This window comes from Falco punctatus, assembly GCF_963210335.1.
Source record: "Falco punctatus genome assembly, chromosome: 11".
Classification (NCBI taxonomy): domain Eukaryota; kingdom Metazoa; phylum Chordata; class Aves; order Falconiformes; family Falconidae; genus Falco; species Falco punctatus.
Window position 1 is genome coordinate 24,350,503 of NC_137591.1, and position 288,358 is coordinate 24,638,860.

A 288,358-nucleotide genomic window follows, 5' to 3' on the forward strand; every position below is an offset into this window, starting at 1 on the left:
CTGCGTGGTACTTGATTACTGGCTGGGTTTAAACCACAACGATCCCTTCTGGTGCCCAACGTGGGGCCTGAAGGGTTGAGATAACGACAGATCTGACCAGAGCATGTCAAAATCAATGTGTTGTAAGCATTCATTTTATTATTTTAATAGTCACTGGCCACACTGTTGGTTTTTTGGTTTTTTTTGGTTTTTTTTTTTGTTCTCAGAGTTGCATTATACAACACCTTACTTTAAGCTTGTGTTTGCTGGTTTAGTATTTATCACCCTTGGGGCCTGGGCTAAGGTTCTTGTTTTGTTGTGCTTTGCAGTACTGGCTTGTGGCATGTTAGAATCCTTGGTCCTGAAACTAAGCTGGTCTGTGTGATCAGTTTGCTCGTCACCTGTGTACTTCGGGTGCCATCCCATGGGAACTACCACTAATTACACCTTTTGCCCATTCTCCTCAGACAGCCAACCTATGGGTGAGACATCTTCCTACATCTCCCCCTTCTTCTCCAGGCTAGTTACAGAAGTATTTAAGAATTTTGAAAATTTTGAATATCCTTGGGCTGTTGAAACCTGCCTATTGCTGGTCCTGATACTATTTCTAGGAAAACTAAATGTGGTTCTGATTTTGCTGAGAATTAAGCAACCAGCTGTGGGTATTCCAGGCCCTCCAGTGAGGCACTGCAGCTACTCAGACTGAATAAGGAGCCATATATGATTTATTTAAGGAACAGTGTGCTCATGTTTATCTGAGGAGACCCTTATTGTTAACTTGCTGTACTGAATCCTCAAACAGGTGACATAGGGAGTGTGCTAATTGTCCCTGCACAAGATATGTTAATATTGTTAACTTGAAGATATACTAAATCCTTGAATGGGAGTGTGCTAATTGTCCAGGCACAATAGTGGGCTAGTAGTTCAGAATTAGAGGGTAGGGAAGCCAAGCAGCAACGCTCATTTTTTAGAGAAGGGAGCACTGACAAGGCAATTGGAAGAGGGACACAAATCCTCAGGTTCTGGTGGTGGCTCCTGTCAAGTGTTAAGGAAAAGTATCCCTTCAAGGATGGTATGACATGTTGCCCAGGCAAGTGGACTGCAGTAGAGAACGGTATCTAGCACCTGTGGGAGTTAGCCATTCCCCTGGCAGCCTTGTAAGAGCCCCACCAACACGGGGGCTACATGCTTTCCTAGCCACAAAACAGTTCCCTCATTTTCTCATTCTCATGGAAGTCTGCTCCAAAATTGAAAACATCCAGCAACAGCTCCCACACAGAAGTTTCGAGGAAGGAAGTCTATTGCTGGTGCTTGCTTTCCCTTTGCAGCCTTATAACAGCTGAAATAAAACTTGGGCTGTGTGCCAGTTTGGTTAAAACTAAATATAATCCACAAATGCACTTAACTGGGCACACACAAACACAATGCATTGCAATGTGTTGAAAGCAAACAAATGAGTGCCACTGTGAACTCCTCTGCATGGCAGAGAACCCACTCCCCCGCCCCCCCCCCCCCCCGACACATCAGTACCATAGGTAACATGGAACTCTCTGACATACTGACCAAGTGAATCACCACTGTCAAACCTGGGTATTAAATATTGGTAAAACTTTGGGAGGGGGTGAAGAGAAGTCCTAATGTTTTATTCCTGCACACCAATGGAACATCTTATGCATGCATGCATCCCACGTTAGAGCCCACTCTTCTAGGGGACCTTCAGCATTGATTTATCTGGTTCTGAGCTGAAGGGCTCCCTCTTCTCCAGGTCCCTGCTAAAAAGACCTGTCTGTGCTCAGGAAGTCAGCTTGCCTTTTCTCTCTTCACATCTTACTCTAAGAAACTGAGTCCAGTTTTGGGGTATGGGACTGCCAAAGCAAAGATTTAGCTGTTCTGAAGTCACCTTTATCCAGCAAAAGGAACAACAGAAGAAGTATTTCTTGCCTTACTTCGTGGAGAGAAATCAACCCCTATCAATACCCTACATGAATATTGAGATAAGCTCCTTTATCCACAAATGCGGCATGCTAGTTTACTTGATTTTTGTGACCTTAGTGGAATTAGATAAGAAAATAACCCTCTGAGATGAAGGCACAAAAGGCCAACACAAAACTACCTGTTGCTGCCCAGTGCCAGGTGAGCTGCCCACGCTGCCTTTCAAAAACCCTTAGAAAAGTGACTAGCAAGAAAAGGAACTGAGTATCATCTACGAAGTCCCATATGTAAGAGGTAGTAGACCCACTTCCTCAGCCTTCCCCTGACAAGCAAGACAGTGATAAATGGGTTAGCTGCAACACATTGGCATACATCAGGTGCAGTAGGTACCTGATACATTGGATCAGCTACTAGTAAGTAATGAAGGTCCTGGCCCCATCAAGACATCATCAGAAATGCTCCTACAAAACATAAAGATGAGGCCCCATTCCAGGAACTGGACCAAGAAGTTATCCCCACCTCCATGCAGAAATCCCAATTACTTGCATCCCAACATCTTGCCCTTCCAGCAAGTGCCAGGGAGGCTCAAGTCCCCCGTAAGAGCTAGGTCTGTGATCCAGAGACTTCCTTAAGTTGTTTAAAGGAGATGCCACTTGCTTGTCCTGATCAGGACACTCACCTCTGCCATGACCCCAGAGTAGTTTCCATGCAAGTGCATGAAGAAGGTTAGGAGCAGACAAGGCCAAACACACTCTGCTTCCTAATGATGAAATCACTTTTGAACTTTAATCCTTGTTTCAGCATGCCACCAAAGCCAGCCTACTTTGGGACACAATAGCTGATAAAAATAACAGTGAGATTAATACAGACTGGATAAAATGTAAGCACAACCATTCAGATGGATAAAAGGTAAATACATTTACATAAATGGATAGCATGGAGAAAATGTAAACATAATCATCCAACAATAAAAACAGTAACAAATTCCAAGATAGAACGTTGGCTAAGCTGCAAACAATGCACAGCAAGATGGGAAACACCAGGAAAAATTGAGCTCAAATCACTGGGTCAGTGGAGGGATTTGTTTCCACAGCTGGGCTCCTTCATGCCATTCCCATTTATCAGAATAACCCTGCAGCACAAAGAGAGAAAAGGAGAGAAGGCATGAAGGCCAAGCCAGACGCACCACAGTGGTTCCTCAGAGCAGTGGACAGGCAACTTCAGCAAAGCTGCCTCCTACAGCCCACCCCTGCCACCCTGTGTCTTGGCACGGAGCACTTACTGGCACATGCAGGATATGAAATCACTCCATCCAGGCACTCTACATTAAGTTTCTCTGTGGGTGAAGCTACGCTGTATGACCATTTGCAGTTAAAGGAAATATAATCTCCAGAGCGATAGGTGGAAGTGCTCCATGGCCTTGGTGACTGTAGTTGAATATTATTAGCATTCATAACCTCCTCCTGCAATGTACAGTTCTCTGCAAAAAATTCTTTCATTATTTGCCTGTAGACTTCACACTGGACAACTGATGCTCTGTAACTGTAGGTACCAGCTCAGAGCCCCTGAGAGCCCTTTCCCCAGCAGTCTATCCAGCTCAGGTATGCTGGTCAACAGCTTCCCGGGAACACTGACCCTCACTACCTGCAGCTTACAGGATGCTCCCACACCCTGGATCCTCCCCAGGCCCTCTCCCAGGAAAGTTAAAGGCTTTCCCCTCAGCTTCAGCACTAAAAATGCAACAACACAGCAGCTAAGCTGTGGCTGAAGTGGAGATGACTTACTTCCTTCATTGCACCGTGGATATTCTAACGTCCCCATCACACACTGCACTCTGAAGGGCGAAGATGCTGGGTCCTGCACATATCCTCTTTTACACTGAAATTCAATAAAGTCACCCGATGTGGAATACAGCTTTGTTTTTGTGACCCATTTCAGCTCAATATTGTTTCTGTCCATGTCTTCTTCAGATGCTGTACAAGCCACTTGAAAAAGGCATAAGAAGAGTGTCATGACTTCATACAGCTGCACCACAGGTACCTTGTTTTCCTCTAGAGCCTACAGAAGTTCTGCTCATCAACAGTAAAGACATTGACATGCAAGCTAAAGGGAAAGAAGACCATGGCTGAGACCCTGCGTAGAGCTATAGAGAAGCCTTTTCACTCTGACAATCACACAGGGCAAGATCAAAGCACAGGTTGGGAAGGTAACAGGCACCAGTGAACTGCCCTGTATCGTTTTTGGGATCGCCTCTTCTCTTGTGCTCAGCAGTTCTCTGTATTTGTTTCCTCACAGCTATGGCACGGATGCACCCCCAGATTTCCCCAACACTGTCATGTACACTGACCCATCCTCCCTGCTCACAGCCTGCTGGCCATAGCAGCATCCCCAACTCGGAAGCGTTCGGGAGCCCTGCACAGTGATGGAGACCTGCTCACACAGAGGGGGCCAGCCAAACTCTCCTCCCAAACCTGTTGCGGCGGCGAGAGACAGCAGGCAGCAGAGGGGACTATGTGAGCTGCCTTCATTCAAGAAGAAACTCCTTTTGGACAAAAGAAGGACTCGTTGCTGTTCTGCCCTGCTGGCACCATGGCCTCAGCACAAGTGCTGCTGCACAAGTGATGCCCACAGGATCTGAGAAGACAACAGTAACAGTCACACAGCCTTTGGCCACACAGCACACACGTAAGCCTACCTAGGCAAACTGGGGGACTTGTCCACTGCCCGTTAGTACAGGTGATATACTGGGATCCTTCCAGGATGTAGAGATTTGGGCATTTGTATTCCAGAGTTGCACCTTGCCGATATTCTCGCATGGGGAAGGAAAGAAGGTCTCCATTTTCAATAACTGGAGGTGGGCCACATTTCCCACCTTTCCCTGGAAGGAAATTCCCAATCAGAGAGCATGCTGTGAGTTTAAATACAGCCTGATCTTAGTTTAACTGCTGTTTCTGCACCCATTTCAGCTTCCAGCTGGGTGGTGTTTGAGTCAAATGCTGCTGCGTTGGTTCATGTGCTGAAACTTTCTGTATGTCTAATGAAAACAAATGCGATTATACAGCGCACTCATGAAATCCTAGGAGGCACCAACACAATACCTAGGTATTGGCCCACACATCAAATTCTACTCTCGGTTGATTTAGCGTTGATTTGACTGCATGGCATTCAATATAGCAGTGTTATTGTCTGCATTATTGGCATCTCAACTCACAGGGAAGCTGTTGGCTCTGTTCTCCCACACTGATGGCAAAATTTTCACTCTCTTCTCATCAGGCAGACCAAGAAAGGAGATACTAAGAAGTCCAAGGACTGCATCCCAAAATCAGACCTGGCCAGCAATTGTGCTCAGCCTCATGGTGGTTTTCTAGATGTGGCTCTCTCAAGTGAAGCTACTGGGGTCACACAGCTGGTAAACTCATCTGAACAGGCACCGAGGGAAACGGCTTTTTCCTGAGCATGCCAGATACATTGTGTTTGTGCACAATAATGAGACTGAAATGTGGAGAAGTAAATGCCACCTTGTCAGCTTCATGACAGTCTCACTGACAGGTGACTGTAGGAAGAGAGAGAGAAATTACCTCTACACTTTGGCAGCTCTGTCCAGGTCCCATTCTGACACACTACGGTGGAAGGCCCACTCATCTGAAAGCCTTCCCAGCACTGATAGTGAGCATTCTCCTCAGGCAAATACCTTGACTTTTTAATACCTCGAACGTTACCACCAGCAATTTCTGGAGGAGGTTTACACGTCACATCTGAAAAGAGACACTGCTGCAGTCATGTTTGCAGTTGCTGAGGTGTTTCCCTATACAACCAACAGTTAAAAGAATCCACCTTTTTAAAATTTCTGTCCAGAGTTTCTGCCTCAGGTGGGTCAGAGCTCCAAAAGTTCATCACAGAGAAAACAATGAGGTGTGACAGTGGCAGCAGAACACTCTTTCTGGGACTCTCAGGAGATGGCCGTGTCAATGACAGCTTTTAGAAAAAGCTAGTGTTTCTGTAGCTACACCTTATAGCACAAGAAGCCACACCAGCCTTCCTGCATGGCCATGCCCCTCCACTGGGACATGGAAATCCCTGGCATCCCTGAAAATTGCAGGGGTAGTAGACCAGCTGGTGCTCTGGTCAAACACAGAGCTCTGGAGGACCAGCAGTGTCGGAGGAGCTTGTCAGCCTGCACTGTTCACCCTGCAGCCACAGATCTGGGCAGGGGACAGGAGCACAGCTCCTGACATTTCCTTGTCACAGGAATGCTCTTCTGACTTCCATAGGCCTAGCAGATCTTACACGGTTTAGATCTGAGTCTCTGCTGGGATCTGCATTGGTCAGAGTGGAGCCCTGGGGAAGAACAGCTGTTTCTTCCCCGGCTGCCTCTTCCATTCAGATACTCCCTGACAAGTTGGAATAGAACAGAGGAGCCCTTATATGTCTTTCTGCTGAAGGATGCTGAAATGGTGGACTCGGGGGAAATGCCAGTATTACCCAGGACAATGACAGAGCAGCCCGTCTGAGGCACTGCTTCTTCAAGGCGGTTTTGCCGTTGATGAAAATACCCCCAATATTTCTAAAAGCATCAGGCTAAATTAAAGTGCTGTGCAAGGAAGCAATAGTAAGTACAAAGTTGGGGTAGGAAACAGAAATAAAAAAGGTAAAGTCTTTAGTGTGTGTTCAGGTAAACAAACAGTTCCCTCTATGCTAACAGGCAAGATGAAAGCACAGATTCCTACCTCTGCAGGTTGGTGCTTGTGACCATACTCCATCCATACAAGTGACATAATTTCCACCCATAATTTGAAAAGTGCGTTCACATTCATACTGCACTCTGGCACCGGGCAGATACTTCTCCTGTTGAGTGCTTGTAATATAAGCATTGGGAATTTCAGGTGCGGGTCCACACTTAACATCTGAAAAGAGAGGTGCATTTAAGCATCCTAGTGCAGCAATACGACAACCACAGAACATTGCGTTCCAGAGCACCGTTGTACCTGATGAGCAAAACCGGTTTGTGTAACACAGATCATTTTCTACAGATAGAAAAGGAAAATACTATCTATGGCCTTTATTCTACAACACTTCACCACGTACTGTTTTTTCCTGGAGTGACTAAAAAGAGAAAAGGAGTTGCAGAGATCAGCCAAATGTGCAGCCTGGTGCTGTACAACATTGTGCACCAAAAAGCTGGAGAGCGAAGTGCTTGCTTTTGTATTTGAAGGCAACTTTCAGCAACTGGCATTCTTAGCGATGTGAAAATAAAATACAATATGCTGTCAGTAACCTCCTCCCTTGCAGCCAGCATTCATTCCTCCGTAAGCCTCTGCCTGCTTGATTTCAGCAGAGAGCAAAGTTTGAGCTAGTAGCTTCAGCCCATGGGGGAAACAATTTCTTTGCTGATCTACTCTGCTCGGTGTTACTCAGGAGCCAGAAAGACAGGCGTTGTAGCAGCCCATTCAAAGCAAGTCATTGGTTGGCTCTATTGGGCCAACTCACCTGCATGCCTGAGTTGACATTATTTTAATTCACAACATGAACGACTAAGTAGGATCACGTACTACTTACAACTAGAACCTATACCTTGACAGAAGGGCGGTGCTGTCCAGTTTCCTTCTCTGCAGATCGTTTCAGGGGAACCAACAATCAGAAACCCCTCGTCACACTGGTAGCGAATTGTTTCACCAGCCTCATACATTTCCTTGTTTCTGCCTTCAGTTTGAGCATTGGCAACTTTTGGAAAACTTCCACATGGAATTTCTGAAAAGATACAGAAAGTTGATGCTTGTTCTAATGTGATACACATCACATGAGTGTACTGTTTCCACCTCACAGATGCTTTAGAGAGCTTTTTCTAACATCAGCATAGTCATCCGCTGACAATGGATTTTATGTAAAAGGTAACATATGGAAGATTAAATAAGCCCTTCCCCTAAATAGACATGGATGTCAGTCAGTGAAATATTTAGATCTTCTTGTTAACCGTGCCAGAAAATGTTAATAAAGGCTCTGTCCCTTACTACGCCAAAGTTGTTTCCATCACTGAGGCACCAAAGCAACTCGCAGTCGCTAGCTGGCTCTGTAGAAAACAGTTCCTTGGATTATGAGGATGTGCCCAGGGCTCACCTGGCATAGATATGAACCGAACAAAGACTGCAAGAATACAAAGAATACAATATTTAAAAATTAAACTGCAGTCGGAAAGTCAAGTCTTGCATCCAGACAGAATTGCTCTGAAGATATCCATGAGGGATGATAAGAATCCACAGCAAACTATGGAGTTACTGGCCCTTACTAGTCAACTTCCAGTTTTAAATTCTTTCCATTTCATTGCTAAAAGCGATTCAGAAAAAGTACTTTTTCATATTACCCAAGCATGTAGGAGCTGTGGTCCAGCTTCCCATAGAACAAGTTATCTCCGATGATCCATTTAACATGTAACCAGAACGAGACACATACTTAAATCTAGCACCAGCCAGATATATTATTTTCCCTTCTTTTTTAATTTTTAAGTTTGGATTTTCCAGTCTGGGAACGTCAACACATTCTATGGGTTCTGGTGGCAAACATGGACTTTCTAAAAAAATACAGAAAACACAGATAAACAAAATACAAGACAATTAATATTGCAATGACATATGCCATCTAAAACTAAAAAGAAAAGAAATAATCCAAACATAAATTAAATAGCTTGAAAGGAAGATGAAGAAATATTTAAGATACACAAAGAAAACAGTCTGTCTCATTTCCCTCCTACATGGGGTTTCTCTCTATTCCTTTGAACGAAATTAAAGCTGTTTTCCAGTTCATACCAAGGAGGTGCAGTTACAGCTTAGCATCAATAACAGGGAAAATTTCATAGGCAGAGAAGGAAGGAGATGTCATCTTGTTTTGGGATACTGAAAGTGAATTCCTAGAATGTTATCTACTAAATTTTTCCACCATTAATAAAGTTGTACCAATGTCATAAGTGGTTTTGTGATGGCATGATGAAAATGAAAACAAGAACAGAACTTCCAAAGTGTTATAATGTACTTGCTGATAAATACAATGGATTAAATCTCTGCAAAGTCCTCCTGAGTCAGGGATGTTCCAGTGCTTTCTTCTGCTATACTACTGTCAGGTGAGTGAATGCAAATTATGTTTTGTATGATTTTAATTAACTAACTAATTTAAATTAATTAGTAAATTAGGTTTTACTAGTTGCCACATCAAGTTGGGAGCATATGTGTGCACTGAATTCCACAATACAAAAGATCTAATAATAGTCAAAGTTCCTGTTCAGTAACTGGGACTTGGAATTTAATTTCGGTAGAAGTTATTTTATGAATAGCTCAAACATTTTTTTGGTTATTCTTCTCTGTGTCTGCCGCTTGTCAGCAGAAATGGAGACTCACAGGCAGTGTAGAAGAGAAACCACATGGCATCAGAATTTTGCAGCTTAAAAATACAGACATGGTTGGCATGTTGTGCACATCAGTCACCAGGTGGCATCTCATTTGTCCCATGCTCAGCTATTTCCTGTTCATTTCAGAAAACACTTTATTCTACCTCTTAACGAACTTCCACTTACAAGATATCACCTGCTTCGGTAATATTTTACCAATTGAATTAGATTCCTCAGCATTTCTTAGAATAGATGGCCTGAGTGATGCCATATCATTTATACTCCTACTACAGGAGAAGCCTCTCCCTGCCTCCACCCCCCCCCCAAAAAAAAAAAAAAAAAAAAAAAAAGAAAAATCAGGAAAGAATAAAAATGAAGAAACTCAAATACTAAACCAGCTAAATAATAAATAGTACTGTTTTTTTTCACCAGGATACTATTAAAGGCCTCCAGTCGAAACTGAGACTCCATTCTGCAATATACTAAAGAAATACACAGTTCTTGAAGGACTACCTGAAAGTTTTATATGCCTCTTAGGTGAGTCTCTGTAAACAAAAAGACAGCAGTTGGTTAACGACACTTTAGGAACTTACGTTCTATTGCTTTTCTGCAGTTACCTGTTCATGATAATCTTAACGTAAATAGTATCATCCTCCTGCTAACGGTGACTGCAAATGCATAACATAGAAATCAATAATAAAATAAATAGAAAAAACAATCCACTACTGACCCACACAGTGAGGTGGTGATTGCCATTTCCCTTCTATACAGGTTATTTCATTCGAACCGACGAGCTGGAAACTCTTCAGACATGAAAAAGCTATTTTACTCCCATGCTTGTAATTTCTTCCAACTGTTATTATTGGCTGAGCACCAGGCACCTGAGGTGGAGGTGGGCATGTGCTCTTGCTCTCCTCAGCTAAGGACACACACTCATGTTAGAACAGAACATAAGATAAAGTGTAGCAGTTCATCACAGATTGCAATACAAACAACCAAGAAAACACTGGCATTGGATAATTCTTCAGCAGCTGTCTCAAGCTTTAATCAATGTAACGATCATTTTTTTGTGCTTCAGAAACACCAGAGCTGCCTTCAGATGCTCACGTGCTTTCAAACTCATAGAAAAAACAGGCACAGCTGCCAACAGCCTTCTAAGCTGAAGCTTCTTGTAGTCCCTCCTTTCCCTTACACACAGCTGCACACTCTTGTGTGCTTTCCCTCTCTAGTGAACTACTTTAGGAAAAGTGGGCCAACTTCTGGAGGTATTGTTTTGTTCTGTTGCTGTTTTTTTCTTCAGACTTAGCTAATAACAGCTAAATAAGAATCACAAAAGGAAACAAATAAAACTTAAATTTTGCTGCTCAAGAAATGAAGGGCTGCTCCTGCCAAAGGAAAGAAAAAGGGAGGGAAGAAGGTAGATCTAGGAAGGAGAAGACCTTCAGAGCTTGGTTTGTTGCTCCTAGTGGTTCCAGAAAACTGAGAAGGCAGGGACACGGTTTTGAAAGGGAATGCAGCCCGGAGTGACTGCTGCTCTGTGCGCTTCTCCCACTTTCAGGCATCATTCCCACGGATCTGGCATAAACGAGGCAATGACTAGTTTACAATTGTGCCTTCTTCAGGCAACATCCCCCTGTGCTGTACATGAAGGCAGTCCTGCAGGCACCCGACCTTTGGGGTGTGTTACATAAGGGCACTTATGTGTTACTCTAGGTCTGTGCTTTTGACTTGGCCAACTCGGCTTTTTTTTCTTATTGTTTCACTAGGAAGTGAAATCACTAGGAAGCAATTGGAAAAAATAGAAGGGGAAAAAAAAAAAAAAAAGAAAAATCAGGAATAGGAAAGTTTTGAACGTTTACAGGAAATAAAGGAACTTTTCTGGAGCTTGAGCTATGGGCTACTCTCATTTGCACCACAGTAAAGCCCTTTGGAAGAACCAACCTTAAATTTATCATTGCATCTTTTCTCACATCAGAAGGGACAGTGACAACTGTTCCAGTTGTTAGAAGAGAGATTAGTAAGCCTGCCTTGCTAAAATACAGTGTCTCTAAACCTAGTCAATTGTTCAAATTAACTAGGTTTATTCGTTACTATTGCAGATTATTCATATTTTTCGTGACTAGCCTTTAGCATATAATAGAGTAAGCATGTATATAAATAGGTAAGCTTTTCTATTTCAAACTAGTGAAACAGCAATGCTAAGCAGCTTTAATAATGAGCATTTATCATTCCTAAATAAAAAGAAGAAATTGTCTGCAAATCTAAAAACATACCTGTACATTGAATCTCTGGTAACCATTTTCCAGACACACAACTTGCCAGTTTAATACTTTTGTCACCCGATTTACATACGTAACGTATAACTTTATGGAATCTAGTCTCCTTTTTTTGTTTGGAAAGATGACTCTTGTGCACAAGCTCAACATTCATTGGAAGTACACACTGAGGAATAGGATCTAGGAAAATAAAATAAAAAAAAGAGCTAAACCCCAGTGTTGTTGAGTTAGTATGTACATACACATTCACCAATGAAGGGCTCATCAGTTTCCCAATGCATGTCCATGGGAAAGTATCTTTTTAATTTACTGCAGTCTGAAGTAAGTACAAATAGTTACAAATAGAATCATTTTTGTTCCAGCTATCTAAAACAGACTGTTCCCACTCACAAAGCCATTATTTTTATGTTGACAGGACCCCTTCTGCTGAGTGCAGCAAGTAAGATAAAACCAAAGCATTCTTTTCCTCCCCTAAAACTATAAAAAGGTAGCAAGATGAGCAAGAGAAAAAGCCTTCTTTTGCTTGTAGAAACAGGAGCATAAAGGAAGTACTACTCCACACTGAATATGTACCCAGTATCAGACTCCCGTGGAAGTGTATCTAAGTCACAACCATGTCTTGAGTCCTTGATTGCCGATTCTGAGAGTCAGAACACAAGCAGTTTGTGAAAGCTAAGCAGAGTGTGTTTTGTGCCAGATTCAATCCTCAACATAATTGTAAATGAAGGTATGGTGTACTCAAATCACTGACGAATACAAAGTCACTTGTGAAGAAAAGGGGGGGGGGGGGGAAGGGAGGGAGGGCCAAGTTGTATTCTGTTACAGTGAAATGCTGGAGTAATCTAGAGTAATTTATCCCAGATAAGACTTCTTGTCCAGTGCCACTTCTTTCTTAAATTACTGACTCCAGTGTAATTTTTTCTTTTTCTTAGGAAAAGGCTTTGTTTTATATATTTCTAAAAGTTATTACTTTCATTCAATTTATGCAGTGCAAAACTTAATGGGAAGATGGGAAAAAGAGAAAACTATTGATCAGAAATGAAAAGGACTAATCCACATAAAAACGGTGAGGATGGGATAAGCCTAGCATGTTGCAGCTATTAATAGTATTTTGAATTCCCAGTACGATTTTATAAAAGTGAAGTAGTATACAGAGACATAAAACTATAAGTAATTAATGCAACAGGCACACTGCTTTATTGCAGCTACGTCCCAAGGCTTCTGAAGGGTTGTTACTAGGGAAGAACACTGGAAAAATGGGTAAAAGCCACCACACACCGAAGATCTACCCCTATACTTGATTTTACCCACCGTGGAAGCATGTTTCCTTTCCCAAACCTGCTCAGAGTGCTTACAAACTTGTACCTGCAGGAACTTTCCAGGATGAAGGACATGTTCACATTTAAAAGAGAAGTAAATAAAAAAACCCTTAGCTGAGATGCATGAAACTATAGTATTGCTGGCTACATACTGATTGCTGAAGGTGTTGACATTTTGAGTAGATCTGTTTCCCTAATATTTCCACAGTATTTCAGATATGAGTGTGATATAGATTACCGGGACAAAGAGGTAAAGGCTTCCATTCCCCATGAAGGCATTTTATTTTCGTTTGCCTAGAATTGCCAGAGCCTTGTTTACATCCACAAATTACTTCATCACCATGTGAAAACTGGGTCTGGTCTTCCTGATGGAGAACAACATTTGGAATAGAGGAAGGTGATCCACATGGCGCTTTGTCTTCTGTTGAAAAGAGCAGAAGTATTCCAGAATAATATTGGACTCATATATGAATAGCTAGAAGACCTTAATTAAAAATAACCATATTTGCGTATGGTGAGTCAAATCTACTTCCATTAACTGTAACAACTAAACTTAAACACAGCTGAAGCACGTGTATCTTTTTACATCAGTTTATTAAGTCCCTCTCCCATCTGTTCCCTTCCTTTTCCATCACTGGGCTAAATCCACATGTAGCATGCTCCACAAGTAGTTTTGGTTAACATTCGTTTCCCAAACTGTTTTTCATTGATACATAAACCCTAAAGTGTAAGAAAACCTTCAATTAATCCAACACAATTGGATCCCTTGGTGGGATCAACCAGCTTCCATGATTCTGATCAGTCAAAATTATATTTGATTATACATCTACACGTCTGTAACGCGCACTTTCAGTCACTATTATTACAAGAACTGAAAACCATTCTTGCATCACTTAGAGGGCTACAGCGCTCTCACCTCTGTGTGATATTAGCAGTTCCTGCTTGGGCTGTCACTGTTGCAGTGGCAGTGACAGCAAAGGGTCGTGTCTTGCACAGGTGAGTGCAGCACGTGAGCAGGTTTTTTTCAAGGAGGAAAAAGGTATGCAAGGGAAATAAGGGCATAGGGCTTGCTCTGAACATGGGAGAGGGAAGACCCATGATAACCTCAAAAATTGATTTTGAACAACCCCATACTCAAGTTTGGGCCATTATTCCTGTCAAGCCTTTGCACTGAAACTATTCTCACTGGATCAAGGATTGACAAGATGCAAGCTCCGTGCTATACGTATTTAAACCATCAGTGTTACTTAAGAAAGATGTGTCAGGCTGTACATGTATAGGGACAGAATAAACCAGTCCACAAAAATGCTACCATTTATTGGTTCTGCTGTAAGATCATCCTGTGCCGTAAGAATTCCCTAAATAATTTTCTGTATTTACAGATGTTCAGCTTGAATATTCTATTCTACTTCAATTCTGAGACACTCTCTTAACAAACAAATAGTAGTTTTGCACAAGCATTTTTAACCCATCATTGCCATTCACACAGTATCAGACTCCTGTGTAGGTATGCTACCTAACAACATGCACAGCTTATCAAAACTGGGTTTAGGGGTAACAGAAAAAGAACAAGTATGTAGCATATTTAAAACATGCTTAACATATCTAATTCAGAACTTGTAGATCACTGAAAAGAGGCAAGGCATAAAAGCATGCTAGCAAACCTAAAAATTACCCCAAGCAGATCCTGTAAGGAGGAAGAGGAAATCATCAGCATCAACATCTTATTCCTCCCAGTGAACGACTGGAGATACTGATAATGTGCTACAACTTCCCTCCAAAACACACCAGACTGAAGATATTGACTTTAGGAGCCAAAGAGACCCATAAACCCAGAAAAAGTGGTAAATAAGAGAAAGTGTGTGTATAAGAATTGTAATTATAGATAACTGTTTGTATTACTCTGATATTCTGTATTATGTATATATTTATAATTGTTCTTTATACATTACTTATTTATTTTCTTTCTCTTTCTATAATCATTTGATCCGGAGTCACAACACTTTGTTTGGAAACTTAAGATTTCAGTTATACTACTACTAAAGTTTTGGCTTTACATATGGTATGTGTTTACTTTTCACCCATAGCGTGTTAAAATGTAACATATTATACTTGCAGTTACGTAGTTTTAATTGTGAAAATATCTGTGAAGTATTAACCTACAGTGAATTATAGACTTCTCACAAGTAAGAGTTACATAAATTACCAATGCAAGAGGGAGAAGATGACCACTGTCCATCGACACATTCTATTTCCTTTGATCCACTCAATTTAAATTCAGTGTTGCATTCATATTGCATTCTGTCCCCATGCCGATACTGTCCCACAGAGCCACCAGCAATACTTCCATTGGTAATCTCAGGTGGAGGTCCACAACCTCTGGTGTTCGCTGAAATCAAGAGATCAAATCTATGCTCCGAATTCAGTACTTTTAGCACAGTTGTGTGTTAAATGCAACACAAAATAAGTTGAATTTGTTGTTTAAAGTTAAGAAAACCCAGTAGAACAGGTTAAACAGGTCATTGGTTTATGCCTTTGAGTATCTAGATTCATGTTGGGCTGGAGATCACAAACATACATGTGTGATCCTGGCTCACTCTGTGCTTACTTCCATGCACTTTGAATTGCCTGCTATGGTAAAAGAAATGGTTGATAAAAACAATCCAGTTTTAAGATTAAAAAAGTGTTATATGGATAACAGCTGCAGTATTCCTTAAAAAAAAAGTGAAAAGTGAAAATTCTGCAAGTAATAACCACCTATGTTATAAACTACCCAGCAAGTGATATGTACTGTATACTAAAGGAATTAACTTCTGACGGAGCGAACAGAGCTCCTGTTAAGGGAGCTTAGAATCTTTCTGAGCTAAAGAGCCAACCGTATGAAACATACTTGTTTTTAAATGCAAAAGAGAGTGAGCAAAAAGGAACTATGAGAGCGTGAAGGACAACAAGGAAATTGAGTGTGAAGAAAAGGAGACGAGGAAGATGAGATCTTTTCATCCTCCCAAACTTTCTCATGAAAGGGCATAGCACCAGCAAAAGAAAATCTTTTCAGATGCCAGCAAGTTGTTCTGTGTCTTAAAACCAATAAGAATAGGGGCATATAGCTTCCCTTCCGCACGAATTTGTTCATCCTACTGGATGAAGCTGAGGAATGTTAAAACCCTTCACTGAGCTTCTTTTGCTTGGGGTTTAGCTCTGTGTCACCTCCAAAACAGTTTTTTTTCTTCATTATCACGTGATCAGAAAAAGGACTATAGGGTACAGTATCTGACGGGTATCAACAGTAGGCAGTGGCAAAACTTAGGACACTTACGATACAGTAAGAGGGGATGTTACTCAAATTGACCACTCCTGGCTGCCGTACTGCACATTATTTATGCCTTTTAAAATAATATTTTATTTTCATACAGTACAGTCAATAACCTGAGTGAAATTTTGCCTAAGCCATTTACCAGCTCACTTTTCATTATTGCAGAACTCCACTTGGCATGATTAAAGCTAACAGAAAGTTCAACACTGAAAGTTCAGCTGTTCAGAACATGAAGTAGAAAACTACTATGAAATGATCCAAAGAGACCCGTTCCTGCTCTTCTAGAGCTGAAGATGGGATAATGGTTCTTGGGAGCAAGACTAGCTTATAGAAGGTGTCCACAGAAGTCTTTGGGACCCAGGCATTTTCATCTATTTCTTACTACATTAAAGTTAACAGAAGAATTACCTTTACACACTGGTGGTGGTGGAAACCATCCGAAGTAATAGCACTGAATAGAGGCAGGTCCCACTCTAATGTAATTGTTTGTACAGATAAAATTCACAACATCTCCATTCTTGTATTTACCCTCCTTGGGAGAAAAATCTCCATTGGGCAGTGTCGGCATGTCGCATTCTATTGCTACAAAGACAAAATATTTTAACATCTAGTACATACCTTACAAAAAATACATGAAGTGTTACCAATTAGAACAAAACCAAAGTAAGTCTTAAAGAAAAAACTTCACAAAGTCTATACAGAGTTATACAAAGGCAACAATATTCACCCAGACACTGCGGTGTTGGACTCCATTCACCATTTACGCCACACCTTGTGGTACCAGTTGGCATATTACTTGCAGTTCGATATCCCTCCAAACATGTATACTCAATTGTTTCTTCAGGAAAGAAGGTAGTTCTATTTGTGTGGTAATTCAAAATGTCCACATGAGGTCTTTTACATGATTCTGTAGAATAAAACAAACAGCGCATTTTGTGATCCAGAAACACTGCCCTTTGGAAGCATAATTTCTGGAGCAGCTTTAATGCGTGCTAGTCTACTGAACTACTCAGTATATTTGAAACATTCATATTCTGGCAATGAAGAATTTTAATGTAGAACATCATATGTAGCATATTCATATAATATACGTTGCATTAATTTTCAGAAACATGTATCTAGAAGTAGTATCTAGCATAAATATTTCTTCTTTAGATACAATTCCTTTCCTTCTACTATGTATTATTATTGGTGTCATAGCAAACATGCTGTAGTCCTGTTCCCCAAGGTCATTTGCAAGGGGGGCTTTTCTTTTATGATCCTGCACCCCAGTTCAGGAGAGGAAAAAACTTTTAAGAGGAAAAAGGCAAAAACAGTATGGAGGTATTTTTGGGAAAAAGCACTCAATTTTTTGTACTTTTTAACACCAGAGCAGACATGTGCATTGTGCTTTTTAGGCGTAGGGATAACATCTTCCCAAATAATGACCCCATTTTTCTCTAGTCTGGTCACATTTCAAGGAAGTTCTTGACAGAATCTCTTTGTTCACAGGTTCATAAATCTTCCCTCACATGTGTGAAAGGTGGGAGAATTGGGAGCACATGTACCTTGTGTCAGGTAAGAATCACTGGAGAGGTGCAATTACCATCTATTTGTGCTACAGAGGTCTAAAAAGATAACTCACCTAGAAAACAGTAGATATTTTCCCACCTTATTCACTTCCTCTATGTTTTCTCTATTTCTTGGACCTCCAGAAATGTCAATATCTGGAGGATCAGTCCTCTGAGTCTCCTTCTGCCAATAAGAAAATTCTACAAATCTGGATGACAAAAATCTGAGTACACAGGACATCATGTCTGTGCTAATGACAATGACAGGGAGCTCTGAAGCCTTGGTGCTACTCACTGATGCACTTTGGAGGTGGAGTCCAGCCATTCTTTTGACACTGTGTCACTCCTGTTTCTTGTCCTTCTGGAGTTACAAAGCCAGTATGACAACTATAGGTGGCCTCCTCCCATAAATTAAATGTTTCCTCTCCAAGGCTGAAATAACCGTTGTCAAAATTGACATTATAGCATTTTTCTGAAAGAGAGATACGGAATTTCTTCCAAGTAAAACACTGCTAAACTACATATTTATAATACACAGAAGGAGAACAAATGAAGCACCAGTAGGACTGAGAACATTTTTAAGAGGACATGAGTTTTTGCTTCTTCATTGAGCTGTCTTCCTGGGGGACAACTGGAAAGTGAAAAGTCAGAGTTCATGTTACCAACTCATGCAGCACAGACAGGGATGGACAGGAGTTTGTTTTTCAGCAATCCTGCAAGCTTTCAAAATTGCATGTCCACATCTCGTCTTCGCTAGACAAGAAATCAATGTTGGGCATGCACAGCACCGCACGTGCTTAGAGGACCTTCTGTCCATGTTGCAAGGGGCAAGGGCACGCCAGAGATCACCACGGTGTGCAGGTACTGCCTCAATTCTACCAGAGAGATATCATTCAGAGTGTACATACTGCAGGATTAAAGCAAATTTGGACCAAAAGACCCGTTATTGCACGCTAAAACACTAGCCCCGACAGATGCAATGTTATAACTGGTTTCACATCACTTGGAATACATTAAGCCAGTCTAAATGGATTAAAATCAGTCATCTTGGTTGGATGTCATGGTCTTGTATTCTGAAATAAAATTTCTGTGGTATGCTAAATTCTTTACAAATAAATGAGTCTGTGAAGGAGTTTCCTCATTTTAAGAAATTAACACTAGAAACAAATAGCAGTATTTTTGCATTAGAGAGTCAAGGAAATAAAGATATGAAAAAATAAAGACTTTGAGAAACACTAGAGGATGTATTTGAATGCCAGAAGCAGAGTTAATGATACTTTAGCGCAACAGCTTCAGAAATTTAAATTCTATATCAAATTTTTTGGTGTTTATATCAGTGACACCCGCAATACCCTAATACTAGGAATCATAAAATTTTATTTTGCTTGCTCATTGCTATGTCAAAATCTATGTGGGTGGCAGTCCAAAACATTTTATGGTCAATGTCTCTATTAGGGTCAAACTGTTTCCTAAAAAGATATTTTTACAGTCCAAGAAAATCTAGGTTGTATTATTACTTTTGTCCATATGACATCATTATCTAAATTGTGCAAATTTTCTGTGAGAGATTCTAGAAATTTCAGGCTTGGTGCAAGTCAGGAACAAAAGCTGGAAACAGAGTTAGGAGTGGTAACTTTCCTATTCCCCCGACTTTCAGTATGACACTAACTGGAAAGGAAGCAAGAGAAACAAGGGTCAGGTGGCACAGAGAGAGGCTGAAAGGAGACAAGTTACAGATAGGCTGTGCAAGGGAAATGATTATTATTTGTTACATTACTGCACAGCTACGTGCACAAGATTCCACTACTGAAGGCAAAGGGACCATGACTCCCGCCCCAGAGCATATATTCTAGGAGATCAGCATGAGTCACGCGTGAATGTTTTATAACGCTACATTTTTCATGTCTGTATAGCAACTGACCTCAGCAGCATAACAGGGACGTGAGAACCACACGAGACAGTTGAGAGAATCACAGTACCGTGTTTCAGTTGCAGAGCACCTAGACTTAGGCTTAGTAAGCAGTGGTGATGGATTAATGCAGGTGATTTGATGACCAATTTACTGGTTTAAGCTAGAAACCCCAACAAAATACATGCACACTCACTTTTACGGATACATCTTGGAGGAGGTGACCAGTCCTTCTTTGTGCATGTGACTTCCCCACCTTCATGTTCAGTATAATAGTCATTGTTGCAGGCATATTTAACTCTTTCACCTTCATTGTAAACATTCTGCCAGCTACGTATGAAATAACCATTTTCCACACGTCTGACATAGCATTTTTCTATGGAAGGAAGATAAGTACTTTTAGCCACAGTAATTTGCGCAGCAAGAACTGAGGTAAATTAATTCTTAGGAAGACAGTGACTTTAAATCAGGCTTCCAAGCACCTTTCTGTAGTCTTCAATCCCCAAAAGGTATTCATGTTCAAACCTGAATGAAAGCATGTTTATTTCACTGCCCTAACTAATCACATGAGCAGGGGTGCAAGTCACCACATAAGGTGCTGAGAAGCAGTATCGTAAACACTACCACTTACCTAGTGTTCATATGCAAGTCTGGCTAACTTCAGCGCACCTAGCGTCATGTACACCAGCTCTGGTTTGGTCTGCTATGTCTCTGAAACATTGATGTCTGCCCTGAGTGATTTTCAGCATTTGCCTCTAAAAGATTTTATCTCTGTGCAAATGTATCAGCCTCTCAAATCAGCAACAGCTAAGCACACTGGTGTTGCGGCACTCTCAAAACTAGCCGGCTGCAACAAGGCTTTTACCACCCTGTACCAGGTTAACTTCGATAAGTAGCTCCCGTGCCTCGCCCTGGCATGGCCACCAATCCCCCACAAGGTTTCAACAGTCCATCTACTGCCCATGCTGTTTCTTCATCCTCTTCAGGCCCGTCCCTCCGCTGCATCCAGATCGTCTCTTCTCCCAGCCAGCCTCTCCTCATCTGGGCCCCCTTTCCTCTCCTGGAGCCTCCCCTATATCTGGAGCACATTCCCTCTCCTCTCTCAGCTCCCTCCAGGTCTCTCTCCATTCAGTGCCCCTCTTCCATACCCCTTAGAGCTATTTAACTACTTAGCAGGAACCAGCCACAGCTGCACCTTATCCACCTCAGCCAGCCCACCGCCACTGAAGCCAGCCCACAGCTGTATGTTATCAATGTTAATTAGCCTGCCCTCATTCCTCTATAATTCCTCTACACACAACATCCTGCACCCCCATGAGCCCAGACACACAGAAGGTGGCTGAAGGGATGATGTAGCTGTGTTACCTGAGCAACCAGGTCCTTTCATCTGAGCAGGACTCCATTCATTTCCTGCACTGAGCACCACTCAAGGCACCACAAGGGCAACAGGGAAAGATCAACCTTTTGTAATCTGCTTCCAAGCCCTACCAATAGGTAGGAACTTTGCTGTGACTGAAGATACATGTTAGGAGAGCAGGCCTCAGCTTGCTGCTTTAAATCTATTTTAAATCTAAGTCAGTGTATCTGGATTTTTTGCTGATGCCATGCTCACTCTCAGCTTATTGCAAGCGTGTGCCCCCTTCTCCGCTCCAAATGTTTTCCAAAGGGAGCAGGCAATGGAGCTCAGAGAGCAAACTAGACAAAGTGCCCAAGATGCAGAGGGAAGAATATATCTACATAGAGTAGAAGCTCCCTGTTTATATGTGCAGATGAAAGTAGATGCATGCACATACCCTGGAAGCCGGACAAATGTTTCCTGTGTGTTTCTTAATGTCATGAATGGTTTTGGGAGTAGAGAATCTCCAAAATCTAAAAGCATTCTTTCATCCTTATTTTAATCATTTCAGAGTGTCTTTTTCTTACTAGCTGACAGTTTGAGCTCTGCAGATAGGACGGACAGTCTGGTTGCAGTTCCAGGGATCAATTAAAGCAGTTCTACTTTAGCAAACTGTTCCCTGTTCCGTCTTGTGCTCCATCGGCACAATTTCTGCCGCACAGACCTTTGCCAATTACAAGAGAACTGAGCATATAGTAGAAATGTACTTACTGAGGCATTTTGGCTTTGGAGACCAGCCCCTTTCAGAACAGACCATTCGAACCCAGTATTCTCCACTCGGGGTTGAATAACCATTGTTGCAGCGGTAATCAGCGTGCTGCCCCAGCCTCATTGGAAAGTAATAGTATTTGCCGTACTCCAGCGATTCACTCAACCTGCCATTTTCTATAGCTGGATAGTCACACGGTTTCCCTTGAAATAAAATTGAACAGTAACAACATCAGCAAATGCATGACAAGAAGTTCAGGACACAATTAATTCAGATTCAGTTTGGTCATCTGAGCGTTTTCTGAAACTGACAGAATCAGGACTGCACACCTTGGCAGATCCCAAGGAGTGCAGGAACAATCACACGCTGCTTCTGGTGTCTGTCAGTGCTTACACCTGTGTTGCTTCCCTTTGACTCCATTGGAACCAACAGAAATCAAGTCAATATTCTCAGTGGACTCCAAAGGCTGATTCATGAGACCAAATCTAAGTATTTATTCTACAGTGAGAGGACACCGTCTTTGTAGACTGTCCTGACTAAATTTGCTCTACTGACCATGATGGGAGCCCAGACAGCGAGCTCAGCTACAGACACTGAACTGTGGACTCTAAAAGTGATATGACTCCTGTCACCACTTTCATTTGTAACTTTTGGGATCCTGCACCAAAATCTCTTCCTAGATCTTCTAATTTTGATTTTAAAATTCTTTTGTTTTCTCAGTTCCTCAGAAGAACTGATCCTTTTCAGGGACAACTCAAGGACTGAAGGAGGAGATTCCCAGAAGCTTTTATTCAATTTTTACCCAGGGTGTCCTATTTGGCCATGGCAGGTACATTCCTCCTGAAGTGCCCTGTCTCAGAGCCTACATGCTGAGGCAGGGGACATCACCCACTGGACAGACCACTCAATAATGAGTGAAGTGGTCTCAGAATCATATCTGAATTTTAGAACCCACACATATATAGAGGAAAGATCAATACAGATACTAACTGCACTTCTCAGGAATAGTTAAAATAATCTTATCCAAAGGTTCATTTACAAGATTGATTTCATCAGGGTTTCTCTCACATTCTGTTTTCTAAGTTTTTCTTTTATTTTCAGTGATCAAAGAGTGCTAGATTCTGAAATTAGTTGCCAATTTATTTATTTATTTGTTACTACTGTGCCTACTGGCAAAACTATAATTGTAGGTATGGGAAGTTTAAGCCAAGAATGAACTCATCAACAATCAAGAATATCTTGTTTTGTTATTTGACAGGTTATAACAGGTAGAATAAAACTGTGATTGTTCATAATATCCAACACACAACTGCAAATAAAAATATGAATGATGAAAGATAACCTCCAACCATTACCTATGTTTCAGTTTGGATACTTTAACACTCACTACATCCTCTTATCTTGACTGGCATGCTACTCCGGCAGACCACAAACCTTCCTGACAGGGAGCCAACTATAGCACATTTTAACACATACTTTCAGAAATGCAATAATAGATAACACCTGTGTTTATAAACAAAATGTAAATGTAGATTATACCATTGTTTTATAGCTGTTTTTCCAAACCACCAAATTAAGTTTTAAATCATGAAGAAACACAGTGAATAAGCAACTCTCACTTCTCATGCTTCTGAAGTTTTTCTCTTGGCCTCTTTTTCACTGATATATTTCCAAAAACTCCACATGTTGTGTCTTCATTCACAAGAGCTACTTACAGGTACAAACTGGATCAGGCACCCAGCCACTCTTGGTGCATTCAGCTGTGTTTCTGCCAGTTGTTGTTGTAATTTGATATCCATCATCACACTGTATTGTGATTGTATCACGTTCTTTGTAGCTGTTGCGTTGAGGTCTAAAGCTCCCATTGGGAATGCTTGGAGGAGAGCATTGAATTACTAAATAAAAAGAGAAAAACTGGATGCTAATTTGAAGACTGTATTTATATTTATTACATAAGTTCTTATTTTCATAGCATATTAACCATAACTGCATGAAATCGTTAAAAAGATGTTGCTTAGGGCAAAGAAAAGGTTACACTTCTCTTCCACCCTTAGAAATGTACAACTTTGTGAGAGGAGAGTCACAGCTCTTACTGATGTCAGGCTAATTAAAAGACTAAACCTGAACTGCAAAGAGAATGGCCAAACTCCTTTGGCAATGGTGATGTCAACTTCAGATTGTTCTTCCTACAACACTATCTCACTATTTCAGAAGAACTCTTGAAAGGCAGCTTATAACTTAAATCAGGATTTTAATGTGAAAGACACTTCGAAAGAAACTTTTTTAATTTCCAGTAATTTCTGAAAGATTGCACTGTACACTAACAATTTCTTACTGAAGTTCCATCAGTGAAACAGGGATCATTTTTCAATTGTTCCTCTTCAGCTGGAACTGATCGATCAGAACTATTAGCCTGGAAATTTAGAGGATGGCTATAACGACTAGCAACCAGGTGCTCAGTCTGCTCAAACTACCCTAAGACTCATCAGGACACTCACACAAGATGCAGAGATCAGTTCAGCAGGTCAAGCAAACTTCTCTTCTCTCAAATGTTCATGCAGGGTGAGATGCTGAGCAGTATTTTATGGTGTGGTTAGTCCCATGATTATAAGTAGCAGAGTCTCAGCTATGGGGCCACTGCATCTCAACTACTGAACACAGAAGACCTGAAGATGCATTAATTTGTATCTCCCCCTCAAAGAACTGCTTGTGTTTCATAAGCATAGGCTTAAGTTTAAGGAAAGCTTAAGACTGTTAGCTTTCCCCAGTTTTAGTCATACTGCTACAATTCATATGGTATCAAACAAATCTTTCTTTACCCAGTCTTCCAACATATAGCAAAGCCACTGACTTGTACCAGTTATGTTCAGGTTAAACACACTTAGAAAGGTATCAAAACTTGACGTGAAGACAAGAGGACTTAAAAAAAGATACCACTTCTCTAAGAACTTGGTTTGAAATGTTAATTTTTCAATGCATTAAAAATTTCAGGTTCCGTCTGTAGTTTAAATTTCTCTTGTATTAATAATTTTTTTCCTGCTTGCTTAAATATTCTTTTTAGTGCCTCATTTTTCCTTCCCTTAGATAAAACATGTTCATTGCATTTTGTAGAAGATAAAGAGATTCAGCTTTATCCCTCCTATTTGTCCAAATTAGGATTTTTTTCTAGCCCAAGAAATCATTTTCCTATGTTCTTCACATTAATACAGAATCATATATAAAAAAAGAATAAAATAACAATACCTGCTAATGCGGCATGAACTATTTTAACACCAGTCTTATTTATGCAGTATACTGGAGCAATTTTTGCTTTGTGGGCCTATTTAACTACACTCAAGTAACAAAAGACTGAATTAACTGTTTTTGCTGCTGCTCTCCATGGAAAATTCTTACCCAGTTGTTTGGCCTCTTTAATACTTAGTCCTTCCAGATCTTCATGGGCTACTGGTCAGATGCGGATGGATTTATTTTGTGGTGATTAAACTAACTTTTGTCATTACTCAACTCTGAAATTACTTCCAAACACAATAAATGTGCAAAATAACTTTAGGCAAGGCTAACCAGTGCAATAGGGGGTTGGAGTCCATCCTGATTCAGTACATCGTACATCTGCTGTGTTACCATACGTATACCCTTCATCACAGACAAACGGCAGCTTTTCAGATTCCTTGTAAGTCCCCTTTGGAGAACGTACAAATCCATGCTGAATATTTGGTACATCACAGATAATCTCTGAAATTGAGAAAGACAGAATTTTCGTTTATCTTTATTTGCTACATTTAAATGCCTACTGGAATAAAATTTAGGGTTTTTTCATTTGACTTCACAAAACATTTACATTTGGAAACTGAAACTTATTTGAAAACACTTCAGTGACCTGCTTGTGGATGCCAGGTAGAAAGTGTGGTGTAGCAAGCATCTATAGCAAATTGGTTCATGAGACACATTTTAGAGCTTTGCTTTGGATTTTAATGATCTCATAATCAGTATATAAGGGCAGGGGACATTCTGAAATAAGCATCTAGGCTAGCTGAAATCTAGAATTTTCCATTTTTCAGATAATTAAATTTCCTTGTAATTTCCAGCAAACTTAAAGCTCTCTCATAGCCAGTGGATGATTAGTTAAATCGTGGCATCAACAGGAAAAAAGAATTAAACTACCTGGAATACTGACACTAGAATGCTTAACTATCTATAAAAGAACGTCAGCATCCCCATCTCCTTGCCAAACCCAATAAAACCACTAAGATCTTGCAGTTTTCAAAAACTGCATTCATAAAGCCAGAAAATATTCAAGGCTTTCTTTCCTAGGCCACAGAGCAGGACACCAAAGAGTCCTCTTGGATTCCCTTGCATTTAAGATGAAATATAGCTCAGTAGAACTGTAATTGTTTAATAAAATTCACTATATTCTGCAAAATATTAAAGGTACATGGCTGTAATCCCACTTTATGCTGTTCAATTTACAATAAATGGGGGTTTCAAATCAGAAAAATGCAGCACAGAAATTGTGAACAAACCATATCTGATATCCTGACATATATACTCTGCTCTTCTAAATGCACACTTCATGATCAGATAACATAAATACTCCAAGAAACTTGATGGACCAGATACCTAACAGTGATTGGTACCACAAGCTTCCTAGGATTCATTCTTACTTACTGACAGTCCAATCCCACACAATCTGTATTTGCAAAATGGGAGGAATAAACCCATTCACCAGTAGAAGCTGTGGGCAGAGCAGGGTGGGGTCAATTGGCTAAAAAGTATTTTTGCAGAAAAAAATCTTAGCAGTCTTCGTGGACAAACTGAACAGGGGGTAATAACGTGTCTTTGCAGCAAACAACGAAACAACACCCTGGGCTCCATTGGGAAGAGTGTTGCCAGCAGGTCAAAAGAGGTGACCTTCCCCCCTTACTCAGTACTGGTGAGACCACATCTGGAGTGCCGTGTTCAGGTCAAATCTCCCCCAAACAGGAAAGACGTGGACATACTGGAGCAGATCCAGTGAAGAGACATGAAGATAATTAAGGAATTGGAAAAACTGAAAGGCAAAAAAAGGCTTAAGAGAATCTAGAGAAAAGAAGGCTTGGGGGGAGAGAGGATTTTATTTATATGTATAAACTCCTGAATGGGGTGGGACAGGCAGAAGCAAAGATGATGGAGCCAGACCCTTCTCATTGGCACCCAGTGACTAGATGAGAAGCAATGGGCACAAACTGAAAGATAGGAAATACCACTTAAACATAAGAAAAAAACATTTTTACTTAAGAGTGGTCAAACACGGGAATGGGTTACCCAGGGAGGCTGTGGAGTCTCCATCTTTGGAGAAGTTGAAAAGCCAAGTGGACATAGTCTTGAGCAACTTGCCCTAGCTGGCTGCTTTGAGGGTCCGTAAGAAGTCCCTTCCAGCCTCACCTGTTCTGTTATTGTGTGGCTCTGTAAAAACTAGACATGAATTAACCTTCTAACTTGTCAAAACACATTAGTCTGAAGAAAGAAAGACCCACCATGATTTCTTTGTATTTTATATAACCTAAGAACATGAGTGAATTAAAATCATACCTGCTTTTTAAACTTGGTTCACATAGATTCAAAACTGTAATTACTTTTGTTAAATCAACACTGAAGTGATTGAATTTTAAGTAGACATACCAAAGCTATTTTCAAGGAAATTGACTGCAGCCTGGCAAAACATAGAGCTTGTAGTGAAAATGTGGAACAAACAGATGGTCCATTATGACTATATTAGCATCCAAAATTCTCTGATTTCTCTTTCTTATCCTACTTCTGCATATATGCAATGGAGATTGTTTACAGACAAACGATGCTTAATTGCTGTGGAACAAAGTGACAGCTTTGTAGTTTCCCGTATGGCAACCAGTCCTTAGAAGTCTTTGAGAATAAAACTTCTTAATTACAGATAATAAATAGTGTCCTCTTTACCTTGGCACTGAGGTACATCGCTACTCCATTTTCCATTAGAAGAGCAAATTATTTCTTTAGATCCAACAAGCTGGTATTTTGCATTACATTCAAAATTCACAACCTGGCCAAAGGAATATTCTTGGCCTAGCTCAAATGCACCAGTTGTAATTACTCTTCCATTTTCTGGTGCTTGTACAGGTAAACACTTTGCCACTGGAAAATAAAACAAAACCAAAGCAAAGGAAAAAAAAGAGCCATTTTGAGGTCTATTCTGCAAAATAAACCAACACATAAAAAACTTAAAATACAGAAAAGTCATTGTAATTTTCCTTACACATTTTAAAAATATAGACTCTTGCTATGTAATCAGATACCATTTGCAAGAGATATAATACAAAACCCTAAGCAAAAAGACAGACCGACATAGGAGGAAGCTTGTAGACCAGCTCTCATCATCCTTTTCTCTGCCCTTGAAGGCTGAAGACAGAGCACCCACTGAACTAGATGACCTCAGGTCCCACCCAATCTAAATTATCCTGTGAATTCTACAGATGGTTAGATGAGCCTTGACTGATACACAGGGCCACTAAAATCTGTCAAAATAGATTCATTTACCTTAGCGCCATGCCAAACTGTATTTGCTATACACAAGTGTCTGGAAAAGTGCCATTGTTACAGGCTGACTACAACAGTTCAGTTACCCACTAAAAATCCTCGTTATCAGAACAATTATGTCGCTAAAGTAAAGGAATACAGTGTCAGCCATTAATTTAGACCTCTTTTATCTCCTAACTTTGTAATTCTAGAAAAAGGAAAATTTACTGTATAACGTCAGATAATTCTTATTAAGGGGGAAATGACTATCAAAGCTCACTCTTGAATGTTCATGAAGATATCACTGAGCATACATGAAAGTGGCTGGTGTTTCGCCTACCATAGCTCCCACTTTCCTCTGACAACATTCTCCACCTTATAAGCGATCTGCCTTTTCTGTGAGCTTACATTCTATCTTCCTCACAATTAGGACATTATGCAAATACTTTCTTCCATAGGCAATCACATTTCAGCACAATGAAAACTCAATCATGACAGAAAAACCTTATGAGGACTTTGAAATTGCAGTATCTTGGTGACATGTGACAGAAAATTTTGGAAACCATTGTTCTATACTGCGCAGAGACCTGCATGCCTAAAATTGAGGATGCTCAAAATCCAGTAAACAAGATGTGAAATATCTGAGAGCAAGGAAATGTCAAAATACAGACAACAAACTCCAGACAAGAGAAAGATACTACTTTCATTTGTGATTCTTTACTTAGAGAACCCTTCCTGATATTAGATGCTTAACCTAAAGATAAATGTCACCTCTGCACACATATGTTAAAACAGAGCAGTCAAAAATTAACTTTGAGAAGAAAGGAATCTTATTTTCATAATCATACAGGTTTGAAATGGGTGAAAATATTTCCAAAATCAGGGAAGTATCATCTGAGCCATCCAGTCTATTAAGTCTTGAGGTCTGAGTCTCTCTCACTCTTACTTATTGAAGTTCTTCCACAGTATGTTAATAGGGAGAAGAATTTCTAACCAAATCTTAATGGCTAGGATATTTGTGAGGGTGGAGGAGGAAACTGGCTAAAACCACACATGCTTTCACATATGTCTGAAATGCCCCATCCCAGCTGTCTTTTGTAACCATGTTTTGCAGGCATCTCAGGGTCTTCAGGTGAGGCAGAGCTTTAAGTGAGTCTGGGGGTGAAAAGACTGTTTTGCAAATGCTTTTTAACAAAAGCTTGAGTGTTTGTTGGACTAAAATGGCTGAGCAGTCATTGTAAGAGCTTCACTGCTTCATAACTTGAATTTAAACATACGTGAATTAATACCAGTAGAGAGATCACAGACTAGTTCTAGATCATATCAGACAGACAAAAAGACAGTTTGATAAAGAATTAAATGTCAAACTCCATTTACCTTCACAGTGAGGGATGTCATTGCTCCATCCATCTGCCTGACACTCACGGTAATTTCTTTGGCTGAGCATCCAGTATCTTACCGAATAAAAAGTAAACAGCTAAAATACAGTCTCATTATGTGACAGAAACAGCAGTGCTGCTGTTTTTGAAGCACAGGAAGTAGGTTTCATATGATCTAGCACAGACTAGCCAAAATGTGACAAAATGAAGTAGTTTTTTGGTCTGCATCTTAACTATGTTCTTTCTTCTAATTGCATACGGCAAAAAATACAAAGAAAATCTGAAAGTAGGAAGCGATCGGTAAGACGGCCTCTTTGTTACAGGGGTAGCAAGCTTTAGCTACATAACAAATAGCCTAGGCGTAATTTACTTAATCCATAGCAAGCAGAGTAAAACTCCTGTTGCTCAAGTATGACTGAAAGCCATGTGACAGCATCAAATTAGGACTTAGTCCAAACCGTATGTATCTCATGCTTTGATGAACTAGTATTATCTTAGGTTTGAAGGCAACACGGCCACAATGCCATGGCTTCTGCTTTGTCTGCAATGTAGTCAAAGGAAGTACAGCTAGTCTGAAATGACAGTGAAGAACTGTCTGAAATTAAGGGATTAAGGAGAATATTGATTTTAGAACTCTTTTTGTGGAACTCAGACTAGATTCCAGCAATACAAAGATTGATATGCTACTGTACCATGCTTATAGCTGACTTGCATTTCAAGAGGAAAGCATGCAGTCAGAGGCAGACTTAACTAAGCACAACACATATACAAAAAAAATATATATGTATTTGCCTTGCTGCAGTTTTCATCAGAGAAGATGAATAGAGGAGAAACAGAGAATTTCCTCCAAGCAGTCAATGAAGGCATATTAGTGAGTCTACTAGAAATTCCTTCCATCAAACGTTTTTTACAATACATTTTACTTCATAACGCACAAAAATGATTTAGGCAGGACTGGTGAGTTGTGGTTCTGAATAGGAGACTGTCATAAGGACTAATGACTTCGCTACCAGAACTGCATCATGACTGCATACTGAGAGCACTGATTCCAGCATACAAAGCTGCATTTCCATCTGAACTGGCTGGCTGGTGGAGTCAGCTTCACAGACAGACCACTATATTTGTTTTCTACTTGAACAGCCATGATTTCAAGTTAGATACTGCCTTTAGTATTTTAGACTCTTTGGATGACAGCTTCAAGTGCATGAGTTCAGTTACTCCAGTAGCACCAGACATGAGAAAGAGTTATCTTTAGCATTACTGTAATTACATAAATTTAAATTAAACAATAACTGAGCATTAAATATTAACATTGAATCTGCCTTACAGACAACAAATATATAACTGACACTTCTTTTAACATTAGCACCTTATGTTAACACCCATACATTGAATTAAAAAGGTATTACCCATCATTACATCTGTATTCAACTCTCGCACCAAATACAAATTCACTTCCACTGGTAAGTTCAAAGGAACCAAACTCAATATCTCCAGGATGTCCACAGGGCTTATCTGGTAAAAAACAAGAAGAAGAATCAAAAAACCCAACAACTTACACCATACATAAGAATGCAAAAGTGTGAATGAGAGCACTTTTCTAATTATTAGTAGCAAGTATGGGCCTTTCAAAAATGCAAAAATACTCAGCATTAGCTTGATTACCCCCCCCCCCCCTTTTTTTAATTACTATCTTCAATGAGAAAGTATTGCAGTAAGGATCTGCTGATTTTTTAATAACAGTTAAATAACAAATTAGCAGGTTTTATTCCTTTAAAAAGGCTAAGCTCATCTTAAGTTTTATGACAAAGAGTGGCAGGATGTAACTTCAGCTTTTTGTACAACTTGTGACATAAACGGGTCCAAAGCTTCCGCTACAGAATCCATCCATGACTGGAAATGAAATTTCCTCAATTTGATGGGGATTGTGTTGAGTAAAGATGGATGGTCTAAGGCCACAGGAGTTTTTTGGTCCTCTGTCCTTCCTGCTCAAAGCTCCCCAGAGGACTTTTCTTGTGGTCTGGCATCAACTATTTGCCCTGGATTCCCAAAAGAATTGCAAAGATGAGCACACCATCCCTCTCATTCATCCATTTTGGATGTCATAATATGGACTGGAAAATAAACTGCATAGCTAAAACGTATCAGGCCTCCTCAGAAGAAATCTTCCCTGGTCCTTGGTAACCTAAGCAATTTCTCTTCTTGGACCGTATCAGTGTCCTTGTTTTTTCCAAGGAAGAGGTGTTTGAGTAGGCCCTACGCCTGCTCCAGTGTGATTCAGAGAAAACCGAAAACCTCATGGTCAGTTTTGCTGTCCAGCCTGGCCTATCCTGAAAAAGGGACATGGTTACTTGTGGCAGATCATCCCTCTCCTTCTGCCTGCACCTTGCCAGTGCCAGTATCTATTCACTGGGTGGCAGTATTTACTAAAATATGCTACAAAAGAGCAACACCATTTTTTCTGTAATTTTTAAGATCTGTGTTCACTAAGTTATCCAAACATATAAAAACTGAGAAGGTGACTAAATGAAAAATGTAAAAGAAACCAGTAACAACTTTATTAATTCATTTTTACTCATCATTTGTATTCATTTCTGTTTGGCACCTGGACTAAATTACATATTATCAAACCAAACATTTATTTTCTATCAGTAAAAATTTTGTATGTTAGACATGCAAGAAAAAAAGCTGTTTAGTCTAAAATTTGAGTTTAAAAATAACTTCTTATAGAAAAGAAATATCTGCTAATAATAATTTATTTATTACTTTATTTATATTTCTTCAGTTTATTCACTAATAAATTCCAAATCAAGGTGTGAGATACTTCTAAACTCTTAACATAGTATACTAAAGATAATATATAGCAGTGCTTATTCTAATCACGAATTTTCCTTCACAGATTGAAAAAGCAGGCAAAGAAAAATAATTTTGCACTTCCAAGAAATTATATCTTTCATAGAACTAGTCGAATAAACTTTAAAGAAGACAATACTGTCTCCTGACTCTCATTCAGAAGCTAGGTTTGTCATTCATTCTGGTTAGAATGTAAATTTCATCTGCATTCACTTTTTTTCTATAATTTTGGAAGCGAGCTCCTAATAACTTAATAACTTCATATAAATTGGGTTAATAAGACTGGTCTAGAGTAAGATCTTCTCCTGTAAAGAAAAAATAAATATACTCCTTTGATCTGGAGAAAAGGAAGTTCCAAAAATATTTCCTTATGCATACATACTTTTTAGGATGATATTTTAAAGGATGCTGAAATAAGTAAGTTACAGGCAAAGATACAATTTCACATTGACATCACTAGGGAGGAATGTGATCTGTCAGGTCTAATGTTTGCACATATTTTGTGTAAATACTTACTTTTGCATTCTACCCCTGGTGGATATTGCTTCCATGCTCCATCAACACACTCAAACACAATTCGTCCAAGTTTTATATATCCAGGCCGACATCCATATGTTACCTGAGTACCATGTGGATAGGGAGGTTTGTCCCATATGTCATTAGGCACTTCTTTAATCCTCCTAGGAGGAGGTTCTTCACAAGCTAAAAATTGTGAATAAAAATATTGGTGACTGAAGCATGTTGCAAGTGCCAAAATAATTTTACAATAGAAAATGTAGCAAGAAATCCTGGTGGCATTTACAATCAAATGAGCATACATCTTCTACTTAATCATCACAAAATAGGAAAGTGCCAAGAAGCTGCATTTTGTAGGAATATGAACTGACATTTAGAAGGACATAAGAGCAATCACGGAAATGCCAAGAAACCACACGGGACAGTCAAAATGCATGAAATAGATTTCAGTTACAAAGACCAAGATGACATTAGTGCCCAGGTTCTCACCCAGACACATCTTACCCTTCCACCTGCTGGAGCTCCTCCATGCCTGTCCTTCCATTACCACAGAGGAGAACTCTGTGTATGCAGTTTCCTTTCAAACTATTTTCTTCTGCAGCCACCTCCATCCTTACTGACATTAAGTTCATGTGTCATTTGATCAAGTTCTATCATATCTCCCCTCACTTCTGTGTTGCCTAAACTTTCTCTCCAGGCTGAAATCACCTGATATTCCAAAATTTAGTTCCTCCTGTCCATGAGATTAGTTCTTATGACAAGTTACTTACTACACAATGTAATTAATTCTGGGTTACCTTTGTTAGCTTCAAAGCATTTTGATGCAACTTAGGGGGCAGATGGTATTGTGTGAGATTTCTCATTAGCTCAATATATATAGTACTTCCCAAAAAGCTCCTTCCTGGGCCTTCTTCAGTGTCTCCAGTATACAGAAATGTACAACTAAGCCCATATGAATTACAAGAAATGAGCCTGAATTAATATTAATTAGAAGTTCCTCAACAGCTTGAGAAGGAGAAAAATCGGACTACAGGGGAAAGAAACAAATGTTGGGAAGCTGTTAGTAAAAGACTAAATGATCCTTGTGAAGAAACATTTGTTGTTGTTGCTGTTTATAATAATTGACCTAATTTCAGTGACTAATTCTCTGTGCTTGGGTGATTGAAATGTACTTATTTAAAGGCTGAAGCTTTACCCAGAGCAAGAGAATCTGGGCAGTCTAGCTAATTAGATGCAATGAAGTCTGTCTTCCAGCTAAACATGAAAGGTAAGAATTCACCAAAAATATATAAAACAACCTCTGAGAAATGAAGACTTGGAAAAGAAATGAAACTTCTGTATAGAAAATAAACAGGAGAAGAAACGTCCACCAGGGAAGGAAATCTCTTGGTGAGTAGACTCATTACTCAGTTGACAGTTGGCACAAAAGTCCTCTCACAAATTTAGTTGTAAGGCCACAGGTTTGAGAAAGCAGCAATGCTCTCACTGAAGCTTTCCTACAGATTGCTCAGGTGCTGCCTGAAAGTGGGACTGCAGGAAAAATATTTTGGATCTTTCCTCGCTCAAGGGAAGTGGAGCTATGGCTTGCTGAACTAAACTGTGGAGATCACAACTACAAATTAGGTAGCTGTGATTTCTAATACAAAGTGAGCAGATTAAATACTCATTCTTCCACATCAAAGCGTGGAAAGTGAATTTTACTTTAGTTGTACAAAGACATACCCTTGAACACTCACCGATTTTATTTCAGTCAGTAGAGTACCTACCAAATTAGAGGCATAATTTTAGAAAATTGTTTAAAATTCAGGAAAAAGATCTGTTACAAGAAAAAACACACCTTTATAATTACAAGTGTACTATTGCTATGGCATTTGAAACTATAAAGAAAAGAATGTTAATTGTGAGATCCAGTAACTTTATTTTGGCTGTCTTAAGTAGCCAGAAGCAGACAAGCTTTGACAATACTGCTGAGGTGCTAAAGGAAGAGTATGCCCACACATTCCCTTTTTTTCCAGCTACTTTGATAAGTATGCTCCCTGCTACGAATGTTTGTATCTGAGTAAAAATTATTGCTTCTATCCACTAGAGGGTACTACCCTACTGTCAAAAAAGGCAGTAGGGCCTTCCACTTCACAGGATTTAAACGCAGGCACTTTTTAATAACTTTTTTGCAAAATGCAGGAATAAACAAAATGAACAAGACTCCTTTAGCTAGTCCTGTCTTTTACATGTGTTAAAAATGGTTAGTTTACCCCATAAAAGTTCTGTGTAATGATGAAAAAAAGAAATTTTCTAATTCCACATGTTTTTCATTAAAGCTCGTTGGAATTAGTGCTTTCAGTTTGCAAGCTGAGAAAGAAGACTGCAAATTCCATTATTTAAAAAAGAGGCTGTTTCGTACAGGCAATGCTTCTCTGCTCTATTCGTCTCTTGCTTCTGAGTTCTTATTATTTTTAGCAGAACGAGGCCTCTTGACTCCTCCTTGTCTACATTTATAAAAAAAAAATAACGCTATGCAAAAGACAAACTCCTGATAGTCTCTTCATCATTACTAAAACATGCTTCCTTCTGGGTGCTATTTCAGCTCTCTCTGATTATTCTTTACCACTCCTGCCCTGATGTCAGACTATGTGTTACCACAAAGTGTCACAGTATTGGTAAGTATTTCTGACTACAGTCAATTTTATATTTTTTATATTGCAGCTTCTTAGTAGATTGAGAAGAAGTAGTCTGCTGACAGGATGCACTTCAAAACTATATCAATTACATAATGCACTCACCATGTGTACTCACCAAAACTGGGAGGGTTTCATTTTTATATTAGAAAGCATGCACTTAAATACATACCTTCAAATCCTTTAGTGAGAGAACAGGAGAGCTGGAATTAATCACTTAGTATTTATATGTGACTTGACCTCAGTCAGAAATAGCTCAAGCTGCTTTCTCGCTGTCATTACGCTGGTAGCAACTTCCATAAAGTCAAGCATAAATTATGAATTCAGGTAGAGGTATTTTTCAGCCCTTGTGCAAAAACCCAGCTCTTGAACAACTCACACAGACTTTCAACATGAAACTTGAACTAAGAACCCTGCATGATCCATGGTAATAGCTGTCCCAGATAAATCAAATATTGCTACATTCACATTCCTCTGCAATCTCTCTGATCTAAAGAAAGCATTGTGAAAAGGAACTGCAAATTCAGGGAAACTTTCTTTTCAAATTCCAGACTTTTCTGGACTTCCTTGCAAACAATTTAGACTTTATTAGTTGCTTTGAAGCATTCTTTATTATAAGGATATATAAAAAAGATAATAAATTTCATTAATGTTCTGATTTTTTTTCAGTTTTTCAAAGTAGAATCCATCAGATTGTTTTGATTAATGTCTTCATAATCTTCACCTAAAATTAAAAACAACCTGAACCAAACAAAGACACACTAGCTCAAAACCATCTAGCACCCTTTTCACAACAGCCTATGTAAAGAAACCCAGACAGAAAGAAAAAAAGAAAATTACTAAACAAACATTAAACAAGATAAACACAATATAAAAAAAAAAATAAATTGAATAGAGAAGCAGAAAATATCAAAGGCTTCTGAAGAAACCCAGAACACTAGCTACCTCTTTAAACATGTACAAAAGCACACCTGTATACATTTATTACATTTAATAAATTAAAACCAGTCTGTCAGTCAACCGACATTTTGTAAGGTTCTCAGTCAACTTAGTAATCATTCCTCTTTCTCAGATCATCTCACAGATTATTCCGGACAGAAAGAAATGCCCATTTAATGCATATTTCCTAATTTAATCTACTGGCTGTTTACAGGTTTTAAATGTTAGAATAATTAACAAACATAATCAATAACAAATGAGTTGTCTGACTGCAGCTTATAGGGATACTAACCATTAAAAATTCTGTTGCAACAGATTATAACAGCAGTAGTTATCCAAATAAATAGGTGAAATAATACTTATGACAGGATACCAGATACTGCCAGAAGAGAGCTCAATTATCATGATGCGAAGTTCATTAAAATGGGCTACAATGCAAATATTTTATTTACATATTGGTTTTGTTACCAACTTCACACACACTTTACGAAAGGTTTTGCTGTTGTCGTGTGTGTGTGTGTGTGTGTGTGTGTGTCCCTTAAAGCTTACCTCTTTCTGCAGTACAATAACACATCCAACATAAGAGCATAGCTGTATAGCCCAGGAGCGACATCCTAGAGGTTCAGAAATTCAGCAAGCACACTGGTATTGTAGCCTACTTTTTTTGATTACTCTTATTTCCACTCCTGTTTTATTCCCTAACTGCTCCAGGGACTGACCTTGCAAAGCATTTATACTCTGATTTCAGCAGTCACTTCCCCTAATCCTCTTGCAACACACAAGTGTTTATTTTTTTTTTCCCTCTCTAAACTTTGCTGAAAGAATAAATAAACGTCTGGCAAGCCTTGTTTTTACATTAAACCTAATGTTTTCATATTAATCCCTTCCACACTCAGATGTTTATTTCTTTTAGTATCCAAACAAATTGTACAAATAAATTTCATGATTCCATGTGTCTTATATGCTCAGTTAAAAAACAGAAATTCATATTAAATGAAATGTGTGTAAAAATTAACTTCTCTACTATATGCATATCATTCAAGATTTGTGTTGAAAACAATTGAAGTGAAAAGCAGACAAAAATACAAAGTGACTTACTAACTCACTGGTTCTCGTGTAAGATAGTCAACTGCCCAGAACAAAGGAAACTCACTGGATTAAATAAACCTAGTTGATATTGAAGCACTTGTTTCAATACCACAAGAGAAATGATAAGATGGAGATGTGCATTAATTGTAAGATGGATAATAAACTATCCAAAGAAAAATCATAAAAAAGCTTGTGCTAAAAGAACTATATGCCAAACTGGCCTAACAGAGGAATTCCTCAAGGATTCATGTAAGTAACAGTCTTAGTAATATTCTCATTAAGATTCTTGGCTTTATAAGAAATGCACTCCAGTGGAAATGTGGGTAACATGATGACAATTATTTGATACTGAGAATTAGGGGGAAAAAATGTAACAGTACAAACTGCTTTCAGGAGATGCATGTAAAACAGCTGCATGCCAGATACCCCATAGTGGTCATGTCTGACTGGCAGGGAGTACGCACAGACCAATCTTGTATATACTCCCAAAAGACGCAGATAACATACTTTTAAAATCACTGGCTTAGTTAGCCTACCGATATAGGATAAAAATTAGTGTGTTTAGAGAACAGATCTCAAATCAAACCTGAATTCCAAAGCAGTTAAATCTTTTTTTCTTCTTCTCAAAATGCAGCTGGAATCAGTTTGGGTTTTGTTCGGTGGGGTTTTGGTTGGTTGGTTGGTTTTGTTGTGGTTTTTTGTTTGTTCGTTTTGTTTTGGTTTTGTTTTTTGTTGTTTAGGTTGGTTTTTTTTTTTTTTTAACCTGGGCTGTGTTTTCAATTACCAGTTCTAAGAAATGGTCTTAGTGAAAACTGGCATTCAGCTGTTTCACCTACAAGAACTCTTACAGACAGCATAACATCTCTTCCCTTCACTACCCCTTCCTCTTACATGGAAAATGAACTCTCACTCTGCTCCGTGACCCAATGATGATCAGCCTGCATCCATTTTGCAGCTACTGGTGCATACTTGATCAGTAAAAATATTTTTTTTTGCACCTGCCTAAGTTCAGTTCTAAGAAACAGCTCCTTGCAGAACTTCACTGCCCAAATTTTTGGTAAAGTGCTATGTGCTGCTACCGACAGCAGTGCTCTAACTGCACCAAGACAGTCCCACATTTATAATAAACTTTTAATACCATGCACATGAGGTTGTGCACCCACCCACAGTTACACACACAGCCCTCCTCTTAGACATGCCCTCTGTAGGAGATGCGGGTGCTTAATGTGTACCTGTGCTGCACCTCACAACCTGTTAATGCACACACTGGGGAGAAAGCACCACACGAGGTCATATATGCACACCCAGTTGTGAGCCTGTACCTGTTGCACCCTGTGCTGTTACCGCCTGAGCTGGATGCAGGCTGCTGGCAGTCAGATAGGGATGATGCTCTGCTGGCCCCAGGCAGAGGTTTTGATGCCAGTGGGTGAACATACAAGTGTCAAACTCAGTTCCTCCAGTTTTGACTGCTTGCTCTGCTCCCACTCTTCTCCCTACTGTTACAAAGTTTTATTTGTCCCTTACATTTATTTCCAAATTGGCATCTACCTTGTTTCAAAATTCACCCTAACTCCATGGTTACTGTTTCATCTGGCTGATGGTTGTCATCCTCTTTAATATGAGCAGCTGTAGCACATGCACTTTCAGACAGTTCTGGATGCGTGAACTCACACCCCTGTCTTAACAGCTGTTGTTGTTTAGGCCATTTTACCAAGGATGGGCCACATGAGCACCCCTGCAAATAGAAAAAAACAATATTAGGAATTCTTTGAATATTCCTTCAGCTTCTTCTAATGTAAATTAGGTAACAGCACCTGTTCAAGCAGGGTTTTGCAGCAATGACAGGAGACATATGTCCAATTCTGAAAGTATTTTGTGCCACACTTCTAATTACTCTTAAGTACTATCTCATTCTCCTGCCTTAGTGCTCTGTTAATGAAAAGTGAAGTGAAAATTACTTGAAAAGGGGTAGCAGAAAAAAAAAAAAAAAAAAAAAAAAGCTCTGCTGTATAAAAGCAGCTGTCAGCATCTCCAGTTAAATGAAGTCCTCCTACTTGCAGCCAAGTGGAGATTTACTGGAAGGCAATTCAGAGGTTATTACCATTTCCAACCAGCTCTACCCCCACTGTTGCAGTACTGCTATTCCTCTTATTCCTACAGTTTCTTGCTAGGTCACCACAGATGTCAGAGGACTGTGGTGCACCAGGACCACGGGTAGCCCTGAAGTGGATGCTGTTGCTTTTTGGATCTGTGCTATGATGGTTTAGCGTCTAAGAATACAAAGATCATGTCATATTGTGTGCCTTGTGTCTGAAACAACCTTGTAAGGATCATGCTTGCAGTAGAGTCATGCTCACCTGGCTATGGAAAACATGCCGTCTGCCTACCAAGATTTCAGTTAAATTACACACATGACAAAAACCCAAACCTACCTACTTTTTTTTTTTTTTTTTTTTAATCCTTTCACAGGTGTTATAACATCGGAAATACCTCACATTACTCTTGCCCTAGCTTTGCAGCTTTTTCAGTGACCTTAAAATTCTGTTCTCACTTTGGGCTACTTCACTCTGTTCTAAATTACTATTAAACCTTTCATGCCAGCAGAACACTCTGCTGCTGCACAGCCATTTAAACAATAGGCACCAAGTGGAAAGATAGAAGAACTCCAAGAACATCTTTTCTCTGAAGTTTAAATAGCAGCATTGTACTCTGGAAGGTATATCAGATAGTAAAATCAAGAGATATGCAAAATACACAATGAAAAGTAAATGGGATCATTACATTTTTAAAGGTATGCAAGAATAGCAAGATTTGGTATTTGTTTGGAAAAAACACATGGAGCAGTCTGGAGCTTGTGCTGCTGCTGCTTATAGAAAACTATGATTATTAGGGGTTTTTTTGATTTTATTATGTATTAGTAGTATTCCCCCAATGGCTGTGCTTTGTTAAAGGATAATTAAAATGATCATCAACTATTCCTGTTATTAGTTCATCATGCAACCCAGCTACCTAGCAAGGAGGTCACATAAGCATTCCTTTCTGCAGAAACACTGCAGAAACTCTCTGGACAACATCATGATTATTTATGTGACCGTAGTACTCAGACACCCGTGCGCCCAGACTGTACTCTCAGATTCTGAATGAGCCAAAATTTTGCCTTATGCCTAACAGCCAGGAATCTAGTAAGCCATAATGAATGTGCATTTAGACTAAGAAACAAAAAAGGGTCAAAACGAATATGCTTATGTTGACCTAACCCACTATCAAGTTCTTTTTGAGAAAAGGATGTGAAAGACTGGTATTGCAGTAGAGATTTTTTTGCAGCAAGGGAGAAGAAAATGATGACGCTTTCAAATTATAAAGTGTGGGAATAGGGAGTATTAGGGAAAGATGCAAGACAGAAGTAATCATCTGAATAGGAAATGAAAGAAGATAGATCCTGGACTTTTTTGTTTTTAGATTTGACTTTTAGAGAGCGCTGATCTCAGAACACAGCACAATAAAACTGGCAAGAAGTTGGCAGCAGGGTAAATTGCTATTTTATTTATTTCCCATATCAGCAAAAGCAAAGAGTGAGTTACCTTTGAACTCTTGCCACATACGTGCACCTGTTTTGCTTCATCTAACAAGCCTTTCTGAGCAGTACATTGCAAACGCTGCATGCAGCAAGCTGTGAAAAAGGGTGAGCATCATACCCCAGTGATCCCAAGATTTTACAGGACCTGCGTCTCTCGAAAGAAACAGTAATCAGCGAAGCTATGTTTAAGAACTCTGTGGTGTAGAAGCAAGGAAAGATGCACCATCTGTAACAACAGCAGAGACTATCAGAGTCCTGAATTGAACTACCTGTTGGTTACCAGTAGAACTCTTTCCATCACAGCATAAAGCTATGTGCTGGATTCTCAGCAGGGCACGTTATTATGCAATACGCTCCAGGCTGCCATACTGAAGCTGACACTGTATGTGCCATATCAGCTTTTAACTAGCTTGCCTTCTACACAGAAATCCAACTGAATGCAAAAAGAAAGTTCACTCTTCAACACACAGTGTGAATGCACGTACCTAATGAGATACATGGTATTTTAACCATATATATGGAGAAGTTATGGAAATAACTTCTTGTGTATCAATTAGCTCCTGATCCAGGAAAATTTAGATCTGAATCTAAGAATTGCACCAGTGTTAAGACTGGGCATGGCTTCATTCTATAGGAAAGGAATGCTGTGACTGAATGGTTTAGGTCAGGGGTCCTCAAACTATGGCCCGCGGGCCGGATACAGCCCCCCAGGGTCCTCAATCTGGCCCCTGGTATTTACAGAGCCCCCCTGCCCCGCCCCGCCGGTGGTTGGGGGGTGTGTGTGTGTGTGTGGAACCAAGCAGCCGCAGGTGACTGCCTGCCACTTCATCCGTGCGCCGGCCCCCTGGTTAAAAAGTTTGAGGACCCCTGGTTTCGGTGAAGGCATAATCCAGGAAGGCAAATCATGGCAGGCTGTGAAATATAGTATTTCTGTTTACCAGAACTGGGGCATTACGTGCTAAGGGTGACAGATAGGCTTCATTACAGCAGGCCTTCTAAGAGCAAATCAAAAAGCCATTATTCACTATTTCAATTTGGTGACAGCTAATTCAAACAAATAATCATATGGGTAATACGTGCTTGATCAGTCATATAAAGTTTCTATACTGTCTCCCACTTTCAGACACTGCCTACAAATGTCAGTCACTGGAACAATTCCATTTCCCTGTATTTTTGCTGGGCCTGTGCCACCCCTCCCGAGGCGCACAGCAGCCCCCAGCTAATTAAAAGCAGGAACTGACCAACGGCGTATCGCGTTTGCGGCCGTGATTTTGGAAAAGCTGAGTCCCCAAACGTGAGACACATGTCACTGGCCAGATACGCCTGCCTGACTGCCGAGGGGAAAGGCACGGTTATGACAGACCCGAGCCCGCTCAGAGGAGCCCCCAGCAGTGACATGGGGGCTGGGCAGGGGCTCCCCAATATCAATCACCTCAGTTTGCGAGCTTCGGGGCCGACAGAAGCTTCTGAGGAAGCCCCAGGCGGCGCGGAGGGAGGCTGCTGGCCGCGGGCGGCAGGCTGGTGAAGGAGCCCCAGGACGGACACAGAGAGGGGCTGGGGCCGAGCCGGTGCCCAGGGCGTGCAGCTGCTCCTCTTGTCAAGTGCCGCGACGCGGGGACGGACCCGGCCACAGCACCCCCCAGCCCCGAACCACCCCTCTCCTGCCGCCCGTCTGCGGCGCCGCTGGCGGCTCCCCGGGCCGGCCGGCAGGGCCCCCCGTGGGCAGGGCTTCCCCCCCCCCCCCGGCAGGGCTCCCCCGTTCCCCCCGCGGCGCCGGGCAGCTCTTTGTTGTCAGCCGCGGCGGGCAGCGCGCGCGTCTTCGCGCGCGCGCTCGCTCGGTGGGCGCGCGGCGGGCCGCTCCCCGGCACCTGCCCCCCCCGCCCCCCCCACCGCGGCGCGAGGCGAGGCGGGACTTTCAGCCCGGCGACCGTTAACCGCCGCTCGCCCCCTGCAGCGCGAGCCAGCCCCGCAGGCCGCCTTTGTGCGCGCAGCCCCCGCCTGCCCCGCCCCGCGCCCCGCACCCCGCCCCGGCCCCGCCCGCCCCGGCCCCGCCCGCCCCAGCCCCGCACGCCGCGCCGGGCTCTTTCCCCACCCCGTGCGGGCGGGCGGGTGGCCGCTGCCCCCTCCGGGCAGGATGGTGGACCTGGACAGCGAGGTGCCCCCGCTGCCGCCGCGGTACCGCTTTCGGGACTTGCTGCTGGGCGACCAGGGCTGGCAGAGCGACGACAGGTGAGCGCACGGTCCGCGGGCGCGGGGGGCCGCGGTGGCAGCCCGGGAGGGAGCGGGGCTGCTCCCTGGCCGGCGCCCCCTGCCGCAGAAGGGCGGCCCGGGGTGGTCCCGCGGAGCGCGGTGCCCGTGTGTCGGCGCGCACCGGCCGCGGGAGGCCGGGCCCGGTGCAGAACTTTGCCGGGAAGGGGACGCGACGGCGGCGGGGGGCTGCGGTGCCCCTCCCCGTAGCTGGGGCGAGTCGCGGCCGGCGCCCCTCGTCGAGGCGCTGGGAGCCGCGCAGCCTCGGGGCCCGCTGCCTCTTGCCCCCGGCTGCGGGGGGAGGGGGAGCGGGACAAGTTGCGCCACCGGTTCCGGGTGATGAGATGCGGCGCGGGGGAGCCCCAACCAAACCAGCTTGTGCCACCGGTCCGGAGGCTGGCGGCCGGCGGCGCGGGGCGCGTTTGCTGTTCGGTATGCATGCTGCTTTACATACAGTTCCCTTTCATGCAAGGATCCTAGGCTTGGGTGCAACTACATTAATTTATTCCTTTATCAATTATTTCAAGGACTGTCACCATCTTCAATTACAAACCGATAGAAAAAGGTGTATGTTTGTGTCAAGTCACATAATGCCTTTAAAAGAAAAAAAAACCACCACCAAACCCATGATACTAAAACAAACAAAAGAACCAGGGATGTGTGTTTAATTTCAAAAAGCTAAATGAACAGTATTCATGGCCACCCCCAGCACCATGCTACTTTATTTGACTGTAAAACCTGGCTTGTCAATTACATGATCCCATCCTGCAAAATTATGTGTGATCCATTTTTTTAGTAACAATTGTGGTCAAATGACAGAAAAGCAAAATTAGCTAGTAATATATAATGGCACATTGGACCGATTTTAATTCAGTATGTTTACATTGTCGGAATGTGTGTTTAACTCGGCAGTCAAAAACTTTGTTTTTAATGCTGGTCTACATCATTTACATTTAGCTACTTTCCTAAAGAAAGATGGATTCTCATTGATTAGTAATCAAATGATAACGCAGATATGTGACTAATTATTAACTTGGTTCAGGAGAATATGCTATACTTTGAAGCAATTAAATTCTGTTTATTTCTGAGAGTTATGAAAGGGTGAATGAAATCTTAAGATAGTCACAAAAAATGAATGCTGTTGGTTGCAAATGACAGCATTGTAACTACATAATGGAGAGTTAAGAGAGTATGTTTATCATGTTCTATCGTTTAAAAAATAATTAAACCATAAGTTTATTCTGTATTCGTAAATTAATGATCACAGTATTCTTTGAGATTTTAGAAAATGTAGATCTTAGCATCTTACATCTACCTTTTATTTTCTACTGGAATGGGAAAAAACCCCCTTTCTTTTTCATCAGCTTTATTTATTTAGCTAGGGTTTTGATGCCTAAAATAAACAAAATATTCTTTATATATCTTTTTGGACCACTCTATGGCTTAACACTTTTTCCAGCTGTAGTTGAAACTTTCGTCAAGTGTTTCCTGATACAAGTTGTTTGACTTGAACTTTATATTACCTTCAATGGCAGAAGCACAATCTGGTCTGTAATAAAATAGTGTATAAGCAGCTGCACAAACCATAGCATCTATGTAGCTATAGAAATGTCTATTTCAAGTCTCTGTGTACTTAACAAAATGGAAACAAATAATCCTTAAAAAATATTGATAGCAGGAATATAGCATGACAGTTGTATAGAGCATGGTTATTGTTGGAAAATTGTAGCAAACCAGTACTGGAAGATGAATAGTAACTTTTAGTTATTTCATTAATATTCATACAAGCATTACAAGAAAGATCTCTAGCCCATCTGAAATATAGAATATGGACCCAGGAATGAAAATAGATAGTGGACATGGCTTTGTAGATCTTCAGGTATTGTCCTGTGCTGAGGCTGGACACAGGTGCACTGTGGCAGGAAGGCTGGGCAGTTGCTTCCCCACAATGCAATCAGGATTGTTTTACATGAGGCTGTGACAGCAGCAGTCTCTCCTCCAGCTCTGCAAGTTACCATAGCAGTTTCTTTTGATACTAGCTTTCCAGTAACTGAACAAAGTCCACTCTTAAAAAATCTTGAGTAGTTTTTGGCCACCTTACAATAGGGTCTTGTCCAGATTCTTGTTTTTCTCTACTGGAGGATAACACTTTTAATATAGAAATATTAATCTAGTCCCATGTTGCTGGTATTTTGCTACTATCCATTATAGAAAAAGCATATGTGTTCTGCATAGAAATAGAACGTTTAGTGTGTTAGACATACTTTCAGGAAATATTTAATTAGAAAGACTGCAGACCTGTGGGGCCCCTGAGATCAGCTGCTTATTAATTAGTGATTATTAGTATTACACACTTATATGTCTTATTTTTAATTGTTTGTATTTTTTTTGTCATTTCTTTGCACCCCTGTGTAAGTGGTTCAAGTTTGGTTTTGACGAAGCATCTCTTTTGTATTCTATTGTAGTAAGTGTACATGCAATATAGATAATGCCAAAGGTGTCGCTTGTAGCCCCTTCAGACATTAACTATGAATGGAATATCTGAACACTAAAATGCAGTTAAGTAGCCTTATAGTATAGCTTCACAATGCCAAGAGATCCAGATAGTTAATTTTAGGCGGTTATTGGCCCTTGGCTGAGATGCTGGAAATAATTGTCTGCATATTTCCAATTCATTGCAACTTCTTAATTCCACTTGCTTTTAACTCCTGCAATCTGATTCATATCAAGGGTTTTCCATGTGTGTGATCTGTGAACTTCAGGTCTGTTACCAGCTGAACTCTTTGTCTTCTGTCTTAGTCCCATTTCCTTTTTGATCTTTCCAGTCTGTTCATCCTTGAGGTCTCTCTTTTTCTCCTTCCATTCTGCCCTTTCTGGAAAGATGCTCACTTTTTGCTGGCTGGGAGGCATATGTTCCATCTCTGTGTTTTCAGATGCTTGTTGATTGTTCAAAGTGGAGAGGAGATGGAATTATTCCTCTCATCTGCCACAAACCTAGGATTCTGTGTCACCAAATGACAGTTTTGATAGAATAGTTTGCTAGTAAGTTGCATGGTAGTGTTTAATAATAAATAGGATCAAAATGATACAGACCTCTTTTTTGCTGAAAGATAGATTTCTGACATAAGCATAGTACTCAGTTTTGAAACCGTACTGGTTACGTTTCTTTAGGAGGAGAGTTTGATCAGCTGTTTCTTTTAAATGGTCCTGTTCATTTATGAAATGCACATGTGTTAAAATGCTTAGCTGAATATAATAGGACTCTGATTCAGGATTTTTGTTCTTAAATCTGTACCTGTTTGGAGACAGATTTCTAATCTTATTTTTTTCTTGAGGACTTCTCCTGTGGTTGAGCTTTACTCAGCCTTTTTTTTTTGTTGTCTAGCTCATGGTCCATTTCTTACCTGTACTTCTCCAGTACAGTAACATCCATCTCCCTGCTTTTGGATTTCTTTCCTAGGAAAATAATTCTACTTGCGTAGTGTAGGTTCCTAACCAACCTTGCACTTGGCTTCAGTAATAGATGGGTTCTGCACTGTTGCATTCCACAAACCACCAAACTGGATTGTATATTTTTCATAAAAGAAGTTGCTGTGTGCAGAAGAACATGATGAATCTTTCGCAAACACATTTATTCAGTAAATAAACTATGCTGAATAATTTATTAACATTCTTGAGTTTGCTGTGTGATTTTTTTCCTGAAGAAATTTGGATGTTAAAACCATTTTTTTTGAAGGTTTTTGAAGGACTAGATTTTCAAAAAATCTGTTTCCTTTTGAAAACTGTGGAGATGAAGCTTGATGCTTACAGTACACATGTTTGATATGGAATAGTTAAATATTCATTTACTTGGAGAGATAACTGAGTAAAAAACTCACCTGTTTTCCTGTCACTATATAAAATATTTAAATACTGCCTGGATCTGAACAGCTTCCGCAGGACAGCATGTAAAAGATCAACCCAGTAGCTACAGCGCGTGTGTGTGTCAAGGGGGTGATCACTGTGGCAGGTAGGGTAGTGTACCAGGTTTCTTCTGGCTGTGTAAATATCCCGGTCACTGGACTGAGGGTAAAGAGAAGATGGAGTCATTGACTGTTCCACTAATTCTGTAAATAATGCTAATATTCCTTTGTGAATCTCATGGTTTGCTTTCATTATTAGAAAGTATCTGAAACTGAAATAAGCTGTTTTGATTTGCTGGATATTCTCAGGTGTTTCTTGACCATCATAATGAAATTTGTCTTTCAGTTTGGCTGCTGGGGAAGGGAGCGGAAATAAAGGGGGAACTCAGTGATTAATACAAGTTATTCACCTGTTAATTCAGTGAGGTTTCACTGAATCACGATTGTAACAGTAAATTATGTAATAAAAACATGTCATAAACTCACTGATCACTAATCCTTAGTCTTACCAGCTGTGTTGAAGACGAGCACAAAAGTAGAAAATATCCTACCTAGCGAATACATGTTTAAAGCTGGTAAATAATTTGTTTTGGAGGCGGGGAGAAAGGAAGATATTTATTTTAGGTTCCCATGTAAGCTTTGGAAAGATAGAATGGAGAGGTTATTCACAAAAAAGTATTTTCTGGTGAGCATACATCATTCCCATGTACTTTCAAAATAGCCAAACCACAGGACTCTGGAGATGTAAAGAAAGAATTCTAAGTTAAAAATAAAAAAGCGTTTACATTCCGTCAGTATCACTGCTTTTATAGTGAGGTCTGTCATATAAATTCAGTGCTTTGGTATCTTAAACCAAATGTGTACAGATATCTGATCTGTTCTTTAAAAGCTTATTAAGATATAAAAGCTGCATTTGTTTTAGTAAACAGAAGCAAGCCAGGAATGTTTCCCACCATTGAAGCATGTCTGCTTATACTAGTGAGCTGTTCAAATTTCCCTTTGCATGCTTTGGCCATAGCCAGTAGCCCAAACTGGCTTGAACAGTGCAGTTGCTCTGGAATGATTTGGCAGGGGGTGTGTCCAAGGAAATCTCCAAGCAGACAAGCTGCAGGTAATCACCCGATTTGGGAAGCTGGAAGAGTTTTCTGCTACATATGTAGGCTGTTTGTGCCATTTAATGACACTGCCTGGGACCATATCTAGGCGAGTTTAACTCATTTAAAGATGTACCCAGAGAAGATCAAAGTAATTTTATAGTAACCTCTACACTGCAACATTACCGGCTGCTTCTCTCGTTTGTGCTGCTAGTTCCTCTCTTTCTGGTCTCCTGTATTTCTTGCACAGTCACACATTTAGATTTTGCATATATGGTGCACTAATGTTGCAGAAAGATCTATTTGTAAAGCACAGACCTGCTTATGCTTGGTGCCTGCCTTCCTGAAATACGTAGTATAGCCCGTATACATAGCCAATAAATGTGTTTTGTCCCAGAGTCTTAAAAAAAGGGGGGGAGGTACTTGCTGTTAAAGATCTTTGATTATTGGAATAACTATTTTCCCACAACATTTTGAAGAAAGAGAAAGAAACATGGATGTTTTTAAAATATGCAGAGTGATATGCTTTTTATTGATTTCATAAAAATGTGTATAGTATTTTTTTTTATATACCTTTTACACTTTAAGCCCCTTTGGGTTTAGTAAGATTAAGCAGTATTTTGGGCTTGCTTTGGACCTTGCACACCAAGGTAAACTTTATCAATGCTGAATATTTCTAGCAATATTAATTGAGAGAACATGAAGTACATTCCAGCATTGAATTGCTGAATTAGTACAGTCTGCCATATGAACAAGTCATTTGACACTCATAAGCATCTATTTCATACTACTATTTTGCTCTACTGCCTGTTGAAGTTTAGCATTGTTTACATAACTATTATGTTCTAGGAGAAATCACTACTACTGTGCTACTTCCCATACAACAATTGGAATGGAAAGAACAAAAAATGAACGTACAAACCCAATAGATTTTTCCAACCCCCACCTTCAAAGCATCAGATTTCATAACTTTTTTATATGCTATTGCAGTAAGTGTTTATAATTTCACAGTCATGGAACAAAAATTTACATTTTTCAATTCTGTAATTTTCTTTTTCTGTATATATATAACAAGACACATTAACTGGTACTAGAAATACATTTCAAATCCTGCTTCTGTACTGAGATGAAAATTTGAGTCATTTTGCTACATTATATACTTTCATGATGAAACCAGAGAGCTAAATTTTACCTTTGTGCAAGAACTGTTGTTAGATTGGATACTTAAAGGATTAAATTAAAATTAGCTTTCCCTTCTGATGTGCTTACTGCATAAAATGAACGTTAAAGGAAAGAGGTTCATTCAGATAATACAGACACCTCCACACATCACTTGGACAATTGTATGCTGCTGGCTGCCATGTTGGCTGGTGACTTTCAAAGGAACAACTCCCTACCATAAATCTCAGAAGGCACTTTAACAGTCATTTGTCACAGTGTGAATCAGTGAGTGAAGCTCTCCCTTTGCCTTTCCTTTTGGAAGTCACCTGAGATTATTAAACTAAAAGGGGATAAAAAGCCCACACATTTCTGAATCAAGTGATTTAAAATATCAGAGTCTAGATTCAACTTGCACAAGAATTCTGTTATAATTTCCCCAAAAGAAAATTCTGTTATGATTTCTTCAAAATGATCCTCCTTTTTCTTTTGAGAAATACATCAGTTTGGCCTCCTGATTTTAGAAAGTGTGTTAACTTTTATGAGTTCTTCCATTTAACAGAGGCTACTACATAAAAGGACTGAAGCAAATATTGTCAATTTATCTTGATTTGTCCTTGTAAGTAAATTTTTGTAATACAATTATTTAGAAGCCTAAATTCTATTTTGAAAGCTGGATTTCATTGAAACTTCTCAAGATCTTAATGGTCGAATTCACTAAGAGAGCAAGTGTTTTCATATCTGCAGTGAGGCACTGCATAGTAGTAGGTGAGTTGCCCTAAAGCCTGAAAAAATCTCTGTGTGTACAGGCCAAGTCCTTTATCACTGTGAAACTCACCTAAATTAAAAAAGGTTTAGAGAAAAATATTAATATTTTTAGAATCACTGCATTGGGCACACCAAAAGTACACTTTTGTGGCAGGTTTTGGAGTCCTATGTAAGTAAACTGTTAATATATCTCCATACTCACCTTCCTTCAAAATTTATCTTAGGATTGGGTCCCTATTATAGATAAAAGAGGGAATCTATTTACTTGTGTGGAACGAAGAGGAAGTAATGCTTTGCAGAAAGCGGTTCTGTCCGCCTCATGCTAATTTCTGGTTTAGCATCGTTCTTGCAGAGACAATGGAAGGCAAAATGCATTGTTTCTATATTCCACTTAAACTAGCACACACTGAAATTGGGGGAAGGACAGCATGAAAAGAGGAGCGAAACACTTCAGTGCTGTTAAAACTGTAGCTGTTTGAGGAAGACTTTGGTAGCATACCCCAGCCCAAGTTTTCTAGTGCAGAAAAGGTTTTAAGTGTCTCAGCTTAAAAACTTCCACAGATCAAGCGGTCTTCCTCCTTTGGGACAAGATGATGTACAGTTTGTAAACGTTCTTTGGTACTTCAGTCATTACTTAGTTATACACTTACTACTCTAAAGCTGTAATTTTTCCATCTAGAACTTGATACATGCTACTTTACATTTGGCAGACACTATTATGCTCCATGGGGAACTGAAGCAGTTCTTTCCCAAATGGTTTCTCTCTTAATTTTATAATTGGTATTCTATCACAGCCAATGATTCTGATTATTTATTTTATAACAGTAAACGTCTGTGCTGCACTATGCATTACTCTCAGAATGAGTCTTCTATAACAAATGGTAGCATTGATTCATACCATCTCCCTTTTATCCTTTAACAAAGAAACAGATCACATGGAGCATCGGAAATGTCTGAAGCTTCAAAACACTTTGATTGTAAAATAAATCTGCCAGCCGTTTCAGTGCTACACATTCAGTTTCTAGACTTAACAATTAAAGGTGATCTTTCATACTGAATACCAGTACGTACAGTATGCCCAAGTACACGTACTAATTCACTAAATTCTTTAGAAGTGGAATTTTCATATTTTTTCCAAGTAAATGAGCAAGTTAAGTCCTTCCTGGGGGCCTGCACACCATGGTCCCATAATCTCCATGTCACTGGAGAGAACACCATTCATAAACTGCAAATGTTCTGCAGCATGGAAGATTTGATACAGAGTGCCTTAAAGCAGCTGTTGAAGATTTCAGCCTCCCCCGTGCAATCATCTGCTAATTATGTTAGCAGTCAACTTCCTGGTGGGAAGTAGCAGTAAAACAGAAACAGTCATTAAGAGACAAAACCCGGTGTTTATACTCATAGATAAAACCAGTGATACTATTATTTACTCAGAACTGTCTCTTGAGGGACAAATCCTGCCTCCACTTACAGAGATACCTGTTAGTAAGTGCTGTAGTTTTGTGGTGGAAAGCAATGCTATGTCTGACATGGTTGTCCTTGACTTGCAGAGTACCAAGCAGTGGTAGATGGGGAAGGCAGACATCAGGTTAAAATCAATGCAAATCATCTCCTGAGTTACCAGAAGGAAGAAAACTCTGCCTACCCCCTCTGCCTGGATCTTACAAGTCTCCTGCTAGCTTCAGCCATTAATAACTGCCTATCTGACTGCTAGCACTGGGACCATATGCCTGGCAGGGGCAATTACACGATTTGAACAGCAGTCCTCACTATGGATGAGCTCTGCCAGGAAAGTCTGGCCCTGCCTCCAAGATTCTGTACCGAGTCAAACCACTTTGGCTTTTTGCAAAGAAAAGAGTTTGCCCTTTAGCTTTTTATGATGTTAAAGTTAATAGCATTTACCGTACTTCAAGTAGCTTTAAGTTACTGAGCTCCTTCAAAGTATAGTGATTGTTAAAATATTTAATAAGGAGTAAACACTGTAAAATAGCCTCACTCTTTTATTGTTCTAAATAGCTGAAAATGTTCTAGAGGTTTTATGTCTTTCTCACTTTGTTTCTCTTCCCCTTGTGATTAGAGAAAACTGCAGCACAGATAAAAGCAGTGTTACCAAACCAAATCTAAAACAAATACAGATGGGAAAAGCAACAAGCCGAGTTGCAAATGGAAAACAGTTGATATTATTTGTTCCTTATGGCACAGCACCTGTTAATACACAACATTCCCTCACTTTGAAAGGGGATTTAGTTTCCCATCTTCACACCAAGTTCAAAAGAAGCTAAGGTCACTTATCACTATTGCCCTGTAATTCTCACTATCGAAACCAGACAGCTATAACAGAGATGGCAAAGCTCTATATTTAGCTGAATGTACCCTTTTGAAAAGTGAGCAAGCTGTGTTGTCATTGTGTCCAACAATTTAGCATTTGTTGATGATGACTTGTTCAAAGGGGTTTAATCAGTTAAGTAACTTTTAAAAATGCATTTTTGTAGATATTGTCCAGTTTTTAATTACTGTTTTGTTCTCTCAGTAGTCATAAAAAAATACAAACACAGAAAGTAGAACAAAGTATTCTGTAATTACAGAATCACAGAATGGTCAGAGTTGGAAGGGGCCTCTGGAGACCATCTAGTCCACCCCCCTGCTAAAGCATGTTCACCAAACTTACGCAGGGTTGCATCTAGGTGGGTTTTGAATGTCTCCAGAGAAGGAGGCTGCACAGCCTCTCTGGGCAGCCTGTTCGAGTGCTCTTTCACCCTCAGGGTGAAGAAAATTTTGCTCACATTCAGAAGGAACTCCCTGTGTTTCAGTTTGTGCCTGTTGCCCCTTGTTCCGTCGCTGGCCACCACTGAAAAGAGCCTGGCCCCATCCTCTTGGCACTTGCCCTTAAGGTATTTGTTGACACTGTTAAGTTTCCTTCTTGGTCTCCTCCAGGCTGAACAGCTCCAGCTCTGTCAGCCTTTCGTCGTGAGGGAGATGCTCCAGTCGCCTCATTGTCTTCACAGCCCCTGCTGGACCCTCTGCAGTAGTTCCCTGTCTCTCGTGAACAGGGGAGTCCAGCACTGCACGCAGCACTCAGATGGGATTCTGGAGTGGTCACCTCCCCCAGCCTGCTGGCCACACTCCTCCTAATGCACCCCAGGATCCCACTGGCCCCTTGGCTACATGGACACACTGCTGGCCCATGGGCAGCATGCTGTCCACTGGACTCCCAGGTCCATCTCTGCAGAACTGCCTTCCATCAGGTCAATCCCTAGCCCATACTGGTGCATGGGGTTGTTCCTCCCCAGGTGCAGGACCTTATATTTGCCTTTGCTGATTAGTCAACCAGGTTTTATAAAGACTGTCAAAATCCCAGTAGATTTTTCATCCACCGAAGAGTATCATAAAAGTGAAGCTTATCTCACAAGAGTAGTTCCAGGTATCATGTATCTCATTGACATTGAGGAATTAATTTACAAACTATTCAAACAGTGACCCACGTGATCATTTATTTTTGTACTGAGACTGACCACAGACTGCATGAAAATTACTATTTAGCTAAAATGATACAGACAACGTTCAAAATGCACTGAATTAATTTTAAAGGCTTGATTAGTTTTTACTTCCCATCTTCCCTCTTATTTGGGAGTTCACAGATCACAGTTTGAGTCCAGGAAAAAACAACAAAGTAAGTTAAATTTGCGCTAACATTCTGAATCCATTTAATACAGTTAAGTGTGGCAGTTAGTGTTTGTGACGAGCTTATCTGGTCATTCCGAATGTTGGGATTTTAGTGTGAAGTTGCAGAGCATTGCGTGTGGTGGGAAGAACAAGGCTGGCTACTAGAGATGTTTCACAGTACTGTTGAGGAAGTATCTTTGAGGGTGCAGGAGAGGCCTCTCATAGGCAGGCTTCTGGCCAACGCTGTGGGCTAGTCTGAGACTGTTGTGGAAAACCTCAGGTTTTGCTCTGAAATTCAGACAAAAAAAGAGCTGTTAGAAGATCACCATTATCAAAATTATGAGGTGAACGTTTTCTTCCAAGGCAGAGGTGGCTGGGCACGAAGAGTTTTCTAGCAACCTGTTGCTACTTGACTTCAGGCTAAGGCGAACTAAGCATTTAGAAAATTCCTTTCCTTTCTAAGATGGCAGTGCCGCTTTACAGGAATAGAAATGGTCGTATGGAGAGAAGGAATAGCTGGAAGTACTACAATGCCTTCTTGTATCATCCCAGATGTTTGACGATTGGTTATCAGACCTCCTAATGAACAATACAGCCAGTCTGGTCCAGTTCATAAACACAGATCTCTCCTCATTGTATCCATATATTCCACCTAAGTCTGGTAAGTGTTAATATCTTCAAAACGAGATGACAGGGCAATACCTCTCTTGACACACCTCACCAATACAGTTAGCTAAAGAAGTCTTAAATAATTAGTGATAATAACTCTCACCACAGCCAGCAAACTGACATTTCTGCATTCATTTGGGAAGTCAGATTTAAGGAAAAAATACAGTGTTTACATTGAGCAGGCCAGTTTTCTGAAGGTACCCGCTAAATGATTTTCTAAACACACACAAGGCACGTTATGAAAGTTTGAAGTTATTATTTTGAAAAAATTGAATACTGAACATACCATTCTACCAGCTATACCACTGATGAGCAGCATTTTACTTCAGAGTACTAAGATGTTAAGTGCCATTTGACATGAATAAAAATGACAAATTAAACTTCTAAAATATTGTGAAAATGGATATTTTAAATTTTTCTTAATCTAATGAAAAGGCAATTAAAACCATGACTTATGATTAATCAGGAAGTTTTAATAGCTCATTCAAGTAATGAGACTGAGATTTATGTGAAGTCTGTAATTACATGTACCCTGTTAGCTGTGGAGAGAACAGACAGGTGACATTTTAGAGATAATAATGACTTTTAAAATTTTTGTTTCTTTCTGTTACATGTTCACAGTTCCTGAATCATTTCCATACCTTAATGAGACATTTACAATTTGTATTAAAATTTTGTAAATTGTTAAAATGTAAAACAATAATCATATACTATGGTTGTACTGTGCAGCGACCTGCATTTGAAAGGAAGAAAGCAATTCCACACCACTGTAGGATCTGTTACAGTATATACATCATGTTAAGCTGCAAGTATTACTTCAGAAATCCTATGTATTTTATACTCCATCTGGATGACAGCATTGGAGCCAAAACACCTTTGAATACTAGAGAATGAAGATAGGTATGCATCAATGCCCAATTCTTATAGGGAGCATCATCAGCAGGAAATGTCATCAGCAGTCTTTTCCTTTTGATTTAGTAGAGGCTGTGAAGTCTCTGACAACCTTTCCTGTGTGGGAAATGTCAGGTGAGACACCTACACCATCAGTATTAAGTTTTGTTTTATGCTTTTTCCTGAGTCTTTGCCTCAGTACGCCTCCCTTTGTATTTATCTGTTTAAATACTCACCTTTGTCCTTGGTGTAACTGTTACATGATTGTGGAAGACTGAAAGCAGATAAAGCTCCCATAATTTCAGGCAAATTGTGATAAACTCAGATTCAGCTCTATATTTACCTTTCAGAGTGTCTGGCATTCTAATGGCAGCTTTTGGGTTACTGTATGTTTCCAGATTGCAAGTCTGGACTGTTTAAATATGTAACTTTAAAAAAATGAAAAAAAGACACTTTTTGTAAAGTCCTAGTCCTGGTCATGTGTAAAAAGCATGTGCAGTATCACTTCCCACCCTCCCCCCCCTCCTTTTAACGCTTCAGCTATATATGGAATCTCAGATAAGTTCTTCCCAGGCTTGTTAAAGTATCCGTGGGAAGTTCCTGACAAATGTAGTTTGACTTTTTACTATTTTTTCCCTTTCAGGTTCCTATAATTTCTTACCCTGTAATAAACAAATATTGTTAATCTAAGTAAAGCTGTAGGCAGATGGGGAATTGAGCAGAGTACAGAAAAGAAGTGAATGAAATATGTAAACTAACTTTATTGCTTTGGAAGTCATATTCTTGCATTCTACCTAATGTAATATTACTTCTATCAGTAACAGGAAGAATGTAGCTTGCAGAATAAATAAATGTTTGTGCAAGAAAAAAAATAGTTTAAATGGTCTGATGTAAATGTTATTCCATGCTTAGTGTGTTTTGTGATAATGATCATACAATCCAAAAGATAATGGTGTAACATTTTTAGTTACTAAAAATTCTGTAACTAGTAAATCTAGTTTAATTATCTTTACAAGTACTATTTTTAACTAGTGATATTTCTCCTGTGGAAATACTGCTGGCTATGATTAGAGTCAAGAAAGAGCTCTAAAAACTAGATTTCATTGTGTATTGTTGTGGGAGTTTTTTCATCATAAACATGGTTCATGTGAAGGTGAGGAACGATCAGAATTAGCTAGGTATTTATTTTAGATTAAAAGGACTGTGCATTTACCACACAGCTTGTTCAGTAAAGTTCTATAATGATTTTCAGTAACTCTGAAGAGGCTATTTGAATCATTCTCTCAAAACAAACTGAAGAAAGGCTAAATTATTATATTGACTAGTGGTTTGATGAGAATTAGCACAAAGCCTGATTTTAATTGGAAGTCTAATCTCTTCAAAGCTGAAAAATCTTTTTCAAGTACTTTTCTGCTTCTCTGATCAAGTAAAGATTCACACTCCAAAAAGTTCTTTATCAATTTTCACTTTAGGTCATAGAACAAAAAAGAAATGTTAGCATTTACTCCTTTTTGCAAAACCTAATGTAGATAACCTGTAAAAGGCATTGTTCCTTAGAAATTATTCACAAATGGAAAAAAGGCCAAAACACCAACTGTATTCCTTATTTGCCATGCTCTCCTCTTCTCATAATCAATCCTTCACCTCCAACAGATTTAGGGTTGAGACTGTGTCTTTTGGAAGCAAAACACCCATGTTTTTATCCATCAGATTGCCATGCTACCTTAAGTGGATTTGTACAAATTCTGGTCTGCAGCAAGACTTAACATCAGTATGGTACAACATTGTTTTGGGCAGATTTTCAGCCTCTGTGTGTCTTTAAGTATTCATCAAAATACTGTAAAGAAACCAGTAGATCTAGATGAGGAAAGTTAGGCAAAAAGTGTTCTGACAGTTAATGGCGAAAAGGGGACACACACACAGATGACACACAACTGCTTTTTAAGTAACTTGCAAAGTTGTTTTTTTTTACATTAAATATCACTTTCTACTACAAGTAGTTATGTTTATTTCAGTGGGAATATCTGTGGGTCTTAATCTGAGCAGAAAAGGTTATTTCCCATTTAAGAGAAAGCATACTAGGCAATACAGCATCAAGCTTTATGAAAACTCTTGTATTTTCACCTTGACCCAATGTAGCTTAAGGCACCAGATATAACTGCACAGATTTTTGAATATATGGAAAACTTAAAGCTAGCTTCAGTTCCTCTTATCAGTACAATAAATATAGGCATAATAGGTAAAAAATAAATACAACTAATCTCAACAAGTGTCCTGTGAATTCATATGCTGATTTTTTCATTATCAAATGTGACTTAATAGTTTATTATTTTAAGTCTTAATTTGATAAATGACATGTATACATTTTCACCCTGTACCAAATTAGCATGTGTGTACGACTAATAATTACTGGCCTCATTCTGTGCTACTGTATATTGAGGTTCATGGAGCGTTATGCCAATGAACTCCCTCTCTTTTATATTACTTAATATATTTTAAATGGTGGTGCTACCAGTGCATACTGATAGGTCCTAAAAAGACTATTTCAGGTGACATCCTAGTGACCAATGTTTGACAATTTTAAAATATTCTAGAAGATCGAGACATTCACACAAGTCATGTGTATCTGTCAAAATATTGAAAATAATATGTTAATTTGTTGTTACTCAGTATTTTGAGAATTAAGATGCTTTGGGTGCTTTTGAAGATATAACTGCGCTACAAGTCCAATCCTAAACAGCAAGCAGATAAAAAAATGATCACTGATAGATCACTTGCATGTCAGCTGTGTATTATTTTACCAAAGCAATATACACAGCAGAAAAAGAAGAGGTAATTAATTATTAGCATTTTTATTCTGCAGCTGTATTATCTGAACACTTAGTATACGTACCTAGGAATACACAGTGTTCTGACAACTTAGTCCAATTATTTTCCTCCCCTTTTGCCAAAGTAGCTGATTTTATACCTGAAGTTTATGTCTGTCCCATTTGACCACAAAGCATTTTCATTTCCTCTGCAACCAGATGTACAGAAGTCAACTGGTTAATAAATGATGATGAACGCATTTTTACCTAAATGATCAATATATTCACAGCATAGGAAGAGAGTTGGAAGTATATGTAGTTCCTTTGTGTTGCAACTGAATATATGTATACAAGTTTCAAAATATTTATTCATTGCTCTCGGTTATTTTAGTGTTCTTACTGTCAGGATTCAAGGCAAGTAAAGATTTCTTTGATCTTGCTTAGTCTGCTTCTGCTTTATGAGTGCAACAGGCCTCTTCTTCGCTATGTCTGTAAGAAGTTATGTGGCTTATTCTATTAGGATTCTCTCTGCTCCTTCTAAAGGATCATTGCATGGTCCTTTATGAAAAAGGATTTTGTACTATTTTATTTTTCAAGTTACCTTCCTGTTCAATAGGTTCTTCTCCTATTTGACTTTCAAGCCAAATTATTATATTAAAAATGTACAAAAAAAAAAAAGTATGCTTCTGTAGTGGTAATAGATTTTTACCACACATTTGTTCCAAAAGATGTCTTCTATGAGGATAGGCACTGACTTTGTGTTGTATCAACACCATTTATTTACTTTTTGATCTGTTTACTTCTTTTCCTTATTACAAGCGTATGATTTTTTACCTTCAGTATCAATCTCCAGAGAACCTTTTCAAATGCCTTATAAAAATTTTAAGTACGTGATGTTCACTTCAGACTTCCCCCTTATCTATCTCTTCCAATTATCTCATAATGGAGCAGAGTGCTACAGCTCATACTCTATTTATATTTGTCATTTGACTCATTCTTCGTTTGTTCCCAGGCTAAATCCAGCTTGTAGGTCTTGACATGGGTGCCCTTTATTCTTTTACATCTCTTGTTGACATTCTAGCCATTACTTTATTTTTATCATTCCTAATCTACATTATAAGAATATTTATGTTTGTCTTTTGCCATTACTTCATTTAGCTGCTATTTTTAACTCTTTACTCTTACTTGTAATACTCTGGTTACAAGACATGTCAATTCAGTATCTGGCATTGTAGCCTAGTCCCTGTGCCTAGAAACTCCTAACATTGCTAAAATGTTAGGAGTATGACAACCAGAATATATACAACTAAGTAGAATTATTATGTTCATTGAATAACATTAACCGTATATCTGAGACTACTATACCCATGCATGTTGTTCACATCCAGTTAGGAATTGCATGGATGTATTTGTGTCGAGAACGTGGTTTATACAACTTCATAGAAATTGACATCACTCCACAGTGAGCATTGCCTTCTGTGCGTTTAAAATATTGAGGTGCTTCCGACTTCAGTGGCTATAGAATGGGATCCTTGAGACTCTCATATTTTCATTTTTTTAAGACAAAGCTTTCTTAGGAGTTCATAAAGAGAAAAATGGGAGGAACAAAGGAGCATGGGAAGGAAAGCATTGTGATACACAAAAATCTGGTTTTGAACTTCGTATACACTTGCCTTGTAAATAAATAAAAAAATATTATTAATTGTATCTTGATATAATCCAGAGACCTTGAGTCTAGGTCAGACCACAGTAGCAAAGCTCTGTAGGGAAACAGAGGAGCGTATGATTCCCATTTCAAAAATAATGTGGCAGAAGTCAAGCGATGTGCAGCAAGTACATGGAGCACAGGACCAGGATATATAGATCAAACATGAATCAAACAATGAAGTATTCAGGGTACTGAACTACCCTTAATCCTGAAGGTGTATACAAATACTGATACATGAGAGGCACTTTTAGGAAGAACATTTGAAGACAGCAAACATGAAAATGAAGGAAAAATAGACAAGGTTACAGCAGTAAATGGAACATAGCCTTCCTCTAGACAGAACAGTGGCTTGATAATCTTCATCTGTAGGTACGTGTTGAAGCAGTAGAGCAGGACAGGGGATTCAACTCTTGACTGTGGGTAACTACTACTTCTCCAGAATCAGTTTAGCACAAAAAAGAAGATTCATAAACCCCTCCTTTTGGTAATACTGTGTTTATGCATCTTCTCAGTTCTTTCAAACACAGTTTTGACTATGCCTGTAAAAGGATCAATTTTGATTTTATGAACACTAAAAATCAAAATAGGAAACTATATCATACTTTATTTTAGGAAGCTAGCAGTGTATAATGCTGTGTCAGTTGACTGTGTAAATTTATACAGCTGAAAGTTAAGACTGTAAGTTTTCCAATTCCCATTGTTAAAAGGGAGAAAGCTCTGACAATATTAATTTTTTCCAATAGTATTTGTCTTTGCTTATTTAGGTTTCTTTTGAAACTGAATAGTCAGCATTGAGGCAGACTATTTAGCAGATTGAACTGGTCTGTTTGGTCAGTTATTTAGCAGATGGTGGTAAGTGATAAGAGGAAATAATGTAAGAGTAGAGCAAGTAACACACTGTTGCTTATTTTAATATAGCCTCATTTTGAAGTACCCTTTTTTCCAACTTTCCCCTCCATCACCACTCATGCCATTCCCATGTGTATTCCCATATTTTCTACATTTTGTTCTTACCATCAATATAGTTGTTATTGAAACAAATGATCAACATTTTCCTAATGATACCAAAGTGCTCCTCATGCTGTGTTTTGAAGCGCTAAAATGTGCTCTGCAAGTTTTGTATTAACATTTACAAAATGTTATTAGACAGCCTAATATAGACAGTATGATTAAAGTAAAGGTTGCAGAGAAACATCTGTATTATTTTAGAAGTAACTTGTGTTTGTGAAATGGGCTATGACTGGATGATTATTAGCATGATCAAATAAAAAGTGGTATGTTCTGCTTAAACTACCCCTGTAGGAGCTCTAACATCTGAATAGTGACAGATATATGGGTTTTCTTTATAATCAACTTGGAAATATTTTAGCACTTTAAGAACACAGTTAAGAGATTTGGCCTATAAAAATATTGTCACAGTTTAGGGAATTGATTTTGAAAATACATACTGACATTTGTCCAGATTTGAAAGAGACAATAAGGAACTAACTAATTTATTTTAGAAATGCTGTTTATAAATCTATAAACTTGCCAGTTGCAAAAATTCTGAGTAAATATTTAACAAAACTATGACAGCTATTAATACTGTATTATGTATAGCATAGACGTTTTACACAATCAGTGGAAGGCCTTTCCTAAAAGGCTCACTAGCTAAGGACCAGTGATGAAAGTACATAGCCAGCAGAAGTCTCACTGATGACGAGTGCACAACAGTTTATTATGCTAAAGCAAGGCTTAGTTTTGAACATTGTTATGTCTAAAGCAATTTTTTAAAAAAGACTTGGCAGCAACATAAGCCCAGATACCTGTAATCACATTTAGGAATGCAATTCTATTAACCTCACACTGTTCAATCCTACACAAGAGTTTTCGGTTGTTGTCTCCCCACCCACCTGCTCTGGTTTAACTCCAGCCAGCAACTAAGTACCACATAGTTGCTCGCTCACTCACTCATTCCATGCCCTCACCCCCTGAGATGAGAAGGAGAATTAGAAAAAGGTAAAACCTGTGGGTTGAGGTAGGAACAGTTTAATAATCGAAATAAAGTAAAAATAACAACAGCAACAACTGTAATGAAGAAGAGAGAGGGAGGGAGGAATAAAATCCAAGAGAGAAAAAACCCTAACAAAATACTTCAAGTGATGAACAATACACCTGACCGATGCCCAGCCAGTCCCCAGGCAGCAATCAGCAGGCCCGGGCCAACTCCCCCCAGTTTCTACACCGAGCATGACGTTCTATGGCATGGAGTAGCCCTTTGGCTAGCTTGGGTCAGCTGGCTGGCTCTGCTCCCTCCCAGCTCCTTGTGCACCTACTCGCTGGCAGAGCATGGGAAACTCAATTAGTCCTTGATTTAGAGTAAGCACGACCTAGGAACAACTAAAACATCAGTGTGTGATCAACAGTATTTTCCTACTAAATGCAGAACACAGCACTGTACTAGCTACTAAGAAGAAAATAAACTCTATCCCAGCTGAAACCAGAGCACCAACCATTCCTTCCATTATTTCCATTTTCTGGGCAACTGAAGAATTGGTCCATGAACTTTGTAGCATCAAATTTATTCTGTCTTTTACACCAATACAAAGAGATAGTTAATAATAACTGTTAAGTCAGTCAAGCACTGCATCTGTACTAAGGCCTTGCCTTTTCTGCTGTCCTAGAGTGTTTTCTCCTGCTATGCCTTTGTATTAGCTATGATAATCAAAATGATTAAGCTGAGTCTGATCAACAGACCGATCCAATTGAAAACTCTCTCCAAAGGAAAGAATAGAAATGGTCTTTAATTAGAGCTAGTTCCTAGTCAGGCTCACCTGGAAATCACCCCTTTGTAGGGGGCACCTGAGTGGAGGTCCCCATTGTGGACATGGCAGGTTCTTATACTGGTTGTAAAACAACATCCTAACTTGTCATTTTTATCTACTGCTGTCTGCCAACAGTCAGCACAAGCCTGTTTTACATGGTTGACAGATAAGTGATTTTGTGTTTACTTCGAATTCATACACAAATCTGTACCACTGGTTTATCTGGTAATAAGCATATCAAGTGTTAATTGGTCAGTACTGATAGATTTAGTGATAGTTGGCAAGAAAATCACATTGTTGAGAGCAGTAGAGCAGTGAACTGCACTTTGATAAATAAACAACTGTCTAGTTCCAAACATAAATCAGCTACTGCATCTGTAAGCTAAAAACTGCCTATATGACTTTCTTGAGAAAGCTGGTAGTAAGCTGATAAATACCAAACAGATGATTCAGTGAAGACATGCATCTGAAAATTCCTTAATGATTTTGCTGCTTCTGCAGAGATCCCAAATATACCCTAGTAAGACTCCACACTGAACAAATGTATGCATATTCCATATTGTGTATACACTTGACTGCAAGTTTATCACTTGATACACCCCAACATTAAAGAGTTCAGCCAGTTCCAACTGAAACTGGTAAATCTGGAAGGGCAGTCTAAGCACAGCCTCATGTCCTGCACGCCTCTGCATGTAGTAACAACAGCTCAGATCTACTAACAACAAGCTCAGATCAAAGTCCAAGGCTTGGGCCTCTCCTTTCAGGGCTGCTCTTCCACTGCAGGTTGCAAAAGTAAAAAACCTACATACCCTTCCATTCCATAAGTCTGTGCCCAATGATTTTGTGTAAAGTAGCTACTGCCCATGTTAAAATTCTGGACAGCTGGTTTTATTTGCCACATTGCATGGTGCTTTGTTGAGGCTTTGCTGCCACTTCCTCCGGTCTGTGCTTAAGCTTCGTTGTGGTAGTTGCCGTCTGTGCCTCCTGTGTAACAATTCTCATGTTTTTCTGGGTTTCTTTTTGCTTTTGATTTTTTGTTTGTTTGTTTTTTAAACACCCAACTGGAGAAGTAATCATTTTTGTGAATTTTTCAGGCCTTTGTGGCTTACTACTGCAATAGTGATTGGGACTGTCAGACTTTTATTTAAACTCTATTGCACTACATGGCACCTGTCATATAAAGGTTTCTGGTCATTTATCTGAACATATAATGTCTTAACTTGCCCGTCCCACCCAGAGATTTATGTTTGCATAGCTAGGTAGATATGTGCAAGGATTTACCTTCCACATAGCATAAAACTCTGCCAGCTGCCTTTGTGCTGTATAAACTGCTCTGAGTAAGGCTGCTACACAGCACCCTGGAGAGCAGCTCTTGGCACTTGGTCCACACTCATCATATCCCTCTCTGCAGGGGATTAGGAGGTGAGAAAGCAAACTGTGGTGACAGCTGGGGGTGACAAGAGGAAGTTCTGAGGATTAGGGATGGAAGGAAAGAAGTAGCAAGGGTAGTAACAGAAAGTAAGATTCAGAACTTTTCCTCCTTCACATCTCCTATGCTGAAGAAACATTTGACAGTTTTGCTGAAAGAAACAGGCAAGAGGTCAAATAATCAAGGAAACAAAGACGTATGTATCACAGATAGACAGAGGTGTACGTAAGGCTACAGGTAATCTCACTGGACGTTAAAACCAGCAACAACTTCATTCTGATGAAGTAAAGGTGTAAATACTTGAAGGTTATAGTGTATCAAGAATTTCACTGCTTACTTTCCCATGACTTGGCAGTAAAGTGCACCGGTTTCTAGAAATGTAGTTCATACTTGGACTGCCTTTGTAGAATAGGCAAAGTTAAATTGTAGACTAAGCGCCAGACTTTCATTGACTGGAAATGAATTTCACCTGCAAGGCTTTTTCTATAGCACACAGAATATTTTTTTGAGGGAATTTTGTGATTCAGGTTCTGAGACATCATGTTAGTATCACATCACAGGAAATACAGACGGCATTTTGCTGGCTTCACTTCGATGCTGGATTGTTAGATCCAGCAACTGCAGTATGTTTGGATGTTATTTTCTCGAGGTTAATATGTATATACACTTCAGGTTTATAATATGTTTAAAGAAAAATGTTAAATTTCAGGCTTTGTTCCTCCTCCAAACATCCATAATATGGACATTTTGTTTGTCTTGAAGGAAGCAGCTTTAGGAGATGTAAAAAAGGAAAAAAAACAGGTCAGTCTGAATGGGGTCAGAGAATTCAGATATGGTGGCCAATTTAAAAAAAAAGGATTGTAAGTGTAAAATGTACTCATTTTTAGCTTAACACTGGGAAAGGAAGTCTTCCATGTTTGAAGGACAAATGCAATGTTTTCTGAAACTGCAGGTTATTACAATTCATCTGATGTTTCTTATAAACTTTTCTTAGTATTTTCAGTGAAGATGGCCTTAGTTTTGCCGGTTTTACTGCTGAACTCTGCAGGAAGCTGTTAAACAATAAGGAATCATGTTATCCCCATATAGTTACTTAGAAAGCAATCACAACAACTAAGTTAGGGCAGAGAATTATGAGAAGAATACAGCTTCCAAAAGGGAGGATACGGAATATAGATCACATCCCATCAGGTCAATGTGATACAAAAGGTGGCATAATACCTTGCATTGTAACTGGAGTTGTACAAGAAATAAATTCTAAGGCTACAAAGACTTAAAATTTCAGATACTCTGTTTTAATTGGGTCAGAAAACCCAAGCAACACCGAAATTCATATGAAAACAGAACTATTCTTTGGGCTGATGAATGCGTTTTCCTTGGAAAAATTCAATAGATTTTCTACCTTAAGAACAATTAAAAAATATAAAATATCATTACCTTCTTGAATAAAATATTTTCAGAGGGAAAACAGGAATTTGTGATTTTGATGTGACATATTGACATTTCTGTCTTGGAACTCAGAACATTCCATTTCTGAAACTTCTCTCCTTAAGAAATGCTAATCAGTAAGACTCCATGCAAAGATCATGTAAATCATCTGTTTACATCGAACACTGTAGTTTAACTGTTGTTTAATTTTTCATAAACTCTTACTTCTTTTGGGTAGGTGCAGCTAATACTTCCCTGTAATTTACCATGTCTTTGGTAAAAATGGAGATTGACTTACTGAATCCCAAAATTTCATTTGGGAACACAAACAAATAAACACCTTCAAAATTTGTTATTCTGAGTTGATATAATTATGCTGTGCATTTTTCCAGGAATCACTGAATGAATTGTTGGTTGTAATTGAAGATTACCAAGTATGACTAGCATAATACAGTAAAACCGCAAAAGCAGAAAAGCCAGCAGACAAGACATAATACTAAAGCAAGATGGTAACAATGAAAAGCTGTGGAATTATATAAAAAGAGGGGAATAAATATATATGATCTTCTGAATCTCACACTGACCTGCCAGTTTTATATAAAATACATTGTATAATTGAAATAGCAAGAAAATTGCTTTAATTTGGGGAGAAAAATACTAATTAGATACTTAAAGTAATAGGGAAATATCTAGTTTGAATATTTTTAATATTTGATTATTTGACTCGACTCTTAAGTGAATAGTATCTTCCATTGATCTAAGTGGGAATTGCATCAGACCTACTAGGAAGTTGGCTCTGTGTTCCAGGTAACATATTAATGAGTCATATTTAAAATTATATTTTACAGTTGGTCATGTGATACTTAAAAAATGACAGATGGGATTCACCCACAAAAGTTTTTTTTTTCTTTTTTTGATTTTTTTCTATCCATCTGCTCTTTTTCTCTTGTCCCTTCTGCTGCATTTTCAGAAAACTAAATCTGAATTTATTTTTTTAAAGTAAAAATAAAACTGAGATAAATGATCTAATCTGTGAGGATACCATGTACAAACAGCTCTCAGTTTTGTTCTACATGTTTTTGAAAAGTTCCAATCTTGAAAAATAAGAAAAAGGTAACTTACAGAAGAGCAATAACAGAGTAGCCAGATACATTTGTCTTACAGATGAGAAGTAGAGTTTAAATAGTGGTTGGGATTTCTCTGGTAATCAGAGGCTAACTTGAGTCACTTGCAAGGGACCAAATTGTAGAAGAGTGTTTACTCAGCACTTCCTTAGTTAAGACATGTTGGGTTTATTCTTTCTCTCATTAAATGAGACCTCTGCACACACAGTGGTTTTTGCTCTTTTAAGCCCTGAACTACTACACACATAAAAAAGAAAAGTATCAAGTAGCTCCTGTGCCTAAACAAAGATGGCATGTAATTCACAGGTATTTGGTTTTTTGTATCATAGAATCATTTAGGTTGGAATAGACCTTTAAGATTATCAAGTGCAACTGTGAACTCGGTACTGCCAAGTCCATCACCAAACCATGTCCCTAAGCACCACATCTACACATTTTTTAAACACCTCCAGGGATGGTGATTCTACCACCTCCCTGGGCAGTCTTTCAGTCAAGACATTTTTCCCCATATCCAATCTAAGCCTCCCCTGGCACAACTTGAAGCTGTTTTCTCTTGTCCTGTTGCTTGTTACCTGGGAGAAGAGACCTACTCCCACCTGCCTACAGCATCCTTCCAGGTAGTTGTAGAGAGCAATAATGGCCTCCCAGGGCCTCCTTCTCTCCCTCAGTGCCCCAGTGGGGTGTTGTGCCCCACAGGCAGGACCCGGCACTGAGCCCTGTTCAGCCTCATGCAGTTAGCCTCAGCCCGTCGGTCCAGCCTGCCCAGACCCCTCTGCAGAGCCTCCTGCCCTCTGGCAGGTCAGCACTCCTGCCAGCTCGGTGTTGTCTGCAGACTTACTGGGGATGCACTCGATCCCCTCGTCCAGATCATTGATAAAGGTATTAAACAGAACTGGCCCCAGCATGGAGCCCTGGGGAACATCGTGCGTGCCCAGCACCAGCGGGATGTGACTCCATCCAGCACCACTCTTTGGGGCAGCCGGCTTTTAACCCAGCGCAGAGCACACCCGGCCCAGCCATGAGCAGCCCGTTTCCCCAGGAGAATGCTGTGGGACATGGTGCCAAAGCCTTTATTAAGGTCCGGGTAGGAAAAGCCACAGCCTTTCTAGCATCCATTGGGCAGGTCATCTTGTTGTAGGAGATGAGGTTCATCAAGCAGTACCTGCTTTTCATAAGCTGAGCCTGATCCCCCGGCTGTACAAAAACGTACCAGAACAGTTTAAGGTTCCTGTTTATCCAAACACCTGTTTCTATCTTTATCTGGATAATCTCCATGACAATGTCCCTCATAGTGTTTAGCTGCTTGCTTTGTAAGAGAAAAGTGTTAAATGAGGAGCACGCAAACTGAATCCAAACTTACTAAAATAAAATCTACAGAGAAACAGCATTGCATGTTAAGTGTTGGAGTAGGAGTGATATAACTCCATCACTGCCATAGATCCATTTTGAACATACATTGGGTATTCTCGTACATGGTCACCATTTAGTCTTGATGGTGTTTATGCAGTGCTGCAGAGGTTGTTTATTAAAGCCTTGGTATCTGTGGGCTATCCTAATGTGCAATACCAGAAGTAGGCTGATAATTGATGAAATAACTCAAGAGAAGAGAAAAGCCAAACATCTCAAAGGACTGAGATTTTTCAGTGAAATGATAACTTTAAGAGTAGTGAAGTCCAGAGGTATCTGTGGCACAGGCCAAGATTTTGAACACTAGGAATTCAGAAGGAAAGGAATGACCTTTAGGTTTACTAATAAGCTGAAAGATAAAGTTACAGGAAGAGATGGATGATGAAAAAAGAGAATTTGCCAGAGGTAACACTAAGTTAATGACACTTGGTGACAAAGAACCAGGAAATTGTTAACAGTGACGTGGAAGGAGGCCTAGAGAGAAGGCTATACATTCTGTTTTGACTGTGGTTTGAGGTGGTGGTGCTATGGGAAAGAATGAATTCTTCCTGCAAAAGAAAGATTTTTGGCCAGAAGGAAAGGAAGTTTCCAAAGGAGAACAGAAAAGGACAAGGAAGGAAGAAAAAGAGTCCTGAATTATAATTCCAGATGGTGAGACTGTAAAGAAGAAAGGTGTGTTGAAAGCAAAGGTCTATGCAGGGAGTTAGAGCAAAGAAAAGAAACTACAGGAAGGACAGTGTGCCATTTCTGCAATGTTTTCAAGTGGAATGGTGAAGTTCTGTGGTACATAGGGGAAGACAAGACAGGGTGAATTCTGCAAGGAGGAACTAGACAAAAAAACCCACAACAAACCCAACCAAAAAATGAAAACCAAAACCTGTTGAAGAAGGGATTGGAAATATTCTTAAAATTTGAATGGAAGAATAGGAAGAAAGAGGAGTTTGAATGAGAAGATGGTGGATTAAATTGTTGATTTAAAGAGTTGATCGTGGATTAGCAGGAGAGAGATCTCAGATGACCAAGGAAAGAGGTTGGGGGCAGGAAGGTAAATAGATGGAGGGCTACAAAGAACTCCTAAAACTACTCCTGACCCTGCAGACCGTCTTTGGTGTAGACAGAAGTGTCTACTTGGGGAAATAACTAAGGGTTTTTTAGAAAGAGAACAAGAGTCTTGCTAAGGTAATAAGTAATTGGCAATGTTATAACAGAAGTTTGGTAAGCATTAATAAATAGCTTCAATCAGAAGGTTTGCAATGATTAGCATTAAAATACTGTAGTAGAAAATACTGTTTAAATTTTAAATCAACAACTCGAGGCATGTTGTTACTCTTAAGAACAGTAATTTCCAAATCATTCATACTGTATACGTGGGGTACCCAGGCAAGGTGCTTGACCTTGCATATGCCTTGCCTATCACAGAGAGGATAGATTCAATGCATAGAATGCTGTAGTTGTAGGAGCAGGATCTGTTACCCAGCTTTTGTTTTAGAATATCAACAGGTGATAGGGACACGTAGTTGTGATACAGAGGAATAGAGCATGTTAGGCACATGAATTGTTCTCCTCCAAGTGCAGTTTCATTACTCATGAATCACCAGCTGTCCTGTTGCCTTTCATAGCAAAGCAACCTTTTCCTTGAAACAAAAATTAAATGTTGAATGGCAAAGAAAAAAGTTGGTACAGAAAAATAATTTCAGGAAAGCAGTAAAGAAGTTGTCCCGGTCAACAGAGAATAAAATTTGAGCAGAAAAAAAAAGATATGGTAGGTTGTATCAGTTACAGTGTCTTTTTTTCCTAATACTCTAATATAGAATTAAATCCAGCCTGACAGCAACAGAATAGTGTTATCACGGTATGCCTGATATTCAACAAGTTTGTTTCAAGTGTCTTTTTGACAAGTAGTTGCCAACATTATTAAAAAAACCAAACCAACAAACATTCATGCTGTCCAGGTATGGTTAATTGGCACAACTACATACAACTGAACAGTGTCTGGACAAAAACTCATGAAGCATACCCCATTACAGATTTACAGAGTTGCAAATTACAGATATTCAGATTTACACACTTGAAAAGCATGGCATAGTGGATTTTTATTGCAGTAACTCTGTACTGTAGATACTCTACACATGAAGTATTTTTGCCCAGAGATTAAAGAGAGCTGTTTTCATTTGCAGTTAATTCACTTTAAAATATGTTTGCTTTCCCCTCATTGTAAGCTTGGTATGTGGGGTGGGGTGTTTATGAAAAAATAAAAGAGGAGAAAAAAATGAAGGAGGAAAAGAAAAACAGAACCCCCCCTCCCTGAAAGTTTCATCGAACTTGTCAAATATCTTCCTTGTGTGATTTTCTTGCAAATTTAGCTTAAAACTGCGCTATCTCTTTATGCAGTATTCACATTTGATTTGTTAACATTCCAGTATTAGGCAATAGATTTGAACAGGAAAGTGTATTTGCAGAAAAGTTCAGAGTGTGATATTTGCAGGGCCACTAAAATGGAGAGGGAGATTGCTCTGAAGTTTCTTTCCCCCATAGTAAAACATTGTAGTATTTTCTGTTATGGTTTAATCTCAGCCAGCGACTAAGTACCACGCAGCCACTCATCCACTTCCCTCCCCCCTGCCCAGTGGAATGGAGAGGAGAATCGGAAAAAGGTAAAACCTGTGGGTTGAGGTAGGAACAGTTTAATAATTGAAATAATAATAAAAAAATGATAATAACAACAATTGTAATGAAGAGGAGGGAGAGAGAGAGGACTAAAACCCAAGGGAAAAACCAAGTGATGCCCAACACAGTTGCTCACCACCCGCTGACCGGTGCCCAGCCCCAAGCAGCGACTGGCAGCCCCCAGCCAACTCCCCCCAGTTTCTACACCGAGCATGACGTTCTATGGCATGGAGTAGCCCTTTGGCTAGCTTGGGTCAGCTGGCTGGCTCTGCTCCCTCCCAGCTCCTTGTGCACCTACTCGCTGGCAGAGCATGGGAAACTCAATTAGTCCTTGATTTAGAGTAAGCACGACCTAGGAACAACTAAAACATCAGTGTGTGATCAACAGTATTTTCCTACTAAATGCAGAACACAGCACTGTACTAGCTACTAAGAAGAAAATAAACTATCCCAGCTGAAACCTGTTTAAAGGACACTGTTTTAAAAAAAAGTTTCTAATGACAAAGAATACAGATTTGAACAGGTGTAAAAGTGACATGATAATTCCTTTTTGAATTTGGATGACTTCCTGTGAATGGGGGATTTTTTTTTTTAAAGGAGTATTATATTTTGATTGAAAAGCATGCATGCTACCTACCACTGAGTCTCAGTCACTTTCTATCAGTCTTCCCTTAAAAATCTTCCCCTCAAAGAAATGCAAAAAAATGAAGATATTTTGCAGTGAAATTTTGAAAAATAATGTAATTTTGTATCTCTACTGCTGTATTATTAAATTGCTGCCATGGATCTGTACAGGTTTTTACAAAGACAGCTTTATATAACTGAGGCCAGGAACATGGCAGGAACATAAAAAGGAACATGAAGCTGACTCACAATCAGATTTTAAAATATGTTTGTATTTATATACATAAAAATATAGATATACTATTTAAATTGTGCAGAAGAAAATGTTAATTAAGGGCTGAAATTTTTAATATTCTGGCTTTTGAACAAGTGAAGAAAAAGTTTGCTTTTACATAGAAAATATTTTCTTGTGGTTGCAGGTGCAAATTTTTATGTTGTGCAACCTGAAAAATTCAGTTCTGCCTATTGTCTGGTGCTGTCTTAGATTTGTTTCCATTGAAACAAGCAGCACTTATTGGAAGGATACAGTAAGAAGCGTCTGAGCTTACATACATTTCTAAGCTATGAGGTCCTTTATTCTGTAACTTGTGATTAAAGTGAACTCAGCGTGTGCCATTTCTATCTTCATTAATACAGAGATTTTTTACAGTGACACCATAACACCTGATCTCTATAAACCCATCAGTTATGGTAACATCCAGTTACAGAATCAAGCAAATGTAGATATGTCTGGAAAAACTTCACTAGCTAGGTTAACTCAGATTCACTGGTTTAGAAGGTAACTTCTAAATAAATATACCCATAGAAAAAAAAGGAACAAAAGGAACACCACGTACAGATGTTATAGCATTACACTCTAAGTAGATGACCAAACGTGTCTTTGTTCCATGACAGTTCAAAGTTGAACCAGACAATTATGCTGTGCAGGAGGTTCTAGAGGGGTACTGCAAGAATTTAGTTTGGAAAAATAAAGAGATAATAAGTAATACTTCATACCACAAGGCAAGGCAATTGTTAGAAGGTGTAGAACCTGTGTTCTATCATGTACATTCATGATGTTAGGTATTATAAAGAATCTATAAGACAATACTACATGAACACAGTTCTGCAGAGATCTTTAAAATATTCATTGGGTTATTCATAATAAACAGATAAAATCCCCTGTCCGAAGACCTTATACCCATCAGTTTTAATTATGCTGACTTGTTAGAATTCATCTGTAAGAAAAGGCAAGGCCATTTGCAAGTGTTAGGTTTCATTAGCATTGTGCATGGCAAACGGCTTCAGTAAGTGTATAGCTTTTAAAGACTAAAGTACCCAGAAGAATGTTGGGGTCCTGATCTCCACAACTTTTTCATGTCATGCTCACACTGCAAGAATAGACTACCAGATGGCATCTTTCCTGTCTTTCCAGTAAGTGGGAGGAAACAAGCACCCTGCCTCCCCCAGTTACTACCATTGGCTTTGGGGTGCTGTCATTCAGCAGGAAGAGGAAATGGAAAAACTCAGAACTTTGTGTTGAGTGTTCACGATGACCTATGCAACTGATGACTGATTTCCTACCAGAAACAAATAGAAGGCCACCTCAGGTTAAGAACCAGTAATGGAAAAGTGCTGGTCTTACAACCATTTCCTTCAGCACAAGATGATGAGTTATTATTACAGACAAGCAGTCTCCATCTGTCATATGGATTCTGATGAAACAAACAGGCCTGGAAAGTCAAATGACCATTTTTCTTTGAAGTTCTAAACAAATCAGCATTCCGAATATTTAAGAACTTGCAAAACTTCAAAAAGAAGAGAGCTGCTACCCAAGACAGTCATCATTAAACTACATTAATCTTTCATTAAAGGCTAAAAGAAAAAAAAATGCCCATTTTCTTTTTTTTGCATTAAAATAGGCTCTGACAGTAGCAGTTCGCTTCAGCACTGTTTTCTGATTGACTGGGTACCAAGCAAAAAATGAATTCCAAATCAAATATAGAATAAATGCAGTTTATTATATTACAATATAATAAAGGAAAATATCATGCAATATGATAAGAGGAAACAGTACTAGTTATTATGCATGATATGATAAAAGAGCAATAGGTGCGAAGCATCAAATCATTGCTGCAAAGCTTTAATGAGACTAAGGAAAGGAGACACCACCAATTCCCACCCCAGCATCACCCAGGCCCATCCTTTGGCTGGGAGCTCCGTGGGAGCCAGCACCAGGAGTCTCTTGGGAACTGGGAAATTCCTATGCAGTGTGCTCGCCTGTAGGTGAGGCTTCTGGCCCAGTCCCGCAGCTTTCCTGCCTTTACGCTCAATGAAAACCAGAAACATGTTGCACACCTGGTGTATACAAACTTGTACGCTTATGCCAAGTGCAGGTGTGCACTGTCTGATGATCTCTGAGGGTCACACATGCCAGGGACGTTGCCCAGATGCTCGAGCGCGGTGGAGTTCCCACCATGACACAGCTGCACGCAGTATTATTGTCGGGATGGTCCTGCTCATGTCTTGCTTGTTCAGGGGCTCAGGACAAACAGTACCTGCTCATTAAAGTTGTCCTTGATCTCCCTGAGCTCCCTGTCCAAGTTAAATGATTCCTAATTAAAGACAAACGCTTTTTCATAAGCAGTAATCAATTTAATAAATTTTCACCACAAGCACCTATCTAGACCTTACATAATATACTTCCAGGTTTGAAATCTAACAGGATTTCACACATACTTGATTGGCAAATCCTAATAAAAAGCATATTGCGTCTGTATTACAAGCCTCTTTTTGTAGGAAAAACATGAAATGTCCCTTCCCGTCAAGATGGATTTAAATAAATGGATGTGGTTTTCTTCAGCTTGGCTCCATTTGTACATTTAATATCTTTTCTTGATTCCAATGTCAAGAATTAGTAAGCATTTACAGCTTTTAGTACACATGTAGTGAGAAGTCCCAACTGATACTTTCATTTTTGAAGGGATTATTTCTGCCAAATCTGCTATTTTCTAACATAGATGACAATTCATAGTTTTGAGGGTGCAAGGTAATACTGTTACTATAGTAAAGCGTGGCTACAGAGTTAGAGTGACATTGTAAATAACAACAGAAAAATGCAGATGGATTGGTCCCAGTGCTTTACAGTCATGACAAGCAGTGCTTTGTGTTAGTGTCCTTGGCATGAAATAGCATTTTCCTGCTATACTTTGTGGTACATGAAAACGTACTTCTCAAATGATGTCTTCACTGAATTAGAAGAGCATGATGTATACTGGTACTTTGGGTAGTTAAAGATGCTTCTTACAGTTTTGAAATATTCCATCGGCATCACTATTCTTAGGTTTTAAACTAGAAGACCACTACTAATACTATTCATACTATTTAATTTTAAGAAGGTTAAAAAACCCACACTGTTTTCAAGGGAATCATGTAACTTCAGTTGTTTCTGCCACAAGTATACCAACCATGTATTTGTGCATTTTCAATAAAGCAAGAGTCAGTAAAGTGTAAGACCTGTTCTTTTGGCTTCCAAAAGCAGCTTTTCATGGAATATTCAGTGCCTACCACATAAATAGGAAAAATCAGAAGCGATTAACTGGCTGCATACACAAAATCCTTATGTTCATCAAACATTTCTGTCCCAGTAACCATCACCAAGGAAAGTAGCGTTTTAATCCTTCAGCTTGATTTCCTTTTGGTCAGGAACTACTTCTTTCACAGGAAGGTAAAGAACATGGAGCAGAAATTGTTTAAACTACGCTTCTAAATTACTTACACTAGAAATACAGAACAAAACCAAACCTATTCCATAGGCTAGATGAGCTATGCACACATATACTATCAGCGTGTACTGCATGTGTCCCATTTTAACAAAACCATTTGCTTGGAATCAAATTCCAACAAGTATTTATCCTGCAACAGAGAAGTTTTGTATAAGTATGTGACAATGAATTTAACGCACTCACTTGAAACATCCAATTAAGTTCAGGAAAAGATTGTTGAAGCCCTTCACTTCTACTACTAAATGATTTTGATTTTACAAGAGAAGTTCAGAATTTTTTCGTGTTATATTCCTGAAACACTCCTTTTCTAGGTTACACTTCATGGTGGGAAAAATAGAGAAAAGAGCAAATACTTGACGTAGAATTTTAATCATTAAACTATAACACAAATGTTCATGTAGAATGAGTGTTCTCCCTAAAAATGAAAAGCAGAGTATTGGGAAGCAACAGTATCTGGAGGTTTCTGTCCTTAACCTGCCAGTGGCTTCTTCAGCCATTCATTTTTAGCTTTCCTTAGCGAATGGTAGCCTTTGAGAAACAGAATGAAATGTTTTCTGTCTGGTAGCCAGGGTATCATGAAAGTGTACATTGATTATAGATGCATGATAATGTATTTCCTGCAAATGTAGAAGGCTGATACAGTCTTAAGTAAGTTTAAAAAAAGTCAGGGGAAGGAGAAGGTGGAGTTGAGCCACAAAAGTGGTATTAGCAGTGTTTGTAATCCATTTTGCCATGGAAACTGCAGCTCTGTGGAATCCCAGTCTGCTCTGAGCGCAGGTTGCTAAGAAAAGAAAAGTAGACAGCTGTTAGAAGGCTATCAGAGCAATTCATAATGGTAGTGATAGGAGGGTGATTAGCTCCCACATCCTCTTTCCTCATTATCATTAAATCATGGCTTACTGTTAACATGTTGTTCTTTCACAGTGACTACTGTAATTTTCTTGCTCAAAAATTAGTTTAAAATGTATAAAAAAGATCGCTGATACTGTGCACCTTTTAAATAACATCCCTTACTTCAATAGCTTGTGCCACTTTGTTTACTTACTGAAACATGTCCTTGAAGATTAAGTATATACACTTAGCATGTGGCAGCTGCCAAATCATGGGAAGTGTTTCCCACTAAAATTGTCAGTGCATTAATGACAGACAGTAAGTACCCTGGGAAATGTGCAGAGAAGAACTGAGGCAGAGCTCAGGGCCCCACAAACCTGTTCACGTAACAATAAACCCCTGGACATGCTTCCTTAACTTGCCTTAGGGGTACCAACTGTCGAAACTGCACTGTTGATGGCAACAACTCCTGCAGTCTTCAACAGCACAACACTTAGTTTGTATATAAGCTCAGGAAAAGCCCCCAAACAAGTTACTCTTCGTCTGATGGGTTTTTCCTCAAGTTTGGTAGAAGTTTCTAGGACGTTCCTCTGGGCCCAAGCTCTCTGGAAGATGCAGCTGCAGCTACTCTTAGTTTAAAAAGCAGGGGTTAGGTGGGTTCCTCCTCATTAATTCCAACTGCTTAAACTTCCTTACCACAGAAAGGGTAGAGCCAGATAGGGCAGGAATCTGGTCTGGGCTAGGGGTTGCTCTTACTACTGTGTCAGAGGTGTCATTACACAGAAATGCATTTGAACTTCTGAAAGTTATAGAGCTTGGTTCCAATACAGATTCTTAAAAATAAGGTTATGTTTTTTCCTCTTCTGAATAGGAAACCGTGTAATTATCCATTCTACAAGGAACACTACAGTACACCACACCAAAGCAAAGTGACTAGCTAAAATTAACTGACCTCACTAGGTCATAGGGAGCCGCCTTTTCATGACTTGCTGTCCCTGTCCTACAAAGTGATAAGTAAGCAAGCATGCAAAAACTGCATTACCCACGATGTCATCCAGTCTGGGCCCATAACAAAATAATCCTCCAGTTCCACAAGTGTACAGAAATATGCAGTATTAGACAAGTATGAGAGGAAGATAGAGACTATAGATTAGGTAAGATTATACAAAAATTGTTCCAGCGAAGGCTTCACATGCAAGAGGGGAAAAACTAAAGTCAGGATCTTGCTTGAAAAACATATAAGAGCAAGTAACTGAAGTACAGTCATTTGATGAAGGAAAGACTGCTGAAAAGAAATGCTCAAAGATCAAGTATGTCTACAAACAAAAGGTACATGCAGTTTTGCAACAAATGATGGTATACAGAGCAAGCCAGAAGGAAGCAACTCACTTTTGTGATGTTGCTTAATTCTTTAGCAACAGTAGCGCAGTTCTCAAACTGAGCACTGATTTCTCAGGAAGGCACAGAAATTCTGCTGGGGTAAAGTGTTTCACTGCTGGAGGAGAACTGGGATTGGCGAGGGAGACCGGTCAGTTGGGTAGAGCAGGGACTTCAGTGGAAATGGAACTAACTAATGCTGTGTGGTGCAGCTCCACAAGTGTGGAATGGCCTAAGTTTTTCTATACAACTAATGCATACCTTTTCCCCTTGCCAGCCCCTGAAACAGTTTTCTTCTCTCTTCTAGTCTGTAGAACTATTGCATGGGTTGTACTCGGACTGAATTGAGGAGCAGAAACATGAAGTACATCCTGGCAAATTCAGGAGGAAGGAAGGGAAAAGATGTTACTGTTGCTTTAATATAACGAGGAAGGGGAGCTGTTTTCTATAGGATAGTGTATGTTTGCAACATAGCTTTGCTTTCAGGTCTCAGTATGCCATTGTGACAAAAGCGAAGTTCAGAGAGGGTGGCTTGTTTGGTGCATGAGCATTTTACGAAAGATGTATACAAACAAGTGAACACTTGGCTGAGAAATGAACACTTAGTAGAGATACAAACAAGACAGAAAAAAAGAAGGATCATTGACATGCCAATTTTACAGGAATGGAGTTAAACTGAGATGGAAGGTTTAACCTGAACATCAAGGAAATCTCCCTTACAAATATGCAGATATAAGAATAGTCTTCCAATGACAATATGAAAACCATAGATGCTTCTGATTTTGCAGTGTAGAGTATCCAAAGACTATGAAAATGATTCTGCATGTAAAGGGGATAAACTAAAATTTTTTAGTTTGTTGGGTGGTTGGTTTTTTTTTTTTTTTAATCTTTCAACATTACTCATTCAAATTCAAGTGAGCTCTTTACTGAACACTCTCTATATGTTCCTCCAGTTATATATAAAGAACAGGTGATTAGCATAATAATTTTGAAAAAAATAACTTATTATCTTTCATATTCAATTCTAATACTTCCTTTTATATTTCAGGGTGCAAGTTGAATTCTATATGAATGAAAATACATTTAAAGAGAGACTAAAGCTCTTCTTCATCAAAAACCAAAGATCAAGTAAGCAGTTGGATTAATTTCTGTTAAGCATAATTGTGATACTTTGAGTAGAATCCAATCCATTGAAGGCAACAGAAAAGTTATCATTCATTCTCTTCTGAGCTAAAATTTTACCCTGTAGAGGAGTCAGTTTTACATAATATCCAAAACAAATTCAGAAAGTGTTACTTAAACTTTAAACCAACATGCTTTACTGCATAGGTTCAAATACTTAGTGACTTGATTTTATTCCTGTATCATGATCAAGTTGACCATTTTGCATGGATCTGACATTGCAGTGCTCACTGACAACTCATGATTGTATGTCTAGGAAAGCAAAGAGCCTCTAAGATGCTGGAGGAAAAAAATCTGCAGAAGTACGTAGCTTTTTGAAGTGTTCAATTTTATTAAGTATTCCTAAATAAATTTCAAACTTACTGTGTACTATGAAAATCAATTTGGAAAGGAAGCTAATGGGGACAACATACCTCGTTCTTCTGAATGTGGTACCTCAGAAAGGTGGTCCTCTTTAGTCTGATTTAACGATATCTTCATTGACATAAGCATTTCACAGGCCATAATATGAATTAAGATATCTTTTTATATACCTCCATGCAGCTGGTCAAAGGGAATAGAAGCATGGTATATTATGAAATCTTGATTATACCAGTTGAGGTCATAGCTGAGAAGAGCAGTAACTGCCCTCAATTTTCCTCTGTGTAGCAGGATTGAATTTACCTCCGTTTGCCTACATCTGTAAGGAACTAAAACTGCAATAGTTTTATACATAAAGCTTTTAGAATAGAAAGAATACATATTGGCCTTTGTAGTACAATTAAGATAGCCCCATAGCTTTGTGTCTGGGAAAAGGACAGAAAAGAAGAAAGGAAGGACTTTACTTTTTTGGTGTCTCAATCTAAAGAAACCCAGACAAAACAAAATTTGGGAGACTGGATCAAGTTTTTTAAAATAATACAGAGCATCAGACCTCCTATCAGTAACAGAGCATCAGACCTTCTATCAGTAAGAGCTAGCTTTTTATTGGTTAAGCTTCTCTAACTTTCCAAGTTTAAGAAGCAAAATTCTCCTGAGGAAAAAAAAAAAAAAAGGCACTGTGCTGTGAATAACTGGTATTTTCAGTTTGGGCTTTGGATTTATTTGCCTGTTTTGAGCTGGAAAATTGGGTTTAACAAAGCTGCTGGAGGTTAATCCATGGGGAAAGCTTTATTTGTTACACCTACATAGACACACAGGGGAAAATTAATCTCAATTCAGCTGCCTAAATACCTTAGAAAGCAGAGGACTGCCTCTGCTAGTAGATGATGTGGATAGCCTTTAGACTATATTCTCTTCTAAACTTCAGATGAGACATAGGTTTTTTTACATTTTTTTTACATTTAACTAGATTTGGTTGGTAAAATTGTTTTCTAATGATACTTTTTATTTGAAAGAAGTTTCTTACTCTGTATTAGCACGCTTTAGAGCTCTGTTATTGCATTTTGGCCAATATGAAAAGAATGTGTACAAAACCTCCGTATGCATAGAACAAAGAAAGGAGATGTGTGAAGTACAATTTCATACTCCATTTTATGTTTACAAGTCTGTGTTGCCAAAAATGAGTTTTTGCATCTAGATTGAGGAGTCTCTCTCCATAGAGGTACTAAAAACTGTCTAAACACAGTCCTGGGCAACAAGCTCGAGGTGGCCCTATGTGAGCAGGGGGTGTTGGACAAAATGACCTCCAGAGGTCCCTTCCAACTCAACCATTTTGTGATTCATTAGAAATAAATGAATTTAACTGAATTTATATTTTAAATGTAATTAATTGCACTGTAATTTCTCAAATGGTTTTAGTTCTCTTCTACTTTTCTCCCTGTGACTTTACATGTCTAAGTATTTTGTATCTTTATAGCCTTTGACTTATGACATTGTTGATATAGTGTGTAATGGAGTAAGAGATAAAACAGAAAAAGCATCCTACACTAGAAAAGAGCATTACTCCTGGCTAGAAAGGCAGTCAGAAGCTGTAAGCAATAAATAGTTTTTTTAGTTTCTGATCTAGTCCACAAAACAAGAATTTGACGTGGTTTTGTTTACTTACTAAGAACTTCTATAAAGTTATGACCTGACTCATTCTAAATCGCTTTTCACTGATAAGATGGGAAGGTTCCAAACAGTACCTTCTGGCTTACATGAAAGAATGTTTTTCCCTACTTTAAGATCTTAACAAAGTTAGAAAAACCCACATATATACAGTTACCTATTTTGATGGCAGAACGGCAGACTCTGTGCATCTAAAAATAGATACATTTATGATCATCAGCACAAAAATTAAACCAGAAGTTCATTAATTAGTATGAATTTATAGCCTTTCCTTTGCCAAGTGCATACCCTTCTGGCTAAGCACATTAACGGAATTGTCATAAGTTACTATACTGGGACATCTCTATTAGGTTATGATTGGGTAAGTGTGATATATGGGTCCAAAGGAGATGAATGATGTGGAATTTTATTTGAAAAAAGCAAGAGAGTGTAAAACAACTGTTAATTCATCTTGTTGGAGATGGGTTCATGCTACAGACAAGTAGCACAGGAATTTTCCTTCTTGGCTTGCTTGATGATTGCTGGAAAAATCCAGATTCTGATGAATTCTCCTATGCAGTGATGCCATACAGTACAAGGTAGATTTTTTAGAAGAATGCTGTTTTTGATTAACAAATAAAAACACAGTAATGAGTTCGTCCTGCACAGCTGGTAGAGACACTGTCATTATGGGCACCTTCATTCCTGACAGGTCCTCAGGAGAGGACTCCAGGGAAAATTTAAGAGATGAGATGTTTTATCTATTGTTGAATTATGCAGCCGGTTCATGGAAAGTAAGTTGGAGAATGAGGGTGCTTACTGTACTTACAGCACCATATGGCGTGGGCATGGCATTTCCCACTAGAATCCCACAGGTTACCCAAGCACTGCTACTGGTTTTCATGATAGAAGAAGCTTAACCAACAACTGGAACTTAAACAAGACAATTTTCAGGAGAATCAAAGAGGAAATACAGCAGAATTATTACTGTGCTGAGTGAAAAAATAAAAAAAAGATCCTCAAATCAGAGTGTTCAGAATTGGTAAGTGCAGTCAAACACTCCTTCTGCTTATGCAGATCTTGGTTCATGTCCAAATACTTGCATTCAGAATCCTCTAAAATAATCTGTGTTCTTGTCCAAATACTCACAACCAGAATCCTCTAAAATACCATCTCCAAAATCCTGCTGTTCAGATAGTAGCCTGCCACTCATTCAGTCCTCCATTGAAATTAGAGGATTCTGTTGCCCAGAGGTAAGAGGGAGTTGATAAAGATACTGCCCTTTAGATCTTTTTTGGTGTCTGTGAGAGCACTGAAAACCTTCCTTCACATACAAAAGATGTAATTGCTATCATTGAGAAAGTAATTGTCAGTAGTATCAGTGTATTTTCAGATAACTAAATCAAACTACCCGTGTTGACCAAACAGTTTTTGCTAACCACTAAGACTTCAGAAGTGAATTTAACACATCAGAGTGTAATATCATGTGATTTTTTCAACCAACAGTCAACTCTAGAATTTATATGAAATTTCTACCAAATACTATTCTGATGCAAATCACGTGCAGACTGGTAGCATGAAATATCAAGCATTTAATTCATTATTCTAATTTTGGAAGTATTTCTGTAAACTGATAAAGCAAGCCTCCATGCATGTCTAATGTCATCCTAGCTTCCACTCGGTCTTCTGCAGATGTCTAATCGAGTTCAACCAATGCATGAAAAGCTTTTTACAAAGGTGTCAGCCAGCCCTCTGCCAAAGAAAGAAAGGGGGGGGGGGAGGGGGGAGGGGGGAGATGACATATTGGTATGACTTACTTGTACTTGCCAAGATCACACACTGTATTATCACAGCATAAAGTAGGTCTCAAAGGGAAAAAATAAGCGATGTTTCAGTTTGGAGGAGAGGGAATGAAAGAACCACCACCAGGATATAAATCATAAACAGTATATTTTGATCTAACTTCCCAAGCAAGCTGCTACTGAGATGTTTTTTCCTAAAAAACAAAAATATGTTACAGACTTACGGGAAAGGAATAATGGAAGATGATCATAAAATCTTCTGCTGCCATCTCCTTCACTGTTGCTTTGATTTAGGTCAGCTCTGTAAATGAGAGGATTAATCTCTGAAAATGCTTCTGAGGGAAGCATTAAGAATTTGTAATAAAAGTGAAAGTCAGTCAGCAACTGTGTATTACTGTATTTAAAAATTCCTGCAAAAAAGAGCAAATACTTGTCCAAACTGAGAAGGAAGCATTAATGTCTGACGTAGTTACATGTGTTTCACAGAACAGATTTTGAACTGTTATTATCAATTTCTTCTTTAAAGAAGACAGAGGATGTGACACTGTGGTTACATGGACACAGTGAAATTACGGTCTAATTAAACAATACATAAGTGGGTAACAGTGTATGATTGTTGTATCTGAATACAAGTTTCAGACGCCAGTGTCAAAACAGAGATACTCTGTGCAAATGACCCTGCTACTTGAACAATCTGGCTGCAAATGGAAAAAAAGAAGTTAAGTAGACCGTGTTGATCCACTGACAGCATGTAAAGTGGAAGACAAAAATAACCAGCAAAAAGAAATATGAAAAGCTTTCTTTGTAACAGAGTAATAAACAAAAACTTATTTTAAATACTTGCTCTAGTGATTGACTCCTCCTTCCCATATTTGAAATCCTGTATCCCCGTGATAGTGGAATAAATGTGTTTCTTCCAACTCATAGGTGACACCCCCAACTATGAGGTTACAGAAGACTTCTACAAGAGACAGTACTTACTTGGTAGTCCTACATTAATTACTAAAGCATTGGTGGGGATGACTAATCCTACTCCCTCTGACAGCACATCCTATGTCTAAAGGCTGAGGCATGCAGAACTAGGAGAGGTGACCTTCTGGAACAGGATAGACTTGAAGCCTGTTCTTCCATGCTTCCATTGTAGTAACTGACCCAATCACACACGGTACCAGACCTATCCTATTGCCTTACTTTATATATAACCCAGTCCCTGACACGCCCTTTATATCTACACTAACAGGAACCCTAATATGAAAATGTCTGGTGTGAAAACCCTGCCCGATATTCTGTCAGGAACAGCCATTCCTGTGGGGATACCCGGAGTCTGAAGCGCGTTTAGGCATAGCCTGGAATAGACTGATGGAACTTCAATATGTGAATAATTAAGTAGTTCTAGATTTGTCGGGACTAAAATTTGAGACTTAAGAATTTAAGGCAGCAGGCAGGACCATGGGTCCCTTTTATGGATGTAGTTGAAAAGCACCATTTTCTTTGGGCATTTAAACCAACACATAATTAGAAACCAGGTCATTATCAATGCAGAAAAGAAGTGTTTCACTCCAGGATTAACATTTACAGAGCTAAAAAACAGAAGAAAGAAACAGCAGACTTTTATACTTATCTAAGAAAGTTAGACAGCATAAAATTGGTGAGGAAAAGAAATCCTGGTGGGCTTTTTTATTAGGGGTGAGGTGTTTTTTCATTTATTGTTTTTTTTAACATTATCTGCTTTTCCTGTTGTAATAGTCTAGTTGTTATGGCAACCATTCATACTCTAGCAGACTTGCACAAAAGGGTTAGTACAGACAAAGAACTCATGTTTTCTTTAGCAACAGTTCTAAAAAGCTGCAAAAAAAAAGTGATCATAGCATTGTCCAAGAAAAGGTGTCTTCCTAGCATGACAACACACTTACCTACCTTCTATAGCCTCTCACCCCGTTTACTACTTCAACACCTTCACTCATGTTGCGGAATAGTCTCTGGCTAATTACTCTTGACAGGGCAGCAGGATCCACTAGGTTAATGTTCACAAACCTAACTGCCAGTAACAGCTGTGGGGCTTCTCATGGTTGGGACCACAGGATTTTAATCCCTAGTTTACAGATGACAAGGTGCTGTAAAAGTCCATCCAGATCTCGTGTCATAACTGCAACTTCACAGTTAAAAGTAGCAAGCAGTGTTGTGTAATGAGCTTTAAGATTTCTTTCAGCAATTGCATGGTAGAATATTTAAAAATCTGTTTTCTGTTTTTCTGTGTTTTCTTTAGGTTGCATTTTAATGGGAGGGGAACTAGTAGATAAAAAAGGAGATTTATCAGTTTTGTCTGTAAGGTGTTCATTTTGAACTTGGGACTGAGTAAAGTGAAAAAGTATGTAATATTACCATAAGATAATTGTGATTCTTTCCTTCAAAGGGAATGTATGCATACAGCTTTGGGTATATACAATAAAGCTGTAGTTCTGAAGCCATAGAAGTAATTACATTGAGTTCAGCAGACCTGCTAACATATTTGCAACAAACAATAAAATATATTATCTTTACTATGACTAGGCGCAAATGAAGTCACACCTTTGTAAGGCTTGGTCAGTAGAATTCTCCTTTGGACAGAAGGGTTCATCATGCAGAACTGGACTCTCAGTTCACAAGACTGGAAAAAATTGATGCCTAAAGTGACCTCCCCCCACTTAACTTTAGTCAATTGACAGTTTGAACTTAATTGGTGAACAAAAACTTAACCCCAAAAGTTAGATACAAGTATTTACATAGGCAAAATTTTAAGACTAGTGAATTTAATAACAAGACTGAAAATCTAAACTCTAATCCTCTAATGACTGCAAAATCTGATTAAAATACAGTGAAGCTCCACTGTAGTAGATGATGGCTCCAGTAAGCACTGAAATAAATTGCCCGTGTGATAGAAGCAAGTGTCCATGCGGATCCCTTTGAAGGAATCCTGTCTTTGGACCTATGTTTGTGGGAAATACTGTAATATTTTGTGATAGTATTTGTGATGTATCTTTTCAGCGAGAACATTTCAATATTCATATGGTCTGTAGAACAAGTTGTTGATTCAGTTCAGTTGTGCATTCAGCGTGACTTTCAAATGCCCGGATTCATGGACATGTAATTATGCAACTTCAACATGAAATAGCTACGGTTTAATATGTGTAAGTTGGGGTAGTATTAACATGTTCTGAATGAGAAGCTACTCCATGAAGACTTTAAAATATTAATATTTAAAAAATTGCCATTGTATATCCTTTGCCTGTGGTTGAAAGTATGCCTTCTTCATGTTGCTGTATCTTGCATCTCAAGTACCGTATGTAGTTCTGGTTCCCCTTTCAAGAAAGTGGACTTGTAAAACTATGGAAGACCCAAAGAATGGCCTCAGGAAAGATGAGTGGCATAGACTAGGTTCAAACAAATCACTGAGTAGTTCTTTGTATTAAGACAGACTTGAGTCTTAACCCAGGGATTCCTCGAAGCTCGAGAGGTGTATTTGTGTCTGACAGGCTTATTCTTACATCCTGTATGCTATGGCGATCGCCAGTATCAGGGACAGGTTACTGGCTAGATTGACCTTTGCTTTGTTACAGCATGGCTATTCTAGTTCCTTTTAGTTTTATCTGTAAAGTGGATGAATCTGTAAAGAACCTGAATTTATGTCTGTGTTTTCTTTTCTTTTTAAAATAGGTCTGAGGATACGATTATTCAATTTCTCTCTCAAGCTACTAAGCTGTTTCTTATACATAATTCGTGTGCTCCTGGATGATCCTACACAAGGAGTTGGATGGTAATGTGTTTGATTTTTTTTGGTTTGTTTTTTGTTTGTTTGTTTGGTTTTTTGTGTTGTGTTTTGTTGGTTTTTTTTTAATTATTTTTGCTCTTAAAGCATTGTTTAACTTATAAGAAATGAATTAATGTAATTAATAAATGTTTGATATTCTGTCAACAGGGATTTGATTTTAATGTCTTACAGATGTTTTGGAAGAATTATAAAGCTAGTCTTACATAGTGAATGGAAATAAGAACTAAAATAACAATATTCTTTTTTCACTTTACTGCTAAAATAATCCTGACTGCCCAGATACAGTGCGTCATCTTTTGATTGTATTATTACATAGCATTTCTATATATTATGTTTATATTTATAAAAATCACAAATATTTGTTGCCAGTTTATGCAACAATGATTTTAGGATTTTACTTAAATAATTTTACTTTGGATTTTACTTGAATAATTTTACTTAAAACCCCAGATCCCAGAAACAGACAAATACATGAAACTGAGCTTTCATGGAGATGACATTGATGATAATTTTCTAGTCCTCTGCCTTCTCTAAACACTTAGAAAACAGAAAGGCCAAAAGTATATTCTATGCTCATGATGATCTATGGTGATAATGTGTGATTTTGCACACCTACAGTTGTCAGTGTGGCATTCTATGTGGGTCATTGGGTACTCTGCTCCCCCCCCCCCCCCCCCCCCCCGCCCCCATGTGTTATACAATCAACCAGTTGTAGAAGAAATTATATTGATAATTTATTCAATTGTGTACTTCAGTTGTATTTGTATCCTGGATATATTGCATCTTCTCAATTCCAAATGCTAATAAGCACCACATTTTATTAACTTACTTGCTTTCACTTCATTTGATTCTGTTGGCCTTAAATACTGAAAGAAGCAAAGCACAGATGAAAATGCTAAGCTTGGGATAATAGAACTGGCACTCCTCACACAATGTTAAACAAAGGACAAAAGTATGAGTTCCAATTTTAATATTTGAAAATCAGTTAAATTTGATAAGAGTAATACTATAAAAAATCTAGTACACAGGAGAAATACTACATTTTACAAGAACAGAGTCCAAAGCAAGGTATTGGCTTTACTCAGCAGTGCATGAGAGAAGGATGTGTGAATTGAAAGTACAGAAGATGCATTTGAGAAAATTTTTGTCAAGATTTATTGTAAGAAATTAGAACATTTGAAAAAGGGCCAGAAAAAAAATCTTCCTGGAAAAGTGAAAGATGTTTTTTGTCTCTGCATGTATCTGAGAATGTCTCTTCAATGAGAGGAAATGTGCAGGGAGGAAGCGAGCAGTAAAGATTTTGCAAAACCTTTAACAGTGATGGAGAAGAGAAAATCCATCCTTAGAAATTTAGACATAGTAACACAGCAACTCAGGGACTTGAAATTTTACAGCTAATGATAGTTTCTGATACTGTTTTGTTGTAAGAATACTAGTGAGCCCAAATGAGCATATTATACTGCAAGGTTATGTGGGGTACACAGTACAGATTAGAATATCATCACTTCTGCCACAGGTATACTTCAGTACTTTTGTATTCATATGCAAAGATATTTCTGCGTCTTGCAGGCAGCTTAATTCCCCAGATGTTTCCTGACATGTCTGTTCCTTCAATCTAAATGTTGAACAATTCACCAACCAGAATTTGTATTTTCTGTATATACTATTCCCTTATATTGTGTTGTGGTACATTTAAGAGATTCTGTCTCTGTATAACATTTGTCTGGCTGAGAAGTTTCAGGTAAGTCATTTCTGCATGCTCACCAAGACTCCAGTCTTAGAAGCTATGCCAGACAAATCAGCCCTGTGCCCAGATGGTACCCTGTTAATGTTAATGCTTTTACCCGTAGAGATCCCAAGGGCTTTATACCTAAACTACTGCCATAATGCGTTCTTACAAATGCACTGTTATGAATTAAAAATAATCCTTTTTAGATACTGTGTCACAGCCTGATGAAAGAAACTACTCAATTTGTTGAGAGCATGGCCACAGAAAACATTATCACCTGGTTGTTTTTAAAGTGACAGTTCTGGGAGGGATGCAAATTTATTTCCTGTTTTTCAGAAATTACTACACAAGTTAGTAACTTACATTTACTCCTTCAGGCACAGTGGGTGTGCAGGGAAGAGCTTAAGACATAAAGCATCCTTATTAATGGACACCATTTAGCACCTGTCCCACTCATAGTTGGTAAAAAATACAGCTATTACTAATCTGTGGTCTGCAAATCCTTTTCTACTGACCTTGTTTGCCAAGGTTAAACAAGGATATTTTTCATTACTTAAAATATATATTCTCACATCCTTATATCACCTTTTGAAGGGAGGATTTGTGCCAGCAATTCAAGGCAAGAGAACATCACATGTACATAGCAGCTATTTTTTTAAATAGATGTCACCAGTTTCTTTCTTGAATTAATGCTGCATGAATCTCCAGCCCTCATCACATACTCAAATGAGGATATAAAGTGTAGTTTGATGCAATCTTCCCTATCTTTCCTGACGCTCTTTCTATCCCAGCCTATCCATGTGATAGGATTTCTGCTGTCTTGATCTTAATATTTATTGTGTGCTTAGTTCAGCTTGTTAAAGAATAATTTCAGCTGTTTTGTTTTTAAATTGAAACATGTTTGAAAAATCTTTAAAAAATATAACCCAATATGCTTCATAATTCTTTATCTGGAGATATGGAATACATACAAACTACTTCCTAGAAGTTAATTTACTTTTTAAAATGTCTATATCCATTGCCTAGGGTTTCAAACTATCACATGCATTTTATAAAACACTTCATAATGTAATTAATATCCCTTTCCTCTCACATGTTTTTATGATCGTGTTCCCATATACATTTGCTAATGAAAATGGACTTTGCACGGATGGCATGACAACTTTCAGTAAGGAGTTAAACCGGAGTTGTTCCAATCAAAACTACACACCTGGAATGATTGACTGGTGAGTTTCTATTTTGAAAAAGCAACCCAAAAGTCCACGTAATGGTGGGAAGGGGAGAAAAACAGAAAGACATATCCATTTCCATCTGGAATGGGGACATTTTAACATATAATAGTGACATTTCCATAACTCTCAAGCAATTACTTCCGTGTTCCTGATTATTCAAAGCTGCCTTTAATATTGTAATTGTTTCTGTGGTTGCATAAGTGAACTGCTGGATTGGATGTTCTTATAAGATCTGAATTCCATCAGTGCTTATACCTTGCTGAAACTCCCCCCCCCCATTTAAAAAACAATTATGACTGCCAATAAATGAGTGACAGTAAGGTACTGTGCCATTGAGTGTACCAGATCCCAGTAGTACTGTATCAAGTGCCTATTAATCTTGAATTTAGTAAATCCTAAGACACGAGATTTTTCCAAGATATGACAGCCCCTATGAGTTATGTACTATTTGTGTCATTACACAGAGAGCAAAAACTTCAGGCAAAATAATTGTCAAATTTTTTTCCTACCACAAAATATTATTCCTCTGCATCTCTAGAATCAAAAGCACAGCTTGATTTATTCTTTCTAGAATCATAAAGGATGAACTAGCAGCCACTGAAGCCAGGAACAGATTTTGTTGTCACTGGGTGTTGGATTACTCCCATGGGAACTCAATGATTGGCTCTAGATTAGAAATACAAATGTCAATACTCAGTAGATAACTACTGATTTAAAACTTTTATTACTGAGAATTTGTTTAAAAAATAAGGCTGCTCTAATTTCCATTCACTTGTACAAACTTTTTTCCTCTTGATTTTATTCAAAACACTAACTAGATTCTGATTAATTTCATATTTATTTTCTCATTATCTTGAACAGGTCTCCTATTATTTGGGTGAATCGAAGCTTGCCTTTATGGGGATTACAGGTAATATGTAAATGGCCAATTTAACTATTTCCATTTAATAAGTGTAGACAATATTGATGAATAGCATTTTAGTGGTGTTAAAGGGTACTTGGAAAAGTTGGTATTAACAAAGAAGTCTGCTTGATGGCCAAGTATAACAAAAGCACAAAGTAAAGATAAGCTGATCTGAGCTAACTGATTTGAATTTATATGACTTCACAATATATTTATAAAGTATTAAAGCTTATAACAAAATACTGTAGAATTAGATACCCTTTTCTCTTAGGATTATCGAGCTCTTTTGAGTCAAGTATTCACTGCTCTAATGATGAGTTTAAATTTCATAATTGCTTATGACTAGCTTTTGACATGCTTCATGGGCTTTCTTGTTAAATACATTAGAAAGCTAAAGTTACTTCATGGTATAGAAGCCTACATGTTCAGAGGAGTATGTCACAAAAGGTGCACTACATCAGTGCTTTTGGGGGTCTTGGAGGTCTTTTGAAGTTAGTGGCTCAATCCACAGTCTCCTGGATCCTGCTCATTTTAAGGAACGCTTTTTTGACTTGTGGACAGTGATGAGGGAATTCTCCTTGTGAAATGCTTTTTTCTAGTATGAATTCCTTAAGCTTCCAGAATGGTTCTACCATTATATTCTTGCACCATGCTTAGCGCAATGCCATTACTGTGGTTTGTACCTCTATGTAATACACAGTTTTACTAAGAGATGAAAACATCTTTCAATCTCTTGTTCAAAGTATGCATAGTTTGAATAAATTTTGACTTAGACATTCAGATTACTGTATTCAGTTTAATTAAATACTGAGAGATTTATTTGCTTATGGTTACAGTCTTTCTCTAGTAAGTTTATTTGATAAACATAGGACTTTATACATATGTGTATGCATGTGTATATATATGCCTGCATTCACAGTAAGGTATATACAATAGCTGCAAGCAAAGGTATATTTTTTTTAAGTATAACCTGAGTTTATGTAAAACAGTAATATTTATTTGGAGAAACTAATATATTTTGGTTACATATTTGAATAATTCTCCAATTCACAGCATCTTTTTTAAAACTAGATGATATTGAGAGTGAAAGTAGTGTACTCTTCTGAGTTTTCAGTAGTAGTGAGCATTGGTTTAAAATCAGAAATCCTGAGGCTTGTTTGACTTCAGGCTCCAGCTGAATTTGTGTATCTCCTTGATAGAATATTCCCACAATATACATTAAAATAGAAATATTTGCTATGCAGAGGATTTAAGTAAGTTTTGTGGTTATGTAATATGCATAAAGTTTTAAGTAGATTTTTCACTGTTTTGGTATTTGACTATTTACATATTGTTCAATTACATAGTATGTATACTACATATAATCTTAGTGAAGGCTGGTAAGTTGAGCTCAGTTGCATTTGAATATTAAAATCAATAACGATTAATCTGTATCATTTTTTTTGCTGTTTTCAGCTTTCTGAGTTGTACACAGTCAGAGAAGTGTTTGTTTTTCCACAAATTCGTAATAACCTTTCAGAAAAGTAAAGAACTGACTAACTTCCATTATTTACAGCTTTCTCTTTCTCTGTCTTGTGAAAAGATCTTGGTACCTTTTAGGAACAGACAACTGAAACTTGAGAAACAATCTGGCAGACTATGTATGGAGCTGTCTAAAAACCATGGAAAGGCCATCCTGCAGGCTCTCTGGAGTGTTAAACTTGGAAAAGAGCAATGAGACTCAAGTCACAGCCGCTGCTTTAGTCAGAAAAATAACAATATTTAAGCTTCATGCTGAATGCTGTTAGCTGAGATGGCTTCAGAGGATGTGTGAAAAAGCTGGTTTTTACTGTCTTTTACTTTTCATTGTAATGCTTAATGTCATATATTCTTTAGAAGCCAGTATTAATACGTATATTTTGTCACTTAAGGTTTCTGTGGCTTTAATAAGTCTCTTTGAAACTCTGCTGCTGAGTTATTTAAGCTACAAGGTAAGTAATTCTAGTTACTTTTAGGTGTAAGTCATCAGAAAAAGTAAGTTCAATGTTTCAATGTAAAATTCATGTGCCTGCACTTATGCCCACACTGATGTACAAGCAGGAAGTTAAGAAAACCACACATGCAGAGGACAGCCTATTGTCACAGGCAGCCCTAGCCATGTTTCCCAAATTTATATGCAAACACTAATATCTAGAGAGTGGAAGTTAGAAATGAAATTTCTGGGGTTTTTTCCGTTGTAATTTGAAAACATTCTCAAATGTGACCTTGATTTTTAGATACTGATTTTTCAAGTGCAGTTTTATATGTCTATCCGTAATGCAATGGACACGATTGTCATTGATGTCAATGCTGTAGCTCCTCAGTATCTGTAACTCAAGTTTCATGCCTCTAAAACTGCACATCAAAAACTAAGCCAAGATAGTACTTTTTGGGTTTTTTTTTCATTCAATACCTACATACTTGTGTTATCCATCTCTCTGATGCTATTGGAACATCTTTGCAAAATGTCTTGAAATCATCTGGTGTGAATACATTATATTTTTGTATTTGCATTCTCCTTAAAAAGTTATATTTTCCTAAACTTTTTACTCAGTTTTCTTCATTACATTTTGTTATGTGCTGTTCCAGTGAGTTTTAGGTACTCTACATTTTTAGTATCTTCAGGAGAAAGAAGTGATTTATCAAAGTGAATATGAAAAGACTTGGTTTCTAAAGCTAAAAATATCTTGTAGCAAAATCTTTTTTTTTCCCCCCCAGATTTTTGAATTATGGACATTAAGTAGCTATCAGAGCCACCACTGGAGTTAGAAGTTGTACTTTAGTGTGCTTATCAAGTGATTATGGCATAAATATTTTTCTTAGTGCCCAATAACGCTAAAAGGATTAAAACTATCTACTGTCTAAAAATTACTCTTCTTAATCCTCATAGCATATACTGTTTAGTTGTTGGAGATTACAAATGCAAATCAATTATAGGCAGAAGCAATCCAAAATTAACACATCTAGTGCCAAAACAGCGAAGAGCAATCACAATTTATATTGTTCCTGAGTTTATTGGGCAGCATTTTATGGGCATCCATTATGTTTGTGGTCTGCATCAATTTCAGTGAGTACAGAAGACGAGAGAAATATTGTCAAGTCACCTCCCATGAGCAGTTACTTACTAGTGTGCAATGAGTGTAAAGCTCTACTATCCTGATTTGCTGCATATGCCTGTCACAGAAGTTGAGGTAATTTTATGAGGCTGTCTTTCCACTTCCCATAAAGGAATAAGAGTAATGTAAGAAGAATAATAGTATTCAAATGCACTTTTGCAATCCACCTCTTTCTCTATGGTCCTGTCCTCGTAGTTAAAATCTGGAAATGTCATGATAGAGCCATTTACCCCAGTTTTGCAGCAGTCTCAGGAAGCCAAGGTGGCAGTTACTTTGCTCACTGTAAGGCATTTCTGCACTGCCAAGATGACCAAGGGAGTCTTGGTTCATGTAAGTCTGACAGATAACTTCTTGCCAACATTTCCAAAGCAAAAGCTTTTCCAAAAGCAATTTAGGCACAAGTCAGAGGATGAGCCAGGAAGAAAACAAGGAAAAGATGATTGTGTTTGCGTTTGTGTCCACATTGCTGGGATTTCACAAGTAACCTGTAAAATAAAGCAAGCAGTCATTTGAGAGAATACTCCATGGAATTTACCTTTCCGATATCTGGTGGATGACATCTGGGAAGTGATTCAACGTGCAGAACAGTGAGGGTATAATAGTGTGTCATGCTACTAGGATACAGTTGATTTGCATTTCTTATTGTTTTTATATGGTGAGGTATGCAAAGAATGCAGCACTGTATTACATTGCTGATCACTTGGATCCAAGAATGAGTGGTTCACAGTCTGCATTTTCACAGCTTAACCCATTACATGAGGGTTTGCCCTTGGCCAGATTCTGACAGATATATACGTTAGAACTTTCCACGGCCAAAACTCATCACATAGGTCTGGCAGTCCTTATATATCACTGGCACACAGGCAATCGTAGCTACTCTTATCAGTACTGTATGCAAAAAGCAGTTTTGCAGAAGACATGATGCATTTGTATGTAGAAGCCAGAATTTACAGCTGCATACATCAGTAAGTACCTGGAGCACATCTGTACAGGCATTTTGTGTGCACAAGTAAATTATGTGACATTTCTTTTCTATAATGCAGAAAAGAAACCTCTTAGCATTAAAAATGAGGAGGTTGGTAAAAACACAAAAAGGGTCAGTTGGGAAAATCAAATTTTCTTTTGATTTTATTATTCCTACAAACAAAACCTCAGCTTACCGTCTTATAATTTCATTTCTGTTTGCAGGGCTGCTTATCAAATGAAATATTTAAGGTTATTCAAGTATGTCTAACTCCCACCAAGTACAATTACATGGAAGACAATAATCCCTGCCCCATAGGTACAATGGCTTCCAGATGTGAAAAGTTAAAAACAGAAAAAGAGTTTTATATGCTATGAAACTTGTGTTTAATATTCAGTGGTTATATCAGATGGTTATTTGAACAGGAAAGATTAAGATGCCCTTGCAACTGAAAATATAATGCTGTACTGCACATTTTTTCAATATTGCCATGATATATACTACATTGTTATTGCATCACCTGTAATAGTCTTGATATACAGAATTAGTAAAGCCGTAAGTCACTGAATTTTAAATACCTTCTTTTTTAAATGTATGCGTTTTCATCCCAACATTTAGTCATTCACAGTCACTGCTCAGTTGTGGAAAAGAAGTAGTATTATCCCCATCCTGTAGCTAGCAGTAAGCAGATTAAAAAGATCAGTACCACTTTTGTTGAAATATGTGGGAAGGACGCTGATTTAAATGTAAGCAGGTTCAAGTTCCAAAAAGCCTTGAAATGTAAGGAAGTGGTTGTGGCAGAAATACAGAACTTTGGTCTTGTAGTCCTAATTCAAATACTACACGCTAGATTGTCCTCCTTACTTCTTTTTCCAAAACAATAGGGAAAGAGAAAATGTAACGTAAAGATGAAAGAAGATAAATGCAAAGAAAGGACTTGGTATACTAATCTTTCTGTAATTTCACTTCATTCCTCTTCTTAATACTTATTTCTTAATAAGTTAATATCTTGCAGAATTAGAATTAATAAAAGAAATATCCAGACCTTTGTGACTAACATGCAGAGGCTAATGAAACAAAATTAGGAGAAAATGAGCTGGTATTTTTTCTTTGGAAAATAGAACATATTTGCATTCCTTCTCTGTTTTATGTTTTGCCACGAAGTTCTATCAGAAGGATGTACAGAGAGTGCCTCATCATTCATAACAAACATTAGTATAGACTATAATAGGACAGCCACCTGTCCATAGAGTAATCAAAACAGTTGATTTGATGGTAAAATCTTCCGAGCAGGTCACGTCCTTTGGATAAGCAACTCTTACGCTGTATTAGGGCTTTGTCTCTAGTTTTTAGACACTCTTAAGACAATAAGCATTAAGGTAAGGAAAGCTTTGGCACCATCAAAAGCTATAGCATGCAGGATTGTAAATATTTAGAGTCTTCTAAGAAAAAGAAGTAGAAATAGTTGTAGGTAAAAGAATTTGCCAGCAAGGCAGTCTGCTACTTGTATGAAGAGTCACTGGAAAACGAGTTATTAAACAGATAGATTCCTTAGGACAGGAACTTCTTATCTGTGTGTAAGTCTGCATGTAAAAATGAAAGTAAACTAACCTTTGAAGAACAAAAAAGCAGAGGTAAGATGTCTGTGTATGATTCCAAGGTACCTAAAAATGCAATAGTAGAAAACAGGAGCATATTATTCTCTGAGATAAATGCATGTCCTCATTAGCTGAGAGAATGAGTTGACTAGTTAATGCAATTAAAAATCTTCATTTGAGCTATGTTACTAACTAGGTCATAGCAAGGAAGTATATGGTCATATGGAAATAGAGACCTGCTCTAGTGAAAATGCAGGTTTAAAATTACATATTTTTACCTGTGCAGTACATTATGATAAACAGTAGAAAAATAGGCCAGAGTGGCCTGTACTCTATATTCACTTTTGACGTATGTGTTTAAATCTGAGATGAATGGTCTTTCTGAAATTCAGCTAGTGGGAGAGACTCCCTATGTGACATTGGAATATCACAAATATTTCTCATCAGAACTATACGTAAGCCTACTGTGACATGATGGGGTTTTTTTTCTTTTCATTGAAGGGAAATATCTGGGAACAAATCCTGAGAATACCCTTTCTCCTGGAAATAATTAATGCTGTCCCTTTCATCATCACGGTAATCATATTTGAATTAATACATTTGCACATTGCACTTTCATAGCTGCCCAAATACTTTTAATTTTTATTGAAGTAAATTTGAACAATATATGGATGACAGATTTGTGTCTGTGGGAACAGAAATCTGTCAACAAGAAGAAGAAGATAGTTAGCTACATGAATGAAGTAATAATACAGATCAGTTTCCCCTTCCTCCCCAATAGGGGATAAATAAAAACAAAACCTTCTAAGTCAAACTACAACACAATTAATAAAATAGACTAGCTAGATTAAAAAAATCTAAGAATATCTGGTGTCTGCAATGAAAATTGACTGTGCTTATTTTATCAAATTATCTTACATACAGTTAATCACAAAGGAAAAAAAATATTATTTAAAGCCATATCTCACATTAGAAACACGTTAATAATAATTTTTCCCAAGTGTTTCATTGCTGCTTGAATAGAAAAGCTCTATCCTTGAATAGAAAAGCGTTTAACAAATTTGTTAATTTTTCTTTCAGATTTTCTGGCCAGTCCTAAGAAACCTGTTTATTCCTGTATTTTTAAATTGTTGGCTGGCAAAGCATGCTTTAGAGAATATGATTGTAAGTATGAAAAAGGAAATAACTATTTTTGACTTTCTATTTTTTTAGTATGTTGTCTTTAGTAGGATTTTCACAGTGCAGTACACCATCCAGATTTAATAGACAGCTAACTAGGTGTGTATTTAGATGATACAAATGGTCAAGCATTGCTAAACTTCTTTCTGCATTACAATTATCAAAAATTAAGACATCAAGTGAAATCTCAATTAGTAGAAATTGTTACTGTGCCAACAGGGAAAGCTGGAATAGCTAATTCTTTTGCTGCTCTTCCGTTCATATACAATTGCAGGGAACTCAACTGCTATGCCTTAATTGGTCCTTGCAGCCTGTAATTTGTAAGTTAGACATAAGCAGACAGACCTTAGGGCAGCTTCCAATAGTATCAGGCTTGTGCAAGGATGAACAAAGAACTAGTTAAATAATCACAGAATCACAGCTGGCTCTTTCACAGACTTCTATATGATCAGCAAATTCTAGAGTGGTTTTGAATGACTGCATTTTATCAAGGCACTATATAATTCTTCTATAGAATCAGCTCATGCCTTATTAATTGAAAACAAAATATAACACCTATTTTCCATTAATATAGAATGATCTTCACAGAGCCATCCAGCGCACACAGTCTGCAATGTTTAACCAGGTCCTCATTTTAATATCTACCTTACTGTGTCTTATCTTCACTTGGTAAGTGGCCAACCCCCCGTTGTTTTTATTATATATTGGCTTTTCTTCCTTTACTACATGGTGATAAAACAGGCATTGTGGAAATCATGCATTGAAATATAAAGAGTAATGTACTTGAAATGAAAGTGTTAACTAGTACCTGGTACTACTGGGGTCCTGACACACTGGGTTTGGAAACAGAACTGCATGCATGGGAAAGGGAATCATTCTCAGCCTAAGGAAGGAAGTACAGATGATGAAAAAACACGGGAGAAAGGAGGAAATTTACATGCACACCAAGAAAGCAATCTCAGCAGAAAAGTCACTCAGTTTCGAAGAGTACTAAGGTCACCTTCCTCTGACTGATAGGCCAGACAGAGAAAAATATGCAAGATCTCAGCCTTATTGCTCTGGTGACCAAGTCAGGTTCACAAAGGGACCTTGGGGACAGCTGTTAATAATCTAGATTCCAGAAAATATAGGTTTTATTTATCTAGGTTACAGAAAGTAGTGGATAGTAGATTAAATGTGTTACTCTGAGTAACTTTTTTTGCTGCAAAACCTGGAAAACTTAAAATTTGTGGGAGTTTGGGAAACATTAAGGAAAAAATTTTGAGGGCATTAAATGTAAACATACTTGGTTAATGGAATCCATGAGCTACAGGCTACTGGAGGCTAGGAAAAGATCCACAGGAAACACCACCTGATTGCTCCGTTTTTGTTGTATGCCTTAGGGATCTGCTGTTGACCAGGGCTGGAGACAGATAAAGTAGACTACATGAGTCTTTGGTCTCTGGTAGTATGGAGTATGGTCATGCTTATGTCTGTATAAATGCACAGTGGTTGTAATGTAACTTGGTAGCTTACTTAACATACAGAATTTTCTGAGCAGTAGTGTCTGAGAAGTGAGTATCGTGTCTGGGAGAGAAAAAAAAATAGAGGAAGAATGTGTGTGTTACAAGAGAGTGCAGAAAGGGGCAGTGAAGAGAGATGCTGCTGTGTGGAAAGGCTGAACCACCTCTATGCATGTGGCCAGACAGGCTGCCTTTGGGTCAGCACACTCGTAAAGTTTGGTCCGTCATTTTGAAGACACTGTGATTTTCTGTTACTTTATTTCTCTAGCTTGTTTTTATGATAGCCACTGTTACATGCTGCCAAATGTTTTTGGTAATAAACAAATAATGGCTTTTTCCAGTCTTGTCCCTTTGGGTCCTTTATTCAAGAGGAGTTGTTTGTTCTAGCTAGTGGCTAACCAAATGGTCTGATTTTACTCTTTGTCTTATGGCCTCACAACTGCATAATGACAAATGCTGCAAGTTCTAAACAATAACGAATTTACCTGGGATTAAATTTGGTATTATGGCCCTTTGAGAGGAAATTTTATATGAATAAGGACTACAATACTTGAACCAGAATGCATAACATTCTATCGCTGTAGCATTTGGACATTTTTAATTGGGTCTAATTTTGCTTTTAATTTTTTTTACAATAAAAAGTGCTCTGTAGTAAATACGCCTTACCTTTTTTCACTAACCTACTTCAATATTTTACTGAACTGCTGCAAAAAAGCTGTATCTAGTTCTCACTGAAGTAAGCTAGTTAACAAGATTGTTTCCTAAGAACTCACTGTGATGATCCCTGATTGAATGAGGCATAGAAGCTGCAGCTGAACAGAAAGAACATCATGCTCACCACCAGGCATTTTGATAACTGACAGTAAACATGCAGAAAATGGCAAGCTCACCTACAGTAATTATGTCTGGTCTCAACAGCCACAGATACCAGCTCGTATTAAATACTGACCTAACATTGACCCTTCTAGACTGCAAAATAAGCTAAATAGGGTGAAAACACCCTGTAATGCAATAACTAAGGAAATCAAGGAGTTTTGGAATTATAAAAACAGTTGTTCAAGCATCTGCAGCTTGCCTAAGCCAGAGTTCTGTTCAGGCAATTGTTACTATTGCTTACATGAACACACATAGTAGCATTTTTACAGTTTTTTACCCAGCTATGTATGATTTTATATTACAGAGTATATGTTTAAAAAAATCTAAAAATTTCTCTATAAACAGTCAAAATTCTTAGCTTAATCTTTTTTATTATGTTGTGTGTATGGGGAATTTGAGACAGTGTTTCATTTTAAGAGACATCATTTAGAGCTTACATGAGTTTCTTCGTGCTGAAAGAGGAGCAAAGTCCATTTCCAGAATCTGTCCACTTAAGGATGGCTTTCACCAGGTTGATCTTTCGCATTTTCTGCAACAGCAAGGAGTAACCAAGTGCATTCCCCCCAAATAATTACGGGAGCCAGCACTAGACTTATCCATACATGTAATGGAGCACAACACAAAAAAATTCTGAGCTAGCACTGGTCTGGTTTCATAATTATGTGTTGGTTACATTTAGAGATACTACCTTGGTCAGTGAAGTACCATAGCTTCAGTAATGTAAAATTAATAAGCCTAGATCAGTAGCTTGAATACAGTGCTTACAGTTTCAAAGCACTTTCCCATTAGAGATATTCAGTACCATGGGGACATGCTCCTGGTGTGCTTTTGGCACCACTGATAACTGTCCTCACTGTGTCCCCCTCTCACCAACGACTTTCAGTCACTGTGTGGATTAAATTGTAATACCACAGCCCCTCTTAGTTGTGGCTGACGGGCTTGCTTTTACCATCTGCTTCAATAGAAACATTGGCTTCTCAGCACTTCTGAAGTCAATATAATTTTACAACATAGGGTCCTTTTCAAAACCATGCTTTTTTGTCAGATACATAGAAAGGGTTGGCATGTAGCTTCATATGGGCATTACACCATTTTATAAGAAGTCCAAGATGGTATGAAGGACAGAAAGACTGTTCTTTCTACTTCCATTTTTTATTGGTTCAGTTAGACTGGTGCACTGAGAAAGTGCTTTCTTGCTGGTTCGAGACCGAAACCTTTTGTAAGACTTTTGATGGTCATTGCTATGAGAAGGTGTAAAATAAATAAATGCTGAAACATATCTACTTCCCAGTGATTAGTTCGTATCTAGAAGATATGCTCCTTAATCAACTTTTCAGAATTTTAGGTATATTTTGAACGTATTTAAAAGTAGTTTTTTGCTGAGGTGTGAAAGAGATTCTTTCTTTACTTCCATGTACGACAACAGAAACCTGTAGTTCTGCATGGAGTACAAAACAGCTGGATATGTACAAGCATATTGGAGCTGACATGTCTCCACTGAAATTTCTGAAAGTACAGTTTTGCTGCAGAATGTATATTGTAGGATCTTTTCTGAAAGTTTGTGTGTTTATAGAGTAAGAGGGTATTTATATCAGAAGACACTTATGTCTGATCTTTGTATGGGTGCAAGTTCAGTGAGTAGGAATGTGCATCTGACATCTATCTGTCTAGCCAGAGCTTAAATTACGCTCTCTCAAATGTGGAAGAACTGTTTAGTCTCAGTCACTCAGAAGTGCCTCAGCACAGCCAGGATCCTGGGGAAGAACCTGGCTGGACCTCCTGGTCTCTCCTGATGGTTTACAACGGAGGGAGAAAATTTGGTATTTCTAAGCCTAGTACATTTCTACTTCTACTTGTTCTTCTAATGTGTAGCCAACAGCATTGCATTTGTTACCATTTGACTGGTGGTCTTTCTCAACAGAAGTTTTCTTTAAAGATCAGTTTGAGGGATCTATCTTATGCATCATAGCTGCTATAAAATGGTGTATTATAGAAAACTGTTAAAAAAATTATAAATGCATATAAAGGAGCTCCTCAACTTTCCTTCTGTCTGCATATAATAAGTATTTTCAGAATAACTTCTACCATAGCAAGCAGAAAATCCACATAAAATTTATTAAATTCTGCCTCATGCATCATCAGCAAACCTGTCAGTTACATATCCACAACAGAATGTTACAAGTGGTGGTTACACCTGTAGATGCATTACAACTTAAGGCTTATAACTCAGGTGCAAGCTTTCAGATGAAAAGTTGAAAAAAATAAATTATCTAGTGTTTACAGCTAATTGGCTGATCTCACAGTTCTTAGAGATCATTATTCAAGCTGTTCTTTGCACTCAATATAGTGGGAAAAGGCTCCTTCTGTATTTTTGTATATAGTTCAACGTTATTACAGAATAAACAGTAATCATATAATAAATTTTTTTGTCTATTCCACTCCTTGATTTTTGATGATAATTGTGTATGGATCTGGGAGTAGAACTCATATGCAGAACAATAAATTCATAAGACCAACTCCGTGTATCTGTAGTTTACAGATTATATACCAGGATATTTTTTTCTCTTTTCTTCTGATTTCCAAGACAGATTAAGCTATCCAATAATTTTTCCTTCTTTAAATACCTCAGAGGCCTCCTAACCAGAGCAATTGTATATATACTGAAAGATGTATACAGACTGTTCAGCAATCTCTGTTGATAGAGTTTTAGTGAAAGTTACAGACCTAGTCAAAGTATATGTTGTGTCATTTAGCTAATGGATGTTTGCACTTGTTTGTCAAATGGAATACTAATTATTTCTGTAAACTGTACAAGAAGAAAAATGACACTGAATGACTATTTCAGGCATCTTTCTGTGACACAGTGAATCATCTATTAAGACTTACTTTGCTTTTTAAATCAGTGTTACTCATATATCACCAGTGTAGAATGATTAGCTTGTGAAAAAGGTGGCTACAAACTGAGATGGACGTTTATTTTTTTCATACTGGAGACTAAGAAACCTGCACAGACTTTGCTTGTGTCTTCTTTGAAAGCTCACTGAGGTCAGTCTTAACATTTTTTACCCTTCGGTGCTTTCAACATCAGAAAATTAGGATTTTTCCATACACTGATTTACAGAATAAACATAGTATGCCAGTACTGTAGCCTCAATGTCAATTACACAATCAAAATTCTCATCTGGAGGGAACAGTGTAAGTTCCTTGTAAGGATGAAAACAAATCCAGACAACAGTCTAGTCCAAACAAGACAAACTAATACCTTCAGATCTGGAACACTTAGGTTACAGAAAAAACCCAACCAAACAAAAAAGGATCAATCCACATAAGGTTAGTCAAAATAAGTCATCTCAGTACTCTGGTTCCCTTTATTATCAATAAGTAGAGGCAGACACCTTAGAGGGTAATGCAGATGCGAAGGGAACTTAATCACCACATGGAGGTCTGTGCTTCTCTGCCCTTCTGTGTTGATTATATCAGGAGCCTACAATGGCAGTTCTCCAAGAAAGATGCCTAGCATTAAGTAGGATGAACTTGAGGAGTGTTGGTGGATTACATAATGTAGAATAAAATGTGTTTTTTGGGTCTACAGTTCTTTCTGTAATGTTATGTTTTGTTCTACAGCACTCTCAGTGCTCGGGCCCAGTCTCAGTTTGATTTAAAGAGATTTTCTGCATTCAAAAAGAGCACAAAAATAAACTGTAGTTCTGTAGTTTAGTTTGATAAGATCCAATTATTCTGAAGTGGTAAAAGCACACGAAGTCTCAGGCTCTAATGGACTAAACAGGAGTTGCAGAACTTAAATCCCAGAATATGATAGAACATTAATTGAAAGCTCTTAAGTAACTGTAAATAATACAAAATAAATTATTCAATTTTTTAAAAAAAATCCCACAAGGTATTAAAATAATAGTGCTTGTGCTTTTCTTTCTTTGAAATAAAGCAAATCTGTCAGGAACTTGCTTGTTTCAAACAAGGGATCTCTGTATTTTCTGTTTTGAAATATTCCTATACAGCGCTCTTCAAACATAAAGAAATCTAGAAGTAGGCCAGGTAGAATATGTAGTACCTTGTAAATCCATTGTTTTCAACTTCCACCCTACTCTTGTCCTACTTCTCAATTGCTGGGATCGAGGCAGCGTGTAAGGGTAGTTTTCCTGTGGGTCAGTACCATTAGAACTGAAGTCTGCTTCGGGCAGTACCTTAACTCTTCCTTACGTGATGAAACAATGAAAAGGCTGTGCAGCCTCCAGAACGCCAATAACAAAGCATTTCTTAAAATACCCATTTGTCATTTGCAAACAAATAATCTATCAATTCGATTAGACTTTATCTGAAGTATCGCTTTCTGGGAAAAGCTGTGTGCATCACCTCAAGGACAACATTTTCATCAGCTTTTGGAGGAGAAACACACTGTACAGTATATTTCTTGGGTATAGAAATTTCTGAGGTGGCTTTGCTAAAATCTGCTGTATGGGACGCATGTGAAAACAGAGGCTTGCCACAAATAGTTGTTAATCTAGATTATTTATGTTAAACACAAATTCAGATAAAATTCTTGCTGTTTCTAATGGAATACGGACTTACGGGTTGGGCCACGCCTTTTTTACCTTTGCTAGCACTGGGGACCATTTGCTTACATCTGTATTACTAGTGCTTAAGGGCCAAAGCCTTTGAGAAGGCGCGATGAGAATGAAAAATTACAATGAGAAAATGCAATAAAACCCCAAACTCGTTTATTGGATTAATGCTTTTGCACATTTTTAGGCAACTGTTGTATTGTGACAACACAAAAATATTACCATGTATAAATTTATTTTCTTTCTTTCCCCTTTAGTGGATACCATGGTAATTGTTATAACACATTTGTAAAAATATTTTTACGTGTGTAAGTTCAAGAGTTCAGATCTTAAAAAAGCATATGGGTGATTAGAGCTGTTAAGAGTGCTGCTTAAAGAGGACATGGACTTAGGCAACTGAAAAATTGGTTAGTTGTTTGTGAGAGGCAGAAGTGTTTATTGTAGGGAGAGCAGAAGTAGTGAAGCCCAATCAGAAGTCTTTTTGGCTACCCATCAAACATGGTTTCTATGGAAACCTAGGTAATTATACAGTGATTTTCATGCTATTTTAGTTATGAATTTGGTAGTGACATAATATTTCCTTTGTTAATCTTTTTAGATGTTTCTCCATATTTCTAAAATAATTAGGTCAGCATCTTTCCCATGCGACAAGCGGGGAATTCTTTGTGTAACTGATGTAATGGAACATTTGAAACTAGACACTGACACCGGTGAAATTAACAATAATTCCAATAGTCTATTTATTGTGGTCTGTGGAAGAAAGTCAAAGGTTAGCGAGTTCAATCTAAATTATCTTCTGGCTGTGACAGATACATTTGTAGTCATCTTGTCGTCTTCTGAAAATAAAAAATAATCAGAAAGACACAATGGTAGCTCAGAAAGCTACACTTCATAAAACCTCTATAAAATGGAGTGTCAACATCGTATTATTTATAAACAAATCCTTCTATTTTTTAAATAGAAATCTAAATATTAAATTAAGGAAGTAAACAATATGATTGAGAGATTTCTGTTGCTTTATTGCACCCTGGAAGATGAGTCGGAGCTTCAGGTACTTGTAATATTTTCAAGTTACAATCAAAGCTGTGCTGATTTTCTAGCACAGGTTGTGGATCATTTATTAACCTGAAAATCGTTAGTTCCAGACTAAATTTAAGATAAAGGTGGGCAAAGTTAAAGTTGAATAAATTTGAAAGACAACATAAATTTATCCACATTTTCTGTTCTCTATTATTGTACCACACAATATTTTAATATTTTGTATGAGTAAATCAGCCGTCAGCAATTAATGCAATGGAAATGTCACAGTCTAGTAGTGTGTTCTTTAAATCAGTCTTATTAATTGATACTAGGAAGAATTTTCAGCACGGCTTGCAAGACTTTTACTCTTGGTGGGAGTTAGACATTTAATTACTTGCCATTCTGAAAGTTCCAGCCTCTATCTTGTGAATCATTTGTGATCAGTCTCTTCTAATAATCTTTTCTGCTATGTGAAGGTACTGAAAATTCATCAGAATATGCATTTTTAAGTAACGTGTAAAAATAGATTCAAAAGCAAACTCCTGCCCAATAAGGAGATAAAATGTCTCTCAAGTTCTTTCCCAGTATTTTCCCCGTAAGTTTCACATGATGTAAAAATGTGTCTCAGATAACAAATGCTGCTAATATTCAGAATAATCTTGACAAGTTTTCTTTGAAGATGCACTGAGAATATTTGGGATACAAATTATTTACACAAAATATTATGCATTCTGAATATGCCATTGGGCGAAGAATTTTTTGACCTTTATTATCATATCTTGTAAAACACTAATAATATTTCCAGATACCATGACAAGTAAAGGTTGTTCTGGAAGTAAAGGCCAATTGCCGTTATGAAAAGAGGAAAAAAGGTAAATTATTTTGAGTCATATAGCACTTGGACTGTTAGAAATACAATGCTAAAAGACTACATCTCCATAGCATCTTTTCATTGGGAATTATATTTTGAATTCTGTGGGAGATAAATAAAATCAAGCTGCTACCACTATTAGCTAATTATGGCTTGCCAGCATGTGTAAAGCAACACATAAAATTCCTCAAAGTTAATCTAAATGCAATCTTGTCCTTGTTCATCTGCAAGAGCATACCACAAGATAGAGTGACTTTAAGGAATATGTAAAGTTTTAGTAAAATTAACAATTAAATTAGTAAAGCCTGCTTTGATTTTCTGTGTCACACTGGTGTACATAAGGACAGAACTAGGGCCACAAAATATAATTCTGTAATTGTCATGTGAACCCCATGATGTAATAAAGGGCGATTTATTGAAAATCTGGAAGTGATTATCCAAATAGCATGAACAAATAAGATATCAAAGAGAAATAGAATGCCATATTTCATTACAAAATCATCAATTACCATATTTTAATGCGTGCAATATGCGTTTGAGATATGTCTGTCTTCAAAAGTATCAGTACTTGAAAAAGATCCAAAGAAAAAATGCAGTCAGAGAAAAGGTTTTGGGGATTGAGACAAAGGGAACTATGGAGGTAAACGCAGCAGGCATGCAAAGGGATGCAAATTAGGGTGTGGGTTCTCTAGTAAGCTTTCCATTGGTTTATAAACATGCATGCACACATACACCTGCTGCTGAATCACAGGCTTGTAAGTAGATACCTTGTGTGAAAATGTAGATGTTACATATGCCAAATATGCATGTTACTTTCAGAACAGAGGTGACAAGAATAACTTTGCTAAAATAAAATGCTAGAATAAAAGTTGATCTGGAATACAACCAGAATCTTCAGGCTGTGAAATACTGTATCATCATATGGGTAAAAGAAATCTTAGGTTTTGCTTTGGTTTTGCGAGGACTTCAATAAAAGCAGGTATTCTCCTTAAAGGGGCAATTTGTTATATAGAGTAAGTATTAAAAACCTCTGTCTTCCATCTCCTTTATTACATGAAGGCATTGTATTTGCACTTTGCAGTAAAAACAAAATCCCGATAGTTGCATGCTGTCTTTCAGAATGTTATATCATTTTAGGCAGTAGCAAATAGAATGCCATGTGTAACAACAGATGACTAATTATGTTGAAGATGCTACTTCACCATTTAAAATTCAATGCCTGGCAGCAAACCATCATTACTCACAATTCCTGGCTCAGAATTGAGGTTGTCGTTAGCATCCAGACGTTTAAAAAAAAATAAAAATCTTTCATTGACTGATTCATTAGGCTGACAAACTGTTTATTTTACTTTACTAAAATTTGGTGTTTATGGTGATTTACACTAACAAATTTAACTGTATTATCAGATGCCATCAGTTACTCTGGTTCTCTGATGAGCAGTAACTCATTATGGTGATTTGTGATCAATATAATTCTTTAGTGATTTCTTCACTTACATTGTCCATTTCATATTTCAACTGTATTTTAAGGGTGTGAAGTTTAGCAAAGTTAGAATTTCTCATATCAGAAAGTACAGTTTAAAAAGATAGTGATACAACTTTGGGCATACTAACAGAAGCTGGCACCAGCTACCAGAAATTAGTCACTTACACTCTGTTTGTATTAGGCATATCTTTATGGAATATTGAAGGGACATCTCAGAGGCTTTGCCAGAACTAGGGATGTGATATGAGGTGATCTAAAAGAAGACAGATGCTAGTGCATTTACAATGGATTTTAAAAGTCAAAAATTCTCATTTTTCTCTTCTGTATACTAGGTATTCCATTAGAAGTTGCTGTAATGTTTAGGCAGATGTTTTTTAAAGAGGTGAAGATGAGAGGTGTAGGCAGACATCCAACATAATATCATGTTTGGGTGAAAAACAAATACATGTAAAATTTAAATGTCCATGGATTCCTTGAATTCACCTGTGTGTGATATTTTTTGCATTTGCAATAGATGGAAAAAAGCAAGCAAAACATGCCAGGGATGTCATGTACCAGAGTCACTTACTGAGCTTAAGTAAAGGAAGTGAAGAATAAAAAGTATGGTTCATTACAAAAATGTTACTTGTAAACTCAATCTCTGAAAATTTCTCCTGGACTTCAACAAAAGTCTTTACCATAACATACAAGTCTGTCAATCATGTGACCTAGTCACAAAAATTAAATGTCAGCTTGATGTCAAGGAGTGTTAAAAGTTTAATCTCTAAATGGTATCTTATCTCCAATAAATTTGTATTTCTAGCACTGTTAACAGATACTGCTTTCCATTCCCCCTCTCCCCCACAAAGTAGAAGTCTGTAAATAAAGACCCTTTTGGGTGTAATCCAAATAAACAGCACTCTGATTAATGAGTTCTGTACTTTGGCAATTAAAACCTTCTCCTAAAAAAAGTTAAAAATACTAGTTTATATTGAGTTTTGTTACCTCTCAACCTCATTAAAATATCTAACTGTATATTTGTAAAGAAACTCAAATGTAAGCTTAAAGTTGGATGTATGCTCCCATTCTTTGCAAAAACATAGTTATGTTTTTTCTGTTTGTGGAAGTGGCACATTTCTGCAATATAGATGAAAAATTATATATACTGTGCATTATAGTGGAAGTGCCTGAGTCACAGAATAAGGAAGAAAAATAATTGGTATTCATTTAGTAAACAATTAAGTACAAACCGTGGGTTGACTTTGCAGACTGAAAATTTAACAAGAGGTGTGAAATCAAATTGTTGGTTCCTTTGGGCACAGAATACCATATGTGATTCTACAGCAAAGCAGTATGTTTACTAATATATTACAAAAGGATTACGAAATCATGTGAGGGATGAGGCTATTTAAAGGTGTCCAATACATTACTGTCTCCTATAATTGCATGCATTCTACTGCTTTGCTTAACTCCACAGTGTAAGAACCAAACACTTCATGGCCTTCCAATAAACTTTTGAATTACCTTTTCATATTTTCACAACATCTATTATTACTGGCCTACATTTATGATGAACCTTACTCAACTGCTGAGAACAAGCACAGGTACTTAATTTGCTTTTCAATTTAGAGTGTGTTAATATCAACAAATTAAATACAGTCCTCTGTTTTGCAAGTTTTTTATCATTGGTGATAAGCCGTGAAAACAGTCATGAAAGTATTTTATGCAAAGAAGTTAAAAATAAAATCATTGATGAGAAGGTAGAGCTTCATGTGAGCATGTATGTACATTTACTAGAATTAGATAAATACGGCAGAAAGAACGATTGTGGGTCATGTTTCAGCTGTGCTCCTTTACTCGATCTCTTTTTGTTCATTTGCTAAAACTAAAAAAGAAAAAAAAATGCAGAAAATAAAGATTCAAGCAACTTCAAAGTGAACATGAAATACTTCATCTTGAATATTCAGAGTGGAAGTCTAATTTTAAGGTCTGTAGTGAGCATGTACTAAGTATAAAATCTTCCTGAATGTTCTCCATGGACTAAGCAATCGCATGCCAGACAAAACATAGCAGAGACTGAACTATATAGTGTGCTGTCAGTCACGGTGATCTTCTTCTTCCTCCCCTGCCTTCATCTTTCCAGTATTATGATCAGTAATCCTGTATTATTTTGCTGGCTACTTGAATTGGCTCCCCTCTTCACTTACACGTATGCTTGCTGTTTTTTGGTCATCCTGATACAACCCGTGCTCTTCCTTTAAATCGTGAGTATAATCAAGCACACTCCATTGAGAATACATGTAGCATTAGAGAGGATACTTCAAGGTCAGGAACTGCAGGCTTGTTTACGACAAAAATGTTTGTAATGAGACTGCAGTGTACTTAGGCTAGGAGGGACACGGAGCTGATTCAGCCGACATCAGAGAAAGTCTGTTCTTGCACCACAAGTAAGCTACGCATAGAGTTATTACTACAGGTTCTTTTAATGCAGACAGAGTGTTTCAGGGGAGAATCCTTCCATACTGGTTTTGTTTATTCTTTCATTAAAAATGTGTTACTCCTCCCAGTAGAAGCAGGACACTGAATTAGAGTGTCTAATTACTTTTGCCTAATCCAATATGGCCTTTTTTTCTGTGTCAGTCCTTTCAGAAGCTTCATCCATCCAACTTGAGAATCTTTTTACTCTTCTTACCATCTCTCTCCATCACCGTCATAAAGACGAAAGAAACGGGATGTGTTTGAATTCAGTCATAGATGACGAATATGAAGCTGGATCTTCCATATCACCAGTAGCAATCTAACCAAAGGAGCAAATAATAAAAGAAAGATACGCAGCAGTGCTTCCACAGTAGATATAACCTGATCTTAGAATTTAAAAAAATTTAGTTTCCATTTCTTTATTACTATTGGCTTCTCTTAGCTAACCTTCTATGATTCAAAAATTTTTATTTTTTTTAACAAATCTGATTATTAAAATCCAAGTTTAGCATGTTTAAAATCTGTCAGGTACATAATTAAACAACTTCTGTAGTGGTAGTGGTCCAATAACCAGGCTTTGGAAATTGGATATAATTTTCAATGATTTACCCCAAAACAAACTTAGGTTCAGACAGATACCAAACACAGTCCTAGAGTTCATTAGCATTTTTTTGAGGTTTTCTTCATATTTTTTAGGATTTTTATTAATTTTTATAATTTATGCTAAGAGGATAACTGTGGACTGCACTCTTGTCACTAGGAAATGAAATATATATATATATATACCTGGTCATAATCAATACCTATGCCTCCAATTCCTATCCTGATTCTACATGGGTTAGTTAATTCTTACACATTTAATAAATATTTAGATAATGAGTCTTTCAATTGTTAATTCAGTTTGATCAAGGGGTTGTGGGCGGTTTGCATGACAACTGTTGCACCCTTAAGGGTGTTTCAAAACCATCACAAGGAATGTCATGGTCCAAAGCGTAACATAGTGGGTGTATTAAATTAGAAGTCTGCATTTGAATTTTCCAGCACAGCACATATGATTTCTGAATATTATAAATAGATTACCTAATTATTCTTCCTGAGAAAGGCAAGGTATGTAGTATTACCTAATTCTGTGATGCCCTGCAGGTGCAGGGTGTCTGGTGGTTGCAGTACTGACTGCGTGACTGATTTCCTGAAGAGTTGCTGGCTACTTCAGACTCCAGCTGCAGCAGGATTGATCCACTGATGTTGGAATGCCATGGCTTACTTTGTTTAACGTCAAGGCTCTGGGGAGCTCTGGGGCAAACTGAAAGCATGCAAAAATACAGGTAGTTCTTTGGACTTACAGACTGAAGGGTGCACAGACCTTTTTAGGGGAATGGGCTGAGCTGAATGCTGCCCGCAGTGGGACTCCACTTGTGCCGTCTCAATGACCAGGGTTGTTTTATTGCAGCTCCACTTCTCATTTCACAAGATGCAGCAGCAGGAGTAGAAAAGTTCTCACTCAGTTTCAACAAATATTTATAAACAGTTGGTCATTTCATAATATCCTATTCTGCTTACCAAGATGTTCTGCAGTTTCTAGAAATCACATGGCTTACTAGTGGAAGTTTATTTTTATAAGTTGAGCTTTTGCAACCATTAGCTGCATATAACATACTGATCTTTGGGGAAGGAAGATGCTTGTGTTAGGCACTATGGGTAAACAATAATGCTTATTATTAAAGCACCATAATTTAGGATAACGATACAGTTGGAATACAGAAAAAAAAGTGACCTTTCTGGCTGAAGTGACATTCAGAATTCATTTCTGACATGGTGGGATTTCTGTGCAGTGAAAGAAAGTTCTGCACCCCTACCTCAGCTTGTATTCAAAGTCCCACAGAACCAGAGAGCTTGATTCCAAGTCTGTGGATGTAATGAGTCCCTTCACTACCATGATTCTGAAAAAAAGGGAGAGTGTTGTATGAATATGTGCTGGTCTGTGAAAAGAAAATATTCTGGAAAAATAGAAAGATTTACATTGGACTTTCTGATAAAGTGATGTTAAGTGTTGCAAAAATGTCTGAGATACGTAACATTAATTTTGTCCTTGAATATTAAGAAGCCACAATGTCCAGAAGTTGGTTTTTTTTTATTTTTTGTCCAGTCAGTAAATACATTTCAGCATGATCTACTGCATTCACAGCATCATTTGTTACCAACTAGGGATAGCAAATGTATTTCTCTACTGTCTTACTTTGAAGATACTGTAACAACCTTCGTCTTCTTTCAAGTCAGTGTTTCTCCCTCATTCCTTTCACTGTCTTGTATGCATTAACCATTTTATGTCCTGGAATTCAATTATTCCCACACCTTTAAAGCCTTCTATATGTAATTAAAGGTGCAAATTGTAATTTCTCATTGTAATTCTTAAATTGCATATATTATACATGATACATTGTACCAGATTCTGTCATTTTAACATTTGAAAATTACACATCTACTTAGACTACTCAGTTTATTTATTTATGTATTTTTTTATTTCTATTTTAATACTGTTTATGGAAAGTTGCTTTTCAGAAAATAAATGCTCAAGAAAAAGCCCCAGATATTTTAAAAGACCAGAGAAAGCATCATAAGGCTTGGAAAAAGTTGAAGCATTTGGTTTTTGGCAACTTAAAACCTCAGCTTCTGGGTGTTTGGGCAGGATAGATATTTTATTATTGATCAGAGTATTTTCTGATTGTCTCTTCACTCATTTATGTGCTGTAGTTTCTGCTCATTCCTTGTTCTCTTTCTTTGCCTCTTCCTCATTACTTACACAAGACTCAGAGATTCTAGCAGAAAACATCAGGAGTTTAGGTCATAGGTAAGGTGGTTAGCAGCAACAGCTTCACCTTTTGTAGGGCCAGACTACAGAGCTCAGCTGTGTCTCATAGGAAAAAGGTAATTAAAATTCAGAGGACATGTATTATCATTTGGAAGTCAGCATACAATATTTCTATATGTATCTTATACATATTTATATGTATATATGCTTTAAATTAGTCACTGCAGTCATACCATATTCAGTGCAGTTTTCTGAAGTGTAAATTGAGTGTTTAATGGTTTGTGTGTATGCTAATTCTACAAAGACTTAGAATTGCTTTTCCAATAGTGTCTCATTTAAAAATACAGGACAAAACTGCATCTGGCTCTACCTCAGTGTCCTAGAGAAGACTGAACACCCCACAGAGACAACTTCAGTATGAAAAACTGTTTGCCTCTGTACGAAGCAGGGCATTCTCCAGATAGAGCATTAGTCCTAACGCTGTAGAGGAATGAAGGCAGTGGGTTGTTTAGCATTGATAACATGCAGCTGTGGTCTTGCCTCGAAGGCTGTGGGTTGATTGACATGGACGATGTGCAGCTGTAGCTCGTTCCTGCTAAGTAGTTAAATAGCACTGGGGGTGGTGGTGGTGTGTATGTATATGTGGCTTCTGGAGGAAGGAGATACAACACAGATGGTAGAACCTGACCAATGGTATGGCCTTGTTGCAGCCTACTAGTTTGTTTGTGCTGCAGCATACCACTTCCATTTCAAGTACTTAAGACTGGCACTAGCTTAATATTAATATCTTTGGTAAGTAGTGAGCACCTTTTTCTACATTCAGGCAAAACCTCTATGCATTTATCAGACTACTGAAAGATATTGCATGTCTCCCAGAGCAAGACTATAGTGTGAACTATTCTATAGCCACATTTTATTTTGGTGTGAAGATTGAGGAAGTTTCTTTAAACATCTTGGGTGAACTTTTCCAAAGCTTCATTTTCTTAAGCAGATACTTATAGCAACTATAGTGGTAAAATATGTCTTGAGTGCCTGCCCGTGCGTTTCCTGGAAAGTTAATGTTGTCATCATCTTCAGTATCTTGGTGTATTTGAATTTTACTTATAGATATTTGCTACAGTTGGTGGTCTGACAACAATTTTGCTGACTGATTGTTCATTCCATTTTTTCTCATAAAGAGAAAAAAAATAGCTGTGATAGTAGCATCATAAAATTTTGAAATAATACAAACAGCAGTACAGAACAATGTAATAATCATATTTTTATTTATGTCTTCTAACATCACCATTCTGTGGTAGGATATGTGGAAACCTAGAGTTTTGGATGTGAAAAACTGCTGGAAACACTTAATTAATATGCAGAATGGCTATATTTCTGAGTTATTTCAAATGTAAGTTTTGTAGTGTATCAGCACTGAGCCTGTACCACAGAATAGCACTGAACACAATAAAATTAATCCCCATTGATTTCAACATATTCATTAGGTAGTTTGTGTAGCTAGCTGATTAAAACACAACAAAGTAATTGTACAAGTTGAAGCTCAAAATTAAAGTCCAAAGAAAATAATGCTGTTAGTTGCTGCCTAATCCTGAAGACACCTAAGCATCTCTAACTCTTGGCAGACCTCAAGAGGTTGTACCTATTAGCAATAATTTTCTCTAAAAGTAAAAAAAAAAAAAAGTAGAAATCGGACATACTTGGCAACACTGAAAAATGAAAATGCAAACCAATATAAAATAGATTATAATTAATTGCTTTTAAATAAGGTTAGTTAATGTACAGTACTTGCAAATTGCTATTCACATGGTTCTTGTTCTGTCTATTTCTATGACATGCTACCACAGCATGATAAAAATCTGACTTAATCTCAGGGGTTAATTTACTCTACAGTATTTATTTCTATACTGCATGTAAAGATAGGCTATTTATACAAACAGTCGTTAGTGTTGGCACATAAAATACTCAAGCAAACAAAGATTCCTGGAATTAAAGAGAAATCTTCCAGGAAAACAAAGATTGAACTCTCAAAAGTTCAAATGATACCTAAACAAAACATGACTAATCTTCAGATTGCATGTTACTATTTTTACCTTTTGTTTTTCAAGTGTAGTGGTAGTAGAGCGTTTAAAATCACTTCCATTCTCAATAAGTTTGTAATAATTTTTCTGATACTACTTTTGCTTTAGCAGACCTATAGTTTGGGTTTCTGTGGGCTTTTTTTAGTAGTACTAAATCTCCTCTCTGTTCAACCAATTCTGTTTTATCTGCTATGAAAAGGCAGCCTCGCTCAATTTACAGGAAACCTAAAATTGGTAGATAAAGTGCTGAATTGGCCCTATGTTTTAATGAGCCGTTTTCTGTGTATTTATTATTAGTCGTTTTTTTTTCTCCACAAGAACAAGTTGGTGTGAGTACTGCCTTTGCTGAACATTCCCTTTCTGCTTGAAATCATTATGTTTGTCGAGGGATGACTAAATTAATTATTGTCTCTTCATGGGATGAAAAAGGAGGAGGAAGCACACTTATCATAGAAGCATAGAATGGTTTGGGTTGAAAAGGACCTTAAAGATCATCAAGTTCCACCCCCCTGCCATGGGCAGGGACACCTTCCACTAGACAAGGTTGCTCAATGACCTGGCCAACCTGACCTGGGACACTGCCAGAGATGGGGCATCCAGAGCTGCTCTGGGCAACCTGTGCCAGCGCCTCACCACCCTCACAGGGAAGAATGTCTTCCTAATATCTAATCTAAATCTACCCTCTACAAGGAGTACCCTTGAAATCTAGCCTCTATACAAGAACAAGGAGATAAAAACACCAGCATGAAATATCAAAACAGCCAAAGGATGAAATCAAAGTTACAACATATTTCATTGTGAGGAAATATGAGAAAGCGGACAAGAACACACACTGTATTGGTACATGCAGTATTTATGCATCTTTTAAAAATAATGCTGAACACTTAATTTACAAGAAAAAAGGAGTTGATACTGCTATTTATATAAAGAATTAGGTTATATTGAAAGATACCAGAAAGTTGTGGGGAATGGAGTAACTAATGCATGTGGACAACTTTCCACTGCACTGTCTATGCAGTGTAATCAGGTAGCCCAAACAGATAGGAACATGCTATAGATGCTGACTAACATTTCTTTAGAGGCACTGATGGTGAGATTAAAGTGTAATATTCCTGGGGGAGGAGTAAAAGAGATAATATTTCACTTGGTAATTAGACTCCCAGAAGGTTGCCTCTTGAAAGTCAGTTTTTTCTGCAGTTTTGTGGTTTCTGCCTCTAGTAAAAACAAAAGGCAGAGTGGAAAAACACCCAGTAAAATTAAGACTTGGTAACTTAATTTTGGATTTATTGTTCCTTTTTTTTCAGGGTTAGGGCTTCAAGTACAATTTGGTAGAACTGCGAATGAGGTGCAAGTAATTTTGAAGAAATTAATTTTTTCAACAAATGCCTCTGCAGTATACTCCATTATTTCAAATTAGCACTGGAAAAGTATTTAGCGGAAAAACTTCCTTGTCTGAGACAAAAAGGAAGCTTCATTAGCTTAACTCCTTACAGTTCTTCTGTTAATATTTTCAGGGACAATAATATAATTATCCTCTTTGTAAAAAAAAAAAAAAACAACAAAACAAAACAAAAACAAAAAACAGAACAACAAAACCAAAACCAACCAAAACCCCTAAAAACTGCAACAAACCCAAGCAAAAACAAAACCAAACCAAAACAAAAAAAAAACCACCCAAACCTGGGAACATAGTGAAATTATGGAAGATCTAGATTACAACTCTAGTGAAAAATGTGGGACAAATTGGGTAGGAATATAAAAATATCAGTTCTGACTGAAGTATGAAGCTTATGCAAACAATGGGGGAAAAAACCCCACCCTTTTTAGAACATTTTGAGATGTGTGAAAACTACAAATGCTAGAACTGTGAAAAGGAAACTGGGAATTTGATCCATATGTTCTGGAAATGCCACTGCCCACAGCTAAATTATTTTTGGAGAACAGAACAGAGAACAGCAGAACAACTGCTAAAGCTGTTGTAAACACAGGGTCTCCCTGGTGATGCAAAGATCTCACCGTGGCAGGTATTAATGGTTGGCTATTACCATCTGGATACCACATGTGAAGAAGTAATCTTTGGTATGTTCTAGAATATTTACTAACAAATACGACATTATATTTCTCTTAATTCTCTGAGTAGAAATCAGTCTGTTAACTCCAAAGGGAAAAAAACGCTATTCAGGGTAGTCCACACATTGATATGCTTCATATAGGTGAATCTAATCTAAAAGCCTGAACTGATCTAATGAATTCTACTGTATGAGGGAAGATCATCTTCTAAGCTTGGGAAGCTCTTTAGCATGATACGTTTTTTCAAAGTGAAATATTTTTACAGATGTATGTAATAGCAGTAAGACCCGTGGACAGATTCAGCTAGTGCTTCTTAAAACTGAAAGCACATCATGCTGATTAAAAAGTAAATAATTACTAATTTACTTGAGCCATTTACTTGTTCACAGGAGTGTGTGACTGGAAGGAATGAACTTCATTCATTTTGCTATCAAAGACAACCAGGCCTTGTATTTCTATTCTGTAATTTTAGCAAGCAGAGTCAACACACCAGTAGGGCATCTTCCACTTCTACCTGAAGACTGACTCTGGGCACTTACTCCTCTGACAATTCCATAGCCTGCAGTTCTCACATTCGGGTTGTTCTAGACAGAACCCATTTATACCAACATTATCCTGCTAGTATGGAACATGTACTCTCACAACTAGTTCATGCTAGTAACTCTTGCCACAGAAAGGGATGCAGACTAACCTAAAGAGCAATAGATTTAAAGAAAGCAGTATGTACATTTGCTTGGCCATACCAGCAAACTCTCCCTGAAAAAGTTAAAATATGTTTATAAAAAATTCTGAATGGTGGCAACTATATACCATCTGTTTTGTTCTGGTTTAGCAAGGAATTGCGTCAATCTGTGATGTTCTATATACCACCTCTCCCTCACAACAGCTACTAAAGCAAAACCTAGCAACAAAGTTGCAACTATCATATGGAAATAGTCAAAAAATGAGGGTTTTTTTATTAAAAATTACATTTGAAAGTTATATTAATAAGACACTTCTGGTGTGATACTAATTTTTACTCTTCTTTGAAAAAATGCCTTTGCAAAGTAATTAATGAATTCTGAAAATAAATAGTTATCTGCACATATAATCATCAAACTTGAACCGACCCTAAGTACAGTTTTTATTTTTCATGTCTTTTATTCATTCTTTTCTACATAGTATTTGTGGAATTCAGCATCTGGAACGAGCAGGAAACAGATTGACTCTCTTTGACTCCCTTTATTTCTGCATAGTGACATTTTCCACTGTGGGCTTTGGGGATGTTACACCCAAGATATGGCCTTCAAAGCTGCTTGTTGTCATTATGATCTGTGTTGCTCTTGTGGTGTTGCCCATACAGGTAAATGTGGATTTTTCTTCTCTTTAGAACTGTTCCTAAAACAAAAGAATAATAACTGAAATAATTCATTGTTACTATTACTATTGCATATAAATGTCAGAAAAAATAACCATCTTCTATACCTCCTGTGTGTTTGTTGGGGTTTTTTTCTTCCCTTTTCCTTTGTCTTTTCTCCCATAGTCTAGATTTATACTAAAAACCAGAGCAGTAATAACAGTTTTCGAGTGCTGGTGAAAGCTTTCTATTCCTGTCGTGTACCACAGAGCCTTTCCTTCATCCTGAGATATGGGTTTGTTATTGCTGAAGCAATTTAAAAAAACAGCCAAACACAACAGTAGCCAGCACTTTCTTTATGAGTATAGCATTTCCTCTGCAGGCACTCCGTGTTTCTAATCTTGGTTCTCTCCACTTCCTCTTACCCTTACAGCTCGGTGCTAACTTGAAAAAAATCTCATTAAATCTGCAACTCAAGCAAATTGGGTTCACAGCTGTGTATGTCGGTACACATACACAGACACAAAAACAGAGCCAACAGCGCAGCTAGGAATTTTTTATGGCTACTTAAGTTTAGGACCTCTAACAGTTTCAACAAGAAAAGGATGATTTAGGAAAATCCAAGTTTTTCAAGGCATGGATCAGTTGCATTAAATTTGTTACCAAACTTTTCCTAGCTCATTAGGTTAGACTTGCTGGTAGAAACCCTGGGATTGTGTAGGAAACCCTGCCAAGATGTTAACTGTTCCACACTGGGTCCTGCCACAAAAAGGGGGTGTGGAAGACTTTGTGCAGGGTTATCAAAGCTGATAGTAGACTTGCTAGACCATGAAGCTCCGAAGTTTCCCACACAGCCATAGTTTTGAGACTCTGCTTCTTTTGACAGTGAACTAAAGCTCACTGTGAGCGAACACAGAAGCCCTGAGAGGTTGCAAGCTCAAGATTTCAGCATTAGTTTTCTTGAAATTATTTGAACATTTTAATTATACCTAAATATTTGATCTTTGCATACACAGAGATATACACTATCACAGTTATATTCACACTCAGTGGAAATCTAATGACAGTAATACATGCTTTGTTTAAAAAATTTGGAATTTTCCAGGAAATAGAAATTACATCTTTCAGGTGGTTCTGACATAGACTTCAGACATAAGAGCTGTGCATTACCAGTAAATACCCGGAATCTACTGCCCTTTCAAATAAATTTACTGATTATTAGCAACTTTATTTTATAGCTTTGTAGTGATAATGGGGCTTCATATATTTTCCATACACAGAATGTGGGAGGCATTCTCTCCTCAGCTTTTGCCCTGCTAAGATGAAATAAATTATTATTCACAGTTCAGTCTCTCTGTCAGTTGAATGCGGATGAGAAAAACCCCTAAGTTGAGCTCAGTATCAAATGCATATTACTTACAAGAAGCTTTGAAATAGTGTCTGTTTGTTTTATTACAGATTGTTACAATGGCACTGATTGCTACAGTATTCTCTTTAAAGATTTGGACTGGTAGAGCAATGTTTACTGTTAGCCTGCATATATTGTTCAGCTGGCAAAGGCAGATTTGCTGTATTGACAATTGCGTATTTAAGTTCTATTTAAATTTGCAAGACAGATAAGAGAGTATACAGAAGGCCACCTTCAGAACAGTATAAAATCTCTTGAGAAGAGTTATTGCCCAAACTAAGTAAAATGGTGCTTCTATCCAAGTATCTGTAGTCACAGTATACACTTAAGTATACTTTCTTTTATAAGTTTTAACCTTTCATTTGAGGGAAGCACTTGTGTCCCATGGCACTGGAAAAAGAGAGCTCAGAGGTATAAAATGAATACAAGAAATAAAGTACAGCCTTCATTCTTTTCTGAAATGTTGAGATTTACTGTGGTCTCATGATATTTTAGTGGACTTTCCCTGCTGTTTGTGTGTGGTCGAGACTGGCTGTACTGTCATGATTTTCGATCACCCTATTACTCATCTCACCCGCTTTACCAGAAAAATTTTTACAAAGGAAAAGACATTGTGGGCTAAGTGCGGCTTTTCACAGGGGCACAAGATGAATGATGCAACATTGTTAACTCATGATACAGTTGTACTGCACATCTGCTTGTCTGTGTTTCACTGCCAATTGGGATCTCTTGCAGTTTGAACAGCTGGCATATTTGTGGATGGAGAGACAAAAATCTGGTGGTAACTACAGTCGACACAGGGCTCAGACGGAGAAACATGTTGTGCTGTGTGTTAGCTCTCTGAAGATTGACTTACTTATGGATTTCTTAAATGAATTCTATGCTCACCCCAGATTGCAGGTACTTACAGTGAAAGAAAAAAGAAAAAATCCACTGATTTTTTTGCAGATGGCCTTCTGAAATGGCCTTTAATTTGTAAAACTGTAGGGAATTGCTGGCTGAATTGGGATTCTAGAATTGCAATAAGAAGCTGAGATACAGTATGGAGACATTAATTTTAAATTGAGGTAAATAGATAGATAGAATTACTGTCTTGTTGAATTATGCCAGTCCTTTTAGAAACAGGTATTTCCATGGAAATTGCCCATGTTCTACCCCAGAATAGAAAATAAATGAAAGTACTAAAATTATTTTTCCTGTTGTTTTGGGACTAGATCCAAAACTCCTTATAAGTCTAAGCGTCTTTTGGTTTCTGCCTCTTGCTCTGGTTTGTTGTCAGTCTTAGGAAGATTAGCTCCCTTCAGAATTGTTGAAATTATGAAATAAATAGTTGTACTTTAAAGAACAAAGACCTTGAAAGATTAAACACAAGAGATTTTCTTAGGGTACACGTATGCCCTAGGCAATGCAGACATGTCAAATGAATTATTTTTGATCATATAAAAGCTTATTTATATGAGATAGTAATTTGGATTCATTATCATTAGCTTTGCTACAGACTATTTCTTTTATTAAATCTTCTCTATGTCTTTTTCTGTTACCTGTTTTTCTGTAACCTGTGTTACATGGTTCCTTGACTAGTGCAAAAAATCATGAAAACACAATCTGCAAATTTTTGAGCAGCAATTTGACAAATCCCAAATCCAAAATACCAGCTAGTAAGAGGTGGAATTCAATGCACAAAGAAGTCAAGTTCTGTATAGATGCAGACACAAACTGAAATCCAAGATTTTGTTAATTAGCCTGAAGAATGAGTCAGGCTCTGTGATACACTGGAGACAAAGAAGTCCTAATACTACTTATGCATTCCCTTCACATTTGAAATGAGAAGCCGAAGGGTACAGATACACTGGGTCAAATGCTCTAAGCTTTCTGCAAAAGTCTGTGTGTGCTAAGGAAGACTGCTATGACAAGCCTGTCCTAAGGTCTCAGTCTCTCTGCTCATGTTCCTTTTATCTCTCCTTTCCATCTGTACACACATGTATACTTCAGAGCAACCTTACTTTTCCTGACAAGGACTGTCTGTAGCACAGGAAACAGGGTTGGGATCTGCCCGTTAATGTAGGGGAAAAATGTAGGAGAAGACAATTCCATTTGGATTGTTGAAAACTTCCTACATTTTCCAGCTGGAAACACAAAAATTTAAATTGTCTCTAAAAACAATTTATGATTGTATGGAAACAAGAATGTTTCTTAATGGACTTTAGTTGCCACCCTGGTGTCTTTTGTGAGCCGTTGACACCTATCTAGACATTTTTATTAAATAATTCAATATTTAAATTCATATATTCAAATAACTTTTGTTATTAATTTTGAGACTTAGCAGTGATATTTTTGACATCCTGAGTCTCTGTTGAATGATTCTCTAGCAACAATAAATGTTAACATAAAAAAATAACATGACTGTTCCCCCTTATGTTTTTGACAGGACTATTATGTCGTTATTTTGTGTCCTACTGAGATGGATGCTCAGGTCCGAAGGGTGTTACAAATCCCAATGTGGTCCCAAAGAGTTATCTATCTGCAAGGCTCAGCACTAAAAGATCAAGACCTGTTGAGAGCTAAGTAGGCAAATATTGACCAATATTAGTTTTTACTTTGTGTCACTCACACTGTTTGATAAATAAGTTTGACAAACAACAAAAGCCGTGCTAGAAGGAAAGCATGTGTATTCAGAAAGCCAGGCTTTTTGATATAATTTGTTTTTCTTAATATCTGAAATGTTTTAAGGAACAAGTATTTGTAAGCTCTTTCATTTGACCAAATTTTTCTTCACTGTCTTTTCTGTCTCAGTATTTGAAGATATTGAAACAGAGGGTCTGTGATTTCTTCTGAAAAAGCAGCACAGAAAATTCCAAAACTGCTAGTCATGATAGAGTTTGTTTCTGTTCCTTGAGCTAAGATGGTAAATGTGATGGCAGTTCTTCTGACTAACTGAAGAGGAAAAAAGTAAACAAAAACAATTATCACCCTTTGAACCCGTTGCACAGTTTAGTTTTCTTCCTAAGTTCAGCCTGGTAGTGTAAGCAACTACCCCACTATACCTCTGTATACTCTTCTTTCAGGGCCTTCCTCTTACCACATACTTCCACCACACCTACACAATCCTCTCTGCCAGTTGGTGAACGGCATTAATCAAAACACATCAGTCAAACACCATTAGTCAGAGTCCCCCCACCACTGCTCAGTCTCTTGAAGGTGTGAAGGAATTCACAGTGGAATTCACATAGGAGGATCATCTCTCTAAACTCTCCAAAGAAAGAGAAAGGTGATTCTTAGCAAATAACTGATTTAAATTACCTGCATTGTTCTTTATAAGAACTTACTCAGCAACTAAGGTAGATGTCTAAAATTAAGCCAATACCTGTCTGAGTATTTGAGTCATCCAGCCTTCTTTACCCCAGGGGAGTTATTTCCAAGAATCTAATTTATGAGAAGTCAAGTGAGCACTCTGTCTTCTCAGATTTCTGCCACTGAGGAAACAAATACTTCTGAATGTTTAAAATTGGAAAATACAATAAAGCTTTTTTCAGGATTAGCAATTTTCTTTTAGAGGGAGGTCCCTTTTTTGGCTTTCTTGATGTTTTCGAGACAGAATTCACGTGGGGATTTAGCTGGCATTTGTTCTACACATTAGGAGAAGAAAAATTAGGCTGTTCCCTAAAGATAATCTTGAATTTCACTTATAATAACCTGGAGGTAGTCAGCTGTGGAACTGTGCTTTTTCCTGCAGAACATGTAATTGGATGTACCTGTCACAGAATAATTTTCAACCTCTCCTGAGGGAAGAAGCATAGTGGGAATTTAATAGAACATTTAATATGAAATATAACCCAGTACCTAAGACACTTGCTGTATTTCTTTTTAATAAGAACATAATGTACTGAGAAGATAACAAGGCACAGGTTAACTTATTTTAATAAATAAAATAATGGTTACCAACACAACTAAAAAATAAAAATCAAGAAATTTCTCGTTATCAAAGTTTATACATATATTCTATGTGAAATGCAATGTCAAAGTAACATGATAAAGGTCACCCTAAAAAAGAATACCAAAATTTGGCAGACTGGGTAAGTAGTAGTTAACAAAAGACTGTATTTTTTCTTTATATGCCCTAGAACACAATTTGACTTCACAAAAATGATATCCGTTCCTGCTTCTTACCTTTGGACCTTCACTTTGCAAATTTTTGGTGTTCTCTGAACAGTGTTCATGTGCTCAGCTTTAACAAAAAAACCAGAACAAATTCTGTCATGAGGTATCACACTGATACTTACTTTGTTCATCAGCCTGACTGGAAACTATAGCTGCTTCAGCATTTGAAACAACACAGTAACTGCTTAAACCAGCTCTCATTCTCCGTGCAGACTCGCACTAGAAAGTAACACTACTATGCTTTATCTCTTTCCCCTGTGACTTTCTCCCATGTTCTGTCATGACCCCAAATAGTTTCACTCTCTCCTTCCAGTTTCTTTAGTGAACCATCACAGATCGTAATCTTTACCACTCTTTTTCTTGACTTTATACTTCTTCCTTTCAGAAATTTCTCTTCAGTATAAAAAGTCCCTATAATTTCTGCCATCCTCAAGCAGTGGAGCTGTCAGGGGTTTTTGCCTCAGATTCAGTTTTCTGGCATGTAAAAATGTTGTAACTGACAAAGCTTTTTCAGTTGTTAGGTCTTTAATAACATTACTCATAAGGATACTCTGGGTTCTAATAAGTGTTTTTAACACAGATGCTGTTAGTGTTTCTGTTGTCCAAATTCATGAGATTTGTAGATGTTAATGTCAGGTTATTATTCTTGTCATCTGTGGCTGAAGTGATTCAAGAAGTTACAGAAAAACGTTGGGGAAAAAGGTGACTATATTCATATGAGGTTTCATTTCTTTATGAAACCATCTGTGTCATCCCAATTACCTCATCAGCTCTCATCAAAATCTCATCTAATTGCACTGAATTTTCTTTCCTACAACTTTTTTTAAGACCCTATCTCCCCAGTTCTGCTCCCATACTTAGCTGAAGCTACTCATACGGTTCCCATGATTTCTTCCTAATCAGCACTCGGAAGTGACCTCCTGTCCTCACTTCTCCACATCAGCTGCATTTGGCATTACTATTTTGGATATATTGATTTACCTTTGTTACAGTGATTTTTCCGTTTCAAGTACTTTAACCTTTTGAGGCTTCCCCTGTTTTCCTACTGCTGGGTACCTACGAGGAATCTACAGTGACCTGACTTTATCCTTCTCTTTTCTTTTCTCTGAATGATGTCACACAACGCACACATATTTAATCGCTGTTTCTATAGTCAAAACCTAAAAGGTTGGCCAAGCTATCTGACGTCTCATTGTGGATATCTATTCATAGACTTTAGTTTAGTTGCAGACAGCTGTAAATAGATCTTAGTTTTTTCCTACTAAAATAAAGCCAGTATCCTACTGCGGATCATAAGCTTGGAATCATATTGTAGAGTATCCTGTGTAGACTGAGCCTGCATCTTGCAAGTGTTTTCTCACACAAGCTCTTATTTTTGCCCCACTTAAAATTGTATTTATATTCTTAACACATACATCATCTCAACTCCCTGAACCCTTGTTTCAGAATACTCTGGAAATATTATTTACATAGTACATCGCTTTGCCTCGTTGCAGTCCTTCTGTGGCTTACCTTTCTTTAGTTCATCAAGGAGTGACCCCTTATTCTCACTTAGCCTGAAACTCCCAGTAATTCCAGTAAAGTAACCACAGTATTCTCTGTTGCATCCTCTCTCTGGTGGGTTCTCTGCTATCAGGTGAGATCACTTTCTGCCACGGTAATTTTTGTATTCCGGTATTGTCACACCGTTTCTTCCCGTTTCACATGTCTGCATATACTTTCGTTGTCCTTTGTCATGTCACTTAGAGCTTATATGGCAAGGACCGTCTTTTTGTTCTGTGTTTGTACAGTACCTAAAGGAATGGGCTGTCAGTCTAAGCCTACAGTCCCAATGGCCTAAACTGTTACTGATAACCACCAATTCCATTTTCTAGAGCAGAGAAACCAAAGATTTAGGACTCTTGGGTCCCATTCCAGACTCCAGAATAGAGTTGCTGTAACGGGCAGTGTATCTCCTGCTCATTTTCCCCAGCTTCTCTCTCACTTTTCCCCTTCCCAGGAAACCCATTCTGATCATCCCGTTTCTCTTTGCCCATAAAGTTGTGTCCTCCCAAAGAGGTCAACAAAGTCCCCATTTCTTTATTTCCACATAACAGCAAGTGAAGTTAGATTCTCTGGAGAAGGATATCAAGATCTGAGGCAAGAGAGGAAAAGCAAACTTGGATGAAACCTTCAGTCAGACAGTTTTTCTCTGTACTTCCACCACCACTCCTTTTATTATGTCACCCGCTAGAGAACAATTAGGCATTAAAAGTTCTCAAAGAGACCATGAACTGGAAACAGTTAATTCATTTAATGCATACATACACATAAATGTTTTTTATTTATCCCAGATGTATTAATCTAGTACCTCTACCCATTCTTCTGCTACCACTAGGCAAGACAGGTCTATACTAAGTTATCTGCCCCCTCTTATGCATTCTTACCAATAGTAACTCATCATACCCTTACACGCTATGCAGACTGGTGCTATTTATTTACCTTTTACAGTCATGGCAGATAAATATTTATTTCGCAAATTAGGTATGTTTGAGGCCTCTCTGGTTTTATTAATTTGGCATAGCTTCTATGGCACTACGGAAAGAAGGTTTCCTACAGCCTAGTGAAGAATTACTGGCACACTAAGTCAGTGCACAAGGTGACTGCTGCTGATGTTCAGATAATGCATGAGAACAAATTGACTAAAATTTCTCTGTATTCTGTTTCTGTAAGTGTACAACACTATAAACTGTGAAACATGAGTCCACATAAGTATTTGTTGGCATGTAACAGGCTTGTCTCCCCTTTTCTAGAATGGATGATGCTGAAGCTTGTTTCATTCTGAGTAGCCGCTGTGAGGTGGACCGGACAGCAGCTGTAAGTTTTGAAGGAATAACTAAGAATGAATGTGCATGCTGTTCATACTGTTACTGCCCTTATTCCCTTTCAGGGACTGAGACTTCTGTGAATAGAAGGTTAAAATTAGGTGATTTACACAGAGATTTTGCATGCAGGATGAACTTCTTGTCTCAGTTTGGATAATGAAAAGGTTTCTATTAGATTCTAAAAGGCCAGGATTTCACAAATGTATGAAACATGATCTAGAGGCTTATTTCACGTAACATATCTACTTCTTTTTTAGAAAATAAATTACATGACCTATCTAGCAAAGAAGTTAGGATTTTACAGCACGCTTTAGTTATACATTGAACTTTAAAATAAAAGAAGAATTTATACATTCTTACTGGACTTTAAGAAAACTAAGTACTGTAAGAATACAGTACTTTCAAAAAACAATTTTCATGCTGACTAGAGTAACTTTCAATGAGTTCTTTCCTTTTATGGACCAATGGCAGAACACCATATAAGCACTATCATGGTACCTTATAGATAGATCGACGCTTGGTCATTAATCGCTCCAAAGGGTAGCGCTCTTTCAAAAATTTTTACTCAGATTACCTGCACTAGTACCAGGGTTTGCTCAAGATATCAAATTCAAAAAGTTATATTTATTAAATCAGAAAAGAGTTATATATCAGCTGGCTGGTACTTCCATGCAGAACTATTGAAGTATTGAAAGTTTACTACTAACAAAGTAAAGATTGAATTCAACTGTATAAATTAATCTGTGATTAATACCAACTAACCAACATATCTGAGAGTATGACCATTTTTCATACTGGGCAATTTAAAATGTGAAAAATGGCAGGATCCTTTAAATAAATTACTATAGTTTTGCCCATTCTACTAGTTACTTGCAGTCAGGTAAGTTGCTGTCCACAAAGCAAGACTGTTAAGAGAAGCCTCGACTCAGCGTTATCTGTGGTAAGAGAATAAAACTATTTTAATATGAACTAGAACTCTTCAAACTAATGAAATTACCTACTGATCACAAATCTTCAGGAAAAAAGTCCACATAGGAACGATTTATGAAGACAGCTTTGAACTTTTCACCATGAGATACATGCTAAAATTATTGCACACTTGCTTATATCCAGTTTGATCTTGAACTCCAAAGGAAGATCAGAATAAGTCTAAATATTCACAAAGTTAAATTGAGATGCTTACAAATTGCCCAACAAGATCAAACTAATGTTTATTATAAAGTAATTATGTTTTAAGCTATCTCAGTTTAAAAATACTGTTTTGCTCCTACATTATAAGACACAGCAATTACTTTTCTAAATGTTAGAAATAAAGTAAAACATGAGAAACAAGGGCTTTGCATTATATATGTAGTATTTCTTAATATATTCTCTATCAGTTGCTATAATTTCTTCATCTGCCATCAAAACTTAGTTGTTTCCATACCTACAGATATAGCTTATCGGAGAAGGAGAACAAAAAAAGCAACATAAGTTGCAGCTAGCAAGAAGAAGGGATTGTGTCCTTGCTAGGCAAATGAGTTGCCAGAAGCAAATTTTATCAAAAATAGCTTAAATTGTGTAGGCTATCAGCATGATGAAGAAATGTATTTTATTCAAAGCTAAAGACCCTGTACTTACCCATCACTTGCAGAAAGCCACTGAACTCCCTGACAAATGAATGTGTGGTCCTACTATAGTATTAAAAGTTATTGAATGAAGAGATCTGAATTTGATTAATCAGCCACAGGCTCCTGAAAACACACTAGCAAAAGCCACTGAATTGGCAACAAGTAATCCTGGAGTAGTCAAGTAAGGCAAGTGTACTATTTGGAAGTGACAGAGGTGCTAGTGTGTTTAAGAACAAGCAACAGTTCTTGCAAATACCTGGGAAAATACTGGTAACTTCTGTGAGACTGAAAAATATCAAAAAGACAAGCTGCCTTGCCTAAATTAGCCATGAAATTCAGAATAAATCAGCTACAACATCTCATTTCACAAAATATACTTGATAGTTGTGAAATGGTTAGAAATGAGAAATGCCATACAAGCAGAGCACGTGATTTACATTGCACTCGGTAGGTTTAAGCAGCTTTAAGGACAGCTGCACCAACACAGGATTCATTTTGAGGTAAGCTGTTCATCTCTGCTAGTAACCTCTCCAGAATTTATACAAAGGACGGACTTTTTCAGCTCTGCTGAACCCTGCTACAGGGCACACACGCAGTGGACTCTGTGTGGAGCTTTCATCCATTCTGGCCAGCACTGGCTGGTTTTGGGCTCCGAGTCGTGGCCAGCTACAGCTCTCTCCAGGCAGCCTTTGTGCCCTCAGGGACAGTGTGCCCCAGGAGACCGTACCTGGCACATTTCAGCATCCAGTACGGACTGTTATCAAATCTCATTTATCATTGTATATGGAGCACACGGACACAATGCTGTTACTTTCCTTGAGACAGAACGCCCTGTTGGGGGACTGGCTGGCTAGTCATAATGACCCAGTATCTCAACTGTAGCGGTGATACTGTGACAGTCACTGTCATCTTAAGTTTTTAAACAAGATGTCATCACTCTCCCTATTTCTCTTGCTGTTCAGATTTCCTTTGCACAGGGAATGCAATTTTATACTGCAAGTTGAAAACAGGACAACTGTTTGTTGTTTTTTGTTTTTTAAATTATTTTAGTGCCCCCTAGAGCTTTGAAATGAAATGGATTTAATTTCCTACACTGTTCCAGCTCTAGTCACTGCTAAGAACCTCTGTAAGGTACAACGTAAGGTTACAGTTTGTCGCTGAGCTGAAGAAAGTTCAGTTGTTAGCCCAGTGTCAGTCTTTATAACTACCAACTCATTTTTCACCCCGCTGTGCTTGAGAGGCTGACAAACCATTAGGAGTGCCTTGGATCCTCTCCTGTGTCTGACAGCTGTCAAAACAGGATTTAACAGATGCATTGAGGAGATTCCTGACCAGAACAGCTGTTGTTACTTACGATTTTTTGAAGTCCATGAGGATTTTTATCTCCCGAGCTCCAGTCCTCAGCAGATCTAGTCATTTGCCATGAATACCGCTGGCTAATCATTGCTTGCTGTTTCATTAGTTTTGGTGCCAAAATCTGTGTTGCTTCTGACCCATGGGTCTCAGCTGCAGCTCAGAGGAAAAGTACAGTAACAGGTGACACGCAGTTACTTTGTGAAAATTGTCAGTTGCTTCCTTTTTCATTTGGAGGCGTAGGAACTTAAGCAGTCTAACCAAGAATTTGTCAGCTTTCCAAAGTCTCCTACCGGAAACTTTCTCTTCTCTTGCAAGACAGAGCTCTGCCAGATTTTATTCTATCAAATGCCATTTTGACTTCTTAGACCAAAGTGTAAACTGCTCATCTGCTACAGTAAGCAGGGCAGACATCTGTTTCACTTCTGGAGGAGGCAGCTCTTAAAGACAGTTCAAACTGTAATTAAGTCTGGATGACAACTTGGTTTGGTTTTGCTGTTGCGGTTTTTTTTTTAAATTTGGGGTTTTTTTATTATTTTGATTATTTGTTATTTTGATTGATGGGTATAGAACAGCAGTCTGTGCCACACCACAAAGTTAGCCAATAACTTCAGTGGACTGCCTACATCAAAACTGCTCCACAAAACTAAGGTGCTTGAAAACGGTGCATCTGCTGTTTTAACCCAAGTAGGAGTGGGAAGAGAAGTCTCTTTTGAATTATCCTGTAACTCATTAATAGGTAATATGTCAGACCGCTTCTACTGCTGACAGCTTTGTTCTGATGCTTTCTGAAAATTTGGAGATGGCCGAGTTCAGGCTTGCACCTTTTTTTTCCCCCTTCTGTTAATTAAATTGCATGATGCTATTATACTTGTAATCTAAGTTACATTGCCATTAATAGCATCACAAGATGGATGCATTGCATAGGAAGATGTAACTAATTTATCAAGTTGTGTGTGGCAAGAAAAAATTAACAAACTATTTAAAAGTATATATTAAATCAAGGTCTTGCTTTGAGTTCTGATGATTTAAATTCCTTACACCCACTTTTAAAATTACAGCTTTTGAGACATGAACTTAAATATCACCTCTATATTAATCACCATCCGTATCAGTGGTAATTTTTGATCACTGACTGCAATTCATTGCTTGGAGAGCACACAGAAGAGAATGCATATTTCCCCCCATCTCCCAAAGAAGCGTATATTTTGTAATGTGGATAGAAACTTAAGACAACCAACAATGCTATACGAAGACACCGATTCCAAGAAATCATTTGAAGTGCCTGCCTGAATTTTCATTTCTACCCCTGGAATGCATCTCCAGAGGGGAATTTGGGAAGGTAACTGAACGAAAAAACTCATGAAAACCCAAATAACCAGATTTTGTGTACAAACACATGTATATACCAAGTGAAAAGAGAGGAAATGAAACAATAAGGCAGGGTTATTATGTTAACAGTACAGACACACTGAGTTGATCTTATGAAGCTATATAGGAATTTAAGTATCCATTTTATACATATTGCATACTTGTAGACTGCTTCTTCAAAAAAGATATAGCAAATGGAAAGCAATACATATTGTTAAAACTGCAAATGTGCCAACTGATCATCAAGAGATTTCAATATTAAGGAGTCTTTCCTTTTCCTATACAATTATTTAATAACATTTCATGTTGAGATTCATTCTTTTAGTTTTACAACACTCACTTCTGTGGGTCTAGGTTTGTTTAATTTTCTTAATGGTGCCATTGGAATAATTTTAATAAGCACTTTTCATTCTTTTTTTTAACAATTCTTGCACCGTCTGACAAAACCAGGCTTTTTGGACAAAATAATATTTAAAAAAATCAAAGAAAATATCTTAACATCAAGATTAAATAAGGAAGCGTAAACAGTCTGAAATGTACAGCCAGAATAGTATTTACTGGTACAGTTGTGGTTTATCACAGTGAATTTAATCTTAGCTCATGTATGTAATACTGAAGAATGAAAAAAGTAGTTTACCTGAGTTTCATTGGATATAAACTATATTTCTATGCATGCAGCATAGAGGAAACAGCCTTTTCTCACCACTTTTGCAAGCCAGTGTGGTCTGTGAATGATTGCTGTGGAAAGGAAGGGAAGAAACCAGTAATGTCAAACTGTGCAGTTGAAGCCATACCATCACGGCAAGTGACTCTTAATGTGTTTCCCTGACACCTTTTGCATAAAAAGATTAGGTAACATTTTCAACAATACAGGTTTTTCAAATCTGTCCCAAATCTACTCCTACTCCTTCTATAGTATATCTATACAACTGCCATCTATCCCATTACCCAGCCATTTGCTACTCCTAAGGTGTGTTGGCATTTCATTCCCTTAAAACAAAACAGCAAAGAAAACCCCTAAATACACCCCCCCCCCCCCCCCAAAATCCTAAAGAGGATAAGTTGCTGTATGCTATAGAAAAAGTGAAGAAAAAGTGACTGCATGCAAGGAAAGCTCATAGCAGGGTACATCCAAGCTCTGAAATCTCCTGAATGGGCACAGCAATCCTACATCTATGAAACTCTTAAGAAAGATGTGAAATAGTGTTTTTTGTTGTCCTCAAAAGGTCTTCCCCTTATGACTCCATTCTAGTATTTCTAATAGAAAAAGTACTTGCTAACATCTCAGTAGACATTAAAATATTATGGTTTGAAAATGTCAATTATGCTCTGTTCCAGGCAGATATTTTCCCTTGTGTTCATGAGCATGAAAGCTTTTCTTACTGCTGATGCTGAAAACATAATGAATCATACTTTATATTTTATCTTTTAATACCACCAATTTAATGACTAGGCAAGATATTTCAACCCAAGTATTGCTTCCTACATGTGGCTCTCAAATATTCCTTTCCAGTTCTGAAATAAAAACTGATGGCTGGATACACTGAAATTAACCATATTTCATGAAATTCAATATATGATTCTGTTGCCTTAAAGGGGATGGAGTAATTTAGTGGGAAATACACACACACCCACACCCGCCTTCCAGCTCTCCTCACCGAGGTGGGAGGTTGGGTGCAGCTAGGGTTAAATTCTAGGTGATGTCCAATTTACCACTATCAGTCCAGTCGCACTTAATATGTATATTAAAGTGCCAGGGGTCTGCACTGCCGGCCCAGCTGTGCTCATGAGCTAGCACGGCCACACTCTAGGGGATGGTCGCGCTCAATGGGGAGCTGTGATGACCAGCTACTTAACAGGGCAGTTTTATGAGCGCAACAGATAGACAGGTTCTTGGATTGCCAGTGATAGTGACTGTTTGCAAAAAGGCACGCGCAAATAAAACGTTATAACATGTGGAAAAGTTACAACAATACAACCTGGCTACAAATATTGAAAAGTAACTCTCTAGAGATATTTCTAAGTCTCCCAAAGAAGCACTTAGTTTCAGTCTCATGCAAGGCGTCCCAAGGGGGGAAAAAGCAAGGCTCAGCCTGTCGGCTGGTCCCAGGAGTCTGTCTCGGTGGCGTCTTCCCTTGGTGGTGTCTTCCCCACTTGTCCCCTCATTCATTCACTTTTTATACTTCTCTTTACTCTCAGGTGGAGCTTGAGTGACTCTAGTCATACATTCCTTTATTATGCTTGGTGTGAAGTTCTCTCGCTTTCATTTAAAGAAACAGTTCATTTTAAATTTACTGCACATGCTCCCCGAGTGGGGGATTCACTTTCTTTGGGGGAACCATTCAAGCAGGAGGTTGTGATCTCCCACTACCACAATTATTTTACCCTAGCATCCTTGAGTTTTATCTCTTCAGCAGTTCGTTTTCTTTTAGCAGTTAGCACGTCCTCATCAGAAAGCTTTGAAGTGCTGAGGGGGCCTAATTCCCAACCTTCTTTCGCAGGTAATGAGGCTTTTTGCTTGGTCTTCACCACAGTTGTTGGCCCAGCAACAGGCCAACAGGCTCTGTCTCCTCACTGTGCTTCTGTTAAAACAGCCCAGGATGTTGTCTGCCACCTCTGCTTCCAGGGCACACTGCCAGCCCATGCTTGGCTCACTCTCTGCCAGGACCCCCAGGTTTTTCCAGCAGAGCTGCTGCCTAGCCAGCCAGCTCCCAGCCTGTGCCAGTGCAGGAGGCTACCCAGTCCCAGAGACAGGACTCTGCTTGTGCCCTTGCTGAATTTCATGTAGTTCTTGCCAATCCATTCCTGCATCTTACCTTGGTCCATGCCCTAAAGTGTTTTGACTGTTCCCTTCAGTCTGGTATAGTCTGCCAACCTGCTGAGTGCGCACTCTTTCACCTCCTCCAGTTCACAGATAAAGATGTTTAATAGAACAGGTTCCAGTACAGATCCATGTGACACTCCAGTGGCCCCAGGTCTCTGGGTAGAGTGCCATTTACCACTGACCTGAGACTCCAATCATCTAACCAGCGTTTTACCCCTGTAGTTTTCCACTCATCCAGACTGTAATACCTGAATGTGGAAATGAGAATCTGTAGAGGATCAAAGGCTGTGGGTTGATTGACATGGATGATGTGCAGCTGTAGCTTGTTCCTGCAAAGTGGTTAAATAGCACTGGGGGGTAGTGGGGGATGAGAGGGAGAAGCTTGGAGAAGGAAAACTGTCGATGTAGCAGACAGAAGGAGCAGTGTGGTTTGGCCCCTGGAGGATGGAGAAACAGCTTGGATGGTAGAATCTGACTAATGGTAAAGCCTTGTTGCAGCCTACTGGTTTTGCTTGTGCAGCAACAATTGGTGCCCTGTGTGAGGACAACTGATTTGGACTCAAACTGCAAAAAGGATCCTCTCTGAGATGCAGCATTCATGTGCCTGAACTATAGTTCCCCACTTCATCCTTTTGTTTGAAGATGGGTGGAACTATTAATTTTTCTGCCATTGCTGAGGACCTCCCCCAGTCTCCACAGTGCTTCAAAGGCAGGAAAGCAGCTGTGCAAGGACACTAGCCTGCTCTCCCTGCACCCATCTGATCCTGTGGGCTTATACGGGTTGAGTTCTCTGGAGCACTCCCTGTCTTAAAATAATCCACTGCTGGTCATTCTACTCCTGCTTGAAGCCTGCCTCAAAGCAGAGGCCTGAGAGATGTTGTTGGTGAACACTGAGAGTACCACAGCCTTGTCTGTGTATATGTATATTTAGGTGTATTTACATACATGTAATATACATAATATTACTTATACAATGTGTACATCTGCATGTAACATCCACAACAGCTGGTGTTAAACAGGCTTAAAATGAGTTTTCTTCAATGGAACTGGTCTGGTAAGTTCTTTCTCTAATTTAACATGGTATTTACGTTTCATTGTTGTCTCATACTCTTTATTCTAGGATCATCAAACCATTTTAAGAGCATGGGCAGTTAAAGACTTTGCTCCAAATTGTCCTTTGTATGTCCAGATACTGAAACCTGAGAATAAATTCCACATCAAGTTTGCAGGTAAGTTAAGATTTCAGCCATTTGAAACACCTGTTAGTATTTGGCAGTTTTTCATACTCACACAAGCAAAGTGAAATTCCATAGGCCTGGTTAGAAGCAGATTGAGATTGCAGTATTGTAAAATAACATGGGCTGTACGTAACCTATCAATAGTAAAATGCTATGTTTTACATTGAAGTCTTATTTATAAGTACTTTCATGGATTATTACTCTCTTATGTTATGTAACACAGAGAGTAGAATTATTTACTACATAACACGTTGTTACTCCTTAATTATCAATCCAGGTAGGTTTCCAGCTTGATGTATCCATGTCTTTAAATCATTTCTGCCTACTACTAAGGGGTATATGAGAAAATCTGCTCAGAAGAGGCCAAATTTTATCCCAAAAAACAATTTGGGGAAAAAAGTCTTCCCATGGGACTGGTTTTTTTTCTAAGTAATACAAAAAACATTGTTTTAATGACTTCCAGATATTTTGGAAAGATGCATGTAACTTAATTCTGTATTCAGTAAAACACATGTGTTCAAAACTATGACATAAAATGCCAAATAATGTTAAGAAATCCAAACAAATCTATTCTTTTAAGAAGCAATTGCAGCTTTAATTTGACAGACTGTCTCTCTGCAGTATGTAGGTAGGTCTGTCTCTGTCTATGTATAAACGCACATATACATATGTATATATAACTGCATATACAGACATACATATGCTCATGTGCAAAATGACACAAATACTTTTATAATGAACTTATTTTGCCTATCTTTGGAAAGATACCTGTATGAAGTAGAGGCAAAGCTTTCCTTTTCAACTGTAATTTTGAAAATTCAGTTTTCTGGAAGGATGTTCTAAGGAAGAAAGGGTTGCTGAGTCATGCAAAATTCAAAAAAACTCCATGGAAAAATATTAGTCTACTCCATCATCCCAGAATGTGATGAAAAAGTAAATTTCAGTGCAGAACAATTCCAGAGCAGCAGTTAAAGTTGTAATTTTAAAAGCTACTGAATTACCACTAGGTTGGAAAGAAGGAAGAAAACATCAGTAGCAGTTCTGAAGTTATAAAAGTGTAATCTCAAACTGTGAGATGGCACAACAGGGAATAAGGCTCTTGCTGTGACAAGAATGATGGTGCTTTTTCATCTCCCCCTTAAAACCACCCAGCACAAACATAATCTCTTTTCCCTAGCCATGGCCACTTTTCTTTATCAGTAACTGTGCTAATGTTGTTCCTAATTGTATTTTTAGGAGAGTTTCATTATTCTTAATGGCTTGTCTCTGTAGGAGCTTATATGTAACTAGACTTGGAAAACTGAGGCAATATTTCATATATGTTCCAAGTCTCAGATTGAGACTTGAGACTTTTTTTAAAAAAAAACCAAACAGCAACAACAAAAAACCCTCTTTTTCCAACATTTCATTCAACTAAGCTTAACCAATCTGGTATCTTACTGCCTTAATTTATGTTCTGTAGCTCTTCAGGGGCTTGAAAGAGACCTTTTGTATTCTGTGCCTTGTTAGCCCCCTCTAACATTAATAGTACTGTGTCATGTCTAAATATTCAGATAGCACCTCACATCCCAGAATATTTTCACATGGATCATAGGGGTCCCTGCATCCATTTCCACACTCTCTCAGCACAACATTAAAAACAGAGAATTACAAGCCTTCCTTCAAGATTAATTTAATTTTATTCATATAAAACACAGGAAACTTTTAATGCAGTTTTAAATTCACAAGGTTACGAACATGGTATAAATATCACCGCTGGATGCTTACCTACTGCAAATGGTTAGGCTACTGACAGTCACGAGAACATTTGTTTACATATGTTTTCCCAAGAGTACTACTTTGGTTATTAATCTCATCCCACTCTTCTTCATTCTGAAATCTGTACGCAGTGGGGGCTGCAGACTATAGCCCTGTCAGAGTGCTTACGAATAAAATTTGTCATAACTGCATGGAACACTTTGCTAAGTGCTTTTCGGATTACAATTTGGGACTGCTTTATTAGTACCTTAATGCAAAAGTTTTTTTAAACTTAATATTCGTTTAAAAAATTACTCCTTCCTTCTGGAGGTTTCCCAAAACAATATTGTACATTATTGTGGACTTGAAATATTCAGTAATAGCAGTAATAGGATTTCTTTTTTTTTTTTTTTTTTGCTTTATACACAGGTTTAGAGACTATAACTGTCAGAAAGTTTCTGAATTTAGAAAAAATACAACCAAAGAGTTCCAGAAGGACCTTGTAAAAAAGTTTAACTTTTAACTACATGGAAAATTTTTAAATCACTAGAAGCCCAGTTTCTCAGCAGGTTGTATTAGGTTGACCAGTCATCCTATATTGCATGAGACAGCCCTGAAATTTAGACCCTGACTGCATTTTTTCCCCTGGAATAGCATCCTGGAGATTTTCTGCCAGAGGCTTCAGTAATCATATATATGACAAGTGATTGCTATAATTTATTCCCATTTGGTAGACAAGACTTTTACATTCTTCTTCTCCTTAATGAGAGTATAACAACTTATTCCTGTCATCAGAGCAAAGAATGGAGACACTTTGCACAGCGTAATATGGTCTGTCAGAAAGACAGGTTTCTTGTCACCTGATGACAGACACACACCTTTGCATCCTCTATTTTCTCTGTTACTTTTTACAGCAGAGCTTAGCTACTTTGTTTAAAAAGGTAACTTATGCTTATGTTGGTTAACATAGTGGAAATATTTCCCTGTGCTTGAAAATGATTCTTCAGAGGAATCTGGAAAGCACATGGCGTAAGTGTTTGTCCCAGCAAACTCCTTTGCAAGTTCAAGGTGTAAACGCTTTATAAATATATAGTCACTCTAACATGACAATTGTCAGATGGGCAAGAAAACATTCCTATCACCTGTGTTAACAGTCTTATGTCTGAAGCTGAAATGCTTTGATTACTCCTTTAGTAATTTCTAATATACAAATGCGGTGACTTGTCCAGTTTTCCTTTCAGTAATACTGCATTTTTCTTCACTGGCAGTTGCATGTGTTTTTCTTAATCTTCCTGCTTTTCCTTCAAACACACAAGGCTACAAAAGGCCACGCACTCTTAATGCGTGCATTTCAGCACAAACATGAAATAAAGCGAAGATTATCCACAGCAGAGCAATATATTTATGCAATTCAGAGACTGGAATAAAAATGCATGTTTTCAGAGTTGAGCTTAGAACTTTTATGTATTTGCTAGAAAATAAATTAATTGCCTTTACCTTGAATATTCAGAAATCATGTATAATCACAGTTCCAGGAACTGGGGATACATTTTGATGTTCTGCATTTATTCAGAATGCACTGATGAATTAGCACAGGTTGGTGGTCTGACATTAAGCCTTTAGTAGTTTATTGAAAAGGAACATAGTCCAGATTCACCAAAATGGATGCATTTTAAAGTGAATGCATCTGATGAGTAACCAATCCAATTACCTATAAAAATGGTCTAGAAATAATGAATGGACATTTTTCTCTATCTGGTCTGGTAGTGATCATGTTAATTTATCAAATTGACAAAAGTAGGGTTTCTCAGGATAGTTGTGTCATGACTGGGACATTCTTAACACATGGCTGATGCTGCAGGCTTAAATTAGTATTTTAAATATGTTTTTTCTTCAGGAACATTCAGAAGTCATAACTCACCACACTGCATTACTACATCTATTTGAGACAGACTTAGAAACACGTTTTTTGTCAAAATATATTTTAAACAGAAAATACAGCTTCTGGAAAATACTAAATGGATTATTTCTTTAGTGTAAATGCAATCAAAATACTTGTTTGGTAACCTGATTTGACATATTTAATACTCATTTCAAGATAAACTGCAGTTTCCTCTGCTGCCTTGCTGCCATACTGAAGGAATAATTTGCTGATTCTAGAACCTGCTGTCACAGGACCTGACTGATGTCCCACACCTGAGGAGTGGGAAAGTTGTCACCGAGCTTCCTCCCTACTCACTTTAGAAGGGAGAGCATCAGATAAAATTCTGTATATCCCTCACTGCATAACTCTGCAATAAGAGTCCTGAACATAAATATAAAACACAGTATCATGAGAGGCAAACTATAATCTGTCAAATAATTAAAGAAACAAACCAGTTATTTTTGACCTGATCAGTGTCTAGTACAAGAACTTCAGCCAAGAAGAAAAACCCATAGTACCTCTCTTCATTTTTCAAATGGCTATGATATTTCTAATCATGATAATTGGATCACTGAAGAATCTTTCACCTGATGTTGTCAAACCACCTCTGAGAATTCAAAAACTTCAAAATAGATCTGAAATAGGCAGGGTATTATTTGCATATACCCATTTTACAGATGCATAAAACATCATGGAGGGCATAAATAACTCATACAAAGTCAAAGTTTATGATAGGAGTGGAAGTAGTCCTACAAATCCTGGCTCCACGGCTCCTGATGTAACTGGACAACACAATGTGAATCTCTTACACGTAGGAGATGAAGATGAGTATTGTAGGACAGCAATCTCTGTTTGCTATGTGCTATGTTACCTGTTAAAATGGTACTTTTACATAAATTATATCCAAAAAGTCCACCATAGATGTCAGAGAATGTAGAACATATGGAGAACTTATGTCTGATACACTTTTCATTTGCATCGTGCCATCCATGATATATCCATTTTCATTTACATATATTTAGGTCAGCATGTACAGTTTTGTCCAAGTACAAGATTTGAATTAACAGATGAAATAATTTTCCTGTGTATTTTTTCTTGCCCCTATTTTCAAAAGTATTAGCTATAATATAACAACATTCTAAACAAAAAATAAGGGGAGGTTATTTGGCAAAATCCTATACAATATGGAGAGTTTGCATTCCTCTATCAGGAAGTAAGTATTCGCTTTCATGAATCTTTGCCATCTGACTAATGGTAACGGAATGCAGATACTCCATCCAAGCAGTAGACTGTGCCTTACTGTCTCAAAATCTCTAGTTTAAAATTCAAATAGATTTATTCATGGCACATCGTCAACTAAAAGAACACGTTTCTGTCTGAAATATTTTCTGCAGGAAATTTTTAATTGCTACAACTGAAATATAATTAGCAGAGGAAAAATCTCATTTTGTTCTATATTTGACGTTGTCTTTATATAACTAAATTCATTCCTTTCCTATGACATTTAAATATGCCTTGATCTTCAGAAAATGAGAGAATGAGTTTCTCCTTCTGGTAGTCAGTGATTCTGTTACTGAAAAGGCTCTAGAAATTTCAAAAAAAGGAAGAGAGAAGGCATAAAGTATGCCGGTTCAGTAAGTGGCATGCTTATAGCTACAGTATAAGTTCTGTCTAGAAAGTAGCTCAGAGAGGTAAGGTGGTTCTAAGGATTTTAATGATACATTAGGGCAACTAGAAGTAGAGGTATGTAGACAGCTCAGACCTAGGTGGGAAGATGATTTGCTTGCTTTTATTAAGCAATTCTCGTACAGCTTATGTTTTGATAATAGGCTGTACTACTTGTAGTATTCTTTCTCATCAGAAGCAAATGCTGCTCCTATTGAAAGTAACATTGACTGAATCAAACACTAAATTCAGAAGAAAAAATACTTACTAGCATGCAATAAATGCCTTCATGACCTTAGAAAACCTTTATGACTTGTGAATTTCTACACTGACAAGTTTAAGTCATAAGTTTTGTGCTTATCCCTTCTTATATCTATTTTAATACTGTCACAGCTATTATGTGAATGACATTAAAGAGTAATTTCTATTTCATTTTCATGCTGTCACCACCACTGGAGAGCATTTAACTGTGATCTGAATTTTAAGCACTGCCTATCCCAGTTAAATAATAATTGATGCGATACTGAAAGCATGTGCAGAAGATTTGGCAGTTTTAGCTATAAGCCAATACAGAGGACTGGATATAATGTCTCTGTTGCTTTCTCTTCTTACTTCCCCTCCCCTAAATGCCATTAAAAGACAGAAAAAAATAGGTGTGCCTATAGTACTGTTCCATCACAGCAAGTACTAACGTGCAGACATACTTTCTTCTAAGGACTCTTAGAACAATGCACATTTTGTGATTACAAAAGCCAGACAAGGACTGGGGTAAAAAGAACGCAAAGTTGTAAAAAACCGAAAAAGGAAAAGCAACCACCCCCCTGGCCTATATTTCAAGGAGGTAGCAGCTGTTAGCAGTTCCTGGGGAGATAACAGTCAAACCTACATCACATATGGAGGTGCAGCGCAAACTCCCAGAGCCGCTGTCAAATAACCAGTCTGCAAACCAGTACAGCCTATCTAATTGATCAGCACTCCTGCATTGCGATATCCTGGGTATGCTACTTGCTGAACACAAAATTGTATCTGTGCAATGCTTGATGTCTCTATGCAAAACTGCGGAAGGCACAAAAGATAGAAACTAGACATGTGACACGGCTTACTCATACAACTAGTGCAGCAAGATAGTGGAAGTGGGAATCACAGAGCCGTTGCATCCTCTCCATGTGTAGCCGCAGGACAGAAAGTCTGAAGCGGATGCAGAAGTAACTCTGCTTATGCAATCTGAGAGAGAGCGTAGATTGGGCAAATCATACACAGCTGCTGTCTGGGTTCTAGTGGAAGATGAATGTCTGGAGGCAAATTTTGATTGTCCCTGTCTTCACCACTTTCCTAGACAAGGAAAGGAAGTGATAATTCTTTTCAATGGAAAGTATTTTTTTAAAACAATTTATATCTTCTTTTTGTTTCTACAGATCATGTTGTGTGTGAAGAGGAATTCAAATATGCTATGCTAGCTCTCAATTGTATATGCCCAGCTACCTCTACGTTAATCACGCTGCTGGTTCATACATCTAGGGGACAGTAAGTATATGCCACAATTAAAAAAAACAACAAAAACTTATGGAAGTTGTAGCTGATATTCTTTGGAAAATAGCTTACCCTGAACTCCCAGACAAAGTTTTTAAGGAGAAATTGGAACTTTCTGCACAATAAAAGCATCAAGTTATTTTACAAAATATACTGTTATCTCAAAAAGAAACTCCCCCCACCAATATTTAACATTGTTGCCTGCTGTTGTGCCGCTTCCACAAGGTACGAAAAATATGTATTTCCAATGTAGTAGATTGAATTGTGCATTTATCACACAGTTCTACTTAACAACAGCAAGACCCCAAAATGCCAATTTTAATATGTTAATTTGAAGTTCTGTTTTTGTACACATATAAAAATTCCTATTAATTCGGCTCAAAAAATGTTTTTATGATAACATGCAAAATATTATTTGCTATTCAGTGCCTGAATGTTGAGAAGTAAACATACATATGAAGAGATGGTTTTTAACATCATAACCACACTGCCAGAAGGGATACAGACACGGTCACAGTAGAACCTCTCTATATTTACCAAAAGAATTTTACCACATCTAGTATATCTCTGTTATGCTATGTTCTTGGAATAATAAGGTATTCTTATCAAAATGTTGTGGGAGGAGGGAGGCATTAAAGAGTAAATCTCCAAATATATCTGTAGAAATGGAATATGTGCATATAGACTGCACAAGAGTGTATTTGGGAGTCTCGTAAAAATGCATACTTTTTTTCGAGTAATCATGGACCCAGTAATTCCTTGATATTTACAAGCAGTGTTATTTAACCTTCTATATTGCATTTATATATCCCCCTGTGCCCAGGATGGGGAAAACTGAAATTATTGCTAGAACTTTTACTACCAAGAACCACAAATGTCAAGATTTTAATGGCAGTGTCTGTAGTCGAATCTGTTAATAAGAAGACAACAAAATACTGTTTCTGTGCCTCCTGATAATCATGCTGAAATATGTTCTCCAGCTGCCTAGCATTCAGTATCTGACATGCACAGAATACAGAGCCTTTTTTAGTTATTTAGAAGAGTAATATTCTTAACAGCTAGCAGAGAATTCTCAGTCAGCACAAAACCAAACATATGAAAGGGAATCTGTTTTCTGCTATACTTAAGAACTCTGGCATTTCATTTTTACCACAGGCATATTGATCATTTATACAGATTCCCAACTATGATGCAAAGTAACTATAATAGAATGCAAAAGCTCTTACTCGGAATTAACTGTTGTTATCAAGGCTGGTAAAGTAACTGATTTCTAGTCTGGTCATTGTATACTAGGAACTAAAAAAATTTTTTTGGCACAAATAGTTGCCTGTGTTACTTTGAATCCTTCTTACAGAAACATTACAAGCTTGCTGTATAAACACAGGAGAACTGGAAAAGTGAAAATGCCTAGTTGTTTCTTATACTTTAGTCAGCAGTCATCAGAGCATTTAATCTTGGATGGGCTCCAAAATACTGAAAAATGGCAAACTTTGGACATCTTAGAGCACGTGTATTAATGCTGGACTAATTGGTTGAATAGATGTGACCGTTCCTTAAAACCACACTATATGTGCAAAAGTTTAAAACACTAGAGGAAAAAAACTTCAAAAATATTTCAAATTTGAGTACTCTTCACAGTGCTAAAAATAACTCAAAAAATTAAGTATTCCTCTCCCAAAAGACCACTTTCTAAGCTTTCAAGTTTGATATTTTTGCTACTTCCTTTCATTTTTGCTAGATGTTTACGTAATTTTCAGACTGGCGGAGTTTTTCTTGCCCTTTTGTTCCTTAAAACTGTTTGAAATCCCCTGGAAATGCTGGAATATTTTCTCAGAAGTCTAATTTAACTGTGATTTAAATTTTTCTTTAAGTTTTTAGGTGCACAGATCTGTTCAATGTATGATAAAGTCGCCAAGTCAAACATTCAGAATTAGGTAATGAGGACAAAGCTGTCTTTTTGCTAGCCTGCTCTGATCCTATTAAAAACCTACTGTGCTGTTGAAAACATTAAGTAATGCTATACTTGATCTTACTTCTTGCTTATAACTGAGTGTCAGGTAGGCCATGTTTAATCTGGAAGTTTTGTGTCCTCGAACGTTTAGTTAAGATGATCATTAACAACTAGTGATTTAACCATTGATTTTTAACAAGTATGCACTTCATGAATGTAATAATCTCAGTTCAAAGGAGGACAGTAATCACACATAAAATATTTAAATATGTGAAAATAATTTCTTTCCTGTATTACCTCTTCAGTGTCCCAATTTTATCAGCCTTTTTTATTCATAATTTTCATGTGCAATACCATCATTGATTTAAACCCTTGCTAACTGAAATAAACTCATAATTAGGTACAGGTATAAATCTGATCTTTAGAAATACTGTACTTAAATTTATTTTCAGACTTTCTTACTGAGTATACAGTAATGCTTTAAGGGAAAAATTCCTTTCAAACTTAAATTGTTCATAAGCATCTCTGGAGATTTGCACTGACTCTGGAGTGTTTGAACAGTCTTGGTAAAAAAAATGATTCTGCATTTCATTGTCTTCAGGGGGAAATCTGTTTTCAAAATAGATATCAGTTTTGAGCTTCATCTTCAGGTTGTCATTATATTTGCAGACAAAACTGCTTTGGATTTGACAAATTTATAAATCAGAGTAATTGTTTGGGCTTTTCTGTAGTTTTTTCTGATGTTGAACAACAGGTAAATTAACTGCTTATAGTTAAAAAAGTTACCTTTATTCAAATGAAAGATTAAGTTGGTGAACATTTGAGTTCGGTTAAGTATAAGTAAAAAGATTAACTGAAAATCGATTATTTAAGCTACAAATAAAAATGTTAACTATGTGTGCATTTATATCCAAACTAAATACTAACTTTGACATACATAATGAAGAGTATTTGTTAAATAGACTTCCAATAGTAACAGTGAACTGCTTTCCTTGTGTTGTGGTTTAACCCTGGCCGGCAAGCAAGCCCCACACAGCCGCTTGCTCACTGCCGCCACGGTGGGATCGGGGAGAGGATCAGAAGAGTAAAAGTGAGAAAACTCGTGGGTTGAGATAAAGACAGTTTAATGGGTAACACAAAAGCCATGCATGCAAGCAGAGCAAGCCAAGGAATTAATTCCCTGCTCCCCAAGGAGACAGGCAGGGGCTCAGCCATCCCCAGGACAGCCGAGCTCCATCAGACAGAACAGTTACTTGGGAAGACAAACACCATAGTGCCGAATATCCCCCCTTTCTTCTTCTTCCCCATCTTATATATACACTCAGCATGACATTCTATGGCATGGAATATCGCTCTGGCCAGTTCGGGTCAGCTGTCCTGGCTGTGTCCCCTCCCTGTCTCCCATGCCCCTCCAGCCCTCTTGCTGGTAGCGCCCAAGAAACTGGAAAGTCCTTGACTCAGTATAAGCACCCCCAGCAACAACCAAACCCATCCTGTGCCATCAGCATTGCTCTCACACCAAACCCCAACACAGCACTGCCCAGCCGCTGAGAAGAACATTAACTCTATCCCAGCTGAAACCAGGACACCTTTACATGGGTTGTTGTTAAATTATCCTTTCATTATCCTGGTTACTACCAGCACCTGCACTGAACTTCATGTAGAACTTGACTTTTAAATGCCTGTCAGTACTGACTTTGTTATATAAAAAGAACAGGTTTGAATTATGGGGAGACTGCAATGAATCAATGGCTTCCAACCTTGGATAATCTTCCTAAAGCGTATTCAAGGTCACTGGAAAGATTGTCATAATAATGAATTTAGGTTTCCATTCACAGAACCCCCATGTCTGTTGACTTACTTAACTTCCATATAGTGGCTGGGAATGTTTGTGCAAGTTTTTATCGCAGATAACAAAGTTCAAATGACTACCTGTGTCTTTCTATTCCACAAGGAATGATTCTTCTTTTTCCATGGTATTTGAAGTGCATGTAACCAGAGGAGATTATCAAGGATCTGACCAGAATATTTCTTGCTTTTTGTTATTTCCCTGGTGAAAAGCCATTCATTAAGGGAAAATATGATCACTTTCAAATTCTAGCTGCTTAACATTTGTTAATTTAGTGAAATAATGATCTTAAATGACTCTCATTTTAATGGAATTAAACAGTTCATTGACAGTTCATAGATAAAACATTGTCCCAACTGTTTGTTGTACTCTTACAAATGAAGTGCTACTTATTCCACAGGGAATCTGTTTCCTGTATTTACAAAGAAATAGTGTGCCACTGTTAATAATATAACCCCATTTCTGATAATCACGAAGATAAGTACACTGAGAAATTACTGGAAGTTGAAGGCAATACTTAGCAGCAGAACACAGGCAAAATCATTATTCTTTGTAATCCTAATTAGAATGGTAATACAATAAACAGTAAACAAAAAGAAACATGTACATAAATTAAAAACACCTTATCTTTTGTATTATTATGTGAGAGACTGGGGAAAATGTTCATTTTCAAAGCAACTTTGGCCAGCTCAACTTGCTATTAAAATTAAGGGAGGTTTGCTGCTGTTTATGTGAACTGGCTTTGCTCTTTAATGCAATTTTTCAGATTAAACAAACCAGATGTAAATAATCCCGTTCCCTTCTCAGCTGTTTATGGAATTCAAAACCTCAGTCTGTAAGACACCAAAACTCTACCTGGAATCTTATGTATAATCTTCTGATTGATCTTAGTATTTATTTTCAATGTTACCTAGTTATCTAATTTAGTGGTAGAACTTTATTGAGTTTGTATTATGATCCAAAATATTGGAAGAAAATAGCTTTTCTGACTTGAACTTAATGTGATCTTTACAGAACAGACCCATGGGAAGCTTTTAGACAACTAACTGGAACGAAGCAGACTTTAAACAGGTAAACATTGTATTTTAGGAGAAAATGAAATATGGAGAATTTTTTTCTGTAATTACATTTCTAGTTCTGCTATTCTACATGTAGTGCACTTTGTTAACACTGCTGCAATAAAAGTGGTTTACTTATTTCCATCTTGAAACAAAATGTTCCTATGCTAACGGTGGAGACGAGTGATAAATTGAAGAAAAACAGAAATTGTGTGAAGATATTGAAAATGTTTAAATGAGCACAAAGGAGCGTGTCCCAGTATCTTGAGATCATAGCTCCAAGTGGCAAAACACAGAGCACATTTGTCAGTTTTATGTTCTATCTGCACATACATATATCTGTATATATATGCACCCATTATATCCAGTAAAACTCATATAGACAGAACCTTGTTTCTGCATGAAACTTAATAAAGAAATTCACAGAAGCCCCAAGTCTGCACGTTCTGGTGTTCACTAAGGTTTGGAACATTTCCACTAACAGTCCATCTGGATAAAGAACGTTAGCTGCATATAGTAAAGGATGATATGCGTAAATGGTTAAGGTAATTATAGAAAGGAAGGTATACACTTGTCATAGTATACAAGGCACAGTAATTAAAAATGCCCATACGGTAAACGCTGAAGATAACCAACAAGCAAATGCAGGGGAAACCCCAGAAATTTTCCTTACAGATAAAGCGACTGAAGCCAAATGGGTCTTCCCTGCATAAGTTAATTTTAACGGTTCTACTTCAGACGGGAACCAGACCACCTGCCGTGGAGCACCTGAAGGGGCTGTCTTTATGCACAGAATGAGTATGCTGTTGGTTTCACCTGACATCTTTAGATTGTAATGAATCTACTTATTAATGGTGTGAATTTAAAGTTAATTCAGCCGTCTCGCTCCTGATGTTAAAGTACATAATCTTATATGCCTATTACTTAGCAGAAAATGTTAATTTATTAAAATAATCTCTGTACTTACACTATTACCAAGCTTTGATATCAAATATTTCTTTCAGATTAGCAGATGGGGCATTTTTAACAGACATTTGTAGTTTCTATTGCCATGAAATACTGTTTTGATTAGTAAGAATTCGACATTGTTGTAAATTATTCTCTACCTGTACATGTTTCAGGGAGAGTCAGCAGTCACCGGAACAATGGCAGAAAATGTATGGCAGGTGCTCCGGTAATGAAGTGTATCATATTAACCTGGAAGAAAGTACTTTTTTTGCTGAGTATGAGGGGAAAAGCTTCACATATGCTTCTTTCCATGCACATAAAAAGTATGTTGATTTTCCTATCAGCAATTAAAACTTCAAAAAACTAATCATTTGTTTTGCCTGCAATGTAACTTTGCATTCGAAGGTGCGGTATTACACATTACTGTGTTTCTGGGTTTAAATATCTGCCCATTAATATGTTTCGTGGATGTTTTTATGTAAGTTACAGCTGGTCAGGGAAAAGCTCGTGTTGGTTCCATATAGGGCGGCTCAGTCTGACGGAATAGATTACAAAGGATGTGTGGGGTAAGGCTGACAACCAGAAGTAAACCTGCGTCTTAGAGAGGTTGTATGAGAACACCAGTCTCTTTCCATGTGCAAAATAATCTAGAAAAGGGTGGGTGGGAGGGTGTTAGTGTATTTATTTTTTTCATTTATTTAGGAGTCAGCTGGACATCTGGCTTCCTTTGTGGCATGTTCATTTCATGCCAAATGTTCAATTGAAGGGTGGTACATGCTATATTCTGGTGACTGTTCAAAATTAACCCATATTTTTTCTGTTAGATGCTATCATATCTTCTTTAGGTTCCAGATCATGCATGGCTTATTCAGTGCTGCTCTGTAAGGAGAACATACAGACTAAAACCAAATCATGTATATTCCTATATATTTAACAAAATGGACATATATCAAACCCTGAACTCTGAGTTTATTCTCAAACTTAATAAAAGAGATTTTTTTTCTTTAATTCCTTATTTTCTTCCACTAATCAAATACATTTCTAGGAGTGAATTGCAAAAATAAATTCTGAAAATGGTTTCCATTGCATATGAGTAATGGAACAATTCAACATGATCAATGCTTATGCATATTATATATCCATTCTTCTACTAACATTTTCCCAGAGGGGACTATAGATCTGATTTTAAAAAAATCAACAGCATTAGAAGAATATTATCGGGGTTAAGAAGAACACTGGATTTCAAACACCTAGGGATCCGTGAACTCATAAAAACTACTTGAGCAGAAGTGGCCTATCAAGGAGACAACGTTTTTCAAACATTGGTCACAAAAATCTGCAAATGTTCATGATCTGCAAAATATAAAATTATACTGGAGGTTCATTTTTGACAGTGGAAATTCTGGTATATATGGGACTATGCAAAATGAACCATGCCTTTCCTTTTCTAATTAAGGTTTGGAGTCTGTCTGATTGGTGTTAGAAAGGAAGATAACAAAAACATTTTGCTGAATCCAGGTCCTCGATATATCATGAATTCTACAGATATATGCTTTTATATAAATATCACCAAGGAAGAGAATTCTGCTTTTAAGAAGCAAGAAAAGCACAGAAAAAAACATGAATCAAAGTTATCTTACTGTGGAGCTTCTAGGTTGCCTGTACACAGTATAATAGCCAGCATGGGTAAGTAAAAAAAAAGCCTCACAACATATTCAATGAATAGTGCATTTTAAAGTGTTTAACAGTGTATTCCTAAAATTTTAAGAAATTATAATAGTTTGTGGAAAGAAAAAGCATTAAATGCTTGCCCTCCTATTTTCAAAAAAAACCACCCCAAAACAAACAAACAAAAAAGAAACCCAAGCAGAAATAGGTTATGTTTTTCTTTTACTTGACAATATGGAATTACATTGCCAAAGACAGTTGTATTGAAAACTAATAATAAAATGTACACAAAGCAAAACAACTGGGAAAATCACATGGGTAATTTCTTTGTCATTCATAACTAGTTGTTTGTAATAAGTTTTCATAAACGTCTTCAATTAATAAAATGCCCTTGCTCAAAAAAAACCTACTGGTTGTTGGTGCATATAAATATGGATTAGTTATAGGAGGTATGATTTTTAAAAGGTATTTAAAAAGTTGTATTAATGGTCAGAAAAAGTGCTGCTTTGCAGGAAAAGACTTGCTCAGGAAGAGTTTACGTATTTGTTTTATTTTAGTGTAATAATCAATATAGTGTTCCTTTTAGTCTGTGGCAGTGTAGGCTGGTAATCCCCACTAAATGCAGGAATGTTATTCAAATGTTTTGACAACCACATTGAGAATATGCTTTCAACTCTGCTTCAGGGACAGTGGCTATCGATTTGCAAGATGCAGGATGCCGAACGTCCAGCGGACCTACGCTCGCTCTGCCTTCTGAGGGGGGTAAAGAGGGCAGACGGCCCAGTATAGCACCTGTTCTGGAGGTTGCAGACTCATCCTCACTTCAGACGTGTGACCTGCTAAGTGACCAGTCAGAAGATGAAACTACCCCATCGGATGATGAAGTCTCTGCAGGCTTAGAGTATGTATATTAAATATAAAAACCATAATTTGAAAGGCTAATATATTACATAGGTGGCACGGATAATTTTTTGACGTGCAGATCAATTCAAGCAGTTGTAGCAAGCAAGACCCATAAGGGGCAATTACAGAGTTATTCCCTTTTTTGAAATGCTCTTGTCTGTTAGCAGAATGCTTTTATGCCCATGTTGAAATTCAAAAAAACCTGATCAATTTCTCCATTTGCTGGAGATTTTCTATACTCGGTTATAGGTATCTCCTTTTTTAATAGCGTCTTTTATAGCTGTTTTTCTTGCATTCTATTGTTACACAGACAGGACTCAAATGATCTGTAAACAGAAGAGTACTTCTGAGAATGCAGTGATAATCAGATCGTTCAACAGGCTTGTTGAATAGGCTAGGTGTCTGACTTCAAAATGTAGGAATGAAAAAAAAAGTATGAGACAAATCTATTACATCAAATTTAAAATGCATATTAAGCAATTATGTTTATTGGGATTATTGACAGGGATGTTAAAACTGAAATACACAATTAAGCCAATGGCTCACCTAACACAGTTTCCTATCTCTAACAGTGGCAAGCATGAGAAGCCCCAGGTAAGATCATGAAGCTCCAATAAAAAAAATAATAGGACAAGCCTTCTAAAATCTGCAGGCTAAAATACCAGGATGTAAAAGGCCCCTTGTTAAAAACTAAGGCCAAGTAGAAATTTCATCTCTTGCCATTTACAACTTATTCCAGCTATGTTTAAAGTATGTTATTAAAGCAAGAAAATAATGACCTCAATCATTCGTGATGATGTTTTTGAAAGAGAAATGGGGAAGGAAGAGCAGAAGTACCACAATTATTTCAGTTTTATTTCCTTTTTTTTCCTTCCCTAGAAGTTTCCAGAACATGCATCCAAAACACTAGGGCAGCACACTGATACATCAGACCATTTCCAAAGATGCCTGTACAAAAAAAACCAAGCCAAATTCTTTTGGTCCAGAAAAGCATGATAGCTTTCACTAAATTCTATTGCATTGGTCGAAGCTACAAAATGCATTCCTTTGATCCTTATTAAACATAGTGCATTTCATGTATTTGACTCTGCTAGTCTACAGATAACTGCAAAACTTAAGACATTGCTATAAGCATCCCACAAAATAGTTGTATAGTCAACTGTTTTTCTGTAATTTGCTATATTGAAAATGTTTGTTCTATTCTAGGTATGCCAAAGGCTATCCTCCTTACTCTCCATATATTGGAAGCTCTCCTACATTTTGTCATCTTCTGCATGAAAAAGTACCCTTCTGTTGTCTAAGACTAGATAAGGTAAAGGGAGTTTCTGTTACTGGGTACAGCTGCATTCTCATTTGTCTCTTGCATCTGAACAGTTAAATTCTGGTTTCTGCTCAGAGATGAGGTTTGTTCAGCACGTACTAAGCTATGATACGTTTTCTCATCCTTTTCATGACCAAGCATTTGTTGATGCCTGATCAGGCCTGGGTGAGGTCACCTGATAAAATTTTCTACTTCTAATGGTAAAGGCCTTTAATGTCACATCTAAACCTCTTTATTCATATCCACTAAACTTGTTCTTATTTTGATTTCAGGGATGTCAACATAACTACTATGAAGATGCCAAAGCCTATGGATTCAAAAATAAATTGATTATAGTTGCAGCAGAAACTGCTGGAAATGGCTTATATAACTTTATTGTTCCACTCAGAGCTTATTATCGACCAAAGAAAGAATTAAATCCCATTGTATTACTCCTGGATAACCCGTAAGTAAATTTTAAGTTCTTTTTTTAGTGATATGTTTTAAATTCATTTTACCATTACTTCAATAGATGATCACTTCACATGGCCAACTTAAAATCAAAAACATTATGGCACATTTATTGTGGAGAAAAGTTAGTGACAGAAGTAATACCCTATGTTCACTGTCATACACAAAATTGACTTTTTATATGACTGTAAATGGCTATACTGAATTTAAATGTCCTTATGCTTCATGGCCAATGTTTCAGTTAAGTATTAAAAATGCCCAAAATAACATGAATATTACTGCTAAAATCAAATAACTTCATAAATAGTGTAAAAAACAAGCTGTGCAACAGCTGTGCACAGCTACATGACAGCACTCCATTTTTATCACGAGGCACACGGACTTTTTATCACGAGGTACTTTAGTGGCCTGGGCCAGTTAGGTATGATTTTGGTAATTTTAGACTCTTAAGATAAACAGTTCTTTAAGCTAGTAGGACACGCACCCACTTGGCCTATGTTTATATGAAGTCATGGAAGAAAATTAAAATCTGCAATATTGTCTGGAGATCACTGAAATTCTTAGCCTGTCTTGCATTATCTGTTTAAAATTTCAGGCAACTTCTTCTCTGGCAAGACTGAATCATTTACAATCTGACAATGAATGAGACTTTTTTTTGGGGGGGTGTGGGGCAACACTTTGGTAGTGCTCAAGTACTTAAAATCACAGTTTGGAAGACACAGAAATGGAGGTTAGCTGCATATAGAAAATTAGATCAAGCTATGAAAGCACAGAAATGTCTCATGGGTTCGGATTCCAAGTTGACACTTCCTTTTGCATATATATATATGTATGTTCTAGTTTTAAGTGATTTATTATATAAAGACGTGCTGTGAAGTGTCCTGATTTTGCCTCGGAAAGGCCGTATACACCTGTGTTTCCAAAACCAAAGCTTTATAATGTTCATATTATGGTGTAAAGTGAATTACACAAATTGGTAAGAGCCTAAATTAAGCCAAAGGACTTCTGATTTGCAACTTGCTGAAGATGAAAGATGTGAGCATACAGTGCCCTCTTGTGCTTGTTCCTTTTTCCATCAGGGTGCCCGAATTTCATGCTATCGTGACATTTTATGGCTAAACCCACTTCTTATTAGCATAAAGTAAAAGCTATGGTTGCTAATTAAACTAATACCTTAAGTGTTATCTCCCTCTGTAGCGTTTGCAGTGACTCCTCTGAAAGGCCAGCATTTGTGGGACTAGAGAAGCTGGCTGAAAAGCCAGCATGCTTTCCATACCTGCATGAGGTGGAATTCAGGCTGCCATTCCAGTCAATTGGAATTTTGAAATTTACTTCATTGGACTTAGGAATTTGGCCACCTTCAATGACCCTATCTATGCCCTGGTGTTATATTCCTATTTTCTCTATTTATCAAGACAATTTATTACAGTATGTTTATTCTGGTACCTATACATCACATGTGTTTTAAGATTCCCAATGTTTCTTTGTATGTAAGAAGAAACACAGTAAAATTTATGATTAAAGAAACAATGCAATAAAATACAGTATCTTAGTTTTCACATTTCATTTTAAAAATAAGGTTTCATCTAAGATGGTCTCATTGACTTGAATGGAGCAGTTGGCATGAAAAACCAAATGATGGTTGGGTTTCCACTTCACATTTTAATTAGAAATTCTCACTGCTTATTTTAAGTACTCCTAAGTCATGCACTGGAGTATAACTTGGTAGGGTGTCTTTTAACATCAGTCGTTCATTTTTATATTTGGAATTGTACTGTGCCATAAAATTTCTGATTTAAGAGGTGCTTTTTTTTAGTATAAGCATGTTAATTCTGATCATTCTTTATGATCACAGCAAATTATTGATACACAGTTTAGAACAGTTATTTCTTTTTTAAAAAAAAGCTACCAGTTTATTGAAATATTTCAGAAGAGATGCCGCTGTTGTGATATTGTGTTTCATTTTGTAATCCCATCTGCTGCTTAGGCCAGATATGCATTTTCTGGATGCAATCTGTTGGTTTCCAATGGTTTACTACATGGTGGGCTCTATCGACAAGTAGGTGAAATAACTGTTAGAAAACCTAACATTGTAGTGCTCAGTGGTTTGTGTGTGTTGTCATTGCATGTTTAAGTGTGTGTTGTATTTGAAGATGAACTTTTTGCATGCGTGGTTTGTGTTTGTGTACTGTAATTTGGGATTTCAAATTTCTGACTTGTAAAGGATACCATTAGTGAAAAGTGTGACAGGGAACACAGGTTAATATCTTCAAAAAGTTAAAATTAACACTTCCTTAGTTGCATTAAGATGTTTCTGCAAATTGCCAGATTATAGCCTTGATTCTAATGTCGTTCTGTATTTAGTTATAATTTGTTTGGATTACTGACTGGGGCTGATAGCTGCAGAATGTAGACAGTCTGGAATGTGTCCAGCAGTCTTCAGCTACTGCTACTTAAACTATCGCCTACCTCTACATTTCTGTCTTCACCTATGCTAACATGTGTTTGCATATGTAGGTTTAGCAACATAGATTTAATGTAAAACTCAGGCAGAAATAAGAGAATAGCAAGGGCTCACTGCCATTTTAGTAAACTCCTGTGTATGGAGTGTCAATTTAGAGAAGAAAATGGTTTGCTTTACTACATTGCTAATATTGAGTTGGGGCTACAAGCCCGTAATACTTATTCCCCAAGTAGAAAACAAAATCATTATTTCCTACTGTGAAATAACAGAATCCATTTTTTCTATGAGAATTCTGGAGAGTCAACATTTCTCCATCTCAACCTGTTGTAACAAGGGCTTTAAAACTACTTACAGTAGTGATACAGTTACAAATTTACCTTGGTGATGCATAGTCATTGTGAGATTTGCAAAGAATCTACAGGAATGTTTTTCACCTTCTGCATTTTTCCTCTAAACCAACAGTGTCTCACGTTGTTAATATCTACTACTTTCTTAACTCTTTATTCCAAAAAATTATAAAAAGAATTCATACCAGCAGAGTGATTGAATTGACTCACAGTATCCAAAACCACCCATAGATGTTAAACTAGTTTTTTTGAACATGGAAAATAAAACTTAATTAAGTTTACTGAGTTTATTTCAAAAAGAAAATCACCAGAGCCCTCCCTATAGGTGTTCTGTTTTCAGAACCGAGTACATAAAAAAAAATTAAGTGTGTAGTCTTTGAAATAAATCTTTGAAACGCAGAATTCTAGAGTTTAAAGTAATACTAGCATGAACTTCTGCATTTCTTCTGACAATACAATCACTTCAATTCCTGGTGCAATAAGCGATCATATCTGGGGGGGGGGGGGGGGGGGGGAGTGTTGACACCTTTTCATCAATAACAATGCTTTTAACAATGTAATTCATACTTATCATGTACAAGTAATAGAAGTTTACCATCCTTAGCTAAGAACAGTAATGTAAAATATGAGAAGCTTCCTTTGTTATTTAATGAGTATAGAATACATTCCCAAAGTACCACCTCCTACCTTTAAGTATCTAATCTATTTGTCATTTGATCACCTGGCATAAAATGTCATCACCTTAGAAAGAAAACTACCAAAGGACTTACTCTCTTTTACCACTCCAGTATTAAAAGTGGGTGGCCTGCAGAAAAATAGCTTTACCAAAATTCATAGATGGCATGAACTTTGTTACAATATGTTGTTGAGTAGTAGATACCTGTTCTACAGTCTTCAGGTAAAAATTATTTGAGAACTGTAACTGAACAGATTTCACAGTTGTGTAGAAATCTATTCAGTATTAAGAAAGCTATAGCTAGAGGTACTAGAGAACTAGAATTATAATACTTCTAAACCAACATTTTTTAAATTCTCCACAAATCAGCTGAATGTAACTGCTAAAATAATAGCTGTTGAGCTTGTGAAATGTTGAAACGCAGAAAAGCTGCGCCTTTCAGAATATGCTGCTGTGTTCAAGAATCAGCTGGGAGACCAAAAAAGCAGAAGTAGATTGCTCAGAGAAAGTTTAGAGTTCTACTTGTGCACTGAATTTTTTAATATAGCTCATATAAAATACAGCCTGTCTTTTGTTGTAGTAAACCATCACTGTTATTGCAGTTTCAAAAATAATTATATTATGTATTTGTTTTGGAAGAATATGTATAAAACGTAACAACAACAAAAAAAAAACAAACCACAAATTTGTAGAGATTTCCTCACTCAAAATTTCAAAAATAGTTTATCTTAGGTTACATAAACTTAAGAAGATCATTACTGAAAAAAACCCACTGTATCAGGACAATTAAGACTTAATTAATTTTACAGATTGCCAAATAAGAAGCAATTACAATGACAAAATAGCTTTTCACCTTGGAAGTAAACAGAATGATGCAAAAATTTAGTTTTCCAGGTTCCCTTGGAAACAAGAAAGTCACCCTTTCTTCTTATTTTCACTTACTTAAAAATTGCTAGGTTCCTAGCAGTCTTTATCATTATGGAAAACATCCTTTCTAAACTTTTCAAGAAGTGCTTGGCTTCTATGGAAAATATTATCGTTAAAACAACTGAAAGATGCTTCATTTGGCAAACAGAACTATAATGCCTGATGAGAACTGTAACTCAGCTGTCTGTGTGTGTTTTCTATGGTCAGGCTTCACAGGGAACAGTGTCCAGCGGCATGCAAAGTTTTATTGATGTACAGCTGCTCCTAAAAGCATCAGGAGAACCCTACAACTCATAGATTAACCTAAAAGAGGAATGCATTAAATGTCCTGGTAGAACATTTATCAGCATTTTGAAACTGAAATATAAAGGTGGGGAAGAGCAACCCAAAGCATTTATTTGGGTCTGTTTATTGCCAAAAGTAACTAAAGTGAAGCAAGTTCTTGCTGCATGTAAGGACATAAAATAAGCCTTATGTTAAAAGCTTATTTTAAAAAGCTGAAATGTATCATTTTAGCAAAAGGAGAGGGACTGTAACAATCTACTGATGTGTATTTTGTATGACTTCAAGGAAAATAATTATTCATATGCTGTTCTATCAATTAATTGAGATTATGTAATTGCTATAGATTATATCGGAAATTATGATACATATATGGAGATGAAGGGAACCAGCAACTCACCCTGTGATCTGCAAATTCCAGCCATCCCTAATCTTTTAAGTGTTCCATGCTTAAGTTGCTTGTTTCTTTCTCCCTCTTTTTCTTCACAAAAGCCTAGATGACTTACTAAGATGTGGGGTCACCTTTGCAGCTAACATGGTGGTGGTGGACAAAGAAAGTACAATGAGTGCCGAGGAGGACTACATGGCAGATGCTAAGACTATTGTAAATGTTCAAACACTCTTTAGGTAATTCATTTTTGCGTTCTATCTGTACATCCTCATCAATCGTGAAATATGTAATGCCTTTGTTACTCAGGTAAGAAATTATTTCTTTTTCTTCCTTCTACTTATATTTTCCCTTATATGAATTTGTGTCTTACATGGGCAAACCTTTTTCCACCCTGCTTAGCAGTACACTCAGAATCCCGAGGTATTCTTCTGAAATCTCAGATAAAATTCTGCAAATCCCCAAACTGGATGATCATTTAAAAAGCCAACTGTCAGGTTTGGAGGAAGGAAAACAAAGCCACTCTTAAAGACTTAGAACCAAATATAGTTGTGAAAAGAATTTTTTCCTCTGTGCAGCAGCCTTTCACGGTAATTCTAAAGCCAGTATGTAAAGCAGATCCTTCTAATGCTGAAAGGTAAGGAATGCATCACTGGAGTTAGTAGTAAGGGTTCATACTTGGAATATTTAGTTTTGAACAAAAGTTAGGTTTTTAGGCACATATATGCAACATTACATATGACAACTACATACTAAGAGTCGTAAAAGAATAACTGAAAGCAGAGTGAAAAAATTACCGGTCTAATAAAGAGGCTGAGAAGGCAGTGCTGTGATGAAGGGCTAAACACTCTGAGATTTCCTCTTCATTTGAGAACCTGTCCTGATTAAAGCCTCGCTTTGTGTTAAATACCTGGATTCAACAGGTAGCAAAAGATAGATGTCTCTTCAAACTGTGAAAAAAGGTCTTATTTGCTTAGAGAACTAAACACACGACGCAGTGAGCTATGAAATGCTTCGCTGAAATGGGGCTTAAGCCGAGTGCTTCCTGCTGGTCGTTCTAGTAAGACCTGGACAAAAGTCTGTCCTTCCCTAGAGGATTCAGTATCATTCACCATTGCTGCCCTTTCATGTGTCAAGCCTTCCGCTTAAGACCAGAAGGAGATGCATAGTAAAGGTCTGTTGAAAATCTGTCAGTGTTTTAGAAAGCTGAGCTCATTAAAACACAGGTATTTCAATGGAGATTTTCTTTTAATGCAACGGTGTGTGAGAATGCAGTTAAACACTGCTAGAGCTGGTGTGTGTGCTAAAAACAGGCAAAATCTACATTACACAAGAAACTTAAGTTGTGTCTTTTTCTAACAGAGTTTTTGAATTTGTACCCAATACTAGTACAGGTATGCATGTTTCATAATCACACCTAAATTTAACCTAGAAACTGTAATTGAACTTAATCTGTGCATCATTCAAGTTACTCTTAATTATATTTTGCTAGGGTATCTCACTGAGGTTTTGACATAGGCCACTTAAAGTTTTCAGAAATACATTTTATCCCTAAATTCAAATCAGAAAAATTAGTTGAATGAAAACTGAAACTTATAAAGCACTAGTTGATTTTTCCTGTAGTATTGTTCTACTTTATAAAATACTTTCTAAAAAAACGCAAAAAAAACCCAAAAGAAAAAAGATCATAGTAGTACACTACGTACCATAGGTGTCCAACTAGAACAACTTCCTATATAATCATTCAGTTGTCTTGCACAATGCTAACAACTAGGTGGCAGCTTTAACTCATGTATAAATTATATGTATCTGGTTCAGCATAATTTTAAGACTGCATGGTACATTTTACACATATCAAAATTGATCAGAATAAATCTCTTGGTCTAAGTCTTCACAATGCTTTCCCAGAAAACTTCTAAACTTTCACAGTAGTGAAAATATTGGAATATTTATTATAATAATATAGTAAATATATTGAAAAATAGTGAAAATATAGAATATAGTGTATTCTATACTTTTTTCTGATTTTTTTTTCTCCGTAGAACACGTACAATAATTTCGCTTTATTTTTATATTATGTAAAAATTGTAGAAATCAGTAAGCTTTGGGAAGAGGCAAAAGGTAGTGGCATTTACCTGTTCCACAGAATAAATGTCAGTCATTGTGCCAAGGTAAATACTTTGTAAATGAACCCTAAAAATATGTTTTTTAAAAAAAGTGTGCTGCTGTACCCTCTGGCCTCAGTTGCTAGTTCTCATATACTTGCTCTGACATTATTCCCTGGTTTACATAAATTCGTAAGCTTGCTTTGCCAGAAGAGTGTGTCCCCCACACCTTAGAAGACAGGTGCATTATTTATAACGACAAGGTTATTAGCACCTTTAAGGTTAAAAACTGTTCCATACCAATTAAAACTGTGACACAACACTAGCTTATCTGACTTAATTATGGCTAAAAGGAGTACAGAAGTGTGACTCAAATGGTCACACTGACTAAAAAAGGAAAACTTCAATCCTTGGGATGGGAAAAAACAGGTTAGCGTAGTTTAAAAGTACAAGAGGAGATTACTAGGTTTGGACTGTGTCCTGGAGATGCTTTCCAGTTCTTCACGTGAAACATGAACCCAACTGTTGAGTCCCTGCTGACAGCTGCGAGTCCACCTCGGCAAAACAGTGAGTCTGTACTAGAACAAGTGTTTGTATTTACTCTTGCTTTCTATTACTTTCTATTTAATTTTCTAAATAATTTCTATTCATTAACAGCTCAGGTAATTAAACATTGGTGTTTGGGAGGCCCTGTTTTTCAGTTTTTTAGTAGCTTAAATCTTGAAGGCTATGTTTGAAATACTGCAAGAAGCCTACTGACAGCAGTACACCCAAGAAGTCAATAGCTTGGCTGGTGTCTAGCAGCCAGCACCAATTTACATTTAAATCAAATGAGATGTTATGGTGCATTACCTTATTTTCTTGGTATATCTCTTTGCTTTGGCAAAGAACTAAATGCATCTCTTGCTTGTCTGATTCCCAAACACTGGTGCAACAGCAGCCCATGTCTTCCATCAGACTGGTTAGGGCTTTCTCTGCCCCATCCAGTCATTTTTTACCAGAATAGGATACAGAGAGGGATCTTTGCACAGAAGTCACCTCCTCTGGTGCTGAAAGCTTTCAGGCAGCGTGCCTTACACCCAGGGCAAGAGGCAATCTCGCCCTGACTGCCTGGAAAGTTATTGCCTCCGATTCCCCTGAAAGGCACGCTCAAGTGAAATAGGGATTTTACCAAGACCAGGTTTGAAACTGACTTCCTAATACGAATCAGTTTTTGTATCTTGGTAGTAAACTAAACCCATCTTTAACAGAAACCTAGTGACCTGCATTTTTTCATTTAAGTTGTGTGTATTTTATAATTAGATCAGCTTCTAATTTCCTGTTACTCTTAGTTCTGAACGTTTTGTTGTTATTTTTCAAATATGAATGTCTGTCCTTTAATGCAGCAATGTGAGAGAATTTCCAGCCAGCAGAAACTTAAGTAATTCTATGCTACCTGACACAGAATTAATGCAGAGGAAATTTATGCTTCTTCCTCAGAACTTTAACACGTTTGTTAAGCTACTTAATAAGTACAAGTTCATACCTACAAGTGTGATATTACTGGGATTTTTTTTTTTTTCAGTTTTCACAAACACTTCATAGGTTTTTATAACACACAGCATGCAAGCAAAGACGTACCACAGTTGCCTCTCTAGGGTGTGGTTATAGTTATTATATAGGTATTTAACCTATGCATGCAGACTCCATTCCCTAAGTGCCTAATCTTTGGTAGGCCATAAGCAGACTTTGTATAACAACACTGCACCACTCAGAGTTTGTATCAAAATCTGACTGTAAGAGCTAAAAAGGTACAGAAATTTCTGAGCAGGTACAATGCCTTTCAAACTACAGTGTACACAAATGGTTACTGTTCAGTGATTCACGTTCTCAACCACTTTGCCAAGTTTGGTTTTCCTCATAAAATCACATTTAATATTTGGTTTTTCACAGTGACATGATAGCTGCTAACATTAGAATGGCTAGCATTTCTGCCATCATATGTTCAGAACATGTTTGGGATCGTGTGGACATTACCAGTCTACGTTTTGCGTCCACAGACCTAGGGTTGTATTGCAATAATATGTCATTGATGCATACTGACAGATAGTTTTGACAGATGTTTCTCCACCTTCCTCTCTGTTTGAATTGCCATTTCAGTGAAGTCTCTCCATACAAAAATGAGGGGAAAAGACTAAAGACTTGCGAAAAGGTGTATTGGATTCCATCTGACACTAATTTACTAAATTCAGCTTTCAAGAAAGCCACTATAATTTTTATCTGAATGAAACAAGCCACATTAATGATGTCATTTGTACTACAATTATCGATTGTCACATGTAGCTAAGTACTTTCACAGTCAGCAAAACAGATTACAAAAGCACATTTCTGTTTCTGATGCTAATCTGTCAGTAATGATCAATCTCAAATAATAATAATCTGAGTTCTATTCCAAGTTTTTTAGTATTTGCATTTCATAAACTGCAGATTTCTTTCTAGTTCTTAGGGCTGTGAGGACTGGGGCAGGGCTTTTTAGTCTGCTTCATGAAAACCTGTGTAATTCAGCCAGATCAGAGTTAAGCTTTCTTCACTTGTTATTGGAAATCTGAATTGGTGTTAATTTATAAATAAATATTTTGTATATATAAATATTTCACGTGAGAACATAAGTATACATAAGCATTCATTTTCTCAGCACCTCCCAAGAAGTGTCAATTTTTGTCTATGTTGCTCAGTCTGTGGACACAGCATACAAACAGAACTAAAAACAAAAATAAAAATCAAACTGAAAGATCACATAAGCCAGTTCTTATAAAATGGTAGTTTACATGAAACCAGATACTAAGTACAGCCTGTACAGTTTTGCATTTTTTGTTGTTCCCTACAAATTTGTGTCATTTTAGAAATTACTAAATACAATCTCTGGTAACAAAATGAAATGTTTCCTTTCTAGCTTTAACGTATTTTATAAGCTCAACCTTTGAATGTGTTTTTTCTTCTTTTTGAATTCTACGGAGAATGTTTTGTAGTTCTGCTATTATACCAGCATTTCATTGTGCTAAATAACACCACAGCTTTCAGGAACTTCATTAAAAAACATGGGCATGGGCACGAGATACAGCAGCATTATATAGAGCCTTCCATTTGTGAATTCTTACTAGAGGTATAACTGTTACATTCTTTTAAAATACAGGTTGTTCTCAAGCCTAAGCATTATCACGGAACTAACTCACCCAGCCAATATGAGATTCATGCAGTTCAGAGCCAAAGACTGCTATTCTCTTGCTCTATCCAAATTAGAAAAGGTAAGGAGATTTGCCTCCCCCTACCCCTAACCGAAGTGTTATCATTTTAGCATTTTGTCTGATTTTGTAACAATGCTTTCAAAACATTCTGAAACGGTGAAATCATTTTATGGTCACAGAGCTAATGTAAAAGATTATTTTTTGCAGATTCTACCCTCATTTAAGAATGAAGTTTAATACTATATTGTAAAGTGATGGAACTCAAATCAATCCACCAGTGGTGTGGTGGAATTTTCTCAAGGAAAACTGAGTATTTTTGGATGACTGAATATTTAGAGCTAGTATGGTTTTCCAGGAGGCTGCCACAGGCAATTAAAGTGGAAAATATTTTTATTGAGTAAACACTTAAGATATTTACAGCTTTTATTATAATGTATTTTTTATTCCAAATCACTTTAAAGGGACTATAGTTAAATACTCTGAATTCATTTCGATGTATCCGTATGGGGTGTTTGCATTAACTGTGACAGTTTGAGAAGAGCAATTGTGCTCTGTCGAGGGGCAGTGCCAGTGATGGTAAGGATAGTACCACTACTTAAATGCTAGATAAAAACCTTCATATTCTATACATTTTAGTGCACATGTTGGCATTTTCAAGCTGTGGAATAGGGAGGCTATACGGAGATAAGTCTAATTTAATCTGTTTGTCCAAAATACTGTTGCTAAAATACTAGAGGGAACATACAAAGTAACATTGTGCAGCTGTTTAACTTGGTAAGTTTGAGGGCAATTCTCTTTTTTTACAGATCTTCATTTTGATCTGACCTACCTACTTATGCAGCCCACAAAACTTAATGGTATCACTTTCGTGATCTTTCAGGCTGTTTTCTGAGTTTATAAGACAATATCACTGGGCCAGTCTTCAAGGACAGAGAGATCTTTCACTCCAGTCGTCTTTTTTCCCCCTTGTTATCAGTCTAGGTTCTCTTGTGTAGCCCCCCAATCTCTTCACTTCAGATATCTTGCATATCTTGGCAAATTTGAATTAATGCTAAAGTCATTGTCATTCTACAGATTTAGCACATAATTCCCATTTCCTAGCTGTACAGTAAATTTCCTGGATTTTGGCGATTTCAGATATTTCACTGAATTTCAGATATTTCACTATTTACTGTTTATTGTTCACATCGCTTATTTTGTTATATATTTAATGGAAAACAAACTTTACATACAAACTTATCTTCATGGGCCAGCTCCCAGTTTCTTCAACAAGAATCGAATTCTGCAAAAATTTAGCCTATCTAGGTGAGATAGGGTAAGTGTAGAAGTCAAATCTTTTACTCAGTTGACTATCACGCTTACATTTCAGCCACAAGATGTAAATACCTGGGTCAGCTTTTGTGATTTATTGACCTTTGTCTGAAACAGGACAAAGGCTTAATTGTATTTAGGGGGTATTCTGGTAAGCACATAAAATGGAGAACTGTGAGAAAGCTAGACAAAAGCTGTTACACAAAAAGAGGAGCGGTTTGCAGTGGGAGGCACATCGTCATTTGGGTTATGCCGTTCCCACTGTCCATTAAGGGTTGCACCTGTGGTTCTTCCGTTTTAGTACTCCCTCTCTTAACGATAACTTCAGGAGGAATAAGCTGGCACTGGCTGGAATCACGCATTGACATTTTATTCAGGGCAGCAAGTGCCAACATCTGGATGGTGTCTTCACGACGATGTTCCAACCTAACTTACTTCCTTGGTGTGCTATAACTGACAGCAATTTTTATTTTTTTTAGAGCATATTCCCTTAATTCACATAGTTTGGTGATAAGGGGAGATAAGACTAGTAACAGCTTTACTAGTGTGTGGTGTCTACAGTTGCTTTTGGAATACTCTGTGGGCTGTAGCCTGTCTACTTCAATGCAGCGAAACCAGCATTTTTATCTCTGTTCTCTTTATTGCTTTATATAGGCTCCTTCATTTTTCCAGCAAAGGTTCTGGAAATTGTTAGAAATATTATAACTTCTTCCCTATCCTTATTAATCTACTGCGCAAATGCAGAATTGTGAATATAGATTGGAAGCTGAAGAGTTAATTCTAGCCAAACTACGCTATGCTGAAATAGAGGTGGTAGATAAATTATCTTAAAGAAAGAACATTTTGTTCATTGCTGTTGAAGTTGCCTGCTGTTGATATTTCCCACTCATTTCATCTTAACATTTGCAGGGAGCACTTCACAGGTGGTGCTGTAGCTCATTTGATGTTTCAGAACTCCCTCATGCAAAATGAAAGGCAAATAAAAACTCAAGTAAAAATTATCTAATGCAGTCAAATGTACAGTTTATTATTATCTCTGCATTAAGCACCTCATTTTCAGACAGACTAAAAAATTCAGGCAAGCTGCCTTCAGGTAGCACTGAAACACACATGCAAAATTGACTTTTCAACCTAATGGGCTGCAGAAAAAATATATACAACTCAAAAGTCCATCTGCTGTTGCAGCTGCAACTTTCCTCATTTTAGAGGGAAATAAATCTGAACACCAGGCTCAGCACTGATGTAGGAGAAAGCAATGGCCCTTATTCAACAGGGAAAAGGAAAAATAGAACATGCATGGTCTAAACTTAAAACATGTTCTCCATTTGTCTTAGGTAAGAAAAAATATGTGATAACCACCCCCTCTTTCTTCAAAGAAAGGGTTTAGAATGTCTTGGATAAAAGAGTCATACTTTAGTTTTCTGTATTATTTTTTAATTTTCCAAGTAAATATTGCAGGTGTCAACTGAAGGATAAACAGTCTAAACCTTTAAGCGATCATTTTAAAACCTGTGCAAGTTTCTGTATCTTTCAATCAAACCATTAATACTGTGATTTTTTATCTTCCACAAGGCTAAGCACATACATGTTAGGTGAGCAGAAATCGTCTGGGATGGCCCAGCATATTTGCGGTGATATACACAAAGCCAGGCTGTGGTTTTCGCCTTCAGTCAAGGACAGAGCATGCTGTCTCCCTTTGTTTTTAATATTGTTCATTTTTTAAGCAGATTTGAAGTAACATTAAATAATGGCAAGCAGTAATGATATATGGGTTATAAAAAATAGATTGGTACCTCTTAATTGGTTTATGTCTCTTTTTGGATGGATCTCTAATGATTTACATCAGCTACAATTCTAAAACTATAGAAATAATAAGCATACACATTTGGCTGTTGAACTGTCAGGTTTTTAGGAAGCTGTTCCAGATCAAAACCAGAAAACTAATCTGTTCTTGCCAAAAAGGTAGAACAGAAGCGCATAGTCCAAAATAATGTAAACTGTTATTGATCCAGAATTCCCTTATGTAAAGAAAAGGACTGTAAAGATGTTTCCATGCCCAGATTTTTGATCAGTCTTGTATCTGACATGGGCAACAACTGACATTTACCAAAACTAACCATGCACTGTTATAAGCCACTACTTCTGTCACCCTTATATGTTCTTGCATGATCCCCAGCCTGCCCACCTCATCCTTGTGTGTTCATTACAGTAATTTTGCAGTTTGTATGCAACAGTTGCAGCCTATCATGGCAGTTCCCATATTACCATCTATATTGGTGGAGAACATCTTAGAATCAACATGGGCCCTAGATCTCTCTCAGCCACCAACAGAGTGGCCAAAACAAGGTTTCACCTTAGTTTGGGGCTGGTACTTTGTTGGTATCATAGAATTAACTGTTATGAAGGAATAGTTATTTATTTAGAAATAACAAAAACATAAAACCATGATAAAAGAGCCCTAAAAAGGTTTTAACACAAAAGACAATGAAATAAACTAAAAATCTTATGAACTTGACCTTCTGGCCAGATGGTCTTTAGTATTCACCCAATATGCAAAGCCAAAAGGAAGTAATTAACTTCAAATTAAATAGCCTATATGGAAGAAGCACATGCTAAGAACATCTCAAAACCACCAGTGTACAGCTGTTATTGCTTAGAAAGAAAGGAGTAAAAGTTCTGAACTTCCTGACTTGAGCAAAGCCACACACATAGGAAGACTGAGGATGAAGTAAAGAACTCCATCTATTAATAGCTGGGTCTTAAAATGTCATCTATATATGTGAAGTTCTACAAGACACCTTCGTGACATCATCTTATATTTCTATTCCTAGAGATGATCTATGATTTTGGAATTAATAAGGAAGGGGATATAACTACTTAAAGAAAAAGTATCAGGGAAGGAGCTCCTGGGCATCACACTTACCATGAAATAAAACTGCTGGGGCATTCTGGCACACTTCTGGCTTCCACATCCACAGTATTCTCTGGGAAGTGAAAAGTCTGCAAGTCATAAAGCAGAACTCAAAAGAGATTTGTGAGAAATGCAATTATTACTCAAACACTTTGCATTAAGAAAGAATAAAGGAAAAGCAAGACTGTAATAAGAGATGGAAGGAGACCATATAAGAAATCTAAAATAAAGGGGGAGCATAAACTTCTAAGCTTCCATTTTAAAATAAAACAAATAAGAACTTCCTTATGTTTATCATCAGAATTTTGGATAAGAATCACATTATTCCCCAAGTATCTCTTGCCTTATCCCACCTTTCTTGGCACAAAATCAGAATCTGCTACAAATGTCTCTAAACAGATGGAAGGATAAACATAATGCCTAAGTCACATAATAGGGAGGATAGTCACTTCACAGCCAGTTCCTTGTAGTTTATGGCATGAATCTAAAAGGATTTAATGTAATGTACATTATAATATGCATGTAGTTTTAATGTTGAAGTATTTGTTGTAAAAAAAAATCTTGATTTTTTCCCTAATTCACATAAAAGTTTTTATTCTCAATAGCAATTGAAGAAAAGTATCTTCTACTTTGACCGACCGCACCAAAAGAAAAACACTCAAATATATGAGGTCGAACTACAAAAGAAATACAGAAGTTCTTGTTTCTGTGGCTTACAGCAGTAAGCACAATGGTATGCTTGTCTAGGCAAAAGTGTTCTTTCTGCGATTAGACTGCTTGCTGCTTCAACTGTCAGAATGCGCAGCTTGCTAGAAACACCCCTTTGCTGCTCAGCCATCAAAGCACACACGTGTGTGTGCATGTGTGCCAGAGCTCGAGTGTATATTTGCATGTGTTTCTCCTAGAGAAGAAACTCTAATACAGGCTAGTAGTATTTGGTCAGAACAGAGAATGTTTGCAGTGAAAAAACCCTGAAATAATAATTATATTTTATTTCCTTAAAATTTTGAATCCCCTTTAAACTGAAGAGACTGGCAGAGGTGACTTAAAAATATACAGCAGATAACTTTTTATGAAGGACAGATTGATGTCATATTTTTATCTGGGGCGGAAATTCTTTTTGTGTGATTTCCTTTTCAGCTCCACTCATATGAGGCCACAGAAATCAACAGGTACTACCAGACTATCCAGCAACGACAAACGGGTTAGTAGGCTACTGTTCAACAAAACCATTAGTTAGAGCAGACTGTTCATTTGCACATCACAGAGTCAGAGCATGACCTCTGGAGGAGGTCATCTTGCCTAACGTCCCTGCTCAGGCAGGGCCATGTAGAGCCAGTTTCCCAGGACAGTGACCAGAGGGCTTTTAATTATCTCCAAAGAAGGAGACTCCACAACCTCCCTGGGCAGCTTGTACCGGTGCTCCATCACACTCACAGTAAAAACATGTTTCCTGATGTTTAGAAGGAACTGTTTCAGCTGGTGCCTGCTGTCTCTTGTCCTGTCCTCTAGGCACCACTGGAAAGCGTCTGACTTGTCTTCTCTACACCCTTCCTTCAGGTATTTATACACATTGATGAGATCCTCCCTGTCCCTACTGCTCTCCAGGCTAAACAGTCCCAGCTCTCTTTCAGTCTTTCCTCATAGGACAGATGCTCCAGTCCCTTGACCGTCTTACCAGTGCTTTTCTGGACTACCTCCAGTAGCTCCATCTCTCCTTGTATTGGAGAGCCCAGGACTGGGACACAGTACTCCAGCTGTGGTCTTACTAGTGCTGAGTAATGGGGAAGGATCACCTTCCTCGACCTGCTGGCTGCACTCCTAACACAGTCCAGGACACGGTTAGCCGCCTTCGCCGCAAAGGCGCATTGCTGGCTTGTGTTCAACTTGGTGTCCACCAGGACCCCCAGGGTCTTGTCCTGCCAAGCTGCTTGCCACCCAGTCAGTCACCAGCATATACTGCTTCGAGATGTGGTGGATGTGTCTCAATTCCAAGACCTGGAACGTTTCTGTACTTTGAGAACATATTATTCTTCATGACATCTCTGAACTGAAAGCTTCATATTTTCTCTCTTCTTAAAATAACAAAATCACTTCCAACCTGTAGTTTTGCTCTCTGATAACTGAAGGAATAGGAGGCACGTTGTGTTCCTCTGCAAGTGAGATGTGGTAAGAGTAAGGTATAACTATAGTTATGTTTTTCTGCGTCCCTTCCCCAGAAGCATCAGAGCAATAAGTTTCTACCCCAGTCTGTGTCTTACCTTGTGTCACATCCTCACGTTCACTGAAAAAACATTTCTTCCCTTTTGCATCAGATTCTGTTCATGTTTCACATTCATTCAGGTCCAGAAAGTCTACTAGGAATGTGAGAGTCCACTGTCAGCAACAGGGAATTGCAACAGGAAAAACAAGAGCTTTGCTCTAAGCACAGTTGAAATCCCTCAATCATTTTTAAAATGATCTGGTAGAATATGCTGCCCATGCAATTTGAGATGTGATGAATGAAACAATATATACATTAAACAAAATCTTTCAACCTGAAAAACTGTAAGTACCCAACAAAGATGCTACATATTTGTAGAAAGGAACTATATTGAGTAAAGGGATTTTACAGTTTAGATCTCTTTCGAGGTAATATGCATTTGATGTTTTTATTATAGTCCTTCCAAAATCAGCACTAAAAGTACTTTATATTTTTTAATTCCTTAACAGAAAGAGCGGGAGAAGGGATCTAATCTGGCATTTATGTTTCGACTGCCATTTGCTGCTGGCAGGGTTTTCAGCATCAGCATGTTGGATACGCTGCTTTATCAGGTACGATGAAGAATAACGTGACTTACCTTAACACGGACATGCCTTGTTACCACATATGTTATTGTACTTGTTAGACAACCCTGGTTTTCTACATGTAAGCCATTAATGTGCGTCTGCACCAGGAACAAGCAAAGGCAAAAGATAATGGAGCATATTCCACATGACAGTACTACCTCAGTTGTCAGCCCCAAAATCACCCTGTCCTTGCACAAATTCTGCTGTTAAACGATATACTACTGCTGGTGAATAAGCAGGATAGTTTTGATAAAGCCTACATAAAATACAGATTATACATACTAGTAATATTTGCACTCTGCAACAAAAAGGGCATGCCCATTCCCACAAAGTAGTGTCTCTAACCACAAAAATCAACAGCATTACTTTTATGAGTGATAGTCATCTGCATTTGCTGATAAGAGGCCTCAATTACTTCACTGTGTCCTGTCCTCTTACTCACGTTGACTAGGCCTCCAGGTGACCAGTCATCATACCTTAAAGCAACTCATTCTGGCCCTAACAAGAAATATATGCAGTGGTTACAAAGAGATGGTGGGGAAAGAAAAGGCAGCACTGAACCTTGCTGCCCAAGAATCCAGGACAGAGCTCCTCGTGCAAAAAGATAGGATGCTAGTCCATGGGGATAAGGGAAGGGCAGCAGCCTCAGATAGATGAAGAAACAATATATCAGAAAATACGAGGTCAGAGCAAATGAAGGTCGTAGTTGCTGGTTTCAGGGTGAAAAAAAGTGTAGAACATTGCCCTCGCTTCTCAGCTGTGACCACCTTTCTGCACACCCTGACACATTGGGATGGCCAAGTGGCAGCTGCCAACGCTAGCCTTCAAGGGTCAAGGTGTGCAGAATAAGCAGCCACAACACTGTGACCCATGTAGTCTGCTCTCCTGAGTAGCTACCTACTTTGCCTGTACCTAGAGGTAGGCTGTGGATGCCTTTGTATTCAGACGCTAAACGTTCTTTCAGGGAAATTAGTTTACTTGGTAATTTGGTGCACAAAAGGTATTCTTTTATCTAAATTCTACTTCCAAATAAATTATCTGAGGGCAAATTCCACATAAATAGAAAAAATCCTGAAGCTAAGATTTTCTCAAAAAAGTCAGTAATATATAAAAGTCACGTATATGGACAGGTACCAAAAGCAGATTAGCCAACAGGTGTAAAGCCATTTATCAAATTCTAGATGTTTTAGAAATAAATGTATTTGCTTATAAAACATGTTTTTAATCATGTCCCAGAATATCAACATCACATATGGCAAAACTTTTTTAAAAACCATATTTAAGACACCTATATAGAAACAGATCTGTCATCATCAACAATTCCTGCCAGTGCGTAAGTAATTTCAATATTTTATATTTGCTCCTAGACATGATCAGTCATACTATGACTTGACAGAGTAAAACCATTCACCAGGAAGTGTTTAAAGCAACAACAATAAAACCTACACACTCAGTCTCACTCAAATTCCACCCATTCTTTCTTTGAACTCCTATTGTTCTGGTGAGCTGTCTTTTTCTAGAAGTATCTTTCTTATTCCAAGTTACAAATACTATGACAACAAGTTCCCTCTGTTCTTTATCCATGGTCACATCCTTTTCTGTACGGCATCTTTTTCTTTTGCATATGAGCAACAGAGGGGTTTCATGTGATGCTTCTTATGTTAGGCCAAAAGAAAAGCCTTTTAATTATCTTTAGGACAGTGACTCAAAAATGAAAACTTGGTCTTGTGACTGCACATGATAATCTTAAATGTTACCTCCAAGATAACAAGTAAGTGAAGGCTGCAGAAAATTTTCTTCATATCAAGAAGATGCTGAATGGCATTTACCCAATCACAACTGGAAGATTACCGGTACAAAAATTAAAATAGATGAATCGCTATGTATCAAATCTGTCTAGCTTCTGAGTTTAAATAATTTCAGATGCTATAACTCTAAAGGATTTATCTAACAACTTTGTAAGGTATTTCTTTATTAAAATCTATTTGCTAGCTCCATATTTGCATTAAGCCAAAAGAGCTAATTGCAGGTTGTGTTCCAACAAGGATTGATAGTCTGCCTTGAATGCTGCCCTGCTACACCTAAGGAGAGGTGGCAATGAACTGTCCTACCACAGTTAACAGAGCACCCACACGGCCCTCTGATTCCAGCAGCCCAAGCCATAAGGAGGAGAAATATTTGAGATTTTAGCTGATCTATTGTCTGGTCCTGGTCTTAGCCGATACTTCTACATTTAGCCTAATTTCTACCTTTTAACCAATCATTAAAACACTTCTGTTAGTAGAGCAACAAGCCTGACCTGAGATAAGGCAGATCAACCCTTAAAAAACCAGATGGATTGGTGAAGGCAAATGACTTGTCTGAATTAAAATAATAACAGTCTCACCTTAGTATTACCCACTACTCAGTACTGCAGACCCATCTAACATAAGACAGTGTTTCTTTTGCACAGAATAGTTCATTATAATAATTTCACACCTAATAAGGCTAAGACCTTAACTTCCATTGATCTTATATCTACATTCATCTTCACTTTCATGGTGCCTTATTATGCCTTAGTCTCTTTGAATCCTGTGTGTATATTGCATGCATATGCAGAATCAAGTAATGAAATTTATTTTGTGTAAGTAGATTCAACACAAAGAAAGGGATAGCTATTTCTACAGTGATTAAGATACATAAAATATAAAGAGATTGATTGTAAACACAGATGTATAAATTCTTTGAAATTCACACATGGTGCTAATGATTACCTGCTCATCTGTTCATTATTTTTTTCCTTTCTTTTGCATCTCTCCTATTAAAAATCTTGCAGTCATTTGTGAAAGATTATATGATTTCTATTACAAGACTCCTGCTGGGACTTGATACTACACCAGGATCTGGGTTTCTTTGTTCCGTAAGTTATTTAAAAAAAAAATAAATTATTAGAGTACGAGAGAAGATTCTGTACTGTCTGCAGAATACTTTTTAATTTCTTTGTATGGCCCTTCCTTTTTTGAAAGTCCAGGAAAGACCTGTTTCCTTTTTCACTGGAGGGGAGGGAGAAGACAAAAAAATTAGATGGAAAACATACCTATTTTTAGTTAATTCCATAGCAACAAACACCCCTCCCTTCCCCCAAGAAAATACAATTAATTCTATAAAGCGCAAAGGAAAATAGGAGAACAGGAAAACACAGGAAAAATGCACTTTATATGAAATAGCAATGGCAGTTCAGCAAGCAATTTTACAAATTAAGTATATAAAAAAAGAGGAAGCACTACCTGTATTGTACAGGCTGGCTAGCGCATTGTGGAAACACAATGCTACTTCACTACACCCATTTCCATCATAGGCAATAAAGGGCAGAACTGGATATTCCATATGGATAAGATGTATTAAATGACTTTAGTTTAAGTGTCAAAGTTCAAAAGTCATCTTGCTATTATGTATTTCCATATTCCCCAAAGCACAGTTTATTTTTAAATCTATTTTAATATGTATATATACACACACACAAAACCAACAAAAATTGTATTTTTGTTAAAAATAAGACCCATCTTTCTGTTTTCTCCCATGTCCATCACACCCCAGGGGGTAAACAGATCAGTAGAGTTATTTACCAGTTGCTTTCTGGTTAACTAAAAAGAATTGCAGGATGTTGTTCTCAAAAAGGAAGTTATCAATGATGGTTTAAAAATGTTGTTTAAATATAAAATAATAATGGAATTGTTGGACAGTCATTAAACTTTGTTACCATAAATGCAAGACAGTTGAATCTCTGAAAAGGAGCTCTCGTATCTCCAACTAAAGCTAGTGTAACAGTAATGAAATACTTGAGATTAATTAAAGACTTTCTTATGCCATCTATGCTTACTGTATTACTTTCCCCCCCCAGTCCCTTCTCACCAGATGTTCAGCCTGCAGTCTAGTAAACAGTTATCTGGCTGCCTTCAGAATGCTTGTGTGTTCTTCAGTCTGTCCATCGCCAGTTTCTTACTGCTGCCAATATTTAGTTCATTCTTTTTTATTTTAGTCAGGTATGAACACTGGATGAAGGTTGTCATACAAGTTTTCAAGTAATTTTAAAACAAGGACAGAAGCAATTTCATAAGACAACCATTTGCATTGCAATGTCTCCCAGACAGGGAGAGAACAAAAGAAATGGTGCCTACAAACTCAATAGAAGTTCCAGATTAGTTGTGGAGCAAAGGTGCAATACTACAATGTGATCATTACCAGCTAGTGTTTAGTTTTAAATTTTTTTAAAGTATAGCATAGTGATACGGCCTCAAGAGTTAAAAGTCCTCCTTCCTATTATTATTTGTTCAGATGAAAATCACAGAAGAGGATCTATGGATTAGGACATATGCCAGGCTGTATCAGAAACTTTGTTCTTCTACAGGAGACATTCCAATTGGAGTCTACAGGACAGAATCCCAAAAGCTTACAACATCTGAGGTATGTCAGTTTACCGTACTTTTCTCTGGATTTGATTACAGAGTACATGCTACATTCTTCGGTCCTCAGAAAAATGGGAGCCGCTTTTTAAAAAGAGTATTGTGACTGCCGTATCTGCAAATGCCGTATCTGCAAATGCATAGAACAAATGTACAGAATTCCAACGACCCACGGAAGGTCTCCCTCTGCTGACACGTGTGTGGTCACGTTAACTCAGGGTTCACCCTCAGCCCCAGACGTGGTGACTACCCAGAGCCAGTCTTAGCTGCCGGCTTTCATTCCCGTGCTTGCCTGCGGAGAACTGGCCGAGTGCCCGCAGGAGGTGGCTCGGGCACAGGTCAGACGGGCCAGGACAGTTGGCTCTAACCTGAACTTGCACGTGGTGGCTAACGGCCATATCCCTAACAAGCCGAACAACCACGTCCTGTATCAGGGGTGACAAGGATGCCAGCACTATATTTCAAAACAGGTGGCCTTTCAGTATTCACGTGACTTTCTAAGTAGAGGTGAGCAACAAGAGAATAAATAAATGTTAGCAACAGTATTGTGGGATTTCTCTAAATCTAGCTGCCAAACAGTGGTAATTTTTTGTGTATATGTATTTATGTGTCTGCTGTATAAATATATACATTGCTTCCTATATCGATACAAGGAACGATGAAAATACTTTCTCCTGACTATTTAACATATGGTTTTTTTGTTTGTGCAGTTTTTATTTGTCATGTACAAGCCATTTGTTTATGTGACCATTAGAACTGCCATCTCATGAAACCATGGCTCAAATACAGCTCTACAACGCAACAGTGAACAACAACTTTCTTCTGAAATACTCAGACATAGTTTACTAATTTCCTAGACAGGCAATTTGTATTTTCTCTTCCATATTTCAGAAAAAATGTTATAAAATATTAAAGCCATGTAATGCTTAACTGCAGGATTTATCTTGGAAGAGGTATAAACATTCAGTTAAAGTTAATTTAAAAATAAGGGTTACAAAAAGCTGTGCAAGATTCCACCAGGTTCAGTAGTGTCTCTCTCTGTGAGCCACCGATACCTCCACAGGTGGCTTTTACAGCTTAGCCAGGGGACTCAGCCACTGCAATAACATCAGCTGATTTTTTTAAATGTAGGAGTCTTAACATAAGCCGTCAAAATCATTCCTTGGAGAAGAATACAGGCAGCATCACTGCCAATATGAAAATAAAGTCTGTCATAGCTTTTAACAAAACAGAGGACATGCCAAACTTTACGAATTCATTGAATAAGGAAAAGTAATACGAAATTCATGGCAATCTTTTATTCTCACATCCACAGCTGGCTATTTAGCTTCAGATCCCAAAAAGAGAATCCAGAACAATTGAACTGTGAGCATGTAACGCTGTGGAGAGTGCGTTTTGGTGGCCTGGTTGGTTTTTTTTTTTTCTTTTCTGCATTTTCACATGCTTTCAAACACACAGGCTGACTGGCAAACAGCATCCGTACAGTGGATGAGTAACTATGAAGAGTGACACTCATCTTGTCTACGTGAACTTTTTTTTTTTGGCAGGAAGGTGGAGCTAAGCATTCACACTCAAGTAAGTCTTCTGAGGCAAGCTTAACTGATCAAAATTTTTCAAATGTTTTTCTGAAAATAAGGTTTGGGACCACAAGTCACTTACCTCTAAACTCACAATTTTCATACAACATTGGGAACCTGTGCAGCCTGTACGCACGCAGTACTTGAATACTTGATCAGACCAGGCCCAGATTTAGTTTAAGATAGTCATTGATCATCTTTTACAAAGAAGCAATTTCTTAAAACATTCAGACACTGAAACCAGCCTGGAAACCACTGCGCACCAGGGGAGTTCTGCTGTCAGTTCCTACCAGGTTACACAGGTAACCTCCTGAAGAGTTTGAGTAGATCAGGTAGAGGAAGAATGGGAATGGGGGGGTGGGGAAACAGATAAATTTTCAGATTGTAAGGTCCTGGAGTCATGTGGAAGGGTGGCACTGTCCTTGTTTATTAAGTGAAGTAAAAGCGTATGTTACTCTTCTTAAAAATCTCAAGGCTCTCTGAATGCAGACCCCCCGTGGTTTTTTCACACTTAAATACTCCAGCAGCAGTTTCTTGTTCAGTGAGTGAGCATTTGTAAAATCCTTCCCCCTCTAGAGAGGGGCAGGGCGATCTTCCCTAACCTAGCTCTTCCCCAGAACATGAAAGGGCAACATCTGGCCCTGCTTCTGTGTTCTTTATGGGTAGAAACCTCAAAAGCAGAGATGCTGAAAGCTGTAATCTCTCTGCAAAGTGTTTCCTTTGAAGTCAAAGGAATTTTGGACTAATTTCACTAATAAAATAACATTACCGTGGGATATCATTTTAGCTTTTCAATATATTAAGCCAGAAACAACTTTAAAATATTGTTGGATGAGATCTTTAAATTGGAAGTTAGAAAAATGAGAATTGCTATTTGTCTCAGGAATTAGGAACTTCTAACCATAATTTGAAGGTTTCTAACTCAGAGAACCTCCAATGTGTATATCAATTTGAGTTTAAACAGAGATACAAAACTTAATCTGTATTGCACACACCTGGAAACTGTCAGCAGTTAAATTGAGCCACAAGAACAAAATATGCCAATATTATTATTATTTCTGTATGTACAGTTTCTCCTTTGACACCCCCTTTTTTGTTCTATGCAAATGAGAAGCCCTCACTTCATTCTGACAGATAAATATAATTCCTTTAAAAAGAAAGTTTTTGGTCATTTAGTTACTAAATAACAAGCAAATCTAGCCTGCCTTTCAATGACCTGCACCTATGACTCAAACCATTTCCATTTCATAAAAGAAAAACAAAAAAGAAGATACGAAATCTTCCTTACTACCTGCGCAGCTGATTTTCTGTGGTTCCTGTTAATTCCACATTTGTTTCTTCAGGTTCACTTCTGTTTAAATTGTCTTGTGTTTTCTTTTTTCCCCTTCTTTTGTCAGTCACGAGAAATGGCTTCACAAGTAAGTATTTGCTTGTTGCCTGCCTGCCGCTGGGAGTTGTGGCTGAAGCCCAGCAGGCAGCAAGCCCTGCACGGCTTCTTGCTTGCTCTCCCCCCGTGGGATGGGGAGAGGATCGGAGGAGTAAAAGTGGGAAAACTCATGGGTTAAGATAAAGACAGTTTAATAGGTGAAACAAAAGCTGCGCACGCAAGCAAAGCAAGCCAAGGAATGCATTCGTTGCTTCCCGTTGGCAGGCAGGGGTTCAGCCATCGCCAGGACAGCGGCGCTCCATCACACGTACTTGGGAAGACAAATGCCATTAACTCCACGCGTCCCCCCATTCGTTCAGCTTCCCCAGCCTTTATTGCTGAACACAACGCCATGTGGTATGGGATGTCCCTTTGAATGCTTGGGCTCAGCTGTCCCGGCTGTGCCCCCTTGCAGCTTCTTGTGCCCCCCAGCCTGCTCGCTGGCAGGGCACAGTGAGGAGCAGAAAAGCCCTTGGCTCTGTGCAAGCACTGCTCAGCAGTAACCGATACATCCCTGTGTTACCAGCACCATTTTCATCACAAACCCAAAATACAGCCTCATGCAAACTACTATGAAGAAATATAACTGTATCCCAGCCAAAACCAGCACACTGGGTTAAAACCCAGGAGTAAAAATCCTTGCAGGAAATGGAGCTATGGAATGGATCAACCTTGCATAAATAAAGCTTAAACCAGCGTTGTTCTGGACACAAACTACTTATTAAAAATATGAAAGCTGACTTTCAAAAAAGCCCAATAGAATTTGGTCTCATTTGGTCCTGTCCCTATTGAATTCCGAAGATAACAGATCATCTTTACAGTCTGGTTAAAGCGTTGATCCTAACCACCTTAAATGCTAATGGACAGAAATCCCAAAGTTTATCATAAAAGGACTACGTGGCTGTACATAACAACAGTTCAGACAGCTGTTGGAGCTGAAAAGCCTTCCTAGCAGCCTAGATGCAACTAAGAGCTATTGGTATACAGAACAGTAAAGTTATTTTAACATAAAGCTTGCAGTTAGATAAAAACAAGGCATTGCTTCAGAACAGAACGGGTGAATATGCACATTAAAACTGCTCCATATTTTACTCACGCTTAGCTCCCAGGGAGCAGCAAGGCGTGGGAACAGAGATCCAAGAAGCTAACCGATGTTTGGTGTTGTAGCGCTGTTACTGCCATGCTCACAGCCACCCTGACCATCTCAAATACGAGCATGGGCGTGTTGGCGACTACATCCCAGTTCCTGCTATGTGTTGGCCAACCTGAGCTAGTGTTTAAAAAAGGGTGTGAAATGTCCTATTAGAGCACAGAGTGGAAACCCCCCTGTGGGTCACAGACGTCCAGCAGCACAAGTGAGCAATCATATCCATTTGGACACGCAGTCTGATACTTGAGATGGGAACCTGCCTTGTAAAAAAACACACACCCCTGAAACTTAATAAATAAATAAAATTAATAAAAAATAAAATTAAAGGCAAATGCTTCATCACTTAATGTGTGACATACAGATTTTTTTCCCTAGTAAAAGGAGCAGTGATTATGTAAAGACCTAACATGCACCTTGGTATTTTCCAGAGATCTCACCATGTTTCCATTTTAAGGAATATAAAAAAAAATATGTAAATTTCATAAAACATAGGATCAATTACTGCTATATAGTAGTTGTGAGACCGTATCATTCATTATACTTCTTACAGAGCAGGTTTAGAAGCTTTGCAAAAAGGAAGTTAAATTAAAAGAAATCAAAGCAATCAAACCTCAAAACAAATATTGGTTTGGAAGTATTATTATGGAAGTATTTTTAAAGAAAGTTTGAGACTGATTGAAACAGAGGAGGACACACAGAAGTACTTTGTGCTGGGCTTTTATCTTCTGTGGATTAAAGAGCAGGCACTGACAGGCACACTTCTGTGCTGCCTCTGAAGTTTTGGGTTTCTTTGGTTTTGCTTTGCCTTTAAGCAGTTTTAATTTTTTCCTCCTGCATGCAGCAAAGGGCCATTCTGAACATCCTTCTCAACAGGCACCATAAAAACAGAACAGTCACCGAAGTAAAATATTCAGTTCCCTTGATTTCTGGTTTCAACTGACCTATCTCAGTGTTTCAAAAGTTCAAACTAAGGATTTACAGATTCGCAAAATCAAAAGCCTTGTTCTTTTACTTGGCCTCTCCTAATAAATCTCTGGCTCAAAAAAAAGTGATTTACCCTGCTGTAAGAATTAGGATGATCGGTCTCTGCCTTTCCAATACTACTGCCAGCAGGTCCAGATGGCTGTTTTATGAAGAGCTGGACAAAGGAAGCTACCAATGCAGACAGAAAGAATGGCAAAACAAGACCATACTTTACACTGTTTGTATTAGATTTGTTCATACCAAATAGACCCTTTCTATCCATAAGCAGCCCCTTGTTATATGGAATGTACTTTGCCTACATTGATCCTTACTGTAAAACACATTCAAAACCAAAAGTCAGTTTCAAATAATAACAGAATCAAATAGCATTCCGGTACCTGGGAATTCAGGGTTCTTTCTTATGCTCTACCCAAAATAACATCAGCCGAGTCAGTAACAAAACTTCAAAAATCATGTAGTTTTTCAAAAACCCCACCTTTCTATGGCAGACTAATCTGAAGATCCTCAATAAATTAGTGGGTCTTTGCATGAGGCTTATTTCATATCCTAGTCTAGAATATTAAAGATGTGATTTTACTTAAGTGCTACAACATAAGCATATTTTAATGTTCTTTTTAATTGTTAGTTTTGATTGTGCAAAAGGGAAAAAAAATAGTGTCAGACTTATTCATCTCAAATAAAATTTTATGGATTCCAGGAACCTTACAGATTCTGTGTGGGACAGGGTGGTGAGCCTCTTAAAGAAGGGTTATTTTCAACACCAATGAGGTCAACAGAATCTTGCGTTCGGATTTTATGTTGATGGGAAAAGGCCTTCAGAACCTCAGTAGCTCTTCAGTTAAATTTGCTTTATTTGCTGATCCCTTCCTGCCTTCTGTGAACTCGTTTCTCTTCTTGAGGATTCATACAGACTGAGCCAGCTCCACTTCAAGTCATCTTTTTTTCATACTTCATTTATTTTAAACATGCAACACACTGAAATAGGTCACCAGTAAGTTGGCAGTATGACTGTGCTTACACCAGCAAGGGCTTCACTGATTCGGTGTCAGTAAAAGACATTTCAAAGGTGACAACAATAACTCAGGATTATAAGGAAGTAGTTTTGAAACTAGAAGCTAAAAGTTTTAGTTAAATATAAAACAGACATTAAAGCAGTTTTGAAGTTGTCTTTAAAATTTTGTCTTCTTATGTTTCCTATGATCTTTTTGTATGTTAGAACCAATGCAGTCCATCCACTTGAGTTATTTCAGTACTGCTGTATGTATATACGATTGGTCATACTTGGGTGGCATAAAGAAAATACAGCAAGAGAGAGACAGATTTTGGCTCTTAAGTCTGCTTTTTTTTTGTTACTACATGAGTGAAAAAGCAACATCACTGTGCTTTAAGGTAGGAATTAATTACTTTTTTTGCAAGAGGTGCCCTGAATCACACTGAAGGCTACTGCGTATGTCTGCTTTCAGACACAGAGGTATTCCACATACCGTGTGCTGGAAGGTCCTAAAATGCCTGGGAATGAGACACAGGTAACAGGCATGTTCCATCTGTGTCTCCACTTAAAATTGTACTCAGAACAGTGCAGCCAAAGGTTAACTATGAGTTAACGAATCCAAAACATACATTGAGAAAGCAGCTATAGAAATTGAAATTCTAAAAGACCTGCAGACTTGGAAGAAAGTAGTAAGTCATTACTCTAGATTCCTAGATCGAGGAAAGGCAGTATCAGAAGGCTAGAGTTGTTTTTCTCAGAATCAAAATAGAATCAGGCACTAAATAACTCTTAACTGCTTTTCACTTGAGAAACATATTTATATCATAAATGAGCCTTTTACATAATAAGTCGAAGTCTAGTAAAGGCTGCCCAATTCAGGAACAGTTGCCAAGTACAAACAGCTGAATCCCCTCAGCTTCGTTCCAACCAAAAGACATGTTCAACTGCACTGTTGAAAAGAGGAGAGAACATCTTAATCTGTTTCCATTTTTTAAAGCCCTTAATCTCTCTTGTCATTTTCCTTTCAAGTCTCAAATCTCTATCAGTGTTGAAGAATGGGAAGACACTAAGGACACCAAAGAACAGATCAGTTACCGTAGTAATCATCGTAACTCAACATCTAGTGATCAGTCTGATCATCCCTTGTTACGACGAAAAAGCATGCAGTGGGCCCGACGGCTGAGCAGAAGAGTACCGAGACACCCCGGTAAAACAGCCGAGAAGATAAACCAGCAGCGAATGAACCTTTACAGGAGGTCAGAAAGGCAGGAACTCGCCGAACTTGTGAAAAACAGAATGAAGCATCTGGGCCTTTCTCCAGCAGGATACGGTATGATTACTAAAATACTTGAAATTAATGAAAGCATTAGTATTACGCAAGATGAACTTACTTTTTAAGAACTGAAGGTGCTATATATGAAGTTTATGATAATAGTTTTGTTGTTTTGGGGTTTTTTTGTTTGTTTGGTTTTTGTTTCTTTTTACTGAAACTTGGAGTGTTTTTAATCAGTTCTGTTAGCACCTATTCCTATTTTCAAGTGGAAAGCTCAGAAGGCAGCCTGCCAGTCACATTTATATTTAGCACATATGATATGTGTATTCAGAATATATAAACATTCCCCTGTCACTGAACAGCTTCACCATATTTCCTCAAACTTGTTGAAATATAGATGAAGACAGAGCTGTTGTGAAGTTCACTCATATGTCAGGGTGGGGAGTTGTCTATATGTGAAGGATCTTGCATTTTCCCTGCAATTTTTAACATGGATGCCAAAGTGTCATGTTAAAGTAATTTTTATGCAGCACGTCTTTAGGTCTTTAGATGCCATTTTTACCCAGCAAGGCTGATGCTGGGTTGCTAACACTTTAATATATGCACCACGGCTGCCTGGGTTGCCTTTCTACAGCCTTGACTCTGTAGTGTGTTGTGTGGAAGCTCCCAGAACTATGGGTTCTGGCTGTCCTAGAAACAACAAGAATTTCTAGATCTCATCGTATTTGTCTGCATAGTAGGTCCAATCTGGAGCTTAGTGCTTTCTACTTCAGAAGCACCAACTGGGGTGTTCCCATGCTCAATTTTAATTCCAAGAATCCAAAACGCACTGTTTTACAGAAGTGCTACTCTTCATTTTTCAACGCCGTTATTTTTAAATTTGACTTACCCCCACATTATCCATTCACTGTAGGTAAATGGTGTATTTCCTGCAGAATGGCTATTTCTATTTTAACTACACACATTCTCAATGCAGGGTCAAAACATCTTTTGACATCAATAGCAATACCCAGCAGTAGTTCTTATTGCTGCTATTGATGCAAAATCAACTTAATTGTGAGAGAAGGCTGCTACAGAATACATGGTTATAGTTTAGCTCAGTCTTTACAAATTAGATATGTAAATGCAAGATTTTTATCCCACACTACAACTGGATAATTACTACTCCTGCTTCCTTTGTGGATACTATACGACTCTCTGAAGAAGATTCAGGACTAAATATTTTCCAGGAGTGACACAGGCCACAATAACATTTGATCAACTGCAAAGAAGTTTTGTAAATTTGATTCATATTTATCCTAGTTACAAGAAAACTTTGTTGTATCCCTGTCTTTCTTTTAAAAGTTAAAAGCCAACAGTAATTGTTTATTTTGTTATTTAAAATTTAGGAAGAATATATACCAATTGCAGAATAACAAAATCTTGATACGTAAATGCTTCACCTGATTACATTTATCTGCCCTGATTTTGATTTATAGATCTTCATGATCACGTCTCTATTTTGTTACAGATGCACCTCATTATAAAGAAAGCTTCTACTTTTACAAGCCCAGGAATACCCACATTCTGAAAAAAAAAAACCAAACCAAACCCCTCAAAAAACACAGATCAGTTTTACACAGGCAATCAGCTGCAAACCTGGGTTGTCACATCCCCACTGCCATCTCTCCACACTCCCTCACATTCAGAAAGAAATGTCAGAAGCCTTTCACCCCGCTTCAGAGCTAGCTCACTCTGCACTCAGCCCACTACATATTAAACACAGAATAAAAACTTTTAAATCTCCCTGGCCTTTCAAACTATCAGGAGTCAATCATACCAGTTAACTCCCTGCAGCAGTTAAACACACTGCTTAGTACTATCTCTCTGCATGTACAGGGAACAATGATCAAAAAGAAAAAAAAAATTATAAAAAAAAAAATCACAGCTCCTTATGTATCTCCATGTATGGGGATGATCTCTGAAGCCAGTTTCACATCTTCAGGGTCCTTTTTACATTGATAACCTAATAACCTTTAAGACCTCCAAATTTAAATTCAATTAACTGTGAGTTCCATTAAGCCACTGAGACACAACACTGTTTTGACCATCCAAGCCTCTAGCAGAGGCGTGATGTTAGTATGGCGGCACAGCTGCTTGTATAACGGCTTAGAATACTTTGCATTGGTTCCACCTTTAGAGAAGTAAGCTGTGTCGTAAAACACCATTCTGGCTGTGTAATTGCATGTAAGAATCTATGTGAGCTTATCTGATTGCTTTCTAGAGAGGAGTGCCTATGGTGGTGCGAATATAAGCATGTAGAAAGATGACACTTACTAGAAAATACCCAATATAATTTTCAACCTACAGACAGTATAACAAGAATACTTCATTAGCAAAAGATTTAGGAATTGCATTGGAACTAGAATGGGGCTGTTCTCTTTCAAATCATTTTCCCTAAAATGCTGAAGAGAGAAATTAACACAGAAGCAATGCTTCTCCTTTCTAGTTCTATCAAATTAAAACGAGTCTCACTGCAGCATCCCAGGAAGCATACCAAGAGAAGGCTATACAAAAGGCACTGCAGTGGCAGCTGCAATTTAGCAAGACTTGACTAGGCAAAAACATTATAAAAAATTAAAAAAGATTTTCTGTCAGCCTTCATTTACAACATACTGTTAGAAAAATTGTTTAAAATGCAAGAAAAAAATACCAATTTCCATCTATACAGCATTCATGTTTCAACCCATTGGCACAGGTGATAAAAGGAAGGAAAACGCTTATCAGATGAATAGAGAAAAGGAAAAAAGGTTTATATTGACCAAACCTGGAAGTGGATGAGAATGCCGTACACCTGCATTAAACTTGCTTGCCACTTGAACCCAATGCCAGCTGAGGATGGAAGTCCCTACTTCCCACATACGAACATAAGCCACATGACAGATTGGTAAATCACTCTAAAACTGGGTTGCATTCAGAATTTCTGTGACTGAAAAAAATGCAAAAGAACATTTTTTGATTATTCAGAAACAGGATATTTTGAAAACTGATAAATCAAAAGATGCTATGTCAGATATTTCCGATTCAAGTACAGTCGAAAAAAGCTAGCTAAACTTATTTGAAAGCACTTTGACACTTTTGGCAGCCCTATTAACCAAAGAAGATCTTTCATCAAATTAGTTTGCCAGAAATCACGCTTTTCACTATTTATTTGCAAATATAATTAATTTTGTATGTTGGGTTTGTTTGGTTTTTTTGTCCTATAGATGAAATGAATGATCATCAGAACAACCTTTCTTACATCCTGATCAATCCTTCTCCAGATACAAGATTAGAGCTGAATGACATAGTGTAAGTTAAAGCACAACACAAAAAAACTCCAGGTCAGAAGACCTGAAAAATGTCTTGTTTTCACTTCCTGTCTGGCTTTATTTTGTTATTTTTCTGCTGGAAAAGAACCCCTAACTTTGCCATGCACCTGGAAAAAAGATATTACTACGGGGACTTCTATTTAAATAGACAATTATTCATATATATGTGTATATTTAAAATACACATATGAATATGTAACATATGTTAGTAATGTTTTTACCTCATATTCTCTCATCCTCCTCTTACTCTGTTATAGGATATATTTAGAAAATAATTAATCAAGTCTGCTGGACAGCTTCACAGAATTAATATTCGCATTAAATTCTTGCTACCCAATTTAAAGCTAGATTTAGCTACCTCATCATAATAGAAAGATCAACCCTTCAAAACCAGTGTTTTCACATAGAATTTCATTACATACATTCAAAGGTCATTAAAGCAAATAGCAGTCTTCTGAATATCATGTGATATTCATGCTTAAGATAACGCAAATAAAAATGGCAGGAACTTCACACAGGATATTTTTTCACTTGCTTACCAGGAATTTTGCAGACTACATGAAAAAAAGAAGGGAAGAAAGTGAACACAAATTTGCACCATCAAGAAAGTGTTGGAAGTCAAGAATTTTAGATAATTATTTGTCATTGTCTCACACTGAAGGCTGATGTGATTGCTGTGTTAGGTCCCAAGCCATTTCTGTGTCTAACCTCTCCCGCCACTGCCTGGCGACACTGACGTGCCCCATCTGCTCCAGGGAAAGAAACCACACAGCCCAGTTGTGCAAGGTCCTGCACATCAGTGCTGACTCACCTCACTGCTTGCAGAGGAGGAGCAGGAGGAAGACTGTTTGAACTGTTAGCCCTACTGATACTAAAACAAAATCATCATATGAAGAACACGCCATGGTATCAACTGTATCAAACAGCAAAGGCAATTATCATAAAATGTTGAAATTATTTGGAATACTGTTTTTGTTACAGGAATCCATAGTATGATGCACGCTAATATTTAACCTGTAAATTCACGTACTGTTACCTGTTCTATCTAGATGAACGAGCTATCCTGCATTCTGTTTTTCTTTCTTTGCAAAACCAAAGGTACTCAGCAGTCCAATATTGCAAAAACTTGTAGCGGTACTGAATTCATAGTGTGCTACCTACACATATTTAGCCTGTAAACGCACATACTGTTACCTAGCTTGATGTATGTTCATTTCCCAATACTTATTGAGTGGGCCTATGTCACAGCTTAAGCTCAGACTTCGTTTTTTTAAAACCTGACACAAGAACATATTACTTGTATCTGCGTAACTGTTAAGGCTTCCATAACCCAGATCATTACTCTGAGTGAATATAGTTCTCTGAACTAGGCAGCCAGTTCACCCTCATGCAATGGGGGATTATTAGCAGAGAGGCAAGGACGAAGAGGTTGTTCTCTTTCTACAGTTCTCTTTGTCAGAAATCCCACCCAGAGCCTGTAAAAAGCTTTTCCTATTTGTCCTTCCTGCTGACAAGCTGGAAGGCCAGTCGTCCTATATTTTTTCCCCTCCCCTTCTCAATATGATTGGTTACTCTTGTAACCACACTTGTTAGCGGCACTTTTATGCCAACATGGCTTATTGTTACCCAAAGCACATATTTCTGTGCGTATCTGTGAGAGAAGCCAAAACACTCGCTTTAAGTCCTATAGATGGAACCTTCATTCTCTGGTTTCCCATGCTTATAGAACTTTAAGTCTTCTGCATTCGCTATGATCCTATTACATTTGTAACTTCTTGTGAGTATATTGGGTAACATATAACCCTGAACCAGCATATGAGGAAACCTTCTCAGCTTTTAGATATAGGTTGCACCCAGAGCAACTGTAGTTGCTCAGAAAGCTTTCTTGTTAGTGTTTGCATTAGCTTTGCAGGCTAATGTTTAGTATCTTGACCTGCTGGAGCTTAAAACGACAATGATCTCACTATTTTTATTGAACAATTGAAAAAAAAAAAAGCCCTTACGTTTCTAGTAATATGTTCAGACTTTGCCTTAATAACTCTACATTTCATCTAGCCTATATGCCTTAGGAAGCAGCCACTGCATAACAGCATTTTCATTCTATACCCATGAGATTTTTGTAGCAAACTGTTTTAACATCCTGACTGTCAGCAGAGCCTGATGTTCTTCTATAGCAGAGTTTAGTACTTGCAAATGGATCTTGCAGTAACACTCCTTGTTCTATTAGTAGAATATATTCTGTTGCTAGCACTAGCCCTCTCCTTACTAAAGAAAAAAACAACAAAACAACCACACCACCCCCCCAAAAAAACCCCTAAAACCAAACAACCCCCTCACAACAACAACAAACCACACACACACAAACCCAACAACCTCAAAACCCCACTAATGGCAGTTTGTTGATGCGTTTGGTTGTTTTTGAGGGGGTTCCCCCCTGCCCCGGAGATCTACACTGTTCTTTGTTCTGAGGTTGGTGTTGATGGTGCCCTATAAAACCATCAAATTCAGAATTGCAGTTTCAGTACTAAGAGTTGCAGTTGAGTTCCAAACTTCAGCAATCTGCAGTAACATCCAAAGATCACACACAGGAATTGTTTATGCAGGACTGGTCCAGACATGCCTAAGGGAGGAAGGTGGCACGGAGATTTGGCAGCTGTGACATGAGCCCAGTTATAAACCCTCAACGCTCCAGCAGTTGTTTATCATATATTCAGGCTTCTTAAAATTTTATCAGTGTTTATCACTATAAAAGTCTTGCTCGTTTTCACTTGAGGGATGCTGTGATTTACTTCCTACAGAATTATTTGTGATGTAGACCCTGTGAATTATATATTTCAGGTACAAATAATTGGTTTAGTTTACTCTAAAAAAATAAATACAGAAGCACCTGAATTTCCCCCCCAAATCTAAGACAGCCTATTAAAAAAAAAAAAAATCAAGCAAGAAAAGTAAGAGTTTTTTCATGTATTTAAATACGCTTCATTTGGATTTAACAAGCAGAATAGAGCAGGCTTTTCCACTACTTGTCAGTTTCTGGGTCAGCAAAATAAATAGGTTCTACCAGAATAAACATAAACAACAGCTGTTATAGAGGGCAGTAAGTGTGATGTTAAACAAACAGATACCATGAGAAAGTGACCTACATAGGAACAGTATGAGTAGATTTCTTTAATCCCCTACTTAAGTCAATTGTTTGCTTACACAAGTAAGTTCAGGGTGTTTGTATCAACAAACTCCATGAGAGAGAGGAAGCTGCTGTTCTACTTTAGCCCTGAGAGAAAAATAAACATTAAGAAAGTAACAGAGGCAGGTGGTGGTTCCCAATCATGGAGATCAAGGTGATTCTTTCTTGGGTACCAGTGATAAAGCCCCCAGACGTGGAAGCCCATGCTTTGAAGGGCCAGGAACAGTCTGTTCCTAAGCAAGCTGAAAACATACAGCAGTTCTGTGGGACATGTGGCAGGGATTGCTCGTGCACTTAGAGAACAGTTCCGTTAATCGGGATTTTGCGTTTTACTGAAGAATTTTTGAGGGTGTTTTAATTCAGTCTGTGGCAAAACATGCTCATTAATACTGAATGTAGAAGTTCATGGCCTGCAGAAACAGAGACTTTCTTCAGGGCCACTGCTAAGTAATAGAGCAAACCGTTGTAAGCACCACACAGCCTGCATGCCATCTCTGTTGGGGTATTTAAGCATTTTCATTTGGTTGATGATGGGATGGACAGACATGTGGCACCCAGATTTCTGAGGCTATGAGAGGAAGGATTCATTCACAGTTCATTTTCCTGCCCCTTTTTGAGTTTTGTTTTGGGGGTTTTTTTGGTGGTGTCCATCATCCCCCTCCACCCCTGCCAAAAGAAAGAAGAGTCAAAACCAGGATTTGAAATAAAATTTCCAATGGCTTCAACAGTACTGTCCATCTTTGGACAAGTTTAGATATTGGGATTGAATCTACTTGTCTGTTCTCTCTTTAGGAGCATAGTGGCACTGGGAAGCACTGATCGATGGCTCGGAACACTGAAGCGTTAGTTCTGCAGCAGCACAAAGCTGCTACCACGTTAGTACCAAAAGCTGTCTCAGATCACATCGTTTGTCACTTAAGACAGCTGACAAAACAGTGCAGAATTTACACTTACAAACTAATGGGAAGCTCTTCCATCCTTACCCGAAGAAAAGCAGTCATTTTAAACATCTCAAACTTTGGTTCGAACTCATGAGGCATTTTCCTCAAATATTCAGATCTACTAAGAAGTTCTTAGACTCCATCTCTGTATCTGTCAGCCTACACTGAGATTATCGACATCAGGGTTTTTATTTATTGAGCACAGTGACTAGAATTATCCATTGTTTTCTCACAAAATTATTTTAGAAATTACTCTGTAGACTGCTTGTCCCTACTTTAAGACATCATGAATAAGGAGATGCATAAAGAAGCACAGAGTTACTGGCAAAGGAGCTGTCGGTCAAAATTTTTAGCTGTGCACTAGTGCATGCAGATGATGTCTAGGCAGACAAAATGTGAAAAGCTTTATTATTGACAGCTAAAGTGAGTGATATGTTACCCAATAGGAACTAGACTAAGCACCTTTAAAATAAGTTTCTAAGTCTTCCCCAGATCTTTTCAACGTTACAACTGTATGTACTTGTTTTATCCTTGCTCGCACTGAGCCTTTTTAATAAGAGCTATAATTTCTTTTTATAGATACTTGATCCGACCTGATCCACTGGCTTACGTTCCAAATACTGCACCCAGCCGAAAAGACAGCTTCTGCAATACAGTGGGACAAGACACCAGGGAGGAAACGCAACTTTGATATGTAACTTATCACAAAATTAAGAGACAATTTTATACACATGTTGTTTCCACTACCCGTTTTGAAAACTGAGTGCTACATTTTGTTCAGATTTTGGAAACAAAAAGACAGCGTTTAAGTGACCAAATACAGAAATGTGGTGTCTAGAAACTCTGATTTACAGGACTGTCAGGCTTGCAGCCTGTTAAACTGGCGAAGTTCTACTACCACATGGAACAGAATTATGACACCAATTACTATTTAACCAATATGAACAAATGATTTAAAAAGTGACAGATTCCATTGTGTTTTGCTTAGATGCTTCTAAGCATATTTATAAAGGTGACAGCACGTCAGTGACTAAGCTTCTGACCTACATCAGTAAAGATTATCTGATGATTGTAACGAGACCATGCATAATTTGTTGTAAACAAATACATTAATACGTAAAGCTGCCAACGAGACTTTGCATGTCAAGAATCCAGCCCTTGAAATAATTCTCGGTCTCAGCCTGTCACCCATTTATATTAGAACAGGCTAGTTTCAGTCCTGTTTTAGCCTCCAGGGCTCAAGTGTTAGTTCCCTGGGTTTACACAGCTGGTGTTGAATGACACAGCCTAGCCACACCACAGAGGCCGAGATCTGAGACATATCTACTGAGAGATTAGCTCAGAGGAGCCCACCTGGAGCAAAGTCCCTATCATCTCACACAGGCAGCCCCCCACATTTGCAAAAACTGGCAAAGGACTATCTGTGTGAAGCTGCAAACTGGTAGCTCAGGTGAAATACAACCCTTTTAACCTTAGCAAGTTTGTCAATAAAAGCCTGAATAGATTATGTTACAGAAGTGAGAGCATCCCTCTAGGCAATGAGTCATACCGCAGGTCCTTCCCATTTCCATGAGTGTGCCAGAACCTCAGCTGTCGAAAGTACCACATGCCATCATGCAGATTACCCAAATGTGATACATTTTCACAATATGAAATTATGTAACATGTTGAAAATTAAAGAAATATATAACCCGTTCCATAAAACAAATGTAATACCACAGTATGTGAAAAGGCACCATGGATTTGAAGACTCTGTTTGGCACTAAAGTACACAAGAAAGCATCTGCTAAGGTATGAACATCTGGGGCTGCTACAGAACCTCCAGTCTACATATACAACAATCCCACAATTGGTCAAGCTTTGCAGACAATTAAGCATGCCTCTGTGCGATCTTCCAAAATGACATTTTTGCTTTGCAGTCTCTCACAAAGAAGGAAGAGCATGCATAAGGGAAAAAACCTTGCTGTTACAATTATCCATATAGAACGGGTAGAAGAAATATGGCAGGTAGCCTGCAATGGAAAAAATGATAATTCTTTGAAGTCTCTTGATGTTCTACATGTACAAAAATTCAGTCAAAATTGTTTATATTCTCTTCTATATTATTCGGTAGAACAAGTACAATTTATTTCAGAAAAACAAGATACCAAATTGCCCCATGAACAAACAGCTTGTGGATACGAGTACACTTAGCATTGTAAGGATGCTGAAATCAAGTCACATTCATATTAGGAAGGACAGCAAGTGTGCTATTACTCCCTCCCTTCCTCTTAATTCTTCCAAAACTGAACTAATCCATTCCATGTTAAGTTAGAAAACCTAAAGCCACAATTACAAAAAACCCACAAAACGAAACTACAGAGGTCTCAGAGTAGACTGAAGCCATGAGAAGAACAAAAGTACCAATTTTAAAAGAAAGATAGATAACTGGACAGTAGGGTTTCTCCTACTTTATTTTTTTCATATTGACATATTGAAAGTAGCATCGTGGTTCCGAAAGGTTTCAGTGATTCTGCATAGAGTCCTTTATTGTTCATTGTTTATCCACACATACTAATGATTTATCACATTATTCACCGGTAAAGACAAAAGTATTTCAAATAGGCCCTCTGGGTACTGGGAAAAAAAAAGAATCAATTGAAACAGCTGCATAGACTAGAAGTCTAAAGTTTTTTTTTAAAAAAACAGTATATGGTACAGGATCTTGTCCAAGATCTCTCCTAAAAGATATTGCACAAGAGACTCCATGTGCAGTGTGGATAGCTTTTTATTTTTAATGCCTTCAGTGAGAAAACTATTCCAGTAGAATATTTTCAAGAAAATACAAGTTTCTTAAAAATGTCCACTCCAAAATACAGGAGGATCCTTTGTTTCACACTGAAGGCCTTTCTAACAGGGTCTCAAGTAGGCAGACGGGATTCCAGAGGCATGCCTACCCTTCCGCTGGCAAGCTGGATACTCTGCAAGCAGTGCGATTCACATGCTGCTGGCAGGCATCCCCCAAACACTGCTTATAGTACCCACCACAGGTTTAAGGACTCTGCCACAAGGGTCTATAGCCGGGACTTGATGCCTCCCATCTAACAGCCTATAAAGCAGTACAAACAATAGTCGGGTATATCCATTTCCCCACCCAACTCAGCAGCATTGCTGCTCAGCTAGATTTAAATAGCAGCATCTCATGTGACCTGATATTTCTTCAGGTTTAATGAATTTCTAATTGCTCATTAGCCCCAGAAGATTTACTAAAGCAAACACAAAGACAGCTGGAGACAGTTGAAATCTCTAAAATGAATGAAAGCCAATCTTTCTGAATAAAATACTTGGTTCTCTTCAAAATGCGCTGGAAGGCAAAACTAACAACAGCTTCTCATGAAACAGAAGTTCTAATAACCCATGAATAATATGCCACAAAGTTCTGTTAATCAAAATATACTGCCTTCCACGTTGAAAGAACAGCTTTACTTCCTCTGAAATATCTTCCTAGAGGAAGGACTAAATCCCACTAGAATGGGATTTCAAGAACCGTCCTAAGCACCTCCGCAATGACACTGAATGAGACAGTACGCACATTCCTTCAGGGGCAAGGGAGGCGATTCTTCAGTGATCAACCTACAGGCAGTCTTATGTTCACATGGTTTCTTCTCATCATGATTATCAGAAACAAAATACAAGTCTAGCAGGACTGGAATCAGATTGAGGACAGTAATCTCTATGCTTGGTGCTGGAGAAGGGATGATTTTAGGATCATCATGATTTAGAAGTTTTAGAATCAGCAGATCCAGATGACTGTTGAACAGAGGAGTTTTCTCTGGTCATAGTTCACTCAGTAGACAGAGAAATTTAGAGCTATGATCACCAACATAAGCAAGAGATTTAATCCTAAAGTAGTTGTTAAAAGTCAGATGGTTGGATAACCTATATTTGTTTCTCTCCATCACGGGGAAAAAAAAAAAAAAAAAAAAAGGATTATTTCAATCTGTGCTTAACTATGCATTTTTCCTTCTGTCTCACTTCTACCAATAACTCAAAGCCGCCCATTTTCCCTAGTGCTACCTTAACACATACAAAGCAATTTGGTACCCAAAGTCACAATCCCAGTGAAGAAAGTGAGAGCAGATAATAATTACTTCATTCTCACAAGGGAATTCTCCAGCAAAGTGAGATCTGCCTATGAAAACGTGGTGCCTAGTCTGCAGTAAAGTCACAAAAAGTGTTTCAGTGGAATGCAGCATGGTAACTATTTCACTCCAGTTCCAGAACGCACATTAATTCACACATGAAGTAAAAAGCATACAAATTGAGTTTTAAAAACCTGCAGTAAAATGAGTTAGTAAAGTCTTCATGACATTTTGACTTGGAAATGAAAAGAAGAAGTTATTTCCCAGCATACATATTTCCCCTTGCACAAACAGCTTCCTACTACAACTATTCTTTTAACAAGTTTAAAGTATACAAATACACATTACCGAGTATTTATTATACACCTTTGTTTGCCAGCACACCAATAAGATGCTAAAGAACAAATAGATTTCAGGCTGCGGCAGTGGAGGAAAACTGAAATGAGATCAAGTGCACCAGAAGTAACATACAATTCTGTAGCTTTTAGGCAGCTAGGGCTGACAGCAACCATTCTGTAATTTTCAAGCACTGATGCATGAGGCTTTGCTGCGTTGAATTCCACTTGATAGCTGAGAGAAATCAGACACTACAATCTGGAAATGAATTAATAAAGACAAGCAGCAGTGGGTAGTGACGCCAAGTTGTACGAGGTTATGAAAAATATTTTTTTCCAGGCAGTTATATAAATGCAAAATTCATGAAATAAAGAAATCCACATCAAATATTGTTGCATATTTTTGATACTGTATTAGAAACAGCCCACCCCACTTTGAAACAGACATACATTGAATACATGTCTAAAAGAGCTGCACCTTAATTTTCCAGTCATGGTACCTTGTGCTTGATGCAGTATATGCATTGCCCAGAGACAGGAAGAAAGTTATTAATTCATATTAAATTGTGAGAGATGACCAAGACTTTGCTTATGGTCGTATTCTGAAATTAATTCAAAATATTAATGATGGTTTTGTTACATACTTCATTATTGCCTACGCTGCTAATGCAAGAATGCTGTCAGTAACGGTATTCAACACAAGCATAAACTCCCACGGCCTCTCAAGAAGCTTAAAAAGGCAAGTATTTCTGCTTCATAAAGTTAAAAACAAACATTTGAAGTTTCTGTGAACTGAAGTTTTCTATTTGTTCTACAAAATCTAAATTGTATACTCTTAGGGAAATTCACAACTGGCCCATGCCAACCATGGAGAAAGGCTGGGACGCAAAGTATAGAATTAAAAGAGTAAATATTTACTCATGTGCATGAGGTGGCCCAGCCAAATTCAGGCACCCTGAATGTGGTTCTGCACAGGGCTCTTTTACCTTTGATGCATTTAGGTACAATATAATTTGACTAATCACTAACACCCACACTAGCACTTACTAATCATAGCAAAACATCTCTAGATCATTTCCTATTTCTTGTTTTGTCCTTTCACCAGTATGGGCTGGCTGATGAACATTTTTTTGGCAATTGTATAGCTTTTAACAGTTCGGCATTTACTCCCACTGGAAGTTATAAACCCTTGCTGCTTACATAACTGTCCAGTGGTGTGACAGATCCCAAATACAGAAGACCAGTATATTTATAAATCTTTCTTTGGACAGCTGGCAAGTCATTGTTAACACAATCAATTCTGCTGCTTGCGCACTCAGCTTCAGAGCGAATGGTGAAGCTTCCAGTACTTGATCTTCAGTAGTTACTGAATAACCTGTAACTTGGTTACCATTCAGATAATGTAAGGACCTGTCTACACATAGTTCAAGTTCAGGATTTGGAAATGGTACATCTATTAGAAAGTTCCTGTGGGTTGGTTGGTTTTGGGGTTTTTTTTCAGCTTCATGGGCTATTACTGCATTATGGTATGGTGTTCCTTCCCCTGGTACAGCATTCAGCTTACCTGCAGTGCTTAATGTAAGGTACAGGTGTCAGCTAGACAAGAATCCACGGATCTAACAAAGCATCAACATATTGTGTCAAAAACAGATCCTTTTTTTTTTTTTTTTTTTTTAAAAAACACAACATCCTGTAAAACTTCTATTAAAATTCTAGAAAAACAAGGCAGGATAAATGGATCCCTGAGGGACCTTTGTCCATGTTAGCTGTATCTCTCCCCAGGTAAATGCTAAAAGATCTTCAAAGCCCAGAGGAATAGGTATACTGATTTAAGGTAGAAAAATTATCCCTTGTATTAAACAGGGTTAATCATGTTCCTTAATCAAAAGGTTTAAGACTGAATTCTCACAAGAAGGGAAAACCGCTTCGTATTCGGAGGCTGCACAATAGGTCCCGCTGACTGTCAATCCTGGGCCAGACGTAGCTGCCCCTGTTGCACAGAGCAGGGAAAGATTGCATTGTACGATTCACAGGTCTTTTGGGGAGGCTTTTTTTTTTTTTTTTCTTCATCATGCCAAGCACTCCCATTTCCAATGGGCATCTTGTCCACAATAATTACAGCAGTCTCCAGTTCCTTGAGACCCATTGCTTTGAAAATTTTCTCCCCTGCCCCAGCTTGGATATCTCCATGCCCTTGTTTCCTTATCTAGGGCTATTACTCAGTGCTGCTGCCAATAGACCAGCTTTCTTTTTCTGTTCTTTTCCTGTCGTGCAAAAGCAACTATATTTCTGCAGCATTCTTGCTACTTGTCTATTGATCCAGATGTGCCTGGAGTCAGTCTTGTTATACATACTCATCGGTGATGCCAGACAACACTGGAAGGGTTTCAAAGATGCATTAAAGGGGCTAGGATGCTGGCATTATCTTGGTTGTCCAGGGGTATCTTTTTCCTTCATGGACAGCTCTAAGATTCTGAGAAGCAAAGTCCTTATTTCCAGGGCCAGGCTGACCTTTCCGTTGTTTTACTTAAGCATGAACAATACCAGAGTCTCCAGTAAAATTCCACTACCTCATTACATCACAGCGTATAATGTGATCTAGTATATAACAAAGTTAATACACTTTCATACTAGAAAGACTGAATGATATAATATTTAAGGGAAGAGTATTTTTGTAACGTTACCTTTTTAACAGTATAAAAAAAAGGATAAGATAAAGGACTTGGGTCTCCTCAGATAAAGAAATAATGGCCAAGATGCTTGTTCTTGCTTCCTTCCTCCCTCCCCTCCCTCTCCTAGCTGACTCACTGCTTGCTTTACATTTCTCCAATGAAAGCTTGAAAATTGTCACTCTTTGTACTTGTCAAAAAGAGCAGCTGACTTGCTCTTGAGTGGCTTTTCCTTCCCTAACTCAAATAATGAAAATACATTGAAAGGAACGAGGAAGTGCTTTGAGAAGATTCTTGGCTATCAGTAGCTTTTATCACCGCTTGGGTGGATTCAACACAAAGCAGAGCAGCATAGCCTGAGACCTTTAACACCACAGGAATTTTACCTAGTTTAAATCATGGCATGTTTTAACATATTTTCTCAACAATACTATATAAAGAAATCTTAAGCATATGGTATCTACATCAGCTTCAAGTTTCAATTTTTATCTGCATCATATTCAACAGCATGAACTCAAGAGTCTATTCTTAATATCAACTAAGAATTAACACAGAACTGAAGTTGCAGCAAAACTCTCAACAGAGAGGGTAAAATGTTTATGTGGAAGATTGGCCAGACTCAGAAAGCTTTAATAGGGATTAGGCAATCTAAGAAACAGTTATAATCACAAACCAGTGCAACGGCTGATGCTCAAAGAGATAGCTTTGATTTTTACAAGTTTTCATATAAATATTACTGAAAGTAGAAGTTAATTCCAAAGCAGGAAACTTAATGGAGGAAATAAGGTAGAACACGCCATTGAGTTTAGTCCTTGTTATTGCCTTATTGAAAACTAACTCGACTCTAGTTTCTATGCACTTGTAGTATAAGAATCTACAGCAGATGTAATTAATCCAGACAAATCAGTTAGATTGAAGTGTTTAACCAAAGAACTCAAACGATCCATGGGCCTTTGAGATGTCCAGCATATTTGACAATTCCTACACTTTTGCTATGCTCTTGCAGTGATGGTGGCATATAAAAAACATTACTCTGCATCAAGCAACTTCAGTTTTCAGGCAGACTTCTTCATATAATTTATTCATATGTCTAGAAAAAAAGGCATAAATTGCAGCATTAAAGCAGCTCTTTGGTCGCCTGAAAACATTGTGCAAGTCTTTGTAAAACAACCCCAGTTACGAGTGTAAGTCAATACAGCATCAGAGGTAACTAGAGTGTACTGGTATTTTTTTCTTATGTACTTTGGATGAATACAGCCTGAATAGGGGATGGCTGAAGAGAATATCCCTATACACTGAACTGCACAAAGGGTTCTTCTAAATCAGATAAAACTTAGCGTAAAGTTTTATACCCTTCTCCAACAGCTTCTAAAGTGCAGAAGTCTCCAAGATAAAGATCAAGACACCAAATCTGAAATACAGCTTTAGTTCTGTGTACTGACAGGCAGAACAGTAAACAGCATGCCAGCAACCATAAAGGCAATAATAAAATCCAATCATTGGTTAGCTTTTTCAGACATAGCTTTAAATTATTAAATTACATGTTACATTTCTTACCAGCCAACATCAGAAGTAGAAGACTGTAATCTTCTTGGGCTTGCATTTCCTGAGATTAGTTTTACATGAACACAGGAATCTGGTGCAGAAAAGTTATTTTTCCAATATCCTTCCAACCACAGCACTAAGAGTGCTTCTGATGTAATTCTTTCTTGAAAAGAATGGTTCCAGAGGAGAAAAGACTGCAGCTCAAACCTCTTCCACAAGGAGCAGAGCCCTTGCCACGACTGTTTGTATCACCTCGGTCAGAAGACTCACCTGTGTCTGCAGCCAGCCTTAAAGAACCAGCATCACATCTTACACAGGGCATACTGGTTTCATTTGCAAAATAAAATGTAAGGATTTCCCCAAAGTACAACAATAGAAATATCAAGTGTTTTTGTACTATGAACAATCTAGAAACCAGTCTCACTCAAAGAGTCTTTATTGTTCTGGGGACAGATGAAAAAGTTTTGAAAGGGCTTAGGACACATTGCAGAAACAAAGCAGTATTTAATGGCTTTCTCTTTCTTTCTGGTGCAAGATATGCATCCCTATTTGTTAGAGCCCACGTTATTCTAACTGCATAGTCATAATATGTGTATCAATTTTACACACTCTGTAATCTTCTAAGTAAGCACTCTTTTTTGGATTTAATTGGAAAATTTGCATCAATGAACACTCTTGGCTCTAGTAGGCAGTATCCTGAAGCAAGTCCTTTCTCAGTTAGAATTACTTCTGCTGGAGCGTGTCTTGGTTCTTGCCCAAATGCCATTGCAATCACTCAAAATCTCAAAATGCTTTAGATTAAGTTCCTGTAATCATACCATGTCGTACATCACAGGATCACAGGATAATGCTGTTTGCAGGGAAGCTCAGGAGGTCTCCAGTCCCCATCCCCTGCCCAAAGCAGGGGTAGCTGTGAGCTCAGACCAGGCTGCTCAGGACTTTCTCTAGTTGTAGGGATAAAAAGTACAATCTAACCCTTACATCTGTCACAGGGCAGATCAGCTAAGCTATTGTTTGCATGTTAGTATAACATAACATTGACATAAAAAAATGGTGTAGAGAAAGAGTTCTAGATTCTTTGGGTTTTCATTGCTGGTCATTTTAACCAAGACTCCTAGTATTTAATGTTTTTCTCTTCTGGACTCTCTCTAAATGGTTCAAACCTTTGGACTCTGTGGACAATGCATAGAAATGACCTGCTTACCAAGAGGGGAAAAAAAAAACCCAAAACAACCAACTCAGTCCATAACCTTGTTTTCTATAGGTGAATTTCCTAAGGAAGTATATTTTGGATTTTTTTCTGAGCAACTACAGAAAAGGGTTTTTCTCTCCACAGGAAGACATATAATTCAATTAGGTTTCTTTATTAAACATCATCACATATGCTTATAAAATGACAGTGGGGACACATATACTCATTTCCTCACTTCAGCTGTGGCTGAAGTATTTGTATTGATGTGATTGACATTTTGAATCCCACATGCATCTAATAAGATCCCTGCAAAGCTACAGGTACTTTTTCCTAGCTATTCAATTAATCCAGCCAGTTGGCCCACTCAGTATCACTGTAAAGGTCTCTTAATTCTTCTTGGGGGATAATTTATATTCTTGGTTGGAGAGAAATCTGGGAAGCAATTTACTGACATAGACATTTTGACTGAACCTTGCGAGGTTATTAAGCATCATCTTATTTTTTCCTTAGCTATAAGAATATGTTGTACATGGCTGAGTACCCCAAAATGGTGTTTAATATGTTCCTGTCAAAACACTCTATCAGCCTTTAATTTTCCTCTTGTTTGTTTTATCTCTATAATAACAACTAAGTGGTATCTTCTGTATGGGGTGTTCTTTGTATATATGACTAGAGAGTAATAGCAGCTTCATGCACTAATAGATATCTGGCAAATGCTAAGATTAGATTTTCTGAGTCAAAGCAGTTTCCATCCATATTTCTACCACTAATTCAGCAGCATAGGACATTAAGTATGCTTTCTTCTCCAGTCATGTTGAAATACCATCTGAGTAATTGTAACGGTACGTAGACTAGTTACATCTGAGCAATATAAAATTAGCACATTAACTTTATTATTAGTTGTTAATGAAAAATTAAGTTTCATTTCATCTTTATTGCTTTTTCTTCAGTGTACCATATTTTAAACAGTATAAGAATTGGTCACTGCCTCATCCAAAACAAAGTAAGGTACTGAGCAACAGACAAAAGCTTGCTTTAAGGAAGAAAAATCCTTTGAATGCAACATATTACAAAAACTACACCCCTGATTCAGGGTATCCCTGAACCTGGAAAGTTATCGCCACATAGATGCTCTGTTTCTAAGAAAACATCTGCCGTTTACTCTGTTGTCAAAGAAAGAAAGTGCTCTCTTGCTGTGGGCTTTTCTGTTCTGACACGCGTGGTTCTTGTTTTGCAGTGTTTTCTAGTAGAATATATGATCATTTGTCTGAATGTCAAGAGGTGTAATTGTGTTGTTGTACAGAGGAGAAAATGGGACCTTGGATATGTTAAACAATGAACAACTAGGTGGTGGTACTACCTATATTCCCTTTGCATTAAGACAGAGCCCTACATAACACCTTCCAAATGTATGTATGTTATTGTTAAAGAAGCACTGACAATTTTTGAAGCCAGGTTTCCAGAACAGACATCACCAGTTCCTGAACAAAAAGGATGGAATTTGTCACCTGAGTAGTAGTATTCTGATAGCTATCACTTACTTTTTTATTCTAAGTAGGCTCATGCCCCTACATAAGACAGCCTGTGAAATAGTTTTATGGAGGAGGTGAAAGAGGCCTGAGGAGGTTTTCTATTAGGTATATTGTATTAACAAAACCATCACCGCCTGCCTGCATAACAAAGTTTGCGCCACTGCAGTAAGAGGCAACCCACTTAAGTTAAAACCCCAGTTTTAAGAGTTAAGTTATGGTAAGTGTCCAGGAAGCCCTGTTGAATAACACCCTGCTATTGCTGGCGTTCTCTCAGCAGGACCTCCTTTGGAGCCTTGCTCCCACCACCCAGCAACCAACCAACCAAACTCAGCTCTGGGAACAACATATTAATTTCCCCAAGTTTTTCCGATGGAACTAATGTGCTGAATTTCAGCAGCTGTAGTTGCTATTAGCAATATCAAGAAAGGTGTTTTATCTTTACACTTCTCTTTTTCATTAATAATGAATTTAAATTACCATGTTGAAATGTATCTGGTTTTATTTCCAAATTTCTCATTTTCAGCTGGTGGTTCTCCATTTTCTTTCCATAAGAATTGTTTAAAATTTAAAATACTGTTTTCATGTAAAGTATTTTCGTTTTCCATCTGAAGATTATCACACCTTTTGATCAAAAGTATGTCTTCTATGCCATAATTTTTTTGAACTTTACTTTCGGTTAGAACAGCAAGGTGATCAGAATTCAAAAAAAAAAGAAAATCAAATACCTTACTGTAAAAGAGATGGAGGCAATCAGGAAAACATTTCTCTTGGCACAGTCCCAAGGTGAGGAGAAGGATCCACTACAGTAATTCATGTTGGCAGCCTGGAGAGGATGCACAAAAAGCTGTTTTTTAAATGGACAAATATTTTTTCAGAAGAGTAGTTAGTTTGAATTGTTTTCCTTAGGGACACAGGAAGACAAAAGCAATCTGGAGGCTTCTGATTCTTCAAGATTCCTTTCTTTTCTTTTCTTTCCTTGCTTTCTTCCTTTTTTTTTTATTAGAAGTATCCCATTATTTCGTCTCAGAATAAATTGTAAAAATTTTCACAGAAGAAAAAAAAACTTTAAAAAAATCACTGTTTAATTTTCAGGCTTTTCTTTCTAAAAGAAATGCAGTAAGAAATAAATAAAACTAAATAAATACAATATTAAAAATAGTACTTTTCTCAGAACAGAACTTATTCGGATATATATTTAAACATTGGAATATATGTAAAATATAAATGTAAATTAATTCCAATATTATAATCAATATGTTAATATTTATGTATATATGCAGAATACCTGTCAATCTTTCAATATGTTTGTCTTCAATACTAATACCAGGGTGCTGAACACCTAAGAGGTATGGTAGAATGTAGAATATTCATTCCATTTCAAATGCATACATTTATTAAAACATGCAAAAAGATACACATTTGAAGTAAAGATTGTAATTGCTATTCCAATTGCTACAGTGCTCTCTTCATTATAAAAGTATAAGAACGATTTTAAAAGTACAAAATAAAAATAGAAGAAAGGTTATAAAAACAGAAGAAAGACAGCTTAACTTCATGTAGGCTTTACAAAATATTGTGTAATTGACTAATCCAAAGCTAATTAAGGGTGATGATTGAGTATGGAGGCACTGCTTTGGAGACTGTTGTGATAAGATCACATGGCAGGTACCTTTGGCCATTTAAAAGGTAGAGAGAGAGACGCCTGAAAGTGATTGTCTAGGCTGCATAAAATGTCAATGCTGACAGAGAGGTCGCATTTCCAGAGGCAAACTTGGCCACTGAAAGACAGGTGTCTTACATGAGACAAAGTGCCCCCTGCCAGCATCTACCTCTGTAAAGAGTACTTAGGACAACTGCCTTAGGCTAGATCCATACATTTTAAATGGCTTCAACTGAATGGGCTGCAAGGACAGCTGAAATATAAATACTTGGAACAATGAAAATACTGTTTTTCGTGATTACCATAATAGCTAATTTCAAATTCTGGCTTGCTTCAGCTAAATGATACATAGATTTATCTAAGCTTTGGAGGTTCACTGCAGTTTGCAGGGAGAGGGAGATAATCACATGTATCCAAGGCACCACAAACTGGTAACACCCAAGAATGCTATTTGGAAAAAAGGGCAAGGTAACTGTATTAAACTGCTTTTCACAAATTGGTCTCTGAAGGGTGCTCTACATGTACTCCACAGTGAGCTGCAAAAGTACAGTAAGTCAGGGGGGTTCAGGTTTTTGTGCCAAAACACTACTTGACAGATGCAAGATGTAGCTCGCAATCAAACAGCAAAATTCAACGCATCTCACCATAATCTTTGAAAGCACACATTCATCCCAGTCATACGACCATGGTATTTTTGGAACAGATTCTTCAGTAGTTTCTTGCTGCTTTGCAAAGAAATTACAGATTTAGAAGGACTGAAATAGAGTCAGGGATCCTATGTCTGTGCCCATGGAGAACCTGAGGACAATCTTCCAGGCCATTGAGGTTCTGTTCTAAGTTTGTTCCAGAGGAATTATGAATTAACACAAATGAAAACCAGGACATTCACCATTCTATCTGAAAGGGAGAAACTCTGTGACTTGTTAGCAATGAAGACCATTTATAAAATGAAATTGGATTTAACCATTTCAGAATATGCAATATGAATGTACAATAAGAAATGGATTTATGATGAGATTATAATTTAATCTGGATAAAATAGGTGTTGATTAATCTGAATGCAAATGTATCATGGATTACCCTTGGCCAGCATAGAAACACCCACCCAGCTGCTCACCCTCTGTCCCCCTCCTCCGCAGGACAAGGGGAGAAAATAACATGAAACAGCTTGTGGGTCAAGATAAGGACAGGGAGATCACTTACCGGATACCCTCAAGGGCAAAAGAGATTTGGGGAAAATTAGTATAATTTATTGCTAACTAAAAGACATTTGGAGAGTGAGAAACAAGAAAAAAATTAATACACACACACACACACACACATCTTTTCCTGGCCTCAACTTGATTCCTTTACCTGCCCCCCCCCCCCCCCCCCCCCCAGCAGCAGAAGGGGGTTGGGGTTTAAGGCTCCTCCCTGCATCTCCTGCTGTTCAGAAAAATCTGCTCCAGCTGAGCAATATATAAACAATATATATTCAACTATATATATATTCAACTATATCAACTCAAGGTGGAGCAAAGAGTGAGGTTGAATATGAAAGTATGTTGAGCTGTTTGCGTACAGATAGCAATAGAGAACAGAGAGAGACCTTAAGAAGACATCTAGACCACAAGTTGCCCCAAAACAGTATCAGTTTTAACCAAGGCATTCCTGACAAATACCAGCTTGTACTTTTCTAACCTGTACTTAAATAATTTAGACCACATAACCTTCCATTGCATCTACTTTATGCTTCATTACTCTGTTACCCTAATCTAAACTGACATTCCCATGCTACACCTTAAATTCATTACTTCTTGAAGCACTGAAAACAAACATTCTTTCTCTCTGTGAAGAGCATTTGATAACTTTTACTTTATAACTTCACTTACATCCCCAGTTCTGACGTGTTTTCTGAACCTCTAACTGTTATTATTCCTCCTCTTCAGTTATCTGCCCTGAAAGGACCAGGGAGACACATTACTTCACGTGAAGCCTGGCACTGAGGGGGTAGAGCAGAAGGATTACTTCATGTGTCCTCCAGGCTTTCTCCCTGTTTGTACACCCCAGGAAAACCATTGTCTTTTTTGTAACTATCAGATGCTTGATCCACAGGATCTGCTGTTGCAATAAGAGAGAGAGCTTGTGACCTGTTGTGCGGTGTGACCCACTTCCACGTGGCCGGGCAGCTTAGCCAATATGCTGCCTTTGTTTCTCGTTATCTCAGATAATTTCCACTTTACCCTACCAACCACAACCTCATTATTTTCGTATGTTATTCCAAGCCCCTTGTGAGACCCTGGTCAAAGTAGAATTCCATTTTCATAAGAAACGACTCCAAGGTAGGCTCTGAGCTGGTTTTCTAGACACTTGTATAAGCCCATCACGGCAGATTCATCTGCGCCGTAGCTCCCTATCCAGTGATTCTTCCCCCACACTAACAGTGACAAGCACCTTGTCATTAGGTCCTTGGTGGCTTATCCCAAAATGCGAGTGCAGTTTCCCCTTATATCTGACAAACCGGTAAGTATCTTCAGTAAGCTTGTTTACTGATCTGCTTACATGGATTATGGAAACGTCGTAGTTTTCATTATAGTCACTTAGGTCCTTTAGTGAACTTGGCTTAAGAAACTTGTGTGATCGTGTCAGCCATTGTGGCTACAGACACTAACCACCCTACTCATTATTTCTTATTTATACACTACCTCACAGAACATATTTGCCACATAAAGGATAAAGACATACGTAAGTACATTATTTCATGCAATAATTTAAAAGCAAACAAAGTTGCTTGTACTAAAGCTACAAATGCTCTTAGATGTGTAAGCAGTGGCCTTCCCTACGATCAGAGCTGTCTGGGTTACTTGACACGAAGGGTTTTGTAATGATCCCATCTTGTGACCATGGTGAAAATGACACCGTCTAGAACAGCAACATTTCATTTTTTCCCATATATTTTAGGCTCAGGCAGCAATTGAACAGACTATGTGAGGATCAAACTGATGGCAGCGGGTACTGTTTGTCCCATTTCTTTGCTTGGCCTAAAACTCTTTCCATAGTTCGGTTTTCAGCAGGTGACTGGGTTCTTCAACAGACAGTCCAAAGAGGTGCCAAACACAGCTCCCAGTGGTTTCTGAGTACTAACCACCACGCCACCCCACCTTATTTCCATACATGGAACTGGAACTAGAATTTTCTTTAAAAACTATACCTCATACAGAGCCTTCTATCCAGACATATTTATGAATTTAAAGATACTGTTTTAACATCAGGGAAGATGGGTCTCTGCAAGGATATTACTTCACTACACACAACCGCTTCAAGTACTATCTGAATTTACTAGTTTAGATAACAAGACAGGAAGACAGGGAAGTGGGACTATGAGGAATTAAATTCAAAATTGGAAATTAGCAGAGAGAGATATTTTAAAACAGTTAATGCTAGCAGTAGCCTAATGAGAGCCATTTGCAGAACATACTTGCTCCATTGATCCTCCACCCACAGGTGGCCCCGTTATGAATTAGACAGCTGTTTTATACTTTACATACCCACACGTCCACGCAATTGTTTTCATAAATGTATCAGGACAACATGCAGGAAAAAAGGTAGCTTTGACACAGGTTAGAAACAACACGTTAAATTAAAATTTTATTTATGACATTTATCTTTCACTTGTTTGTTACAATTGTGTCTGGATTCTTAAACTAAATTTATCATGGGCACAAAACCCAAAACTACATCAGTTTTCTTTATTAACTTTCGTACATAGCTGGGTCTTTGTAGGAATTAGGATAAATTAGAATAGCAATTTATATTAGAGATGTTTGGCTAATTTATATTTTATCATTAAAAGTTCTGACAATGATGAGTTCCTTAGATCAATTACAAAAAAAATATTAACATAAATTTAATTATGAGTGCTTATGTGTGGGTAGTTCATAAACAGCTAGTCTTCAGGCACTAGTGTCTCATGCCTTTTGTGAATTCCTGTAAAAGCTGCAGAACATTCAAGCCTTTCTTCCCTCTTCTCTTGATTAATCATGAAGTTGTATAATTTAATTCAGCTAAAAATGACATTTATAAAGCTTCATTATTTGCTAGAACATGAGCGCCTTGTTCTGTCGCTACAGGGACACATGCATATGGAACGTCTTGAGCATTTCTGTTCAGCACTGGCTGTAATTCAAAGAGCTTGTTCACTGCAGGGATCCGGAATGTTTCTTCACCAATGTAACTGCATGGATCTCATGCTTTTTCCTATGTGGATTCACCACAGGGAGTGAAAACACAGGAGAGGTGACCTGGAACCCCTTCCAGCTTTGAAAGGCACTGCATCAACTCCCTCCTGTCCTGGATAGAGTCCTGTGGTTGCTGCCACATTTTTAAATGTCACTCTCATGCATCAGGCATGAGCAATGCATGCTCATCAGACCTCCAGAAGATAAAACCAAAATATTTTCTTGGAATATTCTGACTTAGAAGTGAGTTTAGATGTAGGATAGATAGAAGCTGTCAGCCTTTCCCATGCAGTTACTGCTGTGAGCATGTCCAGAGGCAGCACGCAGAGCCCTTGGGAAACCTCCCTAGTGAAAACACAGACACCAATGGATTTTTCCGGTTCTGTGGGGGCAGACTGAAGTTCAGTTGAGACCTGCAGTTTTAACTGTGTAGGTGATAATTTCACCTTAACCTTCCTTTATGCAGTTCATGTTCTGTTGCATTTCATGCAGTACTCCTCGGACTGCTGAGCAGGAGCTATCTGATCCAGGCACAGGTTTTGCAACCTAGACTTTCAGATCTGTTGTTCTTTTCTAAACTTTTACAGATAAGCCCCCTTAAACACAGGAGAAAGAGCACTTTCATTTAGGGCTTGTTAAAAAAAAACCTGGCCTCTATAAAGAATTATATCCTGCCTAAGAAGCTATACCACTGATTCCACCCAGATTAAATCTTATTTTTAGATAATTCCAAAGAAATACCAGCATAGTGGTCGACTTACTGCTCATCATATAACTTGGTCAAAAATATCTGCAAATCCAGATGCAAAGGTGTTTGTCCTCTGGCATAAAACACTACCTCACATTTCAGTTCTAAAATAATAGGAAGATGCAAAAAGATGAATGTAATGATACAAAGGGTTAAATAAAATTAAAAGAACACCTTTAATTTCCTGTAATGTCTATCTATGCCCTTCCTGTCAAACCCTTCACCTTTCTGATAGACTCCCAGGAATTTACTCTCAGTCCTGACAGTCAAGAGGGATTCCTTTAGAAGATGTTCAGCAAGTTGTCGTGAGGTTCTCAGGCAGGTGTGTTGTCAGGCCCTTTCCTTTCAGCAAAATGGGCCTAAAAGGGCAACATTTTGGTACCCAAAAAGTACTTTGAAACAGCACCTTCTTACAGTGATTGTTAAGAACAAAACACCCTCTGAGGTGATTTGTTTAAGAAATGTTGGGAAGGAAGATTTGCTTCTATTTTAACTTTATATTTCAAGGGGAAACAAGATTTTGCACTAGGATTTCTTAAATTCTCCATTAGGCTAAAAACCTGAAGAATCCAGGCATGCACTGAAATAATGGTAATAATCCTGCACTGAAGGTAATCACAGCGGACTGAATGATAAATACAAAGAGGAATCGCTTTTCCGGCACTCGTACCAACGTTCAGGTCGCACAGCACAGGGAGCATTTTCACTGGTATGGAAAAGCTTTGTTGAAATGCTCTAGAAGCTGTGCTGGGGGTTATATGTAACTAGTTCAAAGCAGAACTAATAACCCTTCTACAGGTCTAACAGGTATTCCTTTATCATTGCCTGCTCTTGGCTGGGCCTCTAGATGGTAGTGTAACACCACGGGCAAGGACAGGATGGCAAATGAGTATTTTCACTTTTATTGCTGGCCAATACTAGGCTCATGTTACAAAGTAGCCATAAAACCCGTGGGTTATCAGTCTCCATAAAACCAGCTGTTAGTTCCAGTTCAGATTTTATTGGAAAACTGTCCGGTTTCCACCATTTGAATTTGCATTCTTATTGGCAGTGACAGCCAAATCATTACTCCCCAGCACAGATCACAGTTAAAACACTCCACTGTAATAAAAGAAGACATTTTTTATGTTCATTTAGCAGAAAAAAAAATAAAATTGTCATTTTAGTCTGGCACCTAAACAAACATAACTTTTATGTCAGCAACCCTTAAAAAAATAGCCTAGTGGGAACATGAATTCTGAGAGGATTTAGGGTGTGTTATATAGTCTTTTCAGTACCTATTTTTGTAGCACTTTAAAATTGCTTTCATGTTCAGCTCTTTAGAATATTTACCAATAAAGTTAATTTGATCACAATAAATTTATGCATAAATTGTGCCAAGAAATATCTATGTGTCTCCTATATTAAACAATGGGTTATGATGATGGCTGATCACGTTGAAACGATGTCATGTTTATTTTTGATTCATACTAAGGTTTACTTCCTATGGACAGACTTGCTGAGTTGGGAAACTGAACTTTCAAAAGCACTTCTATAAAGCTTAAAGAAAGCATAGTTTCCTAGTCATTAAGGGTACTACAGCAGATAGACTGAACCTTTATCAAGACACTATGCACAGTACAGGTACCTAAAATAATGAGGTACTTTTCAACACTCTGATCACCTCTCGGACTGGATTTTGAAATGGATAAGATACCCTTTTTTTTAGACCATAGTATTTGCAGTGGAAGCGTGTTCCTAGCACACTGCATCATGCAAGTTCTTGACTGGACTAAAATCTGCATCACGGGAACTGCATAAACTTGTTTATAAAAGAGTAGTTAGTTCACATCATTTGTGAACAAAGAAAGAGGGTTTAATCTACAATTTTCTCAAACTCAAGACATATAATTGCACAAAACTCTGTAATTGTATCTAGAAGTCAGATTCAATGCCTTTTGAATGATGTATGCTGTTCCTATATTCTGTAACTCTCTTGGGTTCTGTGCTTCTGAAGCTAACCAAATATCAAGTAGTCACAATCCTGCCTGAAAAACAGATACACTTTAGTGCCACACGAAATAGAAAGAACCTGTGAAATCAACATAAATACCAACATAGTCTCCCAGAGCAAAATCTTTTGTCTTGAAGACAATTAATAGAAAAGCAAATGATCAGATGACTTCAGCCACCTAATGTATTGGGCTTTCAAACACAAAGTTAAACTGATATTTACTTGTCAAATACTCAAAATTTTTCATCACACTACAGGGTTACATTGTACTGTTTTACAGATAAGATTATGACGGCTACTAGGAAATCATGTGAGTATCAGAAATCAGAATTTATGAAAAAGAATTATTAGAACGTATTTCATGTATATAGGCTGAACTAGGAAAGCAATAATACCTTTAATGGTAAAATCAGTATAAGAAGTGAGCGATAACCCGCTATGGGGATTATATGTGTTCTTCTTCAGTTATACTCTCCTTGGTTTTCTTCCCTGATTTTTGCTACAGCAAATAATGTAGCAGTTGAAAAAAATGTAGTTGAGTTATTGCATGGGAACCGCCTCCTGAAGGCAAGTACAGAAAGAAGCATTTAGACACACACATTTTTTTTCACTGAGCTCCAATGTTCTTCCATTTGCTGCCATAGCTTGAGCTCTTATACCATTTTTACTTAGATATATAATTCAGTTTTGCAGTTCGGAATATTACTGCAAGTAAGTCTATCATATATAAATAAAACATAGTTTGGAACTGTCATAGTTATTTTTTTCATAACATAGAAGTAGCATATATATATACGGCAGCAAAAGGGAAACTACTCTCAGTGACAAAAGCAGAGGAAAGCAAAATTTATTAATATTGCATATATACTTCACCAGTTTTCAGAATAGTACTTTGTTTTGTATTTGCCTCGTGATCAAAAGTTTCCAAGAGAAAAAAAGCACCACCATTCTCTGCCAACCTCAAATGATCAAGTCATCTAAAAAGGGAAGCATAAACAAAAGGCTCCAACACTAGAATTCTGTGACCACTTGCACATTTCTTCCTTAGTTTGAAAGCAGAGGTATTTTCAGACTATGCATACCTATCATAAAACACACTGTGGTGGTAGGAAAGGGAACAGAGAACTGACATCTGAAACAACACTTGCGTGTGCTAAGATGAAAAATAAGCAGGTAGTTCTAAACAAAGGACCAAGACCTTTGGAAAACATAAGACAACATTTTAACATAAATGTGTTTATTCTTTATGGTTAGGATTGAGGTAAATAAAATTCTACAGAAGTAATAAAGTACTTATTGTTTTATATATGGCAAAAAAAATGGATCGGAAGTTTATGACTCTAAATTATGATGAAAGTAGCATATGCTTTTTATAAGCTAGTTATTCACTTTGCCTGTGCACATAGGAGAGCCCCTTAATTTATCTGTTTTGGTGCTATCTCCATTGTCTTAGAGAACTTTTCCCTCCAAAACAAACTGAGCAGTCAAATGAACCTGGGTTTCACACATCCCTGGGGAGCCTCTCAGTTACAGAAACAATAGACACACACTCTTATGTTTTCCCCTCCTTTTTATCTTCTACTGTAGGGCTGCACAGGGGCAAAAAAAAATTCATTTTCAAATAAATTTAAAAGGTTTTGATCATGTATTGGTGCAGTAGAAACACCTTTTGAAAGCAGATAAGGTTCCCAGGAAACTGTCAGCACTAGTCAAAATAATTAAGACCTATTAATGAAATCCTGTTAAGCCAAATCTCCCCTAAGGACAGGGTATGAAGGAATGCAAGTTTTGTCCTTTTTCTTCGTGTCTTGTTTCTGAATTGTGGGAGATAATCATATTGCTAACATGAGAAACAGCTTCGTAAGCACAGCTATGCAAAGACCACAATTTAAAATAGTGCTTATGCTTTCCTTCATTACAGAAGTTGCCGTAGTCACTTTATTTCCTCACAGAAATAGTGATGTCCTAAGTTATTTATTCCTTTTTTTTTTTTTTTTTTTTTGTAAATAATAGTAAATGGTTCTTCTGATAGGCAATTTGGATTATTTCTTAGAAGTGTCATCAAGTTATGGATGCATTAAGGCGCAGCAGGAATGAAATATCTATCACCTCAGTGCTTAAGGATGTGTCCAAAAAGCTTGGATATTTTAATAGGCTGCAATATATTTTCACTGCAAGTCACTTTCACAACTCACTGTGCAACAAATTATTTAACGATCGCCAATCTTTTCTCACATATCAAAGGCATTAATTAAAATGCAATTGCATGCACTTTATTGATGTTTTCAATGCTTTCCTCCCATCCTCTCTTAAGTAGAAATGTATGGTGAAGAAATCCCTCTTCAGGGTGAACTTCAGCAAGCAGGGTGAGAACTAGTTTGACAGGCTGTTGAAATAGCCCTGAAAAAATGTCACACAAGCATTACTTAAGTGTTAAGGTTGTGTCTGTGTGTATGTCTGAAGATGTTAGGTAGGATATGGAACTAGTAAAACTATTATTTGAGTCAACTACCATTTCATTATCCTCGTGCTTCTGCTTACAGCTTTCCTTTTTGTCTTCCAATTTCAATTTAACCTTCACGACTTGTGTAAGAATATTTATTTGAAATTGAAATCCTAACCTCTGTTAAGAGGATACAGCCTGCTTCAGAAACAGTGGTCTTAGCACTTTTTAAATTTGATATGCAAAAAACAACCCAAAAATATCTCTTTTGTGCACATAAAATGAAATGTGCAAGATCATCTATAACATAATACATAAACTTTATTTCCTACCTGTCTAACTGCATTGCGACCTAATATACTTTACATTAGCTATTACTTCTGCAAATTCTCATTTTCTCTGTCAAATGATGCATGAAAGCTAGAATCACTACAGCTTAATGGAATAAGCCCTTATCAAGTGCTATATATCAAAAGCATCCCTCTTTGAACATCTAAGGACAGAATGATCACAAGTTCTAAAACAAATTCAACAGAATTCACAATAGGTCACTGGGTTTGAAGTTTTGCTCCAGCTGTTCACTTTTGCCTGACTGTGGAGACAGTGGCCAGTGTTACGCTGTTACTTGTTCTTTACATGCTTAAGCATGCAGGTGGTCAGCATAGTGCTACAGCTCAAAATGATGCCAGGAGGGAATTTTTTGTCCCAAAGAAGCACGCTATGTGTCTCTATTAGAGATTTTTGGAAAAGAAAATATCCCAAATCATGCATATTTGCATTAATTTAAATAATCATATCAATACTTGATACAATAATAGCAATAATAATATGAATGATATAATAATATGAATGATATAATAATAAATAATTTATATAACAGGCAAGAAAGAGGTTGAAAACAGTTTTATAAATCCAAGGCTGTGGTCACAGAGGCTGTGCCCAAAGAACAGAAGCACAGGTTTGGGGTAAGCTACAAAGAATGATGAGTCAGGAGAGGGGAGAGAAGGAAAATTCAGTTCCGTGACTACCTTGACCTGGACTGACTGTCTCTGCATCTCTTCAGAGCTTGTGGTAACAGTACTTGGTAGACCTAAGGCAGACAGATGATTCAAGTGCCATCCTGGAAAAGAAGAGGCAAACAGCTATATGAATGGTTGTGTCCTTGCCTAATGAAAACCAACTAAAGAACATTCCTAACTTACTCTTTTGACGGTGGGGGCAGGGAGGTCCAGGACTGTGTGAAAGGTTCAGAATAGGACAGTGAGAATCAACTTAGAAAGCATTTCATACATGGCCTCTTGCACAATATCTAATGCCAAACTCCAGTTTTCATTTTCTTAAATCATATGCTTATGATGTTATGGCAGAAAGTGAGTCTGGCTGAGTGTCCAGGTGGCTACCAAGTACCACCTCCTTTGCCAAATTCCCATTTTCATTATAAAGCTGCATCGTAGCTAGATCTTCTAACAGTATGGAGACTTAGCTTATAAAACCTCCATGCTTCATCTTCTTAGCTGCATCCTCTTTTGGATTCAGTCAAGCCATATTTAATTTTTCTCTCATGAAAAAATCTGTGGACACTTAAATAGAGCTATGGGAACCTGCAAAAAAACTAATAAGAAAACAAAAACCACAAGAATGAGAATCTATCTGAGGTTTTTCTCATCCATTTCTATTGGAGAGTACAATATAAGGGAGAAGTGAACACATGAAGCATTAAACTAGATTTACACAGGAAGCTTTTGAAGCTTCCATCACTGAAGAGCTTTAAGAACAAATTGGACAAACTTCAGCCAGGATTGTTAGCCTGCTTCAGAGCATGGGAATTCCCCTGATGATCTCTGAAGATCTCTTCCTGCCCTATTTTTCTACGATTTCTAGAATATACTCATTTACAAATATTTAAGTTATTTAGGATCTCTTAAAAAAACACAAGAAACTTACAAGTATATAAAAAAGTCCTTTTTAAAAATAATTATACACACACACACACACACTCACACCCCCCCTCAGGTTAATTTATTCTCTTCAAACAGAAGACCCAGGGTTCCCATTAATTTCTGAGATCTTTATACATGACTTCGTGCCTCATATTCTGATAATAATTGATCTATAGACACACAAAGGAAGCTTCATTAAGTCTTCAGTTTTCTTTATATTGACTTTCCTATTCATCATATGAATATATAGGACATGGACATTTGAACATATAGGGTCATATTCCCTGTCTTGAGAAAATGGCTCTGCCCATAAAATAGCTTATACTCCAGAACAGTTCATTCTTGTTACTTCAATCTAATTTTTTTCTGTCATTTCCGGGTCTGTCTATGACATTGTGTTTATCTGGGATGATTTTCTCTGTTTTACCAGATTTCAGTAGCTTTAAGGTGAATCAAAGAAAGAATGAATTATTTCAGTGAAACCTGGCAAAGAGTGGGAGCTGCTAAAAATTATTTGCATTTTTAAAGAAGCTAGATTTCAAAAGCTCCTGCTGTTGCAGTAGGGTATAGTCATGTAGCACTGGAAGACTCTGTTTATGAGTATTCCGCTGACAGGTGAAGCAATGTGAGCAAGAATGGAACACAGATGAAAAACCGCTAACAGATTGAAGATATACCACCTTCTTTCCAGCATAGCGAAGGGGCTGTACTGCTGGAGGAACAGGGCTGGTATTAATTCATTTATCTTTTTGTGAAGCTATGAAGTTTTTATTTTTCTAATCCTATATTTCTAGTGGACTTCACAATGACATGCATTTTATGTAAATGGCCTTGACTATTGAAGGTAAGAAGAGCACTGCCACTAGGATGCTATGAACTTAAATCACATACACCCCACACTAACAAATATGTTTGTATGAAAAGCAACTCAAGAACACCTCAAAGATTTAAAGACACTTGAAAATTGCGGTTCAACATTTCATCAGTTCAAAGTCCCAGTTCTGAGGAGCCTTAGCTAAAGATTTACATAAGCTGTGACAAAGTACATTTCTTCTTGTTTTGTTAGGGTTTATAGCAAACAAAATTATTTTCCTTCATTTATTCATCAGTTATTTGTAAATAGACTTCTCTTAGCTGTACTATTTGGTGAAAATATTTATCAAACATTTTGAACTAATCATATTTGCCTGCGTAGTTTTGCAGCTACTCAAACTGATGCAGTAAAAATGCAAGCTTCACTTAAATAGAATAATGATGGAAGAGTCTGAGACAGCATGGTTTGGTTCTGATTCTTTCCCCTGGATTCATATGTGAAGTAGGAATTTGGAAGATGAAGATGTGTATCACCTTAGGGATATATATATATATATATTTATATATATATATTTGGTTGGGTAGCACAAAGGAAGTTGAAATAAGGAGTATGGATATAACAAATGCTCTTCCTTTCCCAAAGTGACTTGCTGAATAATAATTAAAAGGAAAAATAGAGATGTTCTTTGCCGATGCTGTATCCCTTTGGTTTTGGTAGGTATTTATCAGGAGTTAGAGGACTCAGAATCAAAGATTAGTATAAATTAACAAAGCCAAAGTTAGAGAAAGTTACAGTTTAGCCATCTGAGCTGACCTCAATCTTGCTATAAATTAAACAAATAAATAAATAAAATCGAAGACAGTGGATTTCCTTTGCTTTATACAGATGCGTTTGGCCTCAAGTACCCAATGCCTCACCGGTATCACAATGTGTTATCACTTAATGCCTGTGCATAGAGATTAGAAAACACTTGCATTTTCTTTCACTTCACAGAAACATAAATTGTCATTTCAGATGGAGGGTCAATGTGCAATCAAGCCCGCAAGGGCAGCAGGGTGAGACAGCAGCAAGACAAATAGATGACAGCCGGCAGTAAGAGAAAGCAGCTTGCCTCAGCCAGGCATGTTGCTTACTTTTGCTCTTCTGCTGCCCCTTTTTTGTTGTCCAACATATACCTTCTGCTATCTTACTATCATTATGACTGTCCCTTCCCTCCCCTCCCCCAAATGATCTTGTGGGTTATCTGAGTATGGGAAAGATCCAATTTTCTCTGAACTCTCATACCAAAATGGGTTACCAGAATGCAGATCACCTCGGTTTAGGATTAGGAAGAGGAAAATGAAGGAACAAAATTTATTGTTAGTTCTGACAAGAGCAAGCTTTCTGCGGTCACTGAGCATGACACAATGATTCTAAACAAAGTATGACATGACTTAATTTTTGTTCCTAAGTGTACTAACATGCATGTCTACTCAGGACGACAATTACTGATACCTGTAAACGGTACAGAATGTTGTGTTATTTGTTGTGATTACATTTATAACTCTGAACCACCACTGATGGAATTGCCAAAATAAGCAGGGATTTTTTTTTTGGTTCTTCCTCCATGTTCATATAGGCCTGATTTCCTTAGATGCTGACATTTTATAAATGTCATAGTTTACGAGGAAATAATAAAACCCCAGATAACACCACACAACACTGTGACCTTTAGCTGAGGGATTGCTATAAGTTCTTAAGTAAGCTCAGTAAAGAAATTCAGAGGTGAAAATTCAGGTTCTAGTAAGTAATTGAAGACTTCAAAGGTCACAGATTTAGCAGAAATTCTGTCTGTGAGTCAGAGCCAGCAATACTACTTTTTTTTTTAGCCTGTTGCTTGTGATTTGATTTTGCAATTGATCTGCTTTAGCAACATATTATAAACAGCTTTAATTGAACATTCAGAATTTTTCATTATTACTTGGAATTCAGTTTTTTTTACAGTGACCAGTGTAATCAAACCTCCAGGCATTCCCACTGTTAATGTTATTGCTTAGGAAGTAAATTTTATGGATATGTTTCCATGACAGTATTTCTGGCAGATACTCCCAACAGGTATCTAGTTCCATTTAATGAGCCACTCCCAAAATGGAGAAAAAACGTGTTTTGTCTATACTTATGAAGATTATCAGAACTGTTTTGAAGATTTAGGCTCTATCGTAGCTTGAATAGGTATCTTGAAATTTGAGGGTGCTATCACAGCTTGGATAGGTGTCTTGAAATTTGAGATAGCATCCCCCACTACAAGGAATATTGTTTTTTCCAGAAGGCAGCAGACAATAGTTAAGTTTTTGGCCTCCAAAGGGGGCCAACCCCTCCCACTCTCCAAAACAGGGAGAAAAAACCCAAAAGGTTCCTACATGCTCACAGGCTTATTCAATTTTGGCATCTATATCTGTATCCTAGAAGAACTGCACAGTTGTTTATTCCCCAGACTTCAAGAACTGAGCAGAGTATACCAGTTCAGTCTATATGGACACAGAATGGCAAGCTGGTTAGCTTTTCTAATAAGACAGACATTAAACCGTATCTCATTGCTCAAAGAATTACATCTGAAGCTGCATGTAATGTGAAGCTATAATAACCAGAAGCACAACTAAACCCCACCTAAACAATTATTATTTAAGCCCAAAATCAGTATGTGTAAAAAACTAACAAGAAATAAAAATTAGTATATTTAAGTATGGAGGTACTTGATAAAGTGTATTTATCAATTAAGTCAATGAAGTGCAGGCTCCTGAGAAGTGTAGTGATAGATAATGCTACAAAAGGCAGAAAGTCACTGTTCTGTGTGCTGCATTTGAAATAAAAGCAGGAAGAACTAGACATCCGCTGTGATGTTGTGGGAATAGAAACTTTGCTATAGGTAGCACAAAAGACATGGGATGGCTTCTTCCAAAATTAAGTATTACTAATCCTGGAAAAAACAGAGAAAATATTACCTGTAAATGAGATATATTTGTTGCAAACCCACAAAATTTCGTAGAGATTGGTGGCATTGGGAAATGTGGACGACGGGTTACAGGAGAGTTTTAATTGGTTGTTCAAATGCTCTTAAAAGCACAACTTGTGGTTTAATACACCTGGGAATTGAAAACTTAGTTTGTACTTCTGGGATAGAATCATGTATAGAACAGGAAGTTTGAAATCTAGTCAGAAGCTATCCTGGATAGTCACTGCGGCTTGAGCTCCTATGAGAGTTGCGTATGTTTAAATGGAATTGAAATTCTGAGAATACATAGAGAGACATTTTCTTACCTGTACACACAGCACCTTTACATCAATCACAGCACCAATATATAGATGTTTTCTCACCTGCATGCTCAGCACCAATCAGGACTTCTAACAGGTTCATTCCACACTTCCAGAAGACAAGCGACAATATAGAACATAGTACAAATCTAATTCACATTTGCCTTAGTCTAAGGTTTAAATGACTTGACCCAGCTCCTAAAGTATTTTGATTGCAATTGCTGAAAATCAAAAAATCCCCACAACTGACAAATGGTGAAAAGAAATTATTTGATCCAAGTCTGAGGCAAGCATTTTGTTGCAGTCTGCTATCTAGGAAATTAATCGTGCATGTACCATGTAAATATATGAGCGCCTGCTAAAATGGCATGAATAGTGATACTCCTGACACACTTAAGAGTACTGTTAAAATATTAATCATTTGGTAATAGAAAAGGAAGCATTTAGGTAGTATGGCACTCCTACTCCAATAAGTTATAAATGTTACTTTTGACATAAGCTCCGTGGATCTCTGAACTCTCAAAGCAGTAGGTGTAGTCAGAGTAGAGAAGTCAGGTGTAAAATAAAATACAAAAAACCATCAAAAACTATTTCTAGCACACAGAAACATCTCAGCAGTAGGTTACTTGGTAGTTCCATATAGAATTTTTATTGTGTTGGTGAATTAATGCATGCTCTAAATATTGCAAATAAAATAGCAGTTGCTTTGCTATAACTGTGAATGACTGGTACCATTCTGTAACACCATTTATTACAAAATATCACAAAACCAGCTTCTTGAGTCACATACAAAAATCTCCTAATGCCTGAACTGTAGAAAGAAATCTCTCTCAAACTTCTAACTGTGCTAAAAGTTCTTCTAAGTCCTTCTCCATTCAAATTTTGTGAATGTCAATTTGTTCCAGCTCACACTTTCAAATTTATTGAATCTTATTGGTTTTCTTGTCAAAAAACCTGGGTTCGAGCTTAGAGGGCTTTTGCATGTCAATGCTGATTGTATCCCCAGAAAATGACATATCATTATATCTCAGTCCTCAACTACCTACGAATATAATGTATTTTAGAATAAAAGATTCATCCGAAACAGCTAAAACTCAGAGTAGATGAAATCACAGACCTTTCTGTTGATAATGGGAACTCTTGCACTCACACAGAATAATTTGAGAGGAAAAGGCCTATTTTGGATCCAGATATAATTTTGTCTCTTCCTTAAATCTTGAAAAAAATATTTGCTGTTAGTTACTTTTGGTTAGATGTCAAATCCACATAAATTTATAATTATGATTGTGCAATAAACAACGTTGCTACTGATAAGTTATGAATGCTTTGCAAACATAACCATGCATTTTTTAAATTTAACATGCAACAGCGATGGAAGACAGCATGAGATATTTCTCTACAGATTTTGCAGTGTAACTCGTTCATAATATCTTTAATACTCTTCAGCAATAATCTGTTAAAAATTAATTTTACTGTCATAGCAAAGAGTATTTTGAATACACTTTGCACATCTAAAACTGATTTATATCTTAATTTTTTTCTACAATAGTATTTTGCAGTTACATTGCACCTCCTACCAAAATAGATTCTAGAAGACCCCACATACACTGCTGAAACTCAAGTTCATAAACCAACTGTGATTGAATACAATAATTGCTGGGTATTAGAAAGAAGTAAGACATCAGATTTCATATGTAAAGGATCATGTGGAAAATATTAATTAGAAGTTATTAAGAACCTAATCTGAGGGTCATTTAGGAAAGGTCAGTTGCAACTATTTCAAAGAGGAAATGGAAAGAATATGAATGTCTCTCCCTTCCCTCTTCCATCATTAAGCACTCATTATGAGACATGATTAAGCAAAGTGTTTGAAATCCTGCAACTAGTTGATCACTTAGTCTGTGCAGCAGAAGGTTAAAGACTATTCCATGTTAGATTGAGCCATCTAATGAGATACTCTGATGAAGATTCTGCACAATTGGAATCTTGCTCTTGAAAAATCCTGAGAGACTGAATTTACCTCTGTGTGTGGACTTTTTTTTCTAAACAGATAAAATGATGAATCTCTATACAAAACCATTAATCTCTAAATGAATTAACATTGCAAGGTTCTGGGATCAGGAAAGTTAAATTCTCTTTTCAAGATTCACTAGTAAGAGAAGCTGTTTGAGGTATTTAAGCAAGAATGAGGGGGAAAACCACCTTGTTCTCATTCTTGACGAAATCTTGTGTTACAGTGTTTTGCTGCAACAACAGAGCAACACTCTGAAGTAGGATCAGAGAGGTTGGAGTTTTGTAAGTGAGCCACTGAGAGGTCTCAGTGTGGGGAGGTGAAGGTCCAATAACAGGTCCTATTCGGGCTTCTGATTCTGCAGCTATGGCGATAAGTGGGGATCTCCGCCCATCTCCTCACTGACCCCTTAAATTCTTCCCAGCATCACTAATAATCTTCAAGGGTAACTTCAAGAAGTTACTGTTCATAAGAATTAATGGGCTTGATTCCCCAGTGCATTAGAGCTTCTTTTTTTATTGCAAACTAGGCAGAAGCCAGCTGCTATGAGAACCAATGGTGGGAATATTCTCTGGAAGTAGTTTCGGTAATACTTCTGGCCATAATAACTTCCAGCTGTAGCTTCTTCCGCAATACCTTCTAGCTGTGGCTGTAAGACACGCAACCAAGGATAAAAGGGTGCCTTTTAACAAAATCCTTTGTCTTCTATGGTCTGCTATGAGACTGTAAAATAGACTTCAATCTACTTTACTGATACCCGCCACTGTATAAGTGCCTGGTTCACATTCACTGAGTCTGTGGAAAAGCAATCACTGCATAAACTATTTCACATTCTTCTTGATAGCTGCCAATCTTATGCATTCAAGCCACCTCAGATGTGATGCTGCAGAAACATTATTTGTTTGGTTTTTTTCCAGAAAAGTACCTCTCTCTTTCCTATAATTACCTTAAGAGTAGTATCCCATCTGCCTCTCCAAATGGTGTTCATATTTCCAGATTTTTCCTCAGTCATAATTTTAAAATATAGAGCTGTTTACAGAACACTACATTAAGTATTTCAGATTTCAAAATATGGTTTTGCTCTTATTCTAAACCAAAGCATTATAAACTCCATCAGGCAAATACATTTTTCTGAAGACAATTTGTTTTGCCTCAAACAGTTAATTTTTAAACTTTTTTTTTTTACTTGGTATTATAACACAATTAAAAACAAAATCACTATTAAAACTTGTTCTAAAAAAATATACTCTTTGTAACAAGTTTTAAAATGGGATAACTTGAAGTTGCCAGGACTTCTTCCTAATTTTTATGTTTGCTTTTTCTTGAAACAGATTTCTAAGAATAAACCCCTGTTTTTAATCAAAGATTTTTATTTGAGCAACACATTCTCACAGAAGTAGCTCTGTTGCTTTTCCTACCTATGTTAATTAGCAATGCTAGCCATAGGGTTTTTTTGTACAGAAAAAAGAACTGGCTAATCTAGGCTGCTCCATACAGAGATGGCCACACCGGCTGCACAGTTGTCACTTGCCAAATTGGGATGATTTCCTATGGGAAATCTGGGTGTACCCTGAAAAAACATCCTATGAGCTCTTGGCCAAACAACATCTGAATTCAGAGGTCCCGCAAGAATTCACAGGTCCCGCAAGAATTCACAGGTATCTCTGGAGAAGCTTTCCTTTCGGACCAATTATGGAAGGAGTTTGACAGGCTTAATGTGGATAAAGTTACCGTTAGATCTTTCACATTACTGTTAGATATTTTGGAAATGTTGCGTAGACTTTCAAGCAGGCAGAGTACTATAAGAAAAACACTCTTCCATTCAACACGCTGCAAATCTGTTATTACACTGATTTTTATCCAGCTCCCCATGTTCCTGAAAACACATAGTTTCAAACATCACACTACATACTCTCTTGAGTGACAAGTTTTCCTCCCTGCACAACATTCCCTGTTTGACGTCATACAAAAGTATAATTGGCATAAAGATATGAATAATGAGAATGTCCTTTCAATAAGATATCTTAAAGTATTTAAAGAATTTTTAAAAGTTTGTTTTGTGGAACTTATCAGTATCTATGTATAAACTACATATTAGAAGAATATCTACAGTTACCTCTTCAAAACACATCTTGGGTTCTTTTTCCTCGCTATTATTCTGGGAGAAGCAGGCAGTGATGTACACACTTATATGTACTGTGCGCCATTACCACTGCATTCAAGTATACTGCAGTCTTTTCATTTATTTTTAAGCCTTCTGCAAACTCAGTAAGTCCAGCATGAAGGACTGTATGCAATAGACCTTGGTTCTATACAAATAAATATACCAGCTCAAGCCCTTATCCAACAACATGGGAAACCTAAATGCACGTTCTTTGAATTAACAAACACATCTGTTTGCTCTGGAATTACGTATGAAAAAGAGAAATTATAAAAAGTTATAAACTTGGAGTAAAAGAACAGCAGAACCTTTTTCTAAATTATGATTAAGCATCCTTCTTCCAGGAACTGTTCACTAACTATTTGCAACCTGCTTATAGGAATATTCCAAAGATCACAGTTCTCTCTGTGCCATCCCCCAAATTATACATACTGCAAGCATTAATCCTAGTGTCCTCTTTCAGGTCTATCTATAGCTGGCCATGCAGGGATTTTGACATGAAAGCCAGCTTAATTATTTTGGCTTGGTTTTGTATTCTTTTGTTTGTTTGGTGGGGTTTTTTTTAAGCATTGGAACTTTGTTAGTATCAGCTATGCTAACCCTCAGAGTAAAATCTTTACACCAAGAGAGGCTAAGACCTATCACTGATACATTAAATACTGCCATAAATCAGGAAAACTCCTCCTTCGTCCACTACTCTTCATGTAAATTCAAGATTTATAATGTGCCACTGAAGAGATTCTGAACAGACAGTCTGTAAAGCTGAAGCTCCTCACGGTAGCTTTTTAAAGGTTCACCTCTTTATCCACAACAACCTAGAGACAGACAATGCTACATTTCCATGTACAGGAACCTGGCAGAAAGATGAACACCTTAGGCAGAGTCACATTCTCTGCTTTCACTGTTCTTCCAAGGCAAAGTGTTTTTCTTCATTCAAATCACCATTTCTCCCTAGGATACTTCCATCTGACTGTCCCATTTTCTTCATGTGCCTGCTTAGCGCTTCTGCAGAAGCAGGAGTTGCTCTTTCATTTGGTGACTGTCTTGCACTTTGGAAACATTCTCCATTCTGCCTGAGTTGTCTCTGGTTTTTGCAAAGTTTTCTATTATACCATGAACAAAAGCCTTGAGATCAAGTTGCTGGCCCAAAGTGAATAACCAGGACCCTTTGAAAAAGGGTTTCCAAAAGTTCTGTCTCTGTGGCATCCTCATGTGTCCATCACAAATCAGCAACCATTTGCCAGGTAGAAGATATAATGAACTGTATTAAGAAAGCTGACTGAAGGAATGCAAATACATATGAGATACGTATGGCCCGATGTGCTTCCAAGGAGAGTGGTTTAGTTAGAGGTTGCTTTCTTCTTTACTGCTAACAGGTAGCTAATACTGGATTGCTCCTACAGCTTCTCGGCACATGTTGATCTTGGTTTTATTTTTACTTGACAGCTTACAGGGCACACAATTCAAATTAAGGGGTAAAATTTTTACATTTTCATGTTTAGCAAGTACCAGAAGATCATTAGACTGTGCCATTATCTAGTTGATGACTTCACACAGCCAGGTGCTGAACTGCACTCTTCCCTTAGTGGATAAGGAGGACAATGAAGAAGGAGAGTAGGGCTGCAGCTGTATTTCCATTGCAGCTACCTGGGAGTCAGAGTGATGCTGTTTCACACTTCTTGGAAAAGAAATACTTCATTCTTCAGTCCACTCGTACAACACATGGTGTTCACCTTCTTCTCCGTCATTGTCCTTTGTCCAGTTTGAGAGAGGACCTGTGACGTTAGTCAGTTATTTATCAGATTCCTACTGATGTGGTAGCTTCACCTAGGGGAAGCAGAGCATGAACTTGTAGCACTGCAGTGCCCTGAAGGATACAGATATTATAGGTGTGAAAACCGAGCATTTTGTTTATTGGATATCGGTTGAACGTGACGAGGCAGAACACAAGATGTGTAAGTGTGCTACTGGTTGGGAAAAAAAAGCAGTCCTGCTTATTGAGGTGGAATTATAAATAAAGAATAGCAGAAATAAATTTAACTATTTTGAAGGGCAGATACTTTTGTGTTCTGAAATTGAGGCCTAACAACTGCTTTAACCCCTATTTTACTCCCAAAACAATCCTGAGAAAATAGATTAGTAATATGCAGAGCCAAATGAAATTTCATATCTCATGAGTCTCCAAAGACGTTTGTGACTAGGTATGAAGTACTACTTCTATCAGGCAATCTCCGCTGCTAGTCTTCCTAGCTGAACTGAATACTACTTTTGAAGATGTTCAGCCCTTCCAGCCATGTCAGTCACAAGTTCTGTCAGAAAGCAGGGTAACAATACTCTTTTCTTCTGTAGGTTAGGAGCAATTTGTTCCACAAGATGCCACAGTGTGACAAAGTCTGTTGAAGAGAAGATAATCTTCAGTTATCAAGGTAGCATCTGTAATCTCAAAAGCGATTAGTCACTTCAAAGAGGATAGCTCATTGATTACATCCTTGGAGTTAGAAGAAAATTCAAAATGGTTTTGATGAAGTCCAGCATGTCACCACAGGGAAGGAGCATTTTCTCTATTTCAGAAGGGCAATGCGTGCACTCTGTGGCCACTCATTCTAATTATGAGAGGTCCTCATCACCCCAAACCCCAAGATTCTTATATGTGCATAGAAAACAAGGCAGGTTTTCATTTAGCTTCAGGAATTATAATTTGATGTCATTAATGTTTTTATGTACACAGTTTAGGCTACTTTATTACACATAAACTAACATATCACAGGTTTGACAATACCTGCATGGGGCAGACAGTCATACATCTTTCTTTAGACAGATTAATGAGAGATTTTGTGAAGTAAAGAGCTCATTTAGGAATTATGTCTGAGACTATTGCAAAGCCTTGTCTATGCAAGTACATTAAAGGTGATAAAATATTTAGAATTACTTTAATGAATCTATTCTTATCTCTAAAGGAAAAGAAAGGGGGGCAAATCATGTAGTTAGAGCTTAATGGAAAAGGTTTATGTGCTAACACATGCTGTTTTGTTAACCTTCTTCCAGTTAATTCCTCATGTATTGTTGAAAAGCCTCTCACGATGCAGTAAGAGAGTGTCTCCTGTAAGCCAGGCAAAATAATTAACAGAGTTGAGGTGCTCGGGGTTTATACTATGGCAAATATAAACCATTCTTCTCTGTGTCATCTGCTATATATTCAAGATCTTATAGGTATGACCATTTGTCATCCTTTTCTTTTACAGAAGGTGGAAAAAAAATATTTAAGGTATCCTTAAAGGTCTCACACCATTCCTTCCCTGAAATAGCCCAGCCCCTACTTCTTCAAGAATCCATTGCTAATTGCAGAAGACATGACTCCTATTTTTAAGTTACTCCATCAGCTCACTGAATGTGGAAGTCCAATGAACAAAAATACACCAAAAACCTGAAAGAGGATTTCACTACACTTTTTGCTGTTAGAGGGGCTCAGCTTTCCTCTGATGAGCATTATCAGACCTCTTGATGACCATAGTTCTGTTTTTCTTTATTTTCATAGCTTTCTTACACTGTGCAAAACCTGCAGATAAAATAGAGGGGACACTGATTTAAGTGAGAGGTGTTTTTTTCCATTAGCTTCAGTGGCAGATTTTACTGGGAAAACTTCTGCCATATTCACCTATATTTTTACTGAGAAATACTGGAAGAAATGTAGTTCTTTTCCTCCCATCTAGGCCATTCTTTTTCAGCAATGTCTTTTCTGGTGTTGAAAAGCCACTCTTCCTCTTCGTCCTTTTTTTTTTTTTTTTTTTTTTTTTTTTAATTTTCAATATGTTTATCCCCCTTTTAAATTCAGTTTCACCAGTGAAGCATAGTAGACTGGAATTTCCATCCAAACATTGCTGGATTCTCTTTTATGAATATGAATTACTATTGAATTTTTCTGGTAGTATCAGATAACAATGTGGCAGATAGGTCTTAATTGTAATGAAAGACATATTTTTCACACAAGAGTGAAGCATGCTATACCATTAAAGAAAAGGACTAAGAGTTAAATGATGTGGGTCATTGAGCAGCTGTGGGCAAATAATTTAGAACAGCCTTCCCTAACTTCCGTGAAATCTGACAGCCAATTTAGATTTCACATGTGCAACATCCATGAAAATCAGGTCAGTCATCTGAAGTGCCCATATCTGAGTTTATCACACATGCTTTATGAGATAAGTGTTCAAAGTCTCTATGGCACTTTTTCTCCAGAAGACTAAAAATATTTTGGTTCTTTCACAAGTGTATAAAATAAGGCTTAACTAATTAATTTAATGTACCACTATTACTAAATAATTAAACCTCTTAAAGATCCACAGATGAAAGCTGCTAATGAAACACTATCATTAAGAAGCCGGTGCTAAGAAATGTGCAATTCATGGTAGCAAATAGCAAGTAGTTCTAATGAGGTCTCAACATACCTCTTTTACTTTCTCATTGGGTATGATAAACCAGTTGGATTGGAAAAACAGTGGTAACAGACATTTCTTCTTCTATGATTATAAGCAAAAAGTGTGAAAAGACATTGTCCACCCCGTTGCTGCAAATTCTGACATTGAACGGCTGACAAAATCCTTCTAGCAACTGCATTACTGTCTGAAATAAGGCATTAAAGGTTTAGAAAGATTAGAGAAGAAACTGATTTAGAGTTTAACATTATCCTCTGACCTACTACATATAATGACTAACGTGTTTTAAGATTAGAGGGCATGTCCAGACAGGATGTGGAAAGGTTATAAGCTGAACGATGCAGCATTTTTCATTGATGAGTATTAGAGGCAAATTCTATTAGGAAGACACTTCCTTTATCTTTTACACTGCTTGTCTCCCACAGATGCATAGAGGTATAGAACAAACTGCATCTTCTAACACTTTATTGAAGTGTCATGGGACTTTTACACCCAATTTGTCACTTCAAAAAAAAAAAAAAAATCAGCTAGAACTACATGTCATCATAAAGAGTCCGTTTTTTACAAATTTTAAATTCAAAGCTGAATAGTGAAGGTCCCCCTTTTACTTACAGTGCTCCTCATTCAGCAAAGACAGACCTCATCCATGCCCTACAGATCAGTCTGGTCCCAAGCGGGTTGTACTCATGAGCCAGTGTAATCATGTCTGCTTATTATTTTACAAGTCCCCACAAAATTGAAGAATATCAAGGATGAACCAAGACACTGAAGATGATGAACTCGATCAGATCTTCAGTACTGGATATCATACTGGAAAGTCTTTGGGGCACAGGCCAAGGAGACTCCAGTTCAATTATTTTTCCAACTGAACTGTCTTTGCTGCACCAAGACAGCAGAGAAACCATTCCTCAATTTTATTATCAAACAAGGCAAATTTAGACCTGGAAAACAAATGCAAAGGTTGCAGCAGCTGCGTTTTAGATTAGAAATACTTTCTGAATGCCAACCAATGCCTAATTTCCCAGGACATGAAAAGCTAACTCCCCTCCCCATTTCCTATTATACCAGATAGCTGCAAAAGCAGCACTTCAGAAATAAAACCTTTTTGTGTGAACTCCATTTCTTTTCCTTTTTTAAAAAAATAAACCAAAACAGTCTGTCAAATCAATTCTTTTATATAAAAAGATTCTTAACAGCTAATGGTTTTGCGACGTATTTAGCACATCGTGAAAGCACAGTGTTAATTGTTTATAGCAGTGCAGATGATTTTGCTGTTTACTTTCCAGATCACCACTTCCACAGAAAATTCACGATAAGTATTGCATTATGTAAAACTGTGTTCAATAAAGCCATTTTGTGCAATTTTTTTCTAATGTACATTGGATTTAGTTAATGTAAAATTTGTAAATTAATGTCACATCGTTAGTTATATTTCAATGTAAACAATTAAAATATCATATATAATTAGAAACACAGAAGTGAAGCAGTATTATTCTCCCCAGCTGAGATAGATAAACTCTGTCCCAGTTCAGCCAGCTTAAATCTTCTGAGATGCAAATAATATTTGAGGATCCTTTCTTGAGAATTGCTATAGTCTACAAGGTTTGGTATTTTTTTCTTCCACTGGATGATGCAATATTTAGTTACAACTTATTTAATTTACCATATTATATAATGCAGAATTGGAAACACACACCAGACAGTAGAGGGAAAATACGCCAGTTCAATGATCCCTTATCTCACACAGTGGACTGGTTTCCCTGACAATTTAACTATGTGATTTTATTTCAAAAGATGGTTGAATGGAAACTGTACTCTGAGAAAAACAGACATGTCACCCATATGAAAAAAAAACCCCAAACCAAGTTGACAAGAAAAAAGTCACCATAAAGTAGCAACTTTACTGAAGTGCTACATCTGCAAGGCAAAGCCATCAGTAAAACTGCAGCGTATAAATAGGAAGGGTCTTAACAACCTGCCATCCTATTCAAATTGCAAGTAAGAGAAACTGAGATATTTTTGTATATTAGGATGGTGATAGCTTTTAAGAATGAACATGGAGGGGTGTAATACAGAGAAGTGTCTACTAACCTCGGTAGGCAGGAAAAGGATAAGTTACATCAATAGATGACTTTATTATTTCAGGTAATGTAAGTTGGCACACTGTAGTAACAAAGTTGTGCTGAAGGGTTTCTCCCTATAAACTGAGGGTGAATGAACTGCCATGTAACATCTTTCACTACCAGAAGCGCTGGAAAGTGCTCTAACGACTAACACATATGCTGTTACCAGATACAATGTGCACAGACCTGAAGCAGTTTAAAAGAATCCTTCTGTCAACTGTCCATGATCTGAGCATGCAAGGTGTGAAGAACACCCTTTTTTCCAATCCAGGACTTGTTATCTTGTTCTTTACATCACAAATATTCCTGAATACAAACCAGCAATGGTTTTGGTACTACCTAGAGCACTCAGAGCTGATGGTTTGCACATCATAAGCCACAGTCATAGAAAACATACAAATTCCAGACAAGATAAAATGAGGAGATAGAAGGAAAAGCCCAGGAAGGTAAGGGTCACAGAGCACATCAGCAGAGGACCCCGGTGAAGATTGCCACCTCCTCTACTCAGCAAGATCTCCTGTTTTATCAGGCAGTACTGTCTTTCATAGTAAGCACTTTATTTTCTAACATAAGCAGCAAAACTATAGCTGACCATCCCCATTCTAACCAGCATGAGATACTTCTTCCAGTAAGTGTGTAAAAATCACCGTTCCAGATTGTGAAAGTTTAGAACAATTAACTGATTAAAGCTGGAAAAGAGAGTATCATAACATTTTTGCAAAGCATTTTTAGTAATCCAATGGTCAAGTTAATTTTTGTTTGTTTTGTTTGTTTTTTTAGTATAAACTTGCAACAAACTTTTTATTTCTTGGTTAAAACAAGTAGAACTATATGTTACTCGTGGCACAGGATCACAACACATGTGAGGACATAAGGGGTCATTAGTGAAGAAGTGCAAATGCTGGGATTTTCAATCACTTGCATTGACAGCTGTCAGCTCAAACGCAATTATCACTTAAAACCAACCGCAGCAAGTGTGATTGAAAACAAACTCAGTGAAGGAGATTGTTGTTGTGAATACATATTCTCCAGAGCTCTTGTTAACGGATGTCATGCAAATGTCCTGAAGGAACACCAGAACATCCTTGAAATAATTCTACCTGTAACAAACTTCTGTAATAGAAAGAACTCGTTTACTTACTCAGAAATGCAGACTGGCAGATTGGATCCCTGAATTGCACAGCTTTGGCTCTGCTGTTCTATTCTAGGGGTCAGTCAATGTGTCATAAACTTAAATGGAACAATAATTACATTGCTCTGTGAAAAGCCTACATTTTATTATTTTTCTTTTAATTTACTTTATATGAATGTAACATTCTGGTAGTAAAGTGGTCATACTCATTTTGAAAATCATACAGTCAGAGACTCAGACTCCATAGTTTGCAGGAAAACCTGTGAATCCACATAATTATCTTCATCTTAGGGAACCAAAACATGCTGCAGCATGCAGGATCACTCCCCTAGCCTACTTCCAGACAAACATCTGTGACCACAACAACAGGAATGTGACAGCCCAACAAGGTTACCTGTGGTTACAGCTGGAGAAATGAGTAGGAGGTTGGCAGAAGGTGTTTAGATGATATTTTGATGTATCAAAGTGGATTTGATTCCACAATTAAAGGCTGAGTGAGCTTTTACATATTATCTTTTAGCAGACACTCTACTGAAGCGATTAATAGAACTGGTAAGGAAGGCAACTAACCAGCTTAAATATTAATGGAAATCATCCCTGAATTTTCATGACACAATAACCATAAAAAAGATGCTTCAAATGTTCAGTTACAGAAATCTTCAAATAACAACAATAATTGGATAAACACATTGGCCTTACAGTACAAATGCAAATTGTAAATGCACTTCTTTAGAAAGTATAGTTGCAAGAAAAATGTAAAAGCCTTAATTTCAGCATACCTTCCATGATTCCAAAGACTGACTTTAACAAGAGAGTCCAGGAATTTGAAGCCTACATTTGTTAGTCCGCTGTACTTGGTATGTTTGAACAATGCAATTAATATGCAGCTTTTTCCAGAGCTTTCCAGGCTCCACAGTTACTTACTAAATGGAAATTTACTTTAACTGAAGGTAACATCTGGAAATGTGTATCGTGACTGATGACAAACAAGATGGCCTATACAGCTGCTCTGCCGTAGGGCAGTCTCTACAAAAAATAAGTCTGGCAAAGTGACTCGGTTCAAGTGAAATTTACGGTAACCTGTTACAGGCTGCCTGAACTATCAAGAGAGCCGCTTCTGTCATGCAGTCATCTCTGGCTTCTCCTTCTCTAAACGTATGTACAAGTTATAGGAAAAGGAAGCTCATTTTTATATAAGTTGTTATGCTTGTTGGAAGATTGCTCACAGTGGCAACTACTGCTATAATAGCTTCTATTTCAGTATTTCTTTTAGAGGAATTGTCTGCCAGAGTTGTTCTGTTTTCATATGTATCACACAAAACCAAGACTACAGGATGAATTGTCCCTCTCAATTTATACACCCCCATCCTTCAACTCCTAAGTTCTCCAGACCCTATACTCAGTAAAGCTTTGAGAATCTTAGATCATTGCTTAATATCCCAGCTCAAGTGAAATACAGCTTTTTGATAACCACTCCTTTCTAGTCTGTACTCATTGTGAACAGAAGTGAGTCCTTCAGCTGAAATTTCCAAAGTTGGGTTCCACCCTCCTCTACAAAGTGAAAAAAAACCCTGACAACCCTCCAACCAAAGTTCTTATATTATTTATCTACTTCTGTTAACTGGTGCTTTGTAGCGTGTTATGGTTTCACAAGTGGATTGGGCTGGAAAGGGAAACCTGGAACAAACTGGATGCGTTTTCCCATTGTTGGTCTCAGTGGAAACACAGTATTAGTTTGATTCAACTAATTGTAAAACAAGGCAGGAACAAGGCTTGTGGCATTATGGCACTGTATTTTAGGAAATATGGTTTTATATAATCACAAACATTTGCAGTAAAGAATACCATAGGCTGCTTTTCCAGCTTTATCACAACTTGACAAATGTGATGACCAGGTATCTTTCTAAGGCCATAATGAGGTATTGCTTTTGTGCGTTGAGAAACTTAAGTATAACACACTGAAAAGCATGTTTCTTTCTAAACAAATATTTAAAAATAAATAAATATAATGAAAATAAATCCTCAGTAGATGTTTTCAAAAATTGACAGATTTTTGTTGATATGTAGTGATTCTGTTCAAAGAAGTAATTTGTTTATATCTTGAATGTTTTAATGATGTTATGCTTGAATAGCACTAAATTTAGAAAATATAAGAATCAGGATAATTTAAATCTACACATTATTTCCATGTGAGGATGTACACAAATTTGACCTGGGATACATGTCCGAGATTTGAATACTTAAAATTTATCTTTGCAGTCTCTAGCAATTTGGATTCAGAACGTTACAAAGAACCAAAGTGACATAATGCATCTTGTTAGATTATTGTATAAAGCCATCTTTAGATAATCATCCAAATTCTTTTTTTTCAATGGAAAGAAATCATTTGGATTAAAAAAATGAAAGTTATATTTATTACGTATATGCTTTTTGTTTATAATCTGATCCTGAAATCATTATACCCTATAGTGAAAAAACACTACATTGCTAAAGATACAGCACCTCATCCTTAATCAGCTGGAAAAAGAGTGCTAGTGATCTGGGCAAGAGTCTCAAATTCAATTCCAAATGAAGTCCCTGAGCTGAAAACTTCAAAATAGCCTTTAGTCAAGAGGACCCTCTAGAATAAACAAATACCGAGTTTTCATATTTCAAGCTTCTGACTTGCAAAGAACAGACTGTGTATGCAGCTGAATTTGTATATTTCAACTTATTTAAAAAAACGATAATCACATTGTATCACTGAATTCCATAACTACTTTACTCTATTGTATTTCAGATGTTTGCTATGCAACTTTTGATATTTCAGGCATCACATTTACTTCTTTAAATCACCTGGTTACAAGAATATTTTCTTATCCATTCCTCCTGTGGAACAAGTTTCTCCTTCAGTGCCTGCATCTGTTCTAGGAATACATACAAGCAAAAAACCCCACCTCAATTAAAAAAAAACACATCAATGTACCTGCATTTACTTTTTATCAGACACCTAGAGACTCCTTGTCTCCCAGGACCCTTTCCCAGGCGGCTACAGAGATTGCCGAGATGGAGGCAAGGTAGTACGTGGAAATCCAGGCACTAGCAAATAAAATATCATGGTTAGCAAATGACATAATATTAGATCTCTCCTGAAACTAGAGTCATGTTGACACTAATATGATGCTTAACATGCACTGTATCACCTCTTTTAAATTATTTTAGCCTAAACCTCTCTCGGTAAAGTTTCATTTATCCTTTGTTAAACTAACCCTATAATTACTGTATGATCTAAAAATAAGCACTTGTTCTTTTTCATTATATTTAAGTTATACAGATACCTGAGGAAATGCACAAGCATGTTGTTCTTGAATCTAGTTTTCAGGCAAAATTAATAAGATGACAGCAGAATCAGTTTCTTGAAAATAATTTTGGCAAATAAACTTACTTTACTACAGCACTCCAGGCATTCAGCTCAACTTGTAAAATGTGTCACCAAGTATCAGACAAAAATAAAGCAGTCTTCTAACCAGGTTTTTGCTTTTATTACCAGACAGGTGATTACCAGCAAATTTCCCTTTACTAGTCAACAGTTTTCATGCCTGAGGAAACCTGGCTGGAGTTGGGAGCTACTGTCAAATATTGCTGTGATTTGCTGCCAATGTTTGATGACCTCTTGCCTCACCACGCAACTCTTTCTTGCCTCAGACCAAGTTCCAGCATGGACATTAGCTCCTGTTTTGTACGTGGCTTCGTACAGTAGTTTCTTAACCTTCACTGATACCTAGAGAGATATAAACAGAACTGAACAAGTGTGGGAAGGAATATACAAAGTGGAGACCACACACAGTTTCAAGTGCAGACTGCACCAGAACCCGCTCTATGTTAGTGATGTGTCAGCCCCAGCACTGACAGTCACTTTCTGCAGTAAGATGAACACCAAGTACCTTCAAATCATCATATTTATTTAGCTCGATATCAAATATGGTGTGGCAATTTCACAATGGCTGCATCCCTCAGTACCCAACTACTGGTTAAGTCCATCTGACAATCCTGAAGTGAAACACCTTCACACAATTAGAAGTGTGTCTTTAGATTTCATTTTTTTGGAAGAAAAAGCAACAAACAGCTCTGAAAAGAAAGGAAAGAAAAGAAACTGGTCAGACAGAAAGAAAAAGATTGATTGTAATACTAAAAATTCTGTGATAAGGTAATGAGTGTTCTAAAGCAGCTTAGGACCTGCAAAGTACCATTACTGTTCTGTTAGAAAAAGGTACCTGCATCTTAACAAATTTGGTTCACACTGGTTTTTAAGAGCCTAAGAGCTTCTTTTTCACTTTAACTTGTTAAGAATACAAAAACGTAATTAAAGGAGGTGGTGGGATGCTTACATGTGTATTGAATGCCATATAGAAACCTAAGCCCAAGATGGAACCACTACCTGTAGGGACCTGGTCATGAGACGGGAGAACACTGAGGTAAGAGTGATGCCCCATCCCCCTAGGTCCATGGTGCTGGTTCACACAGGACTAGAGGATCTGAGACCTAGGTTGCTGGATACATGTAGCGTGTGAATGCTATATAGTTGGAATCACTATTTTTTTCCTAGTTAGTAAATAAATTTTAGATTGTATGTCACTGGATATTGGGGTTTTAGTCCTGTGGCCACATAACTGGCTATCTGTGGACTTGCATAATGTTAGAAAACCCAAGCTGAAACAAATCCAATGCAGTTTCTCTGGATATTTCATAATCTACAGAGGATGCTTCATGTTGTGCCACAAATGTGAAGTCTGAAAAAAAAATTAAATCCAAGTAAAAAGAAACTTATTCCAATTGAACAATGAGAACATTGATTTTCATAACTTTATCTAAAGAATGTTTTTAAATGAAGATGATATAAAAGCCAAAGTTCATAAATCTGGATTCAGAATAATAATTGTCCTAGTAATGATCCACAGATAGTTGAACAAAAATTCTCATTCATGTAAATTCAGCTCAAGTACATTTGTTGATAATAAACTTCTCTGTATTTCTATAGATATGTGTCCTCTTTATCTATATTTTTATATATTCAGGAGATGAAAGAGGTGGGAAATGTTGCTTTCTATATTTTTTCCATTCTTTTTCACTCTTTCGCTAATCAATTCACAGTGATCTGTTTTTGACTATGAAAATATGACCTTATTTTTCTCCAATGAAATTTTATTACTAAATGTGGTCTCTCAAATCTGGAGTGGGAAAACAACTGAATCACTAGTTAAGAATGCAAAAAACTCTCAGACATGCTACAGCCTAATGAAGACCCTAAGCCTTAACAGGAACAGAGGATTTTTTTTGCCTTTCAGGAATTCTTTCACAAATTAAACACTCAAACCAATAGGTCACACTACTCTAGAGATTATTATTTTCAAGTCTACTGCCTGTTTCATATTCAAAGAACATAGAAAATAGTATTTTTGCTTATGAGTTGGCAAAGCTCCTGGCATAATGGGAATATAAAAGCAAAATGTATGCTCTTCCCCTGAGCACTGGGTTTTGCATAACTTGTTTTACATATTAAGCAATACTGACAAAGTGGTATTTTTAATCTCCCCACAAAATATAGGCTGGTGTTCCCAGGTGCCCCATGAGCAGCCTTTATTTGAGCAGTTCTATTAACATCATTGTAATTCTACATGCATAGATGGGTATAATTTGGATCAGCTGATCAGTCTATTTTTCTATGGAAAAACTTCCCATATGTGCTAGTATTATAGAATCCTCCTAATAAAAAAAAAATTAAAAAAAATAGCCCTCATTGAAAGCTTGAAAGATTAGGTCCAATCAGCCAATAAAACTCTGATGGAGTAGGAATTCAAAAAGAAAGATAAAGGATGATATTAAAACCAATTTGCATTTTTCTTTTTTAATGTGGAAGTTTAACTCTACTTTGATTAGGCATTCAAACAGCTGTTCTGATGTCTTTCTGGCATCTCTTAACTAACAGGAAAAATAGAAAAAGGCGGTTATTATGATTATATTTTAAAGTATTAGAAACTTTTTAGAAACCTATGTTAAGCAGTTACTTTTATTGTTTGGTAGTTTTGTTTCCAGTTTCTTTTTCTGTAAGAAATATTTTATTAATAGAGTGGAATTCTTTAGAAATATGCTAGTAAGAGTATCTTAGTTACATTTGTAATATAGAACAAGGCTACTTAAAGATGGTACAGAATTTGACAGAGCACAGCCCTATCTTTATACAGCAATAGACAAAATGGCACTTTCATTAATATGTAATTTTAATTTACTACTGTACATTTTATCAGGTGCAGTTGACTAACAGGAAAGCTGAATGGATTTTAATCTTTAGACCTCAGCTGCAAGTTGACAATAATTTTGTGAGGTGTGATTTCCATAATAGTTTCTACTGTTTACAATAAACTTTTTATCACTGAGAAAGTAAACTATATGCAGACTCACAAATTGTAAGACGCTTAAATCTTTGCCTCTGCAGACTCAATTTTTTTAAAATTTATTTTGTAAATTTATTACTAGCAGGCAAAATATTTACTCTGCTGATAAACTACCATCACTGCATGTTCCCAAAACAGTTCTAAAAAACAACTAGCATTTCTTTGTAATCAGCTTGTGATGGTACGGCCTCAGAATATAAAAATGTTTGATAGACAAGTACGAACCAAATTTTTTTTGCAAGTTTCACACAGCTCTGTCTCCTTCAATAATGAATGGCATGAGTTTTCATTTGTAGTGTTGACTGGAGTTATAAGATATCTCATTCAGGAAACAGCTGGATGAGATGAGCTCAGGTAAAGCCTGACACAAAGATCCTGAATCTTCAACATGTTTACAGGCGTGGAGGTTTGCAGGATCAAGTCTTAACTATAGGTAGAAGCATGTAAGATTCAACAGAAAAATACTTTAAAACTCCTACTAGTTCTTAAAAGAATCAGCAGGCAAAACGAATTCTTCATGTGGTTCGCTGTTGCTAGCGAGCGTCCTATATTTCTGCTCTGTCTTAAAGAAGTCCACATGTCAGCATACGCAGCAAGAAGCCCAGTTTACATGGTAACTTTAGTCAGACATTTCACTTCAGAAGTAAGACAACATCCTTCCTAACCCGTGAGGCTGTGCTAGGAAGGAAAAGACAAGCTCCAAGACAGAGGGGGGAAGTACCGTATGCAAATACTTCTAATTGCTGGGTTAAGTAGTCCTGCAGAGACATTTGATTCCGGTTGTCACCAGCTGTCAGTTAAGACACTAATAAATAATGCCATCAACAGCACAATCCTGCCTGTGTGGCTGCATTCAGCCCCACTGAATCCATGTTCTGAACATTACATTTTCTAAGAATGTTTTATTTTAAAATACTTGATACAAACTTGTTCTCTTTTAGCTTTGAAAAATATATTTGGGAAGATTTTTCAGCAGACCACTCAATATTGTGGGAGCATGGAAATTAGACATCAACAGAAAACTCAAGTACTTTCTGGATTTGCTCCATGTATAATAAGATGAAGCAGCACATCTGTTACATTAGAAAACAAAGGCAAAGATCCAACTCATCAGTACACACAGCAGCCTCACTATAATAAGGGGGTGAAGCTTTTATTGATGAAGTAATTTATTTCTAAGAACACATTCGAGTTTGCATTTCATAGATAGCAGGATTTAATAATGACTATATCTCCCAATAGGTAACTGAACATAATTCTGTCATTTTATCAACAGGAGTGCAATGTTTTCATGTTCTAATTCCAAGGAATATAACATTAACTTATTATTACCAAATAGTCTACATCAAGTTAATTAGAACTAATAGCTGAGTTAAGTGATATGCACTACCATTAGTATTTACGGCATCATGCACTCACACTCTAATTCTGCAGGCTATTAATTTGCCTGTAAATGCTTTATTCAGGATACTCTGTGACTTTCTACTTCGCTGCTAAGAGGCAGATCGCAGTTTCCTCAGGCCGCAATGAGGGTAGTCTGCTTTAAGAAAGCTTTGTGCCCTCCCACACGTGTCCTAGCACTGTTTAAGGACCGAGACCATAAAATGACAGCATTCATCATTTCAGAGCTCTCCAACATTGCCCCAGTACACTGTTAGTCCATTGATTTCCAAGGGGTCTTATGAGGCTCCACAGCAACAAGGGAAACTCCTCTGCAGGAAACCAGGCTTTTCTGCATGGTACAAAGGAACCAGAACGAGAGCAGTGACTTTTCCTTTAATGTTTATCACCTCTACTGGCTTGAGCTAACTCTGTGGCTGTACACTGTTTCAGAAAACTGTCCTCAGAACCCAGGCATGTTCCATTAATTCATATACGAAGGTTACAGAATTCACAAGTAATGGAATGAAAGAAATGCATAGACTAATGAGGTCTTGCACTCCTAACTAGCTACACGGAATTAAAAGAAAATGAAAATAAAGCTCAATATAATAAGAGGACACAAATAAAAGAATGGTTGAGGTTGGAATGGACCTCTGAAGGTCATCTTACACAACCTCCTGCTCAAGCAGGGTCATCTGGAGTAGGTTTCATCTTGAATTTTATGTGCTTTACATATGGTAGAAGCTTGATGCTGCAAACCTCTACACTTACAAGCCTGCTAAAGATTTTAGGACCTCTGCAGCAGGCTTCACCTGAGCTCATCTCATCCAACTGTTTCTTGAATGAGATAACTTTATAATGCAGGTCAACGCTAGAAGTAGTTCTGAGAACAGCATGCTAAAAGGAGGAAAGAATTACTGTGCAAACCCATACGTTGCTCTACTAGTGTAAGCATGACTGAGTTAACTACACAGCTACCAAATATCATACTACTGATATTTCAGTTTTACTGTTGTAAAAATCATGGGTTTTGTTAACAGACCGGAGGTGATGGGTCAGACTTGGATGGGTATTAAAAAGCTCCATATGTGCATCACAGAATTAAATGCTAAAGCATAAACACATTCTGATAGTCACTGTGTAGGCACATGCTACAGCAGACATGCATAAAGCATTATTTTAAAGTAAAGGGGGAGTGAACTAGAATTTTATCGAAGTAAAATCAGGAACAATGGTAACCTGAAATAAAGCATTACATCTCTTTGCCTCCAATTGCAACCGTGGACTGACATAAAGATGGTATTATACAGTTATACCTATGAACTTACAGACCGTGGCTGTCAGAACCTCAGATCAGCAGTAGCCAAAGGCTCAGTTAGATGTTCTAGGATAGCACCTTTTTACATCTGCTGTTATGAAGTTTTGGGCTTTTCACTTCCAAAACAACTCTGAAATTGAATAGTTTCCATAAACTATGGCAGCTTTTACAATCTATGTCAAAACGTATAAAATAACAAAAATAGTCAGTCGTCCTGAAAGATTAAATTTTCCTATACAATACCTTGCACAGCAATCCAAGCCTTACCTCAAAACTGCCTTCAGTCATGAAAGTTTTGATATTTATTGTCTAGCCTGTCACAAGTGACTACAGTTCAGGATTGTTGCTCTCACTTCTCTGTTTTACGCACTGTTACAGATTAAAAGGGACAGCTTCCACAGAAGTAAGTCTGATTTGCTGTGGTCAGGAGATAACAAGGATTAGCATTTATTTTGTAATCATAGGGTTACAAAAAAATACAAGTTTTCATGTAGATGTGATCTGTTAAATTAGCTATAGTGCATCATCCTATAGGTCTATCTAGGAAAAATTCCTTAAGGATAATGAGACCATTCATAAACTCCAGTTCCATGCAGGTATCCCCAACTTCCAAGGGAAGGTTCTTGTTACATATTTTTTCAGAAATCCTAATCTATGTACACATGAAATACCCATCATAGCTATATACAGCAAATAAGCAATATAAGGACAAACAAATATTTAAGCGTCAATAAATAAGCAGATGTTTTTAGAACACGTACTTAAATTTTCTTGTCATGGAGTCTCCAAAAACTACAATGCTAAGAACAGAACCAGGACAAAGCCTGAAATTCCAGTGTGATTTAATCTGGAAAAGTGAGGATTTCTGCCTCTGAATTTTGATAAAGCCTCCTGGTCATACCTAATTTACATCTATGTTTTACAGAATATGTCTACATAAACTTCTGACACAAAGAGCTCATTTAGATGGCAAAGATTTCTAAAACCTGTAAGGTGACAGGAAGATGAGTAACTCTCCATTTAACCGTTTAGACTGAAACTCAGAAATAACTTTTATTATACAGATGTCTAGGAAATTTGCTTTTGACATAAGTGAATATTTAATGTTAAAAATCCATTATGTTTACATTAAAATACTTGTGGCATGACTCTCAATTTTAACAGTGATGTACATTGATCGACACAGAAATTCACATCTTTTCTTAACAGCTTGCCATTCAACCACTTTGTGCCACAGATGGTACCAGATTGTTTTCCTAAACATCTAAGCTTCTTTAGGACAGAAGAAACAGCCTTTCTTTCCAAGGGATCAACCCGGTAGTTTAGCTTTCAATTCTGATCTTTTGTATTTTCAACATCTAAGGAATGGGGAAAATGTGGGCTTCATCTCTGTGCTTTTTCGTCTCCATTTTCCTGTTCAAGTATAAAAGGGAAAGTCCAGACAGTGTAGTATGCCAATGGTTCATTACATCTCTAGGCTAGAAAATGCTATAGCTCAGCTTTGAGATATTATATGGATCTGCTTATTCCCAAATTACCAGAAAGATTTTGTATGGGAAACCCTGCAATGTTCACATTCCTGTTCAATGTGTGAAAGCCATGTTACTGGCTATAGTGTGATATTTACTCATACTATCATAGAATTATAGGATCATTTAGGTTGGAAAAGACCTTTAAGATCATTGAGTCCAACTGTAAACCTAACACTACCAAGTCCACCACTAAACCTGTGTCCCTAAGCACCACATTACACATCTTTTTAAACACCTCCAGGGATGGTGACTGGACCACATCCCTGGGCAGCCTGTTCCAGTGCTGATGACCCCTTTGGTGAAGAAATTTTTCCTAGTATCCAATTTAAACCTCCCCTGGCACAACTTGAGGCACTTTCCTCTTCTCCTGTCAGTTTTTACTTTGGAAAAGAGACTGACACGCATCTTGCTGCAACCTCCTGCCAGACAGCTGTAGGGAGTCCCCCCCGAGCACCCTCCTCTCCAGGCTGAACCCCCCCAGCTCCCTCAGCCACTCCACACCAGCCTGGTGCCCCAGCCCCGCTGCCCGTCCAGCCAGTTTCATACACATCAGTCTCATACAGACATTTTCAAAAAGGAGTTAGTGCTAAATCCAGTTTATAACCCTAGAAATAAGGGAAGACATTCTTGGAGATGTCTGTGTTGCAGGTGGAACTACATCTCCTTTAGAAAGATTTTAAATAACTTTGAACTACTAAGCTAATAGAAGTAATCTTCTGGTAACACCACAGATTTCAGCCACAGGTCTAAAACACGACAATAGAAAAATTACTTTTATCCATTTTCATAAAACTCAGAATGACCCTTTACCGAAAATTTCTGAAACTTCTGAAAATCCAGAGTCTCCAAATTCATGGCCTCTGGGCACAGATGAAGCTGAGAAAATTGTAAAGTGAGAAGTAAGTGTTTCAAAGGGCTCTAGAAATCACAGAAACAGTTGTAATTATCAACCGATTGCCTTAAGCTGTAGAAAAAGAACACTTTTGTAATGGAAGCAAAGGAATGAGATATACTTGGCTTCTTGCCTGGTCACACTGGTCCATTGTAAGCAGAAATGCTATGAAATAAGTGAATCTCTGATTTAACAGCACTTGTATAGTATATCTGTCATCTCTCTTAGAAGAAATGGAAAAAAAAAGTGATATACAGAAATGCTATTACAAAGCACTGACCTACAGTCTAGAACAGCACCTGTTATATTAGGCATCATGAACAAACTGTACCAAAGCAAGTTAAACTTCATTTTGGTCTCATGCATATTTTAACCATGTGGTTCTGTATGCCAAACATTTGTGCAGCATGGCTATTCATCCATGACAGAAGATATGGGCAAGTAACAGCCAAGAAAAAAAAAGCAGTAGGGTAAGATAGGCAATGAAAATCACAGAATACTTGATGGAAAAAAAAATCATAAAAAGATAACAAGGTCATTTGTCAGTCAAGAAGGCTCAGAGACCCATACACAAAAAAATATGTCTTCTGGCAGAACAAAGTCACTCACATCCAAAGCTACAGTCCTCAACCCCCCTAAACAGCTTCTGTTTAATACTAGAGTCTAGATGGAGGTATCTAAGATCCATCAAGCTACTTTCTCTCAACAAGCATCTAAAATTTTCCTTCTAGGCTTGAAGAGATGTGCCTCTATGTTGATATAGATGAGCAGTGTAAATGAAAATCACCATTCAAAGGAAAACTTAGGCAAATTTAAACAATTATTTTTTTTTTAAATAGCTAACTAAATTAGTCTCAGATATTCCAAGGATATATTAGGAAACTTTCTGAATTAGAGAGTACAATTATGCAGCCAAAATAACATTTTGACACAAATAGCCCTAAGATGTATGCTTCCTCAAAAGGTATTAGAAGAAAGACAAATTGCTTATGTCTTTAATTGCATGAAGTGTGTGAAGAAATCATTAAAGTATGTACAGGTAATTATTTGGAGTATGGATGAAAAGACATTTAAATGTCAGTGATTTCCCTAATTTTATAACTGAAGACTGAGAACTGGCAGAGTAGAGGGTAACAAACCGTGAATGGCTGTCATTATAGGCTAATAGAGTATTAGGGTGATTCTGATTTCATAAAACTAGTTGGCGTTGAGGTACACACAGAAACATAGCGGTGTGTACGTACAAGTTAGTAATGTCCTCTAATCATCTCAGTCAGGCATGCTGTAGAAAATGATTTATGTTGTTGTGATTGCTGACTCTACTGCCTGGACTGGTTTATAGATAGGACAGGAAGATTTATCATGATAATGCAAGTTGCCTAATGTGCTTTTAGCAGGGCTTTAATCCAAAATCTTTAGATAATAAGAATGCTAAATTTGTGCAAACCTTAGAAGCAGAGTATAGTGTGGATTTCAAGATGTTAAAGAGACCAGGAAAAAATTGACAATGGTACTATGGTTGAGGAGAAATATGTTTCAGTACTGGAAAAGGTAGGTTCAGCTTGGAAAACTAGAAACAAAGAACTATTCCATTGACGTTATAGATGAATAAATTCAAATATGAATCCGTATCATTAGCCCAAACTTTCCATCCTTCCTGATCCCCACCTTCTCTGCGTGAGGGAGTCAGTCAGCCTGTACAAAGTGCTATCACAGAAATGGATCTGACATTTGCTTGTTCATAGGTTTTCTTTCTTAAGACGGGTATTTCAGTCACCATTTTCAGGGGACAGTGGATTCAAATTGCAGGAAGATACTAAGCAAATCAGTCTTAAAGGAGGCAGCAGAAGTTGCAGTCATCCTTCCTACAGCTAAATATTCCCTCCCCAGTGCTATGGGACAGCTTAAAGTGATCAAGAGATGTTATTGTTCTTCCTTGCTACAGCAGAAATGGCAAGACTGGCAACCGTATTTCTGTGACTTGAAAAACCGTCTTTTTGGGACATCAAAAATTTAGTTTATGTTCTCTCGTATTAGCACATATAACAGTTTGTTACTATGTATGTGATAAATGCAATTAATACATTTTACATGTATTAGCAGTTCTGGTTGTTTTAAAACCATTTAACATTTGGTGCTTTGATTTATATAACACGGAAACAATTTAAACCTCTCACTACATTTCTTAAAGGAAAGGACAGTGCATAACCACCTAGAAAAACAACAAGAAAAAGTGCATTCAAGGAAACAATATTACAGATTCAGTACACATCTAATCAAATAGATTTTAATCAATGCCTTGAAGAGATTGTCAAGAAGCAGGAAAAAAAAAAAAAATCAGTGATCTATCCCAAACAACAAACCCCAAGCATTTTATCCACCCTATCTACGAGAACAGACAATAAGAATAACAAGCAAAAAATGAATCAAATACATTTTGAGTTCTATTTCTACTGAAAGCAACAGCATACACTTTGGGACTAGGATTTTAGTAAAATCAGGCTTCAGAAAGGCGTGCTTTGTTTTCTCTGTTTGTTTTTCAGGAAAAGATAATAAAGAGTCTCATTTAATATTATTTATTTGTCCCTGTTATTCAGTTCCTTGATAATTAGAAGACAGTTTTCATCCCTTGTCAGGCAAAATATTATGTGGAAGCCTAATGATGCCACCCCCAAAGCATCATTAGGTTACTTGATGGAGGATATGATTTATGAATGTTATAGAAACATTTACTCCAGGGAACCTTTTCAAAATAGCAAGAACAAAATTTTGTTCTCTGGTAAACAGAGATGTAATGACAGGCTATTAGTTTTGGGTGGCTGATGTTTGATTTCCTGGAGTTATAAAGGCAGTCTGCTTTTCTTCTAATGGCATTATATATTTCTGTGATGGAAATAATTAATGACTGTGCAACGTAGGTCATTACTGTGCTGGAAAACAGTGTTTGGTTGTACACTTACACATATGTAAGTTTTAAAGGATAAATCAAATTTAACCCATATTTTCAGAAAGAAAAAAGAAAACGTATCTCGAATTCCTGCATACTTGCAAGCCTACATCAGAGCAGAAAAGAAGTTTTTCTTCTCAGTTCTGCTTAAAATCTTTGGGTTCTGTTGCTCCTTAGCCAAAAAAGTGCAGTCAGACAAGTACTTCATTTCTAACAAAAGGTTAATGTGAGCGAATGCACCTCTCTCTGACTGCTGTAGAACAGTGCCATCATCCACAGAGCTGAACAGCATCCTATGAAGTAGATTAACAGGATGAAGTTCTTAAGCACCAGAAGAAAAACACAATGACCAAAGAAAAATAGGATATTTTTTTTTGTTCCTTCTCCCTCCCCTCCACCAGTTGTAGTATCATTAGCTCCACTATAGCCTTAAATCTAATGAAAGTACGAATCTTCACTGAAGCCCTTTCTTTGCAAGGTCTGCTGCATAAGGAAAATACGCAGAAACTTTCCCTAATGAAAGTTTTATTATGCTTAGCGTGGAGTTAGACGAACTCCAGGATCAGAGAGCCACCTACAACTATACCAGGCATCTAATTTTTCAAATTAAAAGTGAAATATTTCGATTGATGATCACACACAAAAATATACACTTGCAGATAAACTAAGCTTGGCAGACCTGGAGTAAATGACAAGTCCGTTCTAAGAGGTGGTTTATCAAGTAATACAATCCATGAAAAGACAGCCTGTTCAAATTGACTTAGGGTAGTCATTCAGTTAAAAGTTTGCTTGTTAATGGAATCTAAATGAAAGAAAAACAGAGGACACAAATGCAGGCAGAGTGAGAGATGAGTTCATCAGATAGTGGTCTTTAATTTTAAGGATCTTATAAACCCTCTAGTATTGCATAAGTGCAAGAAAACGCATCATTCATAACATTATTCTGACGCTGTGAAACATTCATTGTCTAACATATATACTAATATGCATACACTCCAGGGTAATTCAGTGTGGCAAGCAAAGGATATGAGCAAAGATTTCAGAAACATCTGCCCTTCTCCAACTGGTGTTATGTGGTTTGGAATTATTGCATCACTGGTGATAAAGTATTACAAGATTGAAATTCTCTGAAGCTGTAGCATTAGCGTTCCTTACTACTAGAGCCACGGGAAATTGTGTAAATACAGAGATTTAGCTGGGCTATAGGACCAGTGTTATCCAATGGATAACTTCAGTTCTGTGACAGAAGTACCAGAATGGCAAAAGACACATCCGTTATTCTTTTTAATGATGTCTGGAGATTATTCCATATTTAGACCCTGAAGATGCAGAGAACATACACAGTTCTTACCAATTATAAGTAGAATACAGATGCTCAAACAGGAACAGGTTAAGGACATTTGCTCCTTACCTTGTTATTATGGATGTTCTTCTGATACATGGAAGTGAAAATGAACACGTGCAAAACTTTAATGTGTCCTTTTCTTCTACCAGGTCATGTAAGCAAAGCTAGAACTACTGCGTCATCACATAAGCTATATATCACCCTTTTCATTTTTTATGACCTTAGAGGTTTCTCCCTTCTCTTTGTCAGGCTACTATACATTTGCCAGTCTAAGTGATGTAAGGAGTTTCTAGTGCATAAAGCGGCACTGTCAGCAGTTAAGGCTACACAGGCGTGACAAGTATGGTAGTATTAACTACAGTGAAATACCCAAGATGTGCAAAACTCTGGGTAAAAGGCTTAAGTCCTTAAAGCTGCCTCATAGATTCCTCCTACCCTTTTTGGCTTCTGATTGTGATGCATCAAAATTCTTCGGCTCACTTAAAAATCTCAGTGTAATATGACTTTACAGGTAACAACCGCTGAACAATTGTGTAAGACACAAGACATCTGCAGAATTTATTTTGAAAAAAAACCAAAAACTAATAATGACACAATACTGGGCATAAACATTTTCCTTGCAAAACAGCACTGAAGTTGTAGAACAGAATTCGGGTATATTTGCATTTGTTCATTTCACTCCTCCATCAAAGCTTCATCAGGTTAATAGAAGTAACCTTAAGGTATGAAGGAAATGAAATTGCTGAAGGTATCCAAAAGCATTTTGCTAACCTCAGGCTACTTGGGAAATAAGGTGCAGCTATACAGAGTTTATTGTGAAATAATTATTATAATTTACATTCTGGGTTGTTACAGGTACAACCTGTAGCCAAATGCTTCTAATCCCTTGGGTCCAATTACCTCATGATAATCATGCCAATTGATGCCATATTTGGTTTTACTCAAAATACAGAGCTGGAAGGTAAAATACATACTTTCTGATTGTAGGGAACTTGCAGACTATCTTTTCTTCCTAGTGCGTTACTATGTGGGATGTGTAGTTCTTAATAAACAGCCTGTCAGCAGTGGATTCCTTTCTGGCAGTCAGAAATTTTGAGCAGCTCCAACTACTCTGAAGAAAAATCCCAAACTTACTTCATGAAAAGAAAAATCATCCCAGAACTAGTAACTCCAAGCGAATCAGAGGACAGGTGGAAAGGTGACAAGGGACTTGGTAGCATCAACCTTTATAAAAGATGAGGAATCTCTCTTGACCAATATAGCACTTTATTACAGGTGAAAGGATAAAGTTAGGGAAATTCAAACCTTAGGGCCAGGTGAAACCACTGAGGAATTCACTGGACTTTTCAGATCAGTGAATCAGAGGAATGTTCATCATCAAAATAATTTTGGACATCACTTTTTGGCATGTCAGCTTATGAAACTTCTGGCATGAGACTGAATTTCAATACAGCTTGCCAAGCCCTGCAATGGTATGAGGCAAACTTCCGTAAACTGCAGGAAACAGTCTTTGTACAACTTCTGCTTTGTTCCATAGTGAGATGCGACAATGTATTATAAAGAGTCATTTTCACACTGTAGGCAAGTGAAATAATTTTACAGAACCATTTATATGAAGTCCCAGCTGTCTAAAGTAGTGAAGTGTAAAGAATGCTAATAAGTAACCTGAATAAACAATATCATCACATACTGCATTGAAATTCACTGGTACCTGAGGGGATATCTGTCTAAAAGCTTCATGAACAATTACAAAAAGCTACTTACATATGCATTTCCCATCAAATAGTAGGTTACACTATAGTGACTTTTTATTTTAAATTTCAAAGACTTTTGTAGTGAGCTACATTTCTGAGTATATTTCAGGTGCATTTCCTTGGAGGGTAAACATTAGGTATCTAGATTAACAAAAGTGTAATACAGAGATTTGAACCTGGAAATCACATCTGTAACATAAACCCTTTAAAACTCTCTTAAAAAAGAAACCAAAATGGACTATCCTCAGTCTACAAGAAATACTACAATGTTATCCCATTTTAGCCACAGAAATGAAGCAGCATTTTTTTCTTTAGAAGTTACTGAGTTTTACACAACTTCAGCTTTCATATGATAAGCTTCAAATATTCTAGCAGTCAATCTGTAACAGGTCTACATGAGGAGATCTGGTGCCTGGGAAGTGGATATCAAGGATACCTCAAAACACACAGACTTCTAATAATCAAGTTGTCATTGCATGCTCCAATGATCTCACAGAATGGCTACATAGAGTACATACATACAGTACTCAATTTTAGAAATATAACCACTAACATACAAAGCTTGGTCCACCATATTCTGTTAAACAAGAAAAGAAAATGATTAAAAAAATTGTATCTATCTTTCACAGCTAATATCTGGCACAATTCTGAATACAGAAATCCGATGGAGACAAACCTAGAACATGTTCCATTAAATAAACAGTGGTTATATGACTTATTTATATTTCTGTCATTGGAGAAGAAAAGTATATATGAAATTTTTCAGGTGTCATGAAAGTAATTCTTTAAAATAAATTGGAATCCTTTCAACTTTTAAAAAGTATTCTTGTTTTTCCTGGTTTTATAGGCCTTTGACTAAATAAAATGCATGCCCACTTAAGACCCTTGAAGAATACAGTAGAATAACGAAAAAGGATCCAATTGAATGGGAAGATATGAAAAGCAGTGATACAGTAATAAGGAGAGTTATAAAGCATCCTGACTGATCTTACCATCACGTTTTTTCAACTAGCATAAAGCAACTGCTTCCCCTAAAAAGCTCTGTAACAAAAGCAGTTAATGTCTGATACACACATGCGCAGCTGCCCAAGTTGTGAGCTGCAGGAAAGACAGCATAATTTTAAACGGTCTGTGTTTTCTGAATGGATTACTTTAACTAGTTGTTCTATGTTACCATTGTTTTTTTTCCCCAAAAAAATCAGTAAAAAGGCTTCTGAAGTCCCAAATAAAATACCACACAAAGCGAGCTAAGAGATACTCTTGTAACCCTTGCTAGAATAAACCTTCAGGAGTTTGTTGGGGTTTGGAGTTTTGTTTTTTGTTTTTTTTTTTTTGGGGGGGGGGTGCCTTTTTTTTATTATTATTTTTAAAAGATCACAGTTTCCAAGATCACGGGAGGACCAGAACTTGACTCTACAGTAGCCTCACAGATCTTCAAGATGTCATGTGTCGTCATACAGCTTTTCATTAAATGTTAACAAAACAAGCTTTGAGTAGTTGTATGCTTCCTTCCCTCTTTCTTTTTAATGTCTAACAAAAATTAAATCTGGATAGACTTAGATATTACAGTGGGGGGAGAGTGCAATGTGCAGGTATGTGAACACACACATACTTTCTTCATATCAAGTGAAAACATTTCTTTAAATAGCCATATAGTTAATGAGAAAAATTGCAATCTCTAGTTAATGAACCATCTGCTTCAACCTCAAACATCATTATTCCGTCATAGCGTTAGACCTACACAGATTGTGATGTTTGCTTCTAAGTTCTTTAATACCAACTCTTATGTAGCGTAGCTTCTTTGGCCAAGAAGAAAAAAAAATTACTGACTGTACCTCGTGGTGCATTTAGGGTATTCCAACGACAGCCTGTGCCCTGAACTGCAGCAAATCTTGGAAGTAAATGCCTGGAGACCTTTCACATAATGTGAGCAAAACACATCTCGGAGATACTCTTGCTGTAAGACAACAGACAGAAAAAGACTCTTTCTCCTTTCCTCCCGGATGAAAGCTAAAGCTATTTTTTTCCTCAAGCTCACTCAGGCACTGGGGTTCAGGTGGTAACTGTTTCCTTAAGCAGACAAAGTAGGTTCAACTAATAAGATAGGTCCTTAGCAGAAGGTTGGATAAGGATACATGAAGGGACTACATTTTGCATTCAAATAGTTATATGAGGTTTCAGTCATAACCAGGTAAATGTCCCGGTGTTCATAACAACAAAAATTCTAGGAACTCTTCTGAACTTCTCTCCCATCATAAAGAAGAGGAACTGAAGATGGAGCTTTTAGTCTCATCATAGGACAATAAATTCATTGTTTTCTACCAAATAATCACAGGTGAGAGTGCATGCTTGTGTCTGGTTCATGACCAGATGAGCAATTAAAATCTTACACAAAACCAAAAAGGTTAGAACTAAAACTTTATGAAACTTGCAGGACTTACAATAATAGTAGGAAAACCATGTGGACAAAAGAATCTTTTTGTACCATATACTGTATTCTATTACGCCAGATGGCCTTTTCACAGTAGAACTCAGCCACTGTAACAATTCACACTTCAGAATCACGACAAAATATCTTTTTCTGGGAATGATCAGATTCCTGTTGCCTTTTAAGGAAACAGACTGCATATGGAACAAGAATGCTTCTGGTTAGTAGCTATGTTATGGTGTCTGACTTAATCAAGCATAAATAGAGAGGAGAAAAAAGTAATAAAGACGTTCGGGTTTTCCTCAAAACTTGATCCAAGTCTCACTGAAAAATATGGAAATGTGCCAAGGTGATAGCATTGGCTATAGCCCATAAGGCCAAGAAATATCTAAATCTCATGCTCTTAAGAAGCAACATAACTGCTCTGGTATTTCAATGAGAGTTCTTGTATATAAGACAACAAATACAAGTTACCGGTCTACCTTGGAGCGTGGCATTTGATGACATGCAAACTCACTGTAATACCGGTGCTCCCGGCACATTTTGAAGTGGAAGTTAACTGAGACAGATGATATAAGCCTCTTGCATAGGCTTGATGCACAAAGCTGAATTTTAGCCTTAGCCAAGGTACGTCTCTTCCATTTCAGTGAGAAAGACATTTAGTTTCTCAAGTGAAATTTTTATTTTATTTCCTTTAAAAGGGCAGAGGGAGGAAATGCCCAAACGGGTCTCCCCCCCCCCCCCCCCCTTCAATCTTAGAATTTCTTAAAGCTTCAAAGAGGGAAGATCCCAGATTTCTTAAAAACTAACAATTGAATCATGCTTTCATTTGTTTAGAGGTCTTTCTCCCATTTTAAAACACAAGAATTGTTTTACTAGATTTAACTTTGCCCCTTAATTCTGTAATCTCAGACCTTAACTAACCAATAGCTCATGTCTCAAAATAAAATTTTCTTAGTGTCCTTACATGGAACATCCTTCTTGCACTTCAAAAATTATTTCATATGCTAATGTATTACCCATATCAAACTTTATTACCTCAGGCCTGGATCTTCAGCCGATATGAACGGTTCAATTTCCTCTACTGAAATCATATGATCATTGCTAATTCACTCCAACATCATCTCAGAAAATACATGAGAACTTTGTAAATGCACACTCCAAAATGAGGAAGTAATAGGACTCATATTTTTCTCCTGTGTTCAAAGTATTTATGGTGGTTTATCATTACATTAAATTAGAATACTCATATTTTAAAAATCCCTTTTGAAGCTGAAAAATAAGCAATATTATTATTACTGGATACTTTTGTGCCAAAACACTATGCAAAGCACGTGAGTTGTTCACCTTCCATCATATACTAAAATGAGGGAAGATCTGAGACAAAATATGCCATCAAATATTAAACATAAGTTCAGCCACTTGAGGTAAAGCAAGACTATTGTCATGGAAGGATGGAAGGAATAGCTAGGTTTTTTTTGTAGAAGCATTGTGGTTTTCTGCTTTCTATTGATAAATAAAAGAACATCTGTTGTAAATATTGTGGAGTAGTAGAAGTAAGGCTAAACAACAAAGTGAAAGGGTTTGAAATTCATTGAGGCATAAAGAAAATCCATATAAATAGGCCATGATCCTGCTCTGGTGCATCAGGTATGATTCGCGCTGCACTATTCTGCCACATGCTGCTTTAGGAAAGAAACAAACGTTACTGCAGCTGCAGTAAAATTTCTTAACACTTTACAATTTTCTGTGCTTCATAATAAGCATAAAATCTTTGAATTCCAGACACAGGAAACAGAATAGGCCAATTCAGGCCAGGATTTCCTAGAAGACTGATACCCTGTGAAGAACTCCAAATACACGTACACACATAACTGCAGTAAGCATAAAAACCTTGCTCTTTGCCACATTATGCTGTAGAAATGGTGAGAGCCTTGCCACTTTCCTACTGAAAAAATCAAAACAGTTTTTATTTTCAAGGTTGGAAATCAAATTTGAAAAGGAAGAGGAAGAGAAGGTCCTCTTTTTAGCATACTCACTGTGAATTATCAAGAGTTTCTGGCATCATCTCAGTTACCAAGGCAAGCTAAGTTATAATTAAACTTTTACTATGGTTTTAATTCTTCCAACAATATTCTGATGTTGCATTGGAAGCAATTTCAAAATCCTGGAACAAATCACTGTGAGCTTTTGTGGCAATAGGTATGAAATTCATCACTACATAAAACTATATAAATGGATCACTTCTTAGGGGAAAAAAAAAAACCCAAAACCCAAACAGATTAAAGTATTTTTTCTCCCTTCCTCCCTCTCAAGCACATTACTAATGAGAAACTGCCCACTAGCTTTGAGTCAGCTTTGGAGCAAACACTGAATCTTTCAAGCCAGACACTTCAGAAATTTTTAATGAATGATGAGAAACATTCTGAAATCCATTTAGATTTGAATGATGTGTTTATACCTCTACCCTGTATCTAAAGCATTTAATATATCAAGAGCTACAGTAATATAGAATATATGACAATGTTTTATATTTTGAAGCTCAGAAAAATACAGCTGAAAAGCAATGAAAATTATCTTCCTATTATAAAAATTAATCTAGACCACAATGCTGTGAAGAAAGTGAAGTAAAATCCTTTTTGATAGGAAACAATTATATTTTGGTTCACCCGATGAAGGGAAGTCATGCTTACTCTTTGGATAAGAGGAAGAAAGGCTAACGGTCATTTGCTGATCTCCTCTGATGTGATCTAAGAAGTTTCAAATTCTTTTGAAATTATTTCTCTATGGCTACCCTTGAAAAATTATGATCACTGAAAGAAATTAATAATAAATTATAAGAAATATTGAATCTTGCTAAAAAGGAATAGCTTTTCCCTGAAGGGTAATGTAAAGGATTTCAGTTTTACTTTGAACAGTTTGGGGAAAAATACAAAAATACTGGATGAGAGAATGTAACAGAAGGGGAAGCAACAAAGTGAACGTACTATTCCTTTCACGTTTTATCCTTCTCCAGTTTTCATCAGAAGCAATTTTATGAACTATGAAGAGCAGCAAAATATATCACTGTTTGAACCTCTTGTGTTTGGGGAAAAAAAAAAAAGTCAACCAGAGGGGCTAAAGAGTCTGTACCTGTATCAGCCTATTACATAGCTCTTTCAAGAGTTCAAGGATGACACTTTTCCTTCCAGAAGCTGAATCTCCCCTCATACCACCTACCAGAATAATGACATCTTTAAGTAACACTTCCTCCAAGTAGCAAATTTCCCACGGACATTACAAACATAAAAGGAACCTTAACACATCAGCAGAACGATGACTTACAACAGCACTGTTACATGACTGTTTAGGATAAGGAGAAAGGAACACCTTACATCATTCTGAAGAAGTTCCCAGAGTCAAATATAAAAGACACACTGTACAGGTAGAAAGCTACTAAGATAAAATTTCACTTTATTGAGGTAGTTTGAGTGACAGGTATCCGAAGTTCCTTGGACAGATGAAAACAAAGATGATGAAGCCTAAATCAGAAATCTTCCTTTCATAATTGATCACTAAAAATGTCTACATGCTGCCGAGTACTACAGTAATTTATAAGAATGAACTTTTCATCTCTTATGAACACATTAAAAAGTTTTACATGGCGTAGTGCATAACAGAAGAGCAAAATCTCAGCTGCCACAATTTTGTTTAGTTCTACTGTCAAGATTTGGATTTACATCTGCTGTTATCTGTCATCTAAACAACTTTGGCTCAAGCAAGACATGCCAAAAACCCAGAGAAGTTATGTACTATTTAGAAAAAAAGCTCATTTTACTACAGATCGAGATTTATTTAAGAATATGCGATCCGTTAATGTCAGTTTTCTATCCTTCCAATCATACAACATTAACTAGAATATACCAGCACCAGAGAAGAAACAAGTATGTGACCATAATATAAGGAAGGTATATTGTACAACCATCTGAATGGCCTATATTCCTGTCTCAAAGTAGTACGTTTGGATACTGTGCAAGACAGGCCAGAAAAAAAGGATGTATTTAATTCTCAAAAACCCCAAGGAAATAGTCAAATAGAGGATAAGAAGCACCTTTCTTGTAAGACACTGCTCCTTCCAAGCTGATAGTCAAACAAGAATAAGATAGGCTTTTTGAGGCATCAAAATAGTGGGTTCCCCCCCCCCCCCCCCCCCCTTTTTTCTCCATTTCTTTTGATAATTTATTGTAACACACCATAAGGTGAACGTCCACCATTTGCAATACTGTGAATACTTTTATTACAGGTCATTAACAGGCATACAACCAGAACTTTGGAATAAATATTTTAAAAGTTGCATTTTGGTGTGAAGAGTGTAAACAAAAAAAATTAAACAAAAGAAAATAAGATGCATTTGAGAAAATTTCACCTCCTTGAGAAAGAGCATAATGGGCACAGAGGAACAGGCAAGGAACCCCGGCCAACTTGTACACAAAGAGACTGTTTTTCCTCAAATTTAAAAGGCAAAGTGTTAGAAGGCCCTGCTTGAACAGTCAAAATAAATATGATTTGTTCAGAGCAGAGCGCGGTCACTTCCCTTTCTATATGGTTTTGGTGGTGGTTTGGGGTTTTTTTGGTATTTTTTTTAGAAAGAAGTCACTAGCTGTGGCCTTTCACCATAAAATGCTTTGTATTTCTTTGGCTCAATGAGCCATATCACTGAAAAACTGCCATATTCTCCTTCCAGAAATCTTCAGTTACAGTCAATCAAACATTTTGGGAAGATAAAAAGCCACAACTTCATAGGGCATTAACTTTATAAAAAAAGTCTAATTTAAAATAGAACTTTCTGGACATAACACAAACACTTCTAATTGTATAAAAATGAGATACCTTTCTTCATTATGTGCAAAAAATTATGAGACTATCTTAATTCAAGCTGCCTTCCCTGCCTACAATATGGCTTTGTGCCAGATACTTCATAAACAAAGAGCAACATGAAGAAAGTACTGAAGGTTCTAAGAAGGGTTTAGGTAACAAACTATTCAAAGTGATTTTCCAACAGTGAAATCAATGTATCTCAGCATACTTTGATCATGTTCTGTTCCTTAGCTGTGTTTTAAGATCACCACTGTGTTGGGAAGGTGATACAGTAAGGTGTGTGATGAAGAGCAAAACAGCAATTGTCATTCTGAAGTCTTAGGTTTTTTTCTGCTTTATTAAATAACTATTTTTCTTTTCTAAGAGTTGTTAGGCAGTTTTTTTTAAAAAAAAAAAGAAAACCAACAACCCCCTGCATTTTTAGCAAAACTATTTGAAGAGAGCAAAAAGCCCTTGAAACAGAGCAAGGACTTAAAAAGATTGGTCGGGATGGGTTTGGTACAATGCTCTGGGTGATGCTCTGTGTTGAGAAAGGAATGTACTCTGAATAATAAGAAAAGTACTTTGAATAAGAAAAGGTTCCACTGGCAATGTTAAAGGAATGTACCGCTGGGAATGTTAAAGGAAAGTACTCTGAATAATTAGAAAAGATAAGGTGGGTACCTGAAGGAGATAAGGAGACTGAGTCAGGAAATCGTTGAACAAAGAAAGTTGAAAGGTCTACTCCACCTAGATCCCACCTATTATGAATGGAAAGATTAGGTGTCAAAATCAAATGAATATGTATGTAAAGATGTTGTAATCCCTCACGAAAACTGTATAAAATACCTGACTTTCCACTGAAAACTTTGGACCTAGTTTGTCCGGTGCCAATCGGCTAGGTCCCCAACGTTGCACGAAATAAATACCTTTGCTGCTTAAAGACAAAATTCGTCTCTGAGCAGTTACTCTGTGTCGTTTTGGCATCACCCTACAGTTGAGGAAGAAGCAATGCAAATTTAGTAGATTTATTTCTCAAGTTTTCACTGGATCCTTTAACTGCATTAACATTGATTCACATCCATTAACACCTGCATAAATAGGTCCATAATGACTTTTGTTTTACAAAAGTCAAACAGATAAAGAAGATATTCATGTAGGGCAAAAAGGAACAGAACTTGCTGCTCGAAGTCTCAGCAGTTGTTTCCATATACTATGACAATGGAGAAAGAGGAAAATCACTTAAAAAATAATATTTCATTTCAAGGTTTTAGAGAGTTACTTGACTCCAAAAATATAATTGCTTTCTAAAGAAAAATTTAAAAATAGTTAAAAATTGAAATATTGTTCCAAATTAAAATGATGTCTTTTTAAATTTAACATGATTTGCACAAATTGAAACTGAGTAAGTGTAAAAGCTTTGGGAACAGGTACAAGCTTCCATTTCATAGCAATTAATTTGATGTAGTTCTACCAATCTGGCCTGTAACTTGCACTGAACTATTAAGTGAATTTGTCTAAACATGATCTAAATGTACTTTGCGTATTTTCTATTCTGAATTTTAAAGGGAAAAAAGAGTGGATTTCGTTTTGTATTTTCCTTACATGAGAACATAATTTCAAAGGGAAGCACAACAAGCTTTTGCAGACCTGTGAAATATGCTTTTTTAAACCTTCAAGGTCAATGCTTTTCTATGGGATATTTTAATTATTCATGACCACATATAATTTTAATGTGGTAGAAATTAAATATGGCACCTGACAGTTCCAATCAGTGCATCTAATGGGTTTTAAATAACATTTTAGCCCAAATAAGAATTTAAAGTGATTTGTCATACTACACGAGAACACACATTTTGTTAACAACTACAGGACAGACAACAACATCTTCTAAGTTCCAAATAATTGTTTATTTTTTTCTGAAAAGAACTATACTTACATGAAACTCTCTCATCTCTAACACACACTTAAAACCTTCATCTTCTTATGGCAGATTACACATTACATACACACTCACCCTCCAACATAAAACCTCAAGATTTTTCTTTTTCTAAACTTTGTAATCTTAAGGTAAGGCTGACGTAAAACTTTAGTATCAGGTAGGTAATTTATTTTTTTTTTCTAATATGTTGTTACATGTCCAAAAGCCTTAAATAGATCACATGTTGTCACTTTAATTTATTTTAAAATGGCTGCACTTTCAGAAAATGCTCACATGTGGAGAATCATAGAGGAAACATTTCTTCCACATTCAAAATTCAGACATTTCATTCTAACCAGTAACGTGATGTACCTTCAAAAGCTGCAGAAAGTGATATCTCTGCTACTTTTCCGTGTTATCTATTCCAGTGTCTCAGTAACACTAGAAAGATTTTCACAATTTTAACCTAAATCTTTTTTGCCTTATCCGGCTAAGTCACTTATTTCCTGTCCTACCTGCCATGAACACAAGAGCACAAATTACTGTCACAGACAGATAATTCTTGCAGAAATTTCTATGACACTATATATTTACTCTTGCTATTATCTTTTTTGGGTTAAACTCTGTTCCCTCAATTTTGCAAGCAAAGTAGAGAAAGAGGAAAAAAAAGCTTTGATCTAGTTATTCTCATTTAATTACCTATTTTTTCACCAACATAGAATATAAAAATTGTGAAAGGAAAAAAGGTACTTATGGAAACTTTTTATACCATTTTATTCAAGGCATATTTAAATAGTAATCCCACTGTTTACCACATATAGGACAATCTTCATCCCTGCAAATCTGGAGACTGTTTCAAAAGTACGGTCTTTTTTATTATGGAATGTCTTCTTTGTCACCAGTTTCCTCTCTCATCCATGAACTAGAAAATTGCTATGGTTTTACTGTTTGCAAGGAGCAGATAGCAAGAAAAGCAAAGCACCTGCAGAAAGGTTTTCTGAGTTCCCTGGGCAACACAGGTCTGAGTTCTAAGTGTTTCTGCAAAGGGATTGTAAAGGGTTATTTGCCAAAGAAGTGCTGCGATGCTCCATGATTCTGTACAGGATCCAGAAAACTTGGATCTGAGACCGATAATGTGGGTGTCAAATACCCTGGAAAAAAACTTAAGGTAGGAGGAAGAAACTAGGTAAAGACTAGAAAAGGAAAATGAAACAAACCAAACAAACAAACAAAAAAAAAAACCAGAGGTGGTGCTTCTGTAACAAGACAAAAATAACAACTCTGTGCACAAAGCTTGGGGTCAATAAGAAATAAAGTGTGACTGAAATCTGTCTGTGACTAAATACAGCATTACACATATGTAAATTAAACCTCCAAACCTTCGTGACTCTTATCCCTTACCCGAAGTCTAAACACAGCTACAGATTCTTTTCAACCTATCAGTACTTCTGCACAGAAGATGTGATCCGTTTTATGTGAAGATCTTCCTCTTGCTGGATTAGTGATTGAGGCGCCAAAAGACCCCACGAGCCAGCTGATCCAACACACAAAGGAAATATTAACTCTTTTGTCAAAGTCAAAAGCAGCTTCTCACTAGCCAGAGAGCTTATAATTTTGTATTACGAATCACACATTTCTTTGTCTATAACCATGTTCTCTCAAACTAAACTTGTAAATGTTTTTTTTCCTCATAAACTACCTGTAACACACAGGACTGCCTCAGCAGCTGTGGGGAGCAGCGACCTTACAGCAGCACAGCAGACCCTCCCTAGCCAGGTCGTCTCTCCTATTCTGGGAAACAGCAAAGTGTCTAAAGACCTTTCTTTTTATGCTTTCTGTCCTGATCCCAAATCTTACTTAGCAACCTTCCTTCCACACCTTGTCATCATTTATTACATTCTTTCCCCCTTTTCCTACAAACTTGCTTAAAAAGCTGAGAGCTTTAGGCCAGTGCCACACTGAATGCCAGCGCCACTGTGGAACACCCACCGTGGCAGCAATGCAGTTTTCACAGCAAAGTGAACCGTGGTTTAGGTGACAGCAGTCAGCCAAGCATATTCATGCCAGAAATCTATTGGCAGAATCAAGCTTTATTTTACACAACAAAATACCATGCGGATTTCTAGCATCAGCCTGAAAATCAAGTTCTCTCACTCACAATCTAAACATATTACTTACAGAACCAGCTGGGCAGAGCCATTTTACAACACCTCTTTTTGAGGTATCAGTGTGGTTTAACAGCAGGTGAACAGAGAGGGACATTATTCTTAAAACTTAAAGTATTTTGCAAACTCATCCTCAAAAGCTGAGTTTCTGGTACTCACCCTTTAATAGTTGGCTATCCATCTCAGAGCAAGAAATTGTAAACGTGCTTCAAAACAGCATGGTATTTCTTTTACCCCATATCAATTCAAGTGCTAATCACAGTAAGAGAGGACACAGAGAAGGTGAGGTCAGCATTCATAAGGGGCCTTGGTGAGGAAAAGGGATTAATTTGTATAGGAAAACCAAACCCACCTGTCATTCCTATAAGCAGTTTGTACGTGGATGAAGTTGCTTGTGATTTCACCTGTTCATGAAGGCCCATTAAAAAAGTAAAAATCACAACATAGTATCATTTATAGTTACATTTTTTAATGGAATTGGTTGATGAACTTTGCCTTTTTTTGAACAGAAATCTTACTACGCAACTGAGCATTTCAAGCCTAAAAATCAAACCAGCTCTTTCTCACACCCCTGACGGTTCTGGCTTGCTGAGACACAGCATTTTGTTCCAGCTGTGAAACAGTGTTATAAAATGCCCAGTGCTTGGCCTGGGAAGGTGATTGAATCCAGGTGCAGAACATTAAAGCCAATGTAGATGTGCTCTGCTTCTGCTTTTCCCATCCTCATTTTTTTTTTTTTTTTAGCTTCCTAGATTATATAGGCTGCTTCCCCTCCCCCTCCTGCATGTGGCTTTTTTGATTCATCAATTCCAGTGTCTGAAAGAGATACAAAGAGAGCTATCAGCCTTTTAATGATGGCAACTTTGACAGACTTGATATGAAACTATCATCTTCATTGCTGGCACAGAGAGAGGCATCTTACTGATGCCATCCTTTAACTAAAGGCAGACAACCATTAAAAAAACACAAACAGCTGCATTTTAAGTGAGATTTGTGCATTACTAAGCAACATCTTGTAATAAAGAAAAAATACATTGTGCTGCAGTAAGGATTATGAAATACCTAAGAGACTCATAAAGCATAATTAACAGGATATTGTGGATTTATAAAGCTGTAGTGACATAAATGTGCTATTCATAATTTAAAGGAAACTGAACAGTTGTATATTTCCAAAAGTCTTCACACACACTGTGATGACAGGCGAGCTGTTATGGTGAAACTTGGAACTTTTTCTGATTGCAGTTTTAGGCATGCAGTTAACATGAGGGTGACTCAGAAAAAATCTTTTATATTTGTTTTTTATGGAAGAAGTTTAACTGTACATAAGTGAACAATAAAATTTAATAAATCAGGTTGGTAAAGAATATTGCTTATTGCAAAATGCTTATCAATGAAGTTCAGCAGTCTGACTTCTTTTCTTAAACAGCAGAAAATGAAGAGAGTTTAAAAAAAAAAAAGTCAGCACAGCACATGACAAGCCAGGCTATGAATTAATAATACACTGACTATTTTCACTCTTGCAGACAGCTGCAGCACAAGAACGCACTCTTGGTAAAAACTAAAAATATTTGCTAGGGAGTAGCGAGGAGCATGCAGTGAGTGCTAAATTCACAGTTGGCTCTGTACTATTTCTGCACAGACAAGCCTTCACTTTATCTAAAGTTCCAACATTAATTACTCAAAATGTCTCTCTCTGAATTAGTGCATCAGGACAGAAACCTTGCACAGATGTTATGATCTGCAGCATATACTGGCAAGAACACGTTATACTTTGAATATGCTTTTGCTTATGTTTTTCAAAATTAAGGGGCTTTTTCAATTGCAACTGAGTATATCCATCCATCATAGGCAGGTACTTTCTCAGATATATCACCAAATCACTGTGTTTCAAATTCATGTCTTTCCACGAGCTCAGATAATGTAACACCTACAATCAAAACTGTGTTGACTGGAAATGGCCCTGGACCAATTCACATGGGGAAAGAATCTACCTTGCCACCTCTGTTCTTTTGTATCATTTCTCAGCTATATCAAGACCTTTTTATTAATTTTGGTTTAGTAAATACTTTGTTTTGAAATGGGTTTTGCATATCTTAAGCACGTTTAGGATGAACTAGTCAGTTTGAACTATACAATTGATTAGATGCACTGTGAAAGTTTTTGAATTAAAGTATAGGTTTTGTCAGGATTTGAGAAAAACAGATTGCTCTCAGCAAGATAGAGGTTTCCATGCCTCTTAAAATACAGATAATTTAATTTATGAACAACACAAAGGGAAAGAAATTGCTAGAACCTAACTTCAGTCTTCCTTGTATGGCACAAAAAATTACTAAGAGATGATAGGTTATTAATTTTCACCATTTTTATCTTATAAATTATAGAAGGGTAAATGTAACTTATCCAAGTGGCTTCATTTCCCAATGGACTGGAAGACTTCTGTTCTTTACAGCAGCCTTTTCTTTCTTGGCAAATTAGTCTGGGCCTTCTGCACTTTACATTGTGACTTTCTCCACAAGTTGAGCAAAACCAATTAATGTTTTTGACCAGTCCTCCATTTTAATTTATCATTTTTAGTAGCTGAAGTGGTTTTGCTTCACTAGTACACATTGGAATTGATTGTCAGATAGATAGTTCTAGATCAAAGAGGAAAGGGATAGATTGCCAGATTCTGAAGCAACAGAAGACAAAAATCAAGGATCACCAAGCACAGCTGCAGAAATCCAGAAAACTGACAGATTCAATTAGAAATTATGCTATTTTTTAGAGGCAGCACTGACAAAGAACTGTATTTTATAGTCATGTGGAACTTGAAGTGGTACTTACTATCCCAGAATCAGCCTGGATGAGAGAAGAACAATGAGGACTACACTTGCCATATCAGAAAAAAAGCTGGGGGGCAGGGGTGTGGGATTACTATTATCCATTTCTCAGAGGAAAAAACAAATAAAGACATAACTCTCATTCTGGAATTACCAGAAATGCCATATGATACAATAGAAATGAACACCATCTACCCTAAACTTTCAGTGAATCATTAGAGTTGCCTCATTAAATAATGCCAGTTATGTATATATTGTAAGTGTTAAGGAGGAGGTTAATTAAAATGCGAAAACAATTTTAAAAGAAAATTTAACAGAATTTTAGCAAAATAGACTAATTGGAATTACTTGGTCATAGAACAAATTTGAGGGTTTATGACTACCAATATTAAAGTAAACAGGTTATCACTTCAGTACCTGTCAGTTTTAAAACATTGTTGTTCAACTCACCTTCATAAGCATTTTGATCTTGTGTGATACATTTCAGAGAAGCTGCTCTGTAAGAATTACATATTAGGCTCTAGATTAAATAAAATAATTTGTGTGCTTCCTGGGAATTACAAGGCTGTGAAATTGATGTTTCTCTCATCACTACTTCTGCTGTGATCCAAATAAAAGAAAACTGCTATTTGGTAAAAGAAATTAAAGTGGTGTAACAAGTGTTAGACAGGCTGTTTCAAAGTTAAACTGCAGCAGAAAATGTTTTTTTCTAAAAAAAACAAACAACCCCAAAAATTAGAAATCCTACTAAAAAAAGAAATTATATGCACCTATAAATAAGAAGATGGAGCCTCGGTCCAGTGCTGGGCTCACGTATGATGAAAATCAAAGCACAGAAACAGCATAAAGGCAGTTTTCCACATAAGTAGAAAGATGGTCTGGCCTTTCTGTACCAGAAATTCCTAGTCCCTGTAGCTGAACAAATGGGGACAAGTCTCAGGGAATGGGTTTCATGCTTCCATAAAACTCATGAACATCATCTGCATGTATAATTAAGGCAAGGATTGTACAACATTACAATCTAAACTCTTTGGAAAGTGCTGAAAATCTGCCAACTGTGAAGCAGAATGTAATGTATAAACAACCAGGTTGTAAAGCAATTTAGAAATTCAAGAAGTGAGGTAATTCTCATTATCATTCATGTATCACAGGCAAGTAATAATAGTACCATGAGGCATGACTTTATTAGCATAATTTTCTTCTTGATGCTACCATTATGGTTTTCTTATGTTGACAAATGACTGCTGCCCATTCCTACATCTGCTACGCTCCCCTTAGACAAACTATTCTATGCTGCTGTTCCACTTCTAAAAAAGCCCCAAAACAGCCAAACAACCCTCTTCATTTTATTTCTGTTTAATTACTTTGTTTTCTATATTCATTTATGCCATGGTTATATGTGGTTACTATGTTGAATTACTCTGTTACATGTTGATAATCAGACAAAATTTTATAAATGCAAACTTCAAGAAATACCAATTCTGCTTTTTCCTAATAGTTCTGGAAACGCACTCTCATTGTGTTCTGGGTGTATTCTGAATTATAATTTCTATATGAAGAAAACAACCTGGAAATAATTTTCATATCAAGCAATTAACAATACAATGTTACCTAGCTCAAAGACTCATGTAAGTGTTAAACTAACACAGCAGAGTTAGAATTTCCAGAGACTGTGGAGATGGTGTTTAAAACAGAGCTATCACTATGGATTTACATAGATTTTTCTAAAAGTCTGTATCCTACAAACTGGATTTTAATACAGCAGACCCTGTAGCAATCTGAGCCAAGATTTTGAACTAAGTGTTCCCTCCAGTCTTTGAAATGCTTGCTCGGTTTTCAGTAGTGCTACCTACTGAGGTATCTTCCATGGAAATCATGGAGGCTTGGAGCTAGACAGCCTGTCAGATCTACCTGTGTAAGTGTCCCTGCCTTCTCCTTCAGCAGATTCAAGGATCTTCAGTGAGGCATCAGCCATAACCAGCATCCAAATGGAAAAAAGCCATTTTCACTGTAGTTACCTTCCGTTGGTTGCCCAGGAACAAACACACCATGACTCCAACTTCTTCTCTGACAAACTTGTTTTTCATCTAAATAAAGTTCCTGTCCAGGCGTTTCAGTAGCAAGCATGGCAGTCTATAGCTTGGTTCTAAAAATGTATTTACTAGTCCCTTCCTAGTCAACACAGGCATACAATAAACTAAGATGGAAACCTATCAACACATATACCCTTTTATGGTTCTTTAAGTACAGGAGTTTAGGTACTTGACTTTACAGGTAACAAACTGCTTCCTTTTTATAGACAAACAGCATGACCTGGAAGTACTGCAGATGCTAATAACAGCTGGCAAACTCATTTTTCAAAGTAGGGCAACTCCACTTACGGAAACCTGCAAAGCAGATAAATCCCCACCTTGCACAGTTGCAGAACACTGCTTGTGACAACATTTTTCACAGAAATTTTCAGAGAAGGAAGTGTGCCACAGTGCTGACCAGAATATTTCACATGTGAATATTCCTGATGAAAAATAAAACTTTTTTTAATGAGAGCATGACACAGGCAATGGACTAGAGTGGAGATTTTAAATTAAGGAATGAAAAATGTTTTAGACAGCATTTTAAAATTTCAGTTCTGAAATAGGAACTTTTTACTTCTAAGGAATTAAAATGAAAAGTGTGGGGATATCCATTTGGGATACTGAAATGGTACAACAACAATTTAAGGTTGTAGATGGTGAGATATATATATATCTCCAAATAAAAATAAGACAATGGTTATTTTTATCAGAGGCTTTCCATTAACATATTAAAAAACCTCTAAGCCTGTAACACTGTTCTTTCTGAGGAAAATATGTATTTTTAATCTATATCTTTTGGCAACAGGTAATTAAATATATGATACAGCATAATACTTCCATATTCTAAGTATCTGTTAAAACTATTTCTAGTGAACTCATTAGCTGATTTTTGTAAGGATTCACTAATTCGTTATTATCTAAAGGTTTTTAAGATTAACTACTACGGCTAGTGAGAAAAAACATTCAAATGTTAACAGGTGCTGAAAAAATTACATTGGAAACTTCTATTTCTTCTTTTACTCGTGAAGAAAAAGCAAGCTCATGGAAAAAGACAATGAAAAGAAAAATAGTTTACCCTTTATCCTCCCAAATCAATAGGTTAATCAAAAGAATCTTAAATTACATGGCATTGGAATGCCGTACAGAAATGAGCCACTCTAAGATCTATACTATCTTTGCAGGGACAAAATAAGCTTAAACTGGCCATTAGATGCAGTGTACAAAATTGATTGTTTTTATTTAAAGGAAATTTTTTTAGGCTAAATGAACAGAAACCTATCACAAAACAGACAGTAAAACATGATTTTGCTCTACCAAAAAAAAAAAAATTCTTAAACACTGAAGTTAATGAACACAAAATTGATATAACATTCTTAAAATATTTCAAAAATAACACTATCACACTAATTTCAGAAAGAAAAAACCCACCCAACTAATTCAAAGGAGAAAGTACTTTAATCTCAAAAAACAATGATGAAAAACCATCAAGAGTTTTGTTCTTATTCTGTAGAAAACAAGGCATTAATGAATCCTAGAGAACCCCTCTGAAGCCAAAGTGTATGCATCTAATCCCTGCCAGATAGTATCAGAGCAAACTCAAGTACACTGGGCTTTTAAGACTCCCAAATATAAACTTAGTTCAAAGGATGAAAATCTGAAGTCCCCAAGTCCCTGTGACTTAAAAAACATGTAGTGAGCTCTGTTAATTCACACATCAATTCTGAAAGTAGGTTTCCATACTATACAGTAAAAGAGCTACCCAAAGAAATTAAAGGGTTTTGTCATGGGCGAGAGTAATCGTTATTGGCTTGGATACAGTACGTATATAATGTATATATAGTAATTGCATGCCCAAGCCAGTGTCATCGCAGTGCATTCTGTTCTGTGATGGTTTCCAGGCCACTGAGATACATGACTGGGCAATACAGAAATGCTTTTAGTCACTTAGGCATGAGTCAAAAGATACCTTAAGCAGTCACCGTTTTGGTCAGATAAAATCTGATACTGAAGGAGTCAATTTGGCTGCCCCAACATGAGCACCGAGTGTCTTTGATACTCTGCAGCAACATCGGCACACAGCTGATGCACGTGATGCGACCTGTAGAAGAGCATGCCCTTTCCCAGTAGCAGCTGCGAGACAGGTAATACAGCTTAGTACTTCTAAAACGGCACTAGATGGTTCTCTTCAGGACATTGCATCATGCCTAGAAGAGCATAAAAGATTTTCCAGGCTTAGCATTAAAGAGTTTTAAGCAGTTTCAGTCGTACTGCCAATGCAGATCCATTCCAAATTGGCAGGAGCAACAATGATATTAACTATGAGATATTTAACACGCATAAGAGTGACTAAATGATGTTGCAGAGGTGTAACAGAAATAATTTGACAACAAATCAAATGGATTATCAATAGATCATCCATTATACAGAAACATAGTTTGACAGTACACTTGCAGAGAATGAAAATTATGGATATTATACATATGGAAGAGACAGATGTTAAGTTTTCCAGAGGAGTGGTGTTTTGTTATGGTGTTTCCAGTTTTCTAAGCATGAGATTTCAATGTAACACTTTTCACTCAGACTTCTCCATTCATTTTTTTAATAACAACAATTTCACTCAGAAAAAGATGAAGGCATGAAAAAAATATTGCAAGTTGTAGCACATGTATTTTGAAATATTTGACAAAGTAAGAGGACATATCCGAGAGGATGGTTGAAAACCAGGATGCAATTCTGCCTCTAGAACTCCTAGAAAAAAAGTACTACACTCCAGGCAGCTGCCTGAGGCACTGATCTGCAGCAAAGCAAACTCTGGAAAAGGCATGCAAATTAGCAGCAGGCACGAGGAGCAAATTGAAGGTGCATGAAAAGCCAGACCTTCAGATCAAGACAAGTTAGCACCAGTCCATTCACAAATAAATTTCCCACTGTTTTACTGGGCCTGTACTGCTTTCAGAGATCACAACACAAGTTTGCAAGACTAACTATAAAAAAATTATTTGCCATTATATTAACCTAGTTACATGACTGGCCCTTGCAGAGCACATCTGCCTTCTAGGTCCTTATCAGAAAACAAGTGAAGACAACAGAACTTTGTCCATCCAGTATTGATGCAGAGAATGTTTTTCATATATATCAGTATTTGCTACTGAAGACAGACCAATATCAGTTTCTAGAAGAAAAAAACCAACCCTATACATTACAGTACTGGAGAGCAATACACTTATCAGAGCCCTGTATGACTGTAACAGCCTAACATGCTAACGTGCACCTTCTGCATAAGATAGAATATTGCATCACAGAATATACAGTTGTTGATGGCACTTAAAGCTAGGCAGCACAATCAGTGTTTATTCAGCTTTGCCATTCATTTTGTCCTCTGCAGGTTTTTTTCCTGAAGGCATATAATCAAACACGTTGTGATATCAAAGATGTGAAATAACAAACTAACCACAAATATTAATTTAGTTTTATAAAACATCAGCAGAATTATTTTCATTACTTTATGATGATCATTATAATGGTGTTACAAGTTCTAAAAAGCAATGTATAGCTATTGTTGTTTGATTAAATGGCAGATTTGTCTAGTGTTCAAGTTTCCTGACATCAGACACCAAGACAGGAGAACAACATAATTTTCCAAAGGGATTAAAGCACTGGAAAAGCCTTCCCCTCCCCACCCCCCACCCCCCTTTCTGGTGTGTGCATTCAGGAAAACTGGTAGATCTGGCTGACTAGCAGACAAATTCTTTATCTCGCCATCATTATCAGTATCGCACCATCATTGGCAAAAACAATACTGAGATTCTAGGAGATGAACAATGTGGAAGTGGTAGTCATTTGGCTAAAAATAAATTTAGCTTGAACTTCAGTTTTTTGTGACATCTGAAGACAGCAATGTTTTAGCTTCAGTGTGATCCGGACGTCTACCTTCCTTAAGCTCCAAGAATTGCACATATTGTGCCTAGCCTTAAGTATGTCAAAGAAAAAAAGAAAAAAAAAGGGCTTTTAGCTTCAAAAACTCAAATCTAATAGACTATATGCTCTGGCATATCTGTCATTCTAACATTGATAAAACTTGCTGCTCTAAGATCAGATCTCATTTTCCTACAAACTGAGCCGCTGTTACCTTAAAAGAAGCAAAAATTGAGACCTCAGTTGCCTCCTATCCGAAGGGCACTTGCTACTACGATGGCTGTTCATCATCCCACCTCTTCAAACATGTTTAAAATTAAACTAAACATTTAATAAATTTAAAAAACAAATAAACAAAAACCTGTGTGAAGAGTCTACGGAGCCCAGTGCTTTCTTCCCTTGTCAGCAGCTTCATAGAGAGCTTGACAGACATTTCAGATGTTCCTGCAGGGAAAAAGAAGGATGAAAGCATGGCGGATTTTGTTTTTGTTTCTGTAATCTTGAAAGTACCTGAATACTATAGACAACAGCATCCCACACAGTAGAAAATGAAAGGATTAAAAACATGGCTGCTGCTTGAAAACACGCTCCCATGTAAACACAACATGAAGGGAAATTCAGAAAAAAAGTGAATAACTGAAAAACATTGATGAGAAAAAAGTAACTTTTTAAAAGTAACATTTAAAATATGCTTTGAGAACTGGGTAAGTACATGGATCTATTTCAGAATAAAACAGAGCAGGCTAATCCATGTCAAAATGCAGTGCTGTTTTTTCTGTAGTACTGTACCTCATCAAAGACTCAACATTTGTACACAAGGGAGCACTGCTCCATCCTACCTCCTCTTGTCAACTTTGCCAAAACCATTAATTAAAAGTAATGTACGATGTCGTTTGATTTTCTGTTTAATATCCTGCAGACATAGATCAAAATCATCTTCTTATGCCAAAATTATCTTCCCAATATCTTCCAAATTGCAGCTAGCACAATTATACCTTTTGTATGAAATCACGAGCACCTGCATCCTAATAGAAATCCTCTAGCCAGTCAACACACACTCCAAAAAAAAGTCTGTTACTGTATGAAAAAGAAAACACCCCATCCCCCACCATAAAAGAGCAGAGCTTCAGGGACACTCCAACAACAGTTCTTTGTGTAAAGTACAGAGACTGAATCACTGCCCAGTGGTCCTGCTTCTTCCACTGATGCAGGTGGGTGCACTAAGGGATGATACAGGTGTCTGCTGATATGGATGCATGTTCCCTGGCCAGGCACATCGGAACGCAGTTAACTAACCACCTGTCTACTAAACAGAGAGCTGGTACAGGCTGGAAACAAACACTGTGAAAAACTGCTTCAGTTGTCTTCTATTGGACTTGCTCAAAAAATGACAGCACTGTGAGCTCTATCTCTGGATAAACGGTTTATTAGAGTGTTTCTACCTTTCACATACCAGCCTGCATTAACCCCCAATCAAATCATCAGATGAAGAACTCAGTGAGTGCTGTTGCTGTAATAAGTAAAAATTAATTATGTGCTTATGTATGAAAAAGTGAGTTGCTAATGATGTTCAGTGTTTACAGTTCAGTTTATGGTTTCCTGTCCTACTTGGTAAAATTGGTTTGACTCTTGTGCAGGTGATGTGGAAAGCTCCCAGCATTTTTTTCTCATTGCAATGTAACGTCTCTCGATCCATTTGCAAAGAAGATGGAAAAGTGGGAAATGCATCTTGTTAAAGAAGTTCTTTATTGCATTCTTGTAAATAAGCAAAAATCCCCCTTCTTACCAAGGCTGAACACTTGGTTCTTTGGCAAAGGTCAAAGTATAAACCAAAAGAAAAAACCTGAATGTATCATTTGGAACAGTAAGAAGCATTATAGCACATTAGAAAGAAACAGATTCCATTGTACAAAATTAAAGGACAGGAAGAGAGAGTCTGCAGAAGTGTTCTCAAAATGAGCAAGATTTTAAGCTGGGTGAATTCCCCCAGAATTTCACTGTCTTCACATTCACAGGGATACTGGAAGAAGAAATGGCAAGAAGAAGGTTTGTTTGGCAATCTGATATTGGTGCAGATTAAGAATTTATTGGTTTAGCAAATCAAAATCATGCCAGCAGACAACTAGGGTTTGCAACTAGAATGTCCACCTTAAAGCTTTCTTGTTTAAACAGCATGTTAAACAGATTTTTCTTTTTATGGCTGCTTCTTCATTGCATCCACTGTGAGGCCTGCCAAGGGAAGCTCTATCTTAAGAATTGTGCAAAAATAGTTACTTTCTACCAGACAGATGAGCTACCCCCTGCGTATCTTTAGTACAAATTCTCAGTGAATTTAGGTGGTGAGGATTTTAAACCAGAAGTCCAGGATTTTCTAAATTCCTGATAAAGCTCTAGCAAGTGGAGATTTATGCTTTTTTTTTTTTTTCATATACAAGAAGCGTTTACAGGATCTGCAGGTCAAATACATTTCTAACTCATAAATTGTGCCCATTTGTTTTGGAACCGTTAGAAATACCAGAAAGAAAATCCTAACTGATTTCAATTCACTTACCAGATAAATTCACAAGCATGTTAAGAGCCATCTTTCAAAGCCTCCATTAAACCAGCCATAAAATACTGTAAACTTCCAGAAGTAACATATAATTTAACAATCAAATATTCTAGGCTATTATTTAAAGTACAAAAAATATTGTGAAAGCCCAGTGACAAATGAAATTGAGCATGACAGTATTTTGAAATAAATGGTATTATCTAAAATTATTGGCAATTCTCACCATTCAGAAGACGTACAAACCTTTCATAGAGATCAAAATCACTTGAAAAGGAGAAGAAAAAATTACCTAAAAATTATTTCATATGCGAGAAACAGAACATATAAAGGAATGATTACATCTGACAAAAGTGACCTTAGAAGCCCAAGCACCTTCAGAAGTCCAGTATTTTTGTAGAAACTTTTTTCTGCCTCCTTCCTCTTTAGGGCAGATTACTAAGAACTTTAATATTAGCTTTTAGATGATAATACTTGCTTTAGGTGAAACTCATATTGCTCCAACTTTTCGAAACCTGTGATAAATCGAGTGAATTCAAAGAGAAAAATTCTAGGCAAGGTTTTCCTGCATTGGCCAGGCATATTAGGTATACTTTCACTGCTGAAACTTGCATATTTCATAAAATATTGTTTATGGAAAAAATGAATTGGAATATCCTCTGTGATTTATGTGGACAAGTCCTGTGACTATTCATGCCTCCATGGCAATTTGTGACATGAATTAGTTATCTTCCTGAAATTAATCTTATAGATACAGGAGGATGAAAAGTTGAAGGCAATCTTAATACAGGTAGTTTTTTTCCCTGTTCATATTGCTCAAGAAAAATACTGGGAGAGCCGACTATCCCTGCAGATCATTCTACTTTTCTATTTTTATTCTATTTTTCTGTTTTTAAATTGCTAACGTAAATTCCATTAGGTTAAGCTTTTGAAGTCATGACCGCTAGCTGGCGGTACTGGACTTGACTGAATGAGCACAAAGGTTTTACTCCAGTTTCAAAAAGCCACTCTTTTTAAACTGGCAAAATAAGCCCTTCTGGGAATTAGTTCAGCCTAAAGAGAAATTTTATAGGTAGGCTGAGGTTAAAGGAATGGTTTTTGCTGCATTTTAGAGCATCCCAGGTTACACCTTTGATTGTAGCTTTAATGCGTTTGGACAACTTCTAAAACTGAATTCCAGTTCTGAAGTTTGCACTATAATTTCCATCTTTTCAGCAAATGCAAACAGAAAGTAAGAAAGGTCAAGACTGTAAGTTGGCTATATGAAATGACACTGAAAATATAGAATTAGGAAAAAATACAGGTCTGGCAGTATCCAGAACAGAAATTAATCAGCTGCTTCTACAGAAATGATTAAACCACTTTAGTATTTGCTCCAGTAAATCATTACACTTGCTTCAAGTAGGCTGGGACAATGGATGTTATCCAGCAGAGCCCTCAACACTCCATTGGTATAAATGCCTCAGGTCACAGGTTACAGTAAAAACAACTAATGAGGCCTAATGTGTTTATCACTGAGCATTAATTAGCGCATGGCACGCACTAAAAACTGATTGTTAGTTCAATATTGCTACTGATTTCAGTGAGGACAAAATTACACTTAAGCACAAAAATCCAGTTGCATGTACTGTCAAATGAATCCATATCACAATTTCTTAGTGTCTTATTCCTGACTTTTTTTTTTTTATTATTATTTTGCTGGTGATAGTGTGGTACTTTCCAAAATGTACAACTTTAGGTACCCAGTCAATCCACACAGATGAACCAACAGAAGCTTCTCCAACCGAAAAAATTAATTAACCAAGCAGAAACCTCAAATGCCCATCACTGCCATACTGGGAGTACCTGAGTCAAAAGCTGGCATTTCCACGTAATTATTGTTCCAAATAGAACTGTGGTTAATGTCCTACTTATTTTTCAGTTTTCTTTGCACTGTAGTTTTAATTTCTGATGATTTAGCTATCTAATTACTTTTCAGTGGTGGCAACAGCAAACATGCTTTCTCCTTGCTATCAAGGCATTTGTTTTGTTAGAGTAACCGTATGTGGCACTGTGACCCTGAGCAACCACCAAGGGCCAAACAAACCCCAATCAACACACAAGACTGAAACAAACAAAAAAACAGTGTAAAAAATTACAGTTTGAGAACTGATAGTTTTTTTTATTCCCCCCCCAATAGCATCATAGGAGTTAGAATATCACATATCAAGTGAAACAACAAATACTAAAAAGAAGAATAAAATCAAATGTTTCATAATCATCGTGACTTAAGGAGTTCACTTTGAGAGTGGAGAAAGCAGAAGAGGAAGAAAAGGTATTTTAATTGCACCTGATTTCCGTAGCCTTTTATGTGGTAACTAGTGAAAATGCCACTGCTGAGCCACAAGACCCACGGAGGCATGAGAATTCCACAAAGGTGGCACAGAACTGAACACAAACATGTAAAAAAAGTATTTTTGACAGCCATATTTTAAAATGCATTTTGTAAAAAAATCCAAGTTAGTCTATACTAGATATAGTGAAACTGAAGCACAGTGTAGAGAAGCTTTAATTGAAAACACATTTTCAATTGTTCCCTTCAGGCATCAATGATAAACTGGTCAGGGCAACACAAAACTCATTATGAGCTAATTTATATTGCTACACTCTGTGCTGCTGCAGTTTGACTGATATAGTCACCTCAGCTGAGAATTTGTACATTATACTGTATCTCACAAAGTATGTCACAAAAGGAAGTTTATGGTTTAGGATTATCAATAGAATTCTATCAAATTCAGTGCTACCAATATGCAATCCTGATTAATTTTAGAGTTTTCTAAGAGTTGCACCAGAACAAAAGTAATTAGCAGAAGCCAAAATAAAAAGACCGTTCCCTTGATTTTAAGTCATACATACATACTGAATATAAATTTCTATATTATCAAGAATTGTGCTTCCACAAATCGATTTGGTGAAAAAAATAAAAGGTCCATAAAAATAAAGCAAATTATTTTTCCTATGTTTCTTGCTTAAGGACAAATCATCCAAACAGTAGAATGGGATATGTTGTCGCTTTACAGCTTTTACAGTTAATGGATGAATGTAAGAACAAGGCATTATAGAAAACCTTTATCTTGATACTCTGCTAAATGCAAAAATGGGATTTCAACACTTAAAAAGAGATTAAAAAAGGAATCTAAACTCTTAAATCCAAAATTCCCCTTGTTCTGCTTCCACTTCAGCATTAGAGGTACCTATATTACTTAATGCAGATGTGTGCCTTCAGTATCTTCTGGCACCTAAAATTCTGCTTCCAGGTACTCTTGGCAACTTTTACATCTTGACATGGCCAAATAACTCAATAGTCTAGAATTCTTTAATTGCCCAAAAAATGGCTTAAATCACACAAATCTTTCTCAGAAATAGATAGTGTGGGGATAGGAAGGAAAGGTAAGAAGAAAAGGTAAAAGCTGTTCCACACTTCTGTTCTATGCAATGAATAATACTCAGAGTACCTTGGTTTAATTCATGCATAGTCCCAAGCATAGAAAAACACAGACCTCCAAGGAGAAGGCTAGAGAGTATCATAAACTCTTCAGGTTATTCTGCAAAAATGACACTCTCCATCTTTCTGTAGGAAGATTCAATGGCAAGAGTGACAGTAGGTAAGCAAGAACATTCACAATTCTTTTGCATTAGTAGGTTGAGCACTCACCTGTGAATGAAGACTTTGTGGTTTGATTCCCCTGCTAGTAATGTGTAAAATTTATTTTACATTAAACAATCACTAAATAAAACACACAATAAGGTGAGGTAGAGATGGTTCTGCAACTTCCCTCTCAGGATGGTTTTATTCATTAAGCTCCAGATTTAAACATATGATTGTAGATTTCCTTTCTCTCCCTGTCAAGGAATCTTTTTTTCTTTTTTTTTTTTTTTTTTTTCCTCTATCCTTTTTCCTCTTCAAAGTTATACAGCTATAAGAGAGAAGAACTGCAGTTCAATTGATCTCTCATACTTCATAGAGAAGTTCCGAACATATCGCTTAAAAGATTAACTTTTCTACAGTCCCTTCAAAGAATGATCTTGCTTTTAGGTGTCTACTTCAGGAGACAGCCCAAGACTGAAAATTTGACTGGAAATAGATGCCATCCTGCTGGGGCATGTTTTAGAGTACATATCAGTTTTCAAATTTGGTGTTTTTATTCTTTCTCAGTGGTTTTCTGATCAGTACAAGGTCTGCTTTTTTCCAATTTCACTTTCAGGGGTCAAACTTTCAAAGCACTGCTTGAAAAAACAATTATCTAACACCAAACCTAAAGACTACATGAATCTAGCCAATGCTTTTAGGGAAGAATTCCACTTTTAGTTAAGAAACAAAGGATTTTAGAATTAGGTCTCCGATTTGGAAAACTCATAATTTCAGGCTTTGCAAAACAAGCTTAGAAATATTTTTTTCACTACAACATTTCATCTGCCTTCTAAACATTTAATCATACACCTATGTTTTACTTATATTAAAAGCCTCACTGATTTTTAATAAAAACATTTAAGCACAGGTTATGCATCAGTCTCTGAAGTAGGAAACCAAAGAGCAGTAAAATCCAGATTGCTAGACAATAACAGTAAGAACCAAAAGGATTCACAGGTAAACTCGAGATGGTCTTTAAAAACAGCAAAATATTTTTACTTCTAAAGGACATCTGTCACAAACACACACATGGATGCAAAATAAATTGATGCACAAAGCAGCGTACACATCCAGCAACTCTTTGTGAACACCATATTGAATCACATTGTTTTAGGCCAAAATAAACATCAGAACACACAAACCTACAGCCACACTTTCAGAGGGAACTGGTGTAGTTCAAGCCAAACACCTACTAAATGGTGTGAGGGCACTGAAAATGTGCTGAACCTTCCTTATTCTGCCTAGCTGTATTCCTCATCTTCCCCTCTATCTCCCCTTTTGGTCCCTTACTGTAGCTGCTCTATGTAGTGCTGTTCTCTGGGGCTGGGTGGCCTAGAGATCGATTGCCTGCGATGACACAGGGTGGGTCTAGGGGCAGAAAAGTCTTGCTAAAAAATTTCAAGTGTGCACTGCCAATTTTCACGCAGGCTTATTTAAGTGGGAAGAAGTATATGCACAAAACCTTTTAAATCACAATGCTTGTGCTTTTTTCCTCCATCAGTATGTTAAAGGCAGTAAACAAGTGATCATATAAATAGTTTATAGTGCATTTTAATATTGGTGTATGTGGGGGGAGAAGTATATCTATAATCAACTTTATTTCAAGAAAAGACATACTTTTAAAAGATATCTTTGGCATATGCCGTGAAAACAAGAATCCTAAAATTTTGTACACTATGTAATTTGGCATTCATAAGTTCTGAAAAAGCAAAGCAGCTGTCATATAAAAGATTAAACTGAAAACTATTGCAGTGGCATGGGAAAAAGATAAATGGAACCAAAGAAATAGGCAAACAAGCCAGTTAAAGCATAAACCAAGAACAATCACATGCATCTGGGTTTCTTTGAACTGATCAGCAGATCCACTGCCTTTATTAAATAAGCTCTTCTTGCTGAGACTATTGTAATGGCTTATTAAGCACTGTCATTGCTATTTACAGACTACAGACACCTGCCCACTGACAGCTGGACTGAGACCAGCTGCAAGAGTTATCCTTCCGCAAATAAAGCTCCATATGCTCAAAGGGCTCCATGAACGAACCCTGGCTAACAATTCCTCACAGTATCCTCAACATGCAACACCATTGCCATGGGGTCACTGGAACAGAGGGAGTGGGGAGAGACATGATGGCGCTCCCTGCAGTGAGAGTGCCGAGGGTAAGGCATTGAAAACTTTGGAACTCTCCTTTGAAGTCCGATGACTGACAAACTGACTTCTGGTCACCTAGGAAAATCTATGCATTACCTATCTCCACAGCACTGCTTGTGATTTCTGGAAGTGAACATTACTTCACTATTCTGGAGAAAGTTCCAGGTTTGCATAGCTGCTAATACTGTTTTAAGTAGGATTTTTCTCTCCTAAAAGTAAATGCTTGTAGCTTTACCTTTTTCTCTTTTCAATTATAGCAATAGAGATAAGTACAGAACCTACTCAACATGGAAGTGATTGATATTTTCTCTTTATTTATTTTTAAGTGCTAAGCAAGTATTATATTATCAGGTGTTTTAATCAGCCTAAATCCTTCCTGTCTCTTGGGAACAACCCACAGATACTGATGAGGACTAGCAAAGAAAGAGGCTGATCAGCATAGAATATACACCTGCTTATTACAACTAAATACATCACATTTTCAAATCTCAAGGACTTAATCAGCATGAAGAGAGTTTCTGAGGGGAAAAGTATCAAAAATTGATACTGATTTTTCCCCTCTATGAAAAAACATGTTAAGGTTTATTGGCACAAGCAAATGGACACATAGCACTGTTATTTGTGAAGTTTATAAAACTTCACAAGGGAGGACTGCATCTCAGCAAGTGTATTCCACACAATGTTTTAATAAGTAAGCATAACACTAAACTACCAAGACAGATTTCTACTTTCATAGAAATTATACACTGCATGTAAAAACCAAGATGTTAAAAGCAGCCCTAGGGTAGGAAAAACAATAATATGACTCTATAATAATTAGCAATTAACTAATTACTTCAAGTTGGAAATAATAAGCTCACGTTTTTTCTAACAAAGATGGAACATGCATAACATCAACACATATATGATGACAAAGGGACAGTTTGATTTTCCACCATTCTGTAATTAACTGTGAACAAGTAACCAGACCTTCCTCTAAAGGACTGCAGTGTTTCCATTTCTACAAAACATTATGGCTCTCTCACTTCTGATTTTCATCACGTTGAAGATTTAGGCTACAAAAAAAAAAAAAACCCAAAAGCAAAGGACAGTATTGACTACAGTCAGATGATTGCAGAAGGGAAATTTTTACTGAGTTCTCAATTCACCTATACTGAGCAAAAGGAAATTATCTGGCTCTTGTGAGTACCAAACCATTGTCTGCAATAAAACCAGATAATATCTTCTGGGAAAATAAAGAGTCTTGGACAGAAGTTAGCATCTCAAAGGAACCTACAACTACAGCAGGTCATTATTTAATATTGTGAATAGCCATTGAGTTCAGAAGGAGGAAGACGACACTTGATGCAAAAGGATGTGGAAAAATAAAAAGAAAGCAATCAAAAGCAGTTGAGTGGACAACAAGAACCAAAGCCACCAGCAAACCAAAAAGGGGGGAAAACAAACAGAGATAAATGAACATTATCAAAGAAAAGAGATGAGTAATGCTGAAGTTAGTAAGAAAGATGACAAATAAAAGAAGGGAGGTATTTAAAAAAGAAACTAGAATGAAATATCCAAAAGAAAACATGATATTCACTAAAACAGGATGAGATGTAACAGTTTTATCAGCTATGTGAAGAACAAAATTATAAAACTCCCAGCAAACATAACAATAATACGGAAAAAAACCCAAATCTAAAATAGAAAAAATCAAGGAAGGAAATCACAAATCAAAATATACCAGATACTTCCAAGGCTATTTCCCTTTCCAGGCAGAATTTAATTTTCCATTTCTCTTAAAATGAGGCTACATATTCATTTGATGTCCATTTCAACCAGAAATTAAAAATACCTCCACATATGCTGTATGTTCAAACCCTCTACTTTAAGAGACCACTATTAAGACTCAAAAGGGAATACCTTATAAATTAGCAAATAAGGTTGCTTGCAAAAAAACATTTTTTCCTATCTCACTCTGTCTATTCTAAGACTTCAATACCAATTAAAGAAAATACTGAAGAACATACTCCCTATTAATTATACAAGGTAGCCACCAGTGTTGTCAGCCCTGAAAATATAAGGATCTGAATTAAGTAAAAGAGCTGATCTGTGGGCTCCAGGCTTACACTCCTAACTGTTTCAAAGGTTATCGTTACCTGGATTATAAGCTCTTTAGTGCAATGAGGTTTCTCACATGTTCTTATCATGGGCTACCCAAGAAGCTCTAACAAGATAGATGTTTTCAGGACACTGCTACAGCAGAAATTAAACAGTGTTGCTGTGAACATATCAGGGAGAACTGGTAAACACAGAAGAGAGATTAAGCAGAGAGAACAGACTTTAAGCCTCTTTCATTCTGGCTGTGGAGGTTGATTTTAGGACCGTGAATATTGTTTGTGAAGACAGGGCTGAGCTGTGTTTCATTACACTTTAATTGGCTATTTGTGATGTAATTAGAGTAACACTTATGCAGCAGTAGTTTTGGGCTTACAGCAAATCTCAGAGTTGGCAGGAAGGCAAGCACTGAGATGGTGGCTTGGACCTGACATGGCCATCAGGTTTTATGTGTTCAGTTGAATTAATTTCCCTTAAATATCATAATTAGGAAACTCAGTCTTAGGTGATCATACGACATAAAAATTCAAACTAATGGCTTTCTAATAGTCACCTAAAAATTCTATATGCTCCTTGGCCTAAAGTGAAAAGATATGCTAGTATATAGTACACAGGTATCTGTATCTATCCACATCCATCTATATGTATGGATGCACTATGTTGGTAAATATATATAATACTTATCAGTTTAAAATGAATAATGTAGCAATAAGTTATGACAAATTTAATTTTACCCCAGAAACCCAGCTTTCAGCACTCAGAAACAGGAGAGACAAACAGGGCAGGACTTACTATTACTGAAGAACCATGTTCTGTGATACTTTTTTTCTGTAAGTTCTCACAAATTCTTGAAGATTTATTCTCCACTGGTGGAGTTAAATATAGAAGTGACCATTTTACTTTTCATAAAATATCAATAACCAAATGCTGGTTTGAATGTCCTGTATGTCCTCAAATCAGTAAGATTAATCTGTACTTTCATGAAATTTCGTATTTGTTAACTTGGAAACTTTTCTTTCATTCCATTGGGTTGAGAGTATAAACCTTAATTTTTTCCTCAATCTTTATTCTGTTCTTAGATTTTAATTTAAAACTGAATAAAGTATGAAATTTAAAGCAATGGTTTTCTAATCAATAATTTGATTTATGCATAAATTCATAAAAATGACCTTGACTGTTGACTGGAAAATGCCATTATATGGAATACAATTTAACAGAAACAAATGTCTGTGTCATTTAGAATAGCTATATCCATTTTTGTTTTTAAAGTCTCCTTTTTATGTACGAACTCTGCATATAGAAGGCAATGGTGACTATGTCCCTTATGCTTTAGGTATTTTATATTTTGAAGAATTATAACAATCACTTCTTCTGGACCTCCACATGCCATGAACTAACCTTGTAAAGACTTTATTCCCACAACAGTTCCTAGAGCAGTGAGTTTTTATGGTACAAGCAGAAGAGTTGAACAGACTGGTAGAAGTATTCTGATCCCAAGCACTAGGGTATTATTTGACTTAATTATCTACAGCAGATATTATTTGATTACTTATATGTAACTGGGAGAAATAATGTTCCTATTGGACTAACAGGTAACCCCATAGTTAAATAAAACGAGTGGCCCAAAACACTTCAGCAATTCATCCTTATCTACAGTTTTATTTATTTAACAGTGTGTCCAAAGCAGCAGAGGAATACGAAGAGGAATTTCTGTCTTCTGGTAGGGATTCAGGAATGCTTTGAAGTGTACGACTAACAGATGTAGACAAGTGAAAGTGCCTGGGAAGTTTACCAGTAACTTAGAAAAGCAGTATCTTTCTTCCACAAGGACAAGGTAACGTTTAAAATTACAGGACAGTGATCTGAAGATCTGTGGGGTGAAAAACAATTGTTTCCAGAATAATGACAGCTCCATCAAAGCTACACATGCCAACAAATCACAGCATCATGGTAGAATTAGTAGTGACAAAGTTGACAAATGACTGAGGAGCATGTATTTAGGTGAAAAGTAAGTTACAGCACAGCAACAGAGCTTTAGCAATAGCTACTGAAAAAAACAAACAAACAACCAAAAAACCACCAACAAAACAAACCCACAACCTGCTCTATGCTTTCACTTAATACTGTAGTCCTGCAAGGATGGACAATTCATGGATTGGACCTTTCAAAATGTAGTAGTCTAACATAAACCTTTGGTCTCACTAAGGAGTGCGACAGTAATCCAGTGTGTACTAACAAAGAAAAAAGACTCTATCAGATCCTACCGCACAATCTGGCTTCCTCATTAGGTGCTGTAATAAAACAGTGATCCACAGCAGACAAAGCAAGGTTGCTCTGTGTTCATATTTCCTCACAGCATCATTCATCTCGACTAAAGTTCCTGAGAATTTATACATCCGTAAATATATCTAGGGACACTCAAGTGAGGGTACTTGATTCTCAGATACAACGAGAATCAAAACTTCTATTCATATAAGAAACAGAAAATCAGGCTCTGTTTATTTAGGTCTTATTGACATTAAATACCACTTAATTTAAAAATTTAGTCCAACAGTCTTATTCAAACCTAACTTTCTAAGAAAAGGAAATACATAAAAATTGCAATATGAAATACCTGTAACTGGAAAATTTTAAAGTCCCAGTCCAAAGCATTCCAGATCTTGAAAGCTTTCCTGGATTGTCACTTGAGAGTATTACATTCTTCCCAGAAGCACGGTTAGTTTTTTGTGGCACACATTGTGCACATTATGGGACAATGCTATGATGAGCTTCTGAATAATCCTTAAGCCATTTACTTCAATTATAACATTTCTTTATTTGTCAGTTTATCTTATCAGTAGGACTTACTTTACCTTTTGTGTACTCTTTTAACAGTAGAATTTCATTATTTTTGTCACAATAATAGATTATACACTGTGCATTACAGTTTAAAAATCATCTAGTTGCTTGGTATGGTCTGCTGTGATAGAAAATACCAGATATGGTCTAGGATTTGAAAGAGTGTACAGGACTAAATTTAAACTCATGAATTAATATTTCTGTGCACTATTCAAAATGGGCTTTTGTGACAGATGCAGCAAATGCACTTGCTTTTGCAAGCTAATGAAAATTCCAATAGTTTGTCTTGCAAACTCTACTGATCGTTTGAATTTCCCTGTGTTGCAAAGATGATGTTCCAGGAACTGTGAAAATCTATTGTACAAGATGCAACTGCATCTACCATCTCAGACCATTTTCTTCCTCAAACAAGAACCTTAGGTTCATCTTAAAGCTCCATTTTCGGGTTAATAAAGGTAATTGAATCTAGGCAGGTAGTCTTACTCTGCTTTAACAAAATCTCCCTTTTAAATAGAAGAACCACTACACAAACAAGAGAGGCACCTTCAGATTTTAATACAGCAGATTTAAAATCCATGTTTAAATTCAATATTCATTTTCTCTTTTAATACTAGACTGTGTACTATGGAACATATAAATACTAAGGGACATATAATAGGATTTAAGTCTCTAAAATTGTGACCTCAAGACTTTGTGGAATATACCTTAAGAAATTAGATGAAAAAGCTGAGTTAACATTAAAGATTTCCAACACCATTTTTACGATTGAGAAATGTCACGTGGCAATTTAAAAATATTTTTCCTAAATCATCATTATTTTTAAAGAAAAACTTCAAATTTTCTAGTCTCATAGTTTTAAAACAAGCAATAGCTATTGCTTCAGGTAATAGACTTTTTAAATTTCAAATGTAATTTATCATTGATAAAAATATTTATCAATGCATACTACTTCATATTAAAAACTGAGGAACTGAAGAACTATGACAACTTCTGCTTATTTGAAAAGCTATTTTAGTTGAACAATAGCTTTACCAAGGAAAGTCTAGAGGGTCAAGAATTTATTGACCTCATAAGAGTAGCTCACTTGGAAATTTCTGCTCTTAACATTCTTTCTGTAAAAAAGCCCACTCATTCACACTGAGCACTGGCACATAATTTAAGGCCACATTAGATGGATTATTACCAACTTTAGAGTTAAAATATACTACTAAATGAAATTAATGCTCAAAGACAAACCTCCCCACCTGCTAATCCATAAAGAGAAAGCTTGCCTTATAAGTTAACAGGGATCATTTAGAGATATTCAGGTGTAAAGAAATAATTAATTCAGTTATAAATGGTAAGGAAATAATCTGGTCTAGCAAGTGTAAAGAAAGTGATTTGTGGAGACAGCGTTGTCCAAAAAAAGCCTTCTCCTCCCCTGTCTTTCGCAGTTCTGTACACTGGGATGAGGCGAGGCATTGATCATCCTTCATCTGAAGTGAGGCTGTCCTCATTCGTTACCTTTTCTCCTTCTGTTCCCAAAGAAGCCACAGAGTGAAGCCACGAGAACACAAGCCGTGGATCTTGCTTTAAGTATCTATCACAAGTTAGAGCAAGAAAAGCAGTGTAATATGCTCTTGTTTGTAACTACCAAAATTGGAAGGGCCAAATGCTCAAACCATTTTTAGTCCATTTCCAGTTTGTGCCAATAATCTTCCATTTTCCTAAACATGTCCAGGTTGAAGAGATCAAGATGACCAGATGTACAGTTTGCATTTCAGTATACCTAGCAGGCAGGAACAGCAACTTCCTTCCCACTCTGCCATACTACACATTCCACACAGCAGTCAGTGTGTACAATAAAATCCACTTGTCTATGGGAAAATGTAAAAATGGGTAATTTATAAATTCCATTTTTCCAAGTAGAATATTATTCCACAGAATACTAAAGCTCTTTTAAAATAGCGATGTTGTGAGATCAAGATCACCGAGTGCATGCTATACCAAAGCTTTTTATTATTGTTGTTGCTTTGTTCGAGAAAAAAGATCAAGCAATGCTGCTAAACAGATTTTTTTAAATAATTCTAGACTGAGAGCATGTAGAAAGAGTTTCATCTTATAACATTTTCATGGCTGAATAAAACTCTAAAAAAGGGTTTATAATGAAAACATTAGCACAAAATTTAGCTATGACACTATTACTGAAAACTGTTAACCTTTTCATTGTCTATGAAAATTTTAATTAGAACCCTATGGATTCTGAATTTTCCAATTACTGAAATAAAGTATGGCAATAAAAATTTATGATAATTGTTATGATATTTTAAGCTCTTCTTATTAAAAAAAAGGGGGGGAAACCGACCCACAGAGCTAAAAACAAGGCCAAAACCAGGTTGTTCTTTCCCATTCTGTATCTGTGAAGCTGCTTAGTCCTGTCCAAGTGTGCTGCCTTTCATTTGTCACTACTGAGTTTCTTATAAGTTTTCCAGATTGCTTGGTTGTTTTGTATTTTTTTTTTCACATCATTCAAGTATCCTTGATCCAAATCCCAAATATCTTATAATAAAAGAATAAAAGGAAGAAGGCTTAAGAGGCTTATCATGGCAGTATATGTTAACCTTGTTTTAGGGCAAGTACTGTCAAAAATACTTATTATTTAGTTATAACAAACAGTATAAGCCATTGTGAGAAAGTATCACATCTGGAAGAAAAAACATGAAGCCAGCCCAAAAGGAAAAGAGTAATATACATCAAATATTCATCATGGTCTCAATTAGTATTCATTTCTAGTTTCTACTAAGTAACAAAGGAACACGGCAAATGGAAAAAATTACAGAAACAGCAATATTTAAAATATAGATGTCACTTCGCTCACCAAGCTAATTTTCTTTTTTCTCAGGCTATAAACAGCATGCCAAGAAAAATAGTTTGTGTGTGGTCATTTCTATGCATTAATATGTTTTATAATTTTCTGAGGAACCATTTCAATCCAATGCAACAAATGCTAGAGGAAACAGTAGGCTATTTATGGGTTTTTTTTGCACCTGAATAGCTTTACTATATGATTCCAATAATTGTCATTTCTATCTAATAGTAGAAGAACTTTTCCATTTATTAAATTCTGCTTATTTCATTCATCTAGTATGTGCTCTAGACTCCCTCTTAGTGTTACAGTTTGTCTTTCCCCCACAAATCATTCCAAGACATCTAATAGGGAACACCAAATCAAACTTCCTCCACTATTCACCCAAAGTCTGTAACCAACTGAATCCACTGGTTACCTCATGAAGGCATTTCAAATGGTTGGTATTTCATTTAAACCAGGCTACCAAGATCACTTTTACAAAGGTCCGTGGAGTAATTTTACTCAGAAGTTAAGTCCTGTCTCACGTCACCCTCTATCAACACACCTTTCCATTCTGTGTGGACCCTTCTTAGTACTGCAACAGTTTTCTCAGGGATCAGAACACCAAAAACGAGAAAGCCGCTCAGAAGTATGACAGAAATCACTGGCAAAACATACTGGTGTCCGCATACAAACAAAATACTACCATGTGAGGAGCCCTTATCTACATATTTTGACATCACGGGATTATCTTAAGTTTCCAGTATGCCACATCAATTAGTCAAAAGCTTCCGTTGCCCCAGACTGAGCTGGCATTGAAGCTCTCCAATGAAGAGCCAACACAAATTTTAGGACAATGTATTTATCCAATTAACACAATCCTCATGTTTCTGCAGTCTACCTTACCTATATTCTTGGCCTCAAGCCACATTTACACTACAAGGTTTTATCTGCATACCTAGATGAATAGGGACATGAGGAATTGAGAGTTTCTAATATGGATGCAAGTACAATTAAGTTGCTACTGTTCTTTCAAGAAAACTCATTGCTGACACAACGTATACCCACGAGGGATTCAGAATATGCTCATTAGTAAAAGGACAGTTTTGACTCAGCAGTTGCATACTTCCCAAATCTAGCGTATCAGCACTTTCCAAGTTGCTGCTTTCTTTTGCCTCTATTTGGATTTTTTTTTTTCTGCAGAAGCATGAGCACAGAAAATATAAGCTTGCAAAAAACAGTTAAGGTCCGGGAGCAGGCTGTCCCCATGTGCCAAAAGATGAGCCAGCAGGGAAGAAGACCAGCCTGGCTGAACAGAGAGCTTTTACTAGAACTGGGGGAGAAAAGGTGAACCAACACCTCTGGAAGAATAGGTAGTGACCTGATTTCAGCTGGGATAGTCTATTTTCTTCTCAGTAGCTGGTATGTTGCGATTGAGTTACAGCTGTCAGGAAGTAACATAACACTAGCAAACAGCAAAAAGCTTTACCGTTGGTCCAGCTCTACTATTCATGCTGTTTCTCCATCCTCCAGAGGCCAAACCACACTCCTCCTTGTTGCTCCTTCATCCAGCAACCTCCTCCATACAACCTCCCTCTCCTACACTCCTCAGTGCTATTTAACCACTTTGCAGGAACAAGCTACAGCTGCACATCATCCATGTCAATCAACCCACAGCCTTCGAGGCAAGACCACAGCTGCATGTTATCAATGGTAATCAACCCACTGCCTTCATTCCTCTATACTGGTGCAATGCTCTGTTTTGGCTTTTGGCTTTGGTATGAGTAATGTTAATAACAACCTAAAAACATCAGTGTGTTAAGTAATATTTATACTAAGTCAAGGACTACCCACTTTCTCAGTCCCTGCCAGCAGGAGGGCTGGAGGGGCATGGGAAGCTGCGAGGGGACACAACCAGGGCAGCTGACCTGAACTAGTCAAAGGCATATTCCATACCATAGAAAGTCATGCTTACTGTATAAAGCTGGGGGAAGAAGAAGGAAGGGGGGTAAAATTTGGAGTGATGACATTTGTCTCCTTAAGTAGCCATTACGTGTGATGGAGCGCTGCTGTCCTGGGGATGGCTGAGCCCCTGCCTGCCCATGGGGAGTGGGGAATGAATCCCTTGGTTTGCTTTGCCTGAGTGCGTGGCTTTTGCATTACCCATTAAACTGTCTTTATCTCAGCTCACGAGTTTTCTTACTTTTACCCTTCCAATTCTCTCCCCCATCCCACCATGTGGAGGTGGGGAGTGAGCAAGCAGCTGCATGGGGCTTAGCTGCTGGCTGGGGTTAAACCACAACAGGCAGACAACTCTGGAGGACTATAAGGACATTGCAAGGTTTTGCAGGGCAAAGGTTGGGAAGGCAAAAGCTCAGCTAGAACTCAGGCTGGTCGCTGATGTAAAAGATAACAAAAAATGTTTTTACAAATACATTAGAAACAAAAGGAGGGACAAGGATAATCCGCATCCTTTACTGGATGCGGCAGGGAACATTGTCACAAAGGATGAGGAGAAGGCTGAGGTGCTCAGTGCTTTCTTTGCCCCAGTCTTTATTAGCAAGAGCAGTTACCTTTTAGGTACTCAGCCGCCTGAGCTGGAAGACAGGGATGAGGAGGAGCAGAATGAAGTTCTTATAGTGCAGGAGGAAATCGTCAGTGAGCCACCGCTCCACTCAGAGATGCGCAAGTCCTGTGGGGCTGGATGGGATCCACCAGAGGGTGCTGACGGAGCTGGTGGAGGAGCTCACCAAGTCACTCTCCATCATTTATCAGCAGCCCTGGCAAACTGGGAAGGTCCCAGCAGGCTGGAGGTTAGCCAAGGTGACGGCCATCTACAAGAAGGGCTGGAAAGAGGGTCTGGAAAACTACAGGCTTTTCAGTCTGACCTCTGTGCCAGGGAAGGTCACGGAGCAGATCAACCTGAGTGCCATCATGCGGCACATGCAGAACAGCTTGGGGGATCAGGCCCAGCCAGCGTGGGCTTATGAAAGGCAGGTCCTGCTTGATGAACCTGCTCTTCTTCTACAACAAGATGAGGGAAAGGCTGCGGATGTTGTTTACCTGGACCTTAATAAAGGCTTTGGCACCATGTCCCACAGCATTCTCCTGGGGAAACGGGCTGCTCATGGCTGGGCCGGGTGTGCTCTGCGCTGGGTTAAAAGCCGGCTGCCCCAAAGAGTGGTGCTGGATGGAGTCACATCCCGCTGGTGCTGGGCACGCACGATGTTCCCCAGGGCTCCATGCTGGGGCCAGTTCTGTTTAATACCTTTATCAATGATCTGGACGAGGGGATCGAGTGCATCCCCAGTAAGTCTGCAGACAACACCGAGCTGGCAGGAGTGCTGACCTGCCAGAGGGCAGGAGGCTCTGCAGAGGGGTCTGGGCAGGCTGGATTGACGGGCTGAGGCTAACTGCATGAGGCTGAACAGGGCTCAGTGCCGGGTCCTGCCCATGGGTCACACCAGCCCCATGACATGCTGCAGACAGGGACAGAGTGGCTGGGAAGCTGCCTGGTCAGAAAGGGCCTGGGGGGGCTGGCTGATGGCCAGCTGGGCATGAGCCAGCAACGTGCCCAGGTGGCCAAGGAGGCCGACAGCATCCTGGCTTGTATCTGAAACAGTGTGGCCAGCAGGACAAGGAAAGTGATTGTCCCCCTGTGCTGGGCACTGGTGCAGCTTCCCCTTGAACCCTGGGTTCAGGTTTGGGCCCCTCATGTCAGGAGGGACCTAGCGGGGCAGGAGCATGTCCAGGGACAAGCAGCGGGGCTGGGACACCAGGCTGGTGGGGGGTGGTTGGGGACACTGGGGGGTTCAGCCTGGAGAGGTGGAGGCTCGGGGGGACCTTATGGCTCTCTACAACTGCCTGACAGAGGGTTGCAGTGAGGTGCATGTTGGTCTCTTCTCCCAAATAACAAGAAATAGGACCAGAGGGAAGTGCCTCAACTTGTTCCAGGGGAGGTTTAGATTGGCCATTAGGAAGAATTTCTTGACTGAAAGGGTGGTCAAGCGTTGGAAGAGGCTGCCCAGGGAGGTGGTGGAATCACTATCCCTGGAGGTGTTCTAAAAACCTGTAGATGTGGTACTTAGGGACAAGTGTTACTGATGGACTTGGTGGTGTTAGGTTTACAGTTGGACTCAATGACCTTAAGGGTCTTTTCCAACCTAAATGATTCTATGACAATTTTGTATGATATGAATAAAGAAATTGTAGGTGTGTTAGGAGGTAACCATTTACTTCACAGGAAAGGTATATACAAACATTGGTGAGAAAAAAGAAAACAAAATCAAAGGCAGTATGCCCATTAATTTAGAATATTTAAGTACTAGTTAGGATTGTTATTAGTGTTTAAGTAGACATAATGACATAATAACAACATTGCTGACAAATTTGATCTGTTAATCAATGTAGACTCAAGAAATAGACACATTAATGGTTAAGCATAGATCTGGCAAAAGAAAGATATATGTAACTAAAACAATGTACATAAATTATAAAGGTGATTAGGTAGCTGGAGCTGTCCCTGGGTTGATATTGACTACTCTGAGTATAGCTGAGGAGTACACATGATGGAAGTCATCCTTTCCTCTCACCTGCCTGTGAGTTGGAAACCTTTGTCATTCTCCCCAAGCACATACTGCTGCGCTGCTACCCTCGGCTGTTCTGTAGCTGCCCAGGAGTAACTGGCTGGGCTAGTTTTGAATCCTGAACATACGCAAGGCCATCTGTCCAGGACAACAGGTTCCTAAGAGGTAAAGAAGGAACACAAGAACATGTGAACAAAAAATGGTGATCCTGTAATCATTCATATATATATATAGCAAAGCATATCCCCAGTCATCTGCCACACTAACAAACTATTGCCACCTCTGCTGACAGCCCTCATCCTTGCTTCTGATACTTGTTTTCATTAACACATGGCAACTTGTGATCTCCTCGCTTCAGCTTAAGCCTATATAGCCCGTGTCATTAGGTGGAGGGAAATCTATACCAGCGATCCTAAGAGCATCTACTGTTTTGAAAGACGTTGACAGGTCTTTTCACGTTGAAGGCGAAGCGGTTATCTCTGGAATTGGTTAAATAATTCAAAGCTGTGGAAGTCTCAGGCTAGCTGTCAAATGGTTTGTAGTAAACACAAAGACAGATAGTTTTAATTGGAAAAGCTAGATTCCCCACACAGGTTTGAACAATGCCTCTCTCTTA

The 288,358-nt window shown here is 37.5% G+C and overlaps 2 protein-coding genes and 1 pseudogene across 4 annotated transcripts; 1 reads left to right on the forward strand and 2 right to left on the reverse strand.

The window, feature by feature from the left end:
- Positions 1-2,672: 2,672 nt before the first annotated feature.
- Positions 2,673-39,386, reverse strand: CFH (complement factor H). Its single transcript, XM_080407180.1, has 24 exons — positions 37,195-39,386; positions 33,032-33,217; positions 31,072-31,177; positions 29,661-29,737; positions 27,708-27,902; positions 25,320-25,490; positions 23,474-23,653; positions 21,761-21,961; positions 19,850-20,029; positions 18,040-18,216; positions 16,922-17,101; positions 16,603-16,776; positions 15,088-15,270; positions 13,120-13,302; positions 11,560-11,742; positions 10,017-10,205; positions 8,270-8,476; positions 7,483-7,659; positions 6,639-6,815; positions 5,490-5,666; positions 4,607-4,789; positions 3,696-3,896; positions 3,194-3,391; positions 2,673-3,043 (listed from the first exon to the last, which is right to left on the reverse strand). The coding sequence occupies exons 1-24, from the start codon at positions 37,256-37,258 to the stop codon at positions 3,033-3,035; spliced, it is 3,960 nt and encodes a 1,319-aa protein (XP_080263306.1). The 5' UTR covers positions 37,259-39,386; the 3' UTR covers positions 2,673-3,032.
- Positions 39,387-43,352: 3,966 nt separating this feature from the next.
- On the forward strand, positions 43,353-197,597 carry KCNT2 (potassium sodium-activated channel subfamily T member 2). Of its 2 annotated transcripts, XM_080407181.1 has the most exons (29): positions 43,353-43,540; positions 78,722-78,801; positions 86,358-86,457; positions 89,371-89,427; positions 90,295-90,343; positions 92,248-92,307; positions 96,535-96,609; positions 97,114-97,197; positions 97,787-97,881; positions 118,123-118,303; positions 120,441-120,605; positions 122,134-122,270; positions 126,656-126,719; positions 135,006-135,114; positions 141,865-141,973; positions 146,794-146,850; positions 147,959-148,108; positions 149,242-149,471; positions 150,138-150,354; positions 151,563-151,668; positions 151,950-152,122; positions 157,316-157,450; positions 162,489-162,600; positions 169,475-169,576; positions 172,407-172,490; positions 173,906-174,034; positions 181,191-181,491; positions 184,680-184,764; positions 189,489-197,597. In XM_080407181.1, the coding sequence occupies exons 1-29, from the start codon at positions 43,446-43,448 to the stop codon at positions 189,598-189,600; spliced, it is 3,453 nt and encodes a 1,150-aa protein (XP_080263307.1). In that variant the 5' UTR covers positions 43,353-43,445; the 3' UTR covers positions 189,601-197,597. The 2 variants fall into 2 exon arrangements, with proteins under 2 accessions (XP_080263307.1, XP_080263308.1); XM_080407182.1 differs by lacking the exon at positions 78,722-78,801 and having other exon boundaries at positions 43,434-54,804.
- A 2,417-nt stretch (positions 197,598-200,014) lies between these two features.
- Positions 200,015-200,908, reverse strand: LOC308071590 (beta-1,3-galactosyltransferase 2-like; annotated as a pseudogene). Its single transcript has one exon. The product of its transcript is annotated as a beta-1,3-galactosyltransferase 2-like (transcript).
- Positions 200,909-288,358: the final 87,450 nt, after the last annotated feature.

Excerpts from the sequence above, each read along its gene's own strand:
- KCNT2 (XM_080407181.1), top strand. The coding sequence starts at position 43,446 with ATGGTGGACCTGGACAGCGAGGTGCCCCCGCTGCCGCCGCGGTACCGC. Across the intron at positions 43,541-78,721 it reads GGCTGGCAGAGCGACGACAG|GGTGCAAGTTGAATTCTATA; the intron begins GTGAGCGCACGG and ends TTTATATTTCAG. Across the intron at positions 146,851-147,958 it reads ACGAAGCAGACTTTAAACAG|GGAGAGTCAGCAGTCACCGG; the intron begins GTAAACATTGTA and ends TACATGTTTCAG.
- CFH (XM_080407180.1), bottom strand. The coding sequence starts at position 37,258 with ATGTCGCTCCTGGGCTATACAGCTATGCTCTTATGTTGGATGTGTTAT. Across the intron at positions 23,654-25,319 it reads TCCAACCCCCTATTGCACTG|TAATTCAATGCTCTCCTCCA; the intron begins GTTAGCCTTGCC and ends CTTTTTATTTAG. Across the intron at positions 8,477-10,016 it reads ATCACCACCTCACTGTGTGG|AAAGTCCATGTTTGCCACCA; the intron begins GTCAGTAGTGGA and ends GTATTTTTTTAG.